Source organism: Rana temporaria, chromosome 3, assembly GCF_905171775.1.
Source record: "Rana temporaria chromosome 3, aRanTem1.1, whole genome shotgun sequence".
Lineage (NCBI taxonomy): Eukaryota > Metazoa > Chordata > Amphibia > Anura > Ranidae > Rana > Rana temporaria.
In genome coordinates, this window is record NC_053491.1 from 266,329,968 (window position 1) to 266,618,325 (window position 288,358).

The window sequence follows — 288,358 nt, forward strand, 5'->3', positions numbered from 1 at the left end:
ACAGATAGGGTTAGGGTTACAGACAGGGTTAGGGTTAGGGTTGCAGATAGGGTTAGGGTTACAGATAGGGTTAGGGTTACAGATATGGTTAGGGTTAGGGTTACAGATAGGGTTAGGGTTACAGATAGGGTTAGGGTTACAGATATGGTTAGGGTTACAGATAGGGTTAGGCTTAGGGTTACAGATAGGGTTAGGGTTACAGATAGGGTTAGGGTTACAGATAGGGTTAGGGTTAGGGTTACAGATAGGGTTAGGGTTACAGATAGGGTTAGGGTTACAGATAGGGTTAGGGTTACAGACTGTAACCCTAACCCTGTCTGTAACCCTACCCTAACCCTACCCTAACCCTAACGCTATCTGTTACCCTAACCCTATCTGTAACCCTAACGCTATCTGTTATCCTAACCCTAACCCTATCTCTAACCCTAACCCTAACCCTTACACTACCTGATCGATATAACATCATAATTGATGTTTTAGAGCACGTTATTCCAAACAATTTATGAATGTTAGGTGATTTATACCCTTTATCGATTAAAAACGGACTCTGCGACAACTACGTAATTTTCCATTTGAGTTTTGCCATGGATCCCCCTCCGGCATGCCACAGTCCAGGTGTTAGTCCCCTTGAAACAACTTTTCCATCATTATTGTGGCCGGAAAGAGTCCCTGTGCGTTTTAAAATTCGCCTGCCCATTGAAGTCTATGGCGGTTCGCGCATTCGCGAACATATGCGCAAGTTCGCAATCGCCGTCCGCGAACGCGAAATTTTAGGTTCGCGACATCACTAAAGGAGAGTTGCCTTATCCTTTGGGGGACTGAGGCACGAAATGGCTTTGACTCGAGCTGGTGACACCAGGCGCTGTCCACCCCGGATTATACACCCCAGATACTCAACCTCTAACTTGCACCACTGGATCTTTTTCCTAGACGCCAAGTGGCCCTTTGAAGTGAGGTGAGTTAACAGGTCCTCTGAGTCCACGGCACATTTCTGCTGGTTCTCACTGCATATCAGCAGGTCATCTACATATTGGAGCAGGGTGGACCCTTCAGGGGCTGTCCAATCGGTCAAAGACTGATTCAGGACCATAGCATACGCTGCTGGACTATCCACAAAGCCTTGTGGGAGCCTTGTCCAAGTTAGCTGGCCGGTTCCCCAGACAAAGGCAAACATATTTTGTGCTTCCCTCTGTACCGGTACACTAAAAAATGCATTGGAAAGATCGACCACAGTGTAACACAGTGATCCGGGTGGGATGGATACAAAAATAGAGGCAATATCTGCCACCAGTGGGGGCAAGGGTTGTATGCCTTTGTTCAGTGTTCTGAGATCTTGAACTAATCTCCATTCCCCATTAGCCTTCCTTACTGGGTTAATCGGGGTGTTCCATGGGCTTACAGTTGGCCTCAGTACATTGTCTTGTAGGTATTGGTCTATTAGAGGCCTTATTCCCTCAATCTTTTCTTGGGACAATGGATATTGTTTTTGAAAATGTGGATTGTGACCAGGTTTGTGTGTGGGTGTGTAGGGTGTACTATCTATGGTTCCTACAGACAGTTTGGATTTGGCCCAGATCGGGTGTACTTCTAAATGTCCTGGCAAAGACATAAAATACCCCTTAATATCAAGGCGTTTTGGGCTTGCAAGATTGCAAATTGGGGATTTTGCAATTAATCCTCCTTCGGGGGTAAATTTTATCGAAATACAAAGAGCAGAGAGCAAATCTCTTCCCATAAGGGCGAGTGGACAGCTTGGTAATACTGCAAAACACATTGTTGTTAAATACTCATTCTGAATGATGTGAACCTCCAATGGGGGGGTCACATCATGTTGGACATCTGTTCCATTAATTCCCCTCGAGCAGCCCTTAGTACAATTTGGAGTGACAAAGGAGTGATCCACCAGACAACTGCTGGATGCTCCAGTGTTGATGAGAAAATTTACTCGTTTTCCTTCTACTTTTAAACGTATTTGTGGGAGGGATCTCCAACTGTTCGCTAAAAAATGTAAAACAAGGGCTGGAACTTGCTCAGGGCATCCCTATTGTGGGTATTGGCCTCTGCTGGGAGCTTGTCTATTACCCGGCCAATCTATGTGAAGGGGGGCTTGTCTTTGTGGTGTTTGGGGCGGTGGCCTATTGGGTGTCATGGGTGCCATAGGGGGCTGCTGAGTATGTATATTTTGTTGCATCTGTTCTGGAATGTTTTCTTGTCTGGAATTGGTGCGCATATAGCCCCGTCTTTGCCCTTGGCCCCTACCTGTGTTCCCTCTTTTCTGGAACCCTTCTTGGAATCTTTTCCTATGGGGACACTGACTTTTCCAGTGGCTTAAATCTCCGCAATGGAAACATCCCTGATTTTGGTTTTGGTTGTTGTTTGGGTAGTAATCCTGATTTAACTCAGGATAGTATGGGGGGCACTGTTGTTGACGAGGTGGGTAAGGGACCATTACTTGTGCCGCAGTTATCTGAGGGGTTTCCTCGTGTAATTCTGGAATAAGAGGAAAAACACCTCCCTTGGCACCAAATGCTCCAGAGGCAGCCCTTTTCTTGAGTTCTTCCATGAACTTAACTGTTGTATAGTTTGTCCATTCTGGATCCATTAGTTTTAAAAGTTGCACTATTTTCTGATCTGCATTTGCAAAAAACGGAAAATTGTATACTCACCTTTCCGTAATTTTCCTTTCCTGACGCATCTTCATGGCAGCACACACTGGGTTGTGACTCCGCCCCCACAACCTGACAGGATTGGTTAGCTATAAATTTGAAGGGGAGACACCCGGCATTATTCTCCGTAAATATCATCATTGAACAGTAGGGTGGGCAGCTGTGTGCTGCCATGAAGATGCGTCAGGAAAGGAAAATTACGGAAAGGTGAGTATACAATTTTCCGTTTTCCTGACGCATTCATGGCAGCACACACTGGGAAATAACTCGCCAGTCGGGAGGGTTCAATGCAAAAGATTTTTATTCCCTAGAGAGCAGAAGAATTAGCCCTGATGACAGATCTGCCAAATTCGGCAGAAGCCAAGAGAGCGGCGTCCACCCTGTAGTGGGAGATAAAGGTATGCCTGGACGACCAGGTTGCTGCTCTGCAGATGGTTTCTGAAGAAACACCACAATATGCTGCCCAAGAGGTTGCCACTGCCCTGGTTGAGTGAGCCCTGATGCCTTCCGGGATATCCAGTTGTTGAGTGGAATACGCTTTTTCAATAGCCTTGACTAGCCAAGAGGCGATGGTGCGGGAAGTGGCCGCCTGGTCTCGCCTGGCCCCGTGTGGTATAATCAAGAGGGCGTCTGTTGACCGAAGATGGGTAGTAACCGACAGATACTTGGAAATTGTAGACTTAATGTCCAAGGCATGAGGTTCGCCAGTCTCGTTAAAAAGGCATGGTAGGACGATGTCCTGGCCGTAGTGGAAGGCCGAAGTAACTTTGGGGAGGAAACGATCTGAAGGTCTCAGTATCACCCTGTCGGGCCGAAAAACCAGGTATGGCTCCTTAGACATGAGAGCTTGCAGCTCCGACACTCTCCTTGCCGAGGTGATGGCAATGAGGAAGGATAACTTCAAGGTCAGATCCCATAGAGAAATCGAGTCAAGTGGGAAGAAGGGTGGATTGGAAAAAGCCTCGAGGACCACCGAAAGATCCCAGGCCGGGAAGGACGGTTTTCTGGGCGGTCTGATTTTTATGCATGCCCTTATAAACTGGATGATGAGAGGATGCAAGGCCCATCTGGTGCCAGTTTTGGCAGACAGAGCGGAGATCTGTACCTTTAGGGTGCTTGAATTTAGGCCTTTGTCGACTCCCGTTTGCAGGAATTCCAGGATCTGGTAAGGATCGGGAGAGATGGGATTCCAGCCTTTAAGTTGCGCCAACTGGGCGAATCTTTCCCAAACCCTGGAGTAAATGGTGTTTGTGGAGGCTTTTCTGGCTTGCATTAAAGTTGTTATAACCGCCTGGGAACATCCCTGTTCTCTTAGTCTAGCCCTCTCAACCTCCAGGCTGTCAGGTGGAGCCTGTCTGGGGCTGGATGGAGAAACCGACCTTGGTGTAGGAGATCCGCTGCAGCTGGTAGGTGGATTGGAGGACGGGTATTGAGCTGTAGGAGCGTGGTAAACCACGGCCTCCTTGGCCAGAATGGTACTACTGTGATTACTGTGGCCGATGACCTTCGGAGACGAGATAGAAACCTCGCTATTAGAGGAGTCGGGGGAAAGATGTATCCCAGGTTGAAGTCCCATGGGTGAAGAAGGCAATCTGTCCCCTCTGCTGTCGGGAAGGGTACTCTGGAAAGGAACCTTGAGCATTTGGCATTTGCTGGTGTTGCTGCCAGGTCTATCTCCGGAACCCCCCATGTCTCCGTCAGAATGGAGAACTCCCGGGGATTCAGCGACCACTCGTTGTTGGACAGAAGCTCCCTGCTCAGGAAGTCGGCTAGTGTGTTCTGTGCTGCTGGAACATAGACTGCTTTCAGGTCCAGAAGATGTACCTGTGACCATTCCATTATGGGGTGAACTTCCTCTAGAAGAGTGTGGCTCCGGGTACCGCCCTGCCTCTGGATGTAGGCCACCGCTACCCTGTTGTCCATCCGAATTAGGACGCTCTTCCCTCGTAGTAGAGGAGCGAAGGCTAAGAGGGCCTGGAATGCCGCTCGGAGCTCCAGTATATTCGAGACTGTCCCCCGAGCCGGGAAGTGCCAGTGACCCTGGGCTGTCTGATCCAGGTAATGAGCCCCCCAACCTTTCTCGCTGGCATCTGATGTCACTATTTCTGGTTTTGGAGGGGCTATGGGCCTGAATCTTTACATGGCTGGGGACGCTGATGGGTTGGTGCATCGAGGTTCCGTCCCATTGTCTGAGAAAGGTGTTCTGCAAGGTTCTCATGTGCCATTGGGACCATTGTACCATGGGTATGGTTGATGACATCGAGCCCAGCATACTGAGGCAGGCTCTGGATGACGTGAGACTGGAGGACAATAGATTCCGAACTTTCCGTACTAAGGGCTTCACCTTCTCTAAGGGCAGTTGTACTCTGTTCTGTTTGGTATCCAATTCTGCCCCCAGGAATACCATAGACTGTGATGGCTGAAGGCTGCTCTTCCGCCAGTTGATTAACCAGCCAAACTTCTGGAGGGACGAGATTAGGATCTCCCGCTGGAGGAGTAGAGTCTCCCGACTTGCTGCTAAGAGCAGGATATCGTCCAGGTAATGATGTACCCGCAGCCCCTTTTCCCTGAGGAATGCTATGAGAGGGAGAAGGACCTTTGTAAATGTCCTGGGAGCTGAAGAGATCCCGAATGGTAGACATCGGAACTGGTAGTGATGTTGGGCGATGGAGAAGCGCAGAAACTTCTGGAATGCGGGGTGAATTGGCACATGAAGGTAGGCGTCTGATAAGTCGATCGACAGCATCCAATCTCCGAGATTCACTGCCATGAGAATGGACTGGAGACTCTCCATCTTGAAGGCTTCTATTTGAATCCTTCTGTTGAGCCTCTTGAGGTCCAGCACGGGCCGTAGATCCCCTGACTTCTTCCGTACTAAAAAGAGAGGGGAATAAAATCCCCTGCCTCTTTGGTGCGATGGAACCTCCACGATAGCTTCCTTCTGGAGTAGTTCTAGGATGTATTGAATGAGTAGCTTCCTTTTGTCTAGGGAAGATGGTATTTTGTTAGGTTGGAAAGTTGTGTGAGGCAATGCCCCCATAAAGTTCCATCTGTGGCCATGTCTTATTGTGGAAAGAGTCCATGGGTCCTTTATGTGTTCCGACCATATTTGTGCGAAACTGCTGAGCCTGGCGCCCACCTGAGCTGGGTGGGCAGGCAATACTTCAAAAGGACTTTTGCTCATCCCCTGTAGTAATGGCCTTGGACTTCTAACCCCTCGCAAAGGGAGGGCGAGTAGGTCTCCAATCCCTTCTGAACTCCTTGCCGGGGCGATAGGATCTGGCTTCCCTGTATCTCTCAGGCAGATTACGCCTGAAGGTAGGACCTTTCTGAGGCTTGGGCCTCCTGTCGGAGGGAATAAGCCCCGACTTTCCTCCAGTGACCTTGGAGATTGCCGAGTCCAATTTTGTGCCGAACAGGCTTGTGCCATCATACGGAATCTTGCACCAGTTGGATTTTGAAGACGTGTCAGCGACCCAAGGCTTCAGCCATAAGGCTCTGCGGGCCATAACTGAGGCCAACATGGACCTAGCCGAAGAACGAATGACATCCACCGAGGCCCCTGCCACAAAGTCACCGGCTAGCCTGATCTCCTGCAAGGAGGACATTATGTCCCCCCGGTCAGTACCTTCTAGGAGAGCCCTCTCAGCGCTGGCTGCCCATACGGAAATGGCCTTGGCGACAGCTGCTGTGGCAATAGCTGGTCTACATGCTCCCCCTGCCGTGGAGTATGCTTTCTTCAACTCCAGGTCGATCTTGCGGTCGAGAACGTCCCGGAACGAGACTGCGTCCTCTATTGGCAAAGTGACGTGCCTGGCAAGCCGCATAAGAGATGAATCCACAACGGGAGCGTTAATGAGGGAAGCGATCTTAGATTCCTTCAGAGGATACAATTTAGCAAGCTTGTTGGACAGACCGGGCCGCTTGTCCGGTTTTTCCCACTCCTCCTTAATGAGGTCTTCCAATTCCTCAATGAAGGGAAACCGTTCTGGATCCCTCCTTAACTCGGGGAAGTATTTCCCAACCTTCGGTGGTTCCGACACAGGTTCCTCCCAACCTATTGTCTCCTTAACCGAGCGGGGAAAAGGTTCGACCAGGCCAAAGTCAAATCCGGACACGAGCTCTCGATCCTCATGATCGGAATGAGCCTCTGTTAGCTGGGCATATGGGCCAGCAGCGGATGAAGTGCCTGGGATGGGCTCATCACAGGCCAGAGGATGTGCGGTCCAGATTGATTCCTGTGTTGGCTCCTCAATGTGGTGTCGGGAAGAGAGATCTGTAGCCATCCTGGCGTCCGTCTCCTTTTCTCTAGTTGCTTCATTAAAGCAAGTACGACATGCTAGCTTTCCTGGCAAAGCAGTAGCACCGCACACCCAGCAAGCGTTTGCTGCAGGACGGGTATGGTAGTGTTGGCGGTGACATGAGGGAGAGCGTCTGCGATGAGACCGACTGTGACGGGAGCGGCTACGGCGTGATTGGCTATGCCTTGATCGATGGTAGCGGGAGGAAGATCTTGACCGACTTTTACGGGACCTCCTGCTTGATGCATGCCTGGACCTCTCCCTGCGCCGTGGGCTTGCGTCTCTTGGCCTGATGGGACTGCAACAAAAAGGCAGTGTTAGCGGCCCGCTCTCTTTTTTGTCTCTTCTCTACTTACCTAGTAACATGATGGCCTCCATACCTCGTTTGCTGGTAGTGGTCTGCGAGGGCAGTGGGCTCCATGAGAAGTGCAGAAAAGCAGCAGAAGTGGATATGCTGGAAGGAAGCAGAATATGGTGAGAAACAAGTCAAAACAAAAAAACAGAGGGAGAGCCTAGAAGGGGAGAGGCAGATAAATACCTGGGAAAAAATCCCTGTGGGATTTGAGTAAAGCAGCAGCCTCAGGGAGGAAAAAGAAATTTAGTGCCTTTTTAAATTCGGCGCCGCCGTCGCGGCGCTGATGACGCATGCGCGCATGCGCAGTAGCGTCCCGGCGCCATCTTGGATGAGGGCGAGGAGACCGCCGACATCATCATTCAGCTGCACGCATGCGCAGTACGCTAGGGGGACGCGGCGGTGCTATGAGGGACTACATGGCTCAGAGAGCCCGCTGGAGAAGGTATAGTGAAGGTAATGTTTGAAAATAAATAGAGGAAAACGGAGCAATAACCCCATAAAGTTCCACTGGGCAAAATTAGAGGTATAACATGGGACAGAACACCCAGGGAGCAAAGAGGGAGCCACACTTGCCTGATTAAGCTTATTTAAAGCTTGTACATATGCCAGGAATTTATGCCGGGATTTAACCCCTGAGACCACCAGAGCGGGGTTCCCCCTATAAAGCTCGTTTAGAGACTGTACAAGGGGGACTTCCAAACAGGAGAGGCTGAACCTGCTGGGGCGATAGCGGTAGGAGACAAGCTGTACGTCCACGTCCTGTCAGGTGAGGATAAAAAAAGAGAATAATGCCGGGTGTCTCCCCTTCAAATTTATAGCTAACCAATCCTGTCAGGTTGTGGGGGCGGAGTCACAACCCAGTGTGTGCTGCCATAAATGCGTCAGGAAACAACATTTACAAATAACTCGTCATTATCTAGCCCTGTAGCTTTGTATAATATATGCATTCTTTTTACATACTCATAAAAATTTTCAGACCCGTTCTGTTTGCATGACATCATAGTCTGTATGCCGGACTGATTTTTATAAACCTTTTGCCAGGCAGACCCCACAGAGGTCCAAAACTCTTTCCATCCCCCCGTTTTTTTGTAGGGTTGTGATTCTGAGAAAAGCGTGGACACATCAATGGAAGTGATAGGGTCTGGGTCCACAGCTTGTATAATGATTTGACAATCTTCCTCACTCATCCTGCAACCTGTACAGTGCCTTTCTAAGAAGAGTGCTACCTCCATCGGGTGTTTCTGGGGCTTGGGACATAAATCTCTGATATCTTTTATTGTGCCCAGGGGGAGGGGAACCTGTATTTCAGTCGTGCCCATTGTGATAAGGGGGTATTTACCACTTAAACCCAGGTCAGTATTAGATTCTGTGTGTGGGTGTGTTTTGAGATGGTCCGTTCTCGAGCGGGTGGTAATATGGCTCTCATCCTCTATAAGTTGGAGTGTGCGGGCCATTTCCTCAATTTTTGCTTGTTGCTTTAGGGTTGCTTTTTCCTGTGCTGTTTGCTTTCTTTGCTCTTCTAGGGTTTGGGCTAGTTCCTTGACTCGCTCAACCTGTTCTTTTAACTGTGTCTCCTCCATCTGTATCTGAATTTTCCTTTCATTTAGAGCATGTAACCTTCTTATACTCTCCTCTTCTTCTTCCTTTTGCTGCTCTCTCACTTTTCTCTTCTTTTCTTCCTCCTCCTCCCTTTCCTGTTCCTTCCTTCGTTTTTTCTCCCTCTCTATGTCTGCCAACATTTCCTTTTCCTTCTGTATTCTATCTTCCAGCTCCTGTATTTGCTTTAGCTTTTCTTGTTCCCGTCCTAGCCTTTCTTCCCTTTTTCTTAACTCTTCCTCCTCTGTCTCTCTTCTCTTATTTATTTCTTTTAGTTCCAACTCTCTCTCTTTTATTTTCTGCTGTCTTTCCCATTCTTCCTTATTGTCCCCATCTGCCCCTATGTACAAGACTGCAGCAAGCGTGTTACTGTCAAGTGAGGGATATATTGATTTGGGAACTTCGCTGTCTTTGATTAGCATATATGGGGGTGGGCGCGGCGGGGGAAGGGAGGAAGATAATGTGGGGGGTGAAGGGAGTGGAGAGGGCTGTGGGGGGAAGGGGGGAGGGAAGGTATTAACTGTGTCTAACGGATTGTCTTTCATTTTTGGTGGGGCTGGAGTAGTCAATTTCTTTTTATACACAACCATTGCCTTTTTCCATTTTTTATAACAATTTCTCATATATTCCTGATTGTGGGTACTCGGTGGATAGTTGTGTTTTTTGTGCATGCCGCAAATTTTTCTAACCTCCTCCCATTGTTCCTCAGAACAGGGTCCCGAGGCCCCCAGTCCTGAAATATGTAATTGGGCTGCTCTTTCACATACATTTTGCCAAAATGGTTCAACACAACTATTCCCCAAGTTACCCCTAACAAAATCAACAGGGGAAGGTTGGTCCGGCTCACCTTCCGGACTGTCTTCCCAATTTATTGCCCATTTATAGACCAACGTCCGAGGGTTTCACATATTCCCAAGATTTAGGACAAACTACACGTTATGTATTGTTTTGATTATTTGTACAATTTCTCTCGGGGATCTTCCCAAAGGATATCCTCCAAAATTGTGCAGGTTATATCTCAGATAGTGGACACCAGATGGTCTGACTCTGTGATATGGACCCTTCCCCAATTTACTGTGATAACCCCCCCCCCGGAACGATGGCCACTAAACGTGCAGAGTGGGCATAGCACACAAATAATAATCTTACTAAACAATGTTCACACATAGATTTTTACATAGATTATATACAGTATAATAGACCTTAATACATATACATATATACATACATATGCAAAAATGACCAATACAATGCAGTTATTGTTATATTATACAGTATATACTTATCAATAACATAGTAGGTTTCCACACACCCGTCCTTTCCTATGAGAGGCAGCTACGTTGCTCTCATAGCAGAAAATACAATATGCTTCTAAAGCCTTTTAGTCCGGCCACACCAGTGGGACAATCCTTATCCTTTAACCCAGGGGTTGACAAATTTGCTTGGAATCTAGGAGCCAGTTAAAAAAGTTAGGAGCCAGAAAACGCACCCGTCCCGACGAGCTTGCGCGCAGAAGCGAACACATTCATGAGCAGCGCCCGCATATGTAAACGGTGTTCAAACGCAATTTTGAAGCGTGACATGTTGGGTATGAATTTACTCGGCGTAACATTATCTTTCATAATATTAAAAAAAATGGGGATAACTTTACTGTTGTCTTATTTTTTTATTAAAAAAAGTGTATTTTTTTTCCAAAAAAGTGCGCTTGTAAGACCGCTGTGCAAATACGGCGTGACAGAAAGTATTGCAACGATCGCCATTTTATTCTCTAGGGTGTTAGGATAAAAAATATATATAATGTTTGGGGGTTCCAATTAGAGGGAAAAAGATGGCAGTGAAAATAGTGAAAAATTACATTAGAATTGTTGTTTAACTTGTAATGCTTAACTTGTAATACCAACGGCCACCACCAGATGGCGCCAGCTCACATCTGGTGGTAATAACTTGTAATACCAACGGCTCACCACCAGATGGCACCAGCTCACAAAAAAAAAAAAATTTTTTTTTTTTTGCCCACCTTCCAAGCCAAGTCGCCAGGACACTATTTCTAGTCGCCATTGGCGACCTGGCGCTCCCGGGATTTGTCGATCCCTGCTTTAACCAATCCAACCTTCAGAGCCCAGGACTGCCAATCTAGCAGGTCCTCGAGGTCTATTAAAAAAAATCAAACAATACAGCAAGAGCCCAGGACTGCCAACCTAGCAGGTCCTCGAGGTCTATTTAAAAAAATGAAACAATACAGCAAGAGCCCAGGACTGCCAACCTTCTTTAACTTTCTTTAATGTGACATGTCACTGTCGTCAGCGCCCCCCCCCCCGATTCTCATTTTTAATGTGCCATGTCATTTTGCTTAGGGCCCCAGGGAGGTCAGGATCGGCACTGGGTCTAGTAATGACCTGGGGGGAGTGGTGGCGGGGAAACTCATGCTATTTTTTTCAATGATTTTTATCCATATTGCAGGGACCAAACATTACATTAAAGCCGCAAGCAGTATTAAATTACTTTTTTCTGAGAGTAATCTCATGTTGTGCAGGGACATTTCTAAACATGTGCCACTACTATAGACACCCAGCAGGTACCATATTTAAAATGATTTTTTTTTTCACTTTAAGCATCATTAAAATCGCTGCTCAAGAAAAAACTACAGTTTTTAAAACTTTTTTTTCCATTGATACATGTTCCCTGGGACAAGACCCGGGTTCTCAAAGACGTTTTCCATCAATAACTTGCATATTGGACTTTAAAATGAGCACTTTTGAATTCGAACGTTCATAGACTTCAATGGGGTTCTAAATGTTCGTGCGAACGGACGGTCTGTTCGAACGTTCTGGTGCGAACCGAACCCGGGTTCGGGTCATCCCTAGCTGTAAGCCATAATCATCACAATTATGACAAATCACATCTGGAACTATATTGCTTTGCATGTAATGAGTCACTCTCATATATTAGTTCCACCTTTTAAGTTAGTGAAATAAATGAACTTTTGCACGATATTCTAATTTTTCGAGTATCACCTGTATATATTACAGAGACTCTATGGAACCATCAACTGTCAACCCCCTGATGAAGACTGAAAACAGTTGAAATGCGTCATTATTTTTGCTGATGGTGCATTTGTTTATCAATCATACATGTTGATGCTCCAGTCATAAGCCTGTATTGTTTATAACCATAGTTTTTATGTTCTTCAGCTTGTGTTGTTGTATTATACTGTCCCTGTATTCCAGGGCTCATTTTAATGTTGTAAAATAAAATTTTGTATTTTTAGATAATTTTGCATATTGTTTACACTTACAGCTTATTTGTATTGGAAAGCCCCAAATCTTTGTTCCCCTACACATTGTGGGTTCTGAGTGCCATACACGTCCACCAGTTATTGGATACCCATGGCAACTGCTGTCCAATTCTCCTGCTGAGTTAACCTTTCGTAGTAGCCTTGCTTCCATACTTCATGTGTGCTTTACAGCCATACGCCATTTACCACCATGTACCTTTTGAATAACTTCAGACCAGGCTTTATTGAAGATTCAGTAACACAGTTCAACAGCACACATGAAACAGAGTGAATCCTCAACTAACTAATGCAGGCTGGCCAGGTTCATATATTCAAGAGAAGCCGAGTCCATTCAGCAAAATGGTATTGGTAGGTTCCTAGTCCAGGAAGAATCCTAGCAGGGTGACCCAGAAGGGGGTCACATGCTCCAGTAGAACCACATGTAGCAGCAGTTCTTCCTCTATAAATCCCATGTGGAAGAGAGAAAGAGAGCTCTGAGCCATCCCCTGTAATTATGTGGCTTACAGTAGGGGGCAGGACTCAGAAAGCCCAGGAGAGAGGCTAGACACAGTTAACCCCTTCCCATCCCAGGCAGCCTGTAACTGTCTGTATAACTACACAGTGCAATGAATACAACAGCATAAATACATTGAATGATACCTTAAAGGCACCTGTTTTCTTTTGTGCTGTGACCATATTCATTCCTATGGGAGGGTGCCATACAGACAGGGCAAAACTGGAAAGGAATGTAAGCATTTCACCAAGTGCAATGCAGTTGCCCTTTACATTTTATACTTTAATTGCAGGATTGGTGTTAGCATTTTGCCAAACCTTTGTGTATGAAATCAACTGAAACCTTGCGCGGAAAAATTTATGAAACAGATAGCACATATAAGAAAAAGTATCATCTAAAGTAGTCAACTGTGTTGTCTGCCCAGGGAGCCTTTGTAATAAAGAATCTGAGCTGGCAGAATAGGGTGCTAAGTCTGTACCAGCGATAAGCAATCTTTTGCACATTTGGATTTCAAATGTAGTATCCCTAAGGCCCCTTACCCCATAGGGCAGGCTCCACTGCAGTCCGCCTGCTCAGCTGGGAATCTGTCCTCTAATCCCCGATGAGCAGGTAGATGGCTGCAAATGCAGAGCGGACACAGACATAGCCTGCTCTCCTCTATGGGTGGATTGCTGTAAATAGACTGCCTGTTCGTTTACACCAGACTGCCATCTGATCCGATCCGCCAGACGAATGGGAAATAATCAGGATCTGTTTTCAGCCTACAGGATGGGATCAGATGTCAGCGGGTGTCAAGTGACATGTAGAGGAGACTGGAAAAGGGCTGATACCTAATTGTGTTATTATGTTTGAATTTTTTTAAAAAAAGAGAAAAATACAACAAATATATTTTTTCATCATTTGTTATCTATTAACCTCTGAACGACTAAGAATTTTCTTGAAATACAGTGAGGCTCTAATGGTTCCAATGAATGCTTGGCAACTGCCAAACCATCTTACTTGTTAAACTCTTTGTCGTGAAATTAATTTACTCAGAAGAATAAAATTAATTAGTAACCTTAAATGACAGTATATGTTATTTAACTGTTGTACTGTTAGAGATAAAACTTCAAAGTAGTTCTAAAGTCAATTTTTTCTTTACCTTAATGCATTCTCTGCATTAACCACTTCCATGCTAGGCACTTACGCACCTTCCTGCCCAAGCCAATTTTCAGCTTTCAGCACTGTCGCAATTTGAATGACAATTGCGCAGTCATACTACTCTGTACCCAAATGAAATTTTTATCATTTTGTTCCCACAAATAGAGCTTTCTTTTGGTGGTATTTGATCACCCCTGCGATTTTTATTTTTTGCGCAACAACAAAAAAAAGACCGAAATTTTTGAAAAAAAAAAAGTTTTTATTTTTTTCTGTAATTTTTTTTTGTAAATAAGAAAGTTTTTTCTTCTTCAATTATGGGCATTGATATGGCGGCATTGATGGGCACCGATGAGGTGGCACTGATGGGCACCGATGAGGTGGCACTGATGGGCACCGATAGGCGGCGCTGGTATGCTGCACTGATGGGCACTCATAGGCGGCACTGGGCACTATTTGGCGGCACTGATGGGCACTCATGGGTGGCACTTATGGGTGGCACTGATGGGTACTTATGGGTGGCACAGATGGGCACTGATAGGTGGGCACTGGGCATAGATGGGCACTAAGAGGTGGCACTGATGGACACTGGGTGACACTGATGGGTGGCACTGATGGCATTGCTGGGCATCATTACAGCCAGTGCCCATGTTGCCAGTCAGTGCCCATTTTTGGGCACTGATTGGCATCGATTGTGTTAATTTTTTTTTTTTGTGTTTTTTTTTTTTGCTCTATTGAGCACCGGGGGGCACTCCCTGGTGGTCCAGTGTTGTTGTCCAGTGGCTGTCAGGAGAGCCGCCGATCGGCTCTCCTCTACTCGCGTCTACTCGTGATCAGCCGTGGTTGGACACGGCTGATCATGTGGTAAAGAGCCTCCGCCTGAGGCTCTTTACCGAGATCGGAGATGCAGGGTGTCAGACTGACACCCCGCATCACCGATCGCCGCGCGCCGGCATGAAATCCTGCAGGACGTCAAAAGACGTCCAGTCAGGATTTCACAACCACTTTCCGGACGTCAATTGACTATTGACCGGGTGGGAAGTGGTTAAGGTAAAAAATGCCCCACTAGCTGTCTTAAACCCCCCCCCCCCATCCCTAAACACTTACTTGGCTTCATGTCATCGCTCCAGCACTGTCTGTGGCTTCAGCCCTCCCTTCCTAAATTTACAGGCTCTACTAAGGACCACAAGATTGGTCTAAGGCATAATCTGCATTTTATTTTTTTAAGCTACCCATCAGAGTGTGATAGTGGAGGTGATTTACTAAAACTGGTGCAGCTGAGCATAGTAACCAATCAGCTTTCAGGTTTTAACCTAGGTTCACATTGACAACGGGACTGAAATTGTGCGAGTTAAGCTGAACTCGCACAATTTCATTTCCTCATGTCAGTCCTGACGTCGGGGGGGGGGGGGGGGGTTTAGAGACATCTGTGTGGGTTTCTGCACAGATGTCTATTGAAATCGCACCCCGAAGTCACCAAAAGTAGTAGAGAAACTTATTTTGGGAATCAATGCGGCGTCTCACCGATTCGGACGGTGTCATTGCCGGCAATAGGCGCCGATTTGGCATGCGTTTTGACATGTCAAATCGCATGCCAAATCGCTGCAATGTGAGCCGCTGTCAAAGCGTAATTGAACAAGCTGAAGTCAGAACCTGATTGGTTACTATTAGTGATGGACGAACATCTGACGGGACGGTTCGCAAACGCTAACTTTTGCAAATGTCCGCGAACCGCAAGTTCGCGGCGGGCCCCATTGACTCTAATGGCAGGCGAATATTAAAAACCTGCAGGTCATATTTGCAGCCACAAAATACTTACTAGCTGTGCACAAATAGTTCCACAACATGGACACTGACCTAGCAGAAGTATTAAGTGAAAAACCGGATGCATAAGTAAGTGCCGGCCATTACAGGCCCCAAAAATTAACCGACAGGCATTCACCTGACAGCAAACAACTTTGTATTCTGTGGCTGGAGGTACATTAAGCTATTCACTGGATACAGAAGTAAGATCCCTTTCACACTGACACTGACATCGTGCCCTGCAGGCTTCAATGTGAAAGCCCGAAGGCTTTCACACTGAAGCGGTGTGCTAGCAGGACGGCTCCAAAAGTCCTGCTAGCCGCATCTTTGGAGCGGTATAGAAGCGGGGTGTTTACCGCTCCTTCCCATTGAAATCAATGGGAAACCGCGGTAATACCGCCCGCAATGCGCCTCTACAGAGACGCATTGTGGGCGGTATTAACCCTTTTTCGGCCGCTAGCGGGGGTTAAAACCGCACCGCTAGTGACCGAATATCGCAGTAAACACGCCGCTATACCGTCACCGCACCTCCACTGCCCCATGTGAAAGGAGCCTAAGTGTCGGCCATTACAGGCCCCAAAAATTAGCCGACAGGCGTTCACCTGACAACAAACAACTTTGTATTCTGTGGCTGGAGGTACTTTAAGTTATTCACCGGATACAGAAGTAAGTGCCGGCCAGTACAGGCCACAAAAATTGGCCCACGGCCACAGGCATTCACCTGAATTTGAATGAAACATGGTCCATGCCTCATTCATTTTTATAAATGTAAGGTAGTCAACACTGTTGTGAGCTAGGCGAGTGCGCTTATCGGTCACGACCCCCCCTGCTGCGCTGAACGTCCTTTCGGGCAGGACACTGGACGAGGGGCAAGCCAACAGTTCCATTGCAAATTGTGAAAGCTCTGGCCAGAGGTCAAGCCTGCCCACCCAGTAGTCCAGGGGTTCATCACTTCTCAAGTGAGTCCACATCGGCCGTTAACACGATGTAGTCTGACACCTGTCGATCTAGGCGTTCCCTGATGCTGGATCCGGAGGACAGCTGTCGATGGGTCAGCTGAAAGAATGATATCATATCATTAGTGACCAAGACATCTTCAAACCGCCCTCTTCTTGGAGGCGCTGTTGGATTGGTACCCAAAACTGTTTCTCTGTGAGTGGAAATTCCTCTGCCAACGCAAGCAAAAGCAGAATACAGCATTTCTCGAAGCAAGGCCTGGAAGTGCTGCATTCTGATAGCCCTCTGTGATGGTGGTAACATTTCCTCCATGTTTTGTTGTACCGGGGGTCTAAATACGTTGCCACCCAGTACTGGTCCTTGCCCTTTATGCTTTTTATACGGGGGTCCCTCTTAAAACACTGGAGCACAAAGGCCCCATTTGCACCAAACTGGAAGCGCTGTACTGGCCTGGCTCCTGCTCATCATCCAGGATAATGTCATCCTCGTTGTCCCCCCCCCCCCCCACGGACAACACCAGGGATCCAAGAAAGGTTTAAAGCATGCTCTTCTTGCTCCTCCTTCTCCGACCCGGCACCATCCTCCTCTGACTCCTCTTCAGACTCCCGTTGTTGGCTTGTCTCAGGTGGAGTAGCCCCCCCTGGGACAAGCATTGCGACTTCCTTATCTTCCTGCTCCTGCTCCTCGACGGCTTGATCAATGACACAACGCAATGCACGCTCCAGAAAGAAGGCGTAAGGTACGATGTCACTGATGGCGCCCTTGCTGCGACTGACCAGTTTGGTGATCTCATCAAATAGCCGCAGAAGTCTGCAAGAGTCGCGCATGAGCAGCCACTGGCGCGGTGAAAAAAAACCAAGCTCCCCAGAACCTGTCCTGCCGCAGAGTCGTTAACTGCACGTTTCTGCTGGAGCAGCCTATCAAGCATATACAAAGTTGAGTTCCATCGCGTCGGGCAGTCACAATTAAGATGTCTGACGGGCAGGTTGTGTCACCGCTGAATGTCGGCAAGGCGAGCCATGGCCGTGTAAGATCTTCTGAAATGGTCCGAGATTTTCCTGGCCTGCTGCAAGATGTCCTAGACCCCAGGGTATTTGGCAACGAATCGCTGCACAACCAAGTTCAGGACGTGTGCCATGCATGGCACGTGTGTAATTTTGCCCTGTTTCAGCGCGCTCAGCAGATTGGCACCGTTGGCGAACACCACTTTACCAACTGTCAAATTGAGCGGTGTTAGCCACTGATCTGCCTGTGAACGCAAAGCTGAAAGCAGTGCAGGACCAGTGTGGTTCTTGTCTTCCAGGCACAACAGACGCAGCACAGCATGGAAACGTCTCACCTGGCATGTCGAATAGGTTCTGGGGATCTTGGGCGGCGCAGCGGAAGAGACGATAGCATCGGAAAAGGAGGAGTCAGCCGAGGAGGAGAGGGAGGATGGAGTAGGAGGAGGAGAAGAAGAGGCAGGCCTGCATGAAATCCGTGGCGGTAAACCAAATCTACATGGGTGCCACGGGTTACATGCTTGACGGCCGTCAGATGTATCTTGGCACTGACACTGTGTGCCAGAGATACATCCACTTGCCGCTGAACATGGCCATATAGCTCTGGGATACCCTTCTGTGAAAAAAATGTCCTTCCTGGGACCTTCCATTGTGGTGTTCCAATGGCCACAAATTTTCGAAAGGCCTCCGAGTCCACCAGTTTATATGGCAGTAGTTGGAGGGCTATCAGTTCCGACAAGCCAGCGGTCAACCGTTGGGCAAGAGGGTTATCCGGCGTCATCGTTTTTTTACGATCGAACATTTGGGCCACGGAATCCTGCCTTTTTTGCAGAAAAACATGAGGACGGCATTATGGAACGTGAAGTAGAGGACAATTGTGAGCATAGAGGAGAAGGAGAAGGAGAAGAGGCTGGACGGTGAGAGCAAAAGTTAGGCTTACCGCGACTTATTCGTTGACTGCAAAGGCTGCATATGGCAACACTATTGTCTGCAGCGGACACGTAAAAAAAAGCCCACACCGCGGAGCCATGGGCCGGCGTCCTGGGAGCGCCAGTTGTGACCGTACATGGTTCATGGCTTGCTCCTGATACATTAGGAGTCTGGTTTGTCCCTCCTGTGCAATGTAAGTTTGGGCTGCTTCTCCTCCCTATCTGCTGGTCCATCTCTCCCTCTGAACTCCCCTCCTTTTCCTCTCTTGTGGGCACCCACGTGACGTCTGTAGACACATCATCATCGACGTCACCTTCCCCATCACTAACAATAGAGATCTCAGAGTAGGCAGCAACAGCGGGCACCAACTTCCTTGGGTTGATCTGGGTACTGTCGTCAGACTGCTGAGTGCCGGCTGTAGCTACCTCCTCTTCCTGATCTAATGCCAAGAATGGCTACGCATCCGAAATGTCTTCTGATGGATCGGAAAATAATTCCTGTGACTCAAGCGGAGGGTATATGGTGGTGTTGGTGGTAGTGTTGGTGGTGGTGTTGGTGCTGAGCCACTCAACCAAGTCTGGTGCATCCTTTGACGTAATCGAACGAACATTGTGCCACTTCCCACTTTGGCTCCAGCCTGGTGCTCCTGCCCCACCCCTACCACCCCTTCGGAAGGGCCTGCCTCTTCCTCTGCCTGTCATTTTTTAAATGACCCTGTGACAAAAGTCTCTAGAGAAGCGCAGTATATGTGGAAGAAGGTATATAACACCCTGCTTCAATCTGTCGTTTTGGGGTGTTGTGCTTTTTTAAGGTAATTTTTACCCGCACAGTAATTTATTTTGAATTCTTTTTTAACAAACATATTTTTAAATACAAGTCAATCTATTTAACATAGTCTACGGTAGTACACCTATACCAGTCCTTGAAAGGACTTTTGTGGACCTGTTAGGTAATGATTTGTGTCACTACAGTCTGTCCCTGCTCTGCACACAGCAACCTGTCCCTACACTGACAAAAAGTATATGAATGTATTACACCTATATACTGCACAGCAAGTAGTACACCTATACCAGCAATTTAAAGGACTTTTGTGGACCTTTTAGATGGCTATTTGATTAAATACAGCCTGTCCCTGCTCCAAACAGCAACCTGTCCCTACCCTGACAAAAAGTATATAAATGTATTACAGCTATATACTGCACAGCAAGTAGTACACCTATACCAGTCCTTAACCACTTAATGACCGCCCACTGTTTTTAAAGATGGATATCTCGGTAACGGCAGCAGCTGCTGCCACAACCGAGATATCCATCTTTAGTGTAAGCGGTCCTGTAAATGATAACGGCGGTCTCTGCGGCGGATTCGCCGCGAGAACGCCGTTATCGGTGGCGGGAGAGGGCCCCCCTCCCGCCGCTCTCCCGCGCCCTCCGCCGCTTACCGGAGCCGTCGGTAGCGGCAGAGGCGATCGGGTCCTGCTGCCTGCTGTGTGGGGATGCGAGTGAGGGCAAGATGGCCCCCACCCGTCCCCATAGCATTGCTGGGCGGAAGTGACGTCAAAACGTCAGTCCCGCCCATGCGTCTTAAAGAGACATTTTTTTGTTGTCATTTTTTTAAATGACAACATTTCCATTTTTTTTTTTTTTTTTGCATTTAAGTCTAAATATGAGATCTGAGGTCTTTTTGACCCCAGATCTCATATTTAAGAGGACCTGTCATGCTTTTTTCTATTACAAGGGATGTTTACATTCCTTGTAATAGGAATAAAAGTGATACATTTTTTTTTATTTTAGTGTAAAAAATTATAAAATAAATAAAAAAAAATAAGAAAACAACATTTTTTTTTTTAAAAGCGCCCCGTCCCGACGAGCTCGCGCGCAGAAGCGAAAGCATACACGAGTAGCACCCGCATATGAAAACGGTGTTCAAACCACACAAGTGAAGTATCACCGCGATCATTAGAGCGAGAGCAATAATTCTAGCCCTAGACTTCCTCTGTAGCTCAAAAACTGCAACCTATAGAATTTTTTAAACGTCGCCTATCGAGATTTTTAAGGGTAAAAGTTTGACGCCATGCCACGAGCGGGCGCAATTTTTAAGCGTGACATGTTGGGTATCATTTTACTCGGCGTAACATTATCTTTCACAATATATAAAAAAATTGGGCCAAATTTATTGTTGTCTTACTTTTTAATTGAAAAAAGTGATTTTTTGCCCAAAAAAGTGCGCTTGTAAGACCGCTGCGCAAATACGGTGTGACAAAGGGTATTGCAATGACCGCCATTTTATTCTCTAGGGTGTTAGGAAAAAAAATTATAATGTTTGGGGGTTTTAAGTAATTTTCTAGTAAAAAAAAAATGTTTTAGTCTTGTAAACACCAAATCTGAAAAACACCTTCTGTCCTTAAGTGGTTAACCACTTAATCACCGCCCTATAGACGAAAGACATCTACAAGGCGGTTCCTTAACTCTGGGAGGACGTCCATGGATGTCCTCCCAGAATCCTCCGGACCCGGCGCATCACGGTAAATCGCCGCTGACGGAGCAATCACTTGTAAACAAACCGGCGTCATGTGATGACGCCGGTTCCTCCCTCCCCTCTCTGTAACGAACGGTACAGTGTGAGAGAAGAGGGGAGAAAGCGGATGCAGCACGAGTGCTGTGGGCTGGATCTGTGACAAATGCAGTCACAGATCCAGCCATCCATCCCTGCTCAGCTATCCCTGCCCCATACTAACAATACTCTGCTCCATACCCATACTGTGCAATACTCTGCAATACCCCACAATACTCTGCAATACCCCACACTACTCTGCAATACCCCACAATACTCTGCAATACCCCACACTACTCTGCAATACCCCACACAGGGCCGGCCCTATAATGGGACCGGGTGGTACCATGGGTACCAGGCGGCACATTTAGGGGAGCGGCATTCTGCCAGCCCGTTCCGCCCGCTCTGCTGCCTGTGAGGAGCATGGCGCCGGGCTGCCATGAGGACACTCGCAGCGGAAGCAGTCAGCGAGTGAGAAGGGCAGGCAGTCGCCACTGCCTCTCAGGAGCCCTGCGCCGCTGCTGTAGTGGTGACATGACAGGACACAGGAGCGGGCGGGCCGCCCGTACGGCTTGTCCGGATTAAACACGTGACATGTGCGTGAGTGACTGTGGGTGATCGCGATTCGCGGCCACCCGGAGTCCCGCCCCCCTGCCTGGCACGCTGTTCCTTCTGACTGCCTGGGATGAGGTCTGTGACTGTCATTATCCGCTCTTCAACCCGCCCGTCAGTAAGCCTTCCCCTGGTTGTCAGGCTCAGCAACCCCCGTCAGCAACACCCCCCTGTCAGCAACCCCCCCTATCAGCCCCCTCTATTTCAGCAAGCCCCCCCTCTGTCAGCAAGCCCCCCTCTTTGTCAGCAACCCCCCGTCAGCCCCCCTCCCTGTCAACCCCCCTCTCTGTCAGCCCCCTCCCTGTCATCAACCCCCCTTGTCAGTGCCCCCCTTCTGTCTGCCTGCCCCTCTATGTAAGCCATTCCACTATGTCAGCCCTCCCCTCTCTATAAGCCGCCCCCCTGTCAGCCCACCCTTCTCTGTAAGCCACCCCCCTCTTTCAGCAACCCCGTCTGTCAGCCCCCTCTCTGTCAGCAACCCCCGTCAGCCCCCCTCTCTGTCAGCAACCCCCGTCAGCCCCACTCTCTGTCAGCAACCCCCCTGTCAGCTACCTCTCTGTCAGCAACCCCCCTCCATCAGCCCCTTTCTCTGTCAGCAACCCACCCCTGTCAGCCCGCCCCTCTCTGTCAGCCCACCCTTCTCTATAAGCCACCCCTCTGTAAGCCACTCCCCTCTGTCAGCAACCCCCCTCTCTGTCAGCCCCCCTCTCTGCCTCTTTGTCAGCAACCCCCCTGTTAGCCCCCCTCCCTGTCAGCAACCCCCCTGTCAGCCCCCCTCTGTCAGCAACCCCCCATGTCAGCCCCCCTCTCTGTCAGCAACCCCCCCTGTCAGCCCCCTCCCTGTCATCAACCCCCTTCTGTCAGCCTGCCCCTCTCTGTAAGCCATTCCACTCTGTCAGCCCGCCACCCCCCTGTCAGCCCACCCTTCTCTGTAAGCCACCCCCCTCTGTCAGCAAGCCCCTCTCTATTAACCTCCCTCTCTGTCAGCAATCCCATCTGTCAGCCCCCTCTCTGTCAGTAAACCCCCGTCAGCCCCCTCTCTGTCAGCAACCCCCGTCAGCCCCCTCTCTGTCAGCAACCCCCGTCAGCCTCCCTCTCTGTCGGCAACCCCCCTGTCAGCCCCCTTTCTGTCAGCAACCCCCCTCCATCAGCCCCCTTCTCTGTCAGCAACCCACCCCTGTCAGCCCGCCCCTCTCTGTCAGCCCACCCTTCTCTGTAAGCCACTCCCCTCTGTCAGCAACCCCCCTCTCTGTCAGCCCCCTCTCTGCCTCTTTGTCAGCAACCCCCCTGTCAGCCCTGCTCTCTGTCAGCAGCCCCCCTCTCTGTCAGCCCCCCCTCTCTGTCAACCCGCCTCTCTGTCAACCCGCCCCTCCCCTCTGTCGCCTACCCCTTCCTCTCTCAGCTACCCCCCTTCTATCAGCTATCCCCAAACAGCATGCAAACCCCTCCCCTTTCTTTCCCTGCTCCAGCAGGGCTAATGTCCTGCAGCCAGGTCACACTGCACTATCTGTGCACTCCAGAGACAGTGAATGGAGGGCCACATCTTTGCAGCGGCTCCTGGAAGGTAATGTTTTTTTTTGTCTTGCTGTAATGGAGGTCTATATTGGGGGGGGGGGGGGGTACAGGCACTGTCTGATATTTAATCTGTTTCTTTCTTCTCTATTTGTGGGGTGCCTGTGGATTGCTTTGAATTTTTGGGGCTTTTTTTTGTAATTAAAAGGTGCTTGAAAGGGTTGTAGAATGCACAGTGGCACTTTGTGAACAGTTTGTATGGGGTTGGGTTCAGTAGAGCTGATTCAGGTTTTTGGATGGAGGTACAATGCTGCTGACACCGTCCACTGCCCTACTGACACCGTCCACTGCCCTACTGACACTGTCCTCTGTTCTACTGACACCGTCCACTGCCCTACTGACACCGTTCACTGCTCTACTGACACCATCCACTGCCCTACTGACACCGTCCTCTGTTCTACTGACACCGTCCACTGCCCTACTGACACCGTCCACTGCTCTACTGACACCGTCCACTGCCCTACTGACACCGTCCACTGCTCTACTGACACCTCCACTGCCCTACTGACACCATCAACTGCTCTACTGACACCGTCCACTGCCCTACTGACGGTTTTTATTTTTGTGCTATAAACAACAACAAAAACGACAATTTAAAAAAAATATATATATATATTTTACTTTTTGCTATAATAAAAAAACAAATTTCTTTATCAGTTTATGCCAATATGTATTCGTCTACATATTTTTGGTACCAAAAAAAACACAATTAGCGTACATGGTTAGTTTGTGCAAAAGACATTGTGGCCGCCGGCAATGCACAGGTTCTCTTTATACTCCTGGATACATGTATAGAACCATGACAGGTCCTCTTTATACTCCTATATACGTGTATAGAGCCATGACAGGTTCTCTTTATACGCCTTTATACATGTATAGAGCCATGACGTATCCCCTTTAGCTATCATGATATAAAATAATGTGGGGGCCTTTTGGTGGGCGTGATTTATTTGGGGGGGGGGCAGCATTTCATTCTTGGTCCCAGGCAGGACAATGTCTTGGGCCGGCACTGACCCCACACTACCCCGCAATGCCCCGCAATACTCTGCAATACCCCGCAATACTCTGCAATACCCTGCAATACCCGGCAATACTCTGCAATACTCTGCAATACTCTGCAATACCCCGCAATACTCTGAAATACCCTGCAATACCCTGCAATACCCTGCAATACTCTGCAATACCCTGCAATACTCTGCAATACTCTGCAATACCCCGCAATACTCTGCAATACCCTGCAATACTCTGCAATACCCCACAATACTCTGCTTCCCAGCCTAGAAGTGAGATATGGGGTTTTTATTGACCCCATATCTCACTGTAAAGAGGGCCTGTCATGCCATATTCCTAATACAAGGGATGTTTACATTCCCTGTAATAGGAATAAAAGTGATCAAAATTTTTTATTTTTTGCAGGAAAAACATGTCAAACTAAAAAAAAGTAAAGTAAAGTGAACAATAAAATATATATATTTTTTAAAGCGCCCCTGTCCTCGTGTGCTCGCATACAGAAGCGAATGCACACGTAAGTCCCGCCCACATATGAAAACGGTGTTCAAGCCACACATGTGAGGTATCGCTGCAAACGTTAGAGTGAGAGCAATAATTTTGGCCCTAGACCACCTCTGTAACCAAAAACATATAACCAGTAAAAATATTTAAAACGTCGCCTATGAGGATTTTTAAGTAGCAAAGTTTGCCGCCATTCCACAAGCGTGTGCAATTTTGAAGGGTGACATGTTGGCGTAACTTCACCTTTCACATTATGCAAAAGATGGAAGAAAACATTTTATAACAGAAACAAAGAAAAATTCATTTTTTTTCCAGAATTTTCAGTCTTTTTTCTCTTATAGCGCAAAAAATAAAAAAAAACAACGGTGATTAAATACCTCCAAAAGAAAGCTCTATTTGTGTAAAAAAAAAGGACGAAAATTTAATTTGGGTACAATGTTGTATGACTGAGTAATTGTCATTCAAATTGTGAGAGCACCGAAAGCTGAAAATTGGTCTGGTTATTAAGTGGGTTTACGTGCCTGGTGGTCAAGTGGTTAAAAGGACTTTTGTGGACCTTTTAGACAGCTATTTGATTCAATACAGCCTGTCCCTGCTCCAAACAGCAACCTCTCCCTACACTGACAAAAAGCAGAATGTAAGATGGCCGCCAGATCAGGTCTATTTATAAGGTAGGGGGTATGTCCATGTGCTGAAATGTCTTAATTGGCTGTCCTGCATCACCTGATGGATGTGCCATGGGTCAAATTTCTTCTCAATGTAAAATGGCGGACCGCCGCAAATATTGCCAGATGTCCACCTGTTTGGCGGACCGCGGACGAGCAAAGTTCGCCACGAAACGACCGCCGGGCGAACCGTCAGGCCATCTCTAGTTACTATTAACTATGCACAGCTGCACCAGATTGTGTGTGCACCAGGTTTAGTAAATGTTCACCGTTGTGTCTCAATGAAATATGCCTGGCTTCTTCTCATGTCTCTATTTACTGTACTACATCTTTTCAATTAATGTGAACTGGTGGCAAAAATAAACATTAAACCATGGAAATTTCCAACACCGCAGAATAATTTCTGTGATACATTTTTAGTAATAGTCCACTGATAAATAAATACAAAATGCTAGAGTGGAAATTCCCAGCTGGTACAAACAAGGCAATACCATAAAAGTATTTGAATAGCTTAATCAAAGTAGCATCTTTTACATCACCAGAGAATACAGTAACTGTTTTCCCAAGCAAAATAATATACTTAGTAAATATTTTTTTTTTATGGTGGACAGTTGGATGGTAATAATTCAGTTAAACAGTGCAAAGAGCAAAATGTTGTAACCAATATCAACCATTCAGAATTTATGGGCTAGTGGTCTGGCTATAGTACTGTAAATTCTGATAGGTTGGTCTAGGTTGCTGCGCTTTTCAGCTTGCTGCTTGCATTTTGTTCCTTGAACCATTTATCAAATAAAGCCCCGTACACACGATAAGAATTTCCGATGGAAAAAGTCAGACAGACTTTTTCTATCGGAAATTCCGACCGTGTGTATGCCCCATCGGAGAAATTCCATCAGAAATTCAGATGAATTCAATCGGAGTTTAAATATAGAACATGTTCTATTTTACTCCGACGGAATTCCGATGTGCTTTTGGCCAGGCAAAAGCCTGATCGCGTGTAAATCTGAAAGTTATTAAACTAATGAAGAGAGGGATTAAAAAGATACTGCTATTATTTGCTCTACTGAGCTGGAATATATCTGCAGAAAAATTGTGCATGTTTAAAGAAAGAAATTTCACAAGAAAAAGAAGGTTATGCTAATAGTATAATTAAAGGCTTATTCCACTTTTCTGACCATATTTAGGTTGTAACATGAAGCATGGTCATATTTAGCAGGCCCAACCCTTAAAGAGCCCCCCTTACCCAAATGACAGGGTTCTGCTACATGCTGCATCCTGTATTTTTTGTTAGTTCAGCATGGATGTATCCACCAAGCTGTGTCATCCATTCACAGATCCATTCCCACAGATCTGTGAAAGAACACCGCAAGTCCTATTTGCCAACTGCAGCAGAGGGGGACTCATAGATATCAATGGAGCATAAGTGTGGTAACCTCACTCGCCCATTGTCCATCGATTACTGTATTTATTGGCGTATAACACTCACTTTTTTACCCTGAATATAGAGGGTAAACTGTGCCTGCGTGTTATACGCAGGGGGCTGTGGAATTTTTTTCCCTGAAAATTCCCTCTTAAAGTTAGGGTGCGTGTTATACGCCGATAAATACGGCTTACTCCAGCTACATAGATGAAGGTCTGTACCTCTGTATAAACCTGGGGCCGCTGGAGGAATAGTCTACAGTAGTTTGTGCCTTGCATTTTCAATGCACTAGTTGCAGCTGCAACGCTTTGCAGGTTCCAATGCAAAAAATCAAATAATAAATGCACATTTTTTTTTTTTTTTTTTTTAGTATGGGTGCATATATGATTTTTTTGTAAAACATGGAATATCCCTTTAAAGCAGGAACTACATTGCATCTCAGCACCACAAACCAAAAAGGCTATTAAATTCATCTTTAAGATTCAAAGCAAACTCACCCATCCATCCATCTCTCCATGCTTTGTTTTGCTGAGAAATCACGTTGAAAAACACCACCCAGCATTTCTGATTGTGACCACCTTGAGTAAGCACAGATGATTCATGTAGCTTTTATTTCCTGGAATCCATCTGCCCTTAGCTCAGGCATGCAGGCAGGAGGGTATGCTGAGCTGAAAAAATCCTTCCTACCCCCGAGAAGATGCCTGGGGTGTACAACATAATTTGCCTAGGCCTGGCCTGAACTGAAGACATTTAAAAAAAGTTTAAAACAAGTAAATATGACATACTTTTCTATCTGTAATGGGGTGATACTGCGCTGGTCTATAAAGGTGTGGAATGGATATTGATGTAGATGTTGAAACAATGCCACAAAGTATTGAAATCAGAACATATGATAAGTGCTGCTGCAGCAAAAAAATGTCAGATAAAACATCAACAGAATATAAATAAAAATGAAGCTGCGCTGCGCGAACAGTGATCAAATATGGTGATCAATCTGCCAACATAGATAATATTACATATAATGCTGGTAAGTGCGTGACAACCATACAAATAGAGATGATCAAAAGTTCATATGAAAGAAAACTTGAGTAAAGTGACATGTGCATGCATGAACCTCAGTGCAAAAACACATGTATTAAATCCCCCAAAAAAAGTTAATGAAATGTTCAATCTCCGTGCAAATTCAAATGCAAGTCACAGGAAAGTGCTGAAAATATCCCAGGAAACCGTGTCTGTATAACAGAATAGATGAAAGCCTCCACCTCCTATCTCTAATCTGCTTACCGAATTGAGTGGATCCCTAATGAAAGAGATCATGTGCACATTTGGCTCATCGGCCCTGTTGTTTCTCAGTCAATCCAGCAAAAAGATCTCTGTGGTCACTAACTTCAAGGAGGTGTGATTACTGTGTGTCTAAAACCCCACAGCACCAATCAATTTTGTTTTCCAAACCATCACTGCCCTGTATTGGCTCTGTGGCTCTGTACAGCAGAGGCAGGAAACAACATGCAAACACAAAACTAGAAACTACAGGTACATTATATGATTGATTTTTATCTATTTTTAATCGTTTTTAAAAGGAATCAGTTAACTATTATGTCTCTATACCCTGTAAACAGTCATTTCAGCACAAACATTTTTTTTATTTACAACTCCTTTAATGATTAGAAGTAGGGATGAACTGCATGTACCTCAGTTTAGTTCATGGCAGGTTCACAGAACATGAGTTATGGAATTCCATTCAAGCTGTCTTGCATACACACTGTCAGACCAAATTCCGACCGTCCAAAACGCGGTGACGTAAAACACTACGACGAGCCGAGAAAAATTAAGTTCAATGCTTCCGAGCATGCGTTGATTTTTTTCCATCAGAAAAAACAAAACAAAAATAAAACTTGTTCTATTTCTAAACTCCGATAGAAAAAAGTCTGATGGGGCCCACACATGGTCGGAATATCCTATTAAAAAATGTTGTCTGACTTTTTTCTCCGGAAATTCCGATCGTGTGTACAAGGCATAAGGTTCAGGTGCTGAATCCAAACCCTATTGAAGTCAATTGTAGCCAACTGGTGAAAACAGTAATGGACAGTTTCTTGGGTAATAGGCAAGGAATGGTCAAAAAAATGTCATGGGCAGCTGGGGGAAAAAATTCAAAATTCCTTTAAATAACATGCCTTGGGGATGCCTTTAACCACTTCTGACCATTTTGCTGGTCAATGACCAGGCCACTTTTTGCGATTCGGCACTGCGTCGCTTTAACTGACAATTGCGCAGTCGTGCGACGTGGTTCCCAAACAAAATTGGCGTCCTTTTCTTCCCCACAAATAGAGCTTTCTTTTGGTGGTATTTGATCACCTCTGCAGTTTTTTTTTGCGCTATAATCAAAAATAGAGCGACAATTTTGAAAAAAAATGAATATTTTTTACTTTTTGCTGTAATAAATATCCCCCAAAAATATATAAAAAACATTTTTTTCCTCAGTATAGGCTTGATACGTATACTACAGAAAAGAGAGAGGGCCAAGGGGGTACCACATCCAGATAAACTATAAATTATGTATTTAGGACTGTTGTGGGCGGACTTTAAAAGTACCAAAAGGAATTCAACATAATTTGAAAAAATATAAATTTATTATTACATATTATAAAAAATAACAACATTCCATATTAAAAACATACAGATTTGACTCTCTATAGGATTCACACAATTTGAAACAATTCCCTAATGATACATAAGGACAATATAAGTCTACGTTTCGCTTGTCGCTTCCTCAGGACTTATTGTCACATATCAAAGAAGAGGGAATCTGTATAAAGAGAAAAATAATGCATGTAAGGACAGTGGGTATACATATGTGTTTAGAGGTAAAAGGTCATGTATGATGGAAACATGCGTATATATAGGAAACCACCTACTGAAATTGGCAGAAACCCTTCAAGTGCGCGGCAAATCTCATAACTGCCCCTTCCAGGATGGCATATGAACAATATTGAATTCCTCCAGAGAAAATAAACCTAGAAAAAATGTATATTAACCACTTAAGGACCGGACCAATATGCTGCCTAAAGACCCAAGGTGTTTTTACAATTTGGCACTGCGCTGCTTTAACTGGCAATTGTGCGGTCATGCAATGTTGCGTCCTTTTCTTCCCACAAATAGAGCTTTCTTTTGATGGTATTTGATTGCCTCTGCGATTTTTTTTTTGCAATATAAACGTAAAAAGACCGAAAATTTGGAAAAAAAAATATTTTTCTTATAACAAAAAGTAAAAAATATCGAATAAACTAAATTTTAGTCAAATATTTAGGCCAAAATGTATTCAGCCACATGTCTTTAGTAAATAAGCGTATATTTATTGGTTTTCGCAAAGATTATAGCGTCTACAAACTAGGGTACATTTTCTGGAATTTACACAGCTTTTATTTTATGACTGCCTATCTCAATTCTTGAGGTGCTAAAATGGCAGGGCAGTACAAAACCCCCCCAAATGACCCCATTTTGAAAAGTAGACACCCCAAGGAAACTGCTGAGAGGCATGTTGAGTCCATTGAATATTTTTTTTTTGTCCCAAGTGATTGAATAATGACAAAAAATAAAAATAAATACATTTACAAAAAGTTGTCACTAAATGATATATTGCTCACACATGCCATGGTTATATGTGGAATTGCACCCCAAAATACATTTTGCTGCTTCTTCTGAGTACGGGGATACCACATGTTTGGGACTTTTTGGGAGCCTAGCCACGTACGGGACCCCGAAAACCAAGCACCGCCTTCAGCATTTCTAAGGGTGCAAATTTTTTATTTCACTCCTCACTACCTATCATGCCGCATACAGACGGTCGTTTTTTGTGATGAAAAAAAATGAAGTTTTTGAAAACGTCATTTAAAATGATAGTGTGTGGGGAAAATGTCGTTTTATGTCTTCAGAAAAACGACCAAAACAAAATTCGAACATGCTCGAATTTTTTGTGTCGTTTTTCAAAATGTCATTTTTTGTGTCAATGAAAATGATAGTGTGTGGGCAAAACGACGTTTTTAAACCCGCACATGCCCAGAAGCAAGTTTTGAGACGGGAGGTAAAACTACCATTCATAATGGAGTAAGCACATTCATCACGCTGTAACAGACAAAAAAGCACAAATCATCTTTTACTAACAAGTAACCAGCTAAAAGCAGCCTCAAGGCGAATAGAACTTCCCCTTTAGAGTGCCGTCACTTTGTTCATCATTTTTCAAAATGATGGTGTGTATGCTACATCGTTTTTGAAAATGAAGTTTCAAAAATTTCGTTTTTTTTCATCACTTCAAACGTAATTTTTTTTTCATCACAAAAAACGATCGTCTGTATGCGGCATTACAGTTTCGAAGGCCGTAAAATGCCAAAATAGCACAAAACCCCCCCAAATGACACCATTTTGGAAAGTAGACACCCCAAGCTATTTGCTGAGAGGCATGTTGAGTCCATGGAATATTTTATATTTTGACACAAGTTGCGGGAATATGACAAACTGATTTTTTTTGCACAAAGTTGTCACTAAATGATATATTTCTCACACATGACATGGTTGTATGTGAAATTGCACCCCAAAATACATTCTGCTGCTTCTCCTGAGTACGGGGATACCACATGTGTGGGACTTTTTGGGAGCCTAGCCGCGTACGGTGCCCCGAAAACCAAGCACCGCCTTCAAGATTTCTAAGGGCATACATTTTTGATTTCACTCCTCACTACCTATCATAGTTTTGAAGGCCATAAAATGCCAAGATGGCACACAACCCCCCCAAATGACCTAATTTTGGAAAGAAGACACCCCAAGCTATTTGCTGAGAAGCATGTTGAGTCCATGGAATATTAAATTTTTTTGCCCCAAGTGATTGAATATTGACCAAAAAAATAAATAAAAAAAAATTACAAAACGTTGTCACTAAATTATATATTTCTCACACATGCCATGGTTATATGTGGAATTGCACCCCAAAATACATTCTGCTGCTTCTCCTGAGTACGGGGATACCACATGTGTGGGACTTTTTGGGAGCTTAGCCGCGTACGGGACCCCGAAAACCAATCACCACCTTCAAGATTTCTAAGGACATACATTTTTGATTTCACTCACACAAATCTTGAAGGCGGTGATTGGTTTTTGGGGTCCCGTACGCGGCTAGGCAGCAGCTGCAGCATTTGTAGCTGCTTGCTTTTAAAGTGGAGTTCCACACATAAATATAACATTACATCAGTTTTCTTAAAAAAAATGCCATTAGTCCTTTAAGAATTTTTTTTTTTTTTTTAGATGCCTTCAAAGTGTTGTTGCTAGGCAGAATAGTTAATCTTCCCACTTCCTGCACCTAGGTGCTTAAGCTTCCTAACCTACACCGCACAGACTCCTGGGAATGTAGTGGGTGTAACTTTCCAGGAGTCTGTGCACTTCTCAGTCTCGAAGAATCATGTGACTTGGACAGTACAGGTGCTGAAACCTGATCTGAAACCTATTACACTGCTTGTGCAGCACTGAGCATGTGCGAGATCTGCAAGGCTGAAATCCAGGAAGTCATACAGTCTGGCTTCATGATGCCCACACTTAAGATGGCCCCAGTCAATTTCTATTTTTATAAAGTGTCTAAATGCTGCAAAAACCTAACAAAACGGACCTTAGTTTACAGACTAACTTTACTAGAATACATTAAGCTTGTGTATTACAGGGGTATTTATATTTAAAAAGTGAAATTGTGGCCGGAACTCCGATTTAAGAAATAATTTTCGGGGGGTCCTCCTCTTTAATTTGCCAGGAGGGTGTACGTGGATGTCCTTCCATGATCGTGCTGTGGCATGTGGGTGGCACTTCTGTGATCACTTTGGATCCTTCGGACTCGGCTGATCACAGATTGGGGCAAAGGGCCAATCACAGTAGCACTTTACTACGTGATTAGCTGCATCCAAGTTCTGCATTTATACCTGTTCTTTTTAATGCAAAATTGTCCTGCTGGCCAGTTTCTACTAAACCATACTTTTTAATATGGTACAGGGCAACGTGGAAAAAGGAAGCGCACAAACTATGCCATCAAACTGTTGTGCCACTGGCCAATTTTTACAAAGCTGGTCAAAGCAGGCTTAGCACTGGTTGATGAGAAAACATTTGCAACTGCTAAAGCCACCTATAGAAAGCCTTTTCTGAGAATTCAGATAATAGAGGTTTAGAGTACTGCTGAAAGTAAATTAATTCCACAGGAAAAAAAAGGCTGCTAAAGTACACTTTAGCAGCCATTAAAATTTTGCGGCTCCGTGACACCATGTACAGCTTTAAAAGAGAAGTAAAGAATTTTTTTGAGATACGTACTTACCTACAGTAGGTGGATGTAGCATTGGCCCGATGCTGTATCTGTCCCCGGCGCTTCTGCACCGAGAACCGAGCGATCAAACACCGCCGATCATTTGGTTTTCATAGCTCCGTGAGCAGAGAGCTGCAGACTGTCAGTCACAGCTTAGTCAATATTCCAATCGCACACGTTCCTGGTAAACGGCTCATAGAAAAAAGGTGGGTGCTGAAACGATCACCAGCTGGGCACTGGAACCATCAAACAAACGAACATATTCACCAGCACACCGTGGATTGTCAATTACGTCCAAAAATGTAATGCAAAACAAACATCACAATAGTGCAACGTTTTAAGGTCACACAAGACCTCTTCGTCAGGCAAGTGATCCCTGACGAATGTCATCCTCATAGAGCTGACGTTGGAGGCAAGACAGTTCCAGGTGGAGGGCGGGAGCTGCCAAGTTAACTTTTCAGGTTAACCAGATGATTAGTTACTAGGATGGTCCTAGCAACTAATCACAAGCTGGTTACTAGGAAAAGTTGTGCAGCTCTAGCCCTCCATCTGGAACTGTTTTACCTTCAATATCAGCTCTAGCCCTGCTGTGACTCCCACCCTCTGCCCTGTGTTAGGTAGGACAGGGAAGAGGGCTACCACTGCTGTGATACAAAGGTGACACAGTAATGTGAACTGGGATGATTTGAAAGGAGGCTGAGGAGGATAATAATGTGAAGGAGGAGAGGGCTGATATAAATAAGGGCTGAGGACAGGAATGTGAAGGGGGTGATATGAATGGGGGAGTGATGTGAAGGGGAGTTGAAGACACTGCTGCGAAGTGGGACTGTGATGTAAAGGGATTATCTTGATGTGAAGGGAACTGTGATGTGAAGTGAAGCTAGTGTAGCATTACCCCCGGAGGAGCTGCTGGTTGTTTTGGGTGGCACATTTACCTCATGACTCTTCCGAATTCCTAGGGGTGAATTGTGCATATAGTAGTAGTAAAAGAATGTCCGCAACAAGTGTCTTTGCTGTGCTTTTTATTACCCAGCCGGGTAAAAGCAATGAACTGGTGATGAAAGGGATAGAGTTTGCAGAAAGATGAAGAACAACAGATTCAGGCGTAGTATTTGAAACAGTCCTGTTCCAATATGTTAGGCCCCGTACACACGACCGAGTTTCTTGGCAGAATTCAGCCAGAAACTCGGTTCAGAGCTGAATTCTGCCGAGAAAACCCGGCCGTGTGTACACTTTCGGCCGAGGAAGCCGACGAGGACCTCGGCGAGGAAATAGAGAACATGTTCTCTATTTCCTCGTTGTTCTATGGGAGAACTCGGCCCGCCGAACTCCTCGGCGGCTCCAGGACTGAACACGCCGAGGAACTCGATGTGTTTGGCACGTCGAGTTCCTCGGCCGTGTGTACGGGGCTTAACAATTTCCGTACCACTCCTGTCTGAGTGGGTTTAGTGCACCCGGACAGGCCTCGCTCACTGACCTGGCAGCCAGAGTATCACTCGAACATTTGTAGGAAAAGTCCCTGCCACAGACCCTCCTTGGTGAACGTCAGGGAGAAACCTCTGCCGCAGGCCCTCTCTGATTGTAGTTACGGAGGCAATCCTCCTTAGATGAATTACACCTGGATCTCCTTCTTTATGAGTGACAGGTGATCAATCCTTTAGTGTCCGGCTACCTTGATCCACAGTGGTTTGTCGAAATCCTATTGGACCGCCAGCCTCTCAATGGCGCTTGGGATCCTCAAAGGTGGGAACCCAGTCGCTCACTGGGTCCCCGTCTCTGCTCAAATGCTCCGGGCCAACATGGCCCCGGAACCAGGAACACCGCGTGGCACACACGCCCCGGCCAGGTAGGCCATAACGCCGGGGCGCCGTGATGTGGCCACCCTAAAGGTGGGTGCCACACTGGACGAAGAAGACCCAGACCAATGGCGTCTGCCCCATAAATACCCTTTCCCAGCATGCACAGCGTGGCTAAACCCTCCCGATTGGCTGCTGGGGAAGAGCACCCAAACCTTGACTCCACTGCTGCCACCTACTGCACAGGGGTTGGAAGAACACCCCCGTACAACAGAATGAGCCCACAGCACAGCCAAGCTGAGACAGAGACCCTGTTTTGAACATAACAATTTTGATCAGAGTTTAACTACACTCTGATCCACCTCTAAATTTAAATAGCACCGGCACCTAAAGTAAGCAGGCGCTACACTAGGTTTACATCTTTGCAAGTCTCTGGTCCTTTTTGTAAAATGCGCAGCACTGAACCACATGCAGCATTTGCCGATGCTCTGAGATGCTATTAAGAATCCGCCTTTAATTCAATACCCTGGTATAGACCAAAGCTGTATTGTAAGTATGTGGGTATTTTCCATGTTGCCCTCAAAGCAATAAAAAAAAAGCTGGCTGGCTGGCTCATTACACTACTTGTTTAGAAATACGGGGCCAAATTCTCAAAAGAGATACGCAGACTTAACTGCTGTTCAGCCTGCGTATCTCTGTGCCTAACTTTGGAAACGATTCTCAAAAGGCTTTTTCCAAAGTTAGGCAGAAAATCCGGCATGTGTAAGACACTTACACGGTCAGATTTCAGGATGCAGTACCGCATCCGCCACTGGGGGCATTTCTCATTGAAATCCAGCTTTGCGTATGCAAATGAGGACTTAAGTAGATTTTCAAAGCATTTCAGCACTTTGATTTCTGCCTAAGTTCCGAATTTGCCGGCGCAAAATTAGGGCTGGGTTTACAATGTGGAAAGTTAGCCAAACCTTGTAAAGGCCCATTTCAGCGACGGCATTTGGTATGCATTCCTGAGGGAGAACTCCACGGCAATTTTTAAATTCAAAACCGGCATGGGTTCCCCCCCAGGAGCATACCAGGCCCTTAGGTCTGGTATGGGTTGTAAGGAGACCCCCCCACGCCGAAAAATTGACGTAGGGGGTCACCCTACAATCCATACCAGACCCGTATCCAAAGCACGCTACCCGGCCGGCCAGGAATGGGAGTGGGGACGAGCGAGCGTCCCCCCCCCTCCTGAGCCGTGCCAGGCCGCATGCCCTCAACATGGGGGGGTTGGGTGCTCTGGGGCAGGGGGGCGCACTGCGGGCCCCCCCACCCCAGAGCACCCTGTCCCCATGTTGATGAGGACAGGACCTCTTCCCGACAACCCTTGCCATTGGTTGTCGGGGTCTGCGGGCGGAGGCTTATCGGAATCTGGGAGTCCCCTCAAATAAGGGGGCCCCCAGATACCGGCCCCCCACCCTAAGTGAATGGATATGGGGTACATCGTACCCCTACCCATTCACCTGGAGGCAAAAAGTAAAATGTAGTAAACACACAACACAAGGCTTTTTAAAATAATTTATTATTCTGCTCCGGACGCCCCCCCTGTCTTCGTTATTAGCTCAATTAGCAGGGGGGGCTTCTTCTTCCGCTCTCCGGGGGTCTTCTTCCACTCTCCGGGGGTCTTCCGCTCTCCGGGGGGGGCTTCTCCGGACTCCGGGGGGCTTTTTCCATCTTCTCCCCTCTTCCGCTCTTGACTCGGCGAACCCCGGTTCTTCTGCAGCTCTCCGGTGCCTTCTTCTTCAGCGCTGGCTGCCTGCTATGTTTGTGTGTTAGCTCGATTTCAAACAGGCAGCCGGCGCGGTCTTCTGTGGCGTCAGGGTCTTCTGGTCTTCTGTTCTTCCGATGTTGCCTCGTCGCCTGTTGTCGCTGTAATGATGGAAGCGCGCCTTGCAGCCCATTTATATAGGCATCACCGTCCCATCATGCTCCGGTAGGTACCCACGTGGTGGGTGCCTACCCACGTGCACCCACCACGTGGGTACCTACCGGAGCATGATGGGACGGCGATGCCTATATAAATGGGATGGGGGGCCGGTATCTGGGGGCCCCCTTATTTGAGGGGACTCCCAGATTCCGATAAGCCTCCGCCCGCAGACCCCGACAACCAATGGCAAGGGTTGTCGGGAAGAGGTCCTGTCCTCATCAACATGGGGACAGGGTGCTCTGGGGTGGGGGGGCCCGCAGTGCGCCCCCCTGCCCCAGAGCACCCAACCCCCCCATGTTGAGGGCATGCGGCCTGGCACGGCTCAGGAGGGGGGGGGGACGCTCGCTCGTCCCCACTCCCATTCCTGGCCGGCCGGGTAGCGTGCTTTGGATACGGGTCTGGTATGGATTGTAGGGGGACCCCCTACGTCAATTTTTCGGCGTGGGGGGGTCTCCTTACAACCCATACCAGACCTAAGGGCCTGGTATGCTCCTGGGGGGGGAACCCATGCCGGTTTTTTCTTTGAAAATTGGCATGGAGTTCACCCTCAGGAATGCATGCTGAGCGACGCTGTCATTTTTTTTTATAACTATTTGTTTTCCCGGCGCGTCTTTTTTTTTCACCCGTCGCAACTTTAGTGTCCCGTCGAAATTCTCAAAGCCGACCGGCGTTAATTACGTTCGCGCGCTGCACGTCGGGAAAATGACGTCACACGCATGCGCAGTACGGCCGGCGCGGGAGCGCGCCTCATTTAAATTTTAAACGCCCCCAGGAGAGGAGGACCGCCTTACGACGGCGGCACTTAAGTTACACTGCGTGTAATTTCTACCTAAGTGCTTTGACGATCAGGTACTTAGGTAGAAATTTTAAGTCAGTGTAACTTAACTGCTGAAATTTAAGTTACGCACAGTTTTTGAGAATTTGGCCCACAGTAGCTAGCCCAGGAACCACACAAAGGGCCAAAATTGCTCAATAAAATGAATAGGTTATTTTTTATAGATTTAACAAAAACCTTGGAGATTGATCCTTGGTGGATTTGCTTAACTCTAATGGATACAGTATCATAAATATATTTGTTTGCTCACAATATGTATGGTTTTGCAACTGATGAGATGCGTGACATCTTCATCCCACATACAATGATGACAATGACACTGCAATGAAAGGAAATGTAAGATTGCACCAGTACTGCATTTGTTTCTCCCACATGCAATCACCACACTTTAAAAACATTAAAACGGAACTTCAGTTATTTTTTCAACTTTCCATCTATTAACCACCTTAGTACTGGGCACCTTCACCTCCTTTCTTTCCAGACCAATTTTCAGCTTTCAGTGCTCTCACATTTTCAATGACAACTACTCATTGATAGTCATGATACACTGTACCCAAATGACATTTTTATAATTTTGTTCACACATATAGAGCTTCTTTTGGTGGTATTTATTCACCACTGTTTTTTTATATTTTTTGCGATAGACTCAAATAAAATGTCTTTCAATATAAACAATATTTATGGTCGTTACCCTCTGACCGAGAGTGATGTGGATCACATAAACACGCGACAAGACTTACAACATAAATAGACAGTGGGGCAGATTCATCAATAGATACGCCGGCGGATCTCCTGATCCGCCGTCGTATCTGTGAGACCCGACGGTCGGATCTGTGAGATCCCACCGTCGGAGCTATGCGACTGATTCATAAGAATCAGTTCCGCATAGATCTCCCTTGGATCCGACTGGTGTAAGTGACTTACACCAGTCGAATCTTAGGCTGTAATCTCCCGCCGGCCGCTAGGTGTCGTCGCGATTTTTTACCCGTCGCATATGCAAATGAGGAAAACCGCCGATTCACGTCCGTACGCCCGCCCGTCGCTCGTTTTCTACGTCGTTTGCGTTCGGGTTTTTCCGGCGGATAGCTACCCCTGCTTCTATGAGGGGTAGCTAATGTTAAGTATGGCCGACGTTCCCGCGCCGATTTTTAAATTTTCTACGTCGTTTGCGTACCCCGATCGGGAATACCGATGGCTGCAAACGACGTACCCGCCGCAAACAATGACGTCGTAGCGACGTCATTTGGAGCATGCGCACTGGGCTTTTTCGCCCCGGCGCATGCGCAGTTAAATTGGCGCGGGAACGCGCCTGATTTAAATTGTACACTCCTCCTAGCCGCGGAATTTGCATTCCGCCGGGGGGAGTTAGGATCCGACGGTGCAGTTTGCGAGGTAAGTGCTTTATGAATCATGCACTTGCCTCGCTAAATTGCACCGGCGGATCGTAAACCAGGTAGATCTAGCGGATCTAAAGATCCGCAGATCTATATGAATCTGCCCCCTGAAGTGTGCCTTGGTGGTCTGGTCAGTATGCCAAGAAAAGGGGGCATACCCAAGGTAAGTAATGGGTAGTTAATTGAAGAAGGTTATGCTGAGAAGTGCCCTGAAAGAGGGAAGGGTGGGAGGGTGTCGAATGTGATTGAATGCGCAGACTCACGGACATAAGGTGAGCTGGGAAGAGTCGGCCCAGTGATGTGTAGTACCGCACACTAAACTGACAAAGAGCTCAGGCCACCATACTGGCCTTCTTATTTTCTACGTTCTTTTTTTGAAGGAATCTAATAAAATCAAATTTCATCATAAATTTAGGCCAGAATGTATTCTGCTACATGTCTTTGGTAAAAAAAAAAATCCTGGTAAGTGTATGATAATAGGTTTGTGTGAAAGTTATAGGCCCAGATTCACAGAGAGCAGGGCGCACATTACGCCGCCGTAGAGCAAACACTGTACGCTACGCCAACGCAGCGTAGAGAGGCAAGAATTGCATTTAGCAAGCCAGTGCTCCCAACGCTGCGCCAGCGTGGCGTGGGTTCTGAAGGCGCACGTCGGTATAGGTGGAAGTGGGCGTGAACCCATGCAAATGAGGCGTGACCCCATGCAGATGATGGGCCGAGTGCCAGACAGGTACGTATCACGAACTGAGCATGCGCCGTGACGTGGACGCACCCCCATGCGCCTGCTAACAACCACGCCGGCAAAACTGCCTAAGCTACGCCGGATCACTGCGTATGTCGTGAACATAACATACGCCCAGCCAGACACACGTCCAACGCACAATATGCCGGCTTGTATTCCCTGGTGCAGACCTGTGCATGTCTGTTGCTGGGTTGCACCTCCTTAATGGGGAATAACTTTACGCCGGACGTACAACTTACGTGCATATCGCGTAGCATGCGCCGGGCACACGCACGTTCGTAAATCGCCGTATTTCCCTCATTTGCATGTTTGAATGGCTAATCAATGGGAGCAGCCCCATGCGTCCAGCCTAAATGTGCGCCCACCCTACGCCGGTGTGTGCAAGCTACGTCGGCGGGGTGTAGCCTGGTTTTAGGCTCATGTCTGTATGTGGGTCTGGCGCACATTTGCACTTACGTCGGCGTAACTTGTTATACGTCGGCGTAAGTGCTTGGTGAATCTGGGCCATAGTCAACAATCTATGCCAAGTATCATTGAAAATTGATCAATCCTGGACTGACAGTCCAAAGTATTTAGTAAGAGGCATAGTGAGTTTTCTAAAGTTACAATTTTTTGCCCACAATAGTTTGGAAAATTAAGAATATTATTTTTTTCCCCACAAAATTGTCATATTAACAAGTTATATCTCACACATGGCATAGATAAACTTGCAATTACACCCCAAAATACATTCTGGTACTCCTCCTGAGTATGGCAATACTACATGTGTGGGACTTTTTTACGATGTTCAGTGGGACAGATGTTCAGTGGGACAGATGTTTACTGGGACATATGTGGCACAGATGTGTGACAGGTGTTCGTGTTTTGCACAGTTTGGGGACACAGTTTGGGGACATTAGCTGGGTGATCAGTGTGTAAAAAGCTGTTAAAAAACAGCTCATACACACTGATCCCCAGCTCGCAGATACGCTCTCCTTCTGCTGCCTGACTGTGTGAGGAGAAGCAAAACCAGTCACCTGGCAACGGCTCTCTGTTTACTACATGATGGCTGTGATTGGACACAGTCATCCTGTGATCAGGAGGGTCAGTCAGAGAGCCCTCCTGCCGATCTGAGATACGGCGTGACACGCCAGGAACATCCACCCAGGAGGGAGCGCCCACCCACCCGTTTATTAGCAGTGGGCGGGTGGGAAGGCAGCTTCAGAATAACAAAGATGTTTTTTTTTACAAATGATGTGAGCAGACTGCAGTTCCTCTTTATATCTTTAATCCATATCAATCTATCCTCTCATCTCTTTATTGTTACTATTTGCTTGATTCTCACAGCATTATACATCTGATGTCATTATTATTTCCTTGTCATTATTAAGAAGAAACAAATCCAATTATTGAGAAAGAGGTGTCAGTGTAGTCATCCGCTGTCTGACAGCTTACTCCTCCCACAAGTTCCAGCTTCTTAAAAATATTACCTTCTTCCTTATCATCCTGTCCAAATATGTGCAGTGTTATCCACGACGCCTCGTTACATGTCATTCTGTCAGCATGTGCAGTGTAGCCCTCATTGTGCTCCCATTCTTCAAGCTATACTGCCAGGAAACATAAGGTAATGGTGAGACACAAGGGCAGACTGCAGCCTAATGCCTCATACACACGAGCGCTTTTTCCAACAGGAAAACTGCTATGAGAGCTTTTCGTCAGGAATCCCGGCCGTGTGTATGCTCCATCGCAGTTTTTCTGTCGGAAAAACTGCCGGACCAAAAAAAAGATCAGGATCTCTTTTTTTCCCATCAAAAATCTGAGCGGGAAAACAGGTCGTCTGTATGGTTTTCCGACGGGCAGAAAACCGCGCATGCTCAGAATCAAGTATGAGACGGGAGCGCTCTTTCTGGTAAAACTACCGTTCGTAATGGAGACAGCTGAAGGAGCAGGGCATGGATGAGTCACTGGTTGTTAGGACTTCAGCGGGTACCAGCATCCCTGACCTGAAACTGTTACATTTAGCAATAGTAAGTATACCAATGCTTACATTTTTCCACTCTTAAGGCCTCTTTCACACAGTCAGACCGTTGAGGTCCACCTGTCAGTTTTGTCGGCAGACCTGAATGGCCGCTCCATGCAAGTCTATGGAGCGTCGAATGTCAGCTGTGACATGTCCGCTGATTACCGACCCGATCCGCTAAAATCAGACGTATGGCGATACGTTACCATCCATCCATGGCGGATCGGATGAGATCTGCTGAAAACGGACATGCTGTCCGTTTTCAGCAGATCTCTCCATAGGAAACAGCGGCACTCGACAAGCCCCTCCCCGCTCAGTGAGAAGAGAGGGACCTGTCATCCGCCAGCCCAGTGGAATTCAGCGGAGAAATCTCCGTAGCTGAATGAGGGCTAAAGGATAAGTTCACCTTTGCTGCGTAATGATCAGTAAAATACTTGCGTATAGATGCATTTAAATGCGCAAAGATGCATACATAATTTGTTTTTATGATCATTTATCTTTCCCCTTTGTTTAGACCTAATTTACATGCTTACAAACACGTATACCCAGATAGCAAGCAATTGTGCTGCAAGTTTGAAAATGACTTACTAAGCTATTGCTAGACTTGGCAGGCTTCACAAGTTTTTTGTAGAATTATAGCAAGTCCGCATCACATGACTCTAGATCAACTTTCTTTGCAAACATTCTGCAAAGTTCTGGTTCAGTTATGTTGTGCAATAGTCATCCCACCACAGGGGTCACTGTGGCTGAATTTTCATGCTGTAGACTTGCAGAGCTCTTGATGTAGACTCACTACTGCATCTTTGCTCTTGCTAGAGACTTTCCACGCGAATTTGCTACAAACTAACTGAAAAAGTGTCAACTAGAACTTGTGCTTCAAGTGCTCTGCAAGTGTACAACTTTCCAGTGAAAATATGCATCAAGTTAAATGGCTTACAATTCAACGCTGCCACAAATTTGTGTCCCTGGCATGGGCTGTACAACCCCACAAACAGCCAACCTAATTCCACCCTACCATCACCATCTGGCCAATCATAATAGTTTGAATGGCTGAATTGAAAACCGTGCAGTGGCATTCAGATCCGTAATTAAAAAAACGTGTATGTGTGTGTTTTTTTTTTACGACTGAGTAAATGAAGACTAAAGCTGAAGTTTGGTATCATCTTTTTTAGTTATGTGGTGTGTATCCTATTACCTGTAGGTGTCTCCTTTTTTACAAATCTTCCCCTCCCTACCACTTTATAGCCGCCAGATACTGTCCTTAGCAGCTGTCTTCTAGCGCTGCATAAGACCCCTTTCACACTGAGGGCGTATTGCAGGAGCTATAGCGTTAAAAATAGTGCCTGTAATCCGCTCTCAAACAGCTGCCCCATTTGTCTCCAGTGTGAAAGCCCCAAGGGTTTTCACACTGAAGCGGTGCGCTAGAATGACGGTAAAAAAAGTCCTGCTAGCCGCATCTTTGGATCGGTGAAGGAGCGGTGTGTATATCGCTCTTTCACCGCTGCTGCCCATTGAAAGCAATGCGCTGCTTCAGGGGTGAAAAGCGATCTGCTAGTGGCCGAAATGTGCCGCAAATCCGCCCGTAGCGTCGGCGCTAAAAATAGCGGCATTTTACCACCGATGCTATGGGCGGCTCAGTGTGAAAGGGGTCTAGGTGAACTGCAGTCTCGGCTTTGCAGAAGAGTTGTACTGCCCACCATCCATAAGACACACAGGCCCGGATTCAGAAAGATCAGCGGATCTTTCTGCTGGCGCAACGTATCTCAGATACGTTACGCCGCCGTAACTTTGGGCGCAAGTTCCGTATGCAGAAAGAACTTGCGCCCTTAGTTACGGCGGCGTAACGTATGTGTGGCGGCGTAAGCCCGCCTAATTCAAATGGGGATGTTGGGGGCGTGTTTTATTTAAATTTCACTTGACCCCGCGTATTTGACGTTTTTTGTGAACGGCGCATGCGCCGTTCGTGAAAAAATCCCAGTGTGCATGCTCGAAATTACGCCGCAAAGCCTCATTGGTATCGACGTGAACATAACTTACGCGAAGCCCTATTCGCGAACGACTCACGCAATCGACGTAAAATTTTCAAAACTCGGCACGGGAACGACGGACATACTTAACATAGGATACGCTGCATATACTCCTCATATAGCAGGGGTAACTTTACGCCGGAAACACAAACGACGTAAAAAAAAAGCGCCGGGCAGACGTTGGTTTCTGAATCGGCGTAACTACCTAATTTGCATATTCTACGCGGAAGTCTAGGGAAGCGCCCCTAGCAGTCAGCGTAAATATGCAGCCTAAGATACGACGGTATAAGACACTTGCATCAGCCGGATCTTAGGGAAATCTATGCGTAACTGATTCTATGAATCAGTCGCATAGATAAGGCGCCCCGCACTCAGAGATATGACGGCGTATCAGGAGATACGCCGTCGTATCTCGTTTCTGAATCCGGGCCACAGAGTGCAGCTTGGACCTGCCCCCAGCTCCGTCCACACTGGCTGTGATTGACAGCAGGGAGACTCACTGCTCTCGTGCACATTTCTGGATCGGGGTCAGGCTCCAGTAAGTATTCAGGAGGGCTGGGGAGGAGCCTCTTGCAGAAGTTTTTTTTTTTTTTTACCTTAAAGTGATTGTAAAGCCTCAAGGTTTTTCTGTGCTGCAGCTCCCACCAGATCCCCCTTTTTCTTACCTGAGCCTGATCTGATCCAGCCCTGTGTACAAGCATAGTGGCTCCAGTTGCTGTGTCTCTCCTCATTGGCTCCCGCTGCTGTCAATCAAATCCAGTGACATGGGAGCCGGGGGCGAGGCTGAGTCCCACTGTCTGTGTCAGCAGGACTTGGGAGTTTGCTCGCACGTGTGCCAATTTCTCTGAGGGCACCCCCTGAAGAGGAGGGGCTTGGAGCGCCAGCGGGGGACCCCAGAAGAAGAGGATTGGGGCTGCTCTGTGCAAAACAATTGCATAGAGCAGGAAAGTATAGGCATGTTTGTTACTTAAAAAAATTAAGGTTTGCAAGTCTTTTAAAAAAAATTGTATTGCTCTCAATAGGTGAGCGTTGATATATATGTGACTCAGGTTTGTTTGGTGCGATTTTGGCCCCAAAGAATATGTAAACCACGTCCAAGTAGCACTACATAATCGTACTGAAATCTGGCTAAAATGCGGATTGCTTCAGTGTGAACCTAGCTTAAAGATTTATTTTAATACAGTAAAACCTTGGTTTGAGAGCGTTTTGCAAGACAAGCAAAATGTTTTAATACATTTTGCCTTGATATACAAGCGATGTTTTGATATAAGAGTAGTGTCGTGTCACAACTGAGTATAAAAAAGAAGAGAGGAGCCTCTATTGCTGGCAATACACTATACGAAAAATCGGTCGAAATTCGATCGTTCAGACAGTTTGTGCGTTTTTCGAACAGTTAACGGGCACAAAATCGATAATCGTTAGGACGTTTTTGAGCCAAAAAAACGAAGGACAAGTTTGGAAATTTTCTGCCGAACAAGGTTAATGTGTTTCCCGTACGAACTTTCTGCACTAGGTATATGTAAAAAAAAAAAAAACATTTTTTTTTTTATTTATGTCCACTGAACGATTTATCGGTCATTACATGATGGCACTATCGTTTGCGCTCACGGCCGAACGTTCGTTTTTTGAAAGTTCGTAAAAAAAATTTGTAGAGTGTATGGCCAGCATTAGTGTAGCAACTTAGTTACATTTAATGAAGGTACAACATTTAGCAACTTATTGTAAGGCCTCGTACACACGACCGAGAAACTCGACGGGCGAAACACATCGTTTTGCTCGTCGAGTTCCTTGTGAAGCCGTCGAAACTCGACAAGCCAATTTTCTCCATTCCTGTCAAGGAAATAGAGAACATGCTCTCTTTTTGGCTCGTCGAGTTTCTCGACAGTTTCCTCGACGAAAATGTACACACGACCGGTTTCCTCGGCAAAAAAATATCTCCCAGCAAGTTTCTTGCTGGTTTTTGCCGAGAAACTTGGTCGTGTGTACGAGGCCTTACACTTAGGCCCCGTACACACGACCGAGTTTCTCGGCAGAATTCAGCCAGAAACTCGATCGGAGCTGGATTCTGCCGAGAAACTCGGTCGTGTGTACACTTTTCAGCGAGGAAGCCGACGAGGAACTCGTCGGGCCGAAAAGAGAACATGTTCTCTATTTCCTCGTTGTTCAATGAGGAAAGTCGGCCCGCCGAGATCCTCGGCGGCTTCACACAGAACTCGACGAGGAACTCGATGTGTTTGGCACGTCGAGTTCCTCGGACGTGTGTACGGGGCCTAGAGGCGCCTCTCTATACCCTGTAAAAAAAAAAAATGCTTTGATATAGTGCTTTGGATGTTTCTGGAACGAATTATGCTCGCAAACCAAGGTTTTACTGTATTACCAACCAACCACACACAGTAGGTATGCATGCTCTCTACAACCATCATATACAGGTAAGTCATTTGAGTATACAGCTGTAAAAGATCCAATATTCAAACAATGCTTTTCAAATCCTTTCACAAACTCCATGCCAGGAGCAAAAAACAAAATGTCTAGGTTCACTGACCCTCAATGAAACTGGCAGAGTTGCCCATAAATTGAAATGAATTGACTGCTGGGCACTGTACATAACAAGCAGCTTCGGCTGTGTACAGAGCGATGGCAGCTCTGAGGAGAGAGAGCTTACATAACAGAAGCACAAGCAGACGAACACAGTACATGTAAGCAAGCAGGGTGGCAGGGAGGGAGGGGGTTAATGATTTATTTGCAGGCAGCATGGCAATGACACAAATGAGACGTTGAGCAGTGAAGTGGCGGGCGGCTAACGAGTTAAGGACTTTGTGTTTTGTAAGAGGAGTGAATATGCTGTGTCATTAGACAGGTGGGAGGAGAGAGATGCATGCCACCCACCCCAGGGAGGGGACCATTTAACCACCCAGGGACATGATGGCTGAGAGATCACAGAGAACTGACACTTTCTTTATTGCCTGGGGTGAGACTGGAGCTGCATGAAGATAGGATGCCCAGATTACCCGAGCCACCTAGCAATGTGAGAAGTGTGCACATAATTCTCTGTGTTGTGTAACTGAATGGGAGGCTGCATTCTTCCCCTTCTAGCAACTCCTTCATAGTCTTAGTACATTTAATGACTTTACTAATAGCATGAAGCAGTCCTGGTGATCAGATCTTTTACCCCTAGTCCAAGGGAAGGTGCCCTGTAACTACCCCTCCAACACCAATTCAACCATGCTTGATTATGACCAAGCCATCTCTTTCCTGGGAGAGTGGGGGCCCTACCAGCTTATTGTCTTTTTCTTGCTCAGTGCCAGCACCATTCCCAACGGCTTCAATGGCATGTCTGTGATGTTCCTGGCAGCCACCCCTGAGCACCGGTGCCGTGTACCGGAAAATGCCAACCTGAGCCTGGCATGGAGGAATGTCAGCATCCCCTGGGAGGAGAAGGATGGGGCTCTGGTACAGAGCAGGTGCTGGAGATACAAGCTGGAAACCCTGAGGAACTTCTCTGATGTGGGGCTTCTTCCTGGACTACATATCAATGTCAGTGACTTAGAGAAGGAGAAGTGTCTGGATGGATGGGACTATGACCAGGACATCTATCACTCCACTGTCATCACTGAGGTGAGTGTGTCCATCTACATTTTCTGAGCTTTGCTGTGTTCCATACTAGTTGTGTAGTATAAGTAGTGTAACCATTGTAAGCAAGGTGTCACTAGCATTTTAATATGGTACCTGGTGGTTCTGCCATGACGGTTCATCTTCAGTCACTTCTTATGGAATGTGCTCCTGCATTGTAAGGCAGCCCATAGATGATTTGATTTTCTTTCCTTTCAACTATGAAGGAAGGAAAGAAAATCCCCTAATCCCCCCCATCAACATAGTCAGTGCTGATGGGGGAATGTCTCCTGCGATGCTATTGTGTTCTGTGGACCTTCCTAGCAGGGAGAATACAATGATTACTGCTACTGGTTATAGCCACCGCCAGTAATCGTATATATATAAAAAGTCCAGCAGGCTGGTTGTACGCAAGACGATTGACGGATTGTCTTGGGTACAATTAGTGTGCCCATACATGGATTAAGTCTCGGTTTGGCTCCTGCGATGCTATTGTATTCTGCCAGCATGGGCACAGGGGACCTTCCTAGAAAGCCAAGACGATTGACGGATTGTCTTGGGTACAATTAGTGTGCCCACACATTAATTAAATCTCGGTTGGCTCCTGCGATGCTATTGTATTCTGCCAGCAGGGGCACAGGGGACCTTCCTAGAAAGCAGAATACAATGATTACTACTACCAGTTATAGCCACCGGCAGTAATCGTATATAACAAGTCCAGCAGGCTGGTTGTATCCAAGCCAATCGACGGATTGTCTTGGGTACAATTAGTGTGCCCATACATGGATCAAATCTCAGCTGGCCCCTGCCGAGCTAGATGAATTTTGATCCATGTATGGCCAGTTTAAAGCGGAGGTCCACCTGAATTTGTTTTAAAAAAAAACACTTACCTGTCCAGCGCACCCGCAATGTCGGCAGACGAGGACGAGCAATCGCTCGTCTCTCAGGATGCTGCCGCCGCAATCCTCAGTGAGGGAATCAGGAAGTGAAGCGTTGCGACTTCCCTCACTGCGCGGTTCCCTACTGCGCATGCGCGAGTAGCGAGGCGCACCGTCACTGGTCTCCGCTCTCTCCTGGGACCAGTGTATTTCCCAGGCGACAGCGGGGGGGGGGGCTGGGTTGGCGCCGGACGTGGTGTAGACTCCCGCAGATAATGCAGGAGTCTATGCCCGGAAGTGGGTGCAAAGGTATCAGCACCCCCCTCCCCCTGAAAGGTGCCAAATGTGACACCGGAGGGGGGGAGGGTTCCGTCCGAAAAGCGGAAGTTCCATTTTTGTGTGGAACTCCGCTTTAAGGCTGGGTTTACACCATTGTGAATTGGATGTGGCTTCCTAGCATATAATTCACAATAGCAGGAGATTTTGACCATCTCTCTATGGAGGTGGTTAACATATTTCCGCTGCAGCTCTGGTGCAACATTGCACAGGAGCTCTGTACGTCTTTTGGCCAATTTCAGGTCCGAATTCAGCCAAAATTTGGTTTAAAATCGGACCTAAAAACAGTAAACCAGGACGCACCAGACCCCTGTTGGGGACTGCATGCGGCGATGGTGTGAACCCAGTCTAACTTTTCATGCTTCCCTGATTGATAAAAACAAAGCTGCGGTGCAAACACGTATTGCACAGACATGATCCACCATTTCTATCAAGGATGTTTGCTCTGAGCAATCAACTCAGCCTGCTCTGAGATGCTGGAGCATGTGCTTGTAGACAGGAAGTGGCTGAAAGGAGCTAAAGGAGATCAGCAGCACTGAGATTCAAAAAAGAATGAGAAATGTACAAAACACATTATATATATATAAAAAAACGTGTACAGTTTGGTTTCTATGGAAATGTAATGCTACATGACATATTGCTGATTGGTAGGCAGTTCAAGAGGAAACGTGTTTATTAAACAATACACAATGCATGTACAATTATAATCAAACATTACAAATATTGTTCTTTAAATAGATTTTCAGGCTTGGTTGCAGGGCTCAAGTCCTGCAGTTACGCGTGGGAACGGAGTTCCTGCACTTTTTTCACAGCAGGAACTCAGTTCCCTTTGCAGGACTAGAGCAGCTGAGAGCGCCTGAGCCAATCCTTCACTAAGCGGCGATGCCCAGCTCGAGTCACTGTCAGGAGCAGGCGCACCTTAGTAATCCTTTATGTTACTGTCCGCTTCCTGTATATCAGTGTTTCTCAATTCCAGTCCTCAGGCCCCCCCAACAGGTCAGGTTTTCAGGATTTCCCTCAGATGAAAAGGCTGTGGTGATTACTAAGGCAGTGAAACTGATCAAATCACCTGTGCAAAATAATGGAAATCCTGAAAACCTGACCTGTTGGGGGGGCCTGAGGACTGGAATTGAGAAACACTGCTGTATATGGATTCATTGGGTAGTGTATTCCGTCACTTCCTCGATGTCGCAATGTCTCCTGGGAGCTTTTGTCATTGTTCCCAGGAGACATTGCAGAGGTCTGCCGCGAGTTATCGCGGGATTTAGAAAGAACTTGCAGTTAAGTAATTATGCATATGAGCTTATCATTTTTTTTTTTTTGGTGGGGGAGTGGATCTTGGGTGGGAGTTTGCATATTGCAGATATAGTCCATGTAACATGATTTCCTATTGAGCACATTCTAGAGCAAATCTGTATAGGTGTGAATCAAGCCTCAGGGTGGCTATATTAACTCCTTCACAGCATCTATGGATGAGAGACCCTTGGACAGCTGCATTATCAATCAGTGGAAAGAGTTGTGTTAGATAAATAGACTGGCCATACATTATACAATTTTCTTATTACATTTTCCTTTAGATTTACCAAAACGGTATAATATGAGGTCAAACTGAAACACTTTCAATGTGAATGCAATAGCAATCAGGCAGGCTCTTGCACTACATAGTTGAAGGTAAATCTAAAGAAAATGGTATAGTGTATGGCCAGCTTAATAGATCTCCTAGATGGTCTTTACATTATTAGTAACTAACAATGTAAAGCAAAACTTCTGCTAACATAAATAAATAATGGCTGATCATTGTAAACACTGCTGTCAATATTAAAGCTGATTTCCATGTTTGGTGAAGTTTTTAACCAAGCCAGTCTTAGTCTCCATTCACATCTAGGTTACAAAACGCCCGACGCCGGACGCTTGTGCCGCTAGAGGGGGAAATTCCCATTGCTGTCTATGGAGATGGTTCACATCTCATAGACGCCGAAGAATTGAAAAAAATTTGAAAAAATAAAAATAAAAAAATACACTATCCGCGGCAAAATACGTTTCGCGTACGCGGCGTTGCTTGTCGCGGAGATGTGAATTGAGCCTTAAAGGAGTTGTAAAGGAAAACATTTTTTTGCCTAAAATGAATGTCTGCAAGGTAGACAGACAGAATAGTGAAATGATTCTGTTAAAAAACGAGTAAATACCTATTAAATTCCTTCATCTATATCACCTCCAGCATTCTAGTTTCTGTTCTCTCATTCACTTCCTGGTTTGCGGTGCTCGTTCATGTAAGAACTACATTTCCCAGTATGCATTGCAACACACTGAGTAATTCACATCTCCTTGAAGTCTCTAACATGTAGAGAGCGTCCTGCCACACAGATGTAGTTCCCAGGAGGGGGTGAGCACGTCACTGACCACCGCAGTAAAGCCTCCCGTCACTATAGTGAGTAACAATCAGACAAGCAGGAAGTGAACAGAACAGAGAGGAAATAGAGCAACTTCTGAGCGAAAAAACAAACAATGAGGAAGTGAAAAGAGGAATGTCTGCAGGTAAAGGATGCTTATTATGAAAACATTTTTTTTCCCTTTACAACCCCTTTAACAAACTATTTACTATATGCAGTGGCTGTGTGCGCTTCCAGTATAAGCTGTATGTAGCCTCATCTACATGCAGTATACAGCCAGGGCTGGTGCAAAGATTTTTGACACCCTAGGCCACAGGAATCATGGCACTCGCCCTCCTCTGGTCCTCCTCCAGACCATTACTTCCTGCTTTTAAGCAATGCATCCAGTTTCTTTTCAGCAGCAGCTTAAAGGGGAGGTTCACCCTAAAAACGACTTTCCCTTAATACACTGGCCCCCCACATTACAATACGATTATGCCTATTAGTTTTTTTTTGATGCTGTACATACCTTCATACAGCTATTCACCCGTGGCTTCCGGGTTGCGAGTCCCGCGGGAGTGGGCGTTCCTAACATGCTGGTGATTGACGTTTTGCCAAAAAACAAGCTCCCCCCCGTCGCGTAAGCCGCGGCACGATTGGCGAAAGGAGCCGAACGGCGAGTCGGCGATATACTGCGCCTGCGCATCGCCGTTCGGCTCCTTTCGCCAATCGTGACGCGGCTTACGCGACGGGGGGGAGCTCGTTTTTTGTCAAAACGTCAATCACCAGCATGTTAGGAACGCCCACTCCCGCGGGACTCGGAACCCGGAAGCCACGGGTGAATAGCTGTACGAAGGTATGTACAGCATAAAAAAAAACCTAATAGGCATAATCGTATTGTAATGTGGAGGGCCAGTGTAATAAGAGAAAGTCGTTTTTAGGGTGAACCTCCCCTTTAAGGAAAGTAGGGTGTGCTGTGATGTAATGGAGAGTGGGGGACTCAACTTCTGATGGTGGGGTGGCTCTTAACATCTAATGTAAGGGGAGAGGATGCGCTGAACATCTAATCTTACAGATACAATCGGCCCTTTTGAGGGCAATCCTAATGCTGATGCAGCCCACTATGAAATTGAGTTTGACACCCCTGCCCTAGGCGAAACCTCATTTTGCCCCCCCCCCCCCCCCGATCCATCCCTGACCCCCCCTTCTTTGCCCTGCCCATGTATGTCCCCCACTTTTTAATGAAGTGCCCATCAAATGCAATCTCACCAGTGCCCATCAAATGCAATCTCACCAGTGCCTATCAAACGCAGCCTCACCAGTGCCCATCAAACGCAGCCTCATCAGTGCCCATTAAATGCAGCCTCACCAGCGCCCATCGATACAGCCTAACAGTGCCCATTAACGAATGTTTGCTTGCTTCCATTTATTCAGGAGTCGGGACACAAACACAATCCTCTGCCGCTGCTGCACCTCTATGTGCTTTCTGCAGAGAGAAGAGAGTAGGAACATCAGTGGGCAGGCGCCCTAGGCAGCAGTGTGCCCTAGGCGGCTGCCTAGTTTGCCTAGTGGTAGCACCGTCCCTGTATACGGCACAGTATACTGTAACTATGGCCAAATTAAAAAGAAATTACATATGATACAGCCTGTCAATACCATTAACACAGCAGTCTTTGTTTGTCTGTTTCCCCCTTGTATCACAATTTATTACAAAACAAAATAAATCTAAATGGTGAGCAGCTACAAAAACCAATTGACAAATGGAAAGTGACAAACAGAACATGTAAAAATGTAAACCATAAATAAAGATCACCAAGTGAATGATGTGTTATCAAAAACTGTATCAATAAATATTAAATATGAAAGTCCAAAAAAAATGTGTGTAAACTAGAAAAAGCTTGATTGATGTATACATCTAGGTAGATGATTCCTAGATCAGCAAAACCATGAGATATTTCCACACTTGAACGTGATGCACACTTGTGAAAGAAACCGCCACCAATAATGCAGAGGCTTACCGGAAGTGTTGAACCCTAAAAAGCATACGCTTAAAGGGTCAACAAGGCTGTATCAATGGGTGTATCAATACAGGACTAGATCTTCACAGGGCAAAAGGCAGCAAGTCCACCAATCGAATGGAGAAGACGTGTAGTGCTTGAAGATAATGACCCACAGACGGTCAAACCATAAACCTGATGTAATGGAAAAGAGTGGAACAGAAGAAGCACATCGTGTAATACTGTAGGCAATGAGTGTTTAATAATGGTTGGAAACACTTACATGAAAGTGGAAGGAAATAGCTTTGATCAAATGTGCGTGGCAGCAGTGGAGTCTCCCGACGCGTTTTGCAATATGTTGCTTCGTCTGGGGTATACCTCCACTGTTGCCAATCTTGCTTAAATGTGCAATCTGACCCTGATCTCAGGAACACCCCCGGGAGCTCGTCCAATCAAAGACCACTTCCGGGTTAACCTTAGGAGAAACAAAGCTGTATCTACAAACCCCTTATAAAATTTAAAACCTAATACAAGAAAAGGGGAAGAATGAAGGGGGACCGATCATAAAATTACAAAAGGTCAGTAGAAGAAAGCAAACAGGGACGCTGATGTGTACACAAAAAACATAAACAAACCTAAATTCCGCATCGCGGGCCGCGAACAATCGCGCACAGCGATGCGTCATTACAACATCACATGACGCGTCACATGAGGCGTAATCCCTCATCCCCTCATTCGTGCGCGTCATATGCTCCATCTCTAACATGCGAAAGAGATGTTCGCCTTCACGGCTCACGTGATCCCAAAATGCCTAATTAAAACAATGGGAACTGTAAAATATATTTAATATAATTTAAAATTATCTACATATTTATATAAAAAAGGGGGAATATCATCTAAATATAATTATGAGCAATAGGATATTGAACCAATACCAAGGATTATGTGACTAGGCTGCTAGGAGGATACCCAAATAAGGCAAAGCTCATGTTGGGTCTCTGAAATGACTAGCCCAAAAAGGATTTCAAACCAACGTCTAATTGGATATCCATAATGGATCCAAAAAGGTCATGTAAAAACCCTACATGGTAATCCCCTATTGGACGAACCCCCTATGGGGACAAAAATACATTTGTGTATAAACATTGAATATTACAAAAAAGGATATACACAATAAAGAAGGATAAAACATAAAATAAAATAACATAACATAAAAAGGGAAAGGGGGATACCCACGGATGGGGAGATAAATATACAGCATTTTGCAAAAATTAATATCGACTCTAAGATTTGTTGATAAATGTCCCACTCAACATTGAGGCCTGATGGCGTATGCGTTCTCAACTCATAGATCCAGAAGGTCTCGAGCTGAGACACACCTCTAGTCTTGGGACTGCCCCTCCATGGGGGGGATAAACTGGTCGATGATTAAAAATTGTGTACCTGTTGGGTTGCTGTCTGGCCACTCGGTCACTTCTGCGGGTGGCAGAAGTGTATACCACCCCCCTCCTATTGTCGCTGCCTTTCCCGGACTCTCCTGTTCCATTGACATCATTGCTCTCTCTCTCTCTATACTGGAAACCAGGAGCGACAAGTAGTTTGTCACTTCCGGCTCCGCCCATTTGTTTACCTGGCAGCCAGTGGCAAGAAAAGCAGCTGATCAGACCGATCTGTGTCTGATTGGCTGCATGGGAAGCTAAAGAAGAGATTTGGGGTTTCATAGACCCCAGATCTCTAAATAAAGAGGACATGTCATGGCTCATGCTGTCACAAGGGATGTTGTTCACTTCCAAAGCCAACCAGCTGCCGTTATTCAGATGGCCGGCGCTCACCAGGGGGCCGGCCATCTAAAATAGTGGGCAGCGGCGACAATACATAGATTCATGCAGTGCATGAATCTATGTATTGTTTTTCAGTGGCGGTGCAGGAGCGAGAGGGGGCGGCACTCCTGCACCTTCTATGGACGCACTGCCACTTGGGGGACCACCTTCTGCAGAAAAAATACACTAAGGTAAGGGGGGTAGGTTACTGATATAAGGGGGAAACCTTTATATCAGTGCCCCCTTACATTACCGTATTCACTCCCCCTTACATCAGTGACCCCCCCCTTCAGACTGGCCTAGCGGTGCTGTCACTGACCTCCTCTCAGGTGCACCGTGCAGGGCTTAGTCAGTTGGCTCCAGCTCGGTGGCTCTGGTTTTAACCTATAGTCTCCTCTCCACAGTCCACACACGTCTGACTTCTCCCAGGACCCCTATCCAGGCGGTGCTCCCACTCTTGACTCCTCTCCAGACTCCCTCAGAGACTGCAGACATGATACAGGAGATGGTCAGAGACTGCAGACATGATATAAGAGCTCAATGCAGTCTCACCAGTGCCCATCAAATGCAGCCTCATCAGTGCCCATCAAATGCAGTCTCACTGTGCCCATCAATGCAGCGTCACTGTGCCCACCATTGCAGCCTCACAGTGCCCATCATTGCAGCCTCACTGTGCCCATCAATGCAGCTCTACTGTGGCTGTGAATGCAGCCTCACTGTGCCAACCATTGCAGCCTCACTGTGCCCACCATTGCAGCCTCACTGTGCCCACCATTGCAGCCTCACTGTGCCCATTATTGCAGCCTCACTGTGCCCATTATTGCAGCCTCACTGTGCCCATCAATGCTGCTTTACTGTGCCTGTGAATGCAGTCTCACTGTGCCTGTGAATGCAGTCTTACTGTGCCTGTGAATGCAGCCCCATGTCCCAATCTGTAGTCCCTGTCTGTGGGAAGGTGTGTTGTTGATGCTCGGTATGGTACCATGCCAGCAGGATATCCATGATGGCCAGCAGCAGGCAGGGTCTGTTCTCGTTTTTGCATGGGGACCGTGCTCCCTCCTGAGGATCTGTTTGCTGTGAGATGGAGTGGTCCCTGTCCACCTGCACCTTCAGCCGTCCTCATTTTCCGGCCCCAGTCAGCCTGTCCTCTGGTCCTGGGGAAGTGAGAGCACCGGGTGGGAGCTGGAGAGAAGAGGGAGCGGAAATCACTGGCGGGGTTGGAGAGCACATGGGTGGGAGCAAAGAGCAGGGGGGAGTGGAGATCACAGTGGTGGGGAGCAGACAGCGCTGGGGGGGGGACTTGAGAGCACTGGGAGGGAGCCAAAAAGAACAGAAGTGGAGAGCATGGGAGGTTGAGAGCACTGGGGGGGGCTGGAGAGCACTGAGGGGGCTATGAGTGTGATGGGGGGGTGAAGAGCACTGGGGGAGCTTGAGAGCACTCGGGAGGCAGAAATAACAGGGGTGGAGAGCACGGGGGCTGGAGAGCACTGGCGGGTACAAAGAGCAAGGGGGAGTGGAGAGCACTGGGGGGTGGAGAGCAATGGGGGGAGCTTGAGAGCACCAGTAGGGGCCAGAAAGAACAGGGGTGGACAGCACATGGGTGGGGGCAAAATGCAGGGGGGAGCAGAGAGCACTGGTGGGGTTGGAGAGCACATGGGTGGGGGCAAAATGCAGGGGGAGTGGAGAGTACAGGGGTGGGGAGCGGAGAGTGCTGGGGGGAGCTTGAGAGCACTGGAGGGGGTTCCAAAAAGAACAGGGGTGGAGAGCACGGGGGGTTGAGAGCACTGTGGAGAGCTGGAGAGCACTGGGGGGGGGGGGAGAAAGAACAGGGGGTGGAGAGCACTGGGGGGAGGGGGCGAGAAAAAACAGGGCTGGAGAGCACTTGGGGGAGTGGTGAGCACTGGGGGAGTGAAGAGCACTGGGATGGTGGCTAGAGAAGGATGGGGAGAGCTGGAGAGCAGGGGGGCAGAAAGAACAGGGGTGGAGAGGAGTGTGGTGGGGGAGGCGAGCACTGGGGGGAGCTAGGGAGCACAGGGGAGGGGCTGGCAAAAGAAGTTGGATAAGAGGATCGGCAGAGGGCCGCATAAAGAGGGATTGAGCTTTCTATAATACGCCATGCAGCCGCTAAATGCTTCATTCTCCTCCTCTCCCTCCTGCAAGCATTCGGCGGCTGCATGGAGGACTATAGAAAGCAAATTTTCTCTATATGCGGCTCCCCTGCCGATCCTCCTATCCAGGCACACACACTGTACAGGCGGGCATCTCCTCCTGTGTATCACAGAGCTGGTTGGGTCTGTGTTTGTCAGGAAAGGTTCTATCTGCTGGTGCTATTTACTATCTGGGACGCAGTACTGGTCTCTACCAGCAGATGGACCTCGGAAGTGTGGAGCAGACTACCGTTACTGCGCTCAGGTGTGACCTGAACTCAATCACCACACCTCTACAAATACCCGGCGAGCTCAAGCCGACCTCGCCCTGGTATCTTTATACCTTTCTGACCTGAAGCCTGACCCTGCTAGCCTGTCCCCGCTTCCTATCCCATCCTGGACTCATCCTCACCCATCTGACATCCCACGTGTATGACCTCGGCCTGGCTTGTTTATGAATACGGTATCTCCCTTTGATTTGTATATACTGTTTGCTGTCTATTGTGCACTGGTTGTCCCCACATGTTTGTAAATAAACACCTTTTAACTTCACTGCATACAGTGTTGGTCTCCTCTGTGTAGGCACACAGTACTGGTCTATTTAGAATCCCTGACAGTATACCAGGGCCATCCCCCTTGACCAGACGTGCCTGCATTAGGGAACCATCCTGTTGTGGTGCGTTTTTGAAACATGGATTTCAATGAAATCACTTACTTCTCTCTGCTGGCAGAGGAGGATGAGGAGTATTGTCGCCAGGTTTTGGAGGGATGGACTAGTGACCAGCTGATGGAAACCATCCGATCAGCCCATTCCATGGTGGATCAGGGTTATATGTCTTATGATGATATTCAGCCATTAATCCAGTTATGTGTTAAACCGGCCCTGTCATTCATCCTAGATGGTAGTGATGATTTCTCTCCTCCCTTCAGTCGTGACCAAGTTGAATCCTTGATATGGTTAATAGAGGATGATCCAGTTTCTTTTGATGAACATTATTCCTCTTGTCCCAGGCAGAAGTTGTCTGAGTGCATTAGTTCAGTGCAGTCTATGATTAGACAAGGTGTGTGTGAACCTGCTTTTGTCCAACCTGTGCTGCAGGCATGGTCAGATCTCCTGATTCCAGCCAAACCACTACATTCCAGCCCTGCCACTAATCATCTGCCTTTCCAAGTATCTATCCGTCCATCACCAATGGCAACCCCAGCCCAGATAATTCCGCATCCTACCAAATATTACTACCCAGTTTCTACTAATTGTACCTACCCTGCCTTTAATCCACCTGTAACAACTCCACAAAACCCTCCTCCAGTCACTGTTCCTGTGTCCCTGCCACATTGCAACCCTTCCTCCTATGTAATTCCATCCCTTTCATACATCCCTCCTGTTAACAAGCCTGCAGTGACTAAATCTAAAAAAAAAAAAGCGGAAGTACTTCCCGACCCACACCATCGTGCCATCTGCCCAGCCTGTTCTGGTGCCATCTCTCCAGCCTGTTCCAGTGCCATCTGTTCAGCCTGTTCCAGTGCCATCTGTTCAGCCTGTTCCAGTGCCATCTCTCCAGCCTGTTCCAATGCCATCTGTTCAGCCTGTTCCAGTACCAACTGCCCAGCCTGTTGTTCCGGTGCCAGTCGCCCAGCTTGTTCCGGTGCCAGTTGCCCAGCCAGTGCCAGTTGGCCAGCCTGACGTTTCAGTGCCAGTTAGCCAGCCTGACGTTTCAGTGCCAGTTAGCCAGCCTGATGTTTCAGTGCCAGTTAGCCAGCCTGACGTTTCAGTGCCAGTTAGCCAGCCTGACGTTTCAGTGCCAGTTAGCCAGCCTGACGTTTCAGTACCAACCGCCCTACTTGTTGAGCCACGGTCCGCTGCCCAGCCGGAGGTGTTCCTGTCCGCTGCCCAGCCGGAGGTGTTCCTGTCCGCTGCCCAGCCGGAGGTGTTCCTGCCCGTCTTTCATCCTGGCGTCTCGGTGCCCGTCTTTCATCCTGGCATCTCGGTGCCCGTCTGCCAGCCTGGCATTTCGGTTCCTGCCTTCCAGCCTGGCGTTCCAGTTCCTGCCTTCCAGCCTGGTGTCCCGGTTCCTACCTTGCAGCCTGATGTGACTGGCTTCCAGCCTGATGTGCTTGCTTTCCAGCCTGATGTGCTTGCTTTCCAGCCGGATGTGCCCGCTGTCTGCCCGGATGTGCCCGCTGTCTGCCCGAATGTGCCCGCTGCTCAGCTCAAGCCTCTTTTGTTCCAGTTTGTCATCATGGACCTTCCCTGGCAACAGACAGTTGAAGCGTCCGGAGGCCGCTCCTTTGAGGGGGGGGTACTGTCAGGAAAGGTTCTATCTGCTGGTGCTATTTACTATCTGGGACGCAGTACTGGTCTCTACCAGCAGATGGACCTCGGAAGTGTGGAGCAGACTTCCGTTTCTGCGCTCAGGTGTGACCTGAACTCAATCACCACACCTCTACAAATACCCGGCAAGTTCAAGCAGACCTTGCCCTGGTATCTTTATACCTTTCTGACCTGAAGCCTGACCCTGCTAGCCTGTCCCCGCTTCCGATCGATCCCTATCCCATCCTGGACTCATCCTCACCCATCTGACATCCCACGTGTATGACTTCGGCCTGGCTTGTTTATGAATACGGTATCTCCCTTTGATTTGTATATACTGTTTGCTGTCTATTGTGCACTGGTTGTCCCCACATGTTTGTAAATAAACACCTTTAACTTCACTGCATACAGTGTTGGTCTCCTCTGTGTAGGCACACAGTACTGGTCTATTTAGAATCCCTGACCGTGTTCGGCGGCAGCGCTGTAACACGTTCCCATCCCCCTAAACCGTCTGGTGTGATAGGCGGAACACTGATTCTATCTACTATCACACGAGACGGTCTAGGGGAACAACGCCGAACACAGACCCAGCTAGCTCTGTGATACAGAGAGGGGAGCACTGCAGCCGCAACTCAAAGCGCCCCGAGGGCAGGCGGCCTACCGGGAAATCTCCTAGTATCCCGATAGGCCAGTCCAGCCCTGTATGTATGTATGTGTGTATGTATGTGTGTGTGTGTGTGTGTGTGTGTATATATATATATATATATATATATATATATATATATATATATATATATATATATATATATATATATATATATATATATATATATATATATATATATGTATGTGTATATATATGTATGTATGTGTATATATATATGTGTATTTATATTTATAATGTTTGGGGGTTCTAAATTTTCTAGCAAAAAAAAGTTGATTTTTACATGTAGGAGTGAAGTGTCAGAATTGGCCTGGATGGGAAATGGTTAATGCTCAGACTGTATCATATGTGTAATTTTTTTATTTTGGCCATAGATACACCTAAATAGTATACTTTTAACTGCCAATACTGGGAATTATTTAAATTTGACTTTTTTTTTACATGGTGCTTTGCAAAAAACATTGAATAGGAATTTCTACTTCCTATTTTGGCTGCAATCTAATGTCCTTTCTATGGTTGTATGGTTCAGGTTCCATTAGGTCCAATTTTAGGTAGAACGCAGTGAAGCTACAGTAGTAACAGCTATAGTAGATATTTGGAAATTTCCATTCCGGATCTTGAAACAGCCAGTCTTTGGCATCATCACAACTTGAGAGAATATTAACCCGTGAATGACCTGGGCCCCCTGTACATATTAGTAATTTCCCTGGGTTATCGCTGTGGGAATCTTTGTCAGTGTGAAAACCGAGGTTATCTGTGTGCCAGAGCTGCTATTGCCTACTCTGTCAACACATACAACTGTAACATGCGTTTCAGCTTTAGTGCTTGTGAAAATGAAAGCAAAAATAATCAATTTTAGCTAATGTAAAGCCCCACTGTAATCACTCTCTGTCTGTACTTGTTTTTATAAATCCAACCTGGAAGAGGACGGGTCACCAGAAATAGAGGCGGACGTGGAAGGCAGCCACTTATGCTTAGAAAGGTTTAGAGGTGCTTTTTAGCAGCCAGAGGAAATACTTTTTTTTTTTTTTTGGGGGGGGGGGGGGGTTAATTGGAGTGCGGTTTATTGAAGGTAAAAAAAATCATATGAAGCCAAAAACAGCAGCTGTAAAAACATCCAAAAACATCTAGGGCCGGATTCACAAAGAGTTACGCCGGCGTATCAGTAGATACGCCGACGTAACTCGGAATCTAAGCCCGTCGTAAGTTTAAGTGTATGCTCAAACTGAGATACACTTAAACCTAGCTAAGATGCGTCGTCGTATCTTAGGGTGCAAGTTTTCCACTGGCCGCTAGGTGGCGCTTCTGTTGATTTCGGCGTAGAATATGTAAATTACTAGATTCGCCGATTCACGAACGTACGCTTGTCCGTCGCAGTAAAGATACGCCGTTTCCGTAAGAGATACGCTGTGTAAAGATAAACATGCCCCCTAGGTGGCATAGCCAATGTTAAGTATGGCCGTCGTTCCCGTGTCGAAATTTGAAAATTTTACGTTGTTTGCGTAACTCGTCTGTGAATAGGGCTGGACATAATTTACGTTCACGTCAAAACCAATGATGTCCTTGCGGCGTACTTTTGGAGCAATGCACACTGGGAAATTCCACGGACGGCGCATGCGCCGTTCGGGAAAAACGTCAATCACGTCAGGTCATCAAAAATTAACATAAACACGCCCCCTCATCCTCATTTGAATTACGCGCGCTTACGCCGGCCCCATTTATGCTACGCCGCCGTAACTTAGGAGGCAAGTGCTTTGAGAATACAGCACTTGCCTCTCTGACTTACGGCGGCGTAGCGTAAATACGATACGATGTGCCGCCGTAAAAATGCGCGCCCCTACCTGAATCCAGCCCCTAGTGTGCATGAGGCATAAGCTGAAGTGTAATCATTTCATACTGAATCTTACACCCAGAAATGTCATCACTTGGTCTCTGTGCTTCTATTTGCAATGCAAGAGATCATGGCTGGTGAGAGGGGCTTGAAGAGGGCTTTACATAGCAGGGTGGATAAAAATCGATCATTTAACCGTTTGCCGCCCGCCACACACAGATATACGTCTTCAGCATGGCCCGGCATGCATAAGGACGTATATATACGTCCCCTTTAAGATAGTGACATTGTGGACGTGCGCGCTTCCGCCGCAAGCTCCGTGACTCCGACCGTGGGTCCCGCGGACTCGATGTCCACGGGCATACCCCTGATCGTGTCACAGTGAGGAAGAACAGGGAGATGCTGATGTAAACAAGCATTTCCCCAGTCTTCCTAGTGACAGGACAGTGTTCACAGCTTCCTGTAATCGGAAGCAGTGATCACTGTCGTGTCACACACAGCCCATCCCCCTACAGTTAGAAGCACTCCCTAGGGCACACTTATAAAGTCACAATAAAAAAATTGCAGATCGCTGCCATTACTAGCAAAAAGAAAAAAAATTGAATAAAAATGCTATAATTCTATCCCCTATTTAGTAGACGCTATAACTTTTGCGCAAACCAATCAATATACCCTTATTGCCATTTCTTTTACCAAAAATATGTAGAAGAATATGTATCTGCCTAAACTGAGGAAAATAAATGTTTTTTTTTTATATATTTTTGGGAGATATTTATTATAGCAAAAAGTAAAAAATATAGAATTTTTTTCAAAATTGTCGCTCTATTTTTGCTTATAGCGCAAAAAATAAAAACCACCGAGGTGATCAAATACCACCAAAAGAAAAGCTCTATTTGTGGGGAAAAAAGGACGTCGATTTTGTTAGGGAGCCACGTCGTACGACCGCGCAATTGTCAGTTAAAGTGACGCAGTGCCGAATAGCGAAAAGTGGCCTGGTCTTTGGCCAGCAAAACGTCTTAACCACTTCCCGACCGCCGCATGTACATTTACGTCGGCAGAATGGCACGGACAGGCACATACGTGCCTGCCTAGACGTGGGTCGGGGGTCCGATCGGGAGCCCCCCCCGGTACTTGCGGCGGTCGGATTCCCTCGGGGAGCGATCCGGGACGACGGCGCGGATATTCGTTTATAGCCGCTTCGTCGCGATCGCTCCCTGGAGCTGAAGAACGGGGAAAGCCGTATGTAAACACGGCTTCCCCGTGCTTCACTGTGGCGGCGTATCGATCGAGTGATCCCTTTTTATAGGGAGACTCGATCGATGACGTCAGTCCTACAGCCACACCCCCCTACAGTTGTAAACACACACAGTGAACACTAACTCCTACAGCGCCACCTGTGGTTAACTCCCAAACTGCAACTGTCATTTTCACAATAAACAATGCAATTTAAATGCATTTTTTGCTGTGAAAATGACAATGGTCCCAAAAATGTGTCAAAATTGTCCGAAGTGTCCGCCATAATGTCGCAGTCACGAAAAAAATCGCTGATCGCCGCCATTAGTAGTAAAAAAAAAAATTAATAAAAATGCAAAAAACATCCCCTATTTTGTAAACGCTATACATTTTGCGCAAACCAATCGATAAACGCTTATTGCAATTTTTATTACCAAAAATAGGTAGAAAAATACGTATCGGCCTAAACTGAGGGGAAAAAATTTTTTTTAGATATGTTTTTGGGGGATATTTATTATAGCAAAAAGTAAAAAATATTGCATTTTTTTTCAAAATTGTCGCTCTATTTTTGTTTATAGTGCAAAAAATAAAAACCACAGAGGTGATCAAATACCACCAAAAGAAAGCTCTATTTGTGGGGAAAAAAGGACGCCAATTTTGTTTGGGAGCCACGTCGCACGACCGCGCAATTGTCTGTTAAAGCGACGCAGTGCCGAATTGTAAAAACCCCTTGGGTCATTTAGCAGCATATTGGTCCGGTCCTTAAGTGGTTTAAAAAAAAAAAGATTTATTTGATTTAAATCAAATTTATTTTAATAAAATGCTTTTGGAGTAAAAATCTATTTAAGATACAATAATACTTATTTTAGTTTATTCAGCATTAAATGGAGCTTAGTTATGTAGCATAAGGCTGTATATTCTGCAATATTTACATTTTTGGTAAACTCCTTCAATGAATCCAATCTCTGCAAGCTGAGATAACATGCACTGCATTCATGCATTCACACAATTTCACACTACCAGCAAGAATGAGGCCTTGCATTTAAAGAGCACCTGTCATTTCAGATCTGTCATGGAGGTGCCTGTTAGCAGAGATCCACTGACCTGCTGCCGCCACGTCCCTCACCTTGTTGTGTCACTGTCGTGTCACTGTCGTATCACCAGCCATCTTATTAAAGTGAATGGGACTGTTGGTGAGTCAACAGCGGGTCAGAGGAGGAGCCGCTGCGGGACAGAGATGACAGTAGCTCTTTAAAAAATTTGATTTAAATCGAGTTGATTAAAATCAAATACACCCTGTTGCATAGCTTTCTGAAAACAGGAAGAATGGTAACATCTTCAAGTGATGCTAAACCTCCATGATTGAAAAAACTGAAATCCAAATAAAGTGATATTAAAGCTTAAAAGAAAAACAAAAAAAAACGTTATACATTCCTTGCATTAAAGCAAAGGTCCACCCTAAAAAAAAAAAAAAAAAAACATAAAAATACAAAAAAAAAATTGAAAACAATTTTTTTTTTAAAATTGTGGTTGCTAGGCAGATCTTCCTAGTCCACGGCAGGTCTTCTTCCTCGTCGTCCTTGTGTTGTCTGCTGGAGAATGGAGCGCAGTGTCTTCTGGGAACTGTGGAGACTTGAGCTGTAGAAACCTCTGGAATCAGCATGAGTATCCTCTTTTCACTAAGGGCATAAGCCAGGTGAGCCATTACAGGAAATTGAAGGGGCCATACACCAAAAAACTGTAAGGGGAGTAGAATTGAGGAGAGCGAGAGAGACGTGATCCTGTGAAGGTGGGCATAAATAAATTGTCACCCCCTTTGTGTTCCTAAAGCCTAGTACACACTAGTCATATTTTTTTTTGTTCTACCTACCACGGCTAATTAAAAAAAATCAGAAGCAGCTGCTGTACTAACTATCCCATGTTAGTAAAGTGATTTCCCCTGCTGTGCTAATGCTGACAGGGGGGGCAGCCCCACACCAGAACACACCGGTCAGAAATTTTAGCCATTGGCTGAGAGTGCTGATCAGGAGCCCATCGGCAGACCTTTTTCAGTCATGCCTCATCGATAGAAGCTGGCCCGACTTCAACACACACGGGCCGATGCGTACTAGGCTTAACTGTCCTCCTAAGTAGATAAGAGCACATATGACTGAAAGAAGGCTGAGTATATACACTATATTACCAAGAGTGATGTCTTTAGACGCACATGAATTTTAATGGCATCCCAGTCTTAGTCCGTAGGGTTCAATATTGAGTTGGCCCACCCTTTACAGCTATAACAGCTTCAACTCCTCTGGGAAGCTGTCCACAAGGTTTAGGGGTGTGTCTATGGGAATGTTTGACCATTCTTCTGGAAGCGCATTTGTGAGGTCAGGTACTAATGTGGACGAGAAGGCCTGGCTCGCAACCTCCGCTCTAATTCATACCAAAGGTATTCTGTTGGGTTGAGGTCAGGACTCTGTGCAGGCCAGTCAAGTTCCTCCATCCCTCCAAACTTGCTCAGCCATGCTTCCCCCGGGTCGGTCAGTCAGTAGTTGGGGCACGCACTTACCCCATCATGCAGGTAGAGCGCCAGCGGCTTCTCTCCAGCCCACAGCTGCTTTCTCACTTCCCCTGCATCTCCTCCCTCCTCCTCCTAGATTACAATCCAATTGGATCTACTTTCGGCCAATCAGATGATGGGTCCTGATTGGCCAGGAGGCGAATCAGTGTTACAATAGTGAATATTCATTCACTATTGTCACACAACTGTGTGGATTCGCTGCCCGCGCCATAGATGCAGTTAGTGCCGGGCTCGTAACCGGGGGAGGGGGGGGGGTGCGACTGACCCGACCTACCGACAGACCCGGCACTTTCTGCATCTATGACGTGGGCAGCGCTTCCCTCTAGGGTGACAGGCAGCGGCATAAAACGTTATCACCTAGTAATCAAAGCTGAACTTCACTTACATCAATAACAGATTAATGGCTTAATGGGAACCTATCACATATACATTACTTTTATAAGTAACATTATAACACAACAGGAGGCCCTGGATGGTGACTGAAAGAATGTTTACTGTTCAGATCTTTTTCTATGTGCCCAAGAAGCCACTCCATCCCCAGGCACACCCAGCAAACAGGCCTTTGTTTTATCTATGACTCAGAGCTTTGCAGCATTTTTATTTAACGCAACACATTCCAAAATGCGAGAGTGTCCTTTCCAAAAGACTGTCCTGCCAGAGTGCACTTTGAGAAATAAACTGTCCTGAGATTGTCTTAGAAAGTGTCAAATAGGTGACTACCCTGTAAGGATACTTCATTAGTTACACAGTTACAGTAGGTGAGGTTAAAAAAAAGACACATGTCTATCAAGTCCAACTTATGTGTGTGATTATATGTCAGTATTACATTGTATTACATTGTAGATGCCTGTTTTTTGTGGTTGTTCAGGAGCTTATCTAATAGCTTTTTGAAACTATCGCTGCTCCCCGCTGAGACCACCGCCTGTGGAAGGGAATTCCACATCCTTGCCGCTCTTACAGTAAAAAACCCTCTACATAGTTTAAGGTTAAACCTCTTTTCTTCTAATTTTAGTGAATGGCCATGTGTCTCGTGAAAAAGTTTTATCCCTATTGTGGGGTCACCAGTATGGTATCTGTAATTTGAAATCATATCATATAAGTTCTGTGCTTGCAACCTTTCTTCATAACTAATATCCTTCAGACCCTTTATCAGCTTTGTTGTCCTTCTTTGTACCCTCTCCATTTCCAGTACATCCTTCCTGAGGACTGGTGCCCAGAACTGGAGAGTTTGTTCTATGAGGCCCCGTACACACGACCGAGGAACTCGATGTGCCAAACACATCGAGTTCCTCGTCAAGTTCAGTGTGGAAGCCGCCGAGGAACTCGGCAGGCCGACTTTTCCCATTGACTAACGAGAAAATAGAGAACATGTTCTCTTTTCGGCCCGACGAGTTCCTCGTCGGCTTTCTCGCTGAAAAGTGTACACACGACCGAGTTTCTTGCCAGAATCCAGCTCCGACCGAGTTTCTGGCTGAATTCTGCCGAGAAACTCGGTCGTGTGTACGGGGCCTGAGAGATCCTCTATGATCAAAATTCAAAAAGTTGTGGAACACCCTGTTAAAGTCTATGGGAGAAATCTAAAGTGCTAATTTTAAAGGCTAATATGCAAGTTATTGTCCTAAAAAGTGTTTGGGGACGTGGGTCCTGCCCCAGGGGACATGTATCAATGCAAAAGTTTTAAAAACTGCAGTTTTTTCGGGAGCAGTGAATTTAATAATGCTTAAAGTGAAACCATAAAAGTCAAATATTCCTTTAAAATTTCGTACCTAGGGGGGGTGTATAGTATGCCTGTGAAATAGCGCTTGTTTCCTGTGCTTAGAACTGTCTCTGCACAAAGTGTCATTTCTGAAGGAAAAAAAGTCATTTAAAAATCACTCGTGGCTATAATGAATTGTCGGCTCCCGTCAATTCAGAGAAAATTCATTCATAAAAAAAAAAAAAAAAAAAGCGTGGGGGTCCCCCCAAATTCAATAACCAGGTCCTTCAGGCCTGGTGTGGATTTTAAGGGAAACTCCACCCCAAATAAAAAATGGTGTGGAGTTCCCCCAAAAATCCACACCAGACCCCATATCCGAGCACGCAACCGGGCCGGCCGCAGGAAAAGATGGGGGGGATGAGAGAGCGCCCCCCCTCCTGAACCCACATGTTGACCCCCAGATCCCAGCCCCCCCTATGTGAATTGGTAATGGGGTACATTGTACCTCTACCAATTCACTAAGGAAGTGTAAATAGTAAAAAAACACATACACTGTGGAAAAGGTGCTTTATTAAAAAAAAAAAAAATCAGTTCTAAGCACGGAAAACATGCGCTATTTCACAGGCTTTTTAGACACCCCCTCTAGGTACGAAATTTAAAGGAATATTTCACTTTTATTGTTTCACTTTAAGCATTATTAAATTCACTGCTCACGAAAAAAAACGCCCGCTTTTAAAACTTTTTTTTGCATTGATACATGTCCCCTGGGGCAGGACCCAGGTCCCCAAACACTTTTAAGGACAATAACTTGCATATTAGCCTTTAAAATTAGCACTTTAGATTTCAAACGTTCCCATAAACTTTAACGGGGTTCTAAAGTTCACACAAACTTTTGGTCTGTTTGCAGGTTCTGGTGCGAACCGAACGGGGGGTGTTCGGCTCATCCCTACTCTGGAACCTGTCTCTGACAGACAGGTGACTTGTCCCTACTCTATCCATAATGCGCACCAATTGGCTTTGTTGCCATCACAACGGGGCGGTAACTTTCAATGACGCCGCCTGTTGTGATGGCAACCTGGAAGTTTACGCCCCTGCTCGCCGTAAAGACTGAGCATGTACGGGAACGAGCGGTGAATGCTGGGAGATGAGCATTCACTGCAACAAGGAAATGAGTGCTTGTGGGCTTCACATGCCCACAAGCAAAATGAAAACCTTGTTACACTTATTATATAACTTAGAATTTCATACATAATTGGACAGCGGATGATTTGAAACACCAGAACAGTAAGTACTATTTTAAAATGGAATAAATAAATGAATGCCAAAAAAATGAATGGCCGCGGCGCTTTAAATAGACCCTCATGCAAGATAGCTGTCAGAGTCACAAGGGGCACCAATATCCAATAGGACAGCTGCCCTATGTGTCCCAGTAAACCATAGAGGAACTAGGTTCCTCTTGACTTCCTCTGCCACTGCAAAGCTGCTGCAATTGAGCGCCACCTGCAGTGGAGAAAGTAGACTGCACCTCTTCTGTGAGAGTGCCCTGTCAGGCAAAGTGAGCTAGGGGAGTGCCATTTATTTGGTGGCGCTTAAAGCGGTTGTAAACCGCATATATAATTTTTTTTTTTTTTTTACCTGCAAGGCAAAATGCATAATCAGCTAGTATGCACCGCATAATAGCTGATTATGAAATACTTACCTAAAAACGAGGTGAACAACACTTACCTGGTTCACGCCGAGCGAGATGTCATCTTGCTCCGGCGTGTCTTCCGGGTATCGCCGCTCCAGCGCTGTGATTGGCTGGAGCGGCGCCGCTCCAGCGCTGTGATTGGCTGGAGCGGCGATGACGTCACTCCCGCGCATGCGCGCGGGAGATTTAAAAATCGGCAAGGTCCGGCGGCTGCCGGATCTTCCGCCGTGGATCCCCCCTGCGCATGCGCCGCCCGCATTGCGAGGGGAATATCTCCTAAACCGTACAGGTTTAGGAGATATTCTTTTTACCTACAGGTAAGCCTTGTTATAGGCTTACCTGTAGGTAAAAGTGCAAATTTAAGGTTTACAACCGCTTTAATGGGCCATGGGAATGAGGCCCTAGAAGTGAACCCAGGGTGTCTCTAGTATAACAAAGTCTAGGTGACAGTTTTTCTGTCTCACACTGAAGCAGCGTGGAGAGGACATTATGAATCATGCTGTCCCCGGAAAAAAAAACTCTACTGTAAGGGTAAATTTACACTGCACCATGAAGCTGCTGGAGTGATTCACCAGTACAGCAGCTCTCTGTTGCCAGCTGCATAAGGGCCAGTGTGGTGTGTGATTCCGTGCATTACTTGCAGGGGTGTTGCTAGGTGGGAAAAACACCAGGGGCTTTAGCCCGAAGGTAAATTTGATAACTTCTCCCAAATTTTAAAGTAAGTCCAGCCCAAGCTCCACTTAAAGGGGTTGTAAAGGTACAATTTTTTCCCCCTAAATAGCTTCCTTTACCTTAGTACAGTCCTCCACTTACCTCATCCTTCGATTTGTCCTTATTTCTTCTGAGAAATACTCACTTCCTGTTCTTCTGTCTGTAACTACACACAGTAATGCAGTGTTTCTCAATTCCAGTCCTCAGGCCCCCCCAACAGGTCAGGTTTTCAGGATTTCCCTCAGATCAAAAGGCTGTGGTGATTACTAAGGCAGTGAAACTGATCAAATCACCTGTGCAAAATAAAGGAAATCCTGAAAACCTGACCTGTTGGGGGGGCCTGAGGACTGGAATTGAGAAACACTGCAGTAATGCAAGGCTTTCACCCTGGTGTGGTGTGTCGTGCTCGCCCCCTCCCTTGGACTACAGGAGAGTCAGGACGCTCTCTACGTTGCAGATAGAGAAAGGAGCTGTGTTAGTGGGCGTCCTGACTCTCCTGTAGTCCAAGGGAGGGGGCGAGCACGACAATCCACACCAGGGAGAAAGCCTTGCATTACGGTGGTGAGTTACAGACAGAAGAACAGGAAGTGAGGATTTCTCAGAAGAAATCAGGACATTTAAAAGCAAAATCGAAGGATGAGGTAAGTGAAGGAGGACTGCTCTAAGGTAAAGGAAGCTATTTAGGAAAAAAAAATGGTACCTTTACAACTCCTTTAATGCCCCCCCCCTCAACCCTGCCCAATGCCCCACCATAAAATGTTGAGTCTGGGCTGAGGGCTCACTTGAGCTGGCTGTGGAGTGTGTGCTTCTGCTGCTGCGGCCTGTTGCTGTGCTGTCCCATAAGTGGCGGACCGCAGCACAGAAAATGCAGAGGGGATGGCTTTAAAATAGACCCGGAAGTCGTAACTGGATGGAGGCTACACTAAAGCCCCCTCCCCTCATGAAAGTTTCAGGAAAAAACAAACATTTTAAATAAAGAACTTTGAAGCAAAATAGGGGTAGCTCAGATTTTTTTTAATGAATATTTATACCAATTATAAAGTAAACAACGTTATATTTAGTGCTTATTAAACAGCCCCCCTGCACATTCCACAGCCCCCTTTACATTACATAGACCCCTATAGATTACACAGACCCCTATAGATTACACAGACCCCTATAGATTACACAGACCCCCTGTACATTTTACAGCTCCCTGCACATTAAGCAGCCCCCTGCACATTACATAGCCCCCCACAAACAAAGTTGTCTTTTGGTGGTATTTGATCTCTTCTGTTTTTTTGTTGTTTTTGCACTACAAACAATACATATCCAAATAAAACATTTAAAACAACTAATTTATTCATCAGTTTAGGCCAATATGTATTCTTCTACATATTTTTGGTAAAAAATTACAATAAGTGTATTATAAATTGTTTGCACAAAAGTTATAGCGTCTACAAAATAGGGGATAGATTTATGGCACTTTTATTATTATGTTTTTACTAGTAATGACAGTAATCAACGATTTTTAGCAGGATTGTGGCAGACAGATCAGACACTTTTGACACTTTTTTGAGACCAGTGACATTATTACAGTGATAAGAGCTAAAAATATGCACTGATCACTATATAAATGACACTGGCAGAGATGGGGTTACCACTAGGGGGCGATCAAGGGGTTATGTGTGTGTAAGGGAGGTGTGCTCTAACTGGGGGGGAGGGGACTGACAGGGAGTAGAGAGATCGCTGTTCCTGATCACTAGAAACAGGCGATCTCTCTGTACTCCCCTGTCAGAATGGGGATTTGCTTAGTTTACTTTGACAGATCCATAGCCCATTGCATTAGGGTGTGCACCCCAAAACTCAAACACATATTTGTGTGTATGTGTATATATACTGACGGTGTCATTAGAGCAGTGGACGGTGTCAGTAGGGTAGAAATAGGTTTCAGTAGGGTAGTGGATGGTGTCAGTTTTTATTTTTATTATTTAATTTTGTTTTGTTTTTTAAATTTTTATTTGTGTAGCACTACCCCTGGAGGAGCTGCTGGATTGTTTTGGGTGGCATGTTACCTTCTCGCCGTCTAGGGTATCAAATGAGAGTTGAGAAAAAGTTCAATGTCCACACTTAGACTTCTTTTTCTTTGATTTATTTGCTGAACTTGGTAAAATAATAAAATAAGTAGTTGAAGAGGTGGAAGGGTAAAAGGTAATAGGTTCAGGTGTACAACTTCTGTTCGGAAACACTCCTGCTTCCAGCAACACAGCTTTGGTTGCCACTCTAGCCAGAGTGGGTATTGTGCACCCGGATAGGCCTCTCTCACTAGCCTAGCAGCCGAGATGGCGCACGGAAATTGGTACAGTCTCTGCCACAGACCTTCCCAGAGGTGGAGGTATATTCAGTCCAAAATCCTCTCAACACAGGATTCAGCACCCGGATCTCTGCCGATTAACTTCTTGCAAACTTAGAACTGACAGGCGACCATCATTCAGCCTTTCAGAAATGGTGCGTCCTTCGATGAAGTTCAAGGCCTCTCCTGAGATACCAGCTTCGTGCTCGGTGCTCTCCAAGATAGGTTCTTCATCAAGTGGCTGACTACCGGGCCTACTTAGTAGATCACAACTCCGGACCAACGTGGTCCCAGAGCCAGGAACACTTGAACATGCACCCCCGGGCAGGAGGGGCACATACGGGGGGTGGTGGGACGACAGACCCAGGATCGACGACCCCGGACCAATGGCGTCTGTCCCTTAACTCCTCCCCAGCATGCACAGCGGGACGATCAACTCCCACTGATTTGCTGCTGAAGGGGAAAAACCCAAATCACCTTGACCTGACTGCTGCCACCCTTTGCCAGACAACAATAGTGGTCACTCACAGTACAGCCATGGCTGGAACAGAGGCCCAAATTTGGAAAAATCATATGGTCTGAGTCAACCAACTCTCAGACTACCCTCCAAATTTAAAGCAGCGCCAGCTAAAAAGTAGCAGGCCGCTACATTTGTTTTAATTTTTTTTTTAAATAGGGGGAGTATATGGCACATGGGGTGATTAGGGTGTGACCTGGCACACCCTGTGCGCACGCCTATGAACAGATCCCCTTTCTGCCTTTCTGTGAAGCGATCGCGGGGATGCCGGCAGACATTGCGGCCGCCAGACCCGAGCATCCCCCCGCTGTGCAGCGGGCGTATGTGCCCAGTGTCTCATGCAGGAAACAAAATGTACGGGTATGTCGTTTCGCGCAGTAGGGTCAGTATCACATGTCCTGTATTAGAGTGTCCCCATTCTGGATGAAGGAGCACAGGACGCATAGCAAACAGCAGCATTGTACGTCTGGGAGGAAGGGAGTGCTACATTTACTAGCAGATTTAGATACCCTAGCAAATTGAAGCCAAACTCCAGCCAATACTTCATAATCAATTACAGCAAACAGTTTTTTCAATTTGGGATAAAGTTTTACATGAACAAATGAAATCTGACCATTGTAAGCACCCCTGCCAGTGTTAAATGGTTTAAAAACTTGAGCTTTTGAAAAACATCAGACTTACTGGCTCTCCTCTCCCCTCTTCGGTGATTGGCTTTCCGGTTTGCCCCTCTTGTTTCCTCATGGTATGCCCCTAGGCCCTTGGGCTTAGGCAACTAATGCAAACCTACTGCTCCTACCTCAAGGTCGTTCAGTTGATGTTTTACTTTACTAAATAATTTTGTTACACAAGATATCGCTCATGCTTATATGCCCTGTTTCCTGTTCATTGTTGGGTACTCCCTGCATGGGTGATTAGCTGTCTTGTTGTTTACGTGTGCAACAATAAAAAATGATTGTACCAGAATTATAATGGCACAGGAAGCTTTATTTCCCCGGACGCAATTGAGAAAAAGTATAAAATGTAATAACATAATCTGAACAGATTATAAAGAGCATGCACACACAAAGCACCCATTGTACAAATATATGCCACAGATATACAAAACAAAAAAACTGTTGAGCTGAATGTGGTATCCCTACATCCCCTTTACTGTAAATGTTTAAAGAGGAAGTAAACCCTTGTTTTTTGTTTTTTTTTAAACCCTGCAAGATAAAGTCATAATGAGCTAGTATGCACAGAATACTAGCTCATTATGATCGATTTCCCTGAGAACGAAGCCCCCAGTTCTCCACCGTGACTTCCGCTGCCGCCGCCATGTCTCCGGTGATCTTCCTGTAATGGCCGCTCCGGCGCTATGATTGGCCGGAGCAGGCCGCATGCCCACAGGAGCCATCAAACACAGCATTGCCGTGTTTGGGACGGCTATTGTCAGTGCGCCTGCACGCTGTTGTCTGTGGTGCCTGTCAATGGCGAATATCTCCTAAACAGTGTAGGTTTAGGAGATATTGCTAACACCTACAGGTAAGCTTTAATGTAGGCTTACCTGTAGGTGTAAATGACAAAAGTGGGTTTACAACCACTTTAAGAATAATTTAAGGGCCATGGTTTCTATTTTTGGGTGAAGTACAAATATACTTCTATTTACTTATGTATTGTCTATCAATCTATTGCTTTGAGTATCTTTGTTTTTGTTGTTTTACAAGCATGTTTAAAGATTATATTTTGTTTTGGGTTCTTTTCACTGTTAGGCCGCGTACACACGATTGGACATTCCGACAACAAAACCGTGGATTATTTTTCGGCGGATGTTGGCTCAAACTTGTCTTGCATACACACGGTCGCACAAATGTTGTTGGAAATTCTGATCGCCAAGAACGCGGTCACGTACAACACGTACGACGGCACCATGAAAGGGAAGTTCAACACTGAGTGCGCCACCCTTTGGGCTTCTTCTGCTAATCTCATGTTAGTAGAAGTTTGGTGAGAGACAATTCGCGCTTTTCAGCCTCGTGATTTTCAGTCCGTTACAACGTGACGAATGTGCTATCTCCATTACGAACGCTAGTTTTACCAGACCAAACGATTCCGTCTCGTACTTGATTCAGAGCATGCATAGAATTTTTTGCGTTGGAATTGTCTACACACGATTGGACTTTACGAGAACAGATTTTGTTGTCAGGAAATTTGAGAACCAGCTCTCAAATTTTTGTTGTCGGAAATTCCGACAACAAATGGCCGATGGAGCCTACACAGGGTCGGAATTTCTGACAACAAGCTCCCATCGAACATTTGTTGTCGGAAATTCTGAGCGTGTACGCGGCATTAGTGTTTGTTTGCACTTTCTTAATGCAGGTACTTGGCAGTTGGTTTTCACCTTAAAGCGGAACTTTGGTCATTTTTTCAACTTTCCATCTATTAAATCTTCTGCCCTTGTTGTTTACCTTTGAATAGTAAAAAAAAAATTAAAAAGACCTCAGATCTCATGTTTGCACAAAAATGCAATACAAAATGCAATATAAAATTCAATATTATTTAAAAATAAATAAAAAAGTTTTTGCTTTAATGCGGCGTACACACCATCACTTTATGTGATGAAAAAAAACGACGTTTTTAAAAACGTCACTTTAAATGACCATGTGTGGGGGAAAACGTTGTTTTATGTCTTGTGAAAAATGAAAAAAAAAAAATTGAAGCATGCTTCAATTTTATGTGTCGTTTTTCAAAACATTGTTTTTTACTTCACAGAAATTGACCGTGTGTAGCAAAAAACGACGTTTAAAACAACGTTTTTACACCCGCACATGCCCAGAAGCTACTTATGAAGCGAGCTTCAATGGAAAAAAGTGAACGTAACCTCGCTTTGCTAGAGCATTGTGAAAAAAACGATGGTGTTTAGGCAACTTCGTCTTTGAAAATTGAAGTTTCAAAAACGTCGTTTTTTACTTCACAGAAAATGTCATTTTTTTTCATCACATAAAGTGATGGTGTGTACAAGGCATAAGAGCTATTGGCTGAAGTGACGTTTTGAATGGTATCATCTTCATACCTAATAGGAGAGCGGACACGATTGCCTCCGTCGCTGCGGGCGGCACCGGTAAACCGCGGATGGGGGGCCCCTCTCCCGCCGCTCATAAAAGTGATCTCTCTGCGAATTTGCTTCAGAGACCACTTTTATCTGAAAGCAGACCGCCCGCTGAAGAAGAAGATTACCGGAGTTATGGTAGCTAGCTTTTGCCATAAGAATGATATCTCTCTTTAAACAGCCAATGTATAATGACAGTGGGCGGTCCAGAAGTGGTTAATTTACTCAGATATTCTTGAGTAGGGTCTTTATTCAAAACCATATAATTATTCTCATTGCTGAGGATGTTATAACACATTGTCAGGTAAAAGGTGTGGTACATCAATACTATATTGCCACCTATATCAGGAGACTTTATAAATAGTTCTTTATTATTTTTAAGATCTTGTAGTGTCTGCCATTCTGAATAGGAAATGTTAAAAAATCTTTTATTCCCTGTGGTTTTTGCCCACAATGCATGTAATTCTTGTTCGACCAGTTTGACAAAAAGTTGAATCTGATTCCCCTTAGCAAAGGGTGGGGTGTAGTTGGATCTAACTTTCAAGGAAATAAAAGGTCCCTCAACTCTGGCACCCCCCCCCCCCCCACTCTCTTGCTCTAATGACTCTAGGAGTCTCAGGGTTTCAATCTCAGTGGATGTTTAGAATAGAAGGATTTGTGTTGGTTTATTCTTGTATTCCTTCCTAATTTTATTGCGAAGAGATTGACATCATTCACCCACTCAAATAAATCTAAAGTGCCCTGAAAAAATATTCCTACCCCTTGAAATTTTCCACATTTTGTCATGTTGCAACCAAAAACGTAAATGTATTTTATTGGGATTTTATGTGATAGATCAACAAAAACGGGCACGTAATTGTGAAGTGGAAGAAAAATGATAAATGGTTTTCACATTTTTTACAAATAAATATCTTAAAAGTATGCCGTACATTTGTATTCGCCCCCTTTACTCTGATACCCCTAACCAAAATCTAGTGGAACTAATTGCCTTCAGAAGTCACCTAATCAATAAATGGAGTCCACCTGTGTGTAATTTAATCTCAGTATAAATACAGCTGTTCTGTGAAGCCCTCAGAGGTCCCTTATTGAACAAACAGCATCATGAAGGCAAAGGAACACACCAGTCAGGCCAGGGATAAAGATGTGGAGAAGTTTAAAGCAGGGTTAGGTTATAAAAAAATATCCCAAGCCTTTAACCACTTCCATACCGGGCACTTACGCCCCTTCCTGCCCAAGCCAATTTTCAGCTTTCAGCACTGTCGCACTTTGAATGACAATTGCGCGGTCGTGCTACACTGTACCCAAACAATTTTTTTATCATTTTGTTCCCACAAATAGAGCTTTCTTTTGGTGGTATTTGATCACCTCTGCGGTTTTTATTTTTTGCGCTATAAACAAAAGAAGAGTGACAATTTAAAAAAAAAACACAATTTTTTACTTTTTTATTTAATAAATATCACAATTTTTTTTTAAAAAAAAGTTTTTTTTCCTCAGTTTAGGCCGATATGTATTCTTCTACATATTTTTGGTAAAAAAAATCGCAATGATCATATATTGATTGGTTTGCGCAAAAGTTATAGCGTTTACAAAATAGCTGATAGATTTATGGCATTTTTATTTTATTAATTTTTTTACTAGTATTGGCGGCGATTTGCGATTTTTTTACTGTCACCGTGACATTGCGGCGAACACATCGGACACTTTTGACACGTTTTTGGCGCCATTCACATTTATACAGCGATTAATGCGATAAATATGCACTAATTACTGTATAAATGTGACTGGCATTCAAGGGGTTAACACTAGGGGGTGAGGGAGGGGTTAATATGTATACCTGAATTGTGTTCTAACTGTGGGGGAAGGGGGGTGACTGGGGGAGGTGACCGATCTATGTCCCTATGTACAAGAGACACAGATCGGTCTCCTCTCTCCCCTGACAGGACGTGGAGCTCTGTGTTTACACACAGAGCTCCACGTCTTGTCCCTGTAGCCGCCGATTCCGAGTGCCTGGCGGACATCGCGACCGCCAGGCACGCGCATCGGCATCTCGGGGACGCGTCGGGCGCGCGCGCGCCGCCGTCGGCGCGCTCGCGCGCCCCCCAGTGGCCGCAAGAATACAGGATGTCAAATGACGTCCTGTTGAATATTCAGAGTCACCGTGGAGCCGTCATTTGACGATGGCCCGGTACTCTAGTGGTTAACATCTCACAGAGCACTGTTCAATCCATCATCCGAAAATGGAAAGAGTATTGCACAACTGCAAACCTACCAAGACATGGCCATCCACCTAAACTGACAGGCTGTGCAAGGAGAGCATTAATCAGAGAAGCAGCCTGGAGGAGCTGCAGAGATCCACAACTCAGGTGGGAGGATCTGTCCACAGGACAACTATTAGTTGTGCACTCCACAAATCTGGCCTTAATGCAGTGTTTCTCAATTCCAGTCCTCAGGCCCCCCCAACAGGTCAGATTTTCAGGATTTCCCTCATATGAAAAGGCTGTGGTGATTACTAAGGCAGTGAAACTGATCAAATCACCTGTGCAAAATAATGGAAATCCTGAAAACCTGACCTGTTGGGGGGGCCTGAGGACTGGAATTGAGAAACACTGCCTTAATGGAAGAGGGGCAAGAAGAAAGCCATTGTTAAATGAAAAGCCATAAGAAATCTGATTTTCAGTTTTACGAGAAGCCATGTGGGGGACACAGCAAACATGTGGAAGAAGGTGCTCTGGTCAGATGAGACCAAAATGTAACTATTTTGCCTAAAAGAAAAATGCTATGTTTGGCAGAAAACTAACACTGCATATTATCCTGAACACACCATCCAAACTGTAAAACATGGCGGTGGCAGCATCATGTTGCAGGGATTATTTTATTTAGCAGGGACAGGAAAGCTATTCAGAGTTGATGGGAAAATGGATGAAGCCAAATGCAGGGCAATCTTAGAAGAAGACCTGTTAGAGTCTGCAAAAGACTTAAGACTGGGGTGGAGGTTTACCTTCCAGCAGGACAACCACCCTAAGCAACAATAGCATGGTTTAGATCAGGGGTCTCCAAACTTTCTAAACAAAGGGCCAGTTTATTGACCTTCAGACTTTAGGGGGGCCGGACTATGGCCAGTGGTAGTGGAAATTTTCTTGGCATCAGTGGAAGTAAACATCGCCATAATTGGTATTGGGGGAGAAGCAGTACCCCATCATTGGCAGGAATAGTGGCCAGTCATTGGTTTAAATAGAAGGAACAGTGCCCCTTTATTGGTATCATTGGGAGGGTTGGAATAATACCCCATCATCTGTATCATTTGAAAGCCCCATCACTAGTATCAGTGGGAGGAATATTGTCCCATTATTGGTTTCAGTGGGAGATATTGTGCTTCATTGCTGGTATCAGTTGGCAGAATCGTGTCTTGTATTTTTGGAAGTAGTGACCCAAGGGCCGGATAAAGGTAGGCAAAGGGCCGCATCCGGCCCCAGGGCCACAGTTTGGAGACCACTGGTTTAGATTAAAGCATATTCATGTGTTAGAATGGTCCAGTCAAAGTCCAGACCTAAATCCAATTGAGAATCTGTGGCAAGACTTGAAAATTGCTATTCACAGACGCTCTCCATCCAATCTGACAAAGCTTAAGCTATTTTGCAAAGAAGGGGCAAACATGTCACTCTCTAGATGTGCAAAGCTGGTAGGGACATACCTAAAAAGACTAATTGCAATGAAAGGTGGTTCTACAAAGTATTGACTCCTAATAAAATATATTACGTTTTTACACATTGCTCCTACATGTACAAATCTACATTAGAACCCCCAAAACAGTTAGAACCCCCAAACTTTATATATATATATATATATATATATATATATATATATATATATATATATATATATATATATATATATATATATATATATATATATATATATATATTATAATTAGTCCCTATATATTAGAATAACAGTATTTGCGCAGCGGTATTTCAAACACATTTTTATTGGGGGGAAAAAACATTTTCATGAATTAAAAAAAACACAAAAGTTTGCACAATTTTTTTGTACATTAGACATGTAATTTTCTGACACAATGATCGTCTGTAATACCCCTTGAAGAAGGATCACAGATACCGAAACGGCTGTCCGGTTGGACTATTTTCTGTCTTATGTCTGTTCAATTGTTTTACATAATAGGATCTGTACACCACTTGTATGTGTTTTTGTATCCTTGTTAGGACAGTTTGATGTCCCGATTTGAACTATTTAAATAAATTTGTTATATACTTTTCTACAATTTATGTGTTTGTGTCACTTTCAAAGTCCCACCCTTGAGGGGGTATTTTACGTTTTTTCGATTGTCTGGGAGGAGGGTGCTAATTAGCCACTCTAATTCTGCATGAAAAAGAATCGCCTGCTGAAAATATACATACACTGTACAGGAATGATGCCTGTAGGTGCAGGCATCATTCTGGTATAACCACTGAATCTGGGGTACATCCATGGACATCCTCACCGGCAGGAAGTGGTTAAATGGTCAGATGACAGTTGTACTTTGGATAGGTCAGGGGTAGGCAACCTTAAAGAGATGGAGATCTATCTAAACAACATGGGAGAAGTCAAAGATCACAGTGTTGACCAGTGTCACCTCCTCACACCTGATTTAAACTTCTAATTGCCCTGTCAAAATCATGGGTTTAAATCAGGGGGTGAGAAGGCAACATATTGCCTCCTGACCACCTGCCAAATGCACTTGGATCGCTTTTCAGAGGAGCAGCAGTGCCTGCTTCACTTGTAAATGAGCCCTTAGTTGCATTTGGCAGCAGCATCCTTAGGGCTCATTCACACGTAAAGTTGGGGTGTGGTAAAACCCTGCGGTTGAGTCGTGGTTTTGTTTAGAGTTTTGGTTCTCTTTCAGAAAGTGCACCAAATCCACAAGATAAAATAGAATCCTATGGCTAAGTACAGAAAACCTACAGGAAAGCTGAAAGTACACTTCACTGTACCTGCGGTGTGTGTAAACCACAACACATCAGTGTGAAAGCAGCCCTATACTATTACGCCCAGTGTATCGCTTCACACTGACCCGAAGATCTCCTCTTTTCTGCTGTTGGCACCACTCTGGAGACCACTAGTCGGGATAAGAGGTGGAGTGCAGTTGGTATCACTCCGCATGGGACAGGAGCCAGCACTACAGAGGAGACATCTGCTTATGGGGCTCTTGCTCCCTACTACAGTTCTAACTTTACAAGTAGTCCTTCTGCATTGCACTCTGATGCTGTGGAATCGTGAGTCAGCAAGCTCAGACCACAATCTACCAGTCACCTATCTGCTATCTACTGGTAGATAGTGATCTATAGGTTGCTGACACCCGGGATAGGTTATTATCTTAAGGTCACTATTATCATCATTTTGGACAGCCACTGAGGGGGCCCTAGATGTTACTTTCCCATACCTCTACCGGCCCCTGTGTAACCCCATTGATCGCAGTCTCTTAATTGTTGGGTGGATCCCCCCTAAAAAAATCACCCTTTTTTTTCTGGGGGGCATAATTAAATTGTCCTTGTCTACCTCTACCAGAAGTGCGTCTAAATTCTTGTCTTATCAAGTGCCTGTCATTTTGTCTGACGCTACTCCCTTCTGACTCTGAGTTATGTGACGCCCTAGATGTTGTTGAGTCAATATCAGTGGTAGAGTATTAACCTGAATTTTGGATTTTATTGTACCAGTTGTAGACGTTACCCCAAGCAAAATCTTGAGAACCACGGATACATTTCTTATGTTTCTTATTCTTAATAGATTATGATATCCAACTTGTTTTTGAAGTCTTTCCACAAGCTTCTTAAATTCAGGATGATCTTTGAATTTCAAGATATTATTTTGTTCATCCTTGTTGCAATTTCTCCCACCTGGCCATTAAATTCAAGTAATCTGAGAGTTAGGTTTTATTGTGATTCTCAAGCCGCAAACGGTTATCTTTTCTGTATAAATAACTCTAGGCTGGCCACTTCCCACCAACTCCTCATATGTTTTTTGTAAACTTTTAGCATGCCTAAAAGATAGTATCATCCTTTTGTTGAACCAGTCTTTCACTGGAAAATATTCTACTAGCTTCATCTGAGAGAGACTCAAGGTGTATTTTCTTCTCAAGGAAGCTAGCCATAGCTGTATATTGGACCCAGTCTCGGTCACTACTAGGCACAAACTCTCCAAAAACTACTACTGAACAAATTGCTTGTATACGAGCAGTGTGAACAGCAAGCTTTGACAAAGCATTTACAGAGCTTTTAGGGAGGTTTATTGAAGCTTATAAAGTACTATTCTGCTACAAGTTTGTAAATGGTGAATGCAGAACCTAATGGAAGTGTTGATTGCCACTTTAAGCAAGCTGCTGGGAGGCTTCATTAGGCTTTTAACCAACTTTAAGAAGTCCTAAAGCCTACTTGTAGCTTGACCACTTCAATACAGGGCATTTTCACCCCCTTCCTGCCCAGGCTAATTTCCAGTTTTAAGCGCTGTAACATTTTGAATGACAATTGCGCGGTCATGTAACACTGTATTTCACCCACAAATAGAACCTTTTGGTGATATTTGATCACCACTGCAATTTAAATTGTTTGCGCTATAAACAAAAAAAAGAGCGTAAATTAAAAAAAAAAACACAATGGCCCAGATTCTCAAAGGACTTACGACGGCGTAGCGCCATGTACGCCGTCGTAAGTCCGAATGAGAGCCGTCGTATCTATGCGGCTGATTCTTAGAATCGGTTCCGCATAAATTCGGCTAAGATACGAGCGGCATAAGTATCTTACGCCGTCGTATCTTAGTTGCATATTTACGCTGGCCGATAGGTGGCGCTTCCGTAATTTCCGCGTTGAATATGTAAATTAGCTAGATATGCCGATTCACAAACGTACGTGCGCCCGGCGTATCAAGATACGTCATTTACGTAAGACATACGCCGGCGTAAAGTTACCCCTCATGAAGCAGGGGTAAGTCATGTTAGGTATGGACGTCGGAAACGTATTTTGCGTCGTTTGCGTAAGTCGTCCGTGAATGGGGCTGGACGTAAGCTACGTTCACGTCTACTAGGCATTGAGCGGGCGTAATTTAATTTGAAAATTCGACGTGATACTGAGCATCGGGTCACGATACATTAACATAAAACACTCCCACACTAGCCTACTTTGAATTACACGGGCTTACGCTGGCACAGTTACACTACGCCACCGTAACTTTGGCCGCAAATTCTTTGAGAATACGGGACCTGCCTCACTACGTAGTGTATCTGAGATACGCTACGCCCGCCTATAGATAGGCGCTTTTTAAAAAAATCTGGCCCATTATTTATTACTTTTTGCTATAATAAATATCACAATTTAAAAATCAAAAAAACAAATTTCTTCCTCAGTTTAGGCCGATATGTATTCTTCTACATATTTTTGGTAAAAAAATCGCAATAAGCGTATATTGATTGGTTTACGCAAACGTTATAGCGCCTACAAAATAGGGGAGTGATTTATGGCATTTTTATTAATAATAATAATAATAATAATATTATTACTAGTAATGACGGCGATCTGCGATTTTTATCGCGACTGTGACATTGCAGGCAAGGAGAGAAGCCACAGCAGCTAGCACATGTGGAGGGCTGCAGGGAATGCCGTGAATATCTATTTGTAAAGAATCCACAGTGGCACAGAGAATGCAGGAATGAATGGGATGCCAAGGGTGCCGTTTTTGTAAAAGCACTGGCAACAGCTAAAGCAGGGACTCTACAGAGCCCCGGGCAAGTAAATGCCATTTCATTTGGCTGTATGGGGGGGTGGGTTGGCTAAACCTTGTGACGTTGGCAAGCCCAGGCCTTCCATAGATGAGACAGAGAGCTCACACCAATCTGTACATGGACATGCTGACCATATAATTAATAAAGATCTCAGTTTCATCGATCCATAAATCAGGACATGCCCAGATGATACTCTGGTATTCATCGACAATTGATGAAAGATAGGTGGTGGTTGAGTTATAGACATATAGGGATTTTTAGCTGAAACTTGGTGGAACTCCGTTCTGCTACCTCTGGCTCAGGCCCTCTGCTCTCTGCCCACCCCTATCACTGGTAAACACAGTCTGGCTTCTGTGTTTACCAGTGATAGCTTGTCTCCCACAGAGCTAATCTCCTGTGCGGCTCTCACTGAGTGCAGGATGGGAACAAGGGAGATGCAGATGTGGATGAGTGATGCGGTGGTAAGCAGCTGTGGAAGAAAGCTGAATTCTGCACTCTGTGTGTAGCAAACCCCTGAACTCTGTATTATGTATGTAGCACACCCTTAAACACTGCACACTGTACATAATGCACTCCTAGTATTTAATGCCCCTTTAATACCCTCCCACTTTTAGTGACATTTGACCACACCCACTATTTGATGCGGTTTGGAGGGTGTGTGTGGGGGAGGGGGGTTGTAGTTGAATTTCTGCACCTATTTTCTGAGGAAAGAAGCCCTGCATATATAAACTCATTTACTATAAATAAATGCTTTCTTGGTTTGCTTTATTGATTTAACAGATATTTCATACCTTGTCAAAATAAATATTTAAGCTCTTTTCTAGTAAAAAAGTATTCGTATTCTTATGAATGATTCCTTGGTTCATATTTCTCTTTAGGAATGTAACGCTATAGAAATATGTTATATAAAACACAGACACACCTGTCTGGAGAAAATGCTGAAGCCTACAATTTACCTGTAATTGCCTTACGGCAATTTTTTTTAAAATTTCACTCAATCTATGCAGATTGTTCATATATTATTGTACAATAACGACAAAATCTATAAGACTACTTAAGCATTGAGTATATGGTATGAGCTGGACCTCTGGATTGTTTAGAAGAATAGAGAAGACTTGGAAACGACTTCATAAATGAATGTAGCCACCCTGCTGTACGCAGGAGCGTCTATCTAAATGTTGTATTTGCTGGGCTTTAGTCAACCTAAGCTGGACTGGTAATTCTGCTTTCTTGGGTCTCTCCTGGTTATTGTTTGCTTTTACCTGGTACTGTGGAACATCCCTGGTAATAATGTGAGAGGCTGCACTAATCACAGTTAGGAATAGGGATGCAGCAAAATTTCGTCTGCTGAAACATATTGGCCAAAAATTGTGTTTTCTGCATTTTAACAAAAGAAAAATTCTGATAATTGCGCTGTAGAGGTGGCATCACTCGCTGTGCGGACGGAGTGCACATTCCTCGTGGTTGAGATGCTGGACTCGTGAGAACGTTCCCTGTGGTTGAGACACTGGAGTCGGGAGCACTTTCCCCAAAGATGGGCGCTGGAGTCGGGAGCACGTTCCTCGTGGTTGAGATGCTGGAGTCGAGAGAACTCTCCCTAGGTCTTGGGAAATGGGAGCATACAGGGTTGCATTGGAGAGTGGGCACTGTCCCTCCTGGATGGCTACTATTACTGCTATTTGATGGTGAGCATTGCCATTGGAGATCTTTCCAACCCTTTCCACTTAATCTGACAATCCAACTAGTACTATGAATAATACAATACGCACAATTGAATGATTGCTTTTTTTTAGAAAGAGGTATTCAGTAATATGTAACTAGAACTTACTACTACTATACTATATAAGAGGGTAATGCATGCTTAAACTGCTATTTAGAAAGAGAGAGATAGCATTTTTTTTAAACAAGGTACTAGTAGTAGTAGACAGTACTAGTAATATATATATACTACTGAATACCTCAAACAAATAGCATGCCATCAATCAATATATATATTTTATTCTTTGGAACAAGATATACTGCATTGCAGAGTGCAAACATAACTACCTTGCATGGCAAGAGAGCTGCACTGCTAAAAAAAAATGTTGGTTTAAGTATCTCTTTTAAATTTTAATTAGACGCCTGGGGTTTATTTTTAAAATAGATTTTAGTCCTTTTTTTCTCCCCTTAGATTTCACTCCTACTATATGTAAAGATATGCTGTCTGTTGAAGGATGGGAGATGATGCCCACATCCCTGTCAAGCAAGCTACAAAAACGTTTTCCTCTAATGGGACTTTATAAAGCAGGACCTCCCCAAAAGTAATAACAATTGTTTATAAAAATACATTTTATTAGAAAACGAAAAAATAAAAAAAATACCACGTGCCATCCACGGTCAGTCTTCCGGCACTGACATATGACACATCCCTGCACTTAAAGCCAACAGCACTATAGCCAGGTGCTGTGTGACTACACAACATCCCACCTTGTGATTAATTGAAGATTCAAGTTCAATTTCTCCCATGTCCTCAATATAGCAGAGATTCATTGACCTTGCGGTCTATGATGTGGTGCTCCCATTTGGGGGTTGGGTTCAGTGCCCTCTGTGAGTGATATCGGTCAGATCCACTGTGTGCTTCACCACTTGGACTAACTGGCAGCAAATATTTCTTTTTTTTAACTGATACGATACCTATGATATTCTACCTAACCACATAATACTAATGCTTTACCCATAACCACCTACCCCTGATGAAGAGGACCGACACTATAACTCGAAACGTGTTCGGTATACTCTGTTGTGTATGGTCCACTAAACAGAGCAAGTGGTTTTATATATGGTATTGAATCATGTATTATTGATTGTATTCGCATCAATTGTAGTTTCACCACTACGCATATCTCACTCCCACTATAGATCATTCTATGCTATTCTTCTGCGCTACCAGCAAAGGTGGACCTTGTCTGCAGTGTGGAAATATTTTAAAGTTTCTAATAAAGACCCCAAATTTGCAATCTGCAGTCTTTGCTCATCAGAAATTTCAAGAGGGTACAGTGCCAAGCCATTTTTTAACAACCGCTTTGATACACCACCTGAAAACATGTCATCCAGTTCAGCATGCAGAATACAAAAAAACAGTACCACTTTCAAAAAGTGCCCCAAGCACATCAAGGTCAACACCATCTGTGGACACAGTCTTCAAAAAAGGATTTTTCTTTTACAAGTGACAGTCCCAAATCTCATGCCATTACAGATAAGATTATTGATTTTTTTGCATTAGACAACCAGTCATTCTCTGTTGTGGAGGACATGGGAATGTAGGCTTTACAAAAGAACTATTAAGAAAATAATCCAAACACACACACATTTCTTAATTGATAACACCTTTATTGGTATATAAACAAAGTCCTCCACCAGCCGGTTTTGTTAACAAAACAAAAATGGCCTACCCCACAAAGCGGCCATTTCTATCATAGTTTGGAGACCCAGATTAAAAATATCCAAGCCCACATCAGACAAGTGAACTCTGTCTTGTCTATACAGGCCAGAAAAACCTCCTTCCAAATCAATATGCCGGGAAGAGAAACTATCCAAAAGAGGCATACATTTTTCAATAGACTGGTTCACACACCTCCTAATCTTTTCCAAAGGAAAACCAAACAAAGCGCAGAACCATTTCCAAAAAAATTACTCGAGTACCAGGAAAGGAAAGTTGTATGTAAATCCAGTTTTATCATAAAGATCAAACCCAATGTTTGTTAACCTACATTGTTGCCACCTAAATTAATTATTAAAATAGCTGGAGAGGGCCAGAACTGAGCCAACATAGAAATGTGAAAGTAAATATTATTCCATTGAAGACCACGAATGCCCATCCAAAGAACTTAAAAAGAATCAGGAGTATAGAAGTATAACAAACGAATGTCCAATGATCCAAACGGAAGATTTTGAACTTAAGAAAACAAAGTTTTTTTCACCTTAGTGCATTCTATGCATTAAGGTGAAAAAACTTCTGACAATACCGGCCTCCCCAGCCACCCCCCCCCATTTACTTACCTGACCCCTTGAATGTCCCTTGCCGCGAATGCGCTGTCATCTTGGCCGCGATTGCCCAGTAACTAAGCAGGACTGTGGATCTCTGTGCGTAAACACAGAGATCCACGTCCTGTCAGGGAGAGGAGACCGATGCTGTGTCCCTTGTACATAGGGACACCGATCGGTCACCTCCCCCAGTCACCCCCCTCCCCCTACAGTTGGAACACTCACTAGGCTACATATTTAACCCCTTCCCCGCCCCCTAGTGGTTAACCCCTTCCCTGCCAGTCACATTTATACAGTAATCAATGCATATTTATAGCACTGTTCACTTTATAAATGTGAATGGTCCCAAAAATGTGTCAAAAGTGTCCAATGTGTTTGCTATAATGTCGCAGTCCCAATAAAAATCGCCACCATTCCTAGTAAAAAATAAAAAATAAATCATAATTATGTCCCCTATTTTGTAGGCGCTATAACTTTTGCGCAAACCAGTCACTATACACTTATTGTGATGTTTTTTTTTTACCAAAAATATGTAGAAGAATACGTATTGGCCTAAACTGAGAATTTTTTTTTTTTTTTTTTTTTAGTTGGATATTTATTATAGCAAAAAGTAAAAAATAGTGTTTTTTATGTGCACAGTAAGCAATAGGTTAATAGAACATTTTTTCTACGCAAAAAGAGACATATCAACGTTTGAATCTGTGAAATCTTTAATAAAGGAAGTTGATACTGAAACAATGTCGTATGAATGCTGATCCCCAAAAATTCGATAACGGTAGCAGGAAATTTTTTTTCAAATGCAATAGGAATGCCAAAATTTTTTGCAATGGCTAAAAATAATTGTAACAATAAGGCACATATCGGTGAATCAGGAGGTCCTATAAAAAGTAAATCATCCAAATAATGGATTATTCCATCACCGCTGGATTCATGCAAAACAACCCACTGTAAAAAAGTTGCAAAAGTCTCAAAATACTGGCATGGCAAAGAACAACCCAAAGCTAAACACATATCATAGAAAAAGTAACCTTCAAAACACAAACCCAATGAATTAAACGATTTGGGGGCAATAGGCAATAACCTGAAAGCAGATTTGATGTCAGATTTTGCTAATAAGGCGGCGGTACCAAATTTCCTTATAAGTTTTATAGCATCATCAAAGCTAGCATAAGTTATATAGATGACAATGAATTATCAATCTCATAGTTCAGAGAACTGCCTTTTGGAAAAGAGAGATGATGTATCAGTTGATAGGAATTGGGCTCCTTTTTCGGTACTAAACCTAAAGGAGATACACAAAATTTTTAGAAAGCAGGAGAGACAAAAGGACCAGCCGCTCGACCAGCTGCAATTTCTTTTATCAACTGTTGTCTAACCACCTGACTATGAATCAAAACTGATTGAAGGTTATTTACCATGCTGCACCCGGATCCAGAAAAAACTGGAAGCTTGAAACCTAAAGAAAAACCTCCAATTAAAATTCCCGCTTTCTCCTTGTCTGGACAGAGAAGTATCCACGGGTAAATTTTTTCCAACATCACTGGTGTGCAAGCTTTTGGAATTGTCCCTGGTCTGAATGTGAGAATAGGGCCTTTTAAAACATTTTGTGAGAGGGTGAGTCCCAAAACAAAAGAACACTCATGCTTATAACGGCATGATGTCGACCATTTGCATTGGGACTCTTTGAAAGCGTAACACACACCTTTTTTATATACTGAGGAAATATTTTGATTTACAGGCAGTTTTGCAAAAATTTGTTTTTTGGGAAGAATGAGGTTTAACCATAAACAAACGTCTTTCATCCCCCATTTGAGATTAGGGTAAACAGCCATTTTTTGATGGATTTATTCATCATAACTATACCAACCAAAACCGCCAACATTTTTCTAGGCCTCAAGAATATGCTCAAGATGTTGAAATAAACCGCTGCATTTTTCAGGGAATTTTTCACCCATCATTGCTGAAAAAATACAAAAGGCATGTAACCAATTATGAAAAGACCTCGGAGCTGTGCGACGCCTGTCCTCAACCACATCATCAATTCTCCTATCGTTTTTAATAGAAAATACTTTTGCACTAGGAAGAAGTGTTAATAGGTCAATAAACTCATCTTTCCATATTTTTTCTTTTGTATTTGGAGCTAAATGAAAACCTAAAGGTTAGATCTTGTATGTTAAGACCTCTTTATAACAAATTTCAGGTACCTGGGATAACCCATGAGATATACCAATAGATTCCTGAGCATTGATAACATTAGTAGTATTAACAGAAGCATGTGAATTAACAGGCACTGTGCTATTAGAAGACCAAACATTAGCAGGAGATGAGACAAGTACTGACAATTGTGGGTTACCCAATGAATCAGTAAATCTAGATAAAGAATTAAGTAATTGTGTGAGTAACTGCTGTTGTGCTGACTTACCAGCTTTAATGGTTCCCAAAGGTGACTGATTCTCTAGTAGATTGCTTGCTGCTCTGAGTGTTTGTACCCAAAGCAGTCATTCTTGCAGGAGACTCTGGCAGCTGAGGAACCATCACAGTATCCAGCTGTGATAGCCTGGACACATGCAAAGTCATCGGCATGGCAACAGATGACGATCGTACCTAAAAAAAGGAAAAAGAAAATTCTCTCCCGGCAGGCGGAGATTGACAAGCTCTTCCCCTCTCATCTCTGACATGGAGGGGGACGTGGGGGAAAGCCCTCCTCCTTTTCCAAATATGTCGGCCACTGCACTGCTGCGTTGTGACGTCATCGACCTCCTCAGCAAGTGGGCGGGACTCCTCTTCCTCACGAGAAGCTTGTGATGCCTTAGGACGCTCCGATGGGCTTGAGAGCGCTGAGTAGATGCAGGATTCACAGGCGGTGGTGGGACCGACTCGCTATCCCCCTTAGGGGCTGATGGATGTGCCGACAATTCCTTCATCCCCACATCCATCGCCGGCTCCGCTTCCAATTCCGCCAGGCATCTTCAGCTACTCTTCCCCTCCCTCTGATGCCGTTATTTATCTAGGACCCTTCTTACGAGTGTCTTCATGAACTTACACGGCAGGCAAGCTCCTCTATTATAGCTCTGCATTATAGTTTTATAGAGCTCGCCAAGTCGCTGTGGGCTCAGCTGTGACCTGAGCCTAGATGCGGGGGTCTTATATAGCCCCCAAACATGTGTTTCGTTCCCGCCTGGAATCACGTTTTTCGCGCCTGGAATACACATGCCTGTCTGGTAAATAATTTAAAGTGACAGTACCCAAAGAAAAAAAATGTTTTTCTTTTGACCACCACAATCCCATGCTGTGGGCACTAATTAATGCCCACTTCTCTCATTGTATTTCGTAGGCTCATGCTACATATTGAGCTGTGTTATACACTACCAAGCAGATGCTACTTTGCCGATACCTGTCTACCTGAATTGTTTGGCAGTGTTACAAAACACGTTCATGAGCTTATGACTACCGTCATCACAGCAATCAGTTTTACTAACGACATTTGGAGTTCAGATGTCAGTCCAACGAGCATGCTTAGTCTCACAGCGCAGTGGATTGATGCCAAATTTAAATTGCAAAACATCCTACTTAACACACGTGAGTTTGTTGGATAACATACTGCAGCATCAATATCTGATGCTTTAAAAACCATGCTTGACACTTGGCACATTGAGAAGTCTAAAGTGCATCTGATTGTCTGAGATAATGTGCGGAACATAGCAAAGGTTATGGAGGACAGTGAACTTAAAAGCATACCGTGTGTGGCACACATACTACAGTTGGCTATGAATGAGGATTTGCTGAGTCATCGCACCATATCAGATATAGTATCAAAAGGAAGAAAAATTGTGGGTCACTTTAAAGCGTTTGTTAACCCCCCCCCCAAAAAAAAAATTATCCTGTTCCCCTCAAGCATGTTATACAGCACATTGCTTGGGCTTTGTTATTTAGCCCACTGTATACCCTAAATATTGCCTGGCTATACTCTCCCCCCTGCAAACAGACCACGATAATCATGGCTGTTTTTTTACATTACACAGACACAGGGACAAATGTTGTTATGATATGGTATTGATTACAAGCCTTGCAGATACAGTTTGTAGCCACTCTTTGGAACAGCACCTACTATATGCTGCAAAGCTTTTTCGAACTAAAACGTGTTTAAGATGCGTGCATTGCAGACTACGAGCTGCCGGCAACATCAGTGGATGTTAGTTGAAAATAGTTTGTCTCTTCTATCTCAATTTGAACAGTTAACAAAAGAAATAAGCTCAGCTAATGCTTCCATTGCAGAAGCTATTCCCTTGATTGCTGCACTGAAGCGCATACTAGGAAAGGAGGCAGAAACGGACCATGGCGTAAAACCGGCTTAAACTACTCTACTCAAAGCCGTTAACAACTAGTTTCAAGACACAGGGCCAGATTCAGATAGAGATACGACGGTGTATCTCCTGATACGCCGTCGTATCTCTGAGTTCCGTCGGTCGGATCTATGCGCCTGATTAATAGAATCAGGTTCTGCATAGATCTCCCTAAGATCCAACAGGTGTAAGTGACTTACACCGTCGGATCTTAGGCTGCAATTTCACGCTGGCCGCTAGATGGCGCTTCCGTTTGTATACGCGACGAATATGCAAATGAGTAGTTACGCCGATTCAGAAACTAACGACCTCCCGGCGATTTTGTTTTACGACGTTTGCGTTCGGCTTTTTCCGACGTATAGTTACCCCTGGGTCTATGAGGCGCAGCCAATGTTAAGTATGGCCGTCGTTCCCGCGCCGAATTTTGAAATTCTTACGTCGTTTGCGTAAGTCGTTCGCGAATACGGATGGACGTAATTTACGTTCACGACGAAAGCAATGACATCCTTGCAACGTCATTTAGAGCAATGCACACTGGGAGATTTTACGGACGGCGCATGTGCCGTTCAAGTAAAACGTAAAAAACGCGGGGTCAAGGGAAATTTAAATAAAACACGCCCCCTACATCCCCATTTGAATTACGCGGCCTTACGCCGCAACACATACGCTAAAGTGGCACAACTAGACAATTGGAACATGGGAAATTAATTTGACTGTCCCTATTTCTTCTGAGAAATCCTCACTTCCTGTTCTTATGTCTGTAACTACACACAGTAATGCAAGGCTTTCTCCCTGGTGTGGAGAAAGCCTCTTGAGGGGGGAGGGGTCGAGCAGGCAAGTCAGGACACGCTCTACTTTGAATATAGAGAAAGGAGCTGTGTGTTAGTGAGCATCCTGACACTCCTGCGCGCCCCTTCAAGAGGCTTTCTCCACACCAGGGAGAAAGCCATGCACTACTGTGTGGAGTCACAGACAGAACAGGAAGTGAGGATTTCTCAGAAGAAATAAGGACATTTAAAAGCAAAATCGAAGGATGAGGTAAGTGAAGGAGGACTGCACTAAGATAAAGGAAGCTATTTAGGGGAAAAAATTACCTTTACAACCCCTTTAAAGCGGGGTTCCAACCACAATTGGCATTTTTTAAATGTATGTCCTTTCATCATGCGTTTTTATAATATAAATCCGGTCACTTACTATTTTACAATCCGCCGCCGCTCCGCATAGTTATTAAAAAAAGATAGTTTATAAAACTATGTCCACACTGTTGTCATTTTGCTTGTGGGCATTGTAAAGCCTACAAGCACTTACTTCCTGGAAGTCTTGGATGGGGAGTGATAATTGGGTAGCGCACTGCATCCTGGGAAATGGTGACACACATTTCCCAGGAGCATTAGAGGGAGATGATGTCAGGATCCTAGGTGATTCCAAAGGCAGATTTCGTGGGACTGCATAGCAACAGGCATTTCCAGATGAGTAAAATATATTTTTTTCTTTTTTTCTTTTTTAGGTCTAATCAGCACAATAATAAAAAAAAAAAATTGGGATGGAAACTCCACTTTAAGGAAGTGGTAAAGGAAACTAAATGTATCTTTTTATACTAGAAATTAAATCGAATGGTTTAATTTTACCTATATGATTCCCAACTAAGTGAACTATGAGAACATATGGGGCAGGAAAACTAGCATATTGCCTACCTAATTCGAAAACTCAGTCACTCCAGATCATAACCCTAAGTCCATGCCAATTAATCCAGAAGGAAGATGGATCCAGGCCCAAATTCTCTGTGGAAATTCTAGCAGCCGCTTTTTTCTGGGCCCAAAAAATGAGTGGTCCACAATCCAAACCATAAGCCGATTACCTGAAAAAATAATTGAATTAATAGGGATGAAAATACAGTTTATAAGACTTTGAATGCCATCTGTTTTAATGTTATTTCCTTCTAAACCCATCCAAGCAGCCTCTGTTGCTGTTCGGATATGAAAAGAATGAGTAGTTATCCTCAAATGGCTCAACTGTAAATGAGACAATAATTTTTTTAAAACAAAATTGCTAACCGGTTAATGGCGAGCCCTCACTATGAATAAAAAACAAACTTGAATAATTTGGCCTAATACTCAGATATGACTTCAATGTCCTGACTGGACATATATTAGCACCCTGACATTTTTGTAAGGAGATGCAATGTCCAATACCCAAAGAATCGGTTTTACTGAACTGCAGAAAAATTTGTAAATTGTTCTCAAAAGGAACAACATTAGAAAACAAAATACCCGACCTTTTAGCCTTAGATGGAGGCAATTATCAATAACTTCAAATCTGGAGGAGCATACCAGAAAAGTAAAGCTACATAAACTAGATAATAAAGCAGGGGTAATAGGACATTTATCATCACTAGTTACATTAACTCTTCTGTAGCCCTTTAAAGCTTACTTAAAAGAAAATAAACTCTGTCATGGCAATAAATTAGAGATGTAATAAAAAAGAAATACCTAATAATATTTTGCTAATATGTGACCAGGAATGTATTTTTTCCATTAAAGAATGAATAAAAAGCAAAACTAAACATTCTCAATATTCAGACATGTTGGAGTGTAATAAAGACAGAAAAGTGGACCATAGAAGCAATGCAGACGTATATTTTGGGGTGTAATGTGTTAGAAATATCTTATAAATGGACAACTTTGTGTAAAAAAAAAAAAAAAAATGTGTTTTCATTTTCTTCCTACATTTTCCAAAAACTTGTGGAAAAAAATGACATGTTCAAAAGACTCATTATGCCTCACAGAATATACGTTGGTGTTTTCTTTCCAAAATGGGGTAGTTTTCGTTGTCCTGCTCCAGGACCTTTTAAAAGTGTAAAACCCTGTACACACGGGCGAGAATCCCGTCGGAAAAAAAACTTTGGTTTGCTTGACGGGATTCTTGTCTAGCTTTCCTTGCATACAAACTGGCAAGCCAAAATCTCATCGGTCTAAAGCACGCGGCGTACAACACATATGACGGCAGTATAAAGGGAAAGTTTGATTCCAATGGTGCCACCCCTTGGGCTGCGTTTGCTAATCTTGTGTTGCTGCGTGTAAAAGTCTGGTGAGAGATGATTTGCGCTTCTCATTCTTCATGCTTTTCAGTCCATTACAGCGTGACGAATGTGCTATCTCCATTACAAACGCTAGTTTTACCAGAAGGAGCGCTCCCGACTCATACTTGATTCTGAGAATGCCCAGTTTTTTAACACTTGGAAAAGCATACACACGACTGGTTTTCTCATCGGAAAACAGTCCGACGAGAATCCCGACGAGAAAATTGTCGGAAAACAGTCCAACGAGAATTTTTCTTTTCTCGTTGAGATTCCCGGCAGTTTTCTCGATGAAAAACCATACACACGAACGGTTTTCTCTGCAAAAAGCTCTGCCAACAGTTTTCTTGCCGAGAAACCTGGTCGTGTGTACGAGGCTTAAGAGGTAGTCAAAAAATTATATGCGTAGAACTCCTGATAGTGCTCCCTGCATGTTGGGCCTCTGTATGTGCACAGGCTGTGTAAAAGTCTCACATGTGGCATACTCAGGAGGAGTAGCAGCATATATTTTGGGGTGTAATTACAAGTATGTATATGCTGTGTGTGAGAAATAACCGGTTAATATGAACATTTTGTGAAAAAAAAAGAATTGTGCGGGAAAAAAAAAACGTACCGTGACTCTTACTAAATACATTGGACTGTCTACTTTTTTGGGGGGTATTTGTACTGTTTTGGCTTGTTAGGGCCTAAAGAAATGAAATTGCCCTTCGAAACGCATCAGCGAGCAGTGGCCCTTGTCGTCTCTTCTGTGACCACCTGAAGTACATCTGTTTTAGACTCATTGCTGCTACTTTGGAGACTATTTACATTGTTAGCCATTCACATACGTTTGTGAGTAGTTTTCTTTTTATCTATTTAACAAAAAATTATCCAAAGGATAATGCACTAGGCTGGTGCGCCCCTTTTTTCCTTTTCTTGTTTACTGTTAGGATACCCCTATCCCTGAGGGAAGCAAGGCCTGTGACATACACCATCACTATACATAGACTGTCTGGTAATCCACTTGTGCGCAGGAGTGTTTGTTTTGTGCTATCAAAATACTTTGTGGGGGTTTCTGCTTACAACTTCTGCAAGTGGTTAAATGGATGAAATGTGAGCAGTGTTTTGTTATCTCTCTTTAAAGCGCTATGTCCCATGGCTTTCTCCTGCTTCATTCTTCTGTTATTAACATGATAACATCTGACAAGTTCTCCGACACGTGATAGAACCAGGCTGTGTCAGGAAGGGTGCTATAAATAGATAGTGTGACAGGAAGTCAGGTAAATCTGTGGGTGTTGTCACAGACAGGACATACGTTTCTGCCTTGTTTAGACAATACACAAATTGTTATTGGGCGTCGGCTTCAAAAATAGCCAGACAAGGTCTAAGGGCATTGAAAGACTCCAGCTGTTCAGAATTAGGCAATTAAGGCCTCTATAAGTAGTCCAAAGGATTACCACTGAATGGCTGCATCATGCCTAAGGCTTTGTGAGTAGGAGAGCAGCACTGAAGGTCTTGTGAGGAGGTGAGGAGAGAATTGATTTTTCTGTGTGATAAAAATCAAAAGACTATTGTTTTGTGCTGTACGATCAGCGCTAGGCTGAGTCAGACTCCATAGATGGGTTCCTGTGTGCAAGGTAGACGCCCCGAGTGGCTAGGGTTTATTTTATGTTTGATTTTGTTTATGCTGTTTGGATGCTTGCAATTGTTTTCCAGCAAGATGGAAAAATAAACCAAAAATTTTGTTTTCAACCGTCTTCGACTGCCAGTCTGTATAAATTCAGCGTGTGGTGAACCCATCCAAGGGGTCACACACCCCGCTACCGAGCTAACCCCTCACAATAGCTATAGATAAGCAGGAAGCGGCTCTACCCACAGGACAGCTTTGAAAGACTATGTTTATCAGTTCCCAGTGTAATCCAAGTAGGGCTGCAACTAACGATTATTTTCATAATCGATTAGTTGGCCGATTTATTGTTTCAATTAATCGGATAATAGCCTTAAAAAAAGAAAATTTGCATTGTTAAATTTTTTTGGGCCAATTTGTTGTTGGACAGATTACAAAACACAAATTGCCACAAAAACACATTACATGCTTTTCTGCAGCTTCTCCATTGAAGTATATTGAACCAAAAAAAACAAAATAGAACCGTTTTACGTTAAGTCCTTGCCCTTTCCAAATACGCAGCAGCTGAAAAAAAAATGATGGATGTGAACGTGTCCCATAGGAAAACATGTAAATGAACTGTAGTGCGTTTCTGCAAAAAGCACCAAAAAACAGAGGTGTGAACCCAGGCCTGAGCTGTTTAGTAACATAATGGTACGTAATAAGTACAAAAAGAGCAAATAATCGCTACTGTAAGGGGTTAATTGTTTTACTGTGGGACAGTGAAAGTAATATTTACAGTAGCGATTTTGCTTTTTTGTACTATAAAGGGGTAATTTTTGTTTTTTTAACCCCATTATGTTACTGGCCGTTTAATTGACTATGAACATTGTAATCGATTAATATTATAATCGATTAGTTGTCGATTAATCGATTAGTTGTTTCGGCCCTAAATCCATGACTTCTCTCACAGTGCAGAATGAGGAAGGGAAAATTCTAACACGATATGCACTTTCTAAACAGTATATAAAGCTGAAGACAGCAGATATGCATGTGAAACTTACGTAGGATGATTTGTTTAATTTCCTTTCCATCATCTGAGGCTGTTCACTTCACTGAGTTTACAGTGCCTTGAAAAAGTATTCGTACCCCTTGAAATTGTCCACATTTTGTCATGTTACAGCCAAAAACGCAAATGTATTTTATTGGGACTTTATTTGATAGACCAACACAAAGTGCCACATAATTGTGAAGTGGAAGGAAAATGATAAATGGTTTTCAAAAGTGTGGTTTAAATATAAATATGTGTAAAGTGTGGCGCGCATTTGTATTCAGCCCCCCCCCCCCCCCCAGTCAATACTTTGTAGAACCATCTTTCGCTGCAATTACAGTTGCAAGTCTTTTTGGGGTATGTCTCTACCAGCTTTGCTCATCTTGACAGTGAAAATTTTGCCCATTCTTCGTAAAATTGCCCAAGCTCTGTCAGATTGGATAGAGAGCGTCTGTGACCAACAATTTTTTAAGTCTTACCACAGATTCTCAATTGGATTTAGGTCTGGACTTTGACTGGGCCATTCTAACACATGCATAATGCTATGATCTAAACCATTTCATTATAGCTCTGCCTGTATGTTTAGGGTCATTGTCTTACTGGGAGGTGAACCTTTGCCCCAGTCTCAAGTCTTTTGCATACTCTAACAGGTTTTCTTCTAAGATTGCCCTGTATTTGGCTCCATCTTCTCATCAACTCTGACCAGCTTCCCTGTCCCTGCTGAAGAAAAGCACCCCACAACATGATGCTTCCACCACCATGTTTCACGGTGGGGATGGTGTGTTCAGGGTGCAGTGCAGTGCAGTGTTAGGCTGCATTCACACCTAAGCGACAGCCGCGTTCGCGTGTAGCGGCAGATTTGCCGCGATTACAAATGTTTCATTTTTTTTTTTTTTTTTCCCCTAAAGTATTCCCATTGCTGTCTATGGGAAAACGCGCCTGTCGCGTGAAAAAAAGGGTCCGGGACTTTTTTTCAGGCGACAGGCGTTGCGCGTCTATGAGATGTGAACCATCTCCATAGACGGCAATGGGAATTCTCCCCTCTAGCGACAGAAGCGTCCCGCGTCGGGCGTTTTGTCGCTTAGGTGTGAATGGGGTCTTAGTTTTCCGCCACACATGGTGTTTTGTTTTTAGGCCAAAAGTAAAATTTTGGTCTCATCTGACCCTCTTTCACATGTTTGCTGCGTCCACCCCCTGGCTTCTAGCAAACTGCAAAGGGGACTTCTTATGGCTTTCTTTCAACAATGTATTTCTTCTTGCCACTCTTCCATAAAAGCCAGATTTGTGGAGTGCACGACTAATAGTTGTCCTGTGGACAGATTTTCCCACCTGAGCTGTGGATCTTTGTAGCTCCTCCAGAGTTGCCATTAGCTTCTTGGCTGCTTCTCTGATTAATGCTTTTCTTGCCTGGCCTGTCAGTTTAGGTGGACGGCCATGTCTTAGTAAGTTTTCAGTTGTGCCATACTCTTTCCATTTTCGGATGATGGATTAAACAGTGCTCCGTGAGATGTTCAAAGCTTGGGATTTTTTTTTATAACCTAACCCTGCTTTAAACTTCTCCACAACTTTATTCCTGACCTGTCTGGTGTGTTCCTTGGCCTTCATTCTGCTGTTTGTTAACTAAGGTTCTCTAACAAACCTCTGAGGGTTCGTTAGAGAACAGAATGGCTGTATTTATACTGAGAATAAATTACACACAGGTGGACTGTATTTACTAATTAGGTGACTTCTGAACGTTAGAGTTAGATTTTAGTTAGGTTTATCAGAGTTAAGGGGGCCGAATACAAATGCACGTCACACTTTTCAGATATTTATTTGTAAAAAAAATGAAAACCATTTATAATTTTTCTTCCACTTCACAATTATGTGCCACTTTGTGTTGATCTATCACATAAAATCCCAATAAAATACATTTTAGTTTTTGGTTGTAACATGACAAAATGTGGACAATTTCAAGTATGAATAATAGTATGTGAGGGTTTACATCCACTTTAACTATCTTTAAATTCTTGTAGTACTTTAAGGTTTAAATTTGTGGGATATTTGTGGAATTTATAATCTCTATGAATTTAACTATAATGCTATCAATTTATACAGTAATCCCTCGTCTCAGCATGGTACAGTGTGTGTTCATGCATAACACACTTTAGCTACATTATTTTGCAGACGACTATACTAAATATTTTCCATTCACCACCTAATGAGGACCTATGTTTTTCTTTTTTATTTATTCAATACAGGTACTTATATAGCGCCATCAATTTAACAACACTTTACATATATATTGTACATTTACATCAGTCCCTGACCTTAAGGAGTTTACAATCTATTTACAATCTATGATAATGTCACATTATAGTAATATAATTGATATAACCAAAGTATGTGATTTGACTACTGTTCTGAATTCCTTGATACGTAAAGCGGAGCTCCACCCAAAAAGGGGAAGCTCTGCTTATTTGCCTCCCCCCGCTGTCACATTTGGCAACCTTCAGGAGGAGGGGGGAGCGGATAACTGGTTTTGACAGGTACTTGCTCCCACTTCCGGGTGACTTCACCACGGCAAAGTCATCTGTAAGTTCAGCCCCCTCTTCCTTCGCCCGCCAACCGGCCATTCACAAAGCACAGCATGCTTTGCACATGCGCAGTAGGGAACCAGCTGTAAAGCGGAAGGCTTTACTGCTGGTTTCCCTTACCCAAAATGGTGACGACAGTACCCGAGAGCCAATTGAAAAATTGGCTTGGGTGAAGACACCGCTTGATTCGTGGACAGGTAAATGTCATAATATTGAAAGTTAGCAGCTACAATATTTGCAGCTGCTGACTTTTAATTTCTTCTGATGGAGCCTGGAGCTCCTCTTTAAAGACCCTATGCCAGGGGTGTCCAACCAGTGGCCCACGGAGCACTCTGATGTGGCCCGCAACCTCCTGCTCTGGGATGGCGGGGTTGGCAAGCCCACATTGTGGGTTCCAGACCCGCCATCCCATAGCATCAGTGTTGTGAATGAACCTGGCGGTAGAGGAAGCAAGCGGCTGCAGAGCTGCATAAGCAGATGCTTCCTGTATAGCTCCATCACCGGTCACAGGCCTGAATGGAAGACTGTTATTAAAGGTAAGTTCATGTTAAAATCACAGTGTATATATGAGCATATCTGTTCTGCAGTGGTTACTGGGCTGCTTTCAAACTGATCCACAGGTGCAGCCCTGGGTTCCCTGCACTGAGTTATAGACTTCTGTTATTGAGTGCGGGTTTGGTGCTCTTTCAGAAAGTGCACCACTCCTGCAGCATATAAAAGAAGTCTATGGCAAAGTGCAGCTAACCCACAGGAAAGCCACAGGTGCACTGCGCTGCACCCTCGGTGTGGGCATCAGTGTAAAAGCAGCCTTAGGCCCCTTTGACACAATCCGTCCCACCCAATCGGACCCTCCATTCACCTCTATGGAGCCACAGATGTAAACAGACTTGTGCCCATTTACACCCACCTACCTTCAATCTGATCTACTAAAAAAAACAGAAGGGAATTCATCCCCTTCTATCTGGGCAGATCAGAGGGCCCATAGAGTAGAGCGAGCTGTGTCGGTGTCCACTGCACAGAGTGGAAATGGACCTGTTATGTGCCCGCTCCACTCATTGTGGCCCGCAACTGGTTACCAAGTCGCTTAAGTGGCCCTCGCTCTGCAAAAGTTTGGGCACCGTTGCCCTATGCAATAGGAGAGATGCTTAACAGATATGCTAGATATATACCCCTTCTGTCAGGGTTGAGTTCACCTGCTGGTGGCACTGGAACTGCAGCCATCTGCAAAGTTAACCCCAGTGCCACCAGCAGGGTTGAGTTCACCTGCTGGTGGCACTGGGGTTCACTTTGCAGATGGCTGCAGTTCCATTGTCCACCTGCAGGTGTCTCCCAGAAGCCAGCAGGTTCTGATCAGCCACACCTGGCTCCAGCTGCCAGGTGGATATTTAAGGCTGCTCCTCCCTTCCCCCAGGGTGTCACTATCCTGTCTGATTGCCTCCTTGCTGCCAAAATTGTGCCTGATAACCTTCCCTTGTCCTGAGCCATCCTGCACCCTTCTGCCTTGTTCCATGCTCTTGTTCCATGCTCTTGTTCCCAGTCGTGTCCCCACCCTTGTATTCCTGTTGCATTTGTGTCTTATGTTGTAGATATTTAGCCAGATTCAGAGAGTGCCGCATCTTTAAGGCAGCGTAGCGTACGTATTTACGATACGCCGCCTTAAGTCAGAGAGGCAAGTACTGTATTCACAAAGCACTTGCCTCCTAACTTACGGCGGCGTATTGTAAATGGGGCCGGCGTAAGCGTGCCAAATTCAAATGAGGATGGGGGGGCGTGTTTTATGTAAATTACTCGTGACCCAACGTGATTGACGTTTTTTACGAATGACGCATGCGCCGTCCGTGTACATATCCCAGTGTTCATTGCTCCAAAGTATGCCGCAAGGACGTATTGGTTTCGACGTGAACGTAAATTACGTCCAGCCCCATTCACGGACGACTTACGCAAACGACGTAACATTTTTAAATTTCGACACGGGAAGACGGCCATACTTAACATTGGCTACGCCACCTAGGGGGCATCTTTATCTTTACGCGGCGTATCTCTTACGGAAACGGCGTATCTTTACTGCGACGGGCGGACGTACGTTCGTGAATCGGCGTATCTAGTCATTTACATATTCTACGCCAAACTCAACGTAAGCGCCACAGAGCGGCCAGCCTAAAAATTACACTTTAAGATACGACGGCGTGGAGACTTACGCCGCTCATATGGTAGCCTAATTTAAGCGTATCTGGTTTCCAGAATACGCTTAAATTTAGGACGATGTAGATTCAGAGTTACGTCGGCATATCTACTGATACGCCGGCGTAATTCTTCCTGAATCCAGCTAATTGTATATAGATGCAGTTAGGGTCATTAGTTATTCTTGTTCTTGTTTGCTGGAGTGGTTTATGCTTTCACTGGTTGTTGTGTATGTTTATTGGTGTGTGTTCACTGTAAATAAATATCACTTTAATGATAAATACTTTGTTTGGTCTCAGTTCCTCTGTGTAGCTACGTGTCTGGTCACCTTAGCCGCTGACCCTGACACCTTCCTTTTTAAGACCCACTCCTTCATCTGTAAACTCCACCCCTTCATCTGTATGCTCCACCTCTTCCTATTAGAGCTCCACCCCAGGAGTTGGTCAGAGACTGCAGACATACTATAGGAGATGGTTACAGACTGCAGACATGATACAAGAGATGGTCAGAGCCTGCAGACATGATACAGGAGACCATGGTCAGGGGCTGCCGACATGGTCAGGGGCTGCCGACATGGTCAGGGGCTGCCGACATGGTTACCATCCTTCTTCTAATACATTTGCCATTTATCATTACTTACATGATATATCACTGTGACTGTCCCCTCCGCCGAGCCCAGCCAAGCCGACGTGAGTCAATATTGCCCTCCCATAGCCAAGCATGGTTGAGCACAGCCAAGGTGAGCTGAGTGGGGACCGCCCCCCCCCCCCATACCCGAGCACAGCCGAGCCCAGCACAGCTGAGGTGAGCTGAGCTGTGACCGCCCCTCTGCTTGAGCCCAGCCAAGGCTGCAAAGTGAACCCCAGTGCCACCAGCAGGTGAACTCAACCCTGACAGAAGGGGTATATATCTAGCATATCTGTTAAGCATCTCTCCTATTGCATAGGGCAGGGGTGACCAACCTTTTGCCGAGCAAGCGCCACTTAAGCGACTTGGTAACCGGTTGCGGGCCACAATGAGTGTAGCGGGCAAATAACAGGTCCATGTCCACTCTGTGTAGTGGACACTGAATTCGCCCCTGTAGCCAGTTTTCAAACCATGGACGGACCTTATTTTGTACAGTAAACGTTTATGGGGAACTGCGTCAAATGCATTTGCAAAATCCAGATACACCACGTCTACGGGTCTTCCTTTATCTAGATGACAACTCACCTCCTCATAGAAGGTTAATAGATTGGTTTAGCAAAAACGATTCTTCATGAATCCATGCTGGTTACTGCTAATGATACCGTTTTCATTACTAAACTCTTGTATATAGTCCCTTATCATCCCCTCCAAGAGCTTACATACTATTGATGCTAGGCTAACTGGTCTGTAATTCCCAGGGATGTATTTTGGGCCCTTTTTTAAATATTGTTGCTACATTGGCCTTTCTCTAATCAACTGCTACCATTCCAGTCAGTAGACTGTTAGTAAAAATTAGGAACAATGGTCTGGCAATTACTTGACTGAGTTCCCTAAGTACCCTCAGGTGCAAGCCATCTGGTTCTGGTGATTTATTAATGTTAAGTAGAGAAGGGCTGGCGGTTTGCCCGTCAGGCGGACATCTGGCGATATTTGCGCCTGTCTGCAATTTTACATTGAGAAGAACTTTGACCCATGACACATCCATCAATGGTACAGGACAGACAATTGAGACATTTCAGCACATGGACATACCCCCTGCCTTATAAATAGACCTGATCTGGAGGCCATTTTACATTCTGCTTTTTGTCAGTGTAGGGAGAGGTTGCTGTGTGGAGCAGGGACAGGCTGTATTGAAACAAATCGCTAGCTAAAAGGTCCACAAAAGTCCTTTTAAGGACTGCTATAGGTGTACTATTGTTTGGTGTGCAGTATATAGGGGTGTAATACACTTATAATATACTTTCTAACATATAAAGGATATTATAGTGGATTTGTATTGTGCAGCATTGTGACTGGTGTATTTGGGTACTGCAGAATTTTCTTTTCTGTTTTGCTGCTTTACCTCTTGCTACATGCAGTGACAAACGATACTGGAAAAAAAGTTTTATAACTGGTGTGATACATTCTGCTTTTTGTCAGTGTAGGGAGATGTTACTGTGTGGAGCAGGGACAGACTGTAGTGACACAAAATCGTTAGCTAACAGGTCCACAAAAGTCCTTTTAAGAACTGGTATAGGTGTACAATTGTTTGATGTGCAGTATATAGGGGTGTAATACACTTATAATATACTTTCTAATATAGAAAGCATATTATAGTGGATTTGTATTGTGCAGCATTGTGACTGGTGGTGTATTTGGGTACTGCAGAATTTTCTTTTCTGTTTTGCTGCATTACCTCTGCTACACACAGTGACAAACGTTACTGGAAAAAAAGTTTTATAACTGGTGCGATAAACCAGTGGCCCCCCAAAATGACAGATTGAAGCGGGGTGGTATATACCTTCTTCCACATATACTGCGCTTCTCTAGAGACTTTTGTCACAGGGTCATTTAAAAAATGACAGGCAGAGGAAGAGGCAGGCCCTTTCACAGGGGTGGTAGGGCAGGAGCACCAGGCTGGAGCCAAAGTGGGAAGTGGCACAAGGTGCGTTCGATTACGTCAAAGGACGCACCAGACTTGGTTGAGTGGCTCACCACCAACACCACCACCACCATTGACCCTCAGCTTGAGTCACAATAATTATTTTCCGATCCATCAGAAGACATTTCCGATGCGCAGCCATTCTTGGCATTGGACCAGGAAGAGAAGGTAGCAACAGCTGCCACTCAGCAGTCTGACGACAGTACCCAGATCAGCCCAAGGAGGTTGGTCCCCGCTGTTGCTGCCTACTCCGAGATCTCTAATGTCAGTGGTGGGGAAGGTGACGTCGATGATGATGTGTCTACAGACGGCACGTGGGTGCCCACAAGAGAGGAAGAGGAGGGGGGTTCAGAGGGAGAGATGGACCAGCAGATAGGGAGCAGAAGCAGGCCGAACTTACATTGCACAGGAGGGACAAAGCAGACTGCTAATGTATCAGTGTCAGGTCACCCGTAGCCAGGTGACAAGTGCACCCCGTTGGGGTCAGGGATGCACCTCAGGGTAGTGAATCCTATAGCCGACTGCTGCTATCAGGGAGAAAGCACGAACCCAAGATCACCCAGGGCGCGGAGTCTAAGACCCAGCTTTGTGTTCACCAGAGCCCCCAGTGGTGAGGATGGCCTTCGCTGCAGCTGGATCCAGGTCACGACCCCTGGGATTCCCTAGGTCATACTCCACAGGGAGAGAGGGGGAGCAGCAGGCAGGACAAATGGTAGTGATGGGTAGGCCGAGGTCAGGGCAACAGGCAGACAAGGGTAACCGAGAGACAGGCAAAGGTCAGGGGCACAGGCAAACGGGAGAAGTCAGAGACAAGCCAAAAACGGTACACAGGAAGACAATCGTGGCACATTGCAGACAGGAACTTAAGCAAAGCAACACTGTTGAACAGCGAATCAGACTAGCAGTGCAATGGTTAATATAGGCTTCCTGGGATGGCCAGGGTGGAGCCATACAGGGAGGAAGGTGATAAGAGACAGTCAGGAGGGTCAGGCCTCTAATGAACACATGGAGATCAGGTAAGCAGGCAGACTTTGTTGCATATCCATGACACTCAGGAGCGAGCCATCAACCACACTCCATGCTCTCACTGTCCAGCCTCTTCTCCTTCCCCTTCTCCTTCACCTCTATACTCATAATTGTCCTCCACTCCACCTTCCATCATGCCGTCCTCACGTTTTTCTGCAAAAAGGCAGGCTTCCGTGGCCCAAATGTTAATCGTAAAAATTGATGACGACGGATAACCCTCTTGCCCAACAGTTGACCACTGGCTTGTCCGGACTGATAGCCCGCCAACTACTGCCATATAAACTGGTGGACTCGGAGGCCTTTCAAAAATTTGTGGCCATTGGAACACCACAATGGAAGGTTCCAGAAAATAAATATTTCTCACAGAAGGGCATCCCAGAGCTATATGGCCATGTTCAGCGGCAAATTAATGTATCTCTGGCACACAGTGTCAGTGCCAAGATACATCTGACCACAGACACGTGGTCTAGCAAACACAGGCAGGGAAGGTATATAACTTTTACTGCCCACTGGGTGAACCTTCTGACGGCCGTCAAGCATGTAACCCGTGGCACCTATGTAGATTTGGTTTTACCGCCACGGATTCTATGCAGGCCTGCCTCTTCTTCTTCTCCCCCTCCTACTCCATCCTCCCTCTCCTCTCCTCGGCTGACTTCTCCCTTTCCGATGCTACCGTCTCTTCCGCTGCGCTGCCCAAGATCCCCAGAACCTTTTTGACATGCCAGGTGAAATGTTGCCGTGCTGTGCTGTGTCTGTTGTGCCTGGAAGACAAGAGCCACACTGGTCCTGCACTCCTTTCAGCTTTGCGTTCACAGGCAGATCAGTGGCTAACACCACTCAATTTGACAGTTGGTAAATTGGTGTGCGACAACAGTGCCAATCTGCTGAGCACGCTAAAACAGGGCAAAATTACACACGTGCCATGCATGGCACACGTCCTGAACTTGGTCGTGCAAGGATTCGTTGCCAAATACCCTGGAGTCCAGGATGTCTTGCAGCAGGCCAGGAAAATCTCGGACCATTTCAGAAGATCTTACACGGCCATGGCTCGCCTTGCTGACATTCAGCGGCGACACAACCTGCCCGTCAGACATCTTATTTGTGACTGCCCGACGCGATGGAACTCGACCTTGTATATGCTTGATAGGCTGCTCCAGCAGAAACGTGCAGTTAACGACTACCTGTACGAACTCTGCAGGCAGGACAGGTTCTGGGGAGCTTGGTTTTTTTTCACCGCGCCAGTGGCTGCTCATGCGCGACTCATGCAGACTTCTGCAGCCATTTGAGATCACCAAACTGGTCAGTTGCAGTCAGGGCGCCATCAGTGACATCGTGCCTTACCCCTTCTTTCTGGAGTGTGCATTGCGTCGTGTCATTGATCAAGCCATCGAGGAGCAGGAGCAGGAAGATGAGGAAGTCGCAATGCTGGATAAATTCCCAGGGGGGGCTACTCCACCTGAGACAAGTCAACAACGGGAGTCTGAAGAGGAGTCAGAGGCGTTTGGTGCCGGGGCGGATGAGGAGGAGCAAGAAGAGCATGCTTTAAACCTTTCTGGGATCGCTGGTGTTGTCCGTGGATGGGGGAGGGGAACGAGGACGACATTATCCTGGATGATGAGCAGGAGCCAGGCCACTACACCGCTTCTAGTTTTTAGTGCAAATGGGGGGCCTTCATGCTCCAGTGTTTTAAGAGGGACCCCCTCTATAAAAAGCATAAAGGGCAAGCACCAGTTCTGGGTGGCAACATACTTAGACCCTCACAGAGGGCTATCAGAATGCAGCACTTCTAGGCCTTGCTTCGAGAAATGCTGCATTCTGCTTTTGTGTGTGCTGGCAGAGGAATTTCCACTCGGAGAAACAGTTGTGGGTACCAATCCAACAGCGCCTGCAAGAAGTGGGCGGTTTGAAGATGTGTTGGTCACTAATAATATGAGATCATTCTTTTAGCCGACCCATCGACAGCTGTCCTCTGGATCCAGCATCAGGGAACGCCTAGACCGTCAGGTTTTCGACTACATCGGGTTAACAGACGATGTGGACGCACTGAGAAGTGATGAACCCCTGGACTACTGGGTGGGCAGGCTTGGCCTCTGGCCAGAATGGAAACAGAAAACAGAAAATTCCACGCTATCAATAGTAAGCAGCTCAAACTACCAATGGACAATGATGGAATACAAAACAAACATATAGGCCCGGATTCACATGCCGCCGTAGCGTATCTCCTTTACGCTTCGCAGCACAGAGAGGCAAGCATGGAATTCACAAAGCACTTCCTCCCAAAACTGCGCTGGGTTTCCTAGGCGTAAGCCAGCGTAGGTGGAAGTGGGTGAGAGCCATGCAAATGATCGCAAGTACGATCGTAAATCGGCGTATCTCCCTCATTTGCATATTTGAAAAGAAAATCAATAGGAGTGTCACATGCGTCCAGCGTAAATATGCACCCACTCTACGCCGGCGTAGGCAAGTTACGTCGGTGGAATGAAGCCTGTTTTTAGGCGTATCTTAGTTTTGTGGGCACGGCGAACAGATACGCAGCGTAAGTGCAAATATGCACCGCCGTATCTCGAGATACGTCAGTGCAAGTGCTTTGTGAATCCGGGCCATAAAGTGTAGTGCATACAATTAATAGATCACCCAATGAAAGGATGAATAAACAGTGCATCAAACAAATGATGAAAAAATTATGATGACAATATATCAACCAAAAAAGTGATGTATATGTATAGACACTAGATGGTGTATATATAAAATCTAAATAAATGTATATGAAAAAAAAGATCCAATGTGATGAAGATTGGTGATAATGGTCCCAATGCTTCGGAATGAAGTGCAGTAAAGAAATCCACCACTGATCATTGAAAGGAAGGCTTACCAGAGATACTGGACCCTAATGGACATATGCCCAGAGGGTCAGTAATGCAGGGTATAAATCACTCTCAAGCCTGGATCATCGGCTGCAATTCTCACGGAGACGTCTCGCACGTCAATCAGAGAGGAACCCATGGATCGAATCAGGAAAAAGGTTGATTATAAAAGGTGATCAGCGCTTTCAAATGTACAAAGTGGCAGCGGCTAATTTTTTGGGGCCTGTATTGGCCGACACTTACTTCTGTTTTTTCGCTTAATACTTCTGGTAGGTCATTGTCCATATTGTGGGACTATTTGTGCACAGCTAGTAAGTATTTTGTGGCTGCAAATATGACCTGCAGGTTTTTAATGTTCGCCTGCCATTAAAGTCAATGGATGGCGGTTCGCAAACATTTGAGAAACTTATCGGTTAGCGTTCATGAACCGCCCCGTCAGATGTTCGTCCATCACTAATGTTAAGTTTCCCAAGTCTAATTTTAGTTCTGTCCTCTGTTAATCATGGAGGTGCTTTCTGTGATGTGTCATGAGGATCGACACTGCAGTTTTGGTTACTGAAGCCCCCTGATTCCCTCGTGAAGACTGAGAAGAAGAATAAATTCAATACCTTCGCCTAATGTTATTTAGATATACCGTATTTATCGCGGTATAACGCGCTCCCGCGTATACCGCGCACCCCTAAAGTGGCCCCCTAACCTGTGGAAAAGTTTTTTTTTTGTTTTTTTTGTACTTACAGTTTTGGTGTCTTGCACGGCGTCCATCTGCGGCCTCGTCGGGTCCGGCGTCCTTCTGCAGGTTCGGGTGTCCTCTTCGGCGGGTCCGGCGTCCTTCTGCGGCGGGTCCGGTGTCCTCTTCGGCGGGTCCGGCGTCCTTCTGCGGCGGGTCCGGTGTCCTCTTCGGCGGGTCCGGCGTCCTCTTCGGCGGGTCCGGCGTCCTCGCGTCTTTCCCGCCACGAGTTTGAATACTGCGCCGGCATATACCGAGCGCAGTACACGTGAATCTTCGGGCAGGCTCGGTAAAGGTCGCGCTGACGTCCTGTACGTACAGGACGTCAGTGCGAGAGGCGCCGAGACTTCCCGAAGATTCACGAGTGTACTGCGCTCGGTATATGCCGGCGCAGTATTCAAACTCGTGGCGGGTATCGGCGTATATCGCGCACCCACGATTTTGCCCTGATTTTCAGGGCAAAATAGTGCGCGGTATACGCCGATAAATACGGTACATATAAAAGAGGTCTAGTTGATGTGAATATTTGTTTTGTTTTGGGTTAAGGTTTAGAAAAAAAACATTTCTATGTCAAATTTATATGAAGAAAAATACATTTGCTCATTACATGGGCAGCTTTTACTTCCTGCTTTGCAATTCTACACAGTGATTGCATTTTCTGATCTTTGTCACAATGGACATCTGAGGCCCCGTACACACGGCCGAGAAACTCGACGAGCAAAACACATCGTTTTGCTCGTCGAGTTCCTTGTGAAGCCGTCGGATCTCGGCGAGCCAAGTTTCCCCATTGACAAACAAGGAAATAGAGAACATGTTCTCTATTTGGCCCACACGACCGAGTTTCTCGGCAGAATACGGCTCCGATCGAGTTTCTGGCTGAATTCTTCCGAGAAACTCGGTCGTGTGTACGGGGCCTATGAGTCATCTGAAACTATATTATTACTGTCTGGCAGTTATCTTTTCAAAACAAGAAGAGAGGCACAGTGAGAGAAAGTGTTTGCACCTTCAATTTGGTATAGCTATTCGTTTTGCCTTTTCTGAGTAAAAGAGCAGCTTCAACTTTGACACTTCCAGGAGTGTCAAAGGCTTTCTTTAACACACTGCTTCGCTGCCCCCCTTGCCTTGATATGACATGGATTGCATGACACTGCCTATGAAACCTCTTGTACTCTGTGCAGTGCAGAGCCTGTGTGTCGGAGAAAGTCTCTACAACGCCATTAACCAGGGGCGGACTGACAACTCATGGGGCCCCCGGGCAATAGAAGATGGCCACCGGGCTTACAGGTGGACACCACACCAGGAGGCAGTGCAGAGGTGGGGCAGCTAAAATCTCGGGATTTTCACATCAAAAGCATGTCGGTTTCGGACAAATCAGGGACAGATGTAAAAAAACACAGATTTTTACATACTGTCCCTGGTTTTACTGAGCATGGCAACCCTGATGGGGCCCCCTAGTGGCATGGGGCCCTCGGCAGTGCCCGAGTGCCCCAATGGTCATTCTGCCCCTGCCATTAACTGACATGAGCAAACCATTCTGACACTCGGCACAAAGAGAAAATTAGAAAACATAGTAGTGTATGGTAGAACTTGTGTGCTTTGTGAATTGAGTCTATTGTATTTTTAGTCTGATTTCTGACTACACCCCAACATAGCCTGCCCCAGGGGGTTTTATAACTTTGGTATTTAGGTGGAATGCAGGGTGGTTATTTGAAATGACATTTAAATACCTAAAAATGTCATCTCATAGCTCATCATCTAATGATCATACCAGATTCACAGTGGAGCCGACTGCTTTTAAAATAGTTGTTCCCTTAGATTATGGTGAGAATAAAAAAAGTCTGTTCTGTGGATGATAATGCGTCAATCAATCATAGCTGTAACTGTCAATATTTAAATATGTACATTTATCATACTTGCTAATCTGGTCCTGTGTACTTTTCTGTTTGTGCTGTGTTTTCTGCACTAAAAAGTTCACTGAGGGTTGGTTGACATCAGGATTGCACAGAAACACCTGCCCCGTTCCCGTGCAAATCCTGCACGTTCCTATGCGGTGCAATTTTGCAGCCTATTCTTTTAACTGGGCTGCAAATCGCACTAGACCACAATAAAAAGTAGTGCCTGCACTACTTTTAAAAACACCTTGCACCAAACGCATGATATTGCGATACCATGCATTTTGGTGCCCACAAAGGCACTGCATTTGCGATCTGTATTTGGGGTGCCATTAACAATACATTGATACCCATATGCAGTTCGCAAGGGCAGTGCTTTTGAAAGTGGTTTGGGAAACACGCACGGAATGCGCCGTTCCTGCACTGCATTCTGGTGTGATCCGGCTTTTAGCCTAAACTGGGTTAAATGTAGATTGACTAGAGCAGAACAATCACTTGGCCCTGTAAATCTGTGTTCACAATCATCAATCAAAAGAAAACAGTTTGACTAAGTTAAAATCTCTGTTCCTTTAGAGTTTAAAACATTAAGCGCACTAAGTGGGTAGTTTAATGTGCAATGAAAATGTGTAGTATATGTACCAACCCCTAGTAACCTATCAAAAGTTATGTTGGTTACAGGGACCTACCTGGTTGTGTATATATAAATATATAGCATGCCTTGCTGAAATTCTGAACACAAAAGGCTAGTTAAAGCGGGGGTTCACCCAAAAATAAACTTTTTAACATTAGCTACATCCCTCCAGCATACTGCTAAACATCTGCAGTATGCTGTTTTTTTTTTGTTTTTTTTGTACTTATTGTTATACGAGCCCTTGTTATCCGGCTCCGAGCGGAGGATTACTTCCGGGTATAGGCTTTCCTAAGCGAAGAGGAGTTGATTGACGGGCTGCTAAAGCGCGTCACGCCTTCCGAAAATACTGCGCAGTCAGCTCTACACGGCAGGCGCCGTAAACGCCCGACTGTCACTTCGGGTATTTTCGGCAGGCGTGACGCGCCTTAGCAGCCGTCAATCAACTCCTCTTCGCTTAGAAACGCCCATTCCCCGCAGGATTCCCCGCTCGGAGCCGGATAACAAGGGCTTATATAACGATAAGTACAAGAAAAAAAAAAAAAACAGCATACCGCAGATGTTAGCAGTATGCTGGAGCTAATGTCAAAAAGTGGATTTTTGGGTGAACCTCCGCTTTAAGGTAATGAGGCATTAGGAAAGGAGTTCTAAAAAGAATACAATACTGAAAACTTGACTTATAATTTTGAAAAACTCCAGTTACCTGGCGTTTTTGCTATCTTTTCCATCACCATTTTTGTCTTTGTGAATATTCGATCATGTTCAATTTTATTTTACAGTGGGACATAGTCTGTGACAATGATTGGAAGGGACCACTGACAACATCTTTATTTTTTGCTGGTGTTCTTACAGGCTCATTTATTTCGGGACAGCTCTCTGACAGGTAAAATTATTAGCTCGTCTTCGAATTTTATATGCAATTGTGATTCTTAAAGAGAACATGCATGTATATATTTTTTATTTAATGACATTTTCTTTCTTTGGCTGTGCTCCATATGCTCTAAATGCAAGGTGTGTTTAGCATTAGCTCATTCAACAACAATAAATCAAGCTTTTTTTTTATGCCAAAATGCAGCTGCCAGTAGGAACACTCCTAACAAAGAAGTGAAAATATGGACTACAGCGCTACTAATTAATAATTATAGGAAAAAAACAAAACATAAAAAAACAAATAATAAAAGCTGCAATCTGGGTGATAAACCAAACCAATAGTGAAAATTATGTGATAATATAGATGCGCTTAAATTAACTTAATGTATGGTACTCAGTACAAACGATGCTGTTTACACATTCACAGTGAATCAAATCCCCACAATAAACACAATAATGATGTGATGTGAAAGTCCTGATGTAGAGTGAATCAACAATGCCTCTCCTTTGATTAATAGCACTCCCAGCGCTCCAGCTGTAGAAATCAGGTATGCAGGCACTCAGGAACAATCAACGTGCAAAAAGGAAAGAAAAGAAAATCTCATTGCGCAATATATCAAGATATTAGGGTTGTAAACAAGCCAAATCTGCAATGTGTTCACTCACGAAACCCCGCTCTTCACAAGCATGTAATACGCCACTCAGTAAGCAGTCTCCTCACTCAGATCCGACAGCCTCGTCATCCGATGGTCCCGTCACTGTAGGCTCCTTCCCTACGCGTTGCATCACTCGTCACGTGACTTACTCATGGTTTACCCTAATATCTTGATATATTGCGCAATTCTTTTTCTTTCCTTTTTGCACGTTGATTGTTCCTGAGTGCCTGCATACCTGATTTCTACAGCTGGAGCGCTGGGAGTGCTATTAATCAAAGAAGAGGCATTGTTGATTCACTCTACATCAGGACTTTCACATCACATCATTATTGTTGTGTTTATTGTGGGGATTTGATTCACTGTGAATGTGTAAACAGCATCGTTTGTACTGAGTACCATACATTAAGTTAATTTAAGCGCATCTATATTATCACATAATCCTGACAAAGAAGGGCAACAAAGCTAATAAAGGGTCTGAAGGATATTAGTTATGAAGAAAGGTTGTGAGCACTGAACTTATTCTCTCTGGAGAAGAGACGCTTGAGAGGGGATATGATTTCAATTTACAAATACTGTACTGATCACCCCACAATAGGGATAAAACTTTTTCACAGAAGGGAGTTTGATAAAACACGTGGCCACTCACTAAAATGAGAAGAAAAGAGGTTTAGCCATAAACTGCGTAGAGGGTTCTTTACTGTAAGAGCGGCAAGGATGTAGAATTCCCCTCCACAGGTGGTGGTTTCAGCGGGGAGCATCTATAGTTTCAAAAAACGATTAGATAAGCACCTGAACGACCACAACATACAGTGATATTCAAGGTAATACTGACATATAATAATGATGTTATAATCACACACCTAGGTTGGACTTGATGGACTTGTGTCCTTTTTTTAACCTCACCTACTATGTAACTATGTAACTATTTTTGTAGATATTTTATTATATCTTTTCATGTGACAACACTGAAGAAATTACACTTTGCTACAATGTAAAGTAGTAAGTGTACAGCTTGTATAACAGTGTAAATTAGTGTTAACCCTCTTGGGCATGGAGTTCACCAGAGCTTTACGAGTGGCCACTGGAGTCCTCTTCCACTCCTCCATGACGACATCACAGAGCTGGTGGATGTTGGAGACCTTGCGCTCCTCCACCTTCCATTTGAGGATGCCCCACAGATGCTCAATAGGGTTAGGTCTGGAGACATGCTTGGCCAATACATCACCTTTTACTCTCAGCTTCTTTAGCAAGCCAGTGGTCGTCTTGGAGGCGTGTTTGGGGCTGTTATCATGTGGGAATACTGCCCTGCAGGCCCAGTCTCTGAAGGTAGGGGATCATGCTCTGCTTCAGTATGTCACAGTACATAGTTACATAGTAGGTGAGATTGAAAAAAGACACAAGTCCATCCAGTCCAACCTATGTGTGTGATTATATGCCATGTTGGCATTTATGGTTCCCTCAATGAACTGTAGCTTTGCAGTGCCGGCAGCACTCATGCAGCCCCAGACCATGACACTCCCACCACCATGCTTGACTGTAGTTAAGACACACTTGTCTTTGTACTACTTTAATTGGTTGTCGCCACACAGGCTTGACACGATCTGAAGCAAATAAATGTATCTTGGTCTCATCAGATCACAGGACATGGTTCCAGTAATCCATGTCCTCAGTCTGCTTGTCTTCAGAAAACTGTATGCAGGCTTTTTTGTGCATCATCTTTAAAAGAGTCTTTCTTCTGGGACGACATGCAGACAAATTTGATGCAGTGTGCAGCGTATGGTCTGAGCACAGACAGGCGGACCCCCCATCCCTTCAACCTCTGCAACAATGCTGGCAGCACTCATACCCCTATTTCCCAAAGCACGTGCACTCAACTTCTTTGGTTGACCATGGTGAGGCCTGTTTTGAGTTAAAACTTTCCTGTTAAACCCATGTGTGATCTTTGCACAACGATAACAGTAATAACAATTCAAAGGTTTCAAGCCTCCCCAGCTCAGCTACAAATGTTCTTCTCATTGTCGCCTGTGTCCCTGCTGGACAGCTCTTCCTCAGTTCCCCTCCCATTGTTCAACTGTGACCAAGGGTACACCTCCCAAACAAGGACACAGACAGCAAAAAAAAAAAATATTAGGAGAGGAATTTGGAACACTGGAACATTATGGTAATTCTAATGTTATAAGGGGTATGGAGGTATTCAACTGAGGTGTCTGGATTCTTGGGGTTGGTAACTTCTCCACACCAAAGGACACTGTCTCAATAGTTTGTGACTGAGAAAATCTAAGGTTGAAGTTCCACACCAAAATCTGGTTGTCAAGATGTAGATTTATTTCAAGGTAAGATAAAAGACTTTAAAATTGGTAAAGTCTTATATCTTACCTTGGAATTAACCTGTATATGGAAGATCAGATTTTGGTGTGGTGCTTCAATCTCAGATGTTCTCAGTCATAAAAACCTATAATCTGTCTCTTCTAAACCTTCCCTACTGCCCAACATAAGCTGACAAACCAAAAATATTTAGCTTCCAAGATCTCAGTCAAAACATACAAAAAATCACTACTACGACACCTACTAAACGCAGCTAAGGCATGCATACCCCTCTACTGGAAACAGCAGAGCTGGCTGAGAAAAGTGGAGGAAATGAAAAAAATGGAAGACCTGATTCTCACGGCGCAACATAACCGTGAGAAATATACACAGACCTGGAGCCTTTGGAATATTTTTATCTACTCCGATGAGGGGATCGCCCTCTTAGGGACATAGAACTATAGTGCCCCGGTGTGGCAACACCCCTGCATGCTCTCGCGCTGTCGCAATCCTCCCACTCTCTGTTTCCCCCCTCTCCCTGACTTATTGCCCACTCTTGTATAGTTTGGCTATCCCCAAGCTATTGCTATTAAAGAAAAAGATATGGGGAAGATCCCGTATTCTACCATGTCCACACGTAACATATTGTACATGAATATTCTACACATGCATTGATGATGCTGACACAATGAGTTCAATGTTTACAATTTCCGTGTATCTCGTGTGTGGTGACACCTGTACTTGTATTGTAATGATGGGATTTTTCCCCCTTGGTGTGTACCTAATAAAACTTATATTTGAAAAAAAAATAAAAAATATTTAGCTGGAATTTCAATATGGAGCAAAGGAAGCCATTATAGCTACCCAGACAGCAAAGAAGTGTAGAAACTGATCTTAGAAAAAAATTAAATGATAAAGCATTAACAGTATTGTTGATACACAGACTATTTTGCAGTGAAGATAAATATAATATAATAACAAAAATGTAAATGTAAAATGATTGTTTCATTGTTGCATTGGTAATCATAGCAAAAGGGAGGGAATACTTTTCAGTGTTTGAGTACAGCATATCCCCACAAATGTATTTCCGGTTCATTTGATTGGTCATTGCTGGGATTCACACTGTGACTAAGGGCCAGATTCAGGTAGAATCGCGGCGGCGTAACGTATCGTAGATACGTTACACCGCCTCAATTTATCATCGCAAGTGCCTGATTCACCAAGCACTTGCGTGAGAAATTACGCCGGCGGCCTCCAGCGTAAGCCCGCGTAATTTAAATGGGCGTGTGCCATTTAAATTAGGCGCGCTTCCGCGCCGGACCTACTGCGCATGCTCCGTTTCAAAATTCCCACCGTGCTTTGCGCGCAGTGACGTCATTTTTTCGAACGGCGACGCGCGTACCATACTTTCGTATTCCCGGACGTCTTTTTACGCAAACGACGTTGATTTTTAAATTTCGACGCGGGAACGACGGCCATACTTTATACAGCAATACGTTTGCTGTGTAAAGTTAGGGCACCAAAAACGACAACTAAGTTTGCGACGGGAAACTAGACTAGCGGCGACGTAGCGAACACGAAAATCCGTCGTGGATCGCCGTAACTCCTAATTTGCATACCCGACGCTGGTTTACGACGCAAACTACCCCCAGCGGCGGCCGCGGTACTGCATCCTAAGATCCGACAGTGTAAAACAATTACACCTGTCAGATCTTATGGATATCTATGCGTAACTGATTCTATGAATCAGTCGCATAGATACTCTGAGAGATACGACGGAGTATCTGAGATACTCCGTCGTATCTCCTTTGTGAATCTGGCCCTAAGCATGTAACTTTAGTGGACCCTCCCATTTGGCACATGGGAGAAAGTGCCTGGAATACATGTTTTATTTCTACAAAAAGTAAGCCCCCCAAGTCTCTGACATTGAGGTAGATTTACTAGAACTGGAGAGTGCAAATTCTGATGCCGCCTCAGATGTATCTGAGGCCGATACGTATTCTTCTACCTATTTTTGGTAAAATTTATAGCGTTTACAAAATAGGGGATAGTTTTATAGCATTTTTATTAGTGCTGTCAGTTAAACGCGTTATTAACGGCGTTAACACAAACCCATGTTAACGCCGTCAATTTTTTTATCGTGTGATTAACGAGGCGCCGTTCGGGGGTTATACCGGGATGATGCCTGCAGCCGCAGGCATCATCCCGGTACCGTTGTTTAGAGCGGGCAATCCAAACATAACAACCGATGCGGCTAAAAGCCGCTCGGTTGTTATGCCGGAGGAGCGGGAGGGGACATCCCCCCCCTCCCGCCGCCTTTCGCCGCTCTGACCGGGCCTCCCGTCCCACCGGGAGACCCGATCCTCCATCCGCCGCGTTCTGTGTTCAGGCGGAGACTGACACTAAGCCGTAAACGACTTTGATTCAGTCTCCGCATTGAAACCACGGAAGCGGCGTCATGACGTCACTTCCGGGTTTCTCGGCTGCCAATGGCGCCGGATTTAAAAAAGTACACAGTATTCAGAATCGCCGTTTTCGGCGATCTGAATACTTTGAAGTGCAAAGGAGGGCTCGGAGGTCTTTTAGACCCCGATCCCTCCATAAAGAGTACCTGTCACCACCTATTGCTGTCACAAGGGATGTTTACATTCCTTGTGACAGCAATAAAAGTGATCAAAATGTAAAAAAATAAAAAAACACAATTTAATATTATAAAAAAAACTAAAATAAATAAGAAAACAAAAAAAAATGTTTTAAAGGGTGAACCTCCTTAATCGCGCGATTAATCGTGAGTTAACTATGACATTAATGCGATTAATCGCGATTAGAAATTTTAATCGCTTGACAGCACTAATTTTTATTAATAATAATTTTTTTACTACTAATGGCGGCCAACAGCGATTTTTTTCGTGACTGCGACATTATGGCAGACACAACGGACAATTTTGACACATTTTTTTGGACCATTGTAATTTTCACAGCGAAAAGTGCTATACAAATGCACTGATAGCTATGAAAATGACAATTGCAGTTTAGGAAGTTAACCACTAGGTGGCGCTGTAGGGGTTAAGTGTGACCTCATATGTGTTTCTAACTGTGGGGGGCGGGGCTGGACGTGTGATGTCAGTGATCGTCTTTCCCTATATCAGGGAACAGACGATCACTGACACTGCCACAATGAAGAACACACACCTCTCCCCGTTCTTCAGCTCCGATCGCGGGACACCAGCGGCGATCGGGTCCCACGGTCACTTTGCTTCAGACCAGATCGGGGGCGCGACCCACGGCTGGGCACTTAAAGGGGACGTACCCTTACGTGATTGTGCCCAGCCCTGCCATTCTGCCTACGTCTATCGGCATTAGGTGGTCCTTAAGTGGTTAAGATGTGCTAATCCATTATATTGCTTGTATGTGGTAATCTTGGTGTGAATGAGGTATGCGCAGCTGCGATCTCCCCTTGTTTTTAGATTGTAGGACAACGTTGTCTTATTTTTAAATCAGTCTTTTTTGCACAATCTACTTGCCACATTTGATTAATTTATTTGTTGTGTTTGTAATTAATAAAGTATTTTTTGTACTCATCCGAAGTGTTTTGGTATACCCACCTGAGAGAACTCTATTCTCTCCTTTTTGTTTATGCGATTTAGGTCTACCTCAACTGCGTCCCCTTGTGGGCGAGTTTTGAATACCTAATATTCTAAGATTTTCCTACATGCTAATAGCGACAGATCCAGGCATCCCACCCATTTTTTGTGTTGTAGGTGTGAGCAGGTACCTCTAGGTGCCGGCACTTTAACCCTGACAGCAGTCCCCTTTCCCACTTGCAAAGCTTTTTAAATCGTGCATACGTGTTTATGGCATTAGAAATCAAAATGAAGTTGAAAAGGTTTGATTGAATGTCTTTGTTTTCACCTTTTTTCTTATAGGTTTGGGAGAAAGAAGATCCTGTTTGCAACAATGGCAGTCCAGACTGGTTTTAGCATTGTACAAGTGTTTTCAACTAGCTGGGAGATGTTTGCAGTTCTCTTCCTAATTGTCGGCATGGGGCAGATTTCCAACTACGTGGCTGCTTTCATTTTAGGTTTGTTTCAAGTCTTTTTTTAAGTGTTATCAGTGACATCCTAGGCATTGGTGTTTCTGATTTAGAGTTCTGTGCTAACAAGGTCATGTGTGTAAGTAACTGAGCAATAAAATAACTTATATTAGTGATGGCTTACTTTCTTGTGGCCCATGGGCAGTGGCTATAACACCACAGAAAGCTGTCAGACTGCAGACAGGAGATGGCAAAGCTTTTGATCATGCTACAAGAGATAATCAGAGACTGCAGACATATTGTAGACCTTTATGGAGACTGGGGACCTACTTGAAGAGACAGTCATAGACTGAGACTGCTAAAGATTACTGCTATTACAGCCCTCTTATTGATTAACCACTTCCATACCAGGCACTTACGCACCTTCCCGCCCAAGCCAATTTTCAGCTTTCAGCACTGTCGCACTTTGAATGGCAATTGCGCGGTCATGCTACAATGTACCCAAACAAAATTGGCGTCCTTTTTTCCCCATAAACAGAGCTTTCTTTTGGTGGTATTTGATCACCTCTGCGATTTTTTTTTTTGCGCAACAACTAAAAAAAGACTGAACATTTTGAAAAAAAATTACGTTTTTATTTTTTTCTGTTAATTTTTTTGTAAATAAGTAAGTTTTCTCTTTCAATTACGGGCACTGATATGGCGGCACTGATGGGCACCGATGAGATGGCACTGATGGACATCGATGAGGTAGTATTGATGGGCACAGATGAGGTGGCACTGATTGGTGGCGCTGGTATGCGGCACTGATGGGCACTCATAGGCGGCACTGATGGGCACACATAGTCGGCACTGATGGGCACACATAGGTGGCACTGATGGGCACTCATGGGCGGCACTGATGGGCACTCATGGGCGGCACTGATGGGCACTCATGGGCGGCACTAGGCACTCATAGGCGGCACAGATGGGCACTCATGGGCGGCACTGATGGATACTTATAGGTGGCACAGATGGGCACTGATAGGTGGGCACTGGGCATGGATGGGCACTGTGGGGTGGCACTGATGGACATTGTGGGGCAGCACTGATTTACCAATTTTGCCAGTCAGTGCCCATTTGTGGGCACTGATTGGCATCTTTTTTAATTTTTAATGGGGGGTTTTTTTCAGACTTTTTTATTTATTTTTTTTGCCCCCTTTTTTGGTTGTTTTCCCTACCCTGGGTGTCCAGGGTGGGCTTCCCTGGTGGTCCAGTGTGGCGATCCGAGGGGGGGCTGCGCTGATAAACAATCAGCGCGAACCCCCCCCTGTGAGGAGAGCCGCCGATCGGCTCTCCTCTACTCGCATCTATCAGACGCGAGTGAAGAAGAGCCATCAACGGCTCTTCCTGTTTACATCGTGATCAGCCGTGGTTGGAAATGGCTGATCACATGGTAAAGAGCCTCCGCCGGAGGCTCTTTACCGAGATCGGAGATGCAAGGTGTCAGAGTGACACCCCGCATCACCGATCGCCGCGCGCGGCATGAAATCCTGCAGGACGTCCATGGACGTCCTGTCAGGATTTCAGAACCACTTCCCGGACGTAAATCGGCTATAGGCCGGGGCGGGAAGTGGTTAATGTTTAAACATTTGTGGTCCCTACAGTACCCATACAACTGACTGGACAGAGAGAGGGAGCCAGGAGAGCCAGCGGGGGGACCAGAGAGGAGGTTCAGGGCCATTGCACAGTATAGAGATTTTTTTTCTTTTTTATGTTTCCTTTACAATCACTACAGGGACTACAGCAAGTTTACCATTCACAATATTATAGTGACCCGAAAGCTGTAGAACACATGCCACAGACCGCTAGTAGAAAGGGAATCAGTAAAATGCATTTTGTGCCTTTCCTAGGTGTTCCTGTCCAGCAAGAACTTTCAAAAGATAAATGTTGCTTTAAACCGCCATGGGTGCATGACCACATACTATAGTCTCATATTGTGTAATTCTGTATTCTGTAGTAAAGTCAATAAAATCATTCACACAACATTCCAGTAAGCATAGCATGCTCCTTTGTGCTAAAGGTTTTCACAGACACTATTGAATGTGCTGTGTCACTGTGTCTACGAAGGAAAATGCTTATTACAAAGTTGTAGGCTCTCAAAACCATTAGGTGTTCCTAAACATTACATCATATTTTTTTTTTCTTTTCCACATAATATACACTACCGTAAATACTCGAGTATAAGCCGACCCGAATATAAGCCGATGCACCACATTTTTCCACAAAAAACTGGGAAAACGTATTGACTCGAGTTTAAGCCTCACTGTGCCTCACTTTGCCTCACTGTGTCCATGTGCATGCCTCACTGTGCCTCACTGTGTCCATGCCTCACTGTGTCCATGACTAGACTTACGTTTAACATGGAAGTATATAGAAGGGGTGCCCGGCTTTGAAAAATCAGTGCTCCCCGGCCGTAGGTCCCCCAGACAGCAAACTTTGCACACTTGTAGAGAAGAACTGGGGCTACATGTGTCCAGGGGACCTACGGCCGGCCGGTACCAGGTGCCCAAAGTTACCGGAGAAATTACCGTTTAACCACTCGGCAGAATGGCACGGCTGGGCACATCCACGTACATGTACGTGGCTCTTTAAGCCCAGCCGCGGACCCGATCGCCGCTGGAGTCCCGCGATTGGTCCCCCGGAGCTGAAGAACGAGGAGAGCTGTGTGTAAACACAGCTTCCCCGTTCTTCACTGTGGCCGCGTCATCGATCGTGTGTTCCCTTTTATAGGGATACACAAACGATGACGTCACACCTACAGTTGTAAACACACCCCCCTACAGTTGTAAACACACATGAGGTCACACATAACCCCATCAGCGCCCCCTGTGGTTAACTCCCAAACTGCAATTGTCATTTTCACAGTAAACAATGCATTTTAAATGCATTTTTTGCTGTGAAAATGACAATGGTCCCAAAAATGTGTCAAAATTGTCTGAAGTGTCCGCCATAATGTCGCAGTCACGAAAAAAAACGCTGATCGTCGCCATTAGTAGTAAAAAAAAATAAAAAAATAAAAATGCAATAAAACTATCCCCTATTTTGTAAGCGCTATAAATTTTGCGCAAACCAACAGATAAACGTTTATTGCGATTTTTTTTTTACCGAAAATAGGTAGAAGAATACCTATAATGAGGAAAAAAAATGTTTTTTTATATATTTTTGGGGGATATTTATTATAGCAAAAAGTAAAAAATATTGCATTTTTTTCAAAATTGTCGCTCTATTTTTGTTTATAGCACAAAAAATAAAAACCGCAGAGGTGATCAAATACCACCAAAGAAAGCTCTATTTGTGGGGAAAAAAAGAAGGCCAATTTTGTTTGGGAGCCACGTCGCACGACCGTGCAATTGTCTGTTAAAGCGACGCAGTGCCGAATCACAAAACCTGGCCGGGTCCTTTAGCTGCATTTTGGTCCGGGTCTTAAGTGGTTAACATGGGAGTCTATAGAAGGTGTGCCCGACCCGAAAAATTTGGTGCTCCCCGGCCGTAGGGGCTATATGTGTGCCAAGTTCCAGGGGACCTACGGACGGCCGATACTGGGTCCCCAAAGTCTGGGAGATTAGGCACAAAAAGGTGACTCGAGTATAAGCTGAGGGGGGCATTTTCAGCACAAAAAAATGTGCTTAAAAACTCGAGTTATACTCGAGTATATACGGTATATTACAAAAAGTATTGGGACACCTGCCTTTATATGCACATGAACTTTAATGACATCCCAGTCTTAGTCCGTAGGGTTCAATATTGAGTTGGCCCACCCTTTTTAGCTCCAACAACTTCAACTCTTCTGGGAAGGCTGTCCACAAGGTTTAGGAGTGTGTCTATGGGAATGTTTGACCATTCTTCCAGAAGCAAATTTGTGAGGTCAGGCACTGATGTGGACAAGAAGGCCTGGCTCACAGTCTCCTCTCTAATTCATTCCAAAGGTGTTATATCGGTTTAAGATCAGGACTCTGTGCAGGCCAGTCAAGTTTCTCCATCACAAAGAGGACCTGTCACAGTGATTCCTATTACAAGGGATGTTTACATTCCTTGTAATAGGAATAAAAGTGATCAAAATTTTTTTTCTTTTTAAAAAGTGTAAAAATAAAAAAATGAAGTGAAATAAAATAAAATTACGTATTTTTTTTAAAACGCCCCTGTCCCCGGTAGCTCTCGCGCAGAAGCGAACACGCATGCAAGTCCCGCCCACATATGTAAACGCTGTTTAAACCCCACATGTGAGGTATCGTCGCATGCGTTAGAGCATGTGCAACAGTTCTAGCACTAGACCTCCTCTGTAACTTGAAAATAGTAACCTGTTAAAAATTTAAAGCATTGCCTATGGAGATTTTTAAGTACCGAAGTTTGGCGCCATTCCATGAGTGTGCGCAATTTTAAAGTGTGACATGTTAGGTATCTATTTACTCGGCATAACATCATATTTCACATTATACAAAAAAAAATTGCTAACTTTACTGTTTGGTTATTTTTTAATTCATGAAACATTTTTTTTCCCTAAAAAAGGCGTTTGAAAAATGATTGCGCAAATACCGTGCAAGAAAAAAAAGTTGCAATGACCGCCATTTTATTCCCTAGGGCAGTGATGGCGAACCTTTTTGAGCCTGAGTGCCCAAATAGCGACACAAAACCAATTTATTTATTTCAAAGTGCCAACATGGAATTAAACCTATCAGCGGCTCTGTACAGAGGAAGGGACTGATCATCCCTCTGAATGAGCCCTAAGGAACCAAAAACATACAATTCTGGCCAGAAAAAACTTTTGTGATTTTTTTTTTTAAAGGAGTGCGTTACGCTCAGAAGACTGGGATCAGAGATGGATGCATGTGCTCAAAATACTGGGATCAGAGATGGATGCATGTGCTCAGAATACTGGGATCAGGGATGGATGCATGTGCTCAGAATACTGGGATCACGGATGCATGCATGTGCTCAGAATACTGGGATCAGAGATGGATGCATGTGCTCAGAATACTGGGTTTTAGAGATAGTTAGATGCATGTGCTCAGAATACTGGGTTTTAGAGATAGATAGATAGATAGATAGATAGATAGATAGATGCATGTGCTCACAATACTGTGATCGGGGGGGGGGGGTGATGTGAAAACCAGTGTCCTCTGCCCCTTCACATCCCCCCCACATACACAGCAGTGTCCTCAGGGCCGTTTGAAGGAATTTGGGGGCCCCAAGCAAAATGGACATGGAGGCCCCCAACCACCCCCCCCCCCGCACACCCGCAAAGCCTACAGGAACCACAGCACAGCGATCCAAATACAAACAATTGAACATTTGCAAAAAAACATCACTGTACCATAAAATCAGCCACTGTGCCCCATCAAACGCAGCCACTGTGCCCCATCAAACGCAGCCACTGTGCCCCATCAAACGCAGCCACCGTGCCCCATCAAACGCAGCCACCGTGCCCCATCAAATGCAGCCATTGTGCCCACTAAATGCCACCAATGTGCTTTTGAAGCCTATTAAAGCCTATGAATTCAGCCACCCGGCTTCAGAAAAGGGGCCGGATGCATGAATAGGGGGTGGCGGTGGTGACGGTGTCAATGGATAGATTCATGCAATGCATAAATGTATCCATTATTCATTAAGGGGGTGGCTGGAGAGAGGGGGCAGCCTTAATGGGTGCACCGCCATTGCCTGGGTGGTGGACACAGAGAAACCTCCCCATCAGACCAGCTATATAGCTGTGTCTGATAATAATTGTCACCTCGCAATCCACTTACACCCCTGTGAGAGGAGTGTACATTTCTGGCACCCTGAGCTGGTCTGATAAGGGGGGGTGTAGTGTATAGATAATATAGCTGTGTCTAGCACCCCCCCCCCCCCCCTCCCCTTATCAGACCAGCTCAGGGCACCAGAAATGTACACTACTCTCACAGCACATAAAAAAATATAGCAGTCACAGCTATATTAGCTATATAGAATATATAAATTATATAATACAGTTATATATATTATAAAAATATAATATAAATAATCTGTGACTGCTATATATTATATATGTATAAATAAAAATAATAGCTGTACAGCATCAAAAACTAACATCTCATCATCAAGCCACCAGTGCCCCCCCATGCCCCCCCCCCCCCCCCCACACACACAAAAAAACAAGAACAGGGCACCGGAGTTTGACACAAACACTGCACTTATTATCCGACCAAGTTCTCTGAGCGGCTCAACCCACCCATCACAATACCTTGGCTCGGACGGCGAAAAACAGGACACCCCACGGTCCCCACCCATCGCAAGCTGACCCCCGCCCGTTACTGCACCAGGTACACAGAATGCCCGGGCGGCAGCTGTAGAGGACACAGAGTGTGCAGCCGCGCCGCCCGGGCAGAGAATAGATAGTTACACAGGCTTATCAGCGCAGGAGTGAAGAGAGGAGGAGGAGGACACAGGCTGCGGCGCTGGAGGTGTGTTCTGGGCTGGCTGAAAAAGACTGCCTAAGGGAGCCTGGGCTTTTGTTCGCTTCATGATGGTGTCACTCCTCCAGCGGGTGTCACCTGGGTGCGGACCGCACCCGCCTAGCAACGCCTGTGACCGCAAGGGCCCTGCTTGGGGGCCCCAGGCCAGCTCGGGGCCCCAAGCAATTGCTTGCATTGCCTCTCCTGTTTCGACGGGCCTGAGTGTCCTCTGTGCCCCCCCCCTTTCCCCCATAGCACTGTCCTACCTGTGTATGTGAAGTCCTCCACATTGCCATGCTTCAGCCCGAGCCCCTGCACAGGAAGCCGCTCTCTAAGTCCAGGAAGGGAGGAGTCAGTCTTCTCCTCCTTGGTATCCAGAGGCATTACTCGCTGCTTACAGAAGACACTCTGTAACCTATCCACTGGGCTGCCCTCAGTGAATGCAGGGAGGGCTTTCTTCACATCTGCCGCCCCACTGCCCGATCACACTCACACTGCTGCCCGATCGCACTGAAGATCGCCTGTACTGCAAGTGATTGCTTTGCTGGGGGATTTCCTCCTCTATCCTGGTGGCATGCTGCGTGCCCACAGAGAGGGCTCTGCGTGTCAGCTGTGGCACGCGTGCCACAGGTTCGCCATCACTGCCCTAGGGTATCTGCTAAAAAAAATATATAATGTTTGGGGGTTCTGATTAATTTTCTAGCAAAATAATTGTGATTTTTACATGAAGGAGAGTGCCAATAGAAGTGCCAAAATAGGCCCGGTTGTCAAGTGGTTAAATCCTACATGTCCTGATCAACACTCAATATAGTTTTGTCACTGGCACAATTCAGACCATGTTTGAGAAGTCATAAGAACTGCTGTATTAGTACCTATGATTTACTTTATGAATATTGTGTAATTTATTATCTTTACTGTCTTCATAGGATCTGAAATTCTTGGCAAATCTGCTAGAATTATCTTCTCAACATTAGGAATTTGCATATTTTTTGCAATCGGCTACATGATCCTGCCTCTGTTTGCCTATTTCATCCGAGACTGGAGGACACTACTGATGGCTCTGACTGTGCCTGGGCTCCTATGCATTCCTTTGTGGTGGTGAGTTTAACATACCTCCCAACATTTTGAGATGGGAATGAGGGACACCTACCACTAAACGTATGTAGGCATGGAACACGCCCCCTGCTACACCCCCTTAAAGGAGAATTAACCTAAAAAAAGGTTAATTAAATCCACAAGGGCTTTTTTTTACCACTACTATTCCTTTATATTGGCTTTTAAAATGTTCAAATGCAGCAATTTATAATTTGGAAGAAAGGTTTAGCACTGGGAAACACTTTTTGAAAGATAAAAAGTGCATTTTATATACAACTCTATAGATCAGACCAAAATGAGGGACAAATGAGGGGGACAGGGACAGTCCCTCGAAATCAGGGACAGTTGGGAGCTATGGTTTAATGCTTAGTCCACGTTTTTCCACATGCTTTTATATACAATGCGCACTAGTCAGCCTCACTAATACTGTAGACCTCAAAGACTTTTACTTTTTTTTTTTTCGTTTGTTTTCTTTGCACACTGGACATTCGCCCCTCCATATATATGTGTAAAATATTGTCTTTGTCTATGTAGACTGCAATGGGCACAGTGAGGTGGCAATGGGCACATGTAGACTGCCTTTCTAGCTGTGCAGTTTTACCTTGAAATCAGACTGCTTTTTCTTTGAATACAACTTCTCTTAACGGCCCGTTCATACCTGAATCTCACAAAAACGAGGACCAATTGGTGTGCAATTTGGTGTGATGCGATCGCACAAAAGGTAGTGCATGCACTACGTTTCAAAAAAGGCAAACGGCATCAGACAGCAGCACCTAAAACTGTGAGAACGGCTCCTACCCCTGGAGTTATTCCTGGAGGTGTGTCAAGGGATGCTCTGGGGGACACTGTGGGATCAGTACTTCCTGATCTTTTCCTTCCTTTATTTGTCATCCATGTGTGGGATGGAAGGCATTCAGGTGTTGCTCATTGTTCCAGGCTGACCCAGGTAGATTTGGTATATCAACTCAAATGGACACTGGACAGTTGCTCTAAGGGATCTACTGGAACAGGATCATCTTTTCCCAAGAAATGTTTTTGAATATCAAGCTTCAAGCTGCCCTTACCAGCTTGAAGCTCAAGTTCTGAGACAGGGCATTGTGGAGTCTAGAATCTCTTGATGTTAAGCTGGTAGGTGTACTTCTTGTTAAATATATCACTAGACATACCATGCATGCTTATCTTGCCTCAGGACTTCGCCCCCAAGAGTTTCTTCATGGGTTTCTTCATGTTGCTGCCCTTGTGACACTGTTGCATCAAAAGTAGTTTATTCATAGCAGTTTACTGAAGTGAATGCTTAGACTGATGACCTTGTCTGGCATGGAACGCTTCACAGGTTTTTCGTAAGGCAAGGTTGTTGAGACCCAGTTCTTTGTTTTGCTCCCCAAACAGGACATCCTTATCCAGTTCTATGGTCTGCTTCCAAGTTTCCCTCTATTAGTTGGATGTGGTCAAGGTGGAGAGTCTTATCTCTCAGCCTCTGCTTTCCTCTTAGTTTTCAAGATAAACCTTGTTTTGTTGCTATCTCACAGGAGGATTGCTTTGGCCAGCCTTAGGTTAAGTACTCCCTCAATACATTCAGATCAAAGATAGCACACTTGTTATACCTAGTTCCTTAGAAACAAACAAGAGTAGAAGGCATCAGTGTTACGATTCTAAAGTAAATTAAAATAGCCCAATGTACAACTTAGCTGCAAATTCAACCAGCAGCATCTGAACATTAAGGTATTATGGGCACCTTACGCAAAGGTGTCAACTGGCACGATAGGTAGCCAGACAGTTGATTTTATGGCAAGTTCCTTCAGCACTACTGATGGGCTCATTAGTCCTCACAGCTGACTATGGCAGGAAGGCTGTAGCTTACTCACTTTTTTGTAAGGTAGGATGTGCTTAAACGTGTTGTAAAGGTTCGTCTTTTATTTTCTAAATTGGTTCCTTTAAGCTTGTGCATTGTTGGTTCACTTACCTTTTCCTTCCATTTCCCTTCTAAATGTTTTTTTTCTTTGTTTGAATTTCTCACTTCCTGTTTCTCCTCAGTAAGCTTTCCACCATCATCCGAGCGGTGGAAAGTCATTTAGAACAGCTTACTGAACACCTTACTGAGGAGGAACAGGAAGTGAGAAATTCAGACAAAGAAAACAAAGGAAAAAAAACATTTAGAAGGGAAATTGAAGGAAAGGGTAAGTGAACCAACAATGCACTAGCTTAAAGGAATCTATTTAGAAAATAAAAAATTAACCTTTACAACCCCTTTCCACCCTGGTAGCTAGTTATTGGTCACATGTTGGCGCCAGCAAAAAGGAAAATAGTATGAAATACTAAACCCACCTAGTTCATTCCTAGCGATGTACAGGTAATTTGCTGTTGTGTGGGCATCAGCTCTTTATAGCTATGCACTGGTCTGGTGGGCGGCACATGCTATGGCTACTACCACTTGTACACTCACATGGATTGGCACCAGGAAAGGGAAATTATGGTAAGTATTTGATACATTTTTCAGTTTTTTATCATTTGCTGTGTAACTCTTGGTCTCATTTTAGCTCATATATGAGGCTACTGGAAGCTTAGCAATGAAAGTAGGTAATATTTCATATCTAGACTGGAAGTAATTTCTTATTATGCCACCATCATTTTAATGTCTAACATCAGCCAAAACAATTTATTTCATGCTTGTCTAATACAAGCAAAAGGTTAGAACCTCTTTTAGATTTGTATTGCCACCTGTGTCACTATTGGGGACATTCCTCATCACTTCTTGTCCTGGCAGGAAGTAAGGGGAAATCTCTCCAGCATGGACACAGCTTAAAACAAAAGCACATTTTTAGTAGAGAGGACGAGGTAGAACTGACAGTGTTTGGTTGCTGTCTGTGTCATTTTCTCCTAGTGACTTTAGCATACCTCCCAACTTTTGAGGTAGTAATGAGGGACACCTATTAGTGAAAGTATGTAGTCATAGGACACATACCCTGCTATCCCCATTCCACAAGTGCTTTTTTTTTTTTGTTCTCTACTATTCCTTTATACTGGCTTTTGAATTTTACAAATGCAGCAATTTAGAATTTGGATGAAAGGTTTAGCACCGGGAAACACTTTCTGAAAGATAAAAGTGAGATCTGTTTTATGGGCATCAAAAATAAAAGCCTGACAGAAATATGAACTCTTTTCCAAAAACTAAACTTACCGTATATACTCAAGTATAAGCCGACCCGAGTATAAGCCGAGGTACCCAATTTTACCCCCAAAAACTGGGAAAATGTATTGACTTGAGTATAAGCCTAGAGTGAGAATGCAGCAGCTACTGTAAGCGGAAAAGAGGGTGAACAATGCCAATTTGCACGCCTCACTGTGCCAATTTGCACGCCTCACTGTGCCCATTTGCACGCCTCACTGTGCCCATTGCAACCTCACTGTGCCCATTGCAACCTCACTGTGCCCATTGCAACCTCACTGTGCCCATTGCAACCTCACTGTGCCCATTGCAACCTCACTGTGCCCATTGCAACCTCACTGTGCCCATTCCAACCTTACTGTGCCCAACCTCACTGTGCCCATTGCCACCTCACTGTGCCTAACCTCACTGTGCCCATTGCCACCTCACTGTGCCTAACCTCACTGTGCCCATTGCCACCTCACTGTGCCTAACCTCAATGTGTCCATTGCCACCTCACTGTGCCCATTGCAGCCTCCCTGTGCCCGAGTCGGTGTACCTGAAATCCTTGACAGGCTGCAGGCATTCATTCATTGTTTAAAATTCACCGTTTCCTCCTGGTCTCGTTCCGTGATAGGCGTTTCCCAGCAGCCTATAATGGACGTTGTCTTTCCCAGCAGACACCGTGTTCAGTGTTCCGCCAATCATGGACATCTTTTCATCCTTGGACAAGAGAACGTCCGTGATAGGCGGAACACTGAACATAGTGTCTGCTGGGAAATGCCTATCACGGGAGGGACCAGGGGGAAGCCAAGACTTTTAAACAATGGACGCTCGCAGCCCTTCAGGTACACTGACTCAAGAATAAGCCGAGGGGTGTATTTTCAGCCCTTGTTTTAGACTCGGCTTATACTCGAGTATATACGGTATTTTGGACTGAAGTTGAACTGTAAAATATTGCCTTTTCTTCATAGTTGTGTAAACAGTATATACTGTATATACTATACAATTATTTATTAAACAATACTAAATAAGCCATCTTGTAATTTAGGGTTCTATTTAATAATGTTTCACTCATGATTCACACATTTTTGTCAATTTAATTTTATGTAGGAAAATATGTGAATCTTGAGTACAAGTTGTGTTAATCTTGGGTGAAACACTGATAAATAGACCCCTAAATTACAGGACCGCTTATTTTAAATTGATAACTACTTTACCTCCAGATGATTTACCCTTCGTGACCAGGCCATGTTTTGCGATACAGCATTGCATTACTTTAGCTGACAATTGCACGGTCATGCAATGCTGTACCCAAATAAAATGTATATCCCTTTCCCCCCCACAAATAGAACTTTCTTTTGGTGGTATTTAATCACCTCTGCATTTTTTATTTTTTTGCACTATAAACAAAAAAAAAAACATTCTGCTATATCTCATATGCAAATAATAAAATGTAAATATCAAATTTCTTCATAAATGATGGCCAATATGTATTCTGCTACATATTTTTGGTAAAAAAAAATCACAATAAGCATATATTGATCTTTTTTTTTTTTATATATATATATAAATAAATATATATATACTAGTAATGGTGGTGAACAGCGACTTATAGTGGGACTGCGATATTGTGGTGGACACTTTTTGGAGACCAGTGACACTAATGCAGTGATCAGTGCTAAAACATTTGCACTGTCAGTGTACTAATGACACTGGTTGGGAAAGGGTTCATATCTGGGCCAATCAAAGGGTTAACTGTGTAACTCCTCAGTGTTTTACTACACTGTGTGAGGTGCTTTTACTAGAGGAAGAGATGGATTTTTTTCCATGCTTTGTAGGGACACAAATTTCATCCCTTCCCTCCTGTCAGAACAGCAATCTGCATTTTTTACATCGTGGGTCTTCAAACTATGGCCCTCCAGTTGTTCAGGAACTACAATTCCCATCATGCCTACTCATGTCTGTGAATGTCAGTGCATTACAATGCCTCATGGGATGTGTAGTTCCGCAACAGCTGGAGGGGCGTAGTTTGAGGATCCCTGGTTTACATAGACAGATCGCCGTTCTGTCTCTCTGTCTAACAATCAGTGGGTGCCAGAGTACAACAGGTACCGTGCACCCACCGATCGGCTTCCGTGGGTGGCTCGCATGTGCACCCCCTACCCAGACAACTGCATTAAAACTTATAGGGCGAACCTTAAGTGGTTAAAAAAATATATTGTTTACACAACTAGCTAAAGTGAAGGCAATATTTTAGAGCCTATTTACTGCTAAATGAATTTAAATGAACAATAACAAACAATTAAAATAAGCTTTAAAACGATTTTAAATAAGCTGTCCTGTAATTTAGGGGTCTATTTATAAAATGTTTCACTCAAGATTCACACAGCTTCACAAAGTCAAATTCACAATGTGTGAATCTTGATAAATAGACCTCTTGGTGTTCTTTTTGTGACAGGAAGTATATATAGCATGCTATACAGTGTTGATACCCCAGCAAGAACTAGCAGCAGATCAAGATCATTAAAAAAATATATATCTTTTGTAGGATTATTCCGGAATCTCCACAATGGCTGATCTCTCAAGGACGGATAGAAGAAGCAGAGGCCATAGTAAGGAAAGCGGCAAAGCTAAACAAGGTTTCAGCTCCAGCTGTAATATTTAAAGCAGTTGAGGTAAAAAGGTGTGCTACTCTCATCTGGTCTGGTGTCTCTGCATTAAAACTGTAAAATGACAATGCAAAGGGCTGTCCATATTTTTAAGCTTGTCTTTCTTTGTATTGCTGCTGGTTCCTTGATCGCTGCTCTCAGGTGTCCCCTTTGTCTTTTGGGGTCCTATAGAGTCCTACCATAGTCACCTGTTTATGAATGCTCTCATGAGAAGACTAAGAGCCGGTTCACACTGGGGCGACTTGGGATCCGACTTGAAGTCGCCTCAAGTCGTCCCAAGTCGCGCTGTCGAGAAAAACAATGCAAGTGAATGGGAGCGGTGTTAATACACACTAATTGAGTCGCTCCGACTTCAAAAGAAGTTCCTGTACTACTTCAATCCGACTTGTAGGCGATTTGTACCAATTGATTTCAATGGAAGTCGCCTCCAAGTCTGATCCAAGTCTGATCACTGTCTTAACTGAAGCGACTTTCCAGGAAGATAACATACATTTCTCAGGCAAACCTCTCCCTCCCCCTCGCTCCCCTAGAGCTGATTGTTGTTTGATTGTCCACTGGAAAGTCTCCTGTCCTGGAGACGACTTCAAGTTGTGCTGTAAATCGCCCCAGATCGCCCTGTGGTTCATGCTCAAGTCGTGTCGGAGTCGCCTCTGAAAGTCGTGTCGCCCTAGTGTGAACCGACTCTAAAGCTCAACGTGATGATGGTACCGGGCGGACACGCACAGTCTGCCTGAGAGGACAAAACACAAAAGACATTTCTCTGCTCCTCCTCCAAGAAAAACGATTGACAGTGGCTCCCAAGGCTGTGATGAACTCCATATGTATGAGTAGGAAAGTTTTAGTACCCCCCTCAAGCAAAATAAAAATGGCAACAACTAATTTTTTTGAGCTGCAGTGTGCATGATATATATAAACAGTGCCGATCCTGACCTCCCTGGGGCCCTAAGCAAAATGACATGTCACATTAAAGTTGGGAAGCGGTGGGGGCTGCCAAAAATGACATGTCACATTAAAGTTGAGAAGCGGGGGAAGGGGGTGTTCTGCTGTCGAAAATGACATCTTACATTACAGTGAGAAGTGGGGGGTGCTGACTTCTTACCTCTTCTCCCATGCAGCCAGCGAGTTGAGAAGCGGGATGAGGGGACGAAAATTACTTCTCACCAGACAGGGCCTCTAGTAATTTGGTGGGCCCTCCGCAGCTCTGCAGAGCCCTAAGCGGCTTGCATAGTGAGCCTATAGAGTGGATCGGCCCTGGATATAGAGCTTGCTTGTTAACACATTTACGAGTGTCCACTGTCCAACACATATGTATTGCTGTGACATGTGGTCACATGATCGCCGATTCCCCCAACCTGTAGAGTTGTTTTAAGGCATGTGTGCTCAACCTGTGGCCCTCCCTGGCCACATATTGAGCACCCATGTTTTAAGGGATGCTGTGGCAGGCGGGAAGGCATTAATGGAACGTCCAACACTCTGCTTGAGTGCTTTCGTCATATATCGCTTCCTCCCAGTCTGAATATAGATATCAGATATTCCGGCTGCTGAGAACCGCAAACAAGGCAATACTCATTTGGTTGTTCAACATGAACTGTTTATTAGAACAAGAATACAGTCGTATCTACAGTTGAAGAGGTTCTCCCCTCCTGCTCATATTACTCTAACAATACACCTGTAACTAGAAACATAAATTAACATGAGCTAATTAAATAATCATTTCCAGACTAGGTGACTCCAAGATATGACCTTTCAGGTCCTAGCCTTGTTGTCTCCTAGCTCCCCAACTACATTATCATAAATATCAACACAGAAATCCTTCACACAATAGCAGAGTTAATTAACACAAACAACAATGGGTGAAAGATTCTTAGAGCCCACACTAGCCTTATTTACAATAAACACATTATAGCAGATGACAAACAGGTGGCTGGAGTCGATGACATCAGCATCTTCTATGAGTCCCAACATTATGTAGCACTGCAGTCACTATATAATTTGGCATATGCAGGGTTTTGGGGGGACATGGACTTGAATTCAAAGTAACATTACTTCAAGGTCCCCAGGCATACACCTTGCAAAGAGTATCGTTCCCTTAAAATCCAGGGCCCATAGTCAGTAGGCAAGAGGCTAGCATTCAGTCTTCTCCAAAAGCCTCTGTCCCAGCTTTGGCTGTCACACACTTTGTTTATAACTGTGTGTTTTAGATGCATTTAATACATTTTGAATGTTACAGTATATACAGCTTGCTCTCTCTTAGAGTACAGGCATACCCAACTGTTAAGTACACAGTGGGGTTTATTTACTTGTACTACTCGCCTAAAGTGATTACTACTAGTTAGGGGTTGAGGAATCCGATTCCAGTTAACCACTCATCTCAAATGAATAATGACTGGCACAGTGGTGGTACTGGGGTTGGTGTCACCCGATGCGGAAACAAATTGTGTCACCCCCCCCTCCACCAACTACAGGGAGTGCAGAATTATTAGGCAAATTAGTATTTTGACCACATCATCCTCTTTATGCATGTTGTCTTACTCCAAGCTGTATAGGCTGGAAAGCCTACTACCAATTAAGCATATTAGGTGATGTGCATCTCTGTAATGAGAAGGTGTGTGGTCTAATGACATCAACACCCTATATCAGGTGTGCATAATTATTAGTCAACTTCCTTTACTTTGGCAAAATGGGTCAAAAGAAGGACTTGATAGGCTCAGAAAAGTCAAAAATAGTGAGATATCTTGCAGAGGGATGCAGCACTCTTAAAATTGCAAAGCTTCTGAAGCGTGATCATCGAACAATCAAGCGTTTCATTCAAAATAGTCAACAGGGTCGCAAGAAGCGTGTGGAAAAACCAAGGCGCAAAATAACTGCCCATGAACTGAGAAAAGTCAAGCGTGCAGCTGCCAAGATGCCACTTGCCACCAGTTTGGCCATATTTCAGAGCTGTAACATCACTGGAGTGCCCAAAAGCACAAGGTGTGCAATACTCAGAGACATGGCCAAGGTAAGAAAGGCTGAAAGACGACCACCACTGAACAAGACACACAAGCTGAAACGTCAAGACTGGGCCAAGAAATATCTCAAGACTGATTTTTCTAAGGTTTTATGGACTGATGAAATGAGAGTGAGTCTTGATGGGCCAGATGGATGGGCCCGTGGCTGGATTGGTAAAGGGCAGAGAGCTCCAGTCCGACTCAGACGCCAGCAAGGTGGAGGTGGAGTACTGGTTTGGGCTGGTATCATCAAAGATGAGCTTGTGGGGCCTTTTCGGGTTGAGGATGGAGTCAAGCTCAACTCCCAGTCCTACTGCCAGTTTCTGGAAGACACCTTCTTCAAGCAGTGGTACAGGAAGAAGTCTGCATCCTTCAAGAAAAACATGATTTTCATGCAGGACAATGCTCTATCACACGCGTCCAAGTACTCCACAGCGTGGCTGGCAAGAAAGGGTATAAAAGAAGAAAAACTAATGACATGGCCTCCTTGTTCACCTGATCTGAACCCCATTGAGAACCTGTGGTCCATCATCAAATGTGAGATTTACAAGGAGGGAAAACAGTACACCTCTCTGAACAGTGTCTGGGAGGCTGTGGTTGCTGCTGCACACAATGTTGATGGTGAACAGATCAAAACACTGACAGAATCCATGGATGGCAGGCTTTTGAGTGTCCTTGCAAAGAAAGGTGGCTATATTGGTCACTGATTTGTTTTTGTTTTGTTTTTGAATGTCAGAAATGTATATTTGTGAATGTTGAGATGTTATATTTGTTTCACTGGTAAAAATAAATAATTAAAATGGGTATATATTTTTTTTTTTGTTAAGTTGCCTAATAATTATACACAGTAATAGTCACCTGCACACACAGATATCCCCCTAAAATAGCTAAAACTAAAAACAAACTAAAAACTACTTCCAAAAATATTCAGCTTTGATATTAATGAGTTTTTTGGGTTCATTGAGAACATGGTTGTTGTTCAATAATAAAATTAATCCTTAAAAATACAACTTGCCAAATAATTCTGCACTCCCTGTATAGTCCCCCCTTAGTACAGACCCCCCTCCACTAACTACAGACCCCCCTCCCGCAGCATAGATCCCCCACTAAGAACAGACTGCCCTTCCTCAGTACAGCCCCCCTCCCTCAGTACAGACTCCCCTCACTAAGTACAGACCTTCTCCCTCAGTATAGACCCCCCCACTAAGTTCAGACCCCCTCCCTCAGTATAGACCCCCCCCACTAAGTACAGACCCTTCTCCATTAATATAGACCCCCTCCCTCAGTATAGACCTCCCCCTTCAGTACAGACTCCCTCTAAGTACTGTGGTGGATTTTAGCTTCTCCTTATAAGCAAATAATTCCATGCGCTAATAAGCGCCCTTTCAGCCTTTTGGTATAATGCATCTTACTAAACCCATTCTCTGTATAATTAAACAGACATGACCACCATGCTTACGTTCTTAGTTCCATCGCTCGACTGCCCTGATTCTGGGAGCAATCTTTATTCATATAACAATAGAGCTTGATGGTTTCAGAATTGACCAATCAGGCACAGGCATTCCTTCAAACAGGAGGGGTTATACAACAACCAATGAACAATGACTAGGGGAGTCTTATGGGTGTGTCTGGGCAGGGGCAGTGTGTACGTTTTCCCGTCCCCAGTACCTGGAAGCCATGCTCTCCAGTAAGACAAAGGAAGCAGCATGGCTTGAAATCATGAACACTGTCCCCGACCATAACAATTTAAAGGCTCCCATTTTTACAGTTGGCTTGAATCCTTATTTTGCGTTGTTCAGAGTACAATGCATACCCGGATTATAATACCATTCCTGTGGATGGGAGATTATCTGCAGGTGCACGCTACGGTCCCGCCATGTGCTGATCAGACACACAGACACATGAGCGTACATCCCCTAACCGATAATGTCTTTGCAGAGCGAACACATTCCCCCTAGACGATCGTTCTGTGCATCGCACAGGGGCCCTTCATTGGTGGACATATCCTCACTCTGCAAACACTTCTCTGCATCCCCAAGAAGCTTTTCAGTACCAGATGGATCTCAAACAGGTTCAGTCTACCCCAGTCAGCTCTTTACAGCGGGCTGCTGGAGAACTAACACTGGGAGACACTATGACAATACACATTAAATACATCTTCAAAAAATTTCCACAACAGTACTGACCCCCCTCCATCAATATAGACCCCCTTTCCTCAGTATAGACCTCCCCTCTTACTGTAGTACGGACCCCCTTCCATCAGTGCAGACCCCCCTCCATCAGTATAGACACTCCCCCTCAGTGCAGACCCCCATCAGTACAGACACCCCCACCTCAGTGCAGACCCCCCAGCAGTACAAACACCCCCCCTCAGTGCAGACCCCCATCAGTATACACACCCCCTCAGTATAGACGCCCCCCCTGCACATGTCCATCCCCTACATTTAGTAAAGTTTACAGACCTCAGAACAGCGCTGACAGATACACACAGCGGTGTGTGTGTCTTAAGCTTGGGCTCCTCCTCCTCCTCTGTGGATGTAAACAGAGAAGAGGTGGAGCAGCTTCAGTCCGCTCCGCTGAGGGACACAGCAGTGAGGCACAGATGATCAGCGCAGCGGGCAGTGTATGTGGTGCTGCTACCCATGGGTGTCACTCACCCCTCTGGCGGGTGTCACCCAGGTGCAGCCCACACCCCCCACAACCCCCTGGCTACACCACTGGACTGGCAACTGTAATAGTTGCAAAAGGTTTCTTTTTTTCAGGTTTTAGTATAACGCTAATTTCATCAACTCCAATCTTTCAGGAACACATAGCACCCCTTTATCAAGGTGATAAGACACAAAGGCACACTATTGAAAGTTTTTTGGAATTAGCTGTTAGAATCTTCAAAAAAATGTCATGCCTTTGGCCAGGTTCACACTGGTACAACAAACGCTCCGACATTGGGAGCTCATGTCGCATGGCGGGTGAAAATGAATGTTTCCCTATAGGAGTCATCTTAACTGGTCTGACACAAGTAGGTTCGGCTTTGAAAATGCTCCCTGCACTAATTTTGTCTGACTTTGATCCTACTTCAGCCCATTGAATATCATTGAAGTTGGATCAAAGTTTAATCGCCGTCTTGACTGATCCGACTTTGGAATGCGACTTGTGCTCTGAGGATCTTGAAGGGGAACTACACGCCCATTTTTTTTTAAAATCGGCATGGGTTCTCCCTCCAAGAGTATACCAGGCCCTTCGGTCTGATACGGATTTTAAGGGAAACCCCCACACCAAAACAATTGGCGTGGGGTTCCCCCAAAATTATACCAGATCCTTATCCGAGCACACAGCCTGGCAGCTTAGAAAAGGGGAGGGGACGAGCGATCACCACCCCCCTCCTGAACCATACCAGGCCACATGCCCTCAACATGGGGGGGTGGGTGCTTTGAGGCAGGGGAAGGCCCTGCGCCCCCCACCCCAAAGCATCTTGTGCCCATGTTAATGAGGACAAGGGCCTCTTCACGACAACCCTGGCTGTTGGTTGTCAGAGCCTGCGGGCGGGGGGGCTTATCGGACTCTGGAAACCCCCTTTAACAAGGGGGCCCCAAGATCCTGACCCCCCACCCTATGTGAATGAGTATGGGGTACATCGTACCCCTATCCATTCGCCTGAAAAAAAGTGTTAAAATTAAAACACCGCACACAGGGTGTTAAACAAATTTATTAAGGCAGCTCCCGGGTCTTTTCCGACTGTTTCCTTAATGCTCTCTCCCGCTCTTATGCTGGGTGCGCAGCGTGCCCCTACTTATATTGGCATTGGCGGGGTCACCGGGATGACGTCTCCTCCCGGGGCATGATGGGCGGTGATGTCATAATGGGTGGGCCTCCGGTGACCTTGCCCCATGCCAATATAAGTAGTGGCATACCATGCACCCAGCATTAGAGCGGGAGAGAGCATCGAGTCAACATCAGAAGAAGAACAGAGGCAGAAGACAGTGGCAAAGACCCAGCGAGATATCGGAGAAGACCCGACAGAGGGAGAAGAAGCGGAGAAGGCTAGAAGACATCAGTGGAGAGGGGGAGAAGAAGCGGCAGAGGCAGAAGAGCCAGAGAGGGGAGAAGTCGGAAGAGACCCCCGGAGCTGCCTTGATAAATTACTTTAACACCCTGTGTGCTGTGTTTTATTTTTTAACAATTTTTTCTTTCCGGTGAATGGGTAGGGGTACGATGTACCCCATACTCATTCACATAGGGTGGGGGGCCAGGATCTGGGGGCCCCCTTGTTAGAGGGGCTTCCAGATTCCGATAAGCCCCCCACCCACAGACCCTGACAACCAACAGCCAGGGTTGTTGGGTAAGAGGCCCTTGTCCTCATCAACATGGTGACAAGGTGCTTTGGGGAAAGGGGGTGCAGGGCCCCCCTGACCCAAAGCACCCACCCCCCATGTTGAGGGCATGCTGCCTAGTACAGTTCTGGTGGGGGGTGGACTCGCTCATTCCCTTTCTTTTCCTGACCTGCCAGGCTGTGTGCCCGGATAAGGGTCTGGTATGGATTTTGGGGGACCCCACGCCATTTTTTTCGGTGTGACGGTTCCCATTAAAATCTGTACCAGACCGAAGGGCCTGGTATGCTCTTGGAGGGGGAACCCATGACATTTTTATTTTTTATTTGGCGTGGAGCTCCCCCTAAAGATTCATACCAGACAGTGCCTGGTATTTTCGGGGATCAAAGTTGGGTCCCTGTTCATTGAAGTCGGATGCATGTCTTCGCAGGGCAAAGTCAGATCCAAAGTGGTACGACTGTTGTGTCATACCAGTGTGAACCCAGCCTTACAGGGCAAGAATCCTTTTCCACAAAAAAATTCCACAAAAAATTTGTTTATAACTGTTTTGCCTCTCCAATCTAAGCACTGAAGTGTGATATCTATACAGTTATGGCAAGATGGCTGTAACTTATGGTCTAAATAGAATTGGCAGCCAGTAACTTAATTCAAATGACATCCTGCAGATCATAGGAAGCTTTAATCCAATACTTGTGCAGATCTTCACACATCAACATCAAATAGGACAAACAATCATAGTATGTCTAGCTCCAGCAATTACATGTGTTAAGAATAGAAACTAAAGACACACTGGTGGGACTAACTATACAGAGCATCTTCTAACCACAGAGAAAGGGACAGAACAATTTAAAGGCAAATAAACAACAATGCCTGTGGAACATGATGCTGTAATAACTAAAGTCCATTGAAAAAAAGTCTAGCCAGAGGAAAAATGCCTGAAATGTTTACCTCTTTGCAGAATTGAGCGTTATCACTTCTAAATTCTTGTCATTCTCAGAATGCAGTATGATGTTGGATCCATCAGGCCCATTGTACTTATAAAAGTATAAAACACATATCTGATTAAACAAATAAATTATTTGTTTCATGTATGTGAGTAGGTACATTTTCTGAACATTATTATAATGTAGAATATAAGCATCTAAAATGTGTACAATGTTGTCAATGTGCCAAAAAGATTGGGACATTTTACTGCTAAACCAATAATGAGTTGGCATTGATTTGGGCTTCACCAGCATGTGCAATGGGGTTGATTTACTAAAGTTGGAGAGTGAAAAATCTGGTGCAGTTTTGTATAGAAACCAATCAGCTTCCAAGTTTTTTGTCAAAACTTAATTGAACAAGCTGAAGTTATAAGCTGATTGGCTACCATGCATGAATGAATGACTTGTAAAGCGCAACTCATGCGAACTGAATCGCCTCTGGGCGCTTTTTCCAGCCAGAGTCTGCTTGGCTGGTCCGGTCATTTTACCCCGTAGGATCGTGACATGCTTGGGACACACAGTCATACACACAGATATACATATATATATACTGGGCCAATTTGGACAAGATCCAATTTACCTACCAGCATGTCTTTGGAGTGTGGGAGGAAACCGGAGGAAACCCACACATGCACAGGGAGAACATGCAAACTCCAGGCAGATGGTGGTGTCAACCCCAATGATCTCTGCTCTGGCTGAATTCTGTGCTCTTATATATTTAAATTCCAAAGTATTGATAGTACAAATTTCACTAGACCTAAATGGTTATATAATAATTACGTTTATTTTCCCAAATAGCTGGATGATATTAAACAGCGACAAAACAAACGTCACACCATTCTGGATCTAATTAAAACGCACAACGTACGAGTCATCACCATTCTTACTATCTTATTTTGGTAAGTTCAGAGCAAATAATTATTATAAGTTTTTCTAATATTTCTCAGTAATTACAATCCAGTTTGGTTCACATCAGTAATATTTATGTAAGTACACGTTAACAAGTTTTGAAAGTGTTGGGAAGATTTGTTTGGAAAGAGTAGGGAAGGTTAGAGTCTCTGTCAGATTTTATTGCTGCGTCCTCACTGGGGATATTTAGTGTCTTTATTTGTGCCGGTGACCACTGTCACTGGAATTGAGTGGTAGTGAGTTAAATAGTCTGTATCCATGCAGTGGTGGTGATTGGGAGTCTAGAAGTGCATGATGCTGTAGTGATAACAAGTAGGGTATTGCGGGTCAGTACATTGTGCAGTGATTGCAGAAGTGTTTGATTTTGTGGCACCAAATAGGATAATGTGTGTTGGTGCAGTAATAGTACAATAATATTGATGTAGTAGTGGTGAGTGGTTTAGTATGCATAGGTGCAGTGGTGGGGTGTACAGAAATCAAGTCCCCCTTCCACTATCTGCATTAGAGGGAAATCTGCATTAGAGGGGAAGTGCTTTCATCACCCAGAGGCTGTATGCAAATACAGCCTTTGGGTGATGAAGAGCGCTTTCCCTCTAATGCAGACTAGCATAGTGGTGAATTGTTGGCGGAACTAGTACTATGGTGACTGCAGGAAAGGGGTTGGGGAGTGTCTCTCAGATCATCTGCTAGCATATTCTTGCTGTGTATGTACTTAACAATCCACACTGACTAATCAACCAGTATTAGTCAGATTAAGATTTGAACAATATTATTATTATTATACAGGATTTATATAGCGCCAACAGTTTGCGCAGCACTTTACCAACATGGGTACAGTTACGATGCAATTAAATACAGGAGGAACAAGGAAATGTAAGCACCTCAAGCCAAAATAAAATAGCTCTCTATGTTTAACCCCCCTGGCGGTGTTCCCGAGTCTGACTCGGGGTTAGATTTTCATGCTGCGATCGGTAACCCCGAGTCAGACTCGGGCTCGCCTCGCTGGATCCACAGGGAGTGTTTACTTACCTTGTCCCTGGATCCAGCGATGCCACCGCGCTGTGTGAGCGAGCGGGACCTCGCTCGATTCACACAGCGTCCTCCTGTGCCGCCAATCTCCGTTCCCTGCGACGTTACGATGCATGGGGGCGGAGATCGGCGCCAAATTCAAAAACGTAACCAAACACAATACATACAGTATACTGTAATCTTATAGATTACAGTACTGTATGTAAAAATTACACACCCCCTTTGTCCCTAGTTGTCTGCCCAGTGCCCTACATGTTCTTTTATATAATAAAAACGTTTCTTTCTGCCTGCAAACTGTAGATTGTCCATAGCAACCAAAAGTGTATTTTTATGTCAAAAATGGTTTTAGATCAGCTAGAAAACAGTGATAAAAAATTATAATCACTTGCAGAATTGTGCGATAGCGATTTGTGGGGAAATTCGTCATAAAAAAATAAAAATAATGACAGCGACAATTCTGCAACTGAGCAAATTTCAGTGATTTTGAGTTGATTACATTATTGAATAATTTTTATTATAATTATAATATTATTTGTTATAATTATTTATTATATTATAATTTATAATTTTGTTTTTAAAAAAATGTCATACCCGGGATGCCTATTAGTCTCTTGTTTGGTCAGATTTAAGTGAGTTATTCCTAAAAATTACAGGCCTACAGTACAAATCACCAAATTTCCTTGCAAATAATGGTACCGCTTTCAGCACCTTTTTTCTGAAAGAATCATACCGCCAGGGAGGTTAAATTCCCTGGCGGTAATCCCGAGTGTGGATCAGGGTTACATTTCAGTACCATTAGCGGTAACCCCCGAGCCACACTCGGGATTGCATTGCAGAATCCTGGTCTATGTTACTTACCTTGTCACCAGGATCCTGCAATGTCCTCCTGCTGTGTCCTCCGCCCGATGCTCTGTGTATCGCTCTCTGTTCCTGCAAGCATTGTGACGCATGGGGGGCAAAGCACGGCGGGAAATTCAAAAAATACAAAAAACATAACACATGCAGTACACTGTAATCTTACAGATTACATTACTGTATCAAATCATTTCACTCCCTTTTGTCCCTAGTGATTTGTCCAGTGCCCTGCATGCAGTTTTATATTATATATACTGTTCTTTCTTCCTGGAAACTTGAGCTTGTCCATGGCAACCAAAAAGTGTCCTTTATGTCAAAAGTGGTTTTAGACCAGCGAGAAAACAGCGATAGTAAATAAGAACAATCGCAGAATTGAGTGATCGTGATTCGTGGGGAAATTAATTTTATTATTATTATATTACCGTATATACTCGAGTATAAGCCAAGTTTTTTAGTACATTTTTAGGCACCCCTTCCATAGACTCCCATGTTAAACGTCAGTCTAGGCATGGGCACAGTGAGGCATGGGCACAGTGAGGCATGGACACAGTAAGGCATGGACAAAGTGAGGAACAGTGAGGCATGCAGATGGACACCCTAGGCTTATACTGTACTTCAGTCAATACGTTTTCCCAGTTTTTTGTGGTAAAATTAGGTGCCTCGGCTTATATTCGGGTCGGCTTATTTCTATGCAAAACAATGTACCGCTTTGAAATTCAAATATCTGATCTAATCATAGCGCTACAAACACCCTGGCAGATTTTACATGAGATCATTGCTAGCGGCTGTCCCTCCCGTGGAGCCATTGTGTTCTCCCGGTGGGGGAGAACACAATGGTTCCACGGGAGGGATATCCCCATCAACACTGACCCATGTTTGCAGGAAATGAAAACGTTCCTTCTATGGTCGGCTTTAGATGGAGCGGGGCATGGACTAACATAGACTCTAAAACGTTGATCAATGTGCTGATAAACCAATTTGGATAAACCAGTTCATTAAACTTTAAAGGCTTGAATTGGATGTAAGTAGCTTGGCTTATCTCTAAACCTTCATTTGCAAAGAATTATGATGAGTATGTAGGCTTTACTGTGATATGTGTAGAAGTTGGATATTGTACTTCAAAGCTTTAATATGTTCCAAAATTCCTGCTTGTCAAAATCTAAAAAAAAAAACATTTTATTCTTATAGGATGACTGTATCTATTGGGTATTTTGGTGTTTCACTAAACACTCCAAATTTAAATGGGGACCCATTTCTTAACTGCTTCCTTTTGGCTGCAATTGAAGTTCCATCATACATAATAGCATGGCAGTTGCTCCGACTTTTACCCAGACGATATTCCATGTGTGGGACGATGCTCCTTGGTGGAGTTGTGTTGCTTCTTGTTCAACTGGTACCTATCGGTAAGAGTCTTGTTTCCTTTAAAAGCTATGGCTTCATTCATTCAAACACATAAATTAGAGAATATAACACATTAAAACATTTCTTTTACAGTGTTTTTTTTTTTTTGCTTTATTTTTCCAGATCTGCACATCTTATCCACTATTATGGTGATGATAGGAAAATTTGGAGTTACAGCAGCATTTTCTATGGCTTATGTCTACACAGCTGAACTTTATCCCACTGTAATCAGGAATATGGGTGTGGGGATTGGTTCCATGTCTTCTAGAGTAGGAAGTGTAATTTCTCCCTACTTTGTTTACCTTGGTAAGTTCTTTCATTTGACAATAGCTTTATCTTCCAGTTGTATACATGACTAGAGTAGGTAAGAGCTCACCTGCAACCACCCCTACATATATCAACCCCATTTGACCCACCCCCCTCTACTTAATAAAGAAAACACCAGAAACGTACATGGAGTTAAAATGTCCGAACACGGCCTTTAATAAACATACATTTTTCATATAAACATAACATAACCATACCTAACTTATCAGCTCAAGATTTGAGGTCCCTGACGGTGCCACCTTGCCCAATTTTATATATTGTGTCTGAGGCACCATATAGCTGATCTGCGACCCCAGCCACAAACACCAGCTCGGAGCCTAAACTAGCTGACCCACCGGTCTTAAACTAACTGCATTTTACCGTACACACTCGGACTCCATATCTCAGATGGATCCCCACCGTTTTCCCAATAACCATAAAGAGACCTACGTCAAGGACCCCAACCGCCAAACATTCAGAAACGTCACCATAGTAAACCCCATACTAAAGGGTGGTTGGGGGGGGATGCTTTACCATCGAATCCTTCTAGCAAGTGTGCCTGGACCTTCCCTTCTGGACCCTAAAACTCCTGGACCCTCCCCGTCACGCGCGTCACGAGTTGCCGAAAGAAGCCTGACTGCGAGTCCGCTCTATTCGGCAGCTGCGCACCGACGTTCGGCTTCTTTCGGCAACTCGTGGAGCGCAGAATGCGACGGTCGGAAGCCTGCCAATCAATTAAGAACGCTCAGTCCCGCAGAAGACTTAGGCCCCGTACACACGAGGGGACATGTCCGATGAAAACGGTCCGCGGACCGTTTTCATCGGACATGTCTCCTGGGAGCTTTTGTGTGTACACACCATCAGACCAAAATCCCCGCGGACAGAGAACGCGGTGACGTAGAAGACACCGACGTTCTCAAACACGGAAGTGCAATGCTTCCACGCATGTGTCGAATCAATTTGAAAATATACAAGAACAAGTCTCCTGCGCTCTGATATTTTGTAGGGAGTGCTATGGGGTGGTGCGGTTCAATTAAAAGTTATCATCTAGAGTCTTGCAGCCCTCCTCAGAATCGTGGGTATTCATGAAACTATAAAAGAGAAGAAAGAGAGCGGAGGGCGCACCGACCTCGTGTGATACTGATAAAAAATATTTATTCCAATAATAAAATCAATGGTTATACTCACAAAATTGGAGTTAAAAACAGGCTTTAAAAGTGAGTACAGCAAATGTCCAGCACCGTCAGTGGAACACGAATAATCGTTTGAACCAATCGGTAGATGAATCAATTTGACGCATGCGCGGGATTTCCGCGGACCAGTTTCAGCGGACATGTTCAACCGTGTGTAAGCGGCCTTAGAGGAAAAATTAGGCTGACTCTATATGGGTGATTTTCACTGTCATGCATATAATGTGGCACAACCAACTCAAAGCATGGGACTATTAAAAGGATGTTCAGAATGTTAGCAAATCTTTAGTATTGAACTTTTATGCCTTTCCCATATTTTTTTGCACTTATTGAAAAGACATTACAAAACACTTGAAGTAGTATAACAGTCTAAAATGGAACAGATATGTGAAGTTTTTTGTTAGGGTTTGCATACACTTTTAACCGCTTCCCATCCTGCCCCTATGTACATTATGCTGTGCTGATGCGGGTGGAGGCTCTTGAATGTCGTCCCACATTAGAGGCTTGTGCACGGCTCAGAGAGCGCACAGCCATGAGCCAGATGATTGGTATGTCCCCTGGACACAGCGGATCACATTATCGCTGTGTCCAGGTATTCACATGGTCTTGTATAATGTGATTGCTGTGTCCAGTCACAGCAATAACATAGTAAACATTGGGAACTGAAAGTAAACATTGGTTCTCTCTGCTCTTACATCATCTGTGATAGCAGAGAACTGATACTGCAGCCTGTGAGTGTACAGCAGTCTGTCACACTGCATGTACACTCACAGACTGCAGTGCCAACCTGTCCACAGTGTCACCGATCACTGCCCCAGTACATTGCTAATAAAGAGTGCAGCCAGCCCCCTGTCCCAGTCGCCAGTGCTGCCACTAACACCACCATCCCTGATACCAGTGTCCTAATGACCGCCAATTTTCATGTCAGAGTCCAGATCACTGCCATATCCCAAACCAGTGCGCTCATTACTGCCCTATGCCAGGCCAGCACCCTGATCACCGCCATACCAGTGTCCTGATCACCGCCATACACAATGCCAGAGTTTTGATCACCGCCATACTCCATACCAGCATCCTGATAACTGTTATACCCCATACCAGCATCCTGATCACCGCCATACCCCATACTAGCATTTCTGATTGGCCTGGAGGAGAAGCAGGAAGACAATAGCAAATATGAATTCGCTATTTTCACACAACTGGGTGCGAGCCTACCCTTTTTTGAAGCCAATTTAGAGCCATCATGTGCTTCAAAAAACGCCATTGAAATCCAATCTTGCATGTAGATTAGGGGCCGGATGCATGGATTAAAGGGGCGGCGACCCTGCACCCCTAATGGAGCAGCTGTCACTGCTCCAGGGCATCCTAAAATGTGATAGATCGTCAGGAAATTAGATACATTTTTGCCCCTAGAACACCTAAAGGGGGTTCTTGGATGTCGGGCCCTTCTGTGTGGCTAGGCTGTAAAAAAGTCTCACACATGTAGTATACCCATACTTGGAAGGAGTAGCAGAATGTGTTTTGGGGTGTATTTCTAAGTATGTCTATGATGTTTGTTAGAAACATCTTATTAATTGACATCTTTGTTTTTTTGTTTTTTTAAAACATTTCTTCCATACAATTTTCAAAAACTTGTGGCAATTTTTTTTTTCAAACCACTCATTATGCCTTTCAGAAAATACCTTGAAGTTGGGTCATTTTGTGGGGGTTTCCACTGTCCTGGTGCTCCAGGGCCTGCAAAAATGTGATTTTGTAGTGAGGAAATTAGATGCGTAATTTATGCCCCAGGAATGCTTGAAGGTGCTCCTTGGATTTTAGACCCCATGTGATATCCTCATACTCAGGAGGAATAGTAGAATGTGTTTTGGGGTGTAATTGTTTGTATGCCCATGCTGTGTATGAGAACTAACTTGTTAAAATGACAACTTTGTGAAAAAAATATGTTATTTAAATTCTTAATTTTCTAAACTGTTACAAAAGAAATTGCAACTTCAAAAAACTTGATATGCCTCTTATTAAAAACATTGGACATTCCAAAAGGGAGGTCATTTGGGAGGTATTTTAGGGCCTCACGAAATGATATATTTAGTCAGTACATCAGGACTAGGATTTTCAAATATATATACCATAGTTTGTAGGTTTTATAACTATCACATAGACTAAATAATATACACTGTTTTTGGTTATTTTTACCAAAATAAATGTATTAGAAAAAAATAGTAGGCAATTCCATGCCAATACCATGTAGTTTAGTATACAATAAAAGTTTATTGGATAAATTAAAAGTGAAAGGTATGTGGACAGACGTCCACTATGAAGATAGACCTTCCAGGAATAAACACAAATACTGTACATCATGCAAACAACAAGGTTAAGAAAAATCCAGATGGTAACCTGGTGTAAAGGAGGGATATACTGTATGCAATAGCTACTGATAAGGATCCACCAATTCAGAAGAAAAGCCACAGGAAAGAAATCTACTGCTATTATCTTGTTATTTAAATGTTCCTTATTACCCCCCAGAAGACGGGACTTTGATAGGGTTCTATTACGCAAGGAAAAATACTGGATTTACAACCTCAATTCCTTAACACCAAATGGTTTGAATACCGAGTTGACTCTTAAATTGATTCTTGAGGATTAATCCACTACCACTGGTTGGGATTTCCCCATCTGTATTACATTGTCTGTGAATATGCTAATAATGGCAATATCCCAAGGGTTGACTAGATGTCTCCAACTGTCAAGCTTGAAGACACCTATGATTATTATTTATGAATGCCACCCTGTGAGAAATTACAGTCACTTGTCCTCAATAAGGAAAATATCTCTACTATTTACCCACTGGATGGATGTATCATCATTACATCATCACAATGAATTGGATTTGGATATACACTGTATTTCTAACATTACTGAGGGTAATTATGAATCCTCTGACCTTGAGGTTAGATAAGACCGTTCATTTTCTTTCAAAACTGCTGTTATGACGAATTAACCACTTCAGCCCCAGAGGATTTGGCTGCCCAACCTCCGGGTCATTTTTTGCGATTCGGCAAAAATGCACTGATTACTGTGTAAATGACACTGGCAGGGAAGGGGTTAACTACTAGGGGACGAGGAAGGGGCTAAGTGTGTCCTAGGGAGTGATTCTAACTGTGGGGGGGCTGGGTTACGGGTGACATGACACTGATAAATGTTCCCAATGACAGGGAGCAGAAGATCAGTGTCCTGTTACTAGGCAGAACCGGGAAATGGCTTGTTTACATCCCCCGTTCTGCTGCTCCATGACATGATTGCAAGCACCCGGTGGACATTGAGTCCGCGGGACACGCGGACACACTCATAGAGCTTGCATTGGGCAGGCAATGCCATGTCTTAAAATTACCGTACAGGTACGTCCATATGTGCAGCAGTGCCATTCTGCCGGTCGGCAAGGGGTTAAAACTGGAGGGAGCCTATGAACACTCATGAATAGAGGGTATATAAGGAACATTTGAATAACCCCTCCTTCTTCTGAAGAAGTCTGCTGATTGGCGGATTAAAACATTCCAACCTGTGATGTCATCGCACACGGATATGGAACCTGTGTACTCTCATGCTGATGATTGCAATGGAAAATAGCTGGCCTGCTCTTCCTGGACTGTGAGATTACTACGGCACTTGTGAAGGAGTGATCAGTGAGAGATCAGCAGCACTAGCTGGACATCTTACAGTTATCTACAACTGGGACGGCTCTCGGATGAACAATGCCAAACTGAGCTTATACAGGAAGGTGAAGTACTAAGTAGAAACACTATAATAGCGGTAGATTTATTTCCCACGTCTTTTCTTCTGTGTAAACAACTTCTCTCCTAATACCTTTACCTTGAAATTCCTGAGTTGCATACTGCCAGTTTGCGATCCCTAATGCTTCACTGCTGATGCAAGATCTCTACCAATTCATTAACGTTTTGAATATTGGAATATAACGTCTGTAATGATGATAAATCCAGTGGGTAAATAGTAGAGATCTTTTCCTTATTGAGGAGAAGTGACTCATTTCTCACAGGGTGGCATTCATAAATAATAATCATAGGTGTCTTCAAGCTTGACAGTTGGAGACATCTAGTTAACCCTTGGGATATTGCCATTATTAAAGCGGAGGTTCACCCTCAAAATGAACTTTCCAGCATCCTTAAAGCGGAAGTAAACCCATCAATTTAACAGTTTGAAAAAGCAGTTACATTCCTGGCATGCCGGGAATGCTAACTGGCACATTGGTTGTACTCTCAACCAAACTGTCAAACCATCCAATGGCTGGTGTCATAACTGACCACATGTGCAGCATCATGGCAGTTGAAGATTAAACAGAGGCCAAGACGCGCCTTGGCAGCCGTCAATCAACTCCTCTTCACTTAGAAACGCCCATTCCCCGCAGGATTCCCCGCTCGGAGCCGGAAAACAAGGGCTTGTATAACGATAAGTACAAGTAAAAAAAAAAAAAAAAACAGCATACTGCAGATGTTAGCAGTATGCTACAGCTAATGTCAAAAAGTGGATTTGTGGGTGAACCTCTGCTTTAACATATTCACAGACAATGTAATACAGATCAGGAAATCCCAACCAGTGGTAGTGGATTAATCCTCAAGAATCAATTTAAGAGTCAACTCGATATTCAAACCATTTGGTGTTAAGGAATTGAGGTTGTAAATCCAGTATTTTTCCTTGCGTAATAGAACCCTATCAACGTCCCGTCTTCTGGGGGGTAATAAGGAACATTTAAATAACAAGATAATAGCGGTAGATTTCTTTCCTGCAGCTTTTCTTCTGTGCAAATAACTTCTCTCCTGCTTCCTAATACCGTTACCTTGAAATGCCTGAGTTGCATACTGACAGTTTGCTATCCATAACGCTTCACTGCTTATGCATGAGCTTTACCAATTCATTAACAAGGTTTGAAAGTTGGAATATAACATCTGAAGTGGAATGCTGAACTGCAGATATAAGGCTAATAAGACTGAATAGCTATGTAGCTTTGTGGTTGCACATTATATGTATTACACCAAATTAATGCTAGACTATTGCCTTTGATTTCCCTGGCTGCTTCTTGCTGCACTGCTTGCTGCTTGCTTATGTCTCAGGAACTGCTGCTTCTTCATGAACCATCCATTTTATTTCCTTATAGAATCAGCTATTACGGTGCATTCTTTATTTTCTGCATACCAGCGACCAATGAATTAGATGGTAAATTGTTTTAATTAATGTGGTTTATTGTTAATCCTTAGCGCTCTGGTCCATTTTAAAGGGGAATTCCCTCACCTTAGATATCTAGATTGCCTACCTTGAGGCGACCATTTACAATACCAATATCCACTGATGCTGTGCTATAACCTTATTTGAATTTAGAATTTTAAACTTTTCCACACACATTTTTTTCATTGTATGTTGTTGGCAGCAACACTGGATATTTGTTTAATCATTTCTTATTCATGAATTGGTGGATCCTTATCAGTCGCTATTACATATTTCCCTCCTTTACACTAGGTTACCATCTGGATTGTTCTTAACATTGTTGTTTGCATGATTGTACTGTATGTGTGTTTATTCTTGGAAGGTCTATCTTCGTAGAGGACATCTGTCTACATGCCTTTCACTTTTAACTTAACTAATAAACTTTTATTGTATACTAAACTGCGTGGTAAAGGAACTGCCTACTATTTTTGACAATCTGTGCAATACAGCTGTCGGTTTTTTATGTTTTTCTTATTCTCATTACGCATTTACCACACCTTATTAGGTGAGTCAGTGAGTATTTAACCCCTCAAACATTTGGTGGTATTCACCGTTCCCATTTTCACTAAGTTCTGTACACCAATTGTGTATGAAAGGCCTCCAGATTGTCAAATTGCATTGAATTTTACAGAAAATTACAGAGCTGCAGATTAAAAAGAAAAGGTAATTTTTAATAATATTAACCACTTGACAACCGCCCTATAGACAAAGTACGTCTACAGGGCGGTTGCTTAACTCCGGGAGGGCGTTAATTAACGTCTTCCCAGAATCACCAATCCCCAATGACGGAGCGATCACTTGTAAACAAACCGGCGTCATGTGATGACGCTGGTTCCTTCCTCCCCTCTCTGTACCGAAAGGTACAGTGTGAGAGGAGAGTGGAGGCAGCAGCAGTGCTGTGGGCTGGTTCTGTGACAAATGTAGTCACAGATCCAGCCATCCATCCATCCCTGCTCAGCCATCCCTGTCCAATACCCTGCAATACTGTGCAATCCCTGCAATACTGTGCAATACTCTGCAATACCCCGCAATACTCTCCAATACCCCACAATACTCTGCAATACCCCGCAATATCCCGCAATACCCTGCAATACCCCGCAATACTCTGCAATACTCTGCAATACCCCGCAATACTCTGCAATACCCCGCAATACTCTGCAATACCCCGCAATACTCTGCAATACCCCGCAATACCACGCAATACTCTGCAATACCCTGCAATACGCCACCCCCTCCTGCTTCTACCGACTCAACACTACGATCAAAGCCAGGATTGTTTTTTTTTTTAGGCTTCCCAGCCTAGAGGTGAGATGTGGAGTCTTATTGACCCCATATCTCACTGTAAAGAGGATCTGTCATGCCATATTACTATTACAAGGGATGTTTACATTCCTTGTAATAGGAATAAAAGTGATCAACATTTTTTATTTTTTGCAGAAAAACTTGTCAAACTAAAATAAAGTAAAGTAAAGTGAACAATAAAATATATATATTTTTTAAATCACCCCTGTCCCCGTGTGCTCGCATGCAGAAGCGAACGCACACGCAAGTCCCGCCCACATATGAAAACCGTGTTCAAGCCACACATGTGAGGTATCGCTGCAAACGTTAGAGCGAAAGCAATAATTTTGGCCCTAGAACTCCTCTGTAACTAAAAACATATAACCAGTAAAAATATTTAAAGCGTTGCCTATGGGGATTTTTAAGTAGCGAAGTTTGGCACCATTCCACGAGCGTGTGCAATTTTGAAGGATGACATGTTGGGTATCTATTTATTCGGCGTAACTTCATCTTTCACATTATGTAAAAACATTGGGCTAACTTCACTGATTTTTTTTTTTTTTTACGCACAAAACTGTTTTTTTTTTTTAAAAAACGTTAGAAAAATTGCTGCGCAAATACAGTGCGAGATAAAAAGTTGCAACAACCGCCATTGTATTCTCTAATGTCTTTGCTAAAAAAAAACATATATAATGTTTTGGGGTTCTATGTAATTTTCTAGCAAATAAATGATGATTTTTAAATGTAGGAGAGAAATGTCAGAATTGGCTTGGGTGCTCCAAAACGTCGGAAGGTGCTCCCTGCATGTTGGGCCTCTGTATGTGGCCACGCTGTGTAAAAGACTCACACATGTGGTATCACCATACTCAGGAGGAATAGCAGAATGTAATTTGTGGTATGCATATGCTGTGTGTGAGAAATAACCTGCTAATATGAAAATGTTGTGGAAAAAAATAAATAAAAAAAAAATCTTGATTTTGCAAAGAACTGTGGGAAAAAATGACAACTTAAAAAAAAAAAAACAATGCCTCTTTCTAAATACAGTGGGGATCGAAAGTTTGGGCACCCCAGGTAAAAATTTGTATTAATGTGCATAACGAAGCTAAGGAAAGATGGAAAAATCGCCAAAAGGCATCAAATTACAGATTAGACATTCTTATAATATGTCAAAAAAAGTTAGATTTTATTTCCATCATTTACACTTTCAAAATTACAGAAAACAAAAAAATGGTGTCTGCAAAAGTTTGAGCACCCTGCAGAATTTATAGCATGCACTGCCCCCTTTGCAAAGCTGAGACCTGCCAGTGTTATGGATTGTTCTTAATCATCGTCTGGGAAGACCAGGTGATGTCAATCTCAAAGGTTTTAAATGCCCAGACTCATCTGACCTTGCCCCAACAATCAGCACCATGGGTTCTTCTAAGCAGTTGTCTAGAAAACTGAAACTAAAAATAGTTGACGCTCACAAAGCTGGAGAAGGCTATAAGAAGATATCAAAGCGTTTTCAGATGTCAATATCCTCTTTTTTCGGAATGTAATTAAGAAATGGCAGTCATCAGGAACAGTGGAAGTTAAAGCAAGATCTGGAAGACCAAGAAAAATGACAGAACAGCTCGCAGGATTGTGAGAAAAGCAATTCAAAACCCACGTTTGACTGCACGATCCCTCCAAAAAGATCTGGCAGACACTGGAGTTGTGGTACACTATTCCACTATAAAGAGATACTTGTACAAATATGGTCTTCATGGAAGAGTCATCAGAAGAAAATCTCTTTTACGTCCTCACCACAAAAATCAGCATTTGAACTTTGCAAATGAACATATAGACAAGCCTGATGCATTTTGGAAACGAGTTCTGTGGACCGATGAGGTTAAAATAGAACTTTTTGACAGGAATGAGCAAAGGTACACTTGGAGAAGAAAGGGCACAGAATTTAATGAAAAGAACCTCTGTCCAAATGTTAAGCATGGGGGTGGATCAATCATGCTTTGGGGTTGTATTGCAGCCAGTAGCACAGGGAACATTTCACGAGTAGAAGGAAAAATTGATTCAATAAAATTTCAGCAAATTTTGGATGGTAACTTGATGCCATCTGTGAAAAAGCTGAAGTTAAAGAGAGGATAGCTTCTACAAATGGATAATGATCCTAACCACACCTCAAAATCCACGGGGGATTACATCAAGAGGCGTAAACTGAAGGTTTTGCCATGGCCTTCACAATCTCCTGACCTCAACATAATTGAAAATCTATGGATAGACCTTAAAAGAGCAGTGCGTGACAGACAGACCAGAAATCTCAAAGAACTGGAAGACTTTTGTAAGGAAGAATGGGCAAAGATCCCTCAAACACACATTGAAAGACTGTTGGCTGTCTACAAAAAGTGTTTACAAGCTGTGATACTTGCCAAAGGGGGCAGTAAAAGATATTAACTCTGCAGGGTGCCCAAACTTTTGCTGACACCATTTTTTTGTTTTCTGTCATTTTGAAAGTATAAATGATGGAAATGAAATCTAACTTGTTTTGACATATTATAAGAATGTCTAATCTGTAATTTGATGCCTTTTGGAGATTTTTCCATCGTTCCTTGGCTTCGTTATGCACATTAATACAATTTTTTACCTGGGGTGCCCAAACTTTCAATCCCCACTGTACCTTGGAATGTCTTCTTTCCAAAAAGGGGTAATTTGGGGGGTATTTGTACTTTTCTGGCATGTTAGGGTCTCAAGAAATGAGATAGGCCGTCAGTACTTCAGGTGTGATCAATTTTCAGATATTGGCACCATAGATTGTGGACTCTATAACTTTCACAAAGACCAAATAATATGCACCAATTTGTACTTATTTTTACCAAAGATATGTAGCAGTATACATTTTGGCCAAAATTTATGAAGAAAAGATACTAATTTGCTAGATTTTATAACGGAAACAAAGATTTTTTTTTTTTTTTTAACAGAATTTTCAGTCTTTTTTCTCTTATAGCGCAAAAAATAAAAAACCCAACAGTGATTAAAGAAAGCTCTATTTGTGTGAAAAAAAAGGAGAAAATTTCATTTGGGTACAATGTTGTATGACTAATTGTCATTTAAATTGTGAGAGCACCGAAAGCTGAAAATTGGTCTGGTTATTAAGGGGGTTTAAGTGCCCAGTGGTTAAATTACAATATGGCTTGTGCCCTAATTATTATTAGAGAGATATTTTTTTCACAACAGTGGAGTTACCCTTTAAGGTACTGACAGGAAGAGGAAAACATGTCCCGTACAAAGCCTTTTATTTATAATTTGTCAAATATAGTTAGCCATTTACAATATGTATGTTTGGTAAACATGACCCTGATGCCATTTGGCACATCCATTCACGTCAGCCTAACCATTAAGCCCGCTATTATAACATACTGTAGCAAACCCAGGTGTAACACTTACAATTATGACTTTTATAACTAGCATGCAGCTGAGCGTTATAGGCGTAGTGTGATTCAGTAATATTTTTGAAACAGAATTAATCAAAAATACAATTGAATGTTACTGCTCATTTTTTGTGTTTCACCAGGTGCTTATAATAGGCTGTTGCCTTACATCCTGATGGGGACACTGACTGTAGCCATGGGACTGTTGGTACTGTTCTTCCCAGAAACATTTGGTAAACCGCTACCAGAAAGTATGGACCAGATTCAGACAGTAAAAGGGTAAGAAAACATCCAAAGCATCAACAGTTGCGTTGTCTGTTTATTAAACATTGGGGTTAATTTATTAAAACTGGAGAGTGCAAAATCAGGTGCAGCTCTGCAAAGAAACCAATCAGCTTTCAGTTTTTTTTTGTCAAAGCTTAATTGAACGAGCTGAAGTTGGAATCTGGTTGGCAAAGTTGCACCAAATGTTGCACTCTCTAGTTATAGTAAATTAGCCCCATTGACTCCAGTTTGTGTTTGTTTTGTTTTTCAATTTATTTTTATTAATCTTTTTTTCTTTAATACAAAAAGCTTTTACAATTATACAAGATTCAGTTACAATATACATTGTTCCCACTAATTATTCAATGTACCGAATCTTGATAAGTATCTACTAATTACTTTCTCATTAAAACAATATATCCTTCATCATTTATCTACTTATACTCCTATTGTCTTCCATATCCTTTCGTCCTCACATCCATTCATCCAAAAAAAAAAAACCTACACATCTCCCACTTGTTTCTCTCCCATTTTCCGCTTCCTTTACATTTCCCCTTCATATTTCTCCTTTTTTCCCATTTATATATATATTCCTTCATTCCTTCCGAGAGCCGAAATTCGTCCCATTTTTGCCATATTTCTGGTATTTGACTAATTATATATCCTCCTTCTCTTATCTTTCTTTGCATATATTGTATTTCGTTCATTTCACATTTCCAATCTGCTATATTTGGGCTTTTATTTACGCTCCAATTATGAGCCATTATTGTTCTAGCTGCCGTTGTCATATGATGGAAAATATCATTCTTAATGCACTTTATTGAGTCTGGAATCAAAGATAGCAATGAAATATCTATATTTAGTTTCCTCTCTACGACATTTTCCAATATATCTTGTGAACTTTTTCCCAGAAATTTCTCACCAAATTACAAAATGTGATCCATAGTCCCCCTTTCAACCTTACATCTCCAACAAATATCTGTTTGCCCCTGTTTATTTTGTTTAACGCTACTGGGCTCCAATACCATCTCATTGCTATTTTATAATTTCTTTCATGGTACTTGTTTGCTATAGATGTTTTATGAATTATTGAAAATATTTTCTCCCATTCTATTTTGGATATTAATCTCCCTATTTCCTTTTCCCATTTTTTCATTCCCGTTTGTTCTCTTAGGCCTCGTACACACGATAGGTTAACCAGAGGACAACGGTCTGAAGGACCGTTGTCCTAGGTTAACCTATGAAGCTGACTGATGGTCCGGCGTGCCTACACACCATCAGTTAAAAAAACGATCGTGTTAGAACGCGGTGACGTAAAACACAACGACGTGCTGAAAAAAAAAAAAGTTCAATGCTTCCAAGCATGTGTCGACTTGATTCTGAGCATGCGTGGATTTTTAACCGATGGACGTGCCTACTAACGATCGTTTTTTTTCCCATCAGTTAGGAATCCATAGGTTAATTTTAAAGCAAGTTGGCTTTTTTTTAACCTAAGGTTAAATAACTTATGGGGCCTACACACGATCGGTTTGGACCGATGAAAAGGGTCCATCAGACCGTTGTCCTCTGGTTAACCTATCGTGTGTACGAGGCCTTAGGGGTCCTGAAGGGAGTAGTAAAACATATATCTTAGATAGTTTTTTAGTTGATTTTTGTTCATCTAAAATTTGTTCAAATTTAGTTTTTGGTCTATTTATTGAAGGTAATATTATATTTGTTGCAATATATGCTTTTAATTGCTGGTATTGTAGCCATTTATGTTCATGTTCGGGACCCAAATCTTGTATTTTTTTGTAATCTGATTGGCAAAGTTGCACCAAATGTTACACTCTCTAGTTATAGTAAATTAGCCCCATTGACTCCAGTTTGTGTTTGAAACCCCCACTACCCTTACAGCTCAAAATTATTTTTTTCTTGCTTTGGTTTTTGTCTGAATGTATTAATTTGATGATTGGACATTATGTATAGCAGATAAATAATGAGGACCTGTCATAAAAACTCAAACTTCCTCTCGAAGGCTGTCATATTACTGTAGTAATAAGGTATACACAGACCTGGATCTTTCACAAGGCAAACTAAGCAGGAGCTTATGGCCTGGTAGATGTCCAGTGGGGTCAGTTACAACCTTCCTGCTGCTTCTGTAAATTAGCAATTGGTTAAAACAGTGTTTCTTCCTAATCCTTCACAAGGGAATATGCATGTAAATGAGCTAAAAACAAAAAAACAACCCGTGGGGGGAAAAGTTAGGTGACATAGATACCCCTTACCCGGCTTTTGCTGTGCCAGAGGTGTGGTCATCATCTGGGTGACAAGAACCTAGGGAATGTACAGTGCAAAATTGTCTTCTTGTGAGATCTGGGCTATTCATCCATTAATGGGGATGACACCACCTAGCTACCATGAGTGGAGGTTGGGTGAAAGGAAAGTACAGCAGATATTAAAAGTCTATACACCCTTGTTAAAATGTCAGCTTTCTGTGATGTAAAAAAAAATGAGACAAAGATAAATAATTTCAGAACTTTTTCCACCTGTAATGTGACCTATAAACTGTACAGCTCAGTTGAACAACAAACTGAAATCATTTACGCTGAGGGAAGTAAAAAAATTAAAATAATAATATGGTTACATAAGTGTGCACACCCTTAAACTAATACTTTGTTGAAGCACCCTTTGACTTTATTACAGCACTCAGTCTTTTTAGGTATGAGTCTATCAGCATGGCACATCTTGACTTGACAATATTTGCTCACTCTTCTTAGCAAAAACACTCCAAATCTGTCAGATTGCGATGGCATCTCCTGTGCACAGCCCTCTTCAGATCACCCCACAGTTTTTTTATCAAATTTAGGTCTGGGCTCTGGCTGGGCCATTCCAAAACTTGAATCCTCTTCTGGTGAAGCCATTCCTTTTGTTAATTTGGATGTATACTTTGGGTCGTTGTCATGCTGAAAGATGAAGTTCCTGTTCATGTTCAGCTTTCTAGCAGAAGCCTGAAGGTTTTGTGCCAATATTGACTGGTAATTGGGACTGTTCCTAATTCCCTCTACCTTGACTAAGGCCCTGGTTCCAGCTGAAGAAAAACAGCCCCAAAACTTGATGCTTCCACCACCATGCTTCACTGTGGGTATGGTGTTCTTTTGGTGATGTGCAGTGTTGTTTTTGCACCAAACATATATTTTGGAATTATGGCCAAAAAGTTCAACCATGGTTTCATCAGACCATAACACATTTCCCCACATGCTTTTGGGAGACTTCAGATGTGTTTTTGCAAAATTTAGGCAGGCTTGAATGTTTTTCTTGGTAAGAAAAGGCTTCGATCTTGCCACTCTACCCCATAGCCCAGACATATGACGAATACGGGAGATTGTCACATGTACCACACAGCCAGTACTTGCCAGATATTCCTGTAGCTCCTTTAATGTTGTTGTAGGCCTCTTGGCAGTCTCCCTGACCAGTTTTCTTCTAGTCTTTTCATCAATTTTGGAGGGACATCCCGTTCTTGGTAATATCACTGTTGTGCCCTATTTTCTCCACTTGATGATGGCTGTCTTCACTGTGTTCCGTGGTATATCTAATGCCTTGGAAATGTGTACCCTTCTCCTACTGATACCTTTTTACAATGAGATCCCTCTGATGCTCTGGAAGCTCTCTGCGGACCATGGCTTTTGCTGTAGGATGCAACTAAGAAAATGTCAGGAAAAACCTACTAGAACTGAACTATATTTGGGGTTAATCAGAGGCACTCTAAATGATGGCAGATGTGTACCAACTCCTATTTAACATTAATTTGAATGTGATTGCTTAATTCTGAACACAGCTACATCCCCATCTATCCTTGTCTCCGTTTTTTTACATCACAGAAACCTGACACTTTAATAAGGGACTTTTTATATACACTGTAACTGTATATGGTCTAACTTTCTTTTTTTCACGGTTCACTGGAGTGTTTTAGCAAGGGAGGGGAAGCACAATGAATAAGCAGACCTTGTTGTTTAGGTTCAAGGTGCATTGTAGTTGATAAAAAAAATAATAATATGGTGAGCAATAGAACATTTTATTTATGACTTTACAAGGAGTGGTGAGCAGCCACTGCATCTACAGTATATTGACATACAATACCAACTCAGTAGCTTGTTTTTACATATTTTATCCCCCTGAATATATAAATATACACTATATATGCAAACTTTCTGTTTAGTGCAGTTTATAAGTCTTGATTGAGTGTATTTTCTTAAATTACATGTAGTAATTCCCTGCATAGCATACAGGTCTGGATGTGAATTTTCAGGTAAGGGTATGTATGTTAATTTTCCTGATTTAACCATCCCTAGCTCTGCTATTAAAGCTGCATTTGTGGGTATTCCCACTTCTATTGCATTTTCCATAATTTTTGGATACCCAATGAATTGTGAGGGTATTTAAAACAAGACATTTGTAGCATACAGTGGATTCATGTGAAAATTGCCTCATCCTATTTACTAATGTTCATTTCAAAACATAAACACACACTTCGGAAAGTGAACATTTACCTTGTTAAAGAGACACTGGGGTTGATTTACTAAAAATTGAGAGGGCAAAATCTGGTGCAGCTCTGCATAGAAACAATGCTTCTGTCGAAGCTGACTGCCCAATAGCAGATTTACTGCTACAGGGTGGCCACTCTGTGCAGAATCACGTATATGTGTGTGTGTGTGTGTAATATATATATATATATATATATATATATATATATATATATATATATATATATATATATATATATATATATATATATATATATATATATATATATATATATATATATATATATATATATATATATATATATATATATATATAAATATATATACATAGTGCTCATAAGTTTATATACCTTGGCAGAATTTATGATTTCTTGGCCATTTTGCAGATAATATGAATGGTAACTCAAAACATTTCTTACACTCATGGTTATTGTTATTGAAGCAATTTCCAGATGAAACTCCAAAAATTTGAATATCGTGCACAAGTTCATTTATTTCACTAATGCAACTTAAAAAGGTGAAACTAATATATGAGACAGATTTATTACATGCAAAGCAAGATGGTTCAAACAGTGATTTGTCATAATTGTGATGATTATGGCTTACAGCTCATGAAACCCCCCAAATCCACAATCTCAGAAAATTAGAATATAGTGAAAAGGTGCAATATTCTAGGCTCAACGTGTCCCACTCTAATCAGCTAATTAAGCCATAACACCTGCAAAGGGTTCCTGAGACTTTGAATGGTCTCTCCGTCTGGTTCACTAGGAATCACAATCATGGGAAAGACTGCTGACCCGACAGTTGTGCAGAAAACCATCATCAGGGAAAGCCTCAAAAGGTAATGGCAAAAGAAGTTGGATGTTTCCAAAGTGCTGTATCAAAGCACATTAATAGAAAGTTATGTGGAAGAAAATGGTGAACAAGCAGCAGAGATGACCGCAGCCTGGAGAGGATTGTCAGGAAAAGGCTATTCAAAAGTGTTGGGGACTTTCACAAGTAGTGGACTGAGGTTGGAGTCGGTGCATCAAGAGCCACTACACATAGACGGATCCTGGACAAATGTCATATTCCACTTGTCAAGCCACTCCTGAACAACAAACAACGTTAGAAGCGTCTTACCTGAGATAAAAGAAAACAGACATGGTCTGTTGCTCAGTGGTCCAAAGTCCTCTTTTCTGATGAGAACAAATTTTGCATCTCATTTGCAAACCAAGGACCCAGAGTATGAAGGAAGAATGGAGAGGCACACACTGCAAGATGCTTGAAGTCCAGTGTGAAGTTTCCACAGTCTGTGTTGATTTCAGGAGCCATGTCATCTGCTGGTGTTGGTCCACTATGCTTCATTAAGTCCGGGGTCACCGCAGCCGTCTACCAGGAGGTTTTGGAGCATTCATGCTTCCTTCCGCAGACGAGCTCTATGGGGATGTCGACTTCATTTTCCAGCAGGACTTGGCAATTATGACAAATCACGTCTTGAACTATCTTGCTTTGCATGTAATGAGTCTATTTCATATATTAGTTTCACCTTTTAAGTTGCATTAGTGAAATAAAATGAACTTTTGCACGATATTCAAATTTTTTGAGTTTCACCTGTATTATCAATCAACTGTGTTTAGTCTCTTTACATCATAATCACAACAGCAACTACCCAAATGACCCTGATCAAAAGTTTACCCTTAAGGTTTTACTGTACAAAGCTCACATTTTTGTAAATATTTTATTATACCTTTTCATGTTATAACACTAAAGAAATTACACTTTGCTACAATGTAAAGTAGTGAGTGTACAGCTTGTATAACAGTGTAAATTTGCTGTCCCCTCAAAATAACCCAACACACAGCTATTAATGTCTAAACCTCTGGCAACAAAAGTGAGTACACCCCTAAGTGAAAACGTCCAAGTTGGGTACAAAGTGTCAATATTTTTTGTGGCCACCATTATTTACAGCACTGCCTTAACCCTCTTGGGCATTGAGTTCACCAGAGCTTCACAGGTTGCCACTGGAGTCCTCTTTCACTCCTCCATGACGACATCACGGAGCTGGTGGATGTTAGAGACTTTGCACTCCTCCACCTTCCGTTTGAGGATGCCACACAGATGCTCAATAGGGTTTAGGTCTGGAGAGATGCTTGGCCACTCCATCACCTTTACCCTCAGCTTCTTTAGCAAGGCAGTGGTCATATAGGAGGTGTGTTTTGAATCGTTATCATGTTGGAATACTGCCCTGCGGCCCAGTCTCCAAAGGGAGGGGATCATGCTCTGCTTCAGTATGTCACAGTACATGTTGGCTTTCATTGTTTCTTCAATGAACTGTATCTCCCCAGTGCCGGCAGCACTCATGCAGCCCCAGACCATGACACTCCCACCACCATGCTTGACTGTAGGCACACACTAGCCTTTGTACTCCTCACCTGGTTGCCGCCACACACACTTGACACCATCTGAACCAAATAAGTTTATCTTGCTCTCATTAGACCACAGGACATGATCCCAGCAATCCATGTCGTTAGTATGTTTGTCTCCAGCAAACTGTTTGCGGGCTTTCTTGTGCATCATCTTTAGAAGAGGCTTCCTTCTGGGACGACAGCCATGCAGCCCAATTTGATGCAGTGTGCAGCCTATGGTCTGAGAACTGACAGGCTGACCTCCCTACCCCTTCAACATCTGCAGCAATTCTGGCAGCACTCATACGTCTATTTCCCAAAGACAACCTCTGGATATGACGCTAAACACGTGCACTCAACTTCTTTGGTCCAACATGGTGAGGCCTGTTCCTGAGGGAAACCTGTCCTGTTAAACCGCTGTATGGTCTTGGTCACTGTGCTGCAGCTCAGTTTCAGGGTCTTGGCAAACTTCTTATAGGCTGGGCCATCTTTATGTAGAGCAACAATTATTTTTTTCAGATCCTCAGAGTTCTTTGCCATGAGGTGCCATGTTGAACTTCCAGTGACCAGTATGAGAGAGTGAGAGCGATAACACCAAATGTAACACACCTGCTCCCCATTCACACCTGAGACTTTGTAACACTAACGAGTCACATGGCACCGGGGAGGGAAAACGGCAAATTGGGCCCAACTCTGACATTTTCACTTAGGGGAGTACTCACTTTTGTTGCCAGCGGTTTAGACATAAATTTACACTGTTATACAAGCTGTACACTCACTACTTTACATTGTAGCAAAGTGTAATTTCTTAAGTGTTGAAAAGATATAATAAAATATTTACAAAAATGGGAGGGGTGTACTTACTCTTGTAAAATACTATTGGGTAGATTCACAGAGAGCGGGCGCACATTACGCCGCCGTAGCGCAAACAATGTACGCTACGCCAACGCAGCGCAGAGAGGCAAGCATGGAATTCACCAAGCCAGTGCTCCCCACGCTGCGCTGGGTTTTTCGAAGGCGTACGCCGGCGTAGGTGGGCGTGAGCCAAGCAAATGAGGCGTGACCCCATGCAAATGATGGGCCGAGCGCCACACAGATACGTATCACGAACTGCGCATGCGCCGAGACGTGGACGCATCCCCCTGCGCAAGCTCACAACCACGTCAGAACAACTACCTAAACTATGCCAGATCACTGCGTATGGCGTGCGTAACCTACGCCCAGCCAGACACGTCCAACGTAAAATACGCTGGCTTGTGTTCCCTGGTGCAGATCTTTGCATGTCTACTGCTGGGTTACACCTCCTTTATGGGGAATAACTTTACGCCGGACGTACAACTTACTCGCACTGCGTCGGGCGCACGTATGTTTGTGAATCGCCGTATTTCACTTATTTGCATATTTGAATGGCTAATCAATGGGAGCGCCACCATGCGTCCAGCCTAAATGTGCGCCCACCCTACGCCGGCGTAGGCAAGTTACGTCGGCGGGATGAAGCCTGTTTTTAGGCGCATCTTAGTTTGTGGGTCCGGCGCACAGATACGACGGCGCACATTTGCACTTACGTTAGCGTATATTGTTATACGTCGGCGTAAGTGCTTTGAATCTGGGCCTATGTGTGTATGTATGTATATATATTCATATACACCTAAAAAAATATATATATATATAATATATATATATATACACACACACACACGTGATTCTGCACTTCCGGGTAGAGGGAATGCTGCTTTTGTTGTGATTTTGCCGAGGAGAGACACAGGAAGGTGCTCTTGGTAGTGCTGCCAACAATTATTATGGCTAATGGGGGATTGCGCCCCAGTCATATGTATATTGCAGAACATATTAAAGTGGATTAATAAAAAGTGTCTGAGAAAAGTTCTTTCAACTGGTGCCTTGCCCATAGAAACCAATCAGTTACCATGTTTAATTTTTTCCACCTTAACTTAGGAAATTAAAATATATCTCTAAAAGCTGACTGGCTGCGCTCCATTTAAGACAAAGGTTGTCTCAGGCAGTTTTTATAAATTTTCCCCATTGTGCCTGGAGGTGCCGAGAAATGGAAACATTGCAAGACTTGCGGACCTTGGTGCTTAGGGAAAGTTTTGGGTGTCTGACAGAGCATAGGAGCCTGCTGAATATGCAGTCAAACTCCCTGTAGATCATCCTAAAATAGTGGGTGGCTGTGGAGTTTTGTGTGTGACCTCATAGGTCAGGTAACATCACTGTTCCTCTGGGTCACCAAAACAACTAGTTACTTCAGTGTCAACTGCAGAGGAGAAGAAAAGGAGGAGTGAACAACTTCTTCTCCTATTCTAAATCAACTGCATTAACCCCCCTGACGGTAAACCCGAGCGTGACTCGGGGTTGGTTTTACATGTTAGGATCGGTAAACCCGAGTCACGCTCGGGCTGGACGGGCTTACCTTTCGCTGGATCCACAGGCTTGGTTTACTCACCTTGTCCCTGGATCCAGCGATGCCACCCGCTGTGTGAGCGAGCGGGACCTCCTCGCTCGATTCACAGTCCCCGTGTGACGCCGATCTCCGTTCCCTGCGACGTTATGACGCACAGGGACGGAGAACGGCGCCAAATTCAAAAAAGTAAACAAACACATTACATACAGTATACTGTAATCTTATAGATTACAGTACTGTATGTAAAAAATACACACCCCCCTTGTCCCTAGTGGTCTGCCCAGTGCCCTGCATGTACTTTTATATAATAAAAAAATGTCATTTCTGCCTAAAAACTGTAGATTGTCCAAAAGTGTCCCTTTATGTCAAAAATGGTTTTAGATCGGCTAGAAAACAGCGATAATAAATTATAATCACTTGCAGAAATGTGCGATAGCGATTTGCGGGGAAATTCGTCATAAAAAAAATAAAATAATGACAGCGACAATTCTGCAACTGCAAATTTCAGTGATTTTGAGTTGATTACATTATTGAATAATTTGTATTATAATTAAATTATTATTTGTTATAATTATTTATAATTATTTATTATATTATAATTTATAATTTTGTTTTAAAAAAAAAAATCATACCCGGGATGCCTACAAGACTCTTGCTTGGTCAGATTTAAGTAAGTTATTTCTAAAAATTACAGACCTACAGTATAAAACGCCAAATTTCCTTGCAAAATAAATGTACCGCTTTTGGTACGTAATTCCAGACAGAATCATACCGCCAGGGAGGTTAACAACAATTAGCTGAAGTATGAACTGAACTGAGCCTTTTAAAGTCTATGTGCAAATTTTTATTTGAAAGTCAGTAGTTGGGGGGGGGGGGGGGGGGAGAGATGACCAACTGTACAAGTTTTACTTTATACCATAACATTTATTGAAATATCCCTAATTAATTGTAGTTTGTTTTCTTCTAGGTTATGTTGCAAAAGAAATTCCCATATAGTTGCAGAAAAGGATACAGAGGACCTAAGAAATGGCATGATTTTAATGAGTTCAAAATTATAATGTACAATGCCTTGAAAAGGTATTCATACCCCTTGAAATTTTCCAAATGTTGTCATGTTACAACCAAAACCATAAATGTATTTTATTGGCATTTTATGTGACCAACACAAAGTGGCATACAAGTGTGAAGTGGAAGGAAAATTATAAATGTTTTTAATTCATTTGTTACAAATAAATATGTGAAAAGTGTGGCGTACATTTGTATTCAGCCCCCTTTACTCTGATATTCTGAACTAAAATCTAGGGGAATCAATTGTCTTTAGAAGTCACCTAATTAGTAAATAGAGTCTACCTGTGTGTAATTTAATCTCAGTATAAATACAGCTTTTCTGTGAGGCCCTCAGAGGTCTGTTAGAGAACATTAGTGAACAAAAAGCATCATGAAGGCCAAGGAACACACCAGACAGGTCAGGGATAAAGTTGTGGAGAAGTTTAAAGCAGGGTTAGGTTATAAAAAATATCCCAAGCTTTGAACACCTCATGGAGCACTGTTTTATCCATCATATGAAAATGAAAAGAGTATGCCACAACTGCAAACCTGCCAAGACATGACCATCCACCTAAACTGACAGGCCGGGCAAAATGCTATGTGTGGTGGAAAACTTACACTGCACATCACCCTGAACACAACATCCCCACTGTGAAACATGGTGGTGGCAGCATCATGTTGTGGGGATGCTTTTTTTAGCAGGGACAGGGAAGCTGGTCAGAGTTGATGGGAAGATGGATGGAGCCAAATACAGGGCCATCTTAGAAGAAAACCTGTTAGTGTCTGCAAAAGACTTGAAATTGGGGTGGAGGTTCATCTTCCAGCAGGACAAATGCCCATGAACATACAGCCAGAGCTACAATGGAATGGTTTAGATTAAAGCATATTCATGTGTTAGAATGGCCCAAAGTCCAGACGTAAATCCAACTGAGAATCTGTGGAAAGACTTGAAAATTGCTGTTTACAGACGCTCACCATCCAATATGACAGAGCTTAAAGGGGTTGTAAAGGTAAAAGTTTTTTTACCTTAATGCATCCTATGCATTAAGGTAAAAAAACATCTGACAGCAACGCCCCCCCCCCCCGAGCCCCCGTTTTACTTACCTCACCCCTCGAAAGTCCCGGGCGCGTTCTCGTCATCCTGTTCGGTTTCCAGCCTGGCGGTTGATTGGCTAGGCTGGGCGGATTGATAGCAGCGCAGCGATTGGCTGGCGCTGCTGTCAATCACAGCAGATGAGGCGGCACGCCGCGGGGCGGGGCGGAGTGATACAGTCAGCGGCTATGGCCGCCGCTGTATCACGGGAGCGCGCTCGCAAAAGCTTTCCACCATGCACGGATTCAGGGACACTCTGTGCAAAACGAACTGCACAGCGGAGGTAATCTTGCCTTTAGTGTCCCTTTAAGCTATTTTGCAAAGAAGAATGGGAAAATGTCACTCTCTAGATGTGAAAACCTGGTAGAGACTTGCAGCTTTAATTGCAGCGAAAGGAGATTCTACAATGTATTGACTCTTTTCACATATTTATTTGTAAAAGATGTTAAAAACCATTTATCATTTTCCTACCACTTCACAATTATGTGCCACTTTGTGTTGGTCTATCACATAAAATCCCCCCCAAAAAAAACATTTACCTTTTTATTTGTAACATGACAAAATGTGGAAAAATTCAAGGGGTGTGAATACTTTTTCAAGGCACTGTATATACTGTTCCATCCTCTTAATAAACAGTATGTTTCTATGTTTATTATACATACCGTAACTGGAAAAAAAGGCTGCACTCCAGGACAAACTTTTCTCAGGTCATCCATTCTACCATCAGTCCAAGCTGCCAAAAATGGTGTCAGTCCTTACATCTCTTCTTTGAATAACAATATATCGGGTCTGTTGGCAACTCTACCTGTATACTCAGAATGTTGTGCCTTAAGAACTGTTAGCTGACAACAGCACATCGACATTTCAACATGGATTTGGAGCCTGAAGCTGCCTATGTAATACAGAATACAAGACTGTGACTTGATGTATTTTTTAAATCCCAGGCTACAAGCAAACCACATACATTTGTGCTGACATAAAAAGTGTTGGGAGTTGAGACTGAAGTTTTTAATCAAGAGCTTTTTTTATTTTTCTAAGATGTTTTAATATTGTTGTGATTATTATTATTTTTTTATTAATTCTTGTTATTCAACCACATATTGGTGACATTCAGATATGTACATGTGCCTCTACAAATCTTGGCTTACTCATGAGCATCTAAGTGTAACTCCAGCCAATACCTTCTCTTTTCTTAGTTTCAGAGTAGTGATTGGTTAGAATCTTGACGGAAAATGATGTAAATTCTGCTACAGGGAACCCATATTAACATAAAACATGTGGTGTAGGGAAGGGTTAGAACCCATAAAGAATACTCTGGGAGCATAGCCCCTGCGTGTCAACTCCCTCTATTTTCATGTGACTGGAAGGCACAGGTGCAGAGTTCAGCCCTGCTGCTGCCTGCAGCCTGTCAAAGTCTATGACAGATAAAAATATGCTAAGAGCTGATGTGCCGCAGCTAGATGCTGTCCCTAGTGATATTCGGGTTTAGGACCATATGTGCTAAGGAATGCATGCCTGGAACACAGGTATTCTACATTTAGTGCATATGTCCCTAAACGCACAAGGCCCTAAACATGAGTACCACTTAGTACAGCATCCAGCTGCAGAGTATATCTGCCTGTCATAGCCTTTGACAGGCTGCAGGCAATGAGGCCTGCAAATACCAGGTACAGCATCTAGCTGCGACGCATCAACCCTCAGTATATTTTTACCTGTCTTAGACTTTGACAGGCTGTAGGCCGTAGGGCTGAAATCTGAGACAATGGCACATTGGGGTTCATTCAGTAAGATGGATGAGTTATTTTTGATTTTTTTTTAACCCTATATGCTGTTAATTCACATAATATTATAAAAATGTTAGGTGATAAAAGTGTCAGTGACTAGTGACAACTGTCAGCCTTGCACATCAGATACTTACCCAATGAAATATACACACAATTGTATTTAGGATGCAGTGGTAAGAACCAGAGATTCTCCTCCAATAAAACCACACTAGCTAACATTTAGAACTTGAGTCATGCCTCAAATTCTGTCTGTTTTCCCTTTGGGGAAAAGAAGAGGGGGTTGGGACTTTGAATGAGGTATGCATGAGAGAACTCAAAGATCAGACAGTGTAATATGGATGCGTTTATTTGTCTAAAACACATAGCAGAGCATGCGATTTCGAATGTAAACATAATAGTAAACATACATGACCGTGCATATAAAAAGCATGATGCAAAAACCATAAACATTGTATAACAACTCGCATTATTTAAAAATATAGAATTGTTACACCCAAGGTAGGTCCTAAAACTGAAACATGTAGCATCTGTGTAAGCCCGAGACGCCTTTAATGGCATTATAGCCAATCTTTAGGGGCAGATGCATAGTGGGGTAAGATCTGCAGAAGGACACAAGTATAATATGTAAGTTTTAGCATAACACCCAAATAATGGGAAACAATAAGAGATGGAGAAAGGGCCATCTCCAAAAAACATACTCATTTCCAGCATGTGAGGATGTGTGACCAGGAACGCATGGGTCGCTAGGGTTGTCTGCAACCGGGAACTGAGGTAGAGCCAGTGGGAAAACCAAGAGCATAAACATGTATCACAGATGAATGTATGTTCAACTGGCAGGTGGCTGGGGCTCCCATCTAAATTAGATAATTAATAACATTAATAAGTAGTAACTGGGTTATAGTAAAAGCCCCTAACCCAAGTAGTAGCTGGGGATAACAAAGAGGCATTTGTTACCCTGTATGGAGATGAGACCCAGTAAACATGTAAAGCAGGTTTAGCCTTCAGCTGATGTCCTAAGTGAATACTCCCAATATTAACCACCCAGCCCGACCAGCGTCACGCTGGTATGACAACAGGAAAGAGTGTCCGGATCACAGCAGCAGCTGCCGATCATTTGAAACCAGACGAAGCTTCCCATTGGTCAACCAAGATGGCATGACTCGTCCAAGATGCCGACGCCCCCAGGCATCGGACCTATGTGGCGGGTGCGTGGCGCCGATTCTATGAGGAAAGACCGCCCACCCTCCGCACTCAAAATGAGTGACCAATAGGAGGGAATGGGAAGGCACCTGAGAGCATCATTGTTGTTTTCCTTTGGGGAGACTTCCTCCAACTTCCTATTCCATTAGACCCCCATCAAATTGAAAGTGAGGGAAAATAGAATAGAGACACAGCAATATAAGCTCAGAGGTTCTAATCTTTTACTATGCCATCTAAAACTAAAACAGGTTTTTGTTATAATTGGCCTTCAGCTTTGAGTATGATCTTAGAGGCAAATGTTTTACATTAGTAACACACAACTGCAAAAAATGTAACTTATGATCTCCAAAAGATCTTCTTTAACCATCTTCTTTAACCATTTTGGAGGGTTTTATAATGGAAACCATATACTGTATCATGTAAAGACACAGTACCCACACAAATTCAGTTTCCCTAAATGAATAACCACTTTGTTTGTACCTTTCTTCATAAATAAAATATGGCAACTTCTTTTATTGACACGCCCATTTCTGTACTGCTTATTTTCAATAACGGACAAAAATTTATGGAATTCCTTCAGACAAAATATATTGTACACATATATAATTATAAAGCAGGGATTCCAGAAGGCGGGTTTACCTAATTATTCATGCTAGGTATATATTTTTTGGATAGATTTTAGAAATAAACACAATAAATGGTTTATACGTCAAGAGGAAATAATAAAGTAATGACATGTTTTGAACTCTCAAAGGGGCCAATGTTTTCTCTCCCTATTTCCAGTGCCCACCACTCTAGATAGAAGCACCACACTTCCCAACACACCGGTGGCTTTAAATGGGCTTTAATGAATAGCCAACACTAATAAAGTACAATAGAGCATCTAAAGCAGCACACAAATGTAACAAAAGAGACAATATACAAATGTGGTAAAAAGAATGGCAATTTATCTATGTAGTGTTAATGGGAGTTAGAGAATATACACTGCTCAAAAAAATTAAAGGAACACTTTTGAATCAGAACTCCTGGGATATTGATCTGGTCAGTTAAGTAGCAGAGGGGGAGGGGGATATACAGAGGGGGTTGTTAATCAGTTTCAGCTACTTTGCTGTTAACCCCCCTGGCGGTATTCCTGAGTAGGGATGAGCCGAACACCCCCCTGTTTGGTTCGCACCAGAACCTGCGAACATACCAAATGTTCGTGTGAACTTTAGAACCCTGTTAAAGTCTATGGGACTCGAACATTTGAAATCTAAAGTGCTAATTTTAAAGTCTAATATGCAAGTTATTGTCCTAAAAAGTGTTTGGGGACCTGGGTCCTTCCCCAGGGGACATGTATCAATGCAAAAAAACGTTTTAAAAACAGCTGTTTTTTCGGGAGCAGTGAATTTAATAATGCTAAAAGTGAAACAATAAAAGTGAAATATTCCTTTAAATTTCGTACCTGGGGGGGTGTAAAGTAAGCATGTGAAATAGCGCATTTTTCCTGTACTTAGAACTGTCACTGCACAAAGTGTCATTTCTGAAAGAAAAAAAGTAATTTAAAACCGGACTCACGGCTATAATGAATTGTCGGCTCCAGGCAATTCAGAGAGAATTTATTCATAAAAAAAAGCGTGGGGGGTCCCCCCAAATTCAATTACCAGGCCCTTCAGGTATTAACGATATTAAGGGGAGCCCCGCCGTCAATTTAAAAAAAAATGATGTGGGGTTCTCCCCAAATATCCATTCCAGACTCTTCAGGTCTGGTGTGGATTTTAAGGGGAACTCCACCCCAATTTTTTTTTTAAATGGCGTGGCGTTCCCCCAAAAATCCACACCAGACCCCTTATCCGAGCACGTTAACCTGGCCGGATACAGAAAAGAGTGCGGCCCCCCTCTACTGAACCGTACCAGGCCACATGCCTTCAACATGGGGAGGATGTCCCCATGTTGATGGGGACAAGGGCCTCATCCCCACAACCCTGGCCGGTGGTTGTGGGGGTCTGCAGGCGGGGAGCTTATCAGAATCTGGAAGACCCCTTTAACAAAGGGGACCCCATATCCTGCCCACCCTATGTGAATTGGTAATGGGGTACATTGTACCCCTACCATTTCACAAAGGAAGTGTAAATAGTTGTAAAAAACACGCACCGTAGAAAAAAGTCCTTTATTAATAAAAAAAAAATCCAGCAGTGGTAATCTACTCGGTCCCGGCTCCCTGCTCCAACGTTGTCGGTATCCAGCGACGGGTGATCTCCTTTCCGGTCCAGCGATGAGAAGATTGTCCGGGATCCAGAGCGTAGCATCGCCGGCTGCCTCTCTCTGCCGGACACAGCCCGGCGAACGACGTGGCTGAAGCTGTGACATTTCTTTTATTAGTGAGGCAGGGCCACCCGTCACGTGACCCCGTTCCCCTCTGAAGCACCCTCTGCTACATCACTGGGGAAGCCTGGCTTCCCCCTTGCGTCAGAGAGGGCGGGGTCACGTGACGGGTGGCCCACCTCACCAATATAAGAAATGTCACAGCTTCAGCAGTGTCATTCGCCGGGCTGTCTCCGGTGGAGAGAGGCGGCCGGCGATGCTGTGCTCTGGATCCCGGACGATCTTCTCATCGCTGGACCGGAGAGGAGATCACCCGTCGCTGGATACCGACAATGTTGGAGAGGGGAGCCGGGACCGAGTGGATTACCACCACTGGATTTTTAATAAAGGACTTTTTTCTACGGTGTGTGTGTGTGTTTTTTACAACTATTTACACTTCCTTCGTGAAATGGTAGGGGTACAATGTACCCCATTACCAATTCACATAGGGGGGCAGGCTCTGGGGGTCCCCTTTGTTAAAGGGGTCTTCCAGATTCTGATAAGCCCGCTGCCCGCAGACCCCCACAATCACCGGCCAGTAGTGGTGCAACGGGTCACCCCCTTCCGATCGGCACACACTGTGATCCGCGGATTGCCGCGGCTCCGGAGCTAGGCCGAAGCCGTGGCCTTTCCTAATGTTATGGCCATGGCTCCGGAGCTAGGCCGAATCCGCGGCCTTTCCTAATGTTATGGCCGCGGCTTCGGCCTAGCTCCGGAGCCGCGGCCATAACATAAGGAAAGGCCGCGGCTTCGGCCTAGCTCCGGAGCTGCGGCCATAACATTAGGAAAGGCCGCGGCTTCGGCCTAGCTCCGGAGCCGCGCCATCTTGGTACACCCAGCAGTGGCCCTCCTCTCTGTTTACACCCACAGAGGAGGAGGAGCCCATACTCGTGGGACACACCGCTGGGAGTCATACTACTGGGGGTGTCTGTACTACCTGGGGGGGTCTGGCTGTACTACCTCTGGGGGGTTGGTCTGGATGTACTACCTCTGGGGGGGTCTGGCTGTACTACCTCTGGGGGGGGGGGGTCTGGCTGTACTACCTCTGGGGGGGTCTGGCTGTACTACCTCTGGGGGGGTCTGGCTGTACTACCTCTGGGGGGGGTCTGTCTGTACTACCTCTGGGGGGGTCTGTCTGTACTACCTCTGAGGGGGGGTCTGGCTGTACTACCTCTGGGGGGGGTCTGGCTGTACTACCTCTGGGGGGGTCTGGCTGTACAACCTCTGGAGGAGGTCCGGCTGTACTACCTGGGGGGGGTTTGTCTGTACTCCCTGGGGGGGTCTGTCTGTACTACCTGGGGGGATGTCTGTACTGAGGGGGTTCTTTACTGAGGGGGGGCTACTATAGTTGGTGGGAGGGGGGTAACTCCATTTTTGTTCTGCACCGGGTGACACCAACCCTGGTGATGCCACTGCAGTGGGGGAGATGTGGATATTACAGTGGGGGGGATGTGGATATTACAGTGGGGGGATGTGGATATTACAGTGGGGGGTATGTGGATATTACAGTGGGGGGGAGATGTGGATATAACAGTGGGGTGAGATGTGGATATTACAGTGGGGGGGATGTGGATATTACAGTGGGGGATGTGGATATTACAGTGGGGGGGGAGATGTGTATATTACAGTGGGGGAGATTCTTTTTTTTTTTTTTTGCTGATCCGAAAAATTATTCGATCCGTGACTCCTGATCCGAGGAACGATCTGAACCGTGAGTTTTTTGATCCGTTGCACCCCTACCGGCCAGGGTTGTGGGGATGAGGTCCTTGTCCCCATCAACATGTGGCCATCAGCATGTGGCCTGGTACGGTTCAGGAGAGGCGGGGGGCGCACTCTGTCCCCCCCTCTTTTCTGCAGCCGGCCAGGTTAACGTGCTTGGATCAGGGGTCTGGTGTGGATTTTTGGGGGAACTCCACTCCATTTTTGGGGTGGAGTTCCCCTTAAAATCCACACCAGACCTGAAGGGTCTGGAATGGATACTTGGGGGGTACCCCCACGTCATGCCATACCAGACCTGAAGGGCCTGGTAATTGAATTTGGGGGGACCCCCACGCTTTTTTTTTTTTTTCAGGAGAGGCGGGGGGCGCACTCTGTCCCCCCCTCTTTTCTGCAGCCGGCCAGGTTAACGTGCTTGGATCAGGGGTCTGGTGTGGATTTTTGGGGGAACTCCACTCCATTTTTGGGGTGGAGTTCCCCTTAAAATCCACACCAGACCTGAAGGGTCTGGAATGGATACTTGGAGGGTACCCCCACGTCACGCCATACCAGACCTGAAGGGCCTGGTAATTGAATTTGGGGGGACCCCCACGCTTTTTTTTTTTTTTTTTTATGAATGAATTCTCTCTGAATTGCCGGGAGCCGACAATTCATTATAGCCGCGAGTCCGGTTTTAAATGACTTTTTTTCTTTCAGAAATTACACTTTGTGCAGTGACAGTTCTAAGTACGGGAAACATGCGCTATTTCACATGCTTACTTTACACCCTCCAGGTACGAAATTTAAAGGAATATTTCACTTTTGTTGTTTCACGCTAAGCATTATAAAATTCACTGCTCCCGAAAAAACGGCCAATTTTAGAACTTTGTTTTGCATTGATACATGTCCCCTGGGGCAGGACCCAGGTCCCCAAACACTTTTTAGGACAATAACTTGCATATTAGCCTTTTAAAATTAGCACTTTTGATTTCTCCCATAGACTTTAACAGGGTGTTCTGCGGCTTTTCGAATTTGCCGCGAACACTCTAAATTGTTCGTTGTTCACCGAACAGGCGAACAGGCAATGTTCGAGTCGAACATGAGTTCGACTCGAACTCGAAGCTCATCCCTATTCCTGAGTCTGGCTCGGGGTGGAATTTCAGGGCCAAAAGCGGTAACCCCGAGCCAGACTCGGGACCGCCTCGCAGAGTCCACAGGCAGAGTTACTTACCTTGTCCCTGGATCCTGCGATGCTGCCCCGCTGTGTGATCAAGCGGTGTCCTCCTCGCTCGAATTCACAGTGCCGAGTGACGCCGAGCTCCGTTCCCTGCAACGTTACGACGCACGGGGGCGGAGATCGGCACCAAATTTAAAAAAGTAAATAAACACAATACATACAGTATACTGTAATCTTAAAAATTAAAGTACTGTATGTAAAAAATACACACACCCTTTGTCCCTAGTGGTCTGCCCAGTGTCCTACATGCACTTTTATATAACAAAAACTGTTCTTTCTGCCTGGAAACTGGAGATTGTCCATAGCAACCAAAAAGTGTCCTTTATGTCAAAAGTGGTTTTAGACCAGCTAAAAAACAGCGATAATAAATTAGAATCACTTGCAAAATTGAGCGATAGTGACTTGTGGGGAAATTCGTCATCAAAAAATTAACTAATAATTTTTATTATTATTATATTATTTGTTATAATTATTTATATTTATTTATTGTATTAGAATTTATGATTTTGTGTTTCAAATTTTATTATACCCGGGATGTCTACTAGACTCTTGTTTGGACGGATTTAAGTGAGTTATTTCTAAGAATTACAGGCCTACAATATAAAACGCCAAATTTCCATGCAAAATAATGGTACCGCTTTCAGCACCTAAAGTCTGAATTAATCATACCACCAGGGAGGTTAATTGAAATTAACAACAGGTGCACTAGATGTGTATAAAAGGGCAAAAGGAAAAATTTGCGCTTGGTAAAGAATAAGTGAGATAAAGTGAAAAATATATATTAATAATCCCTGAGGGTATTATTATTAATACCTGAGGGTTCCTGCAGCTAAACACTAAAACCTTGATAACAAGTCAAAAGAAGCATATGTAAAAAAACAGTGTAGCACTGGAAATTGAGTCAAAAAATGAATAAATCAATAAAAGTGAAAATAAAAAATATGTGACATTCAAAAAACAATGAAGTGAAAATCTTAGGATATATGCAAATAACATAATATATTCAAATAGTGAGTAGTCAGTGAAAACAATAAGTCCAATGAATCAGCAGATGGAAATCCAGAAAGCAAAATTCAAAAGGAGGCTATGAACATCCAGTATGTGTTGAATAGTTCCAGATAAACGTGAAATCAGCCCATCACCTGATAGTAAAATTGAAGGCTTACCAGAAAGCCTGTGACCGCCCTTCTCAGGGGGGTCAAAACAGGCTTATACAATGAGAACAGATATCCTGCAGAGCAGCTGAGAAAATCCTCTGTCTCTCACACCTTCAATGGCTCCGAACCACGGCTCACAGGTCCTTCCGGGATTATCACAGGTGGGTGTATATAGTATTGAAATATACACTCAGTAGTATGGTGGATGTGACGCAATGGAAAAGAAACAGAAAAAGAGTTCCATAGTGCAGGCGTTTAAAAATCAAGAGGGTTTATTAATGATATAAAATACAAACTCTCGTATTCAGCAAGAGGTGATAAAAATATCCTTGCAAGGAAATAAAAAACAAAGTAGCTCCGTTTGGCGTCAGGCCGCCTATGGGGAAGAAAAAACGCGCATGCGCAATGCGTGTGCGTGTCGCCCGACAATCGTTTCTTCACACTGATGTCATCAGGGGCACGCACACGCGCATGCGCCTCTTATACCATCCTGAACCACAACGGAACATAGCCATTGTTTCTACAGCGGGGCTGCCTCAGAGCTAAAACAGGTATGCACAGAGAGCCGAAAATTATCAGGATCATCTGTGACATCAGGTGGTTGAATAACACAGTGTAGCAATTTAAAAGAGATATGTATTGGTACAAAATCACAGTGGCATCTTGTGGACAATTATCAGAATGCTGCTAAACACAATAAAAACAGTGTGCATCACTGCAGATAACATCACTATGCTCATTCCATAGTACTGTCACTGTTAAAACCCTTGCGAGCCAACAGTGTCTAATTATACAGATCATATGTTCAGCAATAAATGAATACAAACTCAACATTTTTAAATATATATTACAAAAAAACTAAAATGCAGAAAACATTAATAGGCTTTGATTTAGAAACTGCCACCTTCCAGAGGGGGTTCTCTTAAGAGAATTATCCCCTACAGGAAGACTTTCATAGAAAATTTTAAAGTATTTTTTTTCTAAAAAAAATGAAAGAAAATATAACAAAAAAGAAGAAAGAAGGGGGACATGGAACCATCATTAATGGGAAGGGACATCAACCATTATTGATAAAGCAGTTGATGTCCTATTCCACATTAAGACCTCCCGGGACGTGACATTCAAGTCTATGGATCCAACTAGTTTCAGCTCTAGAAATTGTCCTTTTTCCATTGCTTCCGTGCCAATGAGGCGTGTATTTTTCTAGGACCATAAACACTGTCCCAGTTGGGTCTCTATTATGTTTCAAATCATAGTGTTTAGACACATTGTGTTTGTCGAAACCAGCTATGATATTGGAAATATGCTCACCCCATCTAACCTGAAGTTTGCGGACAGTGCGGCCAACATATTCAAGCCCACAAGCACCTCAATAGGTATACAGCGCATTTCGTGCTGCGGGTAATAAAGGATTTAATCGGGTACGTAACACCTGTTTTGGTGGAAGTAAAGTCTGTAAATCTTCTACCCCGAAGGGCATTAATGTTACAGGCCCCACACTCTGGGACCACTCTTGTCAGCTAACCCTAGAGTCTTATTTAGGGGTGCTCCAAATTTAAGACACTCGGTTGCACCAAATGTACTGGACCCACCTACACGTCCTGTGTTTTTTGGGGATTTTAAAGGCTTCTACCCTTGTAGGAAGTGTAGGGCCTGTAACATTTAAGCCTTTGCCTAATATTGAAATCTCTGGTTTGGTCAAAGTTTGGGTGCTTAGATTAGCTTAGTTTGGGTGCTTAGAATCATGGCCAAAAAAGGCCTATAGAAAACAGAGAGGAACAAGAGGGGGGAGGAGGGCCCAATCAGCAAAAAAAGTCAAGGACTTAACAGAGGAAGGTATTTTTAATCTAAGCACCCAAACTTTGACCAAACCAGAGTTTTCAATATGAAGCAAAGGCTTAAAATTTGCCCCTCCTCGAGCACTAAATAAATTCGAGACTTACATGGACATACACAAGTATGTCCGAAAGATCAATATAAAAAGGTATTTTGCAAGTACACCTATCGATATGGGAGTCCTAGTGCAACAAGAGTACCAACACTCAGGATTGTCCAACGCATCAACATTGAGTTCTGGCCCCCTCTGTGAGGGTATTTCGTGATGTGGTTTTGCAAGATTTGGAATCCATTAAAATAGTCAACTCTAAAATGGATAAAACTCTGGAGGAGGGTTTGGACACTTTGTGCAAGAATAAAGAACTGGTCATCTGCCCCGCCGACAAGGGCGGGGGGATAGTAGTCTTGGATCGCAAGGACTACCTACAAGAACTTAATAGAATAGTTGGTGATCAGGACATTTATGTTCCCCTACTAGGAAATCCAATTACTCAATATAAACAAACACTGGAGAAATTGGTCCACAAGGGTGCACGATCAGGCATCTTAAATGAGAAAGAACAACTGTTTTTGATACCTAAAGCACCAAGAGTTCCAATACTATATTGCTTGCCCAAAATCCATAAAAGCCTGACTTGCCCCCCGGGACGTCTCATTGTGAGTGGTATAGATTCCATCACGTCCCGGGTGGGCAAGTATATAGACCACTTCCTCCAACCTTTAGTCCAACAGGTACCTTCATACCTTAAGGACACTAAACATGTTTTGAACCTAATATCCCAACAATCATGCAATGATCAAACGTGGCTGGTAACAGCGGACGTCACATCACTATATACCATCATCCCACATGAGTTGGGTCTATATGCGGTAAAGTACTATCTAAATCTTCTTTCTACTATATCAGAGGAGCAGCAATCATTCATCATGGACCTTTTGGAATACGCAGCGAACCATAATTTCTTTTGGTTTAGTTCAAACTTCTATAGGCAACAGCGTGGTATAGCAATGGGGGCTAAGTACGCTCCCAGCCTGCCCAATTTATTCATGGCCAAATGGGAGGAGGACGTCATCTACAAGGATCGCAATCCTTGTCTGGTCCTTTGGACAAGATACATCGATGACGTCCTCCTCCTTTGGGACGGCAGCGCTCCACAGCTCGCTTAATTTTTCCTTTCCATCAACAGCAATGATAGAGGCATTCATTTTACACATGAAGCTAGCCAGGAAATTTTTTGGATCTCACAATTATCAAAAATGAGACAGGCTTCAAAACTACATCCTACTTTAAGCAGACCGATCGGAATGCTTACATTCCTCTAGGGAGCTGCCTCAAGGAATCTTGGCTTCAATCAGTACCGAAAAGTCAATTTGTGAGAATGAGACGCAATTGCTCAGAAATAACAGATTATCATGTACAGGCTGACATTCTAAAAACAAGAATGGTTGAAAAGGGTTATGATAGGGGTTCTCTCGACACTACCTTGAGAGAAGTAGCTGGGATTGACAGAATCTCATTACTGGAGGATGGTCCCAAACGGAAAAGGGACAGACCAGTGATTCCTTTCATCACTACCTATTCCTCTCAGCATTTTATGGTCAATAAAATCATCCGTAAACTTTGGCACCTTCTGGAAAACGATCGGATCATCAGCACATTTCTGCCAGCAAAGCCAGAGGTCATATTCAAAGGTGTTCCCTCTCTCAGGAATAGGGTGGCACCCAATGTAGTAGATCCACCACCCAAGAAAGTTTCCTTTTTTCAAAAAGATTACTGGCTATCGTCAATGCCGGAAATGCCAGCTGTGTACTCTTAATAAAATTAGTAACAAAAAAAAGAATAATTTTGATCAATTAGTACATCAAGGGAACACCGGATTGAGTCTTTTGTTAGCTCCACCAGTGTAGTGTACTTGTTGGAATGCCCATGTGGGCTCCAATACATAGGTAGAACAAAAAGAGCAATGCAGGTACGCATAGGGGAGCATATAACAAATATTAAAAATGGGTACAAAGGCCACTCTGTCTCAAGACACTACGATCTATTTCACAAACGTAACCCTGCCAACACAATATTTTTGGGTATAGATCGTTATAGCCCACATTGGAGGGGTGGATCTTTGGTTAGGGAAATATCAAGGATGGAAATGGCATGGATCCATCGGGTACGGTGCTATACACCCTATGGGTTGAATATTGATATAGATGTTAATGCATTTATAGACAACAGCTGATAATGTGATTGTGAACCTTATCTGAGCTCCCGTCAACCCCTAATTTTTTAATTATTTTTTTAATTAATTGTATAACTTTTTAATTTTCAAATTTCATTTCTTACCTCTACAATTCAACTTCTAATTCCCTTTGGAATTCTGGTTGTCTAATTTTTATATTATATTGGTACCACCTTCGAATCCTATTATATAACAACATATAGGTAACCTTCATACTCATAAGATCATATCTCAATCGTATAATAGTTATGGACTATCTAATTATAGTTATTATGGTGTCAGGACAGTATGGATACATATGCTCTTATCCACCACCTGCTATATCTTAGTGGTAGTCTATGATCTGACTTTGTCCCACATATGCTATGGTTTCTTGGTGTAACACCAGGATTGACCATAGGGGGCAACAAGTATTCTTCTTCCTTCGAAGTACTCATGTTATACCAACATGGTACTTATTAATGTCCAAATTAAACTATTATTATTTTTGATTACATTTTTTTTTTAACTCATATATAACTATTTTAATTGTGATAAGGTTACTCCTTTAACCTATACACATTAAGATACCCCTCTTCAGTGAGAGATGGCAATCTTTGAATCACATATACTAACCTCATATATCGAACGTTCAGAGATTAATATAACACCATACCCACATTCTTATATGGTAGGAATAGAGCCATATAATTTTTTCGACTCTTCCACACTCAAGGTTATATATACGTCCAAGGAGTTTAGCTCCTCTCCCCTCTTAATGTGTATCATTCATGTTACACGTAACGATGCACCTAAAGAAAAGGGCAGGTTTGCCCTCTCTTGCAATGGGGATATCAGTTGCGGGATGATGAACGTCTCATCATATGACTTGTAAACGTGTGATAGGACAGTATGACCTGATTAGGGCGGTACTAGAGTGCGACGTGTGTGTCACCTACACGGCGCTTCCTCTGTAATGTATCACTGTTTGTGATAATGATATGGGGGCGTCTATTATGGTGATGCCACGTGTTAAGGGAGGGGCGTCATAGTCATGTGACTCGCCGACCTTTGACGAGACGCGGGACGTTCCAGATTGGCCATCATTAGCATTAGATAGGAGCTGAGCATGGTACGGCTCCTCCCTAGTGGTGGCAAGTCAGCCCACCTCAAGCATGGCAATGATAGCCCTGGAGATGCGGATGACGCTGAGTGGGAGGTCATGTCACAAGATGTGAGGACTTCCGGACTGCTTGGTTGACGCGCTCAGCAGATGAACATCACAGTCACATGTGAGTGAACTTTACTTTCCCCATTTTTGTATGACTATATTGTACTCGTGTATGATTGATGCCTACAGCCACAATGGCAATATGGAAGGTTATGTTCAATCATTTTTAACCATAGCAACCTAAGGCCTTTTTTCCCTCATCCAATATGGCCACCATAGCTTCATGGATGCTGGGAGCTCAGATCGGGGCGGTTCCATCTATGTATTGGAGATACAAATAGCGGTGAGTCAGCATGCCGCTCGTACCCCAGGATGAAGTCAATTGTGACAAAACCACGTAGGGTGAAGCGGCGTGCTGACGTCATCACTACATACAGAGTCCCGGAGTGAACGGGCTGTGTTAGCCGACCGGCTACAAAACTTTTACATGCAATATTTTATCTTCATATTGTAAGTGCGATTTTATCTTTTTAATTTTACTATAAATGTTTACTGGATTACGCTATGTCAGCCTTCTTTCCTTCCTCACTTGGCTGTAATTACATCTGACCATCTGTGAGCGGTAGGAGACTTATCGAGCACCGGAGAAACGATATCCTGCTACATAGACCCCTAGGCTGGGTTAGAAAGCCACACGCCAACAGAAGATCTCTGATTGGGATCTTCCCTTTCGGTAAGAGGCAGTTATTTAAGAAGGTGGAGGATTTCCTTTCTATCACATCACTGTTCTGTGGTTCCTTCTGGTTTGATGTCACCATTTTTCCTGTAGGAGAACAGTAAATTTTCATTTTCCAAACCACCATCCGATGCGTCCTTTCTTTGGAAAATTGGACATTGATTTGTTCACCTTTTTCACTGGGACTTATTAGCGGTCGGATTCCCGCGGGGAGCGATCCGGGACGACGGCGCGGCTATTCGTTAATAGCCGCCCCGTCGCGATCGCTCCCTGGAGCTGAAGAACGGGGAGAGCCGTGTGTAAACACGGCTTCCCCGTGCTTCACTGTGGCGGCTGCATCGATCGAGTGATCCCTTTTATAGGGAGACTCGATCGATGACGTCAGTCCTACAGCCACACCCCCCTACAGTTGTAAACACACACTAGGTGAACCCTAACTCCTACAGCGCCCCCTGTGGTTACCTCCCAAACTGCAACTGTCATTTTCACAATAAACAATGCAATTTAAATGCATTTTTTGCTGTGAAAATGACAATGGTCCCAAAAATGTGTCAAAATTGTCCGAAGTGTCCGCCATAATGTCGCAGTCACAAAAAAAAACTCTGATCGCCGCCATTAGTAGTAAAAAAAAAAAAATAATAAAACTATCCCCTATTTTGTAAACACCATAAATTTTGCGCATACCAATCGATAAACGCTTATTGCTATTTTTTTACCAAAAATAGGTAGAAGAATACGTATCGGCCTAAACTGAGAAAAAAAATGTATATATGTTTTTGGGGGATATTTATTACAGCAAAAAGTAAAAAATATTGCATTTTTTTCAAAATTGTCGCTCTATTTTTGTTTATAGCGCAAAAAATAAAAACCGCAGAGGTGATCAAATACCACCAAAAGAAAGCTCTATTTGTGGGGAAAAAAGGACGCCAATTTTGTTTGGGAGCCACGTCGCATGACCGCGCAATTGTCTGTTAAAGCGACGCAGTGCTGAATTGTAAAAACGCCTTTGGGCATTTAGCAGCATATTGGTCCGGGGCTTAACCGGTTAAAGGGACAATTTAAAAAAAAAATTTTTTAGAGGTCCGTAAGTCCCCTAAAACCCCCCCCCCCTTGTTTTTATTAAAAAAAAATTTAAAAATCTATATATTTTTTTTTAATATATTTTTATTTTTATTAAAGGGCCAATTTTTTTTTAGGGCTCCAGAGGTCCCCAGGGGCCCGGAGATCCCCAGGGCCCCGGATGACAACCCCCCTTTTTTATAAAAAAAATAAATACATTATATATATATATTCATATATATAAAATATTTAATATATATTATTATTATTATTATTATTATTATTAAAGGGCCCAGAGGACCCCAGGGCCCCGGATGGCAACCCCACCTTTTTTTTCTAAACACATTATATATATATATATATATATATATATATATATATATATATATATATATACCGTATTTATTGGGGTATAGCGCGCTCCCGCTCCCACGTATAGCGCGCACCCCTAAAGTTGCCCCGAAATTCCTGTGAAAAAAAGATTTTTGTACTTACAGTTTGGTGTCTTGCACAGCGTCCATCGGCGGGTCCGGTGTCCGTCTGTGGCTTCGGGTGTCCTCTTCGTCGGGTCCGGCGTCCTTCTGCGGCGTCCTTCTCGCACGTTTCCCGTTTTCCCACGCCGAGTTTGAATACTGCGCCGGCATATACCGAGCGCAGTACACTCGCGTATAGTCGGCAATGCTCGCGCTGACGTCCTGAACGTACAGGACGTGAGCGCGAGTGTAGCCGAGACTGCCCGACTATACACGAGTGTACTGCGCTCGGTATATGTCGGCGCAGTATTCAAACTCGGCGCGGGAAAGCGGGTATCGGCGTATATCCCGCACCGACGATTTTGCCCTGATTTTCAGGGCAAAATAGTGCGCGGTATACGCCGATAAATACGGTATATATATATATATTAAAGGGCTCAGAGGTCCCCAGGGCCCCATGTGGCAAACCCCCTTTTTTTATAAATGTTTATTTTTTTTTATTAAAGGGCCCAGAGGTCCCCAGGGCCCTGGATGGCAAACCCCCCCTTTTTTATATATATTTTTTATTTTATTTTTATTAAAGGGCCCAGAGGTTTTTATTTTTTATTTTATTAAAGGGCCCAGAGGTCCTGGATGGCAACCCCCTCTTTTTGTAATTTATTTTTATATATATATATATATACCTACATTTATATATATATATATATATATATATATATATATATATATATATATATATATATATATATATATATATATATATATATATATATATATATATATATTATTAAAGGGCCCAGAGGTCCCCAGAGCTCTTTTTTAAAAAAGGGGGGTTGCCCTTTTTATAAATATATATTTTTTTATATATATTTTTTCTTTCTTTTTTTCAGGTGGCAGCACCCCCCCCCCCCTGGTTCTCTGCTCCAGGGGGCCCATGCCTGAAGCTGTGTAAGGGGCCCCATAATTCCTGATGGCGGCCCTGAGCACAATCATTTCATATATGTATGCCAGGGGGGTTTTTGTTTGAATTCTCACGTTGTTTTTTCTATATTTGTCTATTTTTGTGTGTGTCTCACATTGAAAGTTCCAGCATTTTGTTATTGTTTTTTCACTTGACAGCGCAGTATTACCACATCTTCATACTATAAAGTGCAACTGTGCAATAAATGTGCAAAACTGAATATGCAATATTGAAAAGCAATGTGAACAAATAAAGAAAAAATAAGTTCATATATAGCTGATATACTGTACAAATGGAGGAGATCCAATGAGGGAATAAAAGTTATTTGTAAATTAATATTCAGTGGAGGAGATCCCATAAAAGGTGGACAGCATTGATCAGAAGCTTGGCAGCGTGTTACCCATCACCATAATTAATTAAATGACCAGAAAGCCAGCAACCAACCTTACTCACAAAGGGCTTGTTTGAATTCAAAGATTCAATGGTGGAGTATCCAGGCGTCTCTCACCAAAAGCCTTTAGGTACACCGGACGGTAATCAGCAATCAGGAATTCAGACAGCCTCAGCAACAGGGTGTGTAAAATATGTGAAGAGACAAGAGACTCAAAATAGTGTAATATTGTCTCTTGCAGTTTATTGTCAAGTGCTGCAGTGTTGAATACATATGTTTTCAAACTGGAGATACAGTGCCAAAACAATTCTACAAATCCATGGAAGCGATCGCACATGCGCACAGAGACTATAGCCGAGCGTGTGACATATGAGGAGCATGGGGTGGAGCCTGGAGACAATGGGGAAAAGCTGTAGAGACAAGGGGGAGGGGCCTGGAGTCAGGGGGAAGGGCCTTGAGCCAAGGAGACCAGGGGTAGGAGTCTGGAGCTGTGGAGACCAGGGGAAGGAGCCTGGAGCTGAGGAGACCAGGGGAAGGGCCAATGCCAGCAGAGGGCCCAGGAGGGTTGCAAATGGTGCTGGTACAAGCACAGATGAAGATTTCTCTCTCCTATCTCTTTGGAAGGTAGGGCAAGCAAGCTGCTTCTAGCTTGATGGATCAGAGTTTAACTGGCTGTGTATATTATTGTATCAGCCCTGCCCTTGGTGCCATGCCCGCGGTCTCTGTTCATTCTGTGTGCCTTGCCTGCAGTTTCTGACCATTCAGTGCACCATGCCCACAGTCTCTGACCATTCTGTGCACCATGCTCACAGTCTCTGACCATTCTGTGCACCATGCCCACAGTGTCTGACCATTCTGTGCACCATGCCCACAGTCTCTGGAACAAGCACAGATGAAGATTTCTCTCTCCTATCTCTTTGGAAGGTAGGGCAAGTAAGCTGCTTCTATCTTGATGGATCAGAGTTTAGCTGGCTGTGTATATTATTGTATCAGTCCTGCCCTTGTGCCATGGCTGCAGTCTCTGTTCATTCTGTGTGCCATACCTGCAGTCTCTGACCATTCTGTGCACCATGCCAGTACTCTCTGACCATACTGTGTGCCATGCCCGCAGTCTCCAACCATTCTGTGTGCCACGCCCGCAGCCTCTGACCATTCTGTGTGCCATGCTCACAGTCTCTGACCATTCTGTATGCCATGCCCGCAGTCTCTGGCCATTCTGTGTGGGCATGAGAACGGTTGTGGGGGGCACCAAAATGCACCTTTGCCTAATTAGACAAAAATCCTTGCACCGATCCTGGATGTAGGTGGGCAAAGAGGTGACAATAGGTTAGGGGAAGAAGTCGATATATTGGGAGATACCCTTAGTTAAGTCATCCATAATGGTGATAATTGGGTGGCATGGTGGATGTTTCCATAATCATGTAATGTAATTAATTTAAAGTCAAATGAGAAGGCAATTTTTTTTTTTTCTTATAATAAAGAGATTTACTGCTTAAGATCTTTTGCACTTCACTGTTCCTTCCTTACTTTCTCTGAAGGTAGAAGTACACACCCTATGATGTGTGGTTTACATTATTTATGTTGGTTTGATTACTTTGGTGCAATAATTAATCATTTTAATCTCATTACCAAATCAAAAACAATATAAGTCATGTAAAAGTGGGCAATTAGTGGCCGATGGTCCAAATAAAGATAGGGCACCTCATCCCTTAATTTGAATAGAAGAGGGAATGGAGGAGTATGGGATTATTGCGGTGCCAGAATAGAGACCAAACAAAGGCGGATATACAAAAATAGAAAAGTTTTATTGGTTACATAAAAATCCTTTGGCTTCATCAGGGCATTTATGACGTGACCATCACAATGAAATGCTCTATAAAGGCAAAAATCATTTATCAATACATAATTCAGAACTATTCACAATTGTTATAATTGTTAGTATACCTGTAGTTTGGCTGGAAAATGTGGCGGAAAAAGTTAAATAATAATAAAAGACCCCAAAGAGTCCCAGAAACTCCCTTGGAGCCCCACATAGTGCAAACAAGCACTATAAACCCTGGAGGGTACCCAGATGGTAAACCTACCCACAGATGCCCAAGGAACCAAACAGGGAACCCAAGTCGCCTGAAGGCAGATACAAATCCAGAGGCCCTCTGGTGGTATCTAGTAATGAAAAAAAAAAATCAATATTAAGGAAAATAAAAATATATTTTTTACTAACAGTAAAAAAAAATATATATATATATATATATATATATATATATATATATATATATATATATATATATACAGTACAGACCAAAAGTTTGGACACACCTTCTCATTCAAAGAGTTTTCTTTATTTTCATGACTATGAAAATTGTAGATTCACACTGAAGGCATCAAAACTATGACTATGACACATGTGGAATTATACATAACAAAAAAGTGTGAAACAACTGAAAATATATTTCATATTCTAGTTTCTTCAAAGTAGCCACCTTTTGCAGCAGACACATCTCTAGAACTGTTAGGAGGAGACTGTGTGAATCAGGCCTTCATGGTAGAATATCTGCTAGGAAATCACTGCTAAAGAAAGGCAACAAGCAGAAGAGACTTGTTTGGGCTAAAGAACACAAGGAATGGACATTAGACCAGTGGAAATCTGTGCTTTGGTCTGATGAGTCCAAACTTGAGATCTTTGGTTCCAACCCCTGTGTCTTTGTGCGACGCAGAAAAGGTGAACGGATGGACTCTACATGCCTGATTCCCACCGTGAAGCATGGAGGAGGAGGTGTGATGGTGTGGGGGTGCTTTGCTGGTGACACTGTTGGGGATTTATTCAAAATTGAAGGCATACTGAACCAGCATGGCTACCACAGCATCTTGCAGCGGTATGCTATTCCATCCGGTTTGCGTTTAGTTGGACCATCATTTATTTTTCAACAGGACAATGACCCCAAACACATCTCCAGGCTGTGTAAGGGCTATTTGACCAAGAAGGAGAGTGATGGGGTGCTGCGCCAGGTGACTACCTCTTGAGAATGCCAAGAGTGTGCAAAGCAGTAATCAAAGCAAAAGGTGGCTACTTTGAAGAATCTAGAATATGAAATATATTTTCAGTTGTTTCACACTTTTTTGTTATGTATAATTCCACATGTGTTAATTCATAGTTTTGATGCCTTCAGTGTGAATCTACAATTTTCAAAGTCATGAAAATAAAGAAAACTCTTTGAATGAGAAGGTGTGTCCAAACTTTTGGTCTGTACTATATATATATATATATATATATATATATACATATAATTATCCATAGCCTAGCAAGATAGTTTATTGAGGGTGTACCTGAAGGGACTTGCAGCTGATTTAAATCTTTTTTTTTATCTTTTTTTTTTCTTCTTATAATAAAGAGATTTACTGCTTAAGATCTTTTGCACTTCACTGTTCCTTCCTTACTTTCTCTGAAGGTAGAAGTACACACCCTATGATATGTAGTTTACATTATTTATGTTGGTTTGATTACTTTGGTGCAATAATTAATCATTTTAAGTCATATGCAGGGGCGGACTGACCATTCGTGCACTCGGGCACTGCCTGAGGGCCCCATGCCACTAGGGGGCCCCATCAGGGTTGCCAGGCTCAGTAAAACCAGGGAAAGTATGTAAAAATCTGTGTTTTTTTACATCTGTCCCTGATATGTCCGATACCGACATGATGTAAAAATCCTTAGATTTTAGCTGCCCCGCCTCTGCACTGCCTCCTGGCATGGTGGCCATCTGTAAGCCCGGGGGCCCCATAATCTTCTATTGCCCAGGGACCCCATGAGTTGTCAGTCCGCCCCTGGTCATGTGTTAAGACAGCTACTATTTTGTGGGGGGAAAAAGACAGCTACATATTAATAAGTACGACTAGGCAAAACAGCTGTCACTATTACATTGTGTAATAACAAGTCACTACTGAGCATAAGCAAAGCTGGAAGATTCTGTGTATGTGCTGCAGAAATAAAAGTGAAAGTAACTTGCTCATAAAGATCCATTGCTGCCATTTATAAAACCAGCAGTTGAAAAGGAGATTCAAGCGAGGAACATGCCAGTGTTGTAGGGCATTTCAAATGGATTATTCCCCTTGATTAGATATCATAACAGTGGAGTGGATTATAAATTGGGACTCAGCACTAAGGATGGACAAAAGACAACCAAGGAGAAGGTAAAAGTTCCCTAAGGAATCATCCTACAGTAATTCTCTAATTTTAGTAACATATTACAATTAGCATATATGGTATATGTTTTTGCATTTAAAGACTATATGACATTTTATACTGTTTATTTATGGAAAATATTTATTTTGGGCTATGTTTTGCAGTGCATGTATTTGTCACTATAAAAGCCATAGTGTTATATACAGTAACATGCTTTGTCTGATGAATAAAACATACTTAGCTAGTAGATTAATACTATGTTATAAAACTCAATATTTTGCAGAATGTTATTTTTACATGTAAGAGAGACTAAGTAAACAAGAGATTAAGGTACACAGTCACTTTCACTTTTACTCTTATAGCTGTTAACAATCCTCTATCAAGCCTATACGTCTTTATTATTGTTATTTTTATTGAACAAATATGTCGATTTCTTGATTCGAACTGTGATAAATACACAAATGCTGCTGGAATGCTTTTAGACTGAAAGGCTAATGTATTTGCACAGTCAGAGTTTGTTTTTGTTATTAGAAAAATGTCCACACCTTCAGCCTGGATCTCTGTGATTTGGAATCTTTTTTTGTACATGTATCTATGCATTTACTGTATTCGTGGATTACAGTAAATATTCATTTCTGGAACAAGATGAAACCTAGTTAAAAAACAAACATTTAATTTTCAATTTCTTTCTTTCAAATCTAATTTATACAGTGAATTGCTTGGTAAATAAGACAATTAGGCTGGCCAAATAACGTAGGCTGGAAACTTCAAAATTTCAGGAAAAGATCAAAGACCCAGGGGAGTTTATTGCAATCACCAGATACCGAAGCTTTACACTAGACATATGCATATTCAATGATTGATGATTGGTAACAAAGGGTTTCCAGCATGTCTGACCAATCTTGGGGACGTGTACAGGCTTTTATTACATCTAGGTGCACCCTGCATTATCCAATGATCACCATCAATATTTCAACCACTGACAGAGCTAAAACACAGGAAATTCTGAACATTATGCAATATCAGGTTTAAGACTGATATAAAGAGGAGTAATAGCTGCCATTTGCATCAGTATTCCAGTTGACATGACACAGCTATTGGAATGCCATTACGTTACTATATTTGGTAATATAACGGGAACAGATAAATATAGTTTCCTCCATGCTAAAAGACCAGTAAGCTTGTATACAAGACATGCTAATACCAAAGCAGTACAGAACCCTAAATACTTGGAATTTACTCATATGCCCCACTTATGTTTGTTTACGAACAATCTCATTTTTTTTGACTAAGCAAAGGATGGAAATTAGTCCGCAGGAGAGTTATTCTACTCAGGGCATCCTGAGCAGAAACCCATGCATCCCTATGGTCTTCAGTGGGGTCAGCGACAAACTTAGCCTCAAAGTCAAGCACCAGTCTCTCCACCCCCTCCCTATGTGCTCCCGACTGTCTCTTAAATGCATTAATCTCCGTAATAAACAACCCCCGTAAAAAGGCCTTAAAAGTCTCCCAAGCCACCCCAGCATCGGGGTAGTCCGCCTGGTCCCCCCAGAAGTGAGCAATTGTTTGTGCTATCCTGGCTGGGTCTGGCAAAATATTAAGCCAAAAGGCATTCAGCTTCCATGGGGTTCTAAGCAGTGACGAGGGAGGGGAAACCTCCAACACCAGAATCAACGGGGCATGATCAGAGATACCTCGTATTGCATATGATATCTCCGTCGCTGCACATACCGCAGCGGTCGAACACAGGCACAAGTCAATACGTGATAAAGACATATGTGTTTTGGAAAAACATGAAAACTGGCACATCCCCGGGTTTCTACTCCTCCACATATCTACCCACCCCACCTCCTCAACCAGTTTCCCCAGGGCCGTGTGACCGGCACCGCGCCCGGATGAAACTGGGGGATGTTTGTCCAACTGCGAGTCCATAAAGCAGTTGAAGTCACCCACAATGTTCAAACGTACCTCCGGACGTCCCAACTGAAAGTCCAGGACCGCCCGTAGAACCTGATGACTGTATGGAGGCGGGATATATACAAAAGCAAATATACATTTTAGGGAAAACAAGCGGAAATGCAATATAACATAACGGCCCTCAGTATCCACCACACTATCAAATTCCTGGTAATCCAGGGACCCATGTATCAAAACACTCACCCCTCTAGAAAAGGAGGTGTGAGTGGAGTGATAGGCCTTGCCCACCCACCGAAAGTTAAGACATGACACTGTATCAGGGGTGAGATGAGTCTCCTGCAACGCACATATGGCCACCAAGCCCACTAACATTCTAGGACACCACATTAAGTACATTCAGCCCTCCCGCCATAATAGACACAAAATCCTGCATGGAAAGGATAATACATTCCAATTCAGTGCACACCACCACCTGGTGGGTAGTCCGCAGATGAGGCAACGCCCATAGAGACAGAACGTGAAGGTGCTGTAAGTGTTGTACTGTACCGTAGAAAACACTCCAAGCTGTTAGAACCTCAGAGTGCACTAACTTTAACATGAGCAATCCCTGAAGGTGCGGTCTTGAAAGAGACCACCAGCTGGTGATCTAGTGCCCCAGGTACTGTCAGCGCACCAAGGGCCCACAGGAGTAAACAGGGTAAAGGGGATGAAACATCTGAAAGGACACTGGGACAACCAGTCCCATCTCCTACTGGCATCACAACCACCAGTCGGGAGGCAACTATGAACAACTCGTTACACATTAAGCTCATGTGTAACATTGCCTTCCTTCGCACCCTTTCTCCGTGGGGGGATAGAGAGCAAACAAAAAATCGACTTGTGCTCCCGGCCGAGCTGTGAGTTGTTGCAAAACAATGTGAGCAGATGAGGCAGCCCTCCAGCTCGGGGCCACCCAGCCCTTCAAAAAGCCACACTCAGGGACCCAGAATAGTTCAGTCCTCTTCAACTGCCTTCCTCCTCGGTGGGCGAAAGGCATGCTCATTTGCATCCAACCAGGCCGATGCATCTGCAGCTTGTTCAAAAAAGTGAGCTTGGCCCCTCGCAATAATGCGGAGGCGTGCTGGGTACAGTGATAATAATAAAGGAGTATCTTAAGCGCTGGCCAATAGTGAATAAAAATAAATAAAATAACGTAAGTATAACTAAAGTGCAATGAGACCAACTGCTGTTCAAATCTGCATGTGCTAACAACAAAATAGTGAATTGAATAAGTGTGAGTGACGAGCGCAGTAAATGCACTATACAATCAATAAATGCTAATATGTGCAAACAAACTAAAAAGAGCCAATGTGAACAAGTTCAGGTGAAAAATAATATAAAAATGTGAACCAGTTGAACGCGACGTTCAACTGGTTCACCTTTTTATATTATTTTTCACCTGAACTTGTTCACATTGTCTCTTTTTAGTTTGTTTGCACATATTAGCATTTATTGATTGTATAGTGCATTTACTGTGCTGGGTACAACATTGCATAGGGCGCTTGCAACTTCTGCAGCCTTTTCTTGACTTCCGTGAATCGGGCACAGCGTTTCTGCACATCAGATGAAAAATCTGAGTAAAAGGAGATGCGGGCTCTATTAAACTGCACATTCTGTTTTTCTCTGGCCAGACAAAGAATAATCTCTCTGTCTCTGTAATGTAACATGCGCACCAAGATGGGTAGCGGGGGACGCCCTGGTGGAAGGGGCCGCATGGGAACCCTGTTAGCCCTCTCCACCGCGTAAAGGGCCATAAATGCCTTCTTTCCAAATACTTCCAGCAGCCACTTCTCAACGTACTCGGTGGGGTCCCTACCCTCCGTTTTCTCCGGGAGACCGACTATGCGGACATTGTTGCGCCTCATCCTGTTCTCGAGGTCATCCGCTTGCTGATCGACTTCCACGACCATTCTAGCAGTTTGCTTAGTGTCTCTCATCAGAGGGGGGAGCTTATCCTCCATATCACTAATCCTGCTTTCTGCTGCTGTGCTTCTCTCTCTGATCTTTTGTAGGTCTTGTCTTATCAGGGAAACTTTTTCTGTCAGACCATCAAAACGTGCTTGCAGGGTATTCACTGAGGCAGTGCATTTGTGAACAGCTCTCAGGATCTTAGCTAGTGTGGGCTGAGCAGGTTCCTCATACCCACTGTCCTCATCCTGCTCCTCTGACTGCTCTGCCATGCTGTCAGCAGCTGCATGTTCAGGAGAGTCTTCCACCACATCTCCCTGTGCAGATAGCTCCCCCTCAGGCGCCCCCCCCCCCTCCTCTGCTGAGTCTGCCATATTCAAGGACCCTCCCAGTTTCTGGGCATAGTACCTTATGTCCTTAGGGTCACCGCTGGTGCTCTTAAGGGTTTTCGGAGGCTTACTCACTGTGTCCTTAATCTTCTAAGTGCCGCGTTGCCGAGTTCCCGCGGCGGCGCCATGTTGGATTTCTGAGCGATGACCCTCGTATTTTTTCTTTCCCCGCAGCCCCATCATTATGAGTTCCGATTGCACAGGTACCTCCGCTGGGTCCCTTTGGGTTCCGGAGTCGGTCTGTGGCTGTTAAACAGGCCAAAGAAGCCGGGAGCAGGATTATATCAGGATACCACACGGGAGCTCTGTGAGGAAGCTGCTTCTCACATGCCGGTCCGGACCACGCCCCCCCAGGCCGCAGGAGAGTAGCATTGCTTAAAATGGGTAGAAATAAATTGGGAGATATGGGGGGGACATGTTTGGAACTTAGTATGTTATTATATGTGAACGACTTTCTGTTACTTGATCATTATTGGAAAACAAGCAAAAAAACATGATGGAAGGAACATCTAAGGCCCCGTACACACGACATAGTTTCTCGGCAGAATTCACCGAGAAACTCGGTCAAAACCCGGATTCTGCCGAGAAACTCTGTCGTCTGTACAGTTTAGGCTCGATGGAGCCGCCGAGGAGCTCGACGAGAAAATAGAGAACATGTTCTCTATTTTCTCGTTGTTCAATGGGAGAAGGCGGCCCGCCGAGCTCCTCGGCGGCTTCATCCCAGAACTCGACGAGGAACTCGACGTGCCAAGCACGTCGAGTTCCTCGGCCGTGTATACGGGGCCTAAGAATCACAAGACATTCTACTTTTTTTCTAATTTTGCATTTTAAAAGTGGATGGGATGTACCGTACTTTATATTAATAACTGTAACTGTTCATGTAAATTTTCTAAAAAAACTTGCTTATATTTATAGTTTAAGATATTTATGTTAATGGAGTCATCCACATATGCCCATTACATATGCATATGGTAACCTGCTTAGAATGGCTGGAAAACAGTTTGTATGATTAGTTGGTCTTATCTCAGCAGTCATTTAAACAGGCCACACATGTATCAAAATTTTGCAGCAGGGAGTGGCAAAATTATGATCCATGCATGGGCAGGGAGGTTGTACAGAAGTCAATCTAACAATCGACTTCTTGTACATCCACCCTGTCGGGTTTTCCCCGCCTACTCAGCAGCGCAGGCTATAGCCAGCAGTGCTAATCAGTGTATTCTCCCTGGTGTCAGAATACAAAGGCTCAGCGGGAAGGATTCCCCTATCCACATCAATGTGTGGATGGGGGAATCACGTTGTTTTCTTTTTATTCAATCCCCATCTTTGGCTAGCTTTAGCAAAGTTCCTAACTGTACTGTCTACTAGAAAACCATTGTGCACAGATTTTTATAAACATGCAGTAATCAAAATTAGGCACAGTAGGCATATAAAAATATGAAAGTCAAATAAAAATTAATTTGAGATAATTGTGTAAATAAAACTAAAAATTTGTATTCACCAAAGATGAACTATAATAAACTATAGTTTCCACACCGGGAATCGCAACTTAAGAAAGACAGTTTTTCCTTTAATGACTGTTAAAGCGGAGTTCCAGTCCCCCAAATATTTTTTTTTTAAAGACTGCTCTGTAATTGTCAAAACATGTAAATTAACATTTCTAACATGTTATATTTATTGTGCTTTTACTTTCTTGAAAAATAGTTTTTTACTCGCAGATCTCGGAAGCAGGCAGGTTCCATTTTGGCTGTGGGCATCTGAAGCCCTCCTGTGTTCCTTTTCTTTTACTTCTGTACATGCGCAGTAATGCATCAGCGAGACCATCCTTCTTTCTGACCTGTTGCCATAGCAATGTCGGCGTCTGCCTGTTGTAGCAGGTGCTGTCAAGTGGCCTCTGTTCCCCCCCCCCCCCATCCATCCATCCCCCATCAGTGAAATGGTGACAGGGCGGGCTGCAGCTCAGCACAACTCGGGCAGCGGTGTGACAGGGAGAAGGGGAGCTTTCAGAATGTTTCCCCCACTTGCCCCCCTTCTCCCTTTCTCCTGTCATAGCGCGGCTCTCTCATTAATTTGCGCCATTTGCAGATAACGCGAGATTTCGGGAATTAGGTGATTCGCAGGGATTCCTGGGATACACGACGCTGCTATCCCAGGAACCCTTGCAAATCGCCTAATGACGTAATCGCCTAGGCTATTAGGGCCAAAGGACAAGAAGAAATAAGATTAAAAAGGTATTTCTAGGCAGGAAAAAAAAATGTAAATGCCAATGTGAAAAAGATTAACAAAGGAGGTCGTATACAGAGAAAGTTTAGAAAATGGGTGGAACTCCGCTTTAAGAGATATTCCACATGAAGACACCCAACAGCTGCCCAAATCCATATGAACCAGGAGAAATATAGGACAGTGACAGGATAACTGCCATATTAACAGTGCAGTGATTGCATGATCCCATGCTGTAAATAGACAATGGGATTTATTTACTAAAGGCAAATAGGCTGTTAATTTTGCAAAGGGATCTGGCTCAGAGCTTATTGAATTAGGTGAAGCTCTGCTGGCCTTCATCATCCAATCATGTGCAAGCAAAAATGCTTTTTTTTGCTTATGCTTGCACGTGATTGGGTATTCTTTGCAAAGAAAAGCATTCCAATATTTGCATATTCTTAACAAATGAGATTTACATCAAGACCTCACTTACCTCTGTAGCTGCAGCCACTGTTAAGTAAGTTATCTTCACAATTAACAGCAGAAAACACTTTTTTACATTCATTTCAGCAGCTCAGCTCATCCTGTTCCCCCTCCCAAACAGCATTCCAATCTCTAATTTACACACTAAGCAGCTGTACAGGAAGCAGAGTGAGCTGATATCCAACGTGTAGAACTTAAACACTTCACTTATACATTTTGAGGTTGGATTCCATGGTGCCTACACCTATAGAGGCCAGTAAGATCATGTTTTAAAGGCTAAGTTCACCTTTCCAGGTAGAATTTTACTTTTCATAATAAATAGAAAAGTTTCCTTATGAGAGGGCGTGGTTTGGAGCTGCATGGAGTAAGGTGTGCAGTGTGAGCGCTCCACTCGAACAACATCCTTTTCTCCGATCTTGGGGGTTATCCTCCCCGCAGACACCCGAAGTTATACGCTACTTACCTGACCTCACGCCGACATATCTCCACCTAAGAGATCCAGCGCCATCGCCAAGCTTGATAAATATCCCTGACCTGGTGACCGAGGAGTTCAGGTCTTTTTACTCTGACCTGTACACCTCTACCGCCCACAACTCAGGGTGAATTGTCTGCATTCCTGCAAGATGTCGCTTTTACCTCGCTGACTCCCCCTTAGGTTGACCAACTTGAAGCACTAATCACCACGGACTGCATAGTAGATGCCTTAGCACAACTCTCCACCTCCAAGGCACCTGATTCGGATGGCCTCGAATTTTACAATCAATGGGGGGAGACCCTCGTCCCTAAACTTTGCAAGCTATATACCCATATCTTCGACACGAAACACTCCCAATGACCATGGGCGAAGCCCTCATTGTCCTGATACCCAATTTGGGCAAAGATCAACTGTTCCCCCAAATCATACTTCCCCATTTCCCTCCTGCAACTAGACGATAAGATACTTGCCAAAATGCTCGCCCTGAGTCTCAATAAAGTAATCCTCAGCCTTATACACCCAGACCGGATTCATGGCCAACAAAAACACAGCTTTCAACCTCAGGTGGCTTTATATGAACCTCCAATCCCAACATGACAACACCGGCTCCAGAGTTGTGGTCAGCCTAGATGCCGCCAAATAAAATAAGAAAGGAATGTGAGACTTTGAATGAGGCAATTGACTTGTGGAGTGGTTAGTGAACATTATTTATTTGTAACAATGGTATGAAACAAGTAAAAAAGTATTTTCATATATATACATACAGATGCACACATGGCATGAACATAATGAATATGTATACTGTATGTCAGCTTGGCAGCACATGAGAGGTAATGAATATTGATAAAATGTAATACAAGGTATTTCCTGTTAGCAGGCATTGGTACACCATATGCAACAGATCTGCTGTAAAAACAAAAAAAGATACACATACACATTAATAGTTACATAGTACTCAATTAATTTTGAATGTATAAAAGATATATATGGGCCGGTGAATAGGTAATGAGCCAGACTTGACTGAGCACCCCATGGAAACTCGACACATTTCATGGCTATATGCCTTTCATCAGGAATGTGCTTGGCTAGCATCCAGAAAGATGAGACCCCAAAATGGTCTGTTCCGGAGCTGGGGCAAGGAACCCCCGCCCCAACCAAGAAAACATGCACATAGCATGCCCTATTACCACAACACTTCCCACATGTGTGGGGATGGTTGCAATTATGGTGTTCTGGAAAAAAATGTATAAAGATATGTGAACAATATGTATGAAAAAGGTGAGAAAATGTGCAAAGTGAAAAAACATGATGAGTGTTTGAAGAAAAAAAAAGTGTGTTATGCATGTATATATATATATATATATATATATATATATATATATATATATACACATACACACATACAGTATATACACACACCATTATAAATGGGTATGTTGCATATGTCAAAAAAAGAGAGGACTAAGAAAAAAATGTGCATAACTTACGTGTGGGTGTATCCGGTGATTGGGCTGTGTGTGCTACCTCCCTGGTGTAAACCACATAGTGAAATGGTAAGACAAACAAGCTAACCTGCTTATGTAATCCAGGTGTGGGGCGGGTCCCCGAACGATGTCATGCACAACGTCGAATAAGAATAGGAGTTGACAGTGAAATCCACCACCGGCGCAAGCGCCAAAGTGGAGCCACGCCAACCCCATCTCCGGCGTGAGATGGACAAAGGCAGTCCCTGTATTGCGCCGTCAAAAGAAGCCGCAAACAGGTTGTAACATGATGCCTATGCGTAAGAGGGCCCCCCCCCCGCCTCAAAAGGGAAGCACTGCTACGCATCGCAGCTCCGGAATCAAGACAAGAAACGGGAGCCCCTAGATGCTGCCAAGGCGTTTGATTCCGTTGAATGGGAGTGCCTTCGCAGATTTGGCTTCAGTCCAAAATTCACTAAATGGCTCCAGCTCCTATATCAGGCCCCCACAGTGCGCATCCAGGTTAATTGTAGAGTCTCTCCTCCCTTCCCTCTTTCCCATGGCACACAACCAGGGCTGCCCTATCTCCCCCTTGTTATACGCCTTAGCCGTGGAACCCCTAGCCATCGCACTTAGAACCCACCCGGATGTTAAGGGTCTCTGCTGTGGACGTATGAGTGAGGTAATCAGTCTGTATGCCGACGACATGCTCCTGTATCTGACTGATGCTAGCCCATCACTACAGGCTGTCCTGCTGTTCATCAAACACTTTGGGGCATTATCTGGTCTTCAGATCAATTGGGCCAAATCCCAAATTCTATGCTCAACATGGGCACCCCCACAGCTAAACAAGCCCCACTTTTCCTAGTTAGAGCAAGCAAGATCAAATACCTGGGTGTTCACGTCTCCCGCTCCCTACTACACAACACTTAACATTGAACCCTTATACGACATGGTCCCGTCTCCCCCTGGGGTTATGGGGCAAATAAACTTAGTGAAAATGATCCTCCTCCCCAAGTTACTCTACATCTTCTCCACTCTACATCCCTCCATGCATATTCAAGTCCATGGAATCCATACTCAATACATTCATCTGGGGCTCCTCCCGACACAAATTATCGTGGCGAGTCCTAAAATGCCCAACTGACCTGCCTGGGACCGCACTACCTGACCTTGCCCCTATTACATAGCATCTCAAATCTCCTACTTCTTTTACTTCAATCAAACTGACAAAGAACGGTACTCCACCCTAGTTTGCTCCCAGGCCCCTGGATCAGTAATCCACCCTTTCCAAATCTTGCTTGGTGGACTCCGCTGACTGTCCTAAACTGGCAGTGGGAACCATATGGTGTTCCATCACTGCAAGATCTGGCAACTGGCTATGCACCACCCTCCACTCTCACACACCACTGTGGGACAAACCACATATGCCCGAGCTGTATTCTATCCCTGACCACGATCTGTGGTTTAACAAGAGGGTTATTTACCTGTCGCAAGTAGTAGCAAACAGAGTGGTTAAGTCATTCCAAACACTAAAAGATTGATTTGCTCTACCAAACCTTATGTTCTTTCACTACCTCCAACTCCAACATGCGCTCAACACTCAATTCCAGGATTCCATCCCAATACTCAAAGTCATACTACTGTTGGACATTATCTTGGGCCAGGACCCCAAAAAACGAATCTCCCAAATCTACAGCTACCTCATGTTGCCCACGGCTACTGCCATCGCTTACAAGCTGAAGTCCTGTTGGGAGCCCGATTTGGGCGTTGTGACGGACGAAGATTGGGAGGAGGCTCTCGTCACCTGTAAATATGTGTCCCCTAAGCATCTGATCGCCTCACCTACCTCTACATACTCCCTAGGTCAAACATGATGCCCTTTTACATCTTTACGTACCGGCCGGGGCAAAGCTTTAGGCCCCGTACACACGACCAAACATGTATGCTAAAACTGGTCCGCGGACCAGTTTCAGCATACATGTTCGGTCGTGTGTAGGCACGAGCGGGCCGAATTCCAGCAAACATTTGCCCGCCGGGCCTTTTCCCAGCAGACAAATATTCCTGGACGTGTTTTAAAACCGTCCGCTGGAATCCTGCCCGCTCGCCTACCGTACATGTCCGAGCGCCCGCCGTCCCTCGCATGCGTCGAATGACTTTGACGCATGCATGGAAGCCTTTAAATGGCAGGCCCGCCCACGTCGCCGCGTCATCGCCGCGTCATCGTAGCGGCGACGACGCGGACACGCCCCGCGTATTGTTTACGCGCGGACTTCTGTACGATGGTTAGTACAGCCATCGTACAGAAGCCCTCTGGCAGGCATGTACGGTGAAAACGGTCCGACGGACCGGTTTCATCGTACATGTTTGCCCGTGTGTACCGGGCCTAAGATGTGGAAACCCCAACGGCTACTTCTACCACTTACTATTGACCTGCCCGCCCATGTCCGCATGGGCTCCCCACTGACCCTATGCCCTCGTCAATGTGTACTGGGGCTTCTCTCTCTCCTCGAAGGCGAAAAATACTTAAATATATTTTTGCAAGAGACTTTGGGCCATATTCTTAAACAAGTTACATAGGCGTATCAGCAGATACGCCTACGTAAGTCCGTTTCCTATGTTTAAGTGTATTCTCAAACTGAGATACACTTAAACATGCCTAAGATACGACGGCTTGCGCCGTTGTATCTTAGACTGCAATATTTACGCTGACCGCTAGGTGGCGGTCAGCGTAGAATATGCAAATGACTAGTCACGCCGATTCTCTAACGTACGCTTGCCCGCCGTAGTGTTTTAACGTCGTTTCCGTAAGCGATACGCGGCGTAAAGATAAAGAAGCCCCCTAGGTGGCGTACTCAATGTTAAGTATGGCCGTCGATCCCGCGTCGAAATTTCAAAATTTAACGTCGTTTGCGTAAGTCGTTCTTGAATACGACTTTACGTCAATGACGCACACGTCGGCGTCATTGACGTTTTCCGCCGAGAACTGGAGCATGCGCACTGGGCTTTTTGCAGCCCAGCGCATGCCCAGTTCTTTCGCATCGGGGGCGCGCTTCATTTGAATAGAAGATGCCCCCTTGGAGATCCGCCAGGCTACGCCGGGACACTTACACTCCGCTGTCCCAACTTATGGAGCAAGTGTTTGGGGAATACAGCACCTGCTCCAGTAAGTTGGGACAGCGGAGTGTAAGTGCCCTAAGCGCAGCAGGCGGATATTTTTCGAGAATATGGCCCTGAATTCTTAGCCAGAATGCAAATCGCCAGGACATGGATGAGAGAGACTTCCCCCACTATACAGCAATGGATCAGAGCTATCAACACTACCCTCGCCTATAAAAAAAAGTACTGTATTTACACAGGGGCTGCCCAAACAAATATCACAACATTTGGGATAGGTGGCTGGAAGATGCCTCCACCTGCAATACCAAGGACTGAGGTCATCTTTACCTATACAGCCCTTCCTGGTACGACATATGCTTTCCTTACCTCCTCTCTGGGCTTACACTGCCACACCACCCAACAGTGTCTAAAGTGTTAGAACCCTTACTGACAATTGCTGAAAATCTATGTATGGCAACATGATTGCTCTGTATGTAGTGCCTGTTGCACTTCTCACTCGCATGTCAAAATAAATTCCATGCTCAATAAAACTTTGTCTTGATTAAAAAAAAAACAGATGAAACGTTTCCTTAATGTCTTTTCTGACTTTGATTCTGTCTTTCTCCCTTACCTTCACGATTAAAAAAAAAATGCATTCTCAGACCTGACTTTCTGTAACATCATGTGACCATTCAGGAAAATTCATATCCCATCATGCACTGCCTTGCTGCATCAAAGAACAGGGCATGTTTTACTTCTCTGGACCACACCACCCTCATCACTATACCACTTTTTTATTTTCACCCACTTTCCTACTTCTTGCTTTAGGGTGGCCATACATAGTACAATCTGATTGTATAGTCTCATTTAGATGTAGTGCAAGGGCCTGCCTGAGTTTATATAGATTGAATAGATTGTTTAGGTTGGTCCTCCTATTACATAGTTTTGGTAAATCTAAAGGAAATTGTACATAGATTGTACATAGTGTATGACCAGCTTTATACAAGTACATGAAAGAGAGTGAATGGAGACATTTAGCTTTCATTATTCTTGTGTAAACACACCAATTTCACTTTCAGGCCATAGTCACGCCTAGCCTAGTGGGAGTGCATGTTTTTGGTGCTTTTTTCCAAGCAATACATGGCAAAATAGCTCACTGGAAATGTTTGCATGTTGTGGTTTTACACTTTTTTTTACTGTGTGTTTTGCTGCATTTGTCACATTTTTTTCACGTGAGAAAATTCATGTTTGCTTTCACATTTTAGGTGCTGTTAACAATTATTGGCACCGAATGAGCGACAAGTTTATTTTAAGTGGCAATACACTATACAATCTCCTTTAGATGTACCAAAACTATATAAAAGGACGAAACAACTACATATCCAATCACTTTATATCCAATCGGGCAGGCCCTTGCACTAAATAGTTGATGGTAGATCTAAAGTAGATTGCACAAACAGATTGTATAGTGAGCTTTACAGACTTCCCTTGTTTTCAATACTACAACTCTGCTCCACATGCTGTTATGTGATTGCTCAGCTCCTGCACACGGAGGAGTTTTCTATACAGGAAATGGGAAGCTGTGGTAGTGCCTGACCTAGAATATAGAGAGATCTTTTTCTTTTCTTCAAAAGAGATACATTTATGGCTTTTAAAGCTCAGTCACCACCTTGCTCAGAATAAGTAAATACTGGAATTTCATAGCCTGACCACAGTTCATTTTAAAACACAGTTTCAGCAAAAACCTTTGTCTTTGTTTTGGATAAAGAGAGAAAGGTTAAGAACATCTTTCAACTTTTTATTGATTAATTTGGAAGATTTTTCCTATCTTCAGACTGTAATATTATACCTTTCGTCCATATACATTAGATAACAGTGGAATTAAGATAAGACTCAAGTGGATTGTATTATTCCAAGTCATTCTCTGTTATACATACGGTACAATGACCTTGTAAAACATTCATTGTGACTAAGGCAACGGTTTTATAAAGAAAACAATGCAACTACAGTGATTAAATATTAAAATGTGACTTAATGTACTAGAGTGCTATTAAAGCATATGTGAACCTTTACCTTGTAAAACAACCCATTCAATGTAAAACAGATTTGAAAGATGAAACATTTGTGTATATTTATATTTATATTTAAAAAAATATATAAATACCATTTCTCTCATTTTTATTTTATAAGTGTTACTTTGGATTCAGGTCCAGGTCCCCCCAAGACACACAGACTCTGGGAACCCTGTATATGCCATATTAAAAATGGTGACTGATTCATACCATTGGGACACATACTGTTAGAAGATGCTGATGTCATCAACTTCAGCCACCTGTCTGTCTGTTGACGGCTGTAATGTAAATAAGTCTAGTATGGCTTCTAAGAGCCGGTTCACACAGGGGCAACACAACTTCCAGCATGACTTTGGGAGGCAACTTGGACACGACTTGAGTATGAATCATCAGGCAACTTACAAGGCAACTTCAAGTTGCCTCCAGGACAGTACAAGGCAACTTCAAGTTGCCTCCAGGACAGGAGGCTTTCCAGTGGCCAATCAAACAACAATCAGCTCTGTGGGAGGGAGGGGGGAGGCAGGGGTTTGCCTGAGAAATGTATGTTATCTTCTTGTATTGTTGCTTCATTAAGACAGTGATCCGATTTCTGAGGCGACTTCCATTGAAATCAATGGGTACAAGTTGCCAACAAGTTGCCTAGAAGTCGGATTGAAGTAGTACAGGAACCTTTTCAGTAGTGTGTATTAAGACGGCTCCATTCACTTCCATTGATTTTCTGAACCACGTGACTTGGGACGACTTGGGGCAACTTCAAGTCGGATCCCAGGTCGCCCCTGTGTGAACCGGCTCTTAGAGTCTTTCACCCATTGTTGTTTGTGCTAATTAACCCTGCAATTGTATGAAGGAGTTCTGTGTTGATATTTATGATAAAGTGTATTGTATAGTCGGTGAGCTAGGAGACGTCAAGGTTGCCCTAAAAAGGTCATATCTATGAGTCACCTGTCTGGTTAAAGGATTAGATAATTAGCTAATGTTAATTAGGTTTCTGGTTACAGTTTGTATTGTCATCCTGGTGTATATATTTGTGTGAGCTCTCAAATAAAGAGGCTATTTCTGATTTATCTGGTCCTTGGGGGTTACTATGGTCAAATCCATTGGTCTCATGTTCCAGGACTTAGGAAGCGATATACTGACGGAAGCACTCAAGCGGAGTGTGCGACATTCTGTCACACACATTATCTGCATTCTCAGCTTCTTAAGGAGTTTAGAGAGGTGGAGGTGTAAAAACAACAGCACACAAATATCCCCAGTGAATGGCTGTATAGGGGGCAGCATGTCAGCAGAAGCCTGACCATTGGAGGACAGGCAGGCTGTGCTCTCAGCAGACCAGAAAACTGATCACGGATGTGCTTTTATGCCTCACCTGGTCAGTTTGAAATAGGAAAGTAGGGGGGCTAGCAGGATCAATAGGTGTTTCACAAAGAAAGAAATGAAAACAGGACAGGATACCTTTTCACACAATTACATGCTACATCAGACACCTATCAGCAATATAAAAAGATGGGGTAACATATTCTTTAATACTGTTGATCCCTCTCTTGAATAAGTACTGTAGTCACCTCACCGGAAAAAAGCAAGGCGACATTCACCTTCATAGCCCTTTTCTGACAATCAGGTGTTGTAAAGGCCCTTACTATATATTCTCATTTCCAGGTTAACCTTATTTCAGTTTCCACCGACTATCTGTCAGAGATTAAACTCTAGTAACAAGAGGGAAGAAAATTTCAACCAGAAGTGCTAGGTGCAGGAATGTATTTATGGAAGCAAGACATAACAGTAGAATACTAATGCCAAATAGGCTGTGCACTTTGGAAGAAAATTTCACCCAGCGCTTAATGTTTTTTTTTGGTTTTGTTTTTTCATTCATGTGATCGAGTATTCTTTGCAAAGTGGAAATTCTCCACATTCACTAAGTTCTGGGGAAAATTTCCTTGCAAGGTACAACTTCCCTAGCAAAATTAACAAACTATTTGCCTTTAACGAATCAACCCCATGGAGTCATAGAATACTATAAAAACAGGCTGCACTGTCATTTAAAAACACTATTACACAAGGCGGGTTGTACAAGTGAGGAATAAGGGAAAGCTTGGGGCTCATAAAGGCCAGATAAATTGTCATAAATTTTCCAGCATTTTCCAGTGCATGCATGAATGTAAGAAAATCCATTTTAATCAGCAGAGTCTTTTCACACCAACATGTTGAATTTAAAACAGAATGTGCCTTGCCCGTATTGGGAAACAATGCTCCACTCTTTAGGGAGGGAAAGAAATTTGACTTAATAATGAGGTAAGTTTTACAAAGATAGAAACACGAAGCAATTATGAAAAGAAGGATGAGTGAGTGAGTGAAAAACTTACATAGCGCAACACATGCAAACTGAATCGCCTCTGGGTGCTGTATCCATTCTGCGAGTGCAACCCTTTGACCTCAGAAGAGGTGGGTTTTAATCCTTCTCCTGAAGGCCAAGTGGTCCAGCTCCAATCGAGTGGTGATTGGTAGAGCGTTCCACAGACGAGGTCCCTGGACTGCAAACCTTCGATCTCCTTTGGACTTGTATCTGGCTTTGGGTATCTGGACAAGGTTTTGATTGGTGGATCGCAGAATACGATGGGGGTTGTGAGCTTTTATTTTTTCGCATTGATATTGGGGGGCGTTTCCATGAATGCACTTATGCATTAGACAGAGTGCCTTGAAAGTGATTCTGTCTTTTACTGGCAGCCAATGAAGGGATATCAGTGAAGGTGAGATTGATTCCCTTGATTTTGCCAGTCACTAATCGAGCGGCCGTATTTTGAACGACTTGCAGACGAGCGATTTGGTATTTGGGGAGTCCGAGAAAGAGGGCATTTGCATAGTCCAGTCTGGAATTGATAATTGTTCCTACCACGACTGCAACGTCTTCTTTCGGAATAAAGGGCGTGAGTGTTGTGAGTGTCAAAAATTAGTCTGAGACTTTTGACTTTGGTGCTAGGGATGATAGTTTTTCCCAGAATGGGCAGGGGTGTCCATGTTGTTTGATGATTTTTCCGGTTGGCGTGAAACAGGAGAAGTTCTGTTTTCGAACCATTGAGTTTAAGATAACTTTTTGTCATCCAGTTTTCTATTAAAGAAAGGCATTTCTCTAGTCCAAGAGAATGATCCTTTTTGTTGCATATGCGAAAATACAATTGTGTATCATCAACATAAGAGTGGTAAAGTAACTTCTGGTTACTGATGATTTCGAAAAGATTGCGAAGATAAATTTTGAACAGAACCGGCGACAAAGGGGATCCCTGAGGGACTCCACATGAAACCGTCCGTTTTTCAGAAGTTAAAGGCCCCAGTTTCACTATTTATGATCGGTTTTCCAAGAAAGAGGAGAACCAAGCTAAATCACATTCCGCGACTCTGGCTACTTTAGCTAGCCGAGTCAGTAGTAATCCATGGTCTACAGTGTCGAAAGCAGCGCTTAGGTCCAGCAGTACCAGGAGACAAGATTTTCCTTCGTCTACTGCCTCTAGAGCGTCATCCCATATTTTGAGCAACGCTGTTTCTGTTCCGTGACCAGGACGGAAACCCGATTGAAACGGATCGAGTAATTTGTGGGTGTCTAAATGATGTTGTAGCTGTTGTACAACTTCTTTCTCCATTACTTTGGAGAAGACATTTAGGCCAGTTATGGGTCGACGGTTGTTTGGATCTTTGGGGTCGAGGGTGTTTTTTTTTTAAATTGGTTTTATTATACCTTGTTTCAGCAAGGTGCGCACCGTGCCCTCCTTGAATGATTGGTTTAGGAGCTGCGAGATAGCTGGTGCCAATATATCGGCACATTCTTTCAGCAGTTTGGTGGGGATGATATCATTGGGCGCTGTGCTATTTCGCAGAGTACCGATGATATTTTTGGTGGCCTTGATGGAAATGGGTTTTAGAGAGAAATTAGTTGATTGTGGTGGTTTTATGTGGGTGTTTGGTTTGAGCTTTGGGGAGGGGTTGATGAGGGGTCTATTTTGCTGAATGCTTACACAGATTTTTTCAATTTTATTCATGAAATAATCCAATAATTAGTTGCAAAATTCTTGTGAGTTGAAATTGGGGGCCTCTAAACAAGCTGGGTTCATGGTCTGAGTAACCAGCTTGAAGAGTTCGCGGGGGCGGTTTTTGGGGATTTGTGATGATGTTGGAGATATGATTTTTTTTGGCCATAAAGATTTCTTTGTGGTATTTCTTGGTAATTATCTTATAAGCGGTTTGGTTTACCTCCGAAGAGCTTATTTTCCAAGCAGCTTAGGCTCTTCTACGTTCTTGCTTTAGCAACGACAGCTGGTCGCAGGTGCCCCAAAGGCATGGTTTACACCTATGCATTTTGTAGTGCTTTTTGCATTTTGCAGATTTGCACTAACATGGTTTCTTATGGAACATGTTCTGTAGTGCAAATCTAGAAAATGCAAAAAAGCACAAAAAAATGCATAGGTGTGAATCAGACCTTATACACCGTCAACATGATTTACTGATGTGCCCTAGTCATGGCATTCAATGCTATTACATCAGCTCCATTGTATCTGTCTTATTATATATATATATATACAGGACAAGATATGTTCTTTAGGTGTGTTCTTAACCACTTAAGCCCTGGCCCATTTTGCTGGTCAAAGACCAGGCCACTTTTTGCGATTCGGCACTGCGTCGATTTAACTGACAATTGCCCGGTCGTGCAACGTGGCTGCCAAACAAAATTTATGTCCTTTTTTCCCACAAATAGAGCTTTCTTTTGGTGGTATTTCATCATCTCTGTGGTTTTTATTTTTTGTGCTATAAACAAAAATAGAGCGAAAATTTTGAAAAAAATTCAATATTTTTTACTTTTTGCTATAATAAATATCCCCTCAAAAATATATAAAAAAAAATCGCAATAAGCATTTATTGATCGGTTTGCGCAAAAGTTATAGCGTCTACAAAATAGGGGATAGTTTTATGGCATTTTAATGAATATTTTTTTTTACTAGTAATGTCGGCGATCAGCGATTTTTATCATGACTGCGACATTATGGCGGACACATCGGACACTTTTGACACATTTTAGGGACCATTGTCATTTTTACAGCGATCAGCCCTATAAAAATGCACTGATTACTGATATTGAAAAATACACTTTTTTTAGGTCAGCCTTGGAGGCAATGATTACAACAATGTATTTGTCACATTTCTTCAGTGCACTACTAAACATTTTATGGTTTAGTAAAAATAAAGAGGGGTTTTGTGCTTTCAAAGGGATTTACCCCTATTCATTATTCACTGTATCTGTCATTTGATGCCATACTGTAAAGCCCCATACACACTATCAGTTTTCCTGACGGTTTTCTCTTCAGGTTTACCAAAACCATCTAATATGAGGTCAAACCTCAAGAGTTTCAATTTGTATGCAATCAGGCAGGCCCTTGTACTACATGGTTTTGGTAAACCTGAAGAGAAAACTGACAGGAAAACTGATAGTGTGTATGAGGCTTCATGATTTAGATTTTTCCAAATTTGACCAGGACTTGAAATTTTACACAAGATTTGGTCATACATTACATTTTATACAAGTCGTGCAACATATCCTAACTTTGCTGGAAATAAATATCTAAATGAACTGTTTGTTATGTCTATGATCTGCTCAGCAAAACATCTTGTTTGAACTTGCAGTCTCAGTGATTGTAGCAAGAATGAACACTTACTAGATCTTTCAACATATCTGATGAAAGATATAATAATATGTGACTCTCTTCATTACAGTATAGTCACAAACATTACTAAAGTAGAACAATAGGCAAAGCATTTTTTATTTTATTTTTGGATAGAGCAAGGGAGGGTTATAACCCCTATTAGTTTTTTTTTTTTTTTTTGCCATCTGTGTCCTATTATGGAGATCTCCCTTCACTCCCTGCCCCAGAAGCACATTATATAACCACAGCATTTTACCCACGGTTTGGCAATCTACCTATCAATCCCCCAGCAGAGGTGTATCTGGACATCACACACGCCATAATACAGGGTATATTTCTAGCTGAAGGTAGAAGATAAGTCCGCACATCACAATCTCCCTACTTACGGAGGCGGTAAGGTGATCAACACTTTTCTGTGATTAAGCCGTAGACTGTGGACCGTGTGCTGTAGATTGTGTGCCTATGAACTGGACAGTTGATAGCTACGAGGTTATTGAACGTAGCGTCACAGAATGTCTTTCAGCACTTATTACACTGATTGAATCAAGATGTTCAGTTCAGCTCAGGCACCTTGCTGATCTTTCTGCAATCTATTTTCACCAAAAAGATTGTATCGGAGCAGTTGGAGCCATTAATGACTTTAGAGCAATTCTTCCTCTTTGAATAGCCCATATATAGAACTGTCCGATTATTGCAAACTTCTGGGCTAATTTTGGGCCAGATTCACATAGAAGAGCGGCGGCGTAACGTATCGTAGATACGTTACACCGCTGCAATTTTTCATCGCAAGTGCCTGATTCACCAAGCACTTGCGATGAAAACCTATGCCGGTGGCCTCCGGCGCAAGGCAGGCCAATTTAAATGGGCGTGTGCCATTTAAATTAGGCGCGCTCCCGCGCCGGACCTACCGCGCATGCTCCGTTTCAAAACTCCCGTCGTGCATTGCGCGCCATGACGTCATTTTTTTCGAACGGCGACGCGCGTAGCGTAATTCCGTATTCCCGGACGGCTTACGCAAACGACGTTAAATTTTGAATTTCGACGCGGGAACGACGGCCAAACTTTAGACAGCAATACGCTTGCTGACTAAAGTTAGGGCACCAAAAACGACGACTAACTTTGCGACGGGAAACTATACTAGCGGCGACGTAGCGAACGCGAAAAACCGTCGTGGATCCGCCGTAACTCCTAATTTGCATACCCGACGCTGGTTTACGACGCAAACTCCCCCCAGCGGTGGCCGCGGTACTGCATCCTAATATCCGACAGTGTAAAACAATTACACCTGTCGGATCTTAGGGATATCTATGCGTAACTGATTCTATGAATCAGTCGCATAGATAGAAACAGAGATACGACGGAGTATCAGCAGATATGCCGTCGTATCTCCACTGTGAATCTGGCCCATAGTCTCAAGACAACCGCAGATTTCTGGCACTTCCAAAACCGCCACAGGTTTAGTTCTATTAGCTAACAGGCACCACTATCAGGCCCTCTAACATATTATTTACAACATTTAATTCCCCCCATTTTTTCCCCGCGTGGACGCACATTCTGACAGTTCCCAATTTTTTCATTACGATTATATAATTCCAATACACGGGTTTACACCGTGTGGGAACCTCAGCAAGTGCGATCTACTTGGCGTCCGGACCGTTTTTGATTATTTGTTGTTTATGTCAGTCTATGTTTTTTATGTATTGTTTGTCTGCACAACACAATAAACTTGGTTTATTGGTGCAACAATTGCCGGCAATTCCAAGTTGGTTTTTAATATTAGCTATTGATAGCATATGTTGTAATTTATTCAACCCAGTATTATCTTTTATACTATGTAATAAACTTTTTTGACCCTTAATATTGTCCGTTACTGCCTATAGTAGCCCCTTATATCCCCGGGGGTACCCTTATCTTAGTTTTCTCCTGTGGGATATTACCAAGAAAGCTCTATTTGTGGGAAAAAAGGACGCCAATTTTGTTTGGGAGCCACGTCGCACGACCGCGCAATTGTCAGTTAAAGCGACGCAGTGCCGAATCGCAAAAAGTGCTCTGGTCTTTGACCAGCAATATGGTCCGGGGCTTAAGTGGTTAAATATAAAAAATAAAAAAAAACAGTATCTGTATGATTTATGGTTGTAAATATAGTTGGGCAAATGGTTCGGGCCGAGCAAAAGTTTGGCTCGGACATCGCCTATTTGTCAGTTCGGCAAACACCTGAATTTGCAGGGCGCCTACAGAGTGACCCACAATGCATTGCACGCTTCACATTGCATTCTAGGGCTCTATTTGGTTAAAGCAATGCACCTGACCTCTGGTCAGGTGCAAGGCTTTGCCAATTAGGGCACAGAGCACTGTCAGAGCCCTGATTGGACAAAGTGATGACTTTGTCCAGTTATAGCTTAGTACTCATAGTCCCATCCCACACTATAAAAGGTTCCTTCCCACAGACAGGAAGCTTTTGTAGTGTGTTGTTGGAGTGGAGATAGATAGAGCAGGGCTCAGTTTACTGCTAGCGGGTTAGTGTGTTCACTTATTTTGACTCTGAGCATAGAGTGTGAGTATACTGTGAGTATAGTGTAGTGTGTGAGTATAGTGTGAGTATAGTGTGTCAGTACCATCATGTGGAAGCCTCTATGTCCACAGCTACTCCTGTCATAGCCCAGGATCATCCATGGAGGAGCCAGCTGAGCTGTTTGAAGCCTCAGCCACTTGCTTCTTAAAGGATGCATAGACATTACTTGATTCTGATGTTTGTTCTGAGGTAGAGGAAGGAAGTAACATGAGACTACAGAGAGGGATGTACACTGATAAACAACAAATTGGCAGTCATGTTCCCCCAGCCACAGCTTATTGCCAAATTGGCTTCAGTGATGATGAAGATGGAGGGGTTGATGATGATGAGGTCACTGATGCGACTTGGGTGGCAGATAGACCAGAGGAGAAAAGTGAGGGGGAGAAACAACCCCTACAAGTTAGGATGTCCTCCAGAGGCAGCCATCATGGAAGAGTAGAGAGCAGCCACCCTATTCCATCAGATTGTGGAGCTATTATCTCCCAGGACACTTCCCACAGCTCAGCTGTGTAGGCCTTTTTTAGCATAAGTGCAGCCGATCACACTGTTGCAATTTGTATTCTCTGCCGTAAGCATATCAAGCATGGCAAAAACACCAGCCATTGGTATACCACATGCTTGACAAGGCATTTAATCTCCCACCACTCAGCCTGTTGGCAAGAGCACCTAAAAGCCACACACAAGGGACACAATTATTCTCCTCCTCACTCCACACCTTTCATGTCTACCCCCACTGTGTCTCATGATCTCTCAGCAGTCTCCACTGACAGGGATGATTGGAAAACCAATTGTGTCACAGGTCCTTGCAACACATCTACCAGCAGCACACCACCAGCTGTAGAGTATAGCAGGCAAACATCTCTGTCTTAACTGCTGCATCAAAGAAAATACACTCACAGCCACCCACATGCCAAGTGTCTAAATTCTAGCCTGCCCAAATTGCTGCCTTTACAACTTATGCCTTTCTGTCTGGTGGATTCTGCCCCCTTCCGTGAATTTGCAGAATATGTTGTACCACATGACAGGTTCTTATTTTCTATTTCTTTTCATGTAAGGCCATTCCAGCTCTGTACCATCATGTGGAAGGCAATGTTTTGGCATTAATGTAAAGTGATATCCGCCCATAGTGAATAAAAAATGATAATATGTGACAAGCTTCTAGACCAGGGATCCTCAAACTATAGCCCTCCAGCTGTTTTGCGGAACTACAAATCCCATGTAAAACTCTGACATTCACAGACATGACTAGGCATGATGGGAATTGTAGTTCCTGAACACCTGGAGGGCCATAGTTTGAAGACCTATGTCCTAGACACTATAACCCAGATATTGGGCACCATACAAATGATAAAGTGCAGCGCTAAATTATACAAAAATTACCCCATATATAAATGACATGTGTCAATAAAGTGCAAATGTGCAATTCATTGTGACTATCAATAGGATAAAAGGCTTACCAGATAACCTGCGACCTCCCTTATTCAGGGGGGGTTAAACAGCACTTAATAGGATTAAGAATCCACTGACGAGATATTCAGGCGTCTCCCACCGGAAGGATTCGTGCACATCAGATGGTAACTGAACAGCATCAGCAGCAGGAGGTGAAAGTATGCAAAATGGAAAAAAAACTCCAAATAGTGTAGAATGTCTCTTAAAGCATTTTATTAGTAGAAATGCTGCAATGCTGCATGCATAAAAGAGACTGAAAAAAGTTCTCCAAAACAGGTGAGCAAAATATAGTTCCTTACAGGTAAAAAATCAATACAGATCCGTATGCACAGAACGTGTGTGCGTAGCGCCCGACGATCGTTTCGTCATATGTGACATCATCAGGGCAGGCTCAGAGGTGGTTCACACCACAGCAGCATGAGCGAGGAATGGTGGTGTGCGATAATGGAACTAACATTCTGTTCGTCCTTCAACAGGGAAAGTTGACACATGTACAATGCTTGGCACATGTCCTCAGCTTGGTGGTGCAGGGTTTGTTAAACAGATACCCAGGGTTGCAAGATCTTTAAAGGAAGACCAGAAGAGTCTGGCTATTTCAGGTGGTCATACACAGCCAGTGTTCAGTTGGCTGAAATTCAGTGGGAATTCCACCTGCCTGTAAACCACCTGATTTGTGACATGCCCATCAGGTAGAACTCAACTTTGCCAATGCTGCAGTGGCTGCACATGCAGTAGAGGGCCATAAACAAGTACCTGTGTGAGTATGGCACAAGGACAGGCTAAGAACAGCTTGGATTTTTTTCCCCATGCCAATGGCTGCTGATAAAGGATGCATGCACTGTACTGTCACCATTTGAGGAGGCCACAAGGATAGTGAGCTGTCACAATGCAAGCAACAGTGACACAATCCCTCTTGTGTTCCTGCTGGAGCATACTCTGCGTGGCATTATGGACAGGGCACTCGAAGAATAGCAGCAGGAGGAAGAGGAGGACTTCCTTTCCTCTCAAGGTCAGCTTTATGCAGACACCATTCTTGAAACACCACAGAACACACAAGAAGAGAGGGAGGAGAAGGTTCCTAGCAGTTTTGGAGGCATTAAAGCATAGGAAGACATACAATAAACCTTAAGAGGTGGTTTTCAGTCCCCAAAAACCATGGGGGTAGTATGTGGTTTAGGGGAGGCAGTTTTAGATACTGTAATCCTCAGTTACCCTGAGGAATCTGCTTCTCATGCCTGTGCAAACCTGCGGTGCATGGGCTCCCTTTTTCTTCAAAGTCTGCGAAAGGACCTGAGAGTTCATGACATCAAGCAGAAGGATCATTATTTGTTGACAAACCTCCTTGTCAAGCTCCTGATGCCGATGTTGCTGATTAAGTGTATTGGGATCTTGAATCTCTGCAAGACTGTCCAGGCTGCCTAGCTTTGTGGATATTGATTTTATCTTGAAGTAATTTTTTTGGTATAGGTTTCATGGGCACAATTAACACCCAAGGACCAATTTTTCCACACCTGTTTGACAGTGCATCAAATAATTTTTTTTTACAGCAAGGCCAATTCTTCAAGAGTACTTCTCGAAGGTTACTGGGATGAAGGCACCACCAACATCCAAAGACCAATTTTTCCGCAACTGTGTAAAAGGGGCATCAAATATTTTTTTTTACAGCAAGGCCAATTCTTGCTTTCATCAAGAGTACCTCCATATGGTTACGGGTGTAGACACCAACAACACCAAAAGACCAATTCTTCCCGAACTGTGCTACAGGGGGCATTACATTTACATTTTTTACAGCGAAGCCAATTCTTACTTTCATCAAGAGTACTTCTATAGGGTTATGGTGTGAAGGAACCACCAAACCCCAAAGCCCATTTTTTACACTCCTGTTACTTCTATCCAAAGTCTGTGAAAAAGACACCAGACTTTATCTAAAAAAATATTTAATCTTGGCCTGAGTGTACTATAATTTGGTTTCTTCACATAAGACTTGCTCAATGTGGTGCAAAACTTTGTTATTTCCATCCAAAGTCTGCCAAAGAGACACCAGAATCTAACCAAAAATCTCTAATCTTGTTCTGAGTGCAATAAATTGTGGCCCCGTCATATAGACTGGCTCCCCAAGCCGTTGTTTACAAAATAAACAAGGCTTGCAGGGAAAATCTATTTAAATGTCTCTTTTTTTTATTTATAAATGTCAGTTTTACTTCAGCAGGTTCTATACATGGTAGAAATGCCTCACTTTACAGGCAGATTAAGGGGGCCCCCTGGCACTATATTTAAAGGAATTTTATTTTTTATTGTTTCACTTTATGCATCATTAAAATAACTGCTCCTTTAAAAATTATCTTTATTAAACGTTTTGTTTGCATTAGTACCCAGGGCAGTACCCGTGCCCTCATACCCCTTTTATGGCCAATAACTTGCATATAAGCCTTCAAATAGGGGACTTTTTATTTTTTTAATTTGGGTCCCATAGACTTCAATGAGGTTTGTGATTCGGGTCCCAACTATTGTGATTAGGGTTGCACTGATACCGATACTAGTATCGGTATCAGTGCCGATACTGTGCATTTGCACGAGTACTTGAACTCGTGCAAATGCTCCGATGCTAAGTTGACCCGATACCTGGGCAGTCAGGCAGTCAGGGATGATAGGTGCGGCGGTGGGAGTTACAAGTACCAATCTCCCTGTATAGATTTCAGTAGCTTTCAGCTTCTTTATTGAAATCTATACAGGGAGATCGGTGCTTGTAACTGGCCACACCAATCATCCCTGACTGTCCCCTATGTCCTTCTCTGTGTCCTTCTCCGTGCTCCTCCAGTCCCCCTCTCTGTGCTCCTCAGGTCCTCCTCCAGTCCCCCTTAATGTCCTCTGTGCTCCACCAGTCCCCCTCCATGTCCTCTGTGCTCCTCTAGTCCCGCTCCATGTCCTCTGTGCTCCTCCAGTCCCCCTCCGTGCCCTCCGTGCTCTTCCTACCCCTCTCCATACTCTTCCGGTCCCCCTCTGTGCTCCTCTGGTCCGCCCTGTGCTGAATCTGTCAGGATGGAGAGCAGAGGAAGGAGCCGTTAAATCTATCAGTGATCACTGACTCTGTCCATTCATAACTGAGCATTGTAAACAGTTTATTAATGGAGAGGAGCCACTGTCTCCTGTCCATTCATTTTCAGTGCAGCTAAGGCTGCAGAGAAAGAGACTGGGGTGTTCTCAGTCCCTTTCCCTGTCTCAAAGGGGAGATATCAGGGGTCTTAGACTGATATCTCACCAAAGACCCCCGCCAACAGGCCTGATAAAAATTAATAATAATAATAATAATAAAAAAAAAATGTAAAAGTTAAAATTGTAAAAAATTAAAAAAAAAAAAAAAAAACACTGACACCACTGTCATCGTAAAAAAAAATGGCAAAATATATATATATATAACAATTGTAAAAAAAAAGATTGTAAAAAATACAATTGTGAAAAAAAAATGATGCATCATCACTGCCCATCAGTGCTGCATATTAGTGCCACTGCCACATGACATTAAAAAAAGTATCGTTAATCGATATCGGCGAGTACTTGAACTCAGTCCTAAAAAAAGTGATATTGATGCTACCCTAATTGCGAACCGGGGTGGGGGGGGGGGGGGGAGTTTGGCCCATCTCTAGTCGTAAACATGATGAAGTAAAATACCAAAGCCTTAGTGGTGAAATTTGTAACCCATCCCATGTTTATTTAATAATTTAAAAAAATTGGGTGATCTTTTTTTTTAGATTTTCCTATCTATATTGAACTGTTGTTGCAATGAAAATGAAAATCAAGCATTTGTTTATGTCTGATTTATCGGTTTTCGTATTCTGCGCATTAGTTTTCGTTTGTTAAAACGATATAACGAAAATACCTGAAATTTGGACCTAAAATGCATTCGGACAAAAACGAATGCACATGTCTATCACACAGTAGATGGAGCGGCAACTGAGGATTTGGGCAGCTAGAAGCAGATGGTGACTGGCTACTAAACTCAGTTCTGGGTCAAAAAGTAAGGAAGAAGATAAGGCTGCTGTTTCTGAATTTTGCTACCACTTCCTTTTTTGTTGCTCAGGTATTATCTCTGTTAACCAAAAGATGATTTTTGTACATTTATCACAGTCTGGAGTAAAGGCTTGGAGAACAGTAGCTATAGCAGTAGTGAGGCACTCACACACCAGCAGAGATCATATCATAAAGACAAATGCAACATTTTGGAGTTGGGCAGGACCGCTTCATCAGGCACGTGATGAGTAAGTACAGAAGCAGGTCACCTGGCGGATGACACCAGCTTACGTGAGGTGCAGCGTCTAAGCAGGGCCGCCATCAGGGGGGTACAGGCAGTACACCTGTAAGGGGCCCGGAGGTCCCCAGGGCCCCGGATGGCAACCCCCCCCCTTTTTTTTTTTTTTATAAAAATAAAAAATAAATTAATATAAGTATATTTTTTTATTAAAGGGCACAGAGGTCCCCAGGGGCCCAGAGGTCCCCAGGGCCCCTGATGACAACCCCCCTTTTTTATAAAAATTACATTTTTTTATATATATATTTTTTTATTTCTTTTTTCTGTTTATTTCTTTTTTTTTCTTTTTTTATATATGTATTTTTTTTAAAGGGCGCAGAGGTCCCCAGAGGCCCGGAGGTCCCTCAGGGCCCCGGATGGCAACCCCCCTTTTTTATTTATTTTTTATACATTTTTATTTTTTTATATATATATATATTTATTTATTTTTTATTAAAGGGCACAGAGGTTTCTTTTTTTTCTTTTTTCTTTTTATTAAAGGGCCCAGAGGTCCCCAGGGGCACGGAGGTCCCCAGGGTCCTGGATGGCATCCCCCCTTTTTTTGTAATTTCTTTTTATAATTTTTTTTTATTTTATATATATATATATATATATACACACATTGGGGATCGAAAGTTTGGGCACCCCAGGTAAAAATTTGTATTAATGTGCATAACGAAGCCAAGGAAAGATGGAAAAATCTCCAAAAGGCATCAAATTACAGATTAGACATTCTTATAATATGTCAAAAAAAGTTAGATTTCATTTCCATCATTTACACTTTCAAAATTACAGAAAACAAAAAAATGGCGTCTGCAAAAGTTTGGGCACCCTGCAGAGTTAATATCTTGTACTGCCCCCTTTGGCAAGTATCACAGCTTGTAAACGCTTTTTGTAGCCAGCCAAGAGTCTTTCAATTCATGTTTGAGGTATCTTTGCCCATTCTTCCTTACAAAAGTCTTCCAGTTCTTTGAGATTTCTGGGCTGTCTGTCACGCACTGCTCTTTTAAGGTCTATCCATAGATTTTCAATTATGTTGAGGTCAGGAGATTGTGAAGGCCATGGCAAAACCTTCAGTTTACGCCTCTTGGTGAAATCCCTCGTGGATTTTGAGGTGTGTTTAGGATTATTATCCATTTGTAGAAGCCATCCTCTCTTTAACTTCAGCTTTTTCACAGATGGCATCAAGTTACCATCCAAAACTGCTGAAATTGTATTGAATCCATTTTTCCTTCTACTCGTGAAATGTTCCCTGTGCCACTGGCTGCAATACAACCCCAAAGCATGATTGATCCACCCCCATGCTTAACAGTTGGACAGAGGTTCTTTTCATTAAATTCTGTGCCAAACGTACCTTTGCTCATTCCGGCCAAAAAGTTCTATTTTTTCTATTTTTGCATTGGTGACAGCACTAGTCCATGTGGTGGGTGCCCAGTGAAGGCAGAAGAGCGGTGATGCAGGGGGGGGGGGGGGGGGGGGAGAGATGATGTCATCTCTCTGATTCCTGTGCACTTCCGACATTGACGCTGAAAGGGCGGAAGAGCAGCGATGCGTGGGGCGGAGAGAGATGATGTCATCTCTGCTTGCCCGCCCGTTCGCTCGCTTATCTCTTCCACTTCCACTCAGCGCTTATATCTCAGCCGTCCGTCTCTCTCATGCCACCCACCAGCAGCCGCGGCCCGTCTGTAGTAAGGCCAAGGCCCGGTAGTGGGCCGTGGCGCGGGGGTTGATGAACCCTGATTTAGAGAATGCCTTGTATTTCCTGAATGAATAGAAAGCATTCTCTGATTGGATGAGGTGGGACAATAATAATGTGCTCTCCACCTCATCCAACAAGAGGACACTCTTTATTCATTCAGAAAATTCAAAGCATTCTCTAAATGATGCCCGTACTAAGCAGCCAACCACCTGTGTTCAGTATTCAGCCACCTGGTGTCGTACTAAGAAGCAATTGGAGATCACTGGAGTAGTGATGTCTGTTTCAGTGATTTCCAGCTTCCAGGGGCATCAGCTAGGTATGGTGTATACAAGCTGGACCAATGTAAGAATTCTTCTTTAAAGCGGGCAGTGAAAAGGTGACATATTGCTTCCTTGCCACCGATCAAATGCTCTAGAAAATGCGTTCCACTGTGGATCACTTTTCAGAGGGGTGGCAGTAATAGTCGCATGTGTGAATGAGCCCATAAAAAGGCACAAGAGTGTGTTAGTTATAACAAACCTGCAATATTTTGCTTAAAATTTTCAGTGTAGCTTCCAGGCCATGCCCACAATCCACACCCACAACAAGCTAAATTCATGGCTGGTATTACTTTTTTCTAGCAAAGGTGGCAACCCTTAATTGTGTGTTGGCGATATAACCCTCCTGTTTTTTTTTTTTTTACTGCACCCCCAGATCAGACAGGCCAGATCCAGCCCTGGTGTCACATATTCCCCTGATTCTCTGGGTGTATAGACACTACAGAAGCAAACCAGTGGCCTGTGGCACCACTGCCAGGGCTCAATCATATAGGTGGGCAGGGCTTGTTAAAGCAGACAGCTGAGCCACAGTTTTACTGCCCCCCTCTATTTACTAAACACAGGTGTGCTGTTGTCTTTTTTTTTTTTTTTTTTCACATGAAAGCAATTTTCTTTTCTCATTATTTTATTCCCACCTGGTTCTAAATGTTTGCTTCTTATAGGAAGGAATTTCTGTAAATTACTGCAAAGACTTATCAATGTATACACCCAGGTAAAGTCCATTGCTGAGGACAACTGCAATAGGAGATTTTAAAAGGTTGTGTGGTCCTGCACTGCCACCTAGTGGACTGATTGCAATGCACACAACCAATGTAAACTATAAAGGGATAACAATGGAGGAGATGGGGCTTGTCAGGGCAATTGGGTCTTGTTTGGGGGCACTTATACTGAGGGAGGGTGCTTGCATAGAGCAAATATACAATGAAATGCTCCATTTGTTAGTGTGTTGTGTATTTTGCCTATTTTTCCTGGCTATTGTATTAGGGAGTTATGTCTGTATTCCTTTAATGCTGTGGACCTACCATCTGTACTACTCTCCGGTATGTTAGTTAGGTAATAAGTGCCCGTGTTTGTACTAACTCAGTGGAGTAACAATAACCACATCATTCTACAAGCTGCTATGGGGTTGTAAGGATGTCCCATTAGGGGAACACTTTAGACTAGCGATGCACTGATTATTTTTTTACAACAAATATGAGCACTGATGCTTTTTTTTTGTACTCGCTGATACCAAGAACCGATACCCACCACACTTGTTTTGTTTACACTTCAGCTGACAGCGAAGGTACAAAGCATTGAAAAGTTATTTACAAATGAACTACATATATTTTTTTGTGCTTTTTTCAATGTGAACATATATGTTAACCGCTTGCCGACCGGCCGCTGTCATGAAATCGCCGTAGTAGGTGTACGTAGACGTAGAATCTTGCTTTTGTGGGCATGTGCGTGCATGCCCCCATTGGCCAGCGGGGAGGCAGTCAGCGGGTCAGGCGGATTCAATGTCTGCCGGCAACCCCGCGATTGTTCCCCGCAGTGACAGTACAGGGATCTGCCTGTGTAAACAAATCTCCATTCTGACAGGGGAAATCACACAGATCCTGTCTTTCTGCTAAGCAGGAAGATGGATCTGTGTGTTTGCACAGTCACACAGTCCCCCTAGAGTTAGAACACACAGTGAGGGAACACATTTAACCCCTTGATCGCCCCTGATGTTAACCCCTTCTCTCCCAGTGTCATTAGTACAATAACAGGGCATATTTTTAGCACTGATTACTGTAATAATGTCACTGGTTCCCCCCAAAAAAGTGTCACAAATGCCATTTACAGTAGGTGTTCGATCTGTCCGCCACAATGTCGTAGTCCCGTTAAAAATCACTGATCGGCGCCATTACTAGTAAAAAAAAATAATACTAATAAAAATGCCATAAATCTATTCCATATTTTGTAGACGCTATAACTTTTGCGCAAACCAATCAATATACACTTATTACCAAAAATATGTAGAAGAATACATATTGGTCTAAACTAATGAAGAATTTTTTTTTTTTTTTTTTTACGACCGCGCAATTGTCAGTTAAAGTGACGTAGTGCCATATCGCAAAAAGGGCCTGGTCAGGAAGTGGGTAAATCCTTCCGGTCCTTAAGTGGTTAAAGGTGCAAACATATCAATGAACAAAGCAAAAAAAATAACGTTTTAATTATTAATAGTTTATAGAATACAAATGAACAAAAAAAAAAATGTCAGGAAAATAATAATTCAATGAAGAAGGAGAATAAGGAGTTAATTAAGGCTGATTAGAGTAAATTAGGGGTTAATACGGGTTAAACAGAGGAACATTTAATAAAAACAAAACAAAATGATTTTTTTTTTTTACTTGACAGGTTGCTTTAAACTGACCTCATCTACAAATCAAAGTTCATTCCTTTGGCTGGAACAGAGGTCCAAATTTGAAAAACAAATTAGTCAGAGATAACTATTCCTCTGACCACCCTCTAAATTTAAAGCAGGGCCAGCAGAGAAAACAGCTGCCCGCTACACTAATTTGATCTAAAAGTTTAGGAAAATTGACTCCATATGATTAGATATTGGATGGGTTCCCAGGGGCTTCAATATATAGCCCAGCTTTATTCACATAATGTTCTATGCATTCTTTCAGGATTTGCAAGAATCTTTTCAATTGCCTTATTATAACTTTTTTAAATATCTACAATTACGGCACGTGGTACAGTCTCAGTTTAAAGGGGAAAAGATAGTGATAAGATCGATGCCACTCTTAACTTCACTAACAGTGGAGACTGAGAAAAAAGGCATTCTTTCATCTTTATATGGCCAACTTATGAGGCCATATAAAGATAATGGTGTCAGCCCGGGTAGAAGAGGGTGGGAGATAGACCTAGGGGATATTTCAGATGATGTCTGGCAAACAATTTTGGAAAGGGTGCCCTTAAGCCGTGTACACACGATCGGTTTGTCCAATGAAAACAGACCGATGAACTGTTTTCCTCTGACAAACCGATCGTGTGTGGGCCCCATCGGTCTTTTTTCCATCGGTGTTAAAAAATAGAACAGGTTTTAAATTTTTCCTATGGATAAAAAAACGATAGAAAAATCCGATCGTCTGTGTGGCACTTCATCGGAGAAAAATCCACGCATGCTCAGAATCAAGTCGACGCATCTTCGGAAGCATTGAACTTCATTTTTCTCTGCTCGTAGTAGTGTTTTACGTCCACCGCTTTTTGGCACGGTTCGAATTTAGTCTGATAGTGTGTATGCAAGACTGATGAAAGTCAGCTTCATCGGATATCCTACGAAAAAATCCATCGGATTAGATTCCATCAGAAATCCGATCGTGTGTACAGGGCTTTAGTTTCATTATCACCTGCACAATGCTTGTCTCAATTATTCATAATATAGAGGGTATATAGAACACGGTAAAGTTATTTAAGTAGGGCAGGCGTGATTCCGCAGATTGTTCACGGTGCCAAAAATCTCCAACTGATCTAATACATATGTTGTGGAAATGTCTTAAATTTGTTAGATACTGGCGAGAGGTGGTGACTACAAGTAATGATGGTTTTTATACTCATATTGATATGGAACCTAAGACATGCTTATTGGGTTATCTCGATGAAGAGCTTTTTCCCATTGAGATTTTGATATCAGTTAGTAGACTATTGTTTATAACACGAAAGTTAATTGCTTTAAAATGGATGTCTCTGAGTATACCCTCATTTGAGGAATAGTGTCTTCAAGTAAATGATAACCTTCTGAAGGAACAACGAATCTATTGTAATAGGGGCATACCTAATAACTTAAACAAACTCTGAAAAACGGCCCCAGGGTTGGCCCTACCTTCATTGGCTTTTGTTGTTCCTCATTAGGCCCCGTACACACGGTCGGTTTGGTCCGATGAGAATAAACCGAAGTTCATTTTCATCGGACCAAACCGACCGTGTGTATAGGCTATCGGTCTGTTTTCCTTCGGTCCAAAATTGTAAAACATGCTTCAAAACCGAACCGATGGACCGCTGCCCCATCGGACCAAACCGATGGTTACTACAGAAAAGCATCTGTTTAAAACCTGTGCATGCTCAGAATCAAGTCGACGCATGCTTGGAAGCATTGAACTTCGTTTTTTTCAGCACGTCGTGTGTTTTACGTCACCGCGTTCTGACCTGATCGGATTTTGAACTGATGGTGTGTACAAACATCAGACCATCAGGCCACTTCAGCGGTGAACCGATGAAAACGGTCCGTCGGACCATTCTCTTCGGTTTTGTCCGACCGTGTGTACAGGGCCTTAGGGTGGTCAATTGTAGTTTATGATAGTAAGTATGGTTACAGAAGTAAAATGGGGATAGAGTGCCATACCAGGGGGTAGATAAGAAAGGAGTGAAAATATCCACCTGCAGTAGTAACTTTTCTCATAGACGTAGGTATATACAGTAGCTCATCACTGGCAAATATTGGATTAGTCGCTTGCTTTGGAATGACATTATGTGATGTTTTGGAAATAAGGAATTTTTGTATTAGTTTAAGACTGAGATATGTGCTATATTCTCCAATAAGAATGTAATTTACTCTGTAATGATGAAAACTTGTAATAAATAAATATATATATCTATATATATATATATATATATATATATATATATATGTATATATAAAAAAGATATTGGATATTGGATGGGTGGGTTGTATTCCTAGATATGTAATGGATGTTTGATCCCAAATAAAGTTACATTTTTCACCCAAGTTCTCATTTACATTTTTAGTTAAATTCAGAGGTGGTACATAGCATTTGTTGTGATTAAACTTATAGTAAGATACTCTCCCAAAAAGATCCAATGTATTTTGTAACTTGAGTAATGATTAATCTGGACTAGAGATAAACAGAATAATATCATCAGTAAATAATCCTATTTTATGTTCCTGTTGACCAATTTGTATGCCTTTTATATTAGGGTTTAAGCAGATGTGTTCCTTTAATGGCTCTATGGCTAATGAGAAGATTAAGGGTGATAATGGTCAACCCTGTCTAGTTCCATTTGATAAGTTAAAACTTTTGGATAGCATTTCAGAGGTATAAACCTTTGAAGATGGTTGAATGTATAAAGACATGATGGATATATGAATAAAACTGGTAAACCCAAATTTAAGAAGTGAGAGAGAAGATCACCGCTCAAGGTAGGTCTATTGTAGGGTCGTTTCAAAAATATAGGACTCCAAGGGTGCAGGCAATGCACTAAGGCAAATATTGGTAAAAAGATGAGGGATGGACAGCCGCACTCCAAACCAAACAGGTTGTCTTTATTCAAATCAACAGCAAGAACACAGCAGATCACAGCAATAGGAACAGGAGAATACCAACGTTTCGCACTGGCTTCAGTGCTTATTCATGGCCATGAATAAGCACTGAAGCCAGTGCGAAACGTCGGTATTCTCCTGTTCCTATTGCTGTGATCTGCTGTGTTCTTGCTGTTGATTTGAATAAAGACAACCTGTTTGGTTTGGAGTGCGGCTGTCCATCCCTCATCTTTTTACCAAATTTAAGAAGTGTTTCTCAGGAAATCGAACCCCAATGTACTCAGTCAAATGCCTTCTCCGCATCCAAAGTTTGAAGCAGAGAAGGCATCGGACGACAGTTATCTACATGTTAAATCAGGTTGATCGTGCGTCTAATACTATCTGGGTCTTTGACAAAGCTCACTTGATCTGGGCCTATGAGATGCAGCATTATTTTCAGTAACCTGTTTGCTAAAATGTTTGCATATATTTTAAGGTACACCAGAGATTTTTTAGAATTATTATCATTGAACATAAAAAATTCTCGTAGCTTTTCTTTCATTAAAGGCACATACTTCTCTTGAGAAATAATAAAGGTGTTATTTCTCCAAAGAGTAGTGTTGGTGCCTTGTTGCCCCATCATAATTTCAAGAGTGATTGGTGCATGGTCAGACCATGATATACTATGTATCCGGGCATCTAATATTATTTGTAAAAGAAGTTCGTAATGAAATAGTCTATTCGTAATTATGTTTTATGAACATTTGAAAAAAAGGCGTGGAGGCACCTCCAGGGATCATATAGATCTTCCTGGAGAGGAAATATTACCTAAACCAGTTCTTGTATGATTTATCTTAGTGGTGTCTATTGCAGGATCCATAGGAGCATTAAAGTCCACACATATGATAATTTATCCTCTTTGTATTTTTTGCAATTTTACCAAGCTCTTCTTCAAAAAATGCTGGAGTCTCTTGTTAGGAGCATAGATGTTGGCAATTGTATAGGTTATATTGTCAGTAATAGCTATTAAAATGATAAATCTTCCTTGTGTGTCCATCTGTAAATCTAGGAGTTAAAAAGAAAGCAAATATTTTATTATTATTATTATTATTATTACTCCTTTTTTCTTTTTAGGATTGTTTGAGAAGAATATATACTAAATTACCAAAAGTATTTGGACGCCTGCCTTTACTCGCACATGAACTTTAATGGCATCCCAGTCTTAGTCTGTGGGGTTCAATATTGAGTTAAGCCATGACTGGTTTGCCATTGTGGATTTATTTTCTCAGGTGGGGTTTTTTCCAAAGGATTGTCTTCATTATTGGGCAGTGCCTTGAGGATCTTCAGACCTTCCTCAATATTGGACATAGAGTAGGAGATGTCATTGCGAGCAACAAGTATTTTTATGGGAAATAGGCATTTGTAAGTTATATTATGATTTCGGAGGATTTTAGCTATAGAGTTTAGATTTTTCTGTGCCAAAATGGTTGCCTGTGAGAAGTCAGAGTAAAGAGCAATACCCACATATAGATAAGGGAGTAGTGAATGTTGGCATGCAAATTAAATCAGTCGATCTTTCACATGGAAGAAGGGAATTTTAACTATGACATCCCTGGGCAGTTTCTCTGGTATATGTGAGGGCTTGGGCAGTCTGTGGAATCTATCGACCACCAATTCTTTCAGAAACACTTTGGGCAGCAGGTCTGAAATCATACACCCCAGAAAATGTTTTAATTCTGCAGGTTTTATCAAATTTTTAGGAATTCCTCTGAATTGTGTTGTTAGATCTGTCCTTAAGGTCAGCAACTTTCAATTATAGATGTTTTATTTTTTCCTCCAACTCAAAGTGGGCATTCACCAGATCATTATGGGCTTCTGTAAAGTCACCCATTTTATTTTCTCTAAAATCTACTCTGTCACCTAAGGCTTCAATTTCTATTTTTGAATGCTGCATTTTAAATTGATCCTATCCTGTTGCAGCACACCTCTTAGTGACAGTAACATCTCTTTGAGTGCAGTGTCAATGACCGGTTGGCCTGAGATAGAAAAGGAGTTCAATTTCTCCCCAACATAATTGTTTCCCAGTGTATGGTCGTAATCAGAAGAGGACACAGTTACATGGCCATCCGATTTCTGAAATCCTTCTCTGTTTGACTGGACTGTTTGCTAGGAGTGGGTTATTGCTCTTCAGTTGCAGCCCAGCATGGTTTTTCTACTCTCCTCTGCCTCATGCAGCATGCTGTCCTGTGTTGTAATATGATTAGGAGCCGATGCCATCTTGTTTTATTGGAGTCCTCACTGGTAGGGATGAGCCGAACACCCCTAGTTCAGTTTACAGCAGAACATGCGAACAGGCAAAAAATATGTTTTCGAACACTGTTATGCCGCGTACACACGGTCGTTTTATGTGATGAAAAAAAATGACGTTTTTAAAAACGTCACTTTAATTGACCGTGTGTGGGGGAAAACGTTGTTTTATGTCTTCTAAAAAACGACCAAAAAAAATTGAAGCATGCTTCAATTTTATGTGTCGTTTTTCAAAACTACAACTTTTACTTCACAGAAATTGACCGTGTGTAGCAAAAACGTCGTTTAAAACGACGTTTTTTCATCCGCGCATGCCCAGAAGCTACTTATGAAGCGAGCTTCAATGGAAAAAGTGGTGAGAACGTAACCTCGCTTTGCTAGAACATTGTGAGAAAAACGATGGTGTGTAGGCAACTTCGTCTTTGAAAATTGAAGTTTCAAAAACGTTGTTTTTTACTTCACAGAAAATGTCGTTTTTTTTCATCACATAAAGTGATGGTGTGTATGTGGCATTAAAGTGTATCGGACATGAACATGAAAAATCAAAAGTGCTCATTTTAAAGGTTAATAAGCAAGTTATTATCATAAAAAATGTTTGAGGACCGGGGTCCTGCCCCAGTGGGACATGTATCAATGCAAAAAAAAAACGTTTTAAAAACGTTTTTTCGGGAGCAGTGATTTTAATAATGCTTAAAGTGAAACAATAAAAGTGAAATATTCCTTTAAATTTCGTACCTGGGGGGTGTCTATAGTATGCCTGTAAAGTAGCGCATGTTTCCCGTGTTTATAACAGTCCCTGCACTAAATGACATTTCTAAAGGAAAAAAAGTAATTTAAAACTACTCGCGGTTATAATGAACTGTCGGGTCCCCGCAATACAGACAAAAGTCATTGAAAAGAACCCTAACCAAAATTTAAAAAAATGCGTGGGGGTCCCCCCAAATTACATATCAGGCCCTTTAGGTCTGGTATAGATATTAGGGGTATCCCTGCGGCAATTAAAAAAAATGGCATAGGGGTCCCCCTCAAAATCCATACCAGACCCTTCAGGTCTGGAGAAAGGAAGTTCTAACATGGTGCTATGTGGTCATTACACACACCCTTCTCTAGCGTGACAACACTGCTCATTAAGGTCCTCCCCAATGCTGTATCGTGGCCTAGGTCAACAAGGCCAAGGCCAAGGGCAGCACTTTGCAGGGGGGCAGCACGGAAAGAGTCCCCACCAGCTTGCGCTACACTGTTAATGTAACGCAAGCTGCTTCTAATTTTGACTGTCCTATTAGTCTGGGCCACAAACCTTCCTCACTGTGCTGTATGTTTTCTGCTGCAATATTGGCATGGTTATATCTTCTTAGTCCTCTCCATAAAATTACCAGAAATGTGTGCTTAAAGTAGAACTATAGGCAATACTTTTTTTCATTTTGGATAAAGTAATGGAGGGTTAAAAGCCCCGTCAGTTTATTTTTTACCACCCCTGTCCCATTGCAGAGATCTCCCTTCACATCCTGCCCCATAACCAAAGAAGAAGTGAGAGGAAATCTCTGCAAATTAAGGGAATCCAATGCCCCCCCTAGACCCTAAGAAATAGTGTCCCACTCGAAAATGTCAGGGCGGGTCTTACACAAAAGGGTGTATTGGCCATTTGGCCAGATCGTTTGTTTTTCGGCCAGTTAATGGGCACAAAATCGGTAATCGTTGGGACGTTTTTGAGCCGAAAAAAGGAACAAATTTTGATTTTTTTTTTGCAGAACGAACGATAAATTGAAAGGTTAATTTGTTTCCCATCCAAACTGTTTGCATTAGGTATATGTAAAAAAAGAACAAAACATTTATTAATTTATGTCTACTGAACGATTTATCGGTCATTAAAGCGGAGTTCCGCCCAAATTAATATTTACAAAATTTCAAATACTGCAGCTGCTGATGTTTAAAATAAGGACACTTACCTGTCCAGGGAGCAAGCAATGTCATCACCCGAAGCTGATGTGTCACTCAGCTCATGGGTGGAGCCGCCGCCATCTTCGGTATATCGAATCAGGAAGTGAAGCCTTGCGGCTTGCTCCTCCCCCCTGAAAGGTACCTAATGTGACACCTTTTCCGAAAAGCGGTAGTTCCATTCCTAGGTGGAACTTTTCTTTAAATGATAGCACTATCGTTTGCTCAAACTGCTGAATGTTCCTTTTTCGAAAATGGGTTAGGCCGAATTTTCGTATTATGTATGGCCAGCATAACACTGTATTTAGACAATTACAAATTCCTCCAGGAAATTCCTTTTGAATGTGAAAAATCCAGTTTTATTATTTAGCTGTAGTGATAAATTCAGATGATAGTATATCCTTTTTGTACAATGTATACGTTTCATTTATAGCATACTTATGTGTATTTGGCTGCATATGCACATGGTTGTACAGAGTGCAGAGCATGTGGATATGCAGCAGGGGTTGCATGAAGCACCTGCATGCGCATTGATGTACCCTCCAAATGCAGATAATGTGCATTCGAAGCATTTGTCTGTGCGCATGCAGGTGCTTTGCACAACCCCTAATGAATAACCATGTACTCATCTCAATAGCAGGGTTGCCACCGGCCCGGGATTCACCCAGACAGTCCAGGTTTTGAATCATGGGTCCAGGTTTCAGACCCCCTGAAACCTGGACACGGTTTTCAGACATTAATGTAGTTCTGAACATGGCCTGACAGGAGGGTTAGGGGGCACTATACGTGCTGCATTACTATTCTCTTTGGAGTGCCCAAAGGTGTCCCAGGTCTGTTATCCTACAATGTACAGTACAGACCAAAAGTTTAGACACACCTTCTCATTCAAAGAGTTTTCTTTATTTTCATGACTATGAAAATTGTAGATTCACACTGAAGGCATCAAAACTATGAATTAACACATGTGGAATTATACATAACAAAGTGTGAAACAACTGAAAATATATTTCATATTCTAGTTTCTTCAAAGTAGCCACCTTTTGCAGCAGACACATCTCTAGAACTGTTAAGAGGAGACTGTGTGAATCAGGCCTTCATGGTAGAATATCTGCTAGGAAACCACTGCTAAAGAAAGGCAACGCGCAGAAGAGACTTGTTTGGGCTAAAGAACACAAGGAATGGACATTAGACCAGTGGAAATCTGTACTTTGGTCTGATGAGTCCAAACTTGAGATCTTTGGTTCCAACCCCCGTGTCTTTGTGCGACGCAGAAAAGGTGAACGGATGGACTCTACGTGCCTGGTTCCCACCGTGAAGCATGGAGGAGGAGGTGTGATGGTGTGGGGGTGCTTTGCTGGTGACACTGTTGGGGATTTATTCAAAATGTAAGGCATACTGAACCAGCATGGCTACCACAGCATCTTGCAGCGGCATGCTATTCCATCCGGTTTGCATTTAGTTGGATCATCATTTATTTTTCAACAGGACATTGACCCCAAACACACCTCCAGGCTGTGTAGGGGCTATTTGACCAAGAAGGAGAGTGATGGGGTGCTACCTCTTGAAGCTCATCAAGAGAATGCCAAGAGTGTGCCAAGCAGTAATCAAAGCAAAAGGTGGCTACTTTGAAGAACCTAGAATATGAAATATATTTTCAGTTGTTTCACACTTTTTTGTTATGTATAATTCCACATGTGTCAATTCATAGTTTTGATGCCTTCAGTGTGAATCTACAATTTTCATAGTCATGAAAATAAAGAAAACTCTTTGAATGAGGTGTGTCCAAACTTTTGGTCTGTACTGTATACTAAAAATAAAATTAGCTGTGCACCACTAAAGTGTTCGGGTTTAGCTTGAGGAAAAAGTGGCAACCCTACTCAATGGACTACTGTGTGCAGCAGCTGCAGATCAGAGGAGAGTGTGTGCACAGGCTCAGTATGATGTACAGCCCTTGTGTGGCCATGTGCATGAAGCTTATATCATAATTTGAATATATGCAAAACAATCATGACCGGATATCATGCTACTACTAGAAATGATATTTATTGGGCTATTAATTTTCCTTCTTAGTAATAAACTCTGGACCTTGTATATAAAGACTAGGAATTAAATACAACATTTTTCTCATTAATTGTCAGATTCCTGTTATTACTATTCCTAAGAGGAACGAGATAATTTCCCACATTTTGTTCTACATCTGTCATTGTATAATCTAAAAATCTAGATCTGGGTCCTTAATATTTAACAGTCTTGAATGTTATTAATAATGATCACAAACCTACCACAAGGGGGGGATGCTGCTTTTTGCATGCAGGCTATTTGCTACCACCAGGAAACTCATCCGATCATTGTTGACTTTGGTTGCTAAGAAGGTTGTAAAATATCTTTCCTTTAGGTATGCTTGAAATGTCCCATAAGAAGAAACATAAAAATGCACTTGACTAATTCAAACCAGAAAGAATGCTCATATTCAGGGCTGATGGTTAACCTGTGCTGGCAGAAATATGAATAGAAGAATAGAAAAGTGCATGAGTACAATAAAAAGGTTTAAAGTAGACGTTTTTTTATTTAGCTAGAGTAGGGAAGGCTTGTAACTGCTGTCAGTTTTTCCCAGTCTGTGTCCCACTGAAACAAATTTCCCACTGACTTCTTATTCCATAGCCAAAACAGTTACGGTAAGGAAACCCCTTCAATTTGAGGGAATCCCAGGTTGTCCCCAGGGTTCCTAGACCTAATATCCCTATTGGAAGATTTCTACTCTGTTCCTGTTCTGTGATAAGTCAAAATTTGCGATTTTCTTTTACTTTCAGCCCTGGTTCACACTGAAGCGATTTTGGATAAATTTCAGAAAAGCACTGAATCGCATGTCAAGTAAAATAACATAGCCTTTCCATGGAGGTCATTTATGAATGAGTGACTTGTATAGCGATACACATGTGAACTAAATCGCCTCTAGGCGCTTTTCTGCAGCCAGTGTCTGCTTGGCTGGTGCGGTTATTTTACTCCGTAGGATCTTGACACGCCTGGGACACACAGTCGGACACACATACAGTCAGGTCCATAAATATTGGGACATCAACACAATTCTAATCTTTTTGGCTCTATACACCACCACAATGGATTTGAAATTAAACAAACAACATGTGCTTTAACTGTAGACTTTCAGCTTTAATTTGAGGGTATTTACATGCAAATCACTATCAGTGAAGCAAGCCATCATTAGGCTGAAAAAAACAAAACAAACCCATCAGAGAGATAGCAAAAACATTAGGTGTGGTCAAATCAACTGTTTGGAACATCCTTAAAAATAGTGGGCCAAATTCTCAAAAGAGATATGCGGACTTAACTAAAGTTTTCTAAATTTACACGGCGCGTATCTTTGCGCCCGATCTTCAAAACGAGTTAAGCCTAGATTTCCGGATTTTCCGTCCTACCTAAAATAATTACACCTGCGCATCCCCGGACGCAAATTACGCTAGTCACGCCGCTGTTTTTGATAGGCAAAGATGCAAATGAGGGAGATAGGGCGATCCACAAAATTAAGTGTGTGCGCCGTAGATTACGCCCTGTGCCACCTGTTAGTTTCCCTGGGCAAATTTACACATTATAAAAGCAGACCTAATTTTACACATGCCGTGTAAGGGTCTGCTCAAGCAACTGAATAGAGGTGGAGCTGACAACACATCTCTGCAGGACAACAATCTGACTGCCAAAATGCCCGGCACATCAATGATTGTAACGGCACTCGCCACTTTACAGGCACAAAGAAGGAGGAGGGCACAGAGGAGGAGGATGCGGGCACAGGAGAGGGTTTACCGCCCACGATCTGTTTGCCATGCCTGATTATAAGGTGTATGGCAACTTCAGATTTGACAGGGAAGCCATCCTGGAGCTCACCCAAACACTTCAGGAGGATCTCACCACCCCAACCCAACGATCCCATGCCCTGCCACCTCTACAAAAAGTTATGGCAACCCTTCATTTTTTGGCCACTGGGTCTTTCCAGCGTGCATCTGGAGGTCTGGCTGGGATGGTGCAGTCGACAATGAGCCGATGTGTCCATCAGGTGGTCCCTGCCATACTGCGGCGCATGGTCAACCAGTTTGAAAAGCCCACCCAGGAGGAGCAGCGTCTGCAAGCCATGACTGACTTCTACAACATTGGTGGCTTCCCACGGACCATCGGGGCGATAGACTGCACCCATGTGGCACTACAGCCCCCCCATGAAACTGAGCACCTGTTCAGGAACAGAAAAGGCTGGCATTCAATCAACGTCCAAGCTATTGTAGATGCTCATGGCCTCATCTGGCAAGCTTGTGCCAAATTTCCTGGGTCGTGCCACGACAGTTTCATTCTCCGGCAGACCAAGATCTACCAAGACTTGGAGCAGAATGTGTATGGAGACAGCTGGCTGATTGGTGAGTGACATTGGTGTCAGGTATGCCCCCCCCCATGATGCAGACATCACAAGGGGCACATGCATGACTAACATCCTCCTGTCTTTTCCCTTACAGGTGACTCTGGATATGCCTTGGGACCCCACCTAATGACACCATTTAGGAACCCCCAAACACCAGGAGAACACAAATATAATGAGGTGCACATTCGCACCCGGTCAATTGTAGAGCGGACATTCGGGCTTCTCAAGTCCCGCTTCAGATGCCTTGACAAGACTGGGGGTACATTCTTGTATTCCCCAGACTTTGTCTGTCAAATAATTGGGGCATGTTGCATACTACACAATTTTGCAATGAGAAGGGGCCTGCATATTGAGTTATGTCCTGACCTGACCCCCCACCCAGGCAATCCCCCCCCAACCACCTCTACCCGGTCTGCTGAGGGCACAGCAATAAGGAGACGACTTGCTGAAGGCATCTTTTCCCAGTAAATGGACCTTCATTATCTCACTTTATTGTTTGGTTTTACACCATAAACGCACAGATATTATGTGACATTTAAAATGTTTCTTTGCACAGTAAATGCACATTAATTATATGACAATGAGAATGTCTTTTTTCACAGAAAACGCACATTAATTATCTCACAATGAGAATGCATGAATGCACACCACTGTGGTCCCTAGCACAGACACATCACATGCACATCGAATTGGATTAGATCCATGTACCCCCCCCTTTGGTACTTGGGAGCAGTAACGCCCCGCCACGGCTCCAATTATGTCACTGTGCATTCATACACCATTCAGGAACCTGGGATGACTTCTCCCTGGTCCTGGGGATCCCTACTCCACCAAAACTGAGGGTGACACCCTTATGTTTTCAGGAATGCCACCCCCCCACATTCACACATCATTCACACACATAAACCAAATCATAAGTACAGTATAATAAAAAATAAAAAAAAAGTACCCCTGCAACTTAGTGATGTTGCCGAGTGCTCCTTCTGGGCTGACCACGGGCACGGGCACGGCCACGGCCACGGCCAACTGGAGGATCTTCACGGGGGGGGTCTGTGCAGGGGAGGGAGTATCTTCACGGGGGGGTCTGTGCAGGGGAAGAAGGAGCCTCCCCTGGTGTCTGTCCTCCTGCTGGCCTGCCCTCCAAGGCCACGGCTATCCTTGTCAGACAGGCAGTGATGTCAGCCGTATTAGCCTGGCCAGCCCGGGTATTGTTCTGCACAGCCCGGGTATTGGCCTGCACAGCCTGGGTCAGGGCAGTCACCTCCTGGGCCACGCCTGTTGTGGCGTTCTTCAGGTCCCACAAACAGGTGATGACCCCCACTGAGTTGGTGGCCACATCACCCAGTGAATCCCTCATTAAACCCAGACTGTGCTCCACCTTGGTCATTGTTTTTTTAATATTACCCAGACTGCGGGTCTGCCGGGCATTGTCCCTCAGCAGACTGACCGGCAGACGCTCAAACCCCCCCCTGGTTTCCGGGGTCGGCCTCCTACTTGCCCCTGAGGCTTGTGGCCTTGGAGGAGGGGTTGGAATGACCCATGGGGGCTGCTGCATGTTGGAGGAGGGTTGGGAGGGGCCACCCCTGATGGTGGCCTGACTGCTGGGAGCCTCTGGGGTACCCTCAGGGGATGACTCAAAGGTCCTATCTTGGCCCATCAGGATTTGCTGGCCAATAACAATATTTTCATCTTCCTCCCCCTCATCCTCCTCCCACTCAACATCCAAATTAGGGGAGTTGTGGGCACTCCCCTCCAGTGGCGAATCCTGCCCTTCTTGGGACTCAGCATCAGCCTGTCTTGGGGGTGGTGCAGCAGCCTGCCCTGATGGGCCAGCAACCTCCTGCCCTGATGGGGCTGCCACCTCCTGCCCTGATGGGGCTGCCACCTCCTGCCCTGATGGGGCTGCCACCTCCTGGGCTGCCACCTCCTGCCCTGATGGGGCTGCCACCTCCTGGGCTGATGGGGCTGCCACCTCCTGCCCTGATGGGGCTGCCACCTCCTGGGCTGATGGGGCTGCCACCTCCTGGCCATCTGGGGAGGACACAAAACAATCACAGGTTGGTGGATCCACACACTTGGCACATCTTCCCTTCCCCCACCCACATATGCTAATCACCAGATAGAAAAAATAAAAAACTTACCTGTCCTCACAGGAGCATCAGAGTCAAAGCCAGGCAGGCCCACCACCTGCTGTGGGTGGAAACACTGGGCCACTGCCCATTCCTCCTCACTCATCCTGACTGGGCAGGGTCCCCCTCCTTCAGTGCCCCTGGTATGGGCATGCAGCGTTGCCAGCTTGTTCCGGGACACGCACTTTAAATCGTTTATTTTTTTTTGGATTCCAGCGATGGTCCTGGTCTCCCCCCCCCGACGCATTGATCCGATCGGTGATCTTTTTAAGGATCTCCTTCCTCCTGGCCAGGGTGGTGTTCTGGCTCTCAGGGCCATGTAGAAAACGACCATATTTTATGATGCCCTGAGCAAGAATATGCTTCTCTGCCACTGAAAAATTTAGCTTCCTGCGCTTGGTGGCCATCACAGACACCACCCAGCAACAGGAAACTCACCCAAAAAACAATCAATACACACACAACAAACAAAAAAAATCACAGCAAAAAAAAAAAAAAAAACCACAAACAGACAGCTACTATAAATTCAAAAACAAACAGGCAAAAAAGGGAAACAAAAAACAATTACGCACCAAAAAACAAACACTTATCAAAAACAAACAGGCAAAAAATCAAAACAAATAACAAATTATCAAAAACAAACACCAACTATACTCTACAACTCCTCAACAACTTTTCTCACAAACAAATCTTACCAACAAACACTGACAAACGTTCAAAGCAGAAGCAACTTGCTTTAGGAAGGGAACACAGGGAAATACTTTTGCAAGGGAAGTGTGTTTGACTGGGGCTATTTAGACACAGGGCGATCCTCAAACTAAGTACGCTTGGCCTTTTACCTATCTTACTGATTGCGATGAGCAAAGTTCTGCACATGCCCAGTGAGGTCCAGATTCGTGCGCGCATGCGCAGTACGGCCGGCCCTTCATTTGCATGGGGTCACGGCTCATTACAATGAAGCACGCCCACTTCCTTCCCACTTGCCATAACCACGCCTTACGCCTCGGAATTTAGGTTATGGATGGCGCAATTTTGTGCGCAAATGCGCTGTGGATACGGCACTTACGACACCAACTTAGGGCGCCGTAACTTAAATGACATAAGTTAGGTAATACTAAATTTGCACAGCTTTTTGAGAATTTGGCCCAAAGAACGCACTGGTGAGCTCAGCAACACCAAAAGACCCAGAAGACCACAGAAAACAACTGTGGGGGAGGGGCTGTCTTTTATTTAGCTATGAAAAGGTGGTCCTGTGAGCTCCAGAGGAGGCATTATCCCATTGTGTGCTGACGTGAGGTATGGCCACTACTTAAGTACCCACATCCTGCAAGAACACTCTCCTGTTTTAGCTTTTCAGGAAACTTTGGAGAAGCCTAGTGATATCACCAGAACTTGAAAGAAGAAGGAGGGGTGAGGTACATTTTTCTATAAATATTTTAGTTATTTGTTTGATTGCTTTCATTCATTGAGTGGAGGGCAAGTAGAGAAGGTGAGAAGAGAAAAGTCAGGCCAACCATTTGGCTGGGCTGTTTTTGCAGGGTTGTGTACAGTATATCATAAAAGTGAGTACACCCCTCACATTTTTGCAAATATTTTATTATATCTTTTCATGTGAAAATGTCAGAATTGGTCCTAAAGTGTCAATGTTTTGTGTGGCTATTATTTTCAAGCACTGCCTTAACCCTCTTGGGCATGAAGTTCACCAGAGCTTCACAGGTTGCCACTGAAGTCCTCTTCCACTCCTCCATGATGACATCACGGAGCTGGTAAATGTTAGAGACCTTGCGCTCCTCCACCTTCCATTTGAGGATGCCCCACAGATGCTCAATAGGATTTAGGTCTGGAAACATGCTTGGTCAGTCCATCACCTTTGCCCTCAGCTTCTTTAGCAAAGCAGTGATCATGCTCTGCTTCAGTATTTCACTGTACATGTTGGCATTCACGGTTCCCTCAATAAACTCTAGCTCCCCAGTTGTAAAGGCTGGAAGAATGGACAACCGCACTTCCAAAAAACCCTTAGGTTGTCTTTATTTAAAAAAATGGCAAATGCACTAAAAAGTACAGCAAAACAGTGGAGATAGCAGCCTACGCGTTTATCACTGGGATCAGTGCTTAATCATGGCAGTGTCTCCACTGTTTTGCTGTACTTTGTAGTGCATTTGCCATTTTTTTAAATAAAGACAGCCCAAGGATTTTTTGGAAGTGCGGCTGTCCATTCTTCTAGCCTTTACAATTTGCCTTGTGCATTGCCAGCACTCCTGGTCTCCTGAGAAGCTATTGATTGTCCAGCACACCCACCTGGAGCGGTAACTCCCCTTTCTAGATCCCCAGTGCCAGCAGCACTCATGCAGCCACAGACCATGACACTCCCACCACCATGCTTGACTGTAGACAAGACACACATGTCTTTGTACTCCTCACCTGGTTGCCACCACACACACTTGACACCATCTGAACCAAATAAGTTTATCTTGGGCTCAGACCACAGGACTTGGTTCCAGTAATCCATGACTTTTTGTCTTCTGCAAACTGTTTGCAGGCTTTCTTCTGCATCATCTTTAGAAGAGGCTTCCTTCTGGGATGCTAGCTATGTTGATGAATTTGATGCAGTGTGCGGCGTATGGTCTGAGCACTGACAGGCTGACCCTCCACCCTTTCAACCTCTACAGCAATGCTGGCAGCACTCATACGTCTATTTCCCAAAGACAACCTCTGGATATGACACTGAGCACGTGCACTCAACTTCTTTGGTCAACCACGGCGAAGGCCGTGAGTAGAACCTGTCCTGATAAACCACTGTATGGTCTTGGCCACCATGCTGCAGCTCAGTTTCAGGGTCTTGGCAATCTTCATATAGCCTAGGGCATCTTAATGTAGAGCAACAATTATTTTTTTCAGATCCTCAGAGAGTTCTTTGACATGAGGTGCCATGTTGAACTTCCAGTGACCAGTATGAGAGAGTGAGAGATTGATAACACCAAATTTAACACACCTGCTCCCCATTCACACCTAATACGTTGTAACACTTATGAGTCACATGACACCAGGGAGGGAAAATGGCTAATTGGGCCCAATTTGGACATTTTCACTTAGGGGTGTGCTCACTTTTGTTGCCAGCGGTTTAGACATTAATGGCTGTGTGTTGAGTTATTTTAAGGGGACAGCAAATTTACACTGTTATACAAGCTGTACACTCACTACTTTACATTGTAGCAAAGTATAATTTCTTCAGTGTTATCTCATGAAAAGATATAATAAAATATCTACAAAAATGTGAGGGGTGTACTCACTTTTGTGAGATACTGTATACCTCAGGACTGTCTGTAAAAATTACAAAGCCTTAAGCCAGTTAAAAAAAAAAAAGAAGCTACCCATATATGTATTTCATCTGTGTATGTAGCTTGTTGTCTTGAGTTCACATATTTTCACAGAAAAGACAAAACACTCTGGAGAAGTAGTAAAACAAGTTTGGACAGAACATATTTCTTATTTTTGACATTCTCTGCTTAAAGCGGAGGTTCACCCTAATAACATTTATATCTGACCAACTTCCTTATACTTGTAACAAGTACAGTCCGCAATATTTTTTTTTTTTTTAGGCTGTACGTACCTTGTAATCTATCTTTGCAACCCGGCTTCCGGGTAGTTCTCCCCGCGGGAGTAGGCGTTTCTCTGCCGAGGAGGAATGTCATCTGGGAGGTCGCCCAGATGATTGACGTCCGTTCCCCCCGGCGGATAAGGCTCCGCCCCCGTATTGCGTAGGCGCGCACGAGTCACGGCATTTCCGAAAGAAGCCAAACGTGCAGAGCTGTGAGTCGGCTCCTTTCGGAAACGCTGTGACTCGTGCGCGCCTACGCAATACGGGGGGCGGAGCCTTATCCGCCGGGGGGAACGGACGTCAATCATCTGGGCGACCTCCCAGATGACATTCCTCCTCGACAGAGAAACGCCTACTCCCGTGGGGAGAAGTCCCAGAAGCCGGGTTGCAAAGATAGATTATAAGGTACGTACAGCCTAAAAAAATAAATTGTGGACTGTACTTGTTACAAGTATAAGGAAGTTGGTCAGATATAAATGTTATTAGGGTGAACCTCCGCTTTAACATGAATATCATAGTTTCAGTTTGCTACAGCCATTGGCTACACATTTGCTAGTATTGACATTTCTTCCACTACTATCTAATTAGGTTATTGGTAATGTAGTTAAAGTGGAGTTCCACCCGGAAAAAAATGTTTACTCCAAAAATCTAAATAAATAAATAGAAATTTTTTTTTTTTTTTTTACTTACCCTAAATAGCTGTTGCTATGCGGAAGTCCCCAATCTGCCTCTTCATCCTCCGCGGTGGATCCTTTTCCTCCTCCTACACTCGGTTTCTTCTTGTGAATGGGGCGCGCTGCATTCTGGGAACTGTGTGTATCCCAGAAAGCAGCTGGCCATTAACAAAGTAATTTTCTCAAATCTCAGAAAGTGGTGGTTAAGGCCCCTTTCACACACGTGTCCGTATGCGGACTCTGCTATGCTCAGCAGGGATCGTCATCACTCCATCGATCCCCGCTGAGAAAGCAGATGATAGTTATAAGGATACCCCCTGGCACAACTCCAGAGCATAACCATTCTGCCTCTGATTTAAATTCATAATAGTGAAGCAAGCAGACAAGAGAGAAATACAGTCTACATCCTTCACCATCCCAACGGCAAGAGACAGAGAGGTGGAACCTTTATTGGCTTTATAAGACAGAGTGACATCATTCATATGAGTACAACTGATTCGCTAATCTATATATGGTCTTCTCTTGTGACGTCTCTGCTTGCCACGCTGCTTCACATTCCACAGTCTTTCAATCGCCATTTTGCTTCTTCAGGTGTTTTCACTTATCACCCCTGAAGGTTTTTAACTCTATAATGATAATGACTTATTTTAAGGAAAATAATAGCATTGTAATACACCCATATATATATATATATATATATATATATATATATATATATATACATACACACACACACACACATATTATATATATATATATATATATATATATGAGAGAGAGATCAAGAAATAAAAGAAATAAAACAATATAAGAAAGGAAAGCAATATTTGAGTGGTTAAGAGAAAAAAAATAACATAAACACAAAGGCCCGGATTCACGTAGCACTTACGCCGACATATCTATATATACGCCACATAAGTGTAAATGTGCGCCGTCGTATCTATGCGCCGTTCCCATAGAACTAGATACGCCTGAAAATAGGCTTCCTACGACCGACGTAACTTTCCTACGCCGGCGTATCTTGGGTGCATATTTACGCTGGCCGCCTCATTGCAAATATGCAAATGAGTGAGATACGCTGATTTATGAACGCACTTGCGCCCGGCGCATTAATATACACGGTTTACGTAAGGCTTACGTCCGGCGTAAAGTTAAGCCTCATAAAGCAGGTGTGAGTCATGTTAAGGTATGGACCAGGGAACAGCCGTCGTATTTTACATAATTTACATAGTAGTACGTGAATAAGGCTGGGCGTAGGTTACGTTCACGTCGTAGGCAGTGATTCAACGTATCTTAGGGAGTATTTCCGACGTGATTCTGAGCATGCGCACTGGGATGCGTCCACGGGACGGCATCCCAGTGCGCATGCTCAGAATCACGTCGAAAATACTCCCTAAGATACGTTGAATCACTGCCTACGACGTGAACGTAGCCTACGCCCAGCCTTATTCAGGGCTGGGCGTGCGCCGTTCGTTTGGCCCATCATTTGCATGGGGTCACGCTTCATTTAAATGGATCACGCCCACTTCCACCTACTTTGAATTAGGCCGGCTTACGCCAAAGAATTTACGTTACGCTGGCGCAACGTTGGGAGCAAGTGCTTTGTTAATACTGTGCTCGCCGCTCTGCGCTACGTTGGCGTAGCGTATATTCGATACACTACGCCGGCATAACTATGCGCCGAGGTACAAGAATCCGGGCCAAAATAATCATTTATTAACTCCATCACAGTCCCCCCTTAAAATGACTATTTTACCAGTACTGTCCCTATGCTTTTTGTCCCTGTGTTTGGCCTCCCTATCAGGATCTTTTTTGTGTTTCGCCTAGCGACCAGACAGGGCTTATCTGTAGTCCTTACCAACTAAACATCAGGAGGCAGTCAAACACTATTCTTTCCCTCACTTGAGAATGTTGTATGTGTTTTTAACAGGTATGGACTGTAATGGAGGATACGGTCAATACAACAAACCATTATCGTAACCAATATAAGTAGAAACAAAATTGCTATACCCATCTGAGTACAAATGCGTTGTCACCCAAAATACTGTCCCCAGGTAACATTTTACATACACCCCCCTTCTCAGCTAAAATCATGTCTAGGGCCATACAATTTTACAAAGTCATTTGTGAAGTGATCTCTAGTTATTCAGCTAAACCTTGGAGTGTATCCCTGTTTAGTTTCCAAACCTCTGTTGATTATAGTACATATAATTAATCCAATCTACATTCTTATTCGAACCCTCTTTATCGCATTACTAAATACAATTTTGTAAAAGAAATATTTCTTACCAGATTACTGTATTTTTTCCTTTTACTATACTTTCAATCATTTTAATTTTGCAAAAGAACATTAATTTATATTGGGCTTTCCTAAATATTTTATTTCTGAACTGACCTTTCTTTTCAACATCCAGTTGTCATTAGACAAAGCTCAGTCAAAGCTGTGTATATTGACACCTCCCATTCTCCTTGAAACAACACACTTTGAGTAAGATGTTCTTCAAAACAAATAGTGCAACACACACTTTTAAAATATCAATCATCATCCACATACACTTGTACAATGTAAATGTACGAGAAAGAGAGAGATCTCTATATTAATCAAAAATACAAAAATAATAAGGGCTTTTCTCAGATCCTCAAATGATTGTATACAAGTTATCTTTTATTATTAAAGAAAAGATTTGCCCTATAGTAAGCCTTATAGTTAATTAACATTCACTCAGACAGATACTTCATCTTCAAAAATTGTCCGGGGGAGGCTGTGGACTGGCCAGATGGCCCAGCACCCTCCTGCACATCTGTGGATGACACAAAACATTCACAGGTTGGAGGATCCACACACTTGTCACATATTCCCTTCCCCCACCCACACATGCTACACACCAGATAGAACAAAAAAAAACTTACCTGTCCTCAAGGCCTCCTCAATGGAGTCAAATCCAGGCACTCCCTCCACTTGATGCCTGTGGAGGCACTGGGCAACCACCCGCTCCTCAGCATTGAGCCTGAGAGTGGTTGATGGTCCCCCTCCAGTGCCCCTGGCATGAGCGAAAATCTTAGCCAGCTTACCTCGGACGACGCGCCTGAGATCACTGATCTATTTCAAGATCTTTTTGGGGGTCCTGGCCTCCCTCCCCAATGCATTAACATCGTCTGCAATATGTTGCAGGATCTCCCTCCTCCTGCCCTGCGTGGTGTTGATACTCTCAAGCCCATGGAGGTACCTATCATATTGGGTCATGGCCCTGACAATAATAGCCCTCTCCTGGGTGGAGTAATTCAGCTTCCTCTTCTTGGGAGCTGCAGACATCTCTCCAAAAAACACACCGACAAACACCAACAGACAACAGAACAAAAATACCTTGCTTCAGGGGGGGAAACAAGAGAATGTACTTTTGCACTGGACAGGCGCATGTCTGGGCGTATTTATGCCCTGGGCGTATCTCACTAATTACGCCGGGCCTAGTTCCTATCTCACTGATTACGCCGGGTCGAGTTGTGAGCATGCGCAGAGAGGCGCTGAACATAGTCAGCGTCATTGCACATGCGCCGTCCGTTCGGCCCTTCATTTGCATGGGGTCACGGCTCATTTCAATGGAACACACCCACTTCCTTCCCACTTTGAATTACGCCGGCTTACGCCTCAGAATTTATGTTGCGCCGGCGCAAAGTTGGGCGCAAATACTATTAAGGATATGGTACTTGCCTCTCTAAGTTGAGCCAGCGACCCCAGGTGACGATCGATTGATCGAAACGCGTCGGGACCCGCTGACCCCACTGCTTATGATTTATAAGCCTGTATCATCCACTGAAATGTGAGTGTAATCGTTTTTACTTTTTTCAAACCAAGTAAATTTATCAACATTATTACACTATGTCTATCTCATTTTTTCCTTCCTGGGTCCACTGTGTTGCAAATCTCTGAAAACTGAATATGAGCTTTTCTGTCCATCATTGCTGATCACTGTCAAGTATTGGTCTATGTCCCTATGGTCTCACCGTCCATCATACCTGTGGAATCATCTTCCTGTGTGCTGTTCAAGTTACTCTGAAGTCAAGGCATTACTACCACTAAGCCCTAGTGACCTATTAGGTATATACCTATCTAGGTCCACGACATCTGGTAAGCCTCTGAATTTTCCTGGTGGTGGACTGTCTATCAAAATTTCACTTCATTTTTATTTCAGTATCAAGTCACTTTTATGCTGGAACAATTATTATTATTGAACTTTATCATTGAACGGTTTCCACTTATCATAATGATCTTGGATTGATTTTTCTGAACCTCATTATATTTATGTCCCTTTTCACTTAATGGTCCTACATATTCATTTATTGTTTATTTTCACTTATTATGAGCGCTACACTTTTGTTGTTTTTTGAGCCAGCGTAACGTAAATGAGATGCGCTACGCCGGTCTATATATGCGCCGATGTACGTGGATCTACCCCATAGTGTTTACAAAATAGGGGATAGTTTTTTTTGGTTTACAAACGATTTTATTGTAGAAAAGGTCAAGGTACAAAAAAAATAACAATGATGGTACAGGAATGTATACAAGTATCATTGATAACTAACCTTGTATAGGAAGAAAGGGTTATGGTTAGTAATAGTTAAACTTGAACCAGAAGTGTGGCGTCCCAGAGAGACCATTTTTTTTTATACTGGGGCATAGAATCATATAGCGTATGGTGAATTCTCTCTGAGAGTTTGATGTTTGTCATACGGTTGAGAATCTGTGGCCAGGGTACCAAAGTGGAGCGCCAATTAAAGGCTATGGCCCAATGAATGGAGGTGAGAAATGTGTGGATAAGCCTTGTGCTAGATGTTGGAATATCCTAAATAGGGCAGAATAAGAGGCAGATTAGGGGTGTAAGAGGGATCCTACGGCCGGCAATTTTGTCAATCACAATGCTGGCCTTGTGCCAAGTGTCCCTTAAATGGGCACAGTCCCAAAATATATGCAATAGCGTACCATGGGCGGGACATCCCCTGAAGCAGAGTGGAGACAGTGAAGGGTAAAATGAATTAAGTTTAGCTGGTGTAAGATACCATCTATAGAGCAATTTAATAGCTGATTCTCTGATAGATGTTGTTTTGGTACATCTATGGAGGTTAGTGAAAATGGTATCCCATTGCTCCAGAGTAAATTAAGTGTTTAAATCCAATTCCCATTGTAACATGGGATGCGACTTCTCAGGCATGCTTGTTTCTTTCAAGCTTTTATATATTCTGGAGATCAAGCCCCTATCACGAGGGGAGGAGATACAAATTTGTTCAAATTGAGTATAAGGGGGGTGAAGTGTAAGTGAGTAGTATTTCTGATAGAACTCTCTAATTTTTGTGTAGTTTTCTAATTCCCTGAGAGACAGGTCATATTTTGTTTGTAGGTTGGAGAAAGTGAGAAATTAGTTAAGGTGAGAGAGCGATTTTTAATGGGTTAGGTTATGCGACTTCTAAACCGTTAGTAGGTTTAGACTTTGAGTTCTATCTAGGGGGGAAAAACGTGGGTCACCTAGGAATGATGCCGGGGGGGGAGTGTCAGAAGATAGCTTAAACTTTGGGACCTGTCTGATTCATAGTTGGAGAGAGTGGGCGACAATACGGTTTAAGGTTCTTATTTTTTGTGGTGGGATGGTTTTGGACCAGAGGAGTCCTTGTAGGTTGTAAGGTAGGATAGATTCCTCCTCGAACTGGAGCCAAGGAATTTGGAGTGAAGGGGCATACCATTGGCCTAGTTGGGTAAATCTGGCCGATAAGTAATAAAGCCACAGGTTTGGGATGCCAAGGCCACCTTTGAAGTGAGGTCTAAACATAAGAGAATACCTAAATCTAGGTTTCCTGTTCTGCCAAATAAATCTGTTAGTCTCTCTTTGAAGTGAATCTAGTGTTTTTTTAGGTAAAATAAGAGGGAGGGCTCTAAAAAAGAACAATAGCTTGGGTAATATCATCATCTTTACAGCGACTATTCTGCCCGAGAATGAAATCTGGTATGATGACCAAAGTTTAAGTACATTTTTAATATTGTTAAATAAGGGGGGATAGTTTGCTTGGTATATAGTGTTATACAGGGGTGTAATCTGGATGCCCAAGTATCCAAACGAATCGACATGCCAATTAAAGGGGAATTTATCTTTAAGTGAGGCTATTAAGGTTGAAGGGATATTAATTGGTAAAGCTGAGCACTTCGATAGATTTACACCCAGACCTGTCAGGTCATGGAAGATGTCTAGAGTTTAAGTTAGATTGGGTAGGGAGATAAGAGGGTTAGTAATGAACAGGAGAACATCATCCGCATAGAGACTCAGTTTGTATTCCTTGAGACCTTTAGAATATCCTTTGATGTCAGCATTGTTTCTGATAGCACAGGCGAGGGGCTCAATTGCAAGGGCAAAGAGTAGGGGGGACAGTGGACAACCCTGTCTAGTGCCTTTCGTCAGGGGGAAAAAGTCAGAGTTGTTGCCTGGGAGTTTGATGCGAGTTTGGGGGTTATGATTCATTCATGATACCATATTTGGGGAGTAAGGTGTCAAGATATGACCAGCTTACACTGTCAAATGCTTTATGTATATCCAGACTGAGCAAAAGCGTGGATTTGGAGTGTAAGTTGGAGTCCTGAATGATATTAGCGGTCAGTCGTATGTTGTCTGTTATTTGTCTGTTGGGAATGAAGCCCGTTTGATCAGGGTCTACTAATGGGGAGATTACCGCAGATAATCTGTCTGCCAAGATACGGACAAATATTTTTAAGTCATTGTCAATAACCGATATTGGGCGGTAATTTTGGGGGGTGGAGTGATCTTTATTTGGTTTGGGAAGCAAGGACATATTAGCCAAAAGCATCTCGGGTGGGAACTGGCCACCCTGTAAAATATTATTAAATAATTTAGTAAGGTGTGGGGCAATGGTAGAGGCAAATTTTTTATAATAAGAAGAGGAAAAGCCGTCGGGGCCTGGGGCTGTGGATGTCTTTAACGTTCCAATGATTCTGTTAACCTCCATATCTGTACAGGGGGCATTAAGGGAATCAATTTGATCTCTAGTAAGAGTGGGCAATGAAATGTCATTAAGCCAGTCTAGGGAGGATTGTTTGGGAGGTGATTGGGGCGATGAAAGGAGATTTTTATAGAAGTCTGTGAACAGTTTCATGACCTCTTTGGGATGGGACACCATGTTACCAGCTGAGTTCCTTAGTTTGTATGTGTGTGCGGGTTTCATAGATTGATTTAACTTTCTGGCAAACATGGTGGAATAAGAATTGCTGTTGAGGAGGAATCTAGCTTTTGACCATCTGAGAGCTTTTTCAGTGTCATTTGTTAATAAAGTGTCTAAGGAAGTGCGTTTCTCTTGGATCTGTTTAAGGAGATCATTAGAAGGATTTTGGTTGTGTCTGTGATATAAGTGGTCTAACTCTTTCGTGAGGGATCTAATAAATAGGGGATAGTTTTACGGCATTTTTATTAATTTTTTTTTTTTTTTTACTACTAATGGCGGCGATCAGCGATTTTTTCATGACTGCGACAATATGGCAGACACATCGGACACTTTTGACACATTTTTGGGACCGTTGTCATTTTCACAGCGAAAAGTGCTATAAAAATGCACTGATTACTTAGAAAATTACAATGGTAGTGAAGGGGTTAACCACTAGGGGGCACTGTAGGGGTTAAGTGTGACCCACGGTTGGGCTCTTAAAGGGGACGTATATATACGTCCCTGTGCCCAGCCGTGCCATTCTGCCGAGGTATATAGTCGCGCGGTGGTCCTTAAGTGGTTAATAACCGTGCAACACTCTACCCAAACAAAATTAATGTCCTTTTTACCCACAAATAGAGCTCTTTTTTTGGTGGTATTTGATCAACCTACGTTTTTTATTTTTTGCGCTATATAAACAAAAAAACACAGACAATTTTGAAAAAAAAAATTGTTTTACTTTCAGCTATAATAAATACCACAAAAAATATATAAAAAAAACAAATGTATTCATCAGTTTAGGCCAATATGTATTCTTCTACATATTATTTGTAAAAAAAAATCACAATATATCGGCATATATTGATTGGTTTGCGCAAAAGTTATTGCGTCTACAAAATAGGGGAAAGATTTGGGGACTTTTTTTTTAATTTATTTTTACTGGTAATGGCGGCGATCTGCGATTTTTAGCAGGACTGCGACATTGTGGCAGACAAATCTGCCCCCCAACTTACACTTTTTTGGGACCAGTGACACTTTTACATTGATCACTGCTATGAAAAAGCACTCGCGCAGGAGAGTGAGTGGTTAAAATAGAACTTAATGCAAAACATATTTTTTTCATTTTGGATAGAGTAAGGGTGGTATTGTTGGGGATCAAAGTCTGATCCCTGTTTATTGAAGTTAGATGGATGTCGGACTTCAAGTCGCAGGACAAAGTCGGTTCCACAGTCATACGACTGTCGTGTTGTACCAGTGTGAACTCGGCCTTACACAGGAGATTTGGTGCTATAATTATTGATCTTAATCTGACGATCGCAATGATACCTCACATATGTGATGCAGTTGCTGTTTACGTATGCATTTTGCCCTTTCTGGAATAGGATCGTATGGGTGTGAACACCCATGCGACCCGATTCTTTCAATCACACTGCATTTTGCAACCTGTTTCAGGGTGTTATTAATTTATTATTAACACCAGTGGCAGATCGCATGACTACTATATTGGTTGCAAAGCGCATCCAGAAGGTGGTGATAAAAAGCATATATTTTGAATAGTCCGGAGTTGTGAGCAAGGTTCCCCACCAGGGCTCTGACCTGGGACCATTTCTGTTTAACTTGTTCATAAACTTTACAAGAAGACCTCGAAAAAGAATAGAAGGGTGGGAAGCTATGTGGCAGTTGAGGTTCGGAAAATTTAAAGCAATAAACTTGGAAGGTAAAAATATGTGTAGCACTACCCCCGAAGGAGCTGCTGGATATGTTTGGGCAGCATGTTACCTCTATTTCCTCGCCATCCAGGGTGATGGATGAGAGTAGAGAAAGTTCAATGTCCACACTTTACACTTCCTTTTTAAAGATCTATTTGCTGAACTTGGTAAAAGAATAAAATAAGTGGTTGAAGGGGTGGAAGGGTAACAGATAAATAGGTTCAGGTGCAATATTTCAATCGGGAAACACTCCTGCTTCCTGCGACACAGCTTTCGTTGCCACTCTAGCCAGAATGGGTATTGCGCACCCGGATAGGTTTCTCTCACTAGCCTAGCAGCCGGAATGGCGCACGGAATATAATACAGTCTCTGCCACAGACCTTTCCACAAATGGAGACACTTTCGGTTCAAAATCCTCGTAGCACAGGATTCAGCACCCGGATCTCTCCAGATTAACTTTTTGCAGAACTTGAAACTGACAGGCGATCACCATCAAGCCTTTCAGTAAACGGTGCATCCTTCGATGAAGTTCGAAGCCTCTCTTGAGACACCAGCCTCATGCTCGGTCCTCTCCAAGATAGGTCCTTCATCAAGTGGCTTCCTCCCTCCAGGACGGACAGCACAGGATCACCCTTGAAAACGAAGACCCAATCTGCTTACTGGGCCTACTCAACAGATCACAACCTCGGACCAATGTGATCCAGAGCCAGGATTACAGGAACACACCCCCCCGGACAGGAGGGCCACACATGGGGTGGTGGGATGACAGACCCAGGATCGTCGACCCTCGTCCAATGATGTCTGTCCCTTAAGTACCCCTCCCCAGCATGCATAGCGGGGTGATCAACCCCCACTGATTGGCTACCGAGGGGAAATACCCAAATCACCTTGACCTAGCTGCTGCCACCCTTGGCCTGGAGTAGCAACAACACCCCAGACGAACAATAGTGGTCACTCACAGCACAGCCATGGCTGGAACAGAAGCCAAATTTGCTCAAAATTATACATATCTGAGTCAATTAACTCTCAGACTTCCCCCTAAATTTAAAGCAGCACCAGCCCAACAGGAGCAGGCCGCTACATATGCATGCAAGTTACAAGCTAGGGGGAGAACCTCTTAGCGAATTGAGGATGGAAAAAGGATCTTGGAGTCCTAGAAGATGACAGACTCAGCAATGGCATGCAATGCCAAGTTGCAGCAAGCATGGCCAGCAGACTTTTAGCATGCATTAAAATCCAAGAGATAAGCCTATAATTCTATCACTTTACATCTTGAATATGAGGTCCAGTTCTGGTCACTGAACCTCAGGAAGGATGTGACTTCAGAAAAGGGCAACAAAGCTAAAAGGGGGCTGGAGGACCTCAGTTATGAGAAACAACTACACACAATACATGTATTCTCCTTGAGGAAAAGACACTTAAGAGGGGATATGATCACAGTATACAAATCTTTAAATGGTGACTGTAGCCGTCAGAGAAAATTGTTTTAATCTTAGGTCTCTAAAAAAGTCATGGGGCCACTCAATGAAGTTGGGTGATTGGAGGAAATGTTTTCCTCTGCCTGCAGCAGAATGATGACATATCAGCCTAGGGACTATCAGTTTTACTGGTGCTGAATGAGAGCTTTACAATGATAAAATGTACAGCTTTTTTTTTAAAAAAACAAGGGTGTTTCTGTATACCCAAACATGTCAGGAATGTATTCATACAGATATAAAGTTTCTGAAAGATCAAAATATTTAGATCTAATTAATAGTCATTTAGTTTGTACTTTAAATATTCAGGAAAACACTGTAACCCTGTACAAATAATGCAAAACATTTGTGCACGCTTACCAAGAAGTATAGAATATTTTTACAAATAGTTTACTGTGTCTGTGTCTATTTGCAGTTTATGGTATTGATATCAATTTGTTTATGCAAATTATTTATTGCAAAATTTGGATATTAGGAAAGTTGTTTTTGTTCATTATTATTATTATTTTTATGTTGAGGATCCAAGTTTTTTTTTTTCACTTGTTCTTATGTTTATTCTTCAACTCAACTGACTTGATGATGTTCATGTACTTGTGCAGTAGTGCAAAAATGCATATATGTGCACATTGGTTTGTATAGTTCTCACACTCTCCAGCTGCATAAGCTTAGGTTTAATAAACCACACCCAATGTGTAGAGTAGAGGAATAAGGTATTAAATCATCAAGGAGTCAAGGAGTCCGAATACAAAAAGGAAACATCTGGTGCATATTTGTTGAATGGTGATCTTATAAACACTGCTGTTGAATTGTGTGTGGTAAGCCTTGTCAGCACAGCTAATAATTATACTCTAAGTGGCAAGAACTGTACATCCCGCTTCCACAGAAATTATTTCACCAATGCATTCAAATAACACTGTAAATGAAATTTCCCCAATACAGTGAATTCATCAAAATACAGTTTTAGTTTTTGATAGTTCATTAGTTATCAAAAACCTGCTGTAAGGAAGGCCACACATGACTTATTTTCTTTAGTTCAGCAAGCGGGTTGAATGGAAGAAAATGTATCGATTCTCCCATTCACACATTCGAGGTAATGTGTTGTAATTAGAGTTGAGCGGACACGTGGATGTTCGGGTTCGACGGGTTCGGCTGAACTTCGGAAAAAAGTCTGGGTTCGGGACCCGAACTTGACCCGAACCCCATTGAATTTTCAGTACAAAAATTTCTCTAAAACACTAAGGCCCCGTACACACCATAGAATCCATCCGCAGATAAATCCCAGCAAATGGGTTTCTGCGGATAGATCCTATGGTGTGTACACGCCAGCGGATCTTTTTCCGCGGATAAATCTCCCCTGGGATGGATTCCAGCAGATCGGATATTTGCTGACATGCACAACAAATCCATCTGCTGGAATCCATCCCAACGGATGGATCCGCTCGTCTGTACAGACTCACCGGATCCATCCGTCCAAAGGGATTCCCCGCACGCGTCGTAATGATTTGACGCATGCGTGGAATTCCTTATATGACAGCGTCGCGCCCGTCGCCGCGTCATAATCGCGGCGACGGCGCGACACGTCATCGCCAGAGGATTTCAGCGCGGATTTCAATGCGATGGTGAGTACACTCCATCGCATAGAAATCTGCGGAAATCTTTGAGAGGATTTATCCGTGGAAACGGTCCGCTGGACCGTATCCGCGGATAAATTCTCTCGTGTGTATGGGGCCTAAGGGAAAGGGCTAGAGGGCTGCAAATGGCAGCAACATGTCAGTAAGAGCATGGCAAGTACTCTGAAAATAAGTGTGGATAGGGAAATAACTTAAAATAACATAAAAAAAAATAAAATAATCTTGACCTAGGAGGACGAGGTCCATATAAAGTAGGAGGTTGAGGTGGTGGTGGATGTGGCTGTAAAATATATTTTTTTGCCCTAAATGGGTGTTTTTTGAATAGAACAATAGAAAACAGTATGTAAAGTGTGTATCTCACACATACAGATATGCAGGCAAGACTGCATAAACTAGAGGAAACACTGCAACATTTAAATTTTTTCCCTAAATGGATGTTTTTTGAATAGCACAATAGAAGAAAAGTATATAAAGGGTGTATCTCACAGTAACATATGCAGTGCTGGTGTAATATGCAGAGTATCTCACAGCAACATATGCAGTGCTGGTGCAATATGCAGAGTATCTCACAGGAACATATGCAGTGCTGGTGCAATATGCAGAGTATCTCAGAGGAACATATGCAGTGCTGGTGCAATATGCAGAATATCTCACAGGAACCTATGCAGTGCTGGTGTAATATGCAGAGTATCTCACAGGAACCTATGCAGTGCTGGTGTATTAGGCAGAGTATCTCACAGGAACATATGCAGTGCTGGTGTAATATGCAGAGTATCTCACAGGAAAATATGCAATGCTGCTGCAATTTGATTTGTGAAGCAGGACTGACTCCTATATATTTATCTCCCTATAAGAACAATCTGGAACCTCTCCCTAAACTATCTAATGCAGAGTATCTCACAGGAACATATGCAGTGCTGGTGCAATATGCAGAGTATCTCAGAGGAACATATGCAGTGCTGGTGCAATATGCAGAGTATCTCACAGGAACCTATGCAGTGCTGGTGTAATATGCAGAGTATCTCACAGGGACCTATGCAGTGCTGGTGTAATATGCAGAGTATCTCACATGAACCTATGTAGTGCTGGTGTAATATGCAGAGTATCTCACAGGAAAATATGCAGTGCTGCTGCAATTTGATTTGTGAAGCAGGACTGACTCCTATATATTTCTCTCCCTATAAGAACAATCTGGAACCTTTCCCTAAACTATCTAATGCAGAGTATCTCACAGGAACATATGCAGCGCTGGTGTAATATGATTTCTGAAGCAGGACTGACTCCTATATATTTCTGTCCCTATAAGAACAATCAGGAAACTTTCCCTAAACTATCTAATGCAGAGTATCTCACAGGAACCTATGCAGCGCTGGTGTAATATGATTTCTGTAGCAGGACAGTCTGACACCTATCGAAATCTCTCCCTCAGATCAGCAGCAGCCTTTCCCTACCCTATCTAATGCAGAGTGACGAGCTGGGCTCTGTCCCTCTAGCTTATATAGAGTCTGGGTCACATGCTGGGTCACATGCTGCACTGGCCAATCACAGCCATGCCACTGTACAAAAAAACTGTAAAAAACACACAATTGCTCAGCAAGCAGTTGCTTTTTTTAAGGCATGTAAGGTTGAACCCAGACATCTCGGGGATAAAAGTGGGGGACAAACAATGCAATGTTTTGGCCTACGCCGATGACATGCTATTCTCGCCGACGAAACCGTTGTTATCACTACCCAACCTAATGCGCGAATTTGACACGTACAGGAAATTATTTAATTTAAAAATTAACTTGAACAAATCAGACGCGATGGGAGTGGGAATATCTTGACCGCAATTGTCACACCTCCAAGGCAGTTTTAACCTGAAATGGACAGACACGGCCTTGACATACTTAAGCATGCGCATACCCCCAAAGATCTCCAGCGTCTTTAAACTCAACTTCCCACCCCTACTTAAGTCTGTCCAAACACTGCTGAATCACTGGACCACCGGCCTCCACTCTTGGTTCGGCAGGTGCAATATACTCAAAATGACCATTCTGCCTAAATTTCTTTACCTTCTGCAAGCCCTCCCCATACACATCCCCGTGGCTTACTTTAAACAAGTCGAATCCACATTTAGGACATTCCTGTGGGCGGGGAAACATCCTAGACTTCACAGGACAGTACTCTCCCTCCTCAAGCAATATGGAGGGCTGGCAATGCCAGACATACGCACATACTACCATGCAGCGCATTTAAACCGCCTCATTGACTGGTGCCGACATGGGAATACCAAACTATGGCCACGACTGGAACAGGCACAATGTGAGACCCCACTACAGCGAGCACCTTGGTGCCATACAGCAATACAAAAGAGTGTCCAACATCATCCGCTGATAGGTAACACCATCAAAGTTTGTACCAGACTGATGACACAAGCTCACCTATCCTCGGGTAACTCACCATTACGTCCAGTACTGGGCAACCCACACTTTGAACTGGGTATGCGGGACACGAAATTCCGCACGCTGAGAGAGTCTGGACTTTTCCAGGCCTCTCACTTTAGCAAAGCGGGGTGCTGGAGGACAGTGTCGGAGCTGATGGACCCAGCGGGCCGGTATCAACTAGACTTCCTGGGAGCCCATCAGCTCATTAATTTTTTGGGCACCATGTCACCCCCTGCTCGGGCAAACTACCCTCTCATGACTCTGGAAGAGTTGTGCTCAGAGTCAGGCATGCTGCCACACGCCCTGTCCCTCACACATAACATGCTGATCACACTGACAGAGGGATATCAAATTCCGAGCATCGGAAAATGGGAGCGCGACCTGGACTGTACGTTTTCCTCCAAAAAAAAACAACACATTCTTACGTTCACACCAAAATTCAAGAGACCAACTATAAAATCCTAACACGATGCTACAGGCCCCCGGCCCTACTAAGTAAACTCTTCCCGATATCGTCAGATCTCTGCTGGCGGTGTCAAGCGGACAGAGGCACACTGCTGCATGTTTTCAGGTCATGCCCAAGCTTACAGGCATACTGGAAGGAGATCAGACGGATATCACAAAAATTTACAGATCGCATAATTCCCGATGATCCGACGTATTTTTTTTTACACGCAAACGACACCCCCACACGCATCTATAAAAAATCAATCATTCGTCACCTCCTGGACGCAGCCAAGGCCTGCATTCCACTTTGTTGGAAATCTCCAAACCCACCGACAGTCGCTATGTGGCTGCGGAAAGTGGATGATATCAACAGAATGGAAGACCTAATCCTCACAAATCAAGACAGACGTGAATCATACTCCAAGACCTGGCAACTCTGGAACATTTTTTCTTACTCGGAGCAGGGGAACTCTTTAGGGCGACTGGAACGTCTTGCGGAACCGGTGGTCCATACAACATATTTGATAGATATGGACATCCATGCTTGCGAACCCCCCAACTCCCCTTCCCCCTGCTTTTTTCCTTTCTCTCTCCTCTTTCACTTCTATTCTTGTAAAAAAAAAAAAGACAGGGGGTGGGGCCCGTGTGACCATAGTGACCTGCCGCATCTAATGCATAATATGTCAATAACCTGATACCCGCACAACTAGTTTACTCGGGTCTAGTTGACGAAATATTGCCCATTGGAATAAGTTGGGTGTGGCATACGCCCACCTCTGTATATGTGTCTATGTTGTCGTTAACTTGATTGTACTGTCGCTGTGGTTCATGTGGACCCATTTCCTGTTATGAATAAAAAAACAATAAAAAAAAAAAGATTATCTTTTGGGAAACAGCTCTGAAAAAATATCCTGGCAGAGCACAGGATGTTACGTGCCAAAAAATGTAAATATTTGCTATTGTGAAGCAGCTGCTTTAAAATTGGGTTTGGGGTGTTAGTTGTGCAAATACACTGCAACCCCACATTACACAATGATACTTGCCCAAGAAAAGTTATTTTTTTGCAACTGTAAAAAACAGTAGCTGTTGAAAAATTGGGTTTGGGGTGTCAGTGCACTGTCACCCTACATAAATATTTGTGCAAAGCACATAATGCTACCTGACCAACAAATATAAAAAAAATATTAAATTGATGAAACAGTTGCTCAAAAATTGAGTTTGCCAAATTAAAAGTGTTGTTCCAATGATCATTAGCAATTGGCCCTATATGAGATAACAATAGTGGCAGACCTATAGCGGTGGCAGTAGATGTTAACAGTGCCAGCCAGCAGTGGTAGAAAGAGAAGTATAGTCAAAGTTATTGACAGATTTTGACCAGGAAAACTGGCCTTATGTATGCTCCATGGCAGTTTTCCAGACAGGAAAACCATCGGGAATCCCGGGGGGAAAAATGAGAACATGTTTTCTTTTTTCCTGCCGGGATGTCCGGCGGTCTTTTTCCCGTCACTTTTCCTATGGGAAACACTGCGGAGGAGCATACACACGGCCGGGATTCCTGGCCAAAGCTCTCATGGCAGTTTTCCTACCAGGAAAACCAGCCGTGTGTAGGGGGAAAAAGCTGCTGAGCAGGTTCTCGGCTTTCTCCTCGGTTTTCCCGGCAGTAAAAAGTCCACCGGGAAACCCATACGTGTGTACGAGGCATAACACTAGCAGCTCAATTGTTTACTGGGCAAGCTCTGGCCAGTGGTCTATCCACATTACCAAATAATCAACAGTCTCATTTGTTGGAAATGGTGGCAACACCCGCCTTTGACACCATGTACTCTCCCACTATATGGTGCAGTCACTGCTGATAGTGGTAGCAAAGAGACCTGGATGGAGAGAAATTTTTAAATGTCTTACTTCGGCAGCCATTTCCATGGCTGCTCCTCCTTTAAGTGACAGCAGGCTCCAGGATGAAATCTGTGACATTACCCTTGTATAATAAAACCAGGAGGGTTGCCATTCAGTAATGGTCCCTGTACTTGATGCCATGAGTCCTTGAGTGTTTTCATAGGCTCTGCAGCTGCATAAAATGTCTATAGTCTATTCTGGCCTGTCTCAGAGAATCTTGCAAGCCAAGGTACCTATCCAGGAAACGCTGCACCACCTGTTTGAGGGCTTATGGCAGGCAAGACAAGGTGTGTAAACTTTTATTGCCCAAGGGCTGACAGCAGGTTAATGTCATTGTCACATATGACCTTTCCTGGCACAATATGACATGGGGTTAACCACCTCTAGTTCTGACCCTGCAAAGCTGAAAGAATCTTAGCCCCAGTGTGGCTCCTGTTCCTTAAGTATACCAACTGCAACACTGAGTGACATCATTTTGCCTGAGCTATTATTGTTCCTGAGAGCTTGAGGGGTCTGGAGGTTTAGAAGACAACTGGCAAGAGGGGATTAAGGAGGAGAAGGAGATAGAGGCGAAAAAAAAAAAGACTGCTGTCACAGTTACCATCTGCAAGGACTCATGGCAGTACAACTAGCAAACTGCTGGCAAAGTCACCTAGTAGGTTGTGAATAATATTTAAGTTCCCTGCCCAGCTGGAAAGGCAGATGCTGTAAAGCCATCAATTTGGCCAAGCTGATATTGAGCTGCGCTGGGCATGTGGTTGGTGGGGGCATAATTATTTCTCCTTTCCAGCATTGAATGATAGAGCTGGAGATGGCAGCCTATGGTTGCCCATTTTCTGCATGACACCATGCTGACCCTTTTCCTGCTCAAGACACCTTATCTCTAGAGGCTGCTGATAGGGAATCTTGTATAGTGGGTGTAGAGGTGGAAATGGAGGGCCTGAAAGGAGGAGGAGTAGAGCTCTATTATAGGTATAGCCATGCTTGATATGCTCTAGGAAAAGACTGTGAAGCCTTCACAGCTGGGGTCTGGGGAATAGACCAGTTAAGAACAATGACCTGCCCTGTGGACCTCTGCCATCCAGTGACCTGTTCCTGGATGACATCCTGCCTCTGATGCTGTGCCTCTCCTCCCCTTTTCGCCTCTGCTTTATCTGCCACATAAGCATGGCCAAAGAAATCATCATCATCTCCCTCCTCCCCTCATCACTGGAGCCAACTCTGCCTGTTGTCACCTATGCTCCAATTGCTCTCCTTCTCAACCTTAGATGCAATTATCTGTTGCCTCTTGCAGCGTGTGGCTGATAACATGCTCAAATAACTCAGCCGAATCCTCTGTGCCAGTTGGCAGGGCAACAGCAGGCATATCTTGGAAGACAGACGAAAATGGATGCCTTGGTTTGCAATGCCATTTAACTCCTCATTGTGCTCTGGGTGTATAGCAGGTCATTACCATAAAACAAAGGATTACATGCCCTGCCTCTGAATGCTGCACCCCAACTACTGCTTTGGCCTTTGGATATTTGCTTGCCCCTGATATCTGCATGGTAGCCACTTTTGTCTCTCAGTCTGAGTTTCACAAACAGGTTGTTGTTAACATGGGTCTTGTTTTCTACTTTAATTAACAGCTATGATGAGCTGTATGCGGGGGATGTGGTGCTTGAGGACACCGAAAACTGTAATGCTTTTGTTGACTAAACTGCACCACAATATTATGTAGTGCTTGGCTGCAAACAAATGGCCATTTTTGTGGTGTCCATCAAAAAATAAATAAAAGACCCTAACAAAATAAAACATACATTTACTAGAGATGAAGGGCAAAAAAGGAAAAATGCTGAAAATAAAATTCCCAAACATCAACCTTAAAATACGACCTGTCTTCAACCACTTCCCGACCGCATGTACTGCGGATGGGCGGATGGTGTCGGCAAAATGATGTACCCAGACATTCCTGCCAACTTCCGTGTTTAGGGCGCACGCATGCGCAGCCAATGGCTGGCACCCTCTGTGGTTGTATACAGCAAGAGCATGTCAACAAGTCCCGGCCAATGATTCACAGACCTGCTGATCGGCTGTGTACAGTCACAGCACAGAGCTCTGTGTTGACAATCAATACACCGATTTGTGTTCCCAAGAATAATGCAATACATGAATAAATAAAGAATGTCTTGGTGTAGTGCTGCCCAAAGTTATCAATAAATGTTAATATAAAGTGTAATGATACTGAACCACGATAAATGGATATAAACAAAACATTCTCCAATAAAGTGCACAATAAACATCCATCCAAGTGAAAATATCCAGTCTGTATAAAAAGTGCTTCCAATATATTTGTGTTGGTAATCATCCTTGATAGTAAATGCACCCACTTTACTGTTTAAATTTGGCACATTTATTTAGTAGGAATTGCACTCACACATTAAAATCATTAAAAACACCATATACAAATATAAAACCATTGAGTACCGGACTTCCTTGTGCGTTACTTCTGGTCTACACTGTCACCGCCTGCATCCTACAAAGTACATCATGGGCTCAGGAGAGCAGAGTACAGGGGGTTCAGGAGTGCCCAGCACTGGGAGGTCAGGAGGGTATGGTATTGAGGGGTCAGGAGGACAGTACAGGGGGATAGAAGGGTAAAGTATTGGGGGGCTGGGAAGCCACAGTACTGAGGGCTCAGGAGGGCAGAATATAGGCACAAAAGTTTTTTACTTGTGCAGAGTGGCACAGAGAAGCTGTCATGGCAGAGCTGCATGTTCTCCACCAGCCCTCCACTCACATATCACCCACAAGTGCTTTGGATGGATTGAAGGGGAAGGCTAGTGCGGAGGTGTGCACTGGTGTTAGTGGAAGAGCTCGGACATGTTCGGTCACGAGACCAAACCCTCCCGAGCTATTTCAGAGGCTTTTCCCGCCCTACAGATGTACGCATGCAAGGAGCGGGGGCTGTCTCTGTAGACTGGGATTGGTTGAGTGTGCGTCTGCACCCTCTGAAGATGTTAGGGAAAAACACAGTGTCGGCATTTGCTGTCTTTTTTTCTGCCTCTAAATGCCCCCTGCCATGCCATCAAACGCAGCCACTGTGCCATAAATTGTTGCCACTGTGCCTATCAATTGTTGCCACTGTGCCATCAGTGGCATATCTAGGGTATGGCAGCCATGGCAAGTGCCATGGGCGCCATATGAAGGGGGCGCTGGTGAGTGGCTGGGCAGCAATACACTTACCAGGGTCTGAGCATAGGCTCAGCACCTTTGCTAATGGGCAATGGCAGCGCTGCAAGTGGGACTATTTCTAATTTCTTACTCCTGTGAGTGCAGTCACTGGTTGCGGAGTAAGCAGGCAGCCGCTTTTCCCGATGCTACCCTTATAGTTCCGGCTACAGCAGCCCTGACAGCTGAATATCACTCCGCCGCCTGCTGTCAGGGATGCTATAGCCAGGACTATATCGGTGGCATCGGGCCGGTGTCTTTCTCGACAGGACACCTGGACTGTGGACTCAGTCAGGAGATGTCTCCTCACAGGCCTTCTGACTCGAGGTCCTATCAGTGCAAAAGTAGAGCCCAGCCACCTGCCCAGCAGGGGGGACGGCTGTACACACCATCACTTTATGTGATGAAAAAAAACGACGTTTTTAAAAACGTCACTTTAAATGATCGTGTGTGGGGGAAAACATCGTTTTATGTCTTTTGAAAAACGACAAAAAAAAATTGAAGCATACTTCAATTTTATGTGTCGTTTTTCAAAACATCATTTTTTACTTCACAGAAATTGACCGTGTGTAGCAAAAAACGACGTTTAAAACGACGTCTTTACACCCGCGCATGCTCAGAAGCTAGTTATGAAGCGAGCTTCAATGGAAAAAAGTGGTGAACGTAACCTCGCTTTGCTAGAGCATTGTGAAAAAACGATGGTGTGTAGGCAACGTCGTTTTTGAAAATTGAAGTTTGAAAAACTTTGTTTTTTACTTCACAGAAAATGTCGTTTTTTTTCATCACATAAAGTGATGGTGTGTACGTGGCATCATGCTGAGACTGATCCTCTTGATTAAGATGCAGGCACATTTTTCATGCTTTCCCATTTCCCTGCAGGCCATGGCTCCTTTGTAGTCTAAATCATATTTTTTGAGCCCCATGAGATCAAACACATGGGCCCAGGAGGCTGTAAAATGGAGGGATTATTTTTTCTAATTCGGCTTGCTAGAATATCAACTCCTCCCTGCTTGTATGTAGTTAATGGCAATAAAGGCTCTCCCATTCCATCTGGTCGTATTGCAAAGAAGGAGGAGGAACATCAGTTTCTTCCTCTCCTCTGTGACAACTGAGGCCATAAGTTATGAAGATTTCATAACTTCCAGTATCGGTTCTGCATTTACCTGACTGGTACCAGCTAAGAAAGCAGCCAATAAGCCTTGGAGTGCAGAGGTTCTAATAAACCTCAGATTTCTCCATAAAGAGCATATGTCACTACCCAAGGTATTACAAGGGATGATAAATATCACTTGAAGACAGCTGAATTATTTTTTTGAGGTTAGGGCAGGGCCAGGGATGGGGTCATGGGCCCCATCAGGTAGGCTGTAGGGGGCCCCATGATGTCTAACAGCGGCCCTGGTCTCTGGTAAGGAGGTAGTGGGGGCACAGGCTCTGGCAGTGGCTGGGTATGTGCAGCACTGCAGCAGGCAGGGAGAGAGGGTGTCCTCTTGTATATCAGTGCAGTCATCATTCTCAGTCACACTGTGTGTGGGGGACTGGGGAGCAGCAGAGAAATAAGAGCACAGCCTACTATGCTGGAATTTGTAGTCCCATGGAGGTGGGGAAATTCTCACACATACTGTGGAGGGAGGGATGGTCATATAAAGTAAAAGGCTCTGTGCTGTTACAGGGCTGCCATGGTTGACCTGACCCCTGTCTAGAAGTACTTATTGCCTGGCACACTGCTTTAAGGGGGAACTCTGCAGAATCTGGGGTAAAGGGGAACGCTGATGTAAGTGGGATCTCTGGACTCTGTGATAACCAGATACCCCCTCACATCAGAGACCCCCCTACATCCCAGTCCGCAGAGATCCCCTTTGTGTCAAAGTCCCCCCCCCCCCCCCTTACAGTGTATATAAAGATGACGCCACAGCATTCTTTAGATCAAATTTCCCAGTGTGAAGGGGAACTCTGTGGATTCCGATGTAAGGAGGGCTCTCTGGGAACTCTAAGGCCCCGTACACACGAGAGGATCGATCCGCTGAAATTGATCCGCGGACCGGTTTCAGCGGATAGATCCCCTGGTGTGTACAATCCAGCGGATATTTTTCCGCGGATTTTTTCCCCCGGGGATGGATTTCCAGCGGATCAAAATCTCTTAACATGCTAAGAAATCGATCCGCTGGAATCCATTCCAACGGATTGATCCGCTGGTCTGTACAGACTCACCGGATCAATCCGTCTGAAACCATCCCCCGCATGCGTCGTAATGATTCGACGCATGCGTGGAAGTCCTTATATGACAGCGTCGCGCACGTCGCCGCGTCATCATCGCGGCGACGGAATTCCGCGGGGATTTTGATCTCATGGTTAGTACAACCATGAGATCAAAATCCGCCAGAGGATTTATCCGCGGAAACGGTCCGGAGGACCGTTTCCACGGATAAATCCTCTCGTGTGTACTAGGCCTAAAGGGAGAACTGTGATATAAGATGTAACGCTATTGACTCTGGTGTAAGGGGTAATTAAAGCACTTGACTTGTAGTTATGTTAGCTGTTTTTTTTGTTTAGGTTATCTGAAAGTTGGGTTTCAAATGTTTTGACAGGGGCGCAGTTTCAGTGCTTGCCATAGGCGCCATTTTCACTAGATACGCCTCTGTGTGCCATGCCATCAATTGTCACCACTGTGCCATGCCATTGTCGCCACTGTGCCCATCAATTGTCGCCACTGTTCCATGCCAAACACAGCCACTGTGCCATCAATTGTCGCCACTGTACCATGCCAAACGCTGCCACTGTGCCATGCCATTGTCGCCACTGTGCCTATTAATTGTCGCAACTGTGCCATGCCAAATGCAGCCATTGTACCATGGCATTGTCGCCACTGTGCCCATCAATTGTCGCCACTGTGCCATGCCAAACTCAGCCACTGGACCATGCCATTCTCGTCACTGTGCCCATCAATTGCCGCCAGATTTTCCCTTAAAATTCCGCCAGTTAACCAGGGGCAATCTGGTGGTATTTTGATCCTGACTTTACAGTCAGGATCCACCCAGATGTCTGGACCGGCTGCTGGCTCAGCCTCTCAGCGAGTTGTTGGAAGAGCACTGGAGGGGCTGAGCAAAGAGACAGTGACTGACTGAAGACCGAGAACTGAGCAATCAGTGGGACGGATGTAGCATGGATTGATGATGCATCCACCTAGGTGAGTATAATTGTTTTTTTGTTTTATTTTTTAATTCCTGAACTTCTATTTTAAAAGGATAAGTTCACCTTTTAAAAAATAATAAATGGACAGGTTTTTCTAGTAAAACCAACAATGCACTAGCTTAAAGGAACCTATTTACAAAATAAAAAACAAATCTTTCAAAGTAGCAGAAATAAAAAATACCTGAATCTTGTGCATGTGTCAGATACACTATAAAAAAGTGTTGCAAGGCTTTTCAAAATTAAATGGGAACAAGGTGCCAAAAAAGTGTTGTAACTGCTTTATTGAATTCCACCATAGTTTGTTGATGTGCATATTCTGGCACGTAAGATTATTCCAAAGTATTTACATATTTTGTTGATTTTTTTTTTATCTATTTGAAACTTCAGGGAATCTATATGTGTATGAATTTTAATATGTCATGATAAATGAGTAATCATAATCAGAAAATTATTACGAGATTACCTATGAGAAACCAGCACTAATGTTTTCTATCCCATGGGTAGTAAATCCAGTTAGACTTGCCATTTCTTAGGTGAATGCCAGGTATGAAAACAAAGAAGTTACTATTAGCAAGAATGTGGCCATCTTTGTGGTTAACATACTTGATTGGACTTGCGTTTTGAATGTACTTTTGGGTATAAGTTAGTAAGAATTGAATAGGCAAAGTATTTATCAAAATTAGGCACAAGGTGTGCCAAGGTTGACAAAAAAATTCTAGGAGCATCGTGATCAAATGTATATTACCTTAATCACCTCATACTGTGAGCATAAAAGACTGAATAAATGTCGAATTTTTTCATTTTATTTTGTTAAACTGTTTGTTCAATGTACAACTAAACACTGTGGCCCGGATTCAGAAAGAGTTTACGTTGGCGTATCTATTGATACGCCACGTAAATTCTAGGATGCGCCGGCGTATCTTCTTTCTGTATTCAGAAAGTAAGATACGCCGAAATTTGGCTAAGATACGACTGACGTAAGTCTCTTACGCCATCGTATCTTAGTTGCATATTTACGCTGGCCGCTAGGTGGTGCTTCCGGAGATTTACGCGTAGAATATGTAAATTAGGTAGATACGCCGATTCAGAAACGTACGTCCGCCCTGCGCATTTTTTTACGTCGTTTACGTAAGGCTTTTTCCGACGTAAAGTTACCCCTGCTATATGAAGCGTAGCCAAAGTTAAGTATGGACGTCAGGCCAGCGTCGAATTTTGCGTCGTTTACGTCGTTTGCGTAAGCCGTTCGCGAATAGGGCTTTACGTAAGTTACGTTCACGTCGAAAGCATTGACTATTTGCGGCGTAATTAGGAGCATGCGCACTGGGATACGTTCACGGACGGCGCATGCGCCGTTCGTTAGAAATGTCATTTACGTGGGGTCACACTTAATTTACATAAAACACGCCCACATCTTCCATATTTGAATTAGTCGGGCTTACGCCGGCCCTTATACGCTACGCAACCGTAACTTCGGGCGCATAATCTTTCTGAATACCATACTCGCCTCTCAAAGTTACGGCGGCGTAGAATATAGGAAATACGCTACGCCCGCCTAAAGATCGTGTGTGGGCTTCAGAGCATTTTTCGGGTTCTGAAAAACGGGCAATTTTTTTTTGAACATGCTCTATTTGTTCACTACGTTTTTAACGTTGTCGTTTTTTAGGTTGTAAAAATCACAAAGCACTTACGCCGACGTATCTTGATATACGCCACGTAAGTGTAAGTATGCGCCGTCATATCTGTGCGCCGTGCCCACAGAACTAGATACGCCTGAAAATAGGCTTCATCCGACCGACATAACTTTCCTACGCCGGCGTATCGTGGGCGCATATTTGCGGTGGCCGCCTCATTGCAAATATGCAAATTAGGGAGATACGTCAATTCACGAACGTAGTTGCGCCCGGCGCATAATATACGCGGTTTGCGTAAGGCTTACGTCCGGCGTATAGTTATTCCCCATCTATGAGGCACAACTCATGCAAAGGTATGGACCAGGGAACAGCTGTTGTATTTTACATCGTTTACGTAGTAGTATGTGAATAGGGCTGGGCGTAGGTTACGTTCACGTCATAGGCAGTGATTCAACGTATCTTAGGCAGTTATTTCGACGTGATTCTGAGCATGCGCACTGGGATGCGGCCACGGGACGGCACATGCGCCGTACGTTATTCGTATCTTTATTACGCTCAGTCCATCATTTACATGGGGTCACGCCTCATTAGCATGGCTCACGCCCACTTCCACCTATGCTGGCTTACGCAGAGGAAACCCAGCGTAGATTTGGGGGCGAGTGCTTTGTGAATACTGTGCTTGCCTCTGTGCGCTGCGTCGGGGTAGCGTATATTTGATACGCTACGCCGGCATAACTATGCGCCAATGTATGTGAACTTGTCTTTGAACCTACTTCAAGTTTACACTACTGCTCTGCTTGGGATTAGTTATTATGGTTTCATTTAACAGTTGTGGCATATCTTAAAGGGACATACACTCTTAAACCATTTAGGCCCAGATTCTCAAAGGCGTTACGCCGGCGCACCTTGATATGCGCGGCGTAAGTGTACAAATGCGCCGTCGTATCAATGCGCCGTACCCACAGAACCAGGTATGCCAGAAATTAGTCTTGTTCCGATCGGCGCAACGTTTATACGCCGGCGTAGGCGCACATTTACGCCGAGAACACCCAGCGCTCCCATTGATTTCCTAATCAAATATGCAAATGAGGGATATACGGCGATTCCCGAACGTACGACCGCCCGACGCAGGCTACGCGCGGTGCGCGTAAGCTGTACGTCTGGTCTAAACTTGCCCCTCATAAAAGCAGCGGCAACTTTGCACCAGACGTGTGCAGGTCAGCTGGAGAGCAGCTTTAGCAGCACCCTTACGGACGAGCTGAGCAATCACACTTTCAGGACAAGACTTCTGTATGCCAACATGCCAGGGGCAGGCATGGTCATAGCACAACTAGTGTGCGCCCAGGCGCTTATAAGAAGAAGGAGAAGGAGGAGGGCACGGGAGCGTTTTTACCGAACGCCATTAGACGTCTTTGCCATTGGGGAAGCAGAGGTGTATCGCCTCTTTAGATTCAACACTCAAGCCATCCAGGAATTAACCACAATCCTGCAGGATGACCTCACCAGCCCAACACAACGCTCACATGCAGTGCAGCCACTGTTCAAGGTCATGGCAACACTGCATTTCCTGGCCAGTGGATCTTTTCAGCGCACAAGTGGAGGTGTGGCTGGGATGTCACAAACCACCATGAGCAGATGTGTGCACCAGGTTGTCCCTGCAATCCTGAGACGCATGTCCAACCAAATCATCAGACCCACCCAGGAGGTCCAGCGGAATAAGGCAAGGGCAGATTTTGTCAGAATTTCTGGATCCCCACGCACCATCGGGGCAATTGATTGTACCCATGTGGCACTACAGCCCCCCCATGACACAGAGCACATATTCTGCAATAGGAAGCATTGGCATTCAATCAATGTCCAGGTCATAGTGGATGCCCAAGGCCTCATATGGCACGTCCGTGCCAAACACCCAGGATCCAGCCATGACAGCTATATCTACCGCCAAAGCGACATCCCAATGGAATTTGAACAGAACGTGTATGGGGACAGCTGGCTGGTTGGTGAGTGACATGGGTGTCAGGTATGACTGTCCCCCCCCATGATGCAGACATCACGAGGGGCACATGCACGACTAACATCCTCCTGGCTTTTCCCTTCCAGGGGACTCTGCATATGCACTTGGACCCCATATGATGACTCCATTCCGGAACCCCCAAACCCCAGGAGAGGAAAGATACAATGCTGCACACATAAGTACCCGTGGAGTGGTGGAACGCACACTTGGCCTCCTGAAGTCCCGTTTCCGATGCCTGGATAAGTCTGGGGGTACCCTGTTGTATTCCCCAGACTTTGTGTGCCAGATCATCAGGGCATGTTGCATTCTGCACAACTTCGCCATGAGAAGGGGCCTGCAGATTGAGCTACGTGATGACCTGACCCCCCAACCAGACATTCCCCCCCTGCCTGAGGGTACCCCGTCTGCTGAGGGATCAGCAATCAGGAGATGCCTCGTTGAACGTCTCTTTGAACGTTAAACACACACATTAAACATGGCACAATGAGAATGCACGCGTGCACACCCACTGTGGTCCCTAGCACACACACCCCACATCCTCATCGAATTGGATTAGACCCAAGTAAACCACATGGTTTTAGGGAGCAGTAACGCCACGCCAAGGCTCCAATTATGTCACTGTACATTCATACACCTTTCACACGGCAGAGGGTCACACCCCTTTGCTGGCAGGAGTGTCAACCCCCCCCCCATTCACACACCAGTCACACTATTCTGCACGCCTCACTGTGTGCTTTTGTAAAACATAAAAATAAAAAACTCTTTACCAGAGCAAGAAGAAGAAAAATAAATAAAACTAATTGGCCTGCCTGCTGCCATGGCCTCTGCCCCGGCTCCTCAACTGCCTGGTTGAGGGGGGGGGGTTGCATCAGGCAGAGGAGCATCCACCGGGGCTGGAGGCCTGCCCTCTAATGCCACCGCTATCCTCCTCAGGAGGTTATTGGTCTCTGTCTGTACACCGACAATGGCAGCTGTGTGGCCCTGGACGGGCTCATTTAGGGTCTGCACCTCTTCCACAAGGCTTGCGGTGGTGTTTTGGAGATCCCGCAAACAGGTTATAATTGCAGTGGTGTTGCCTGCAACATCCTGAATCACATCGGTGACATGTCCCCTCTCACCAAGGCTGTCAGCCACTCGACTGATGTCCTGGGCCATAGCTCCCATAAGGCGGGTCTGGTTTTCCTGCGCAGTGGTCAGGGTCACAGGCAGGAATTCGGATAACCCCCTGCTTCTCTTCGGTGCCTTCCTAGGTCCACGAGAGGGTTCAGGCCTGGCATAGGGGGAGGGATTAGATGGAGGGGGTGGGTTGGGGATGGAGACAGAGGGAGTGGCTGGGTTGGAGATAGAGTCCGAGGATGTGGTGGATCTTGGGCTTGAGGTCCGGGATGGACCAGCCAAGGTGGAGAAATCCTCCAGGAAAAGGGACAGGGACACCTCCTCCCCCAAATGCTCCGCATCCTGAAGAACCTCCTCAATGGAGGTGTGGGCACCACTCTCCTCCACCAATGCCGCTTGCCTTCCCTGGGGGTCAGGGGCATCTTCATCAGATGAAGAGGGTGTGTGACGGGCAGGGGCATCAGCATCAGCGGATGGTGTGTGACGGGCAGGGGCATCAGCATCAGGGGATGGTGTGGGACGGGCAGGGGCATCAGCATCAGGGGATGGTGTGGAACGGGCAGGGGCACGAGACGGCCCAGCTACATCCTGGACATCTGTGGATGACACAAAACATTCACATGTTGGTGGACCCACACACTTGTCACATATTCCCTTCCACCCCCTCACATGCTACACACCAGAAAGAAGATAAAACACACTTACCTGTCCTCAAGGGCGGGTGAACAGAATCATAGCCCGGCATTCCCTCAACTTGCACCCTGGTAAGGCACCGGGAAACCACCTCCTCATCTGGTGTCAGATGGACCCTTGAGGCAGGTCTCCCACCAGTGCCCCTGGCATGCCTCGCCATGAGGGCCATCTTGTCCTTGACCCTCCGCCTTAGATCATTTATCTTTTTGAAATATCTTTGGGCCTCCTTGCCTCATTGCCCACAGCATTCACTTGATCAGTGATCCTCTGCAGGATCTCGTCCCTTCTCCCCTTGCTTGTCGTTTTGCTGCGGGACCTATGGAGGCGGTCATAGTGCCTCTCCATGCCAGCAAGAATGATGGCCCTCTCCTCTGCCGAGAATTTTTTTTTCCTGCTCCTTGAACGCTCAGCAGACATTTCCCAAAGCACAGCAAAAGTAAGCTCACCAAGACTAAACTAACAGGTGTACTTTTGCACACGATGGGCGCATGTCTGGGCGTATTTAATGCACAGGGCGTAATCAATTGGTCTGAGCAACTCACCAATCGCATTGTGCGCATGCGCTTAGGGGCGGGGGATACCCGATCACGTGACGGCGCATGCGCCGTCCGTTCAGACATTCATTTACATACATTTACGTAAGGTTCATTTAAATGTATCACGCCCACTTCCTTCCTACTTTCACTTACGCCCACTTACGCCCACGAAATTGCACTACGCCGGCGCAAAAATGAACGCCTGTGATTCGGGCATACGGAGCTTACCTCTCTAAGTTATGACGGCGTAGCGCATATTGGATGCGCTACGCCTGCATAATTTTGCGCCGATGTACGAGAATCTGGGCCTTAATCTTCAGTTCCCTCTTTCACGTAAATGCTATCTGCATACAGTATTCTTGTATGCTACGTGCTTGACATTTGTTTTTAATAGTATATGGCCTTCTGGCCTAAAATACTGAACATGCTCACTATACCTTTTTAAGGTTAAGAGTTGAAGGTATGTTATACCTCCTCCCTTAGTAGCTCAATGCATTCCTATATGTGAGTGATATGATGTAGTGAACCCCCAAACTCTTTTTCTCTGATTAGAGTGATGCCTGGGGTCCAGTACTGAAAATCACTTCACATAGAGTAGTGCATTGAAATCTTTTCCTTAAAGCAGTTGTGCTTCACTCACGTTCACCGTAACCTTTAAGGCTAGGGGTTGGAGGTATGTTGTAATACCTCCTCCCTTAGTAGCTCAACGCATTCCTACATGTGAGAGAGATGATGTAGTGAACCCCCAAATTCTTTTTCTCTGATTAGAGTGATGCCTGGGGTCCAGTACTGAAAATCAAATTGCATAGAGAAGTGCATTGAAATCTTTCCCTAACCGCAGTTGTGGTTCACTCTTGTTTACCGTAGTTTGTGACACTCTGGGCACCCATTCAGGCGCGCCCCCTTGTTTCGCTGCTGCATCCATTGACACAGACAGCAGGACTCGGCTCCGACCCTGGCTCCTGCATCATTTTATTTGATTGACAGCAGGGAGAGCCAATTGCTGTGCTGCTATCAATATATCCAATCAGGATCTGAGACACCATCTGGAGCGAGTGTGCTCACCCCTGGCACAGAAACGATTGGGCTCAGGTAAGTAAAAGGGGGGCTCTGGAAAGGCTGGTGGACTATAAGAGGTTTTTCAACTCAATGCATAGAATGCATTGAGGTGAAAGACCGCAAGGGTTTACAACCTTTCTGCAGATATTCCCTTATCCCAGAGCAATGTTCTATTATGACACCACTCCCCTTAACTGACTATCTGCCTCTCAGGTACAAATATGTGGCTTGTTTGACAAAAGTAGATTTCTCTGCCACTGAAGTCTGAATTCTTAGGAAAAGTCTCTCCATTTCTTGAACCTTCAGTTTCACGAGGCCAGAAACACTAATTGACTCATCTGACTCTCCACAGCCTAAACAAGTTATTAGGGGCTCTAAGAGACTGCATACGTCAAAAAGAAGACGTTTCCCATACATGTACTGATTGATTGTACAATATATAAGGACTGACTCAAACCCTGAAAGGATATTCACTACTCCCAAAAATGTTGTTGAAATTTATACAATGGAAAGGGAATTTAAGAAGAAATTAGTAGTTCCGATATTGGATTCTTCCTTTTAAGTTCTCAATAAACACCTTACAGCTCGCATTGAGGGTGTTCCCTCTTTTGACTATTCATTAGATAGTTGTTCCAATTCCCCTTAAAGGCCTTCTTTGACCTTGCAGCTCCAGCCCCACAGTTCAGGAACCTTTTTTTTTTGAGGACCTTGCTGATGTCCTCAGCCTCATTGTTTTGTGTTGATGCTCTATTTCTGTGCACATGCAGAAGTTTTTGTGGCTATAAGCTTGGCCTAATGAACCTGCTTGTAAAAACAATTTGCCGTTTGACAGTGACTGCCTATATGGGAAATCCCTATCAATGAATCAAGGAAGTCACTGGGGTCCACCTACCGCACAACCAAAAACTCAAGTCTCCAGCTCCTATGGCTGCTACTTCTACTCTGTAAAAGGGGCCCTTTTACTCTCCCTAGGCATCAACTTCAAAACCAAGGCTTAACACTTCCTTTCCTCACAAGACCTAAACTTCCAGTCCCACCAAGCCTGTCCAAAAGCCTCCCTCGTGTAGCACTACCCCCGAAGGAGCTGCTGGTTTGTTTTGGGCGACATGTTACCTCATGGCTCCTCCACCATCTAAGGGTGTTTGGTGAAAGCAGCAGTAACGGAATGTCCACAACAGGTGTCTTTTTCTGTGCTCTTTATTACCCAGCCGGGTAAAAACAATAAAACTTGCGGTGAAGAGTAAAAATGTAGTAGAACATGGATCCTCAATCTACGGCCCTCCAGCTGTTGTGGAACTACACATCCTATGAGGCATTGTAAAACTCTGACATTCACAGACATGACTAGGCATGATGGGAATTGTAGTTTCTGAACAACTGGAGGGCCATAGTTTGAAGACCCATGTAGTAGGAGAAGACTCAGGCGTAACAAATAGGAAGCAGTCCTGCTTCCAACAACACTTTGTTTTCTTCGCCACTCCAGCCAGAGTGGGTGTAGTGTACCTGGACAGGCCTCTCTTTTTACTTACCTGGCAGCCAGAGTATCACTTGGAACTTTAAGGGAAAAAGTCTCTGCCACATACCCTCCTTAGAATTGAGATAGCAGAGATATCCTTGATAGACTTTGTGCCTGGATCTCCTTCAGGTAGTTTGCAGTTAGGTTACCGACTAATAGGTGACCAACGTCCAGCCTTTCAGTGTCCGGTTACCTTGATCCCTGGTGGATTGTCGAGACCCTATTGGATCGCCAGCCTCTCTTGGCTCTCCTCAGGTGGACTGCCCACCGAAAAGCTTCCTCTCAAGGGAACAACGCTTGGGATCTTCTCAGGATTGGGGACCCAGTCAATCACTGGGGCCCAGCCACAGCTCAAATGTTCCAGACCAAAGTGGTCCCAGAACCAGAAACACCACGTGGCACGTGCACCCCGGCCTGGTAGGCCATTTTGCCGGGGCGCCGTGATGTGGACACCTTAAAGGTGGGTGCCACACTGGAAGAAGACCCAGACCAATGGCGTCTGTCCCATAAATACCCTCCCCCAGCATGCACAGCGAGGAAAACCCCTCCTGATAGGCTGCTGTGGAAAGCACCCAAACCTCGACTCCACTGCTGCCACCTGTTGTCCTGGGGTGGCATTAGCACCCCATAAGCGACAGAATGAGCCCACAGCACAGCCAAGCTGAGACAGATACCCAAATTCAAACAAATCAATCTGGTCAGAGCTAACTAACTCTCTGACCCCCTCTAAATTTAAATTAGCACCGGTTCTTAGAAGTAACCAGGCGCTACACTAATAATATGGAATCTTTGGGGTGGGGGGGGGCATCTTTTGGTGTTTTGCGCCAGTCTGGATCTGAGACATCCTGGACCTCTGGGTAAAATCTATTACTTCAAAGGGGTACAAAATAGAGCTATCTCTGCTCCATTTTGCCTTCCAATCTGCCATTCTCAGAACAACAGAAGAAAGATTTCGCTATGCACCAAATTTCAGGCACAAGGAGTACCAGCTCCTTCAGAAGAATGGTTTCAAGATTTCTATTCAAATGTATTTACAGCCCCAAAACCCAATGGGTGGATACACACCACACTGAACCTAATATCTCTAAATAGATTTCCTTATGCTCAAAAATTCTAGCGTGAATCAAGGAGATCTGTCATTGCTTCTCCCAGATAAGGAATTTCTGGCATCAGTAGACATTCAAGATGCCTATCTACACTTCCCCAAACCTCCCCTCACATCATTGCTTTGTGCATTTTGCTGTGAGAGACCGACGCCTCAAATTTGAAGTGCTACCATTGTACTATTATTGTTAAACCATGAATCAAAACATATACAGTACCTGTGATATAACTGATAATCAGACCATATTAAGGTGCTTTTTTCTTGTAACAAGTTAATTACAGGCTTTATTTTCATCATAAAAGTTCCAAGTGAATTATATGAGGTCACTACCCTCTAAAATTGTCTATTTTTAGTAAGGCCTTTCTTGTAAAGGGCCAGCAAAACAAGTTTAACAGCACTCTGTGGTAAGTTCTGACATATGATTTATTATTGTGATTTTTGTGAGTCTTTTACACTAATGTGTTATGAGCCTATGAAATGATTTCCCTGATTTAATTTAAAAAAAGTTTTTCACGGCTAATTTATAACACGTACACCCTACTAGGCCACTGGAGAAAGAGAAGAGCGGCAGCATTGGGAAAACAAGGTAGGGGTACACTAGAACTTCCTAGTTACATTCTAGAGTCCTTCGCCACTGAATGCAAGTAAGGCCTCGTACACATGACAGAGAATCTCGTCGTAAAAGAAACGTTGTTTTCCTCAACAAGTTTCTTGACAGGCTTGTCGAGAATCTTGTCAAGCTTTCTTTGCATATACACTGTCAAGACAAACGGCACTATAGAGGGGAAGTTCCACTGGGGCTTCTTTTACTAATCTCATGTTACTGCGTGTTAAGTAAAAGTTTGGTGAGAGACGATTCACGCTTTTCAGTCTGTTACAGCGTGACGAATGTGCTATCTCCATTACGAACGCTACTTTTACCGAAGGTGCGCTCCCGTCTCATACTTTATTCTGAGCATGCGTGGATTTCTAAGCATACACACGAACGTGGTTTTTGTCGTAAGCCAGCCCGACGAGAAACACGATGAGGAAATTGAGATCCACAACAGTTTTCCTCGACGAAAAACATACACACGACCGTTTTTCTCGGCAAAAATGCTCTGCCAGCATTTTTCTTGATGGATTTTGCGAGGCCTGAGACCTTCTGCTGGTTCAACATTTGAGGCTCTGATCAGTGGCTCAGCTCTGTTAGCTACTGTTTTAGTACTGATGAGCACAAACAAGCATTTTAACTCAACATTTCTAAAAAAATTAAATACACACTGATACATTGTATTGTTAATTACAATGTATGTTTTTAGATTTGTATTTATTTATTTTTTAATAACAGAGTTATTGAAGCAAACCTTAGAGTAGCCATAGATGATATATTTCTATTTTTAATTTAGTGTGATAAGTGAAATGTAACAAACATAATGCAAGTGTTCTACTCCTTTTTCTAGTGGGTCTCAACGTGAGAGTCTCGGGTATGTGAATGATGGCTCTCCTAGTGGCACACCCACATATTATATGGGTACAGCTGTGGCATCTGGGCACAGTGGTTACAGCATATAGGCGTAATGCAGGCACTATTTCACATCCCATATTTGGACCACTTTTACCATTAACTTAAAGCGGTAGTTCACCCCCCCCCCGACACATTTTACCATCGAGACAGGCATTGTAGCGCGAGCTACAGTATGCCTGTCCCGATTTTTTTAACCCCGTACTCACCTTGTAGTCGTCCATCGTAGATTCCGGCTCCCGCGGGGAATGGGCGTGCCTATGGAGAGGGAGGATGATTGACGGCCGGCCCTGGCACGTCACTCTCCCCGAAGACAGCCAGAGTAGGTCTCGGCTCTTCACGGCGCCTGCGCACAGGCTATGCGCACGCGTCGTGAAGACCGAGCCTATTTCGGCTATTTCCGGAGAAGCGTGACGCGCCAGAGCCGGCCGTCAATCATCCTCCGTCTCCATAGGCACGCCCATTCCCCGGAATCTTCGATGGACGACTACAAGGTGAGTACGGCGGTAAAAAATTCGTGACAGGCATACTGTAGCTCGCGCTACAATGCCTGATTTTAAGGTAAGATAAAAAAAAAAAAATTTTTCCCGTCGATAGGGTGAACCCCCGCTTTAATTACCATGTTTTCTATACAATGGCACAGCATTATGATGTAATGTACGACTTCTTACTGCAGGTATGCAAACAGAGTTCTGTCTATAGACTTAATTTGTTCAAAAACAATTAAATTAGATTAGCTATACATTTTATGAATTGCTTAGGTAGGTCCTTGCACTTGGTATATCTAAAGGAGATTGTGTGGGGAGTTTTAACATGAAAACAAATATAATCTTACAATGTGTTTGTCTTTCAGAAATCATTATAAGGAATAGTGATTTCACTGTCTGACATACAAATGGCATAATGTAATAACTCAAATTAAATATTAAAAAACACATTACTGATTCGCTTTAATTTCTTTTTATATTTTATAGGTTAGCTGTAGCCTGTAGCAAACATTTATATATGAAGAATATCTTTATTCTAAATTATGTTTTAAAATGTTATTTCTAAGAACACAAAGAAATTGAGTTGTGAATGGATGGAGATAACTTCCCTCATCCAGCCTTATTGGTTGGGTACCTTATATAGAGTATTTGTTTTTTGTTTTGTTTTTTTGTAATGGTGGTCTGCTGTATGGAAACTAAACATTTATTAACCACTTAAGCCCCAGACTATTATGCAGCTTAAAAACCTGGCCACTTTGTGCGATTCTGCACCTTGTCGTTTCAACTGACAATCGCGTGGTCGTGCAACGTGGCTCCCAAACAAAATTGACGTCCTTTTTTCCCCCACAAATAGAGCTTTCTTTTGGTGGTATTTGATCACCTCTGCATTTTTTTTTTTTTTGCGCTATAAACAAAAATAGAGCTATAGTTAATATCCTCAAAAAATATTTGAAAAAAAAAATTTCCTCAGTTTAGGCCGATACATATTCTACATATTTTTGGTAAAAAAATAAGCATATATTAATTGGTTTGCGCAAAAGTTATAGCGTCTACAAAATAGGGGGATAGAATTATGGAATTTGTATTATTATTATTTTTGTACTAGTAATGGCGGCGATCTGCGATTTTAATTGTGAATGTGACTTTATGGCAGACACATTGGACACTTTGGGCCAGATCCACATAGAAGTAGATCGGCGCAGCGTATCAGAGATATGCTACCCCGCCGTACCTTACCTGGCGTTCTTTCGAATCCTCAAAGATTTTGCGCCGTAAGTTACGGCGGCATAGTGTATTTCTGGCGGCGGAATTCAAATTGGCGATTAGGGGCGTGTTTCATTTAAATGAAGCGCGAATGAACTGCGCATGCTCCGTTTCTAAATTTCCCGCCGTGCATTGCGCTAAATGACATCGCAACGACGTCATTTTTTTTAACTTAGACGTGAATTACGTCCATCCCGATTCACGGACGACTTACGCAAAAAAAAAATTCATATTTCGACGCGGGAACGACGGCCATACTTAACATGGCAAGTCTAACTATACGCAGCAAAATAGAAGCTTTAACTATACGCCCGGAAAAAGCCGACTAGAGACGACGTAAGAGAATGCGACGGCCGCCCGTATGTTCGTGGATCGTCGGAAATAGCTAATTTGCATACCCGACACGGAAAACGACGTGAACGCCACCCAGCGGACGCCGAAGTATTGCATCTTAGATCCGAAGGCGTACGAGGACGTACACCTGTCGGATCTAACCCAGATGCCGTTGTATCTTGGTTTGAGGATTCGAACTAAAGATACGACGCGGGTAATTTGAAAGTACGCCGGCATATCAGTAGATACGCCGGCGTACTCTGTCTGTTTGTATTTAGTCGTGCTGCGGTCGGCAAGTGGTTAAACAATCAATGGCAGGTAATCCAGCTATTTCTTATTGGCAACTTAGCACACTTGCTTCCAGGGAAACAAACAACCTCTCAGTTTTTGCTCATAATTCCAGGGATTTCAGGGCATATAAATGATAAATAGAGAGACCATAGTGTTCTCTGTATACAACATGTATTTAAAGTCCCCAAAAACAAATCACACTTACAGGATAAAAACTTTAAAACCGCATGTAGTGCTGCCGTCTTACACACTCATGGTGCCTGGCTAGACATCCCGTTATCAGCTCCTTCCCTCTAGAGGCGTATTGGCCAATCACAGGCCTTCCTTAGTAGATGACTTCAAAGAGTATAGTACGAAACTAGCATTTCTGGCACATCACCATGGCAACCAATTGCTGTTGCTCAAGGATGTTGCTAGTGCTGGGCACCCAGGGCACTTGCCCTTCATCTCTTGCCTAATGTTTGAATAGTTGCAACAGTTTATGGGGGTGCAGTTGAGATGGGAAAAAAATGTGCAGGCAAACAGTTTACAGGGGGTGCCAATAAACTTTAATGCCCCGTACACACGATCGATTTGTCTAAAGAAAACAGACTGATGGACCGTTTTCATTGGACGAACTGATCGTGTGTGGGCCCCATCGTTTTTTTGCCATCGGTGAAAAAAAATAGAACCTGTTTTAAATTTTTCTTATGGTTAAAAAAACGATAGAAAAAAACGATCGTCTGTGGGGAAATCCATTGGTCAAAAATCTACGCATGCTCAGAATCAAGTCGACGCATGCTCAGAAGCATTGAACTTCATTTTTCTCAGCACGTCGTAGTGTTTTACGCCACTGCGTTGGACACAATCAGATTTTTAACTGATGAAAGTCAGGTTCATCGGATATCCGATGAAAAAATCCATCGGTTTAGATTCCATCAGATATCCGATCGTGTGTACAGGGCATAAAGAAGAGGTGCAGATAGTGCAGGTGAGCAGAGTGCAGGGGGGGGGGTCAGGTAAGCTGTGTATACAGGGTACAGGCAAGCATTTGGACACTGAGTTTGGGGTGAATGTAAACTGTCGACTGTAAATCTAGCTTACTTCCTCGTAGAATGTTAACAGATTGGTCTGGCAGGAACGACCCTTCGTAAACCCATGCTGATTACTACTAATGATTTGTTTTACTTCAGTACATTTTTGGATATAGTCCCTTATCATCCCTCCAATAATTTACCTACTATTGATGTTAGGCTGACTGGCCTGTAGTTTCCAGGAATTTGTCTCTGCCCTTTTTTGAATATTGGTACCACATTGGCTTTTATCCAATCAGCTGGCACAATTTCTGTCGGTATGCTGTCTGCAATGATTATGAACAATGGTCTAGCTATAACCTGACTGAGTTCTCTGAGGACTCTCGGGTGTATACCATCTGGTCCTGGTGATTTATTTGTGTTAGGCTTATCTAGTCTTTTTTTTTACTCCGGCCTCTGTTAGCCACAAGGGTACGCCCTGTGATGTGTCAATAACGATGCAGTATACCCCTCCTTTCCCTGTGTAAAAACTGAGGAGAAAAAAGCATTTAGTTGTACAGTTGCCTTCTCTGTGTGATATGTAACCATCCTCCCATCATCATCTTTTATGTGGGCAATGTGCTCTGATCTTGCTTTTTTACTGTTAATATATAAAAAAAATATATTATGCCATGTACACACGACCGGTTTTCCCATCGGAGTCAGATGAGAGCTTTTGGCCAGAAATCCCGACCGTGTGTATGCTCCATCTGACTTTTTCCAACAGGAAAACTGATGGGAAAAAAAAGCAGTATCTCTGTTTTCCGTCGGGAAAAAATCCTAGCGGCAAAACCGTTCGCCTGTATCCAATTTCAACGCGCACAAAACGCTCATGCTCGGAATCAAATCGATGCATGCTCGGAAAAATAGAACTTAATTTTCTTGGCTCGTTGTAGTGTTGTACATCACCGCGTTCTTGGCAGTCAAAAGTTCACCGAACTTTTGTGTGACCGTGTGTATGCAAGGCAGGCTTGAGAGGAATTCCGTTGGGAAAACCATTGTTTTTTTTTCAACGGGAAAACCGCTCGTGTGTATGGGACATTAGGATTTTTTTACTCTCTTCTGCTATGTGTCTCTCGTAGTCTTTTGTTAGCTGCCCTGAAGTCGTTCTTACACTTCTTATTGTATTTCTTGTAGTATTGGAATTCTAACAAAAACCCCTCCACTTTTTATTTTTTAAGGGACATTTTTGTCTCTTTACTGAGACACTTTACATTATGGTTTAACCACCCAGGTTTATCCTTCGCTCTTCTATATTTATTGCCCTTTGTTTAATATGTTCCTAAAGCATTCTCATTTTTCTTCCGTTTTCAATGTTTCTAGGATTAGGTACCAATTGATGTAATGTAGTATTGACCGCAGTTTAGAAAATGTGGCTTGTTTGATATTTAGTGTTCTTGTGCTACCCTCATGCCTTCTTTTTGTACGATTTATGCTACATGTGATCATCCTGTGATCGCTAGATCCCAAATTGTCCCGTATTGACACATCTGAGATCAGACTTGAAACGTTCATAATTAAAATATCAATGCAATGCATAGCAATGCATTCTTTCTAGTCAGGGAATACACTAATTGAGACATGAAGTTGTCCTGTAAGACATTCGTGAAATTATGGGCCTTTAGCCTAGGTGCACATTGCTAGAAATCATGCAAGGTCAATTTTTTAACCCGGCAATGCAGCCCGACTTCAACGGTAATTTGACAGGGTTCCTGCACAGATGTCTATTAGGGATGGGCCGACCGATCCCCTGTGCACCAGAACTTTCGAACATTGGGAAAGTTCGTAACCGAATAATGAACCCCATTGAAGTCTATGGGACCCGAATGTGAAAAATCAAAAGTGCCCATTTTAAAGGCTTATATGCAAGTAATTGGGCATACAATGGTTATGGGAGTCCTGGTACTGCCCTGGGGGACATGTATCAATGAAAAAAAAGTTTGTAAAAAAACGTCATTTTTAAATAAGCAGTGATTTATTGATGCTTAAAGTGAAAGTATAAAAATATAAAAAATTCCTTCCATGTAGTGCCTGGGGGGTCCCCTTAGTCCACCTGTAAAGTGGCACATCTGTACTGTTTATAGAAACTGCTGCAGCAATAATTGCATTTATAAAGCCCAAAAAATGAAATTTTCCTTGCAAGCTTTCTTCATTTTGTAAGCAACGGCTTGGGGAGCCAGTCTGTATGATGAGGCCACAATGTAGTGCACGGGGAACAAGATTAGAGTTTTGTGGGATAAATTCTGGTGTCTCTACCACAGACTTTGGGTTTCTACTTCTGTAATGGGTGCGGAAATATTGTTCTTTGGGTGTCAGTGGTGCCTTCACACCGTAAACCTATAGAGGTACTCTTGATGAAAGCAAGAATTGGCCTTGCTGTCAAAAAATTTCATGATATGCACCTGTCAAACAGGTGCGGAAAGATTGCTTTTTGGGTGTCAGTGGCGCCTTCACATCATAACCCTATAGAGGTACTTTTGATAAAAGCAAGAATTGTCCCTTCTGTCTAACATTGTAATGATATACACCTGTGGGGGGTGTATAATAATAAGGGGGCACTAATAGTAGGTGATAAATAAATTCCAAATTCTAGCTTGAAACAATATATTAACTATAAGGTCAACAATACAATAGTGATTTAAAGTGCAAGTGCTTATATAATAACAACAACAACATCAAAAAATAGGTGCAAACAGGTCCAAAAAATGTAGCAATGGTCACTAAATGATAAGCATTGGTGAGTCCATGCATTAAACGGTTGACTTGAAAGTAGACACCATCACCACGCAACAGATATCAAACTGGCAACACCCGGTGAGAGGTAGAGGTAAGTGCCTACTTACCAGACCACCATGACCCTTTGTTTTAAAAAAAGGATCAGGTGGAGCTTTAGTACAGTTGGTGGCCTAAGGTCTGTACTGGTACCTGGATGGGACTGGCCAGTTATGAATCCAACAGAAGAAATTACCATGGATAAAATGCTAAATCCGGAACTAGCTGAACGTGACACAGGAAGAAAGTGCAGCTGTCACTTCAGACCATCACTGGGTGTTCCTTCACACTGCAGTCATATGGACTTTTTTGTTGCTTTTCATTTTACTGTGTTTATGCATTTTTATATTGTCACTTCACTAATACTAATGTTATAGCCCATTGTAGGGCTTATGATTTGTTCATTATCAACTCATGATCTTCATTTGGTTAATGTTATATATAGCCCAATGCAGGGTTCATATTTCATGATTTATTAATTCCATGATTGTAATTTGATCCACTGTTTGTGCACATACACGACCTCTCACCGAGAATGTGTTTCCAGCACGACGGCATCGCGCTGATTCTCAGTGACATGGTGCCGACAACTCGCACTCGCTGGAATAGAAAAAAAGCACATTCCAGTGAGCGCATCATAAAAGCAACGGAGATCTGACTTGGATTCCCGCGAATTCTAGCCACGGTGTTTGGTATGAGTCATGAGGGGGAACTCCACGCCAAATTTTAAATAAAAAAACGGCATGGGTTCCCCCCCAGGGGCATACCAGGCCCTTAGGTCTGGCATGGATTGTAAGGAGAACCCCTACGCTGAAAAAAACACAATCCATACCAGACCCGTATCCAAGCACGTCGCCCGGCCAGTCAGGAAAGGAGTGGGGACGAGCGAGCGCCCCTCCTGCGCCGTACCAGACTGCATGCCCTCAACATGGGGGGGTGGGTGCTCTGGGGCAGGGGTGCGCCCTGCGGCCCCCCCACCCCAAAGTACCCTGTCCTTATGTTGATAAGGACTGGGCCTCCTCCCGACAACCCTGGCCATTGGTTGTCGGGGTCTGCAGGCGGGGGGCTTATCGGAATGTGGAAGCCCCCTTTAATAACGTCCTGACTCTTTCAGTCTATATATGTTGTGAGTTACGTTAGTCCTGACCAAAGTGTTCATTATCTTAACAGTTGCTGGTTTGAATGAAGTTATTTTTTAACATAGAGTCAGGCCCCGTACACACGACCGAGTTTCTCGGCAGAATTCAGCCAGAAACTCGATCGGAGCTGGATTCTGCCGAGAAACTCGGCCGTGTGTACACTTTTCACCGAGGAAGCCGACGAGGAACTCGTCGGGCCAAATAGAGAACATGTTCTCTATTTCCTCGTTGTTCAATGAGGAAAGTTGGCTCGCCGAGATCCTCGGCGGCTTCAACACAGAACTCGATGAGGAACTCGATGTGTTTGGCACGTCGAGTTCCTCGGACGTGTGTACGGGGCCTCAGGCATATGTGAATGAAGCTAAATGTATAAAACCATAGCGCCTATGGATGTAGAAAATAATCTGTTAATATCAGTTGCAGAATAAGACTTGCTAAATAGCAAAAATGCAAAAAAGCAACAAACAGTGATAAGAAAATTACTGCGCTAGATATTGGTCAGATATAAATATAAATATACTGGACAAACATATAATAGTCAATATTTCACAAAAGTCTCATAGAAATAGAAACAAATTATATATATATATATATATAGGAACATCCTCATTGCGCAATGCCATTTTGAAAAAAATGATTTGGTCCAAAATAAAAATAGTTACACTTACATTTGAAAGACCCTGATAGTCCTGGCTCCTGTCATATATAGCAGGCGATTAATATGGGTAATCAGCCCTTCAGTAGAATGCCACTGTGCTCGGCGTCTTGGTGCTTGATAGTAGGACTACTTCCTGATAATGGCTTTGTGATTAGCCGAAACATCAAGGTAATACTGCATCATCGCGACACTTCCACCCAAACATACAATACCAGGGAATCAAGCACCAAGACACCGAGGCACAGCAGCATTCTACTGAAGAGCCAATTACCATATATTAATAGCCTGCTATATACGCCGGGTGCCAGGACTATCAGGCACTTTCAAATGTAAGTGTAACTATTTTTATTGTGGACCAAATAATTTTTTTCAAAACGGCATTGCGCAATGAGGATTTTCCCGTTTTTGGCATTCCTATCCATCCCTATGAGGTATATGTCATCGTTAAGACGCCATCCTAAAGGATTTGTATCGGAGTATCCCCATATGCCTAAGGCCCCATACACACGGGAGGATTTATCCGCGGATACGGTCCAGCGGACCGTTTCCGCGGATAAATCCTCTGGAGGATTTCAGCAGATTTTAATGCGATGGAGTGTACTCACCATCGCATTGAAATCCGCGCCGAAATCCTCTGGAGATGACGTGTCGCGCCGTCGCCGCGATTATGACGCGGCGACGTGCGCGACGCTGTCATATAAGGAATTCCACGCATGCGTTGAATCATTGCAACGCATGCGGGGGATCCCTTCGGACGGATGGATTCGGTGAGTCTGTACAGAGCAGCGGATCCATCCGTGGGATCCGATTCCAGCGGATAGATATTCTGTGCATGTCGACAAATATTTATCTGCTGGAATTCGGAAATATCCGCGGATAAATATCCGCCGGAGTGTACACACCATAGAATCTATCCGCTGAAACCCATTCGATGGGATTTATCTGCGGATAGATTCTATGGTGTGTATGGGGCCTTAGAGACCATACTAGTGATAGGTGGTCAACACCCAGGGGGGAGCACAACTTTATAGGTGACGTCTATTGAGCACGAGCACTTTACACTTTACCATTCTAATGGGACTTTTATGATCTATATATATCATATATATATATATATATATGTATATATATATATATATATATATATATATATATATATATATATATATATACATATATATATATATATATATATATATATATATATATATTTGTTTCTATTTCTATGAGACTTTTGTGACATATTGACTATTATATGTTTGTTCAGTATATTTATATCTGACCAATATCTAGCGCAGTAATTTTCATATGTGAATGAAAGTTTTAATTGTTTTTAATTTCCTTTGTCCTGAAGTTTATATGTGTCCGTGAGACTGTCAGTTTTGGTACAGTAATTAGGAGTATTTTGTGGGTACAAGGACTGTGACATATGTGTAGAGTGTATACAAGGACTAGGCTCAGGTTCTGTTTAATAAGTTTCCTTTAAACCACTACCCCTGCTAGGTGCAACCTGACCTGACTTTGTTTTTCTCTGGCACAAGTACCCAAGGTATGGTCTTGCACGCTGGCCCACTGCTTTCAAAAATACCCTTGTATCATCAACCTCAGTTTACATGACCATAAGGACATGGGAGGCCTCTCGGTACCAAAATGTTTCACAGTCTTTGTGGGTGACTCAGATGATGTATTGTATGTTGGTTCTGTTACTCATTCCCCTTTAAGCCACTATCACTGTTAGGTGCAACCTGACCTGACTTTGTTTTTCTCTGGCACCAGGTCCCAACGTATGGTCTTACACACAGGCCCACTGCTTTCATAAAACTCCCCTCTATCAACACAGCCTCAGCTTACTTTTCCATAAGGACATGGGAGGCCAGAGGCATAATTAGAACCTTCTGGGCCCGGTGCAAGAAACCATGAAGGGCCCCCTGACCTCGGCCAGGGCCCTTCCCACTGATCCCAGGGGCAGCAGGACCTGGATGGGAGGTGCAGCATGTGGAGGAACAAATCCCCTCCATTTTCCTCCTGCAGCCACTGAATGCCTATGGGGGGGGAAAGGAGGAGAAGCAGGCTTTTAGCGGCTGCAGAAGAAAAATTCAGGAATTTGTTTCTCTATATGCCCCCATCCCCCAATCAGGTGTACAGAGGCAACATGTGTGCCATTTCAATTGTGATCCCTGTAGTTATGCCCTCGGGATGAGTGGCAGCGGTGGTGGTGGGATATATGATCAGTGGCAGCAGTGGGGATAGGATCAGTGGCAGTGGTAGTGGGGGGATGGGATGGGTGGCAGCGGTAAGGGAGAGATGGGATGAGTGGCAACAGTGGTGGTTGGGTGGGGATAGGATTAATGGCAGCAGTGGTGGTGGTGGGGGATGGGATCAGTGGCAAGGGTGGTGGTTTGGGGGGATGGGATAAGTGGTAGTGAAAGGGGGATTGGATGTTATGAGTGGCAGAGGTGGGGGGGAATTGGGTGAAATGATTGGCAGCAGGGGTGGGAGGAAGGGATCAGTGGCGAGGGTGGTGGTTGGGGGGATGAGATGGCATAAGTAGTAGTGGAAGGGGGGATTGGATGTTATGAGTGGCAGAGGTGGGGGGCATTGGGTAAAACAATTGACAGCAGGGGTGGGAGGAAGGGATCAGTGGTGAGAGTGGTGGTTGGGGGTATGGGATGGGATGAGTGGTAGTGGAAGGGGGGATTGGATATGATGAGTAGCAGCGGTGGGGGGCATTGGGTGAAATGAGTGGCAGCGGTGGTGGGAGGATGGGATCAATGGCGAGGGTGGCGGTTGGGGGGGTGGGATCGGTGGCAGCAGTGGTGGTGTGGGGGGGAATCAGTGGCAGTGTTAACATTGAGATCAGTGCCACTCACTTGCAGATCGCTCGCTGATCACTTGTTCCCCTCCGTGCTAGGTCTTGCTTGGGTAGGCAGAGAGGATGGGCGGGCCTGTGAGTACCCATGAGTGCGGGCGGAGAGGATGGGTGAAGTGGGCAGGGACTGTGCCCATGAGTGCGGGTGAAGACAATGGACAAAGTGGGCAGAGACGATGGGCGGAGTGGGCGGAGACTGTGCAGTGTGCCCGTGAATGGCGGTGGGGAGAGTGGGCGGAGAGGATGGGCGGAGCGGGACTGTCAGTGAGTGAGGGCGGAGAGGATTGGCAGAATGGTCGGGGACTGTGTACCCGTGAATGACCAGTGTACTATATCCCGGGCGGTGGTGGCGGGCCCCCGTACAGTGGCAAAACTCAAGGGCCCAGTCGCAAGTGTGACTGCTATGACCCTGGTAATTCCGGCCACTGTGGAAGGTCTCTCAGTACCAAAATCTTTGTGGGTGACTGTACTGTATGTTGGTGACTGGCTCAATCTCTAAGTTGAAAATACACCCACTGTTCTGGCAGTGGCATCAAAACAATTATATGAAGGTCTTAAAACCTAATATTTAGGTTTATCTGTCATAACTGCAGCAAGAACCCACCTCTACATGTAAATATAATAGTACTGCATAGAGACAAAATTATATGCAAGGTTTCGAAAGTACAAATTTAATTTACTACTCCTTGCACACTAAAACTTAAAATTATTTTGTAGGTGCAATATGGTGGGCCCAGATGGGAATTAAAGTGAGTAAACTCTGGTTAAAAAAATAAATAATCAATTTAAGTATGTATTCTTAAATTACCTATTGCTCTTAGCCTCCTCCAAATCTCTAAAATCTTTTTTTATTTTTGCTGCAGTGATCCGACTTCGTTTTAGAGCTAATGGAGGACATTACAAGGAAGCAGAACACACAGTAAGAAATGATTTAATAAACAATAGATTATGGATTATTTTTTAAGAATAAGAATAGTGTCACTTTAAGTACAGTATGTTCTCTTGGATACTTAGAAAAACACCCCTCATTTTTTAAAGTCATCTCACCATTCAACACACTGTTCAGGCTCAACTGGATTTGCAACCTTTAAATATACAGATTTCTCTACTTGAGAGGCAGTTACTTTTTTTTTTTTTTTTTTAATCCAAACTTTTTTTATTGACAAGGAAAAATAGAAAAAGTGACCATACATTGCTGAAAAATATAAATAAATAATAAAGGATATACATGACAACCAATTTCACGAGCATAGTACATAAGGTAGATAATGAGATACAGACCATCACATCATATACGTAGC

General features: G+C 43.9%; 2 protein-coding genes and 1 long non-coding RNA gene across 3 annotated transcripts in view; 2 read left to right on the plus strand and 1 right to left on the minus strand.

Annotated features, from left to right (window-relative positions):
- Nucleotides 1-8,203: 8,203 nt before the first annotated feature.
- On the minus strand, nt 8,204-9,847 carry LOC120930444 (putative golgin subfamily A member 6-like protein 3). The gene has a single exon (XM_040341630.1). The coding sequence runs from the start codon at nt 9,587-9,589 to the stop codon at nt 8,204-8,206; it is 1,386 nt and encodes a 461-aa protein (XP_040197564.1). The 5' UTR covers nt 9,590-9,847.
- A 36,955-nt stretch (nt 9,848-46,802) lies between these two features.
- Nucleotides 46,803-167,998, plus strand: LOC120932332 (solute carrier family 22 member 4-like). Its single transcript, XM_040344646.1, has 10 exons — nt 46,803-47,570; nt 112,869-112,972; nt 119,846-120,000; nt 127,343-127,514; nt 133,208-133,334; nt 142,425-142,525; nt 145,608-145,822; nt 145,944-146,126; nt 157,419-157,554; nt 167,836-167,998. Exons 1-10 carry the CDS (start codon nt 47,178-47,180, stop codon nt 167,924-167,926), a joined length of 1,677 nt encoding a protein of 558 aa, XP_040200580.1. The 5' UTR covers nt 46,803-47,177; the 3' UTR covers nt 167,927-167,998.
- A 23,113-nt stretch (nt 167,999-191,111) lies between these two features.
- LOC120932333 overlaps nt 191,112-288,358 on the plus strand; it is a 97,269-nt gene continuing 22 nt past the window's right edge. The window contains exons 1-3 of the long non-coding RNA XR_005747954.1: nt 191,112-191,449; nt 287,775-287,806; nt 287,921-288,358. The exon at nt 287,921-288,358 is cut by the window's right edge and continues 22 nt beyond it. This is a non-coding gene — a long non-coding RNA (uncharacterized LOC120932333). The remainder of the gene's footprint in view (nt 191,450-287,774; nt 287,807-287,920) is intronic.

What these genes read in the sequence shown, in the direction of transcription:
- LOC120930444 (XM_040341630.1), bottom strand. Translation starts at nt 9,589, where the DNA reads ATGCACAAAAAACACAACTATCCACCGAGTACCCACAATCAGGAATAT.
- LOC120932332 (XM_040344646.1), top strand. Translation starts at nt 47,178, where the DNA reads ATGCTTGATTATGACCAAGCCATCTCTTTCCTGGGAGAGTGGGGGCCC. An exon ending in CGTGGCTGCTTTCATTTTAG is followed by an intron (nt 120,001 to 127,342) that starts GTTTGTTTCAAG and finishes CTGTCTTCATAG; the next exon opens with GATCTGAAATTCTTGGCAAA. An exon ending in ATTCTTACTATCTTATTTTG is followed by an intron (nt 142,526 to 145,607) that starts GTAAGTTCAGAG and finishes TTATTCTTATAG; the next exon opens with GATGACTGTATCTATTGGGT.